The sequence below is a fragment of the Nyctibius grandis genome, chromosome 7 (genome assembly GCF_013368605.1).
Source record: "Nyctibius grandis isolate bNycGra1 chromosome 7, bNycGra1.pri, whole genome shotgun sequence".
In the NCBI taxonomy this organism is placed as follows: domain Eukaryota; kingdom Metazoa; phylum Chordata; class Aves; order Nyctibiiformes; family Nyctibiidae; genus Nyctibius; species Nyctibius grandis.
The window spans coordinates 22,270,193-22,502,230 of NC_090664.1; the positions used below are offsets into that span (position 1 = coordinate 22,270,193).

General features: G+C 41.6%; 4 protein-coding genes across 8 annotated transcripts; 2 read left to right on the forward strand and 2 right to left on the reverse strand.

The window, feature by feature from the left end:
• Nucleotides 1–7,212: 7,212 nt before the first annotated feature.
• Nucleotides 7,213–33,279, forward strand: TRA2A (transformer 2 alpha homolog). Its single transcript, XM_068404673.1, has 8 exons — nucleotides 7,213–7,452; nucleotides 16,929–17,062; nucleotides 18,715–18,886; nucleotides 21,928–22,116; nucleotides 30,596–30,711; nucleotides 31,230–31,337; nucleotides 32,049–32,116; nucleotides 32,300–33,279. Exons 1-8 carry the CDS (start codon nucleotides 7,417–7,419, stop codon nucleotides 32,308–32,310), a joined length of 834 nt encoding a protein of 277 aa, XP_068260774.1. The 5' UTR covers nucleotides 7,213–7,416; the 3' UTR covers nucleotides 32,311–33,279.
• Nucleotides 33,280–61,898: 28,619 nt separating this feature from the next.
• On the forward strand, nucleotides 61,899–180,500 carry IGF2BP3 (insulin like growth factor 2 mRNA binding protein 3). Of its 4 annotated transcripts, XM_068405599.1 has the most exons (16): nucleotides 61,899–62,073; nucleotides 63,366–63,426; nucleotides 86,736–86,784; nucleotides 133,779–133,830; nucleotides 133,923–133,986; nucleotides 143,961–144,245; nucleotides 148,438–148,572; nucleotides 149,147–149,269; nucleotides 151,721–151,856; nucleotides 153,678–153,782; nucleotides 165,401–165,415; nucleotides 169,396–169,515; nucleotides 173,744–173,818; nucleotides 177,592–177,723; nucleotides 179,060–179,173; nucleotides 180,112–180,500. In XM_068405599.1, exons 1-16 carry the CDS (start codon nucleotides 61,899–61,901, stop codon nucleotides 180,211–180,213), a joined length of 1,743 nt encoding a protein of 580 aa, XP_068261700.1. In that variant the 3' UTR covers nucleotides 180,214–180,500. The 4 variants fall into 4 exon arrangements, with proteins under 4 accessions (XP_068261700.1, XP_068261698.1, XP_068261699.1 ...); XM_068405597.1 differs by lacking the exon at nucleotides 165,401–165,415 and having other exon boundaries at nucleotides 153,678–153,809; XM_068405598.1 differs by lacking the exon at nucleotides 165,401–165,415 and having other exon boundaries at nucleotides 153,678–153,809; nucleotides 169,402–169,515.
• On the reverse strand, nucleotides 177,968–193,372 carry MALSU1 (mitochondrial assembly of ribosomal large subunit 1). Of its 2 annotated transcripts, XR_011048583.1 has the most exons (5): nucleotides 193,158–193,372; nucleotides 190,991–191,169; nucleotides 187,884–187,965; nucleotides 185,041–186,671; nucleotides 177,968–179,336 (listed from the first exon to the last, which is right to left on the reverse strand). XR_011048583.1 is itself a non-coding variant. In XM_068405601.1 (4 exons), the coding sequence occupies exons 1-4, from the start codon at nucleotides 193,348–193,350 to the stop codon at nucleotides 186,493–186,495; spliced, it is 633 nt and encodes a 210-aa protein (XP_068261702.1). In that variant the 5' UTR covers nucleotides 193,351–193,372; the 3' UTR covers nucleotides 181,789–186,492. The 2 variants fall into 2 exon arrangements, 1 of the variants encoding a protein (XP_068261702.1); XM_068405601.1 differs by lacking the exon at nucleotides 177,968–179,336 and having other exon boundaries at nucleotides 181,789–186,671.
• A 4,337-nt stretch (nucleotides 193,373–197,709) lies between these two features.
• On the reverse strand, nucleotides 197,710–215,416 carry GPNMB (glycoprotein nmb). The gene is made up of 11 exons (XM_068405389.1): nucleotides 215,347–215,416; nucleotides 210,124–210,270; nucleotides 209,336–209,479; nucleotides 207,844–208,023; nucleotides 206,615–206,773; nucleotides 205,847–206,155; nucleotides 204,509–204,631; nucleotides 203,722–203,824; nucleotides 202,614–202,819; nucleotides 198,691–198,778; nucleotides 197,710–197,863 (listed from the first exon to the last, which is right to left on the reverse strand). The coding sequence occupies exons 1-11, from the start codon at nucleotides 215,414–215,416 to the stop codon at nucleotides 197,710–197,712; spliced, it is 1,683 nt and encodes a 560-aa protein (XP_068261490.1).
• Between the last annotated feature and the right edge of the window lie 16,622 nt (nucleotides 215,417–232,038).

The window sequence follows — 232,038 nt, forward strand, 5'->3', positions numbered from 1 at the left end:
TGGTTTTTATCCAATTGTTTCCCTGATATTAGAATGTCATCCATATAATGGTATATAATCAAATTTGGAAAATTCCTTCGCACAGGAGCAAGTGCCCAGGCCACATACATTTGACACATTGTCGGTGAATTTTTCATTCCCTGTGGTAACACAACCCAATGATAGCGTTTCATAGGTGCAGCTTTGTTCACTGATGGCACCGAAAAAGCAAATTTCTGATAGTCATCAGGGTGCAAAGGGATGGTGAAGAAACAATCTTTTAAGTCAATGATTAAAATGTCCCAGTCTTTAGGGATCGTATTGGGGGATGGGAGCCCTGGTTGTAGGGTTCCCATATCATCCATGACCTCATTGATTTTTCGAAGGTCATGTAACAAACGCCATTTGCCACTTTTTTTCGGAATAGTAAATATTGGGGTGTTCCATGGGCTTGTTGTGGGCTCAATATGACCTTTTTCCAGTTGCTCCTGTACCAAGCTTTCAAGGTGGGCGATTTTTTCTGCAGACAGCGGCCATTGATCAATCCAAACTGGGGTTTTTGTTTTCCAGGTTAGTTTTAGGATTGGTCGCCCTTCATCAATGGCCGCCTCTAAAAACCCTCACTGTTAGTTACCAAACGTGCCCCTAATTGACTTAATGCATCTCTCCCCAGTAAACAAATGGGGACAGGCATCACATATGGTCTTACTGTACAGGTACTCCCATCCTGCAATTTGCAACAAATCACATTTGTACTGATTTTAGTGGTCTGTATTCCCCCGACCCTCAAAATGGGCGTAGGGGGGATCTCCAATGGCCACGAATGAGGCCACGCTGCTTGACTGATTATTGTAACGTCTGCTCCAGTATCAATCAGCACAATTACCATGCAAGTTTTCCCACCAGGTTCTTTTAGCGTTACCCGTTCTGTTGGTTTTGCCTTGCTGATATCCATTGCCAGATAAATGTCAGCCTGGCCTGTTGATCCAAAACCCCCAGCCCCTCTTATCTGATTCCCAGCTGTGGGCACAGCTGATTTAAAGGGGACCAGTTGTCCAATTTCGTCTCCTTTGGGTATATGAATTGGTGGCAGGGGGGTCCATACCATAATAGATATGACCCCCGTAAAATCGGCATCGATTATACCAGGTAAAACGAAAAGACCTTTTCGGGTCGTAGAGGATCGCCCGATAAGTAAGGCACTCAACCCGTGACCCAGTGGGCCTTTCATATCGGTGGGTATACATTGTACTTGCGGGTCTATCAGAGTCACCTCTACTGCTGTGGCAATGTCCACCCCAGCACTCCCTCTTGTGGCGGCGGCGACGCCATCCAGGCAGCCCGGGTGGAAGCCCTGTTTTGTGTCATCGCGCTGGGTCTCCTCGCGCTCGCCCCCCCGTTTCCCAGCCGAGTTCCCTGCTTAGTGAATCTAGATCGGCATTCATCTGCACGGTGACCGTATTTCCGGCAGCGATTGCAGGTCCCTGCAAACTCGTGACTTTTTACTCGGCATTGAGCCTTAAGGCGTCCCGGTTTGCCACAGTTGTAACATTTTGGTCCCTGATCGCCTCTCCCTGATCGTACTAGAGGTTTCACCGCAGCCGCAAAGGCTGACGCCATGTATCCTGCTGTTTCTTCCGTTGTTCCTACGCGCTCACACGCATCCATCATTTCTGCCAGGCTAGAATTTTTGGGTAATGTCTGTAAAATGCGCTTACAAGTAGGATTAGCATTGTCGACTGCCAACGACATTAGCAACGCCTCTCGAGCTACATCGGTCAGCGATGCCCTTTCCAATGCTTCACGCAATCTTTCTAAAAATGTCATATAAGGCTCAGATGGACCTTGCCTTATTTTTGTATAGGCAGGAATTACTTTCCCATCTTCTGGGAGGGTTTTAAAAGCCTCTCGGGCTAAGGTGGCAGTAAGTGCCAAGGCTTCTGGTCTAAGGCGTGCCTGTCGTTGTGGATCACTAAACTGCTCTTCTCCCACCAGTTGGTCAAATGTTATCCCTAAAAGAGGATCATTATCTCCCCTCCCCAGGTTTTCCACCGCTGCAGCCTGTGCTGCGTCATGCCACCTCGTCCGCCACAAGAGTTCCTGCATCGGGGTTAAAATCATCACCATCAATTGCTTAAAATCAAAAGGTGTTAAAAGCGTAGACATAAAGATACTATTTATAAATGCTTGGGTATAAGGTGCATGCAACCCATTTTGTTGTACCGCTTTCCGTGCCTCCTTAACAATCTCCCACTGTAATCCTACCCAGCGCGGTGGTTCTCTCCGATTTCCCAAAATAACTGGGAAAGCTGTGGGCAGAATCTCCCCCTCCACTAGCGCATTCTGTATAACTCCTCGCCACCGTAATCGCGGATCGTCTCCTCCCCCGTCCCCCATGACAGAGTGCATACCAACATTCCCATCCATATTCCTCATGAGGCTAGTCCCAGCCGCCTCAGCACCCCCCCTGGCCCCCCTGGCCCCCCCACGTAGGCGTTCCCTTTCTTCTTCTCTCCTCTGCTCCTCCTTATGTTGTCGCTCAGTTAAGGTCGTCTATCTTTCCAGGTCTTGTAATTTTGCTAACAATTTTTCCGCCCAAGCTACCGGATCCTTAAATTTCCCTGGACCGCCGGCAGGCGACGGGGGAGACGACGGGGGCAGAGGGGGATATTCGTATTCGGCGCGATTTGCGAGATTGGCGGCTCGCGGAGGCTTGAAGGGTGGGGGGGTGGGCTCGGGCTGATGCTCATCAACCTCCATTTCGTCCGGTTTAGGGGGCTCCCCTGTTGGTTTAGGGGGTATTTCAATTTTCTCCTGCTCTTCTGGTGGTGCGGAGGGGTTTGAAAAAACCGGTATTGGCGGCTGACCAAAAACACGAAGACCTCTCACCCCAGGGTTAACCTCTGTTGGACGCAGAGCCGTAAAAGCCCCTGCTGCAACAGCCCTCTCTGCTTTCATTTCTTGAAGAGCAGTAAGAACAGCCCTCCATGCAGTTGCCAGTTCTATTGCCTCCTTTTCCCCACTGCTTATCGCGTCCCATAAACCCTTTCCAATATCTTCCCAAGTGTCCACCTTAAAAGCGCTCTGGGGGTCCGAAGGGAACCCATGCTCTCGACACCAAACTAACAGTCTACGGAGCAAATGCTCATCATGTTTCACTCCTCTCTTAGAGAGGATATGTAGGAGAAGCCTTACTATCGCACTTTCTTCTTTAGAAATATTTTGGCCCATCTCCTTTTTCCCCCGGCTGCTCACCTCACTAAGTGTCCCGTTGCAACGTACTATTCTTTTCTTGCGAGTCGTCCTCCGGCTCGCCCCGGTCTTCAGACCTGCTGAGCCGTACTCCAGCCGGTGTACCTCCTTCTGGGCTATTCCCCGAACTTGCCGTCAATCAGCGTCTCATCAGGGTCACCATCTGAGGAGAAGGAACACGCCTCCACAAAATCCAATGTGAATCAAAGTGAAGACATTTATTAAGCATAAGCTGTCCCTTTTATACATTTTGTACTTTCCCTGGCTGTAAGCATGTGCATTGCTATTCGTTAATATTACGAAACATACTCTTCTTTGATGTGTTGATTGGTCACTGCTCTGCCACTGGTCCTTCCTTAATTGGCTCCATCAGTTCTTGTTTCTTCTCCTCCGTGTTCGGCTCCCACCGGCTACTCCCTCAATTCTTGTTTGCTCAGCTGCTGTTTTTCCTCATCTCTCAAAGGTCGGCTTGTTGACACTAGCTACATGAATCTTGTCACGCAGCTAGGCCCTCACTCCATACTCTCATACTTCTGGCTCATTACATGACCATTCTGCTCCAAAAACCCCTCTACAACCACCGGCACTGCAGGGCAGGCTCTGGGAAAGCCCAGGCTGGGCCTAGCGACGGTCGAGAGCTGGATTCAGGGATGCACGGATCGGGATCGGGGGCAGCAGGAAAACAGACGGAGTCCTCCTTGGACACCGGCCATAGCAGAAAGAGAGCGAGACCCTCGTGATCCCCCCGCTTTATACCGAGAATGACGTGTATGGGATGGAATACCCTCGTTGGTCAATTTTGGGTCACCTGCCCTGTCTGCTCCCCCCTGCAGCTGCGACCCCCCTTCGGCTCTTCACTCGTAAGCAGTGAGGAATTCAGCAGGGACCTTGGTTTCTCTAAGACTAAGTACAGCAAGAGCCTTACTGCACAACATCCCTACCGGTGCCTCAGCGATAACTACAAACTTCGAGCGTTATCAGTCCTGGAAGCAGACACTGTCTGCAAGACATGCAGTTAGTTTCAGAAAGTGCAGTTACTTAGAGGAGACTTAGCTGAAAGTAAAAATCACTGAAAGGAAAATCGGCCTGGTTTAGGCCAAACCAGGACACCAGGTAAAAAAGAAGTGTCACTAACATAGGGATAGAATGTAACAATGCTGACCAAGGGTTAACACAATTGTGAAATTTAGCTTGCTAGGTTGCAAAAAGAGCTAACCAAACTTCTAGAATTTTAGGAACATTAGCCAATGATGTAGATAGTATCCGACATGCTACCTTACAAAATAGAGCTGCTATAGACTTTTCGTTATTAGTGCACGGTCATGGATGTCAGGATTTTGATGGGATGTGTTGCATGGATCTGAATGATCACTCCAAGTCAATTCATAAGCAGATCAAAGAGCTCATGGATGCCACACAGAGAATACGGGAACAGCATGGGTTCCTAGATGGCTGGTCGGATTGATTAAAATGCTATTGATGGGATTGTTTGTGATTTGTATTATCATGCTTGTATTACCGTGTTTATTCTCCTGCTTGCAAAGGGCCCTGCAGCGGACAATAAACACGGCCTTTCTGGCTCAAGAAAAGAAAGGGGGAATTGTAGAGGGGTTTTTGGAGCAGAATGGTCATGTAATGAGCCAGAAGTATGAGAGTATGGAGTGAAGGCCTAGCTGCGTGACAAGATTCATGTAGCTAGTGTCAACAAGCCGACCTTGGAGAGAAGAGATGAGGAAAAACAGCAGTTGAGCAAACAAGAATTGAGGGAGTAGCCGGTGGGAGCCGAACACGGAGGAGAAGAGACAAGAACTGATGGAGCCAATTAAGAAAGGACCAGTGGCAGAGCAGTGACCAATCAACACATCAAAGAAGAGTATGTTTCGTAATATTAACCAGTAGCAATGCACATGCTTACAGCCAGGGAAAGTACAAAATGTATAAAAGGGAGAGCTTATGCTTAATAAAGCGTCTTCACTTTGATTCACATTGGATTGTGTGGAGGCGTGTTCCTTCTCCTCAATTATACATTTTCAATGGGTTCTTCATATTCATCTTTTTCAGTGATCCACCTTATGGTAGAAGACTGGTCAGCATTTTCATCTCAGAATTTAAGCATGCCCTTCATGCTCGTTCCCTTTTGTTCCCAGAGTTAGATTATAGGCAACATCAGCTAGGATCAGAATCAGATTATGCCAGAACAGTATGTGATCTTGCAGTAGGGTAAGTGCTTTATTAATAAAGTTACACTTGAAAAGGGAGATGAGCAAATCTATCTACTGGAGCCAAATGGAGTACAGCTGGTATAAAAGACAGATTATGACATGGATTCAGAATGGCTTTTGAAAACTGAGACATCAGCAGAGGCTAAAACTCAGGCCAGCCTCCTAGGAATGAAAATTTAATTGTAATTAAACAAGAACTGGCTGAGTTGACTGAAACTTTTGAAGTAAGTGACATGCAAGAAACTTTTAGCCAAAATGAACTATTTTGCAAGCCTGGAGGACAAGGAAGATGTTTCCTCGATACTGCTTTCTTTACCATTGTGAGCTAATTTACTCTTTAATTGATTATTTACTTCTGATTCACCAAGCAAAAAGAGGAAAGGCTGATATGTACAGGTCCAGTCTTCCATTTACAATAGATGCAAGAAACAATCAAGACCATTTATGGTCCAGGTAGGAAGCAATACGAACCATGTCCGTAAAGAAGAGCCTATGCCAAGGCTCTGTTAGAACCTCCAGCTGTGGGTCGAGCTGTGTGTGGATATGCAGCGTGAACATGGCTTCTCCACTGGGACACCTTGCCGATGGGAGGACACCTTGCCACAGCAGCTGTTGGAAACCCAACGTCATGGGCTGCGGAAGGAGAAGCAACCAGTGCTGGGGATGTGGCCATTGTCTAAAGCCCCAGGAGTGTGCTTCATGTAGCAAAGGCATTTGCTTTCTAGGGAAACGTCTCTTGCCTGTGAGTCACCCTCTGAGCTCCTCATTCCTTTTTGGGAACACTCACACGAGCACTCAGTCAGGCTGGTCATTCCTTGGTTACAACCATGGTGAACTGAAGATAACCAGCCCCAGCTAGCACAGGAATTTGTGCAGAACAGCTTCTCAGGGAAGCTCCTGCCCCTGAAGAAGCACAGGGAAGACGCAGAGCTGGGGCAGAAGCAGCAGCTGCGCTTTCTGCTACTGCTGCTGGCAGGAGGCTGGGACAGGGGGGAGAGCCTGCTTCTGGAAAGAGCCATCTTCAGCCGCAGCTGAAGATGGCTGCTCACCTTCACCTGCTCTCTCGGCTTTCCGGTGCAGGCAGAGCAAGTCTAGCTGTTTTGTCATCTTTGGAAATTTCCTGACCTAAGGAACTACTTATTTGGCCTTGGTGCTGAGCCTCTGCTGCCTGCAAGGTACGCGCTGCTGTAGTTATTGGTGTGAGGATACCACACAGGATACAGAGGAACAGGGAAGCCCTTGCAATGTGTTTGAGCAGAAAAGATGAGCCTGTCAGTAAAATCCTGCTTAAAAGGAACTTCTCCAGACTGCGAGTGAAAATTTAGGCCTTTGTTTCCTAGAAGTACTCAAAACTGAATCACATGGGTTCATTTTCAAATTTGTACAATAAAAGCAACCTTCCAGCCCAACACATTGAACAGCCTTTTACTGCAACAAACCACCGCTGATAACGGGAACCCAAACGCATTAACTGTAAAAATTCCTCCCTGCGGGGCAGAACCCCGGAGAACGTAGCGGGGGGAAGATGAGAAGCGAGGCGGACTCTCACAAGAGCAGCAGCCCGCATGAGCACGGCCGCCTTTGTACGCGTCGCGGCGGGAGGGGCGGGGGCAGCCCCGCCGGGGGAGTGCGCGCGCACGGTGAGGGGGCTGCGCATGCGCGGCAGGCCTCAACGGAGCCTGTGCAGCCGCGCTCGTTGTCCCGCCGGCGGCGCCTCCTTTGTGACAGGCGGGCCGAGCCGGGCCCCGCCCCCCGCGCGGTGTCGGGCGCAGACGGAGCAGAGGCGCCATTTTGCGGTGCTGCGGGAGACGGTTTGGGAGGCTCTGGCGGGAGGGAGGTGGCAGCGATACCGGTAGCGATAATAATAACAGTAACAACCATAGCAGTAGCGGTTGTGGGTACAGTTGCTGCTCGGGACTAGCGTCCCCCGTTCGCCCAACCCCGTGGCCAGGACTCTGCCGACATGAGCGACGTTGAGGAGAACAACTTCGAGGGGAGGGTGAGTGGCCGTCCCTACCCGGGCCGTGCTGAGAGGGGTGACCTGCCCCGGGGACGGTGGGTGGGGGTGCTCTTCTTCCTCCGGCCCGGTAGGAGTGAGGGCAACGCAGCTTGTCTCTAAAATGGCTACTTCAGACGCCCGGGTCTTGACTGGGCCGTGGGCGACTCACGTTCCTCTCCTCTCCCTGTCTCCCCTTTTTTTGCCGACCCGGCGCTGAGGAACTGGCCCAGCGCGGGGCTGAGCCCCGCTGTCTTAACCCTCACACGCTTCCTTCTCCCATCACGTCGCTCCGTCCCCATCCCCCTCCGTGCGGGTGCGGGCCCCGAGCTCTGGTGCAGCGGTTTCGCCTCCACCCTGCTAGCGCAGGTTTTATCTTTAAGAACAGGGCTTAGAGCGCTGCTGTAGCCCGGTGTTTCTCCCCGCTTCTCTCTTTATTTTCTTTCATTGCTGTGATCCCGAGTTGTGCTGTTGTCCCAGCCCTCTGTTGTCTGCCGGGTCTAGGCGTCGGGGTGCTTGCCCTTCCCCGTCCCCGCTCTGCCTGCGGGCAGTGCCGGTCTCCCGGTCGTGGCTGGGAGAGCTCGGTCCCGCGCAGCGTAGCCGAGGCCTCCGCCCGCGTAAAAGAGGAGGGACTGGGTCCTTTTGTGAGGGAGAGGTGCGCTGACTCTCCTGGCTGCTGGCCCGCCAACGGGATCTTCTTCGGGCCAGGCTTCCTGAAGCCATCGGGAAGGTATGGCCTTCGTTGTTAAACCGTTGAAACTTATTGGTCACGCAGCTGAAGACTTTCTCTCAACAAGCTGCTGTGGTTTTGTAACATTGTTTGTTCTCTCTTCCCTTTGCTGCGGGTTTTCGTGTACACGTATTACTGCTCCCTTCCATTTTCAATGTATTGGTTTTTTTTTTTCGTAGTGATGATCAGGGCAAGCAGGAATTAGAAGCTGCTTGAAACAGGAATGAAATGTGTGCTTTGTCCTCACTCCATCAACTATTTACTCTTTTTAATTTTGCAGAGGTTTTTTTTTTTTTGTTCAGTCTTTAAGACATGCTGTAGAGAAACACCTGAGCATCCTTTTGATGACTTTCTTTGATGAACCAGTGACAGCAGCTTTGCAGTTATATAGGATTACTGCCTGGGGAAACAAGCAGTGAAATTTTGGAAGAGCACTGTCATATTCCAATAATTATTTTTACACGAATATTGTTAACCTTTTTTAGTGTTAGTAAAAAAAAAAAAAAGAAACAAACAAAACAAACAAACAAAAAAAACCAAAACAAACAAAAAAAAACCACAAACCCAAAACATTCCCTAGGCTGAGTGTGCTGTACCTGGTTGTGTAGTGAGTGCTGCTGGTTCCTCAGGTGAGGTAAACAAAATCTGTTCTTGTGTTGATAGCTTGGACAAAGATGGCTATATAGCTAAGCTCTTTTCAGCTAAATAAACTAATCTCTGAAGGGGAGACCAACTAAGTCTGAGAAAGTTGAGCAACAAGTATGCTTTTTTGTTAATTTTTAAAAAAATTTTACTTCAATCTCCCATTTTACAGTAAGTTTTACATTTTTTTAGAATTACTTTCTTGTCTATATTCCTACTGCAGTTTATTATTAGGAAATATTTATGTTAGGTTCATCTACAGAACATTTGTATTCAGTTCCTTGATGGATCTGTTGGTGTTACAAATTGATATAGCTGTGTGGTTTCAGTATTTCTGCATGCCTTCTGCCAAATGTAGAAGTAAAATAATGTTTTGAGAGTATGTGAAATCTGAAAACTCCTACATAGCAGTTTCTGTGACTGCTGCTACTTAGCTGACTTTTTTTTTTTTTTGTGGTGGAAAATTTACCTGTTGGAAACAGCTACTGACCATATTGAGTCTTCATTTGGAAAACTTATATTCTTTTCTCTCCCTAACACTGGAATTTATCAATCAGTCTGATATGTGGCAGTGTCTTGTCTGCTGGTATTTTTTTATAACTGAACATAATGGCAGGTGAAGAACATTTGTAAACAGTTCTTTTTTTCTTCAGCAATACTTTTTTGTTGTTGATGCTACTAAAATACTTGAAATAAGAAATGATATTTTATGTTTCATTTTCACTGAAAGTGCTCACAGGCATAAAATTAAGCATGTGTAACTTTGGGGTTTTAGTGTTCAGTCTGCTATTCCCAATTGGATAGAATTCTGTCTATTATGCACTGAAAGTCCTGGTGCTTCAGTTTGCTATATGCAAGCATGTGGAACTGGGATAGCATCGCGTAAATTTTCAATGGGAGAAAGAACTGTAGAAACTGGAAAAAAGTTTGTAAAGAACCTACTTTCCTGGAAATTGCCCCAAATAAGAATTCTTTGTACCCTTTCAGTTCTCCCCACTCTTCAGTTTAAATACTAAGTAGTGTGATGTGCTTTTAAAAAACTTAAATGACAAAGGAGTGAGGGAGTTTTAAGTTCAGTTTGACTCTTTTTATATTCTGTCTGTGTAGATGCATATTGTCCCAAAAACACTTCAGTGAAAGTTCTTGCAAATAGTGATGAAGTCTCATACCAAGATTAAGGTGCTTATTGATATGTATGAAGTTTTGTCTTAAAGACAGATTAATTAGAAAGTTTTCCTGGTTTGCTACTTACTTCAGGAAGAAAAAAATGTTCATATATAAATAATAATAATTCAGTTAAATTTTTAAATTTTCCCACAATATGATTAGGAATTTTACTTTTTTTAAGAAGAGTTTATTTTTAGCAACATTAAGATACTGTCCCATGTATATGCTTTGCCTCTAATTTATGTTTTTAAAATCATAATGTTAATGAATCTGAAGAGGAAATTTAGAATAATCACGGAAATAACTTTCCAATGAGATTGCATAACTTGCACTATTTAAAAACTTACATTTCTAAAGTGTTGGGTAAAATAATTGTAGGCATTGTAGAGTTTTTTTTATTCTTGAGCTCACTCATTTCATTACTGAGGTTTTTTTTTTTAAAGCAAATGTTAATCAAATATGCTTAGACATCTGTTCTGGTTTTGTGTCATTTTATTTCAACTTAAGCAAGTTCTGCATTAAGAATGGGGCTGCTTGAACAGAAGAAATGCCCCCTCAAGCAAACATGGTGATTTAATGGAAGGAAATTGACATAAGAATTAGAAATACAGTGAATGTGCTAGAGCTAAGTTTATGGACATTAAGAAGAAAAAAAGATTTTTAAGTCAAACTTCTTAGCCAGTGACTTGAGTTTTGGAAAAGTCATAGGATTTTATCACTATTGAATGTTCTTTGTGTGTAGGTTAGACAAATTAGGCTTTTTTATCTTTTATTGCTGTCAGATGGCAGGCAACTCTTAATTCCGTTCATATTTGCCATTATTTTTAATAACACATTGTTCATTTGGTGCTCATTCTGTGATGCAACTTTATTAAAATGTTTCCCAGAGCAGTGAACAAGTTGGAGTCTGAATAAAACTTGCTCTTCAGAAGCTCCACTTGAAACTTTGATAAATTTTTTTTTAGCTTCTGATAATATTTGATTTCTGTAATCTTAGAAGTTTAGTAGTTTTCTACCAATATTAGTGTGCTGTGTGTATAAATAGGCAAAAGGTAAAACTTTTTCTCAGAACAAAGATAGAACTCCATTTTAGAACTCCACATTGGTTGTCTTCCTTCATTCTAATGAGATGCATCTTCATGCTCTGTGCAGAATCTCGCAGTGATCTTGGTCTAATAGAGCACGTGAAGAAATATATTATTTTGCATGTGAGCCATTTTGTTGAAGGAAGTATGCATAGTTCATACGTGTGCAAGCAGCTTTTGGGTTAGCTTAACTATGAAAGTGTCTTGTATTTGCTTCATGAAGCTGGTATGCAAAATACTTAATTTCCTGTGTGTTCTAATGTTAGTTACCTAAATCTGATCAACTTTGAGATCATTTATTTGGCGAAAAAAAAAAAAAAGAGGGGGAAGTCTGTTCAGCTATTGTATTCAGCCTCTCCTGTAGTGGCAGTCTGCCACCTCTGTGGAAAGCAAGGCACGTTGCTTTCCATACCTTCTGAAATACAGGCATGATGGTCTGCTTATGCTCAGGAGTTCTGCATTTGCTTGGAGAGTGCTGTGATCACTCTGCGGTTCCTAATAACCGGTGTGGGAAAGGAGACTTTTTCTGGAAGTCATTTTTTTCTTCTTTTTTTTTTTTTTTTTTTTTTAATCAAGCATAATAAATTCTAGATTGTTCTGCACCATGTCAGCTGTGAAGACTGTTCTTTTTGAAAACAAATTCTGTTTCTTATCTTCCATATGTGATAAAGGAGTGACTACAGAACCCTCCCTGAAGAGGCATATTTTCAAGCCTCAGTGAGAAGATGAACTTGTACTTTCAAAAAGTTTATTGTCGAGGTTTCCTATTCTTTTTTTTTTTTTACTTTTAATCAGAACAGTATCATTGAGAAATGCATAAAGTTTGCTGATATTGGTAACTTCTAAAATATACCTGTCTTCAAGATAGCACATCTTATGAGTTGCTTTTTATACAGAAGCTTATTACATACACTATTGAAATATTTATAGAAGAACAGCTAATTAAGGGATCAGTTTTATTTTTAGTACAGAGTGTCAGAACACAGTGTGAAGCAAAAATTATTTAACTTTTCTTGTGAGTTTCAGGGAAAGTCAGTAGATTCCTGTCAAAACAGTGGTTAAAATGTAATCTTGTCCTTTCTCATAAATGAGATGTCAATAAGTTGACAGTTTTATCCAGTGAATGTAGGCTGCTACTAAATTTCTGCTTCTTTTTTGACTGCTTATATTTTTCTTTCCCCTTATAAAGCTGTACGTCATTTATTTTCTGAGTTTGCGCAAGAGTTTTTAGTAGGATTTTTGTAAAGTCTGAACTATCATTTTGCTGGCTTAATGGTATTGCTAGACTACTTGTCTTGTCCTTTTTTCACCCCATGTGTATTTCTTCTTAGCAAGGTCAAATGAATTTCAACCGAAATTTCTGTGTGATTTAATGATTTTTTTTCTTCCCATTTCACTTCCCATGCTTTGCTATAGAAAGCGTACTCTAAGCTTATTCAGTTCTTTGTATTTAGCGTCTTACTTTATATTTTGACAGCCGACATTTCTGTCATACTCTGAAATGGTAAGGTGTGGGGTGAAGTAAGGCATGACAGAAGTTCAGAACAGAAGAGTGGTGTAAAAGAAAGAATTATTTTGTCTTTTTTTTTTTTCCCCTCATGTTCTTTATCATATCCTCTCATGATAGGTGGAAAACTGAAAGAATACTTCTTAAAGACTTTTGCAAGTCTACTTTGCATAGAAGTGTTTAGAATGCTTTTAAAATAGTAGTTGTATTGGAAAGTAGCATTTCTTTTGAAGGATGCAAGGAAGGTAAATGGTAGATAGAACTTGCATCAATTATATGGTTTAAACAGTTGTACCAGTATGGATGAAATGCATTGACATGACTGACATCTTGCTCAGCTGTATCATCTGAAGTTTTTGATAGTTCTTCAGTGACTGGGTTTATGTGATCATGAGGTAGTGGGAGGCGGGGGGAGAGAGATCCTTTCCAAACCACTTTGGTTTGTATTCTTCTTCTGGGAAGAGAGGAGGTAGAGAGGGTGAAAAATACTCTTCAGTGCTTTCTTTAAATCCTTCTAGCTGTGCATCTTCTTATCCAGAGAATCAGTAACTGAAGCGGCAGTCTTTAGATTTTTTGTTTACCTACAATAATATCTTTGGCGCCAAGTTCGACTTCTTGGTGAATCAGTAATCTCATTTCTTGGTATGTTCTTGGGGAAGCCACCACATCTTATTCTGAGGAAGCACACTGTTACAATTGAGATTTTTTTATTATTATTGTTTTAGATGGGTTTTTTGGTATGTGGTTTTTACTTGTGTTTGGTTGGTTGTTTGGGGTTTTTTTTGACTTGGGAAAAGTGTTATTGACAGATGTAGCGTTTGTTTTGAAAGGGAAGTCTGATCTGAAGAATATTAAGAAGTTAGCTGATTGTCTCTTCCTACAGGCTGTAGTGACAGCAAAACTAGATAGTTTGACGTGGTCACAGTGAGTATCTGCCTGTAAGTTTGTAAGGGTGAAAGTAGTGACTGGACAGTTGCATAATAAAGCAGGAGGCATTAAAATACATACTATTTTGTAAGGTAGTTGTGGGATAGGAAGCTGAGTTTAAGGAATGAAGTCTTATCTGCAGCCCTTAAATGACTGAGGATCTTTTGGAACAGAAAGATAAGAAAATGTTGAGCATACAGAGACAAATGTTAGTCTTTTCTCTTAAGCAGTATTTAAATTAATTTCTGTGATAACAATAGGACTAAGAGCAGAATGTATAGATTGCTAAAAGATTAGTACAGAATTGAGAAATTTTAATACGTTGGATAATGGAGGTGTCTATTTTCTCTTGTTAAAGATGACATACTAAGAATGTTAACTATTTAATTTTTTTGTTCATATTGCAGAATGGATATAAATTGTTTATGCAGAACAATTGGGTCTGTTTGTGATATAGACTAAGATACAGCTTGCTAATTTTTTCCTTATAGTAGGAAGTAGAGGAGGAAAATTCTTTAAAATCTCCCGTTGTGACTCTTTGAAGCTCCATATCTCTTAATCCCTGCCTGTAGTCTTGCTGATATAAATCTTATTAGGTACTTTTTCAGTGTCATCCTTAAGTCCTTAAACTCTTGCAGATTATTGTGATTCCCCTAGTCTCTCCTTTTGAAGCGCCGTAGGAGATATAACTAGGTGATCTATGTTGCATCAGAAGATGAGATGTAATTGCCTGCCAATGACAGACACAGTATGCAACTGCTAACAGGTAATCTCTCTTTAGGTGCAGTTTACATCTACAGTTACTTTGTTGGAGGAAGTTTGAAATATGTAAGAACTTAGGCTGTCACCTCTGTCACTCCAGTTTTAAAATTGCATGTTTGTGAGTGTAGCCCCTAAAGGGCTTAAACAGATAGTTCCAAAAGGACTTGACCTACACGAAATGATGGAACATTTGCTTTTGGCAGATTCTTTGTCATAACTGATACTATTAGAAACTCTATGGACGGTGTCATAAGATGCTTCAGTTGAATAGATAAGGACACTAAGCTAACTTTTACATTGTATGGGAGTGATTGGGTCCTTGGTATTTTTGGCACCTCCCAGCACTTCTAGATTGTTCAGTATCTGTTTTTTGGGTTTGGTGGGGTTTTTTTTTGTTTTGTTCAAGTTTCCAAAGTTCTTTTTGTTCAAGAATTGATCTTTCAAGAGCAAGAAGTATGGCCAACACAGCATCTTCAAGCAGGAGTGACTGAGGAGGGTGAATTCCTTGTCTTTTTATTGAAGGATGTTTTCTGAATCTGAATGATGTCATGTTAAATGTTTTTCTGTATGACTGATGACTTTTGGTATGGAGGGAAGTGGCAATAATTCCCAGAGAAATGGATAATTGTTGCAGGGGATGAAGTGTAAAGGGAAGAACTAAGGAGGCTATGAAACAATGAAGAGTACAGAAATAGAGGCGAGGTAATTAAAAATCATGATAGTGGTTCTAAAAAGAAATGTATTTTTTTATAGTGAAGAGTGTATTTCAAATGTAAAAATAAAAACACCAAATCAAATTTGGTAATATTTAAGTGCACATGCATCCCTTTATTTCAGTGAAAGTCATGTAGCTAGATTAGCAAATAGCCAGCTTAATAAGGGTAACCTGTAACGCAGACCTGATTATATGGTCCACGTGTCACAGCCAAGCTTCAAATTTGGCCTTCATTGATAAGTTTGGCAGGCCTGTCATCCCAGTAGGTGACATTCTCATGCGTCCCTTGTGCGTTTTGTTGAGGTAAAGGGCAAAGGTATTAGCTATAATGGTTGTTGGTAAGGGGTCTCTTGGGTTCCATTTCTAATGGATTTACTGTCTTGAAAAGTGAGGGCTGCATCCTTTTGAAAAGAACTTCAGCCCAAAATAATTCAGTTAAAGAATTTAACTGCAAAAGAAAATCTGGACATAGGCAGAGTAAGAAATAAATCGAGAAGAACATTGTGAGGACAGGCAGGAGGAGAAATGATGCAAACAAACATGAAATCTAACTCTCATGGGAGGGGAACTTGCTATGCATTTTTTCATTAAGAATATTGCATATTTTTTGTGAAGGCTTTTTACAACTGAGCTCCCTAGAAATGCTGTACACAATAAAATGTGAGGAAATCCTAACGTGCTCTTTGTTTGCTTGTTTTCCTAGTTTTCTCTTGTGTGCATTATCACGCAAGGAAAAAACCCTTCTGTCTTTACTTTGAGTGCTTTGAACTGTAGTATTATACATGTTGTTTTATATGGATTAAGTTGTATGCAAGGAAAACAGGATAACAATGAGGAAGAAAAAGTAGAAAGAAAAATAATTTGTCCTGTGTATATCTTTGTGCATGTATTATGCGAGTAAGTATGTGCATAGATAGGTTTTGAGTGGAAATCTTTGGCCATTCAGTTGAACGAGAGTGTCTTAGTAATAACATGGAGGAGTAGAATTTGGGATATTTGGTACTGAGAAGTACATAGTTACTCTTTTAGGGGGGAAATCACAGTTATTGATATCAGTACTTTAATATATTTGTGCTAATTAGTTTTTAGTTTATCTGTATCTTACAAAAAATCTGAAAGGGGAGGAGGGTAGCTTTGAAAATACAGTAAACCACTGAGAACTCAGTAATCTCATTGTTAGAACGTAGACACTTATACAGTTTTAAAGATTTTTTTTTTTTAAAGTTGTTTTATAAAATAGTTTCTTGCACTTTACCTGCTGGCTTTTCAATTTGGTAGATAACATCTGAACTCCAGCAGAGTTTTATAATCCCCACGTGCTTAAATATACTAAATGTTCTTTTTCCATTAAGGTTAATGTTCGTGAAGAAATTGAAGAGTTTTTTCCAAGAATGTGGAAGATAAATCAAGATAAAAGAAGGCTAATGAAAAGTATTAAAGATCAGAAAATTAAAATTGAATGGGGGAAAAAATTGAACAGAAGATTGGTCAGATAGAAGCACTTGAATGTTTTTTTTAAGGCTATAATGAATTGTTTGAATTGGGGAAGAATACACGAAGTATGAAAAATGAAAAACTCAATGAAGAATGAAGAAAAGTAGAAAGCAAGAGTGAAGTAGAATTAAAAGAATCTGGAAGAATGAATGGGTCCTAGGTTAAGTAAATGTATGGTTTATGTTCCAGTGTCTGTATGATCAAGTTGTAGATGAATTTGCATGATTACTTAGTTAATAGAGAATTGGTGATCTGGTTCAAGCAGGGACCTATTTGAGGAAAGCATACAATATTAACAGTGGGTTAGCAAAATGAAATTTGTTTTGGAGGGTATTGCCTAACCGTTTGTTTTTCAGGAGCAATCAATATAATAGAATTACTGTACTTTAAATGTTAGGAGTTAGGCATTTATACAACCAATACTATTTTTAATACTGTCTTTTTTGTTAGGAGTCTCGCTCCCAGTCAAAATCTCCAGCTGGGAGTCCTGCTCGTGTAAAATCGGAGAGCAGGTCAGGATCTCGCAGTCCATCGAGGGCTTCCAAACATTCTGAGTCGCACTCTAGGTCAAGATCAAAATCAAGGTATGTCCAGGAAGTTATTCATGTTAATTCAGTGTTACTGTTTATGCCTGTTCTTTTGGTACATTGATGAGATTTTTTTTTTCCCCTGTTATAAAAATTACAGACCTATGGGGGTGTATTAACAGGACTGTTAATTTGCATGTTAGTGGTTATATAGGTGGACAAAGTTGGGGAAAGATTCCATGAATAATAAAGCATGGGTATGTATACAGAAAGTAATATAAATAGAAGTAATGTAGAAATCACAACTAAAATTTGTAGGTTTATCTCTTCTAGAAGAGAGAAAAGGGATTGCATCTCAATTCAGAAGGGATTACATCTCAGTTCTGTAAAAGCTTATGCCTCCTTCCCTCAAAATCTTTTGCGGGGGGAACTCTTGTGTGGACCCCTCTTTAGGAAAAAAAGAAAGGTGAGAACTGCAGCAAAGGTATTTGGGGTTAGATAAAAGAGTAAGCTCTGTAACTGTTGGAAATGTTGGAAGATGCTACTTGGGGATGTTCTTGACATTCCTACATTGGAGGCTTTAAAAACAAAATTGAGGCTTTAAAAAGAACATCCAAAAAAACGCAACTTAAATTGGGCATAGATAGCTGCTTGACTTACGGGGGCTTTAAGATTTAAATTCATTTTTCAGTGCTGGATGTGTACTTCTTTGTCCTTTTCTACCCCAAGTGTTTGTGTGCAGAGGCAAAAGTTTTATAGCTCTTGGCTCTGAGAGAGCTTGCTCAGAACAGAGGAGGAATGTCTGTCTCTTTTTCTCTAAATGTGTCATAAAATATTACCTGGCTTATACTACCTATCTTCTTCTCTCTTCCCTTGAACCACCATACTGGTGAAAACTGGGAGAGCTACCAAATCCTTCTTTCATCTATGGAGAGAGAAACCAGAAAACAGCATTTGTAGCCCTGGAGGGAGAGGAGGAATTGCATAATATTATGTTGTTGTTCCTCCCCAGTTCTTGGGAGAGATCAGTAATCAGTCTTCCCTATTTATACACTTTATACCAGTGCAGAAGAATAAGAGTTATTGTGTTCTGAATTCCCAAAGTTCAACCTAATGTTATAGCTTCTCTTCTTGCAACGTTTAGCCAGGAAACTACATGTTGTTAGGATATAATGCCTTCATGAAATCATGCAACTTTGATGGGAAGGTACATGTTCAAAACTGAGCTTATCATTGGCTAGATGTCTGAAAAGAAATGCTTGAGGAGTTAAGCAGGTGGTTTTTTTTGGTCTTGAGTCATTTTCAAGCCTAGGTGAACTTCATTTGTAGATACTGCTAGATACTGCTGCACTGTAGTGCTGCCAGATCTTTCAGTTTTTCAGCCAAGACAGTATTTTACAGTGTGGCCTATCTGGTTTCTATATCATTGTGCAAATGTTGGTTACACATGCAGCCAAGCTGATACAAGTTTAAACTTCCTGAAAACTGTCATGAATATAATCCTCATTGTATGCCAAAAGTTAAAAATCAGGCTCCCAAGCAGGTCATTAGAGATCCGTGCAATCTTCAGATGTACAAAGTAGAAGAAACTTAACTATTTTAGTTGTAGAGAGCCTCTAAAAAAATGAATTTTCTCTAGGAAATGTAAGGCTTACAATTCAATACGTTATGTGCATATGACCTAACTAAAAGCTTTCTCTTTGTTGAAGATCCAGGTCCAGAAGACATTCGCACAGACGTTACACTCGTTCCAGATCCCATTCCCATTCTCATTCCCATAGGAGACGTTCTCGAAGCAGATCATACACGCCAGAATACCGTCGTCGAAGGAGCCGTAGTCATTCTCCAATGTCCAACAGGAGAAGGCACACTGGCAGCAGAGTATGTCATGTTCATCAAGGCTGAGTATCAACAAAACAATCGCCACTTAGATGAGTGTAGTCCAGGTTACCTGCAGGCTGAATTTGACCTGCTGTCTTGTCACTGGAGGTTACAGGAATTGGGGCAGGGCGAGGAGTGCAGCAAACCCTGTCCTTATGGCTGGGCACTTATTTCTTGGGCCTGCAACTGGCAGGGCAGTTGTAGAAATTCATTGAAAACCATACAGTTGCCAAGTCAGTATGTGCAGATAGGATGACATCTGTTTCCCTCTGCTCTAGAAGTTGAACCCTTCTGATTTTTCATTGTTATAGTTCCAAGTATATGTACCTTTCACAAAAATGAGACCTTTTCTATACACGCTTGGTTAAAAAAAAACTCTGAAAGTATTGATCGACTAGAAGAGCTGAAGTAAAAAGTTCTCAAGTGTTTATTTGCTTATAACATACAGTGTATTATGTTGAGGGTTGCTTGTGACTTTACACGTCTGAGTAATGAATTTGGTTTAACTTGAAGAAATAAACCCCTGTGTTACTAGTTAATGTGTAAATCTTAATAGACTAGAAAAAATAACAGTCATGAAAAGGATCAGTAAGTCTCTCAAAATTTAAATGAAAAGCAACTCGGTACCTCTGTATGGACACCCACCAAGATCTAAGATACTGATCATATGTCATTCTGAGAGATTTCTCCCAATAGCCTTCTTTATAATCCATTTCAGTTCCTTAGTTACCAGTTCCACATTACTTCAGGCTGATCTAAATGAGTGCTGTTACACACAGGTCTGCCTCCTCAAATTTTAAGTTGCTCCGAATTTTTTACTAATCCTGTCAAAAAGAGTATAGTTTTTTTGCAGGCTTACCTTGATGAAGCAGCTCACCAGGACGAGATAATACCAATGTGAGGGAGAAAGCAAGAGTGTGTGGAAAAGAGCAAGACTACAGCAGTGCTAATGTACAGTGGCTTAAGCTGTTGTGAAATAATGTTCATAGTTATGTTTTTGTGGATTGTTCCCAGTGTGTAATCATGATGTAGTAAATATGAATCTAATGTCCTAAAAAATTGGCAGGAATAACTGAACTTCAAAAGGGCTAGAAGATTTCTAGTGAAAGATGAATGAATCTACTTTACTACTTTAAGAAATAGTATTTTGCTCTGTGAAGAAGTCTTTTTGCCTTGGAAATTACTGTGAAACACAAAATGTATTTTCACAGTGAATTTCACATTAATTCTAAGGAGTAGTGCCAATAGTGTCAAAACAAAACTCCAGTCAAACTGATTTGAATCCCCTAAATAACAAGGTCTTAAATACACTAGGAAAATTGGTAGCAATTTTGCCATTTCTTACCTTGTAGAGAGAGCTTGTGTACTGTGCTGATAGGAAGCAGTACAAAAACCTAATGTAAAAGCTGTCTTTTAGTCCTCCGCAGTCAGTGTAGTCCTTTCAGTGATGATGTAATGGTCACTTGTCACTTAGGGTGCACAGACTGATTCTCAGTACTTCTCTTGCCTCAAAAAATGTAATAAGGTTTAAGTGGAGTGGAATGTAAAAAAAGGACAATACTGATATGTACTGTGTGGAGGGACTTGTCCAAGCAATGGTTTAAAAGACTCGGAGATTTCATTAAGCTCACAAGAGTTTTCAGTAATAAAAGGAGTATAGCTGTTAATGCCACTGAATTATCAGATTGAAATGGAGAAAAAAGGAGATCTAAACCTGTATAATTAAAACTTTCAAATGACAAACTATCAGTTTTTCTTGTGTTCTTTGTCTGTAATAAAGAGTTGTAGAAGATTCATGTGTTAAGACAAAAGTTTGAACTTTGACAAATGCAAAGAAAGGAACTTCAAATATATGAGTAGTTCGGGCATCTTATTTTCACAATGCATTCCTGAACAAAACCTCTGAAGAGAACACAACAGATCTAAACCTGTTCATTCTTTGAATCAGGTTGAAAGTCGAGCTCCGAGGCGTAAATTACTGTGTTATCGGTGGCTTTGAAAATCTGAAGCTGAAATACAAATTTCAACTGTGTCAACTTCCAGTTATTATTTTAGCAGAAACATTAAATCCTTGTGCCTGTTGCTGCTGTTTTAAATTGCTGCGTCTAGTATAACAGGTGCCAGAAGCTTAACTGAAAAAATGTTCATTTTTATCAAAATGATTCTTGCAGTGGAATTAGCATTAGATGAACTTTCTGTCATGTAGAGAAACTTTGAACCTAACAGAGAAATGAATTACAGTACCTTGTACAATTGTACAATTTCATATCTGACTTCCTTTAGTTGAAGTTAAATATATTAAGTAGATCTGTATCCCACATCATGTTGAAGAATTGAGTCTTGCTCTAGGGAAGTGTGCATGCTTTTGGATTACAGTTTCACAGAACTGGCCTTCAACGCTTCTTACTATTTAGATGAAAGAAGCTGGTGATTTTCATCCAGTTTACAAGTGGACTGAGAGAAACTTTCAAATGTGAATATTGACTTTCGGTATAGTTGGATAGGAAATGTTGAAGGGGGAGGCAGTTTTGGTAGAAGCTAAATTATAGTTCAACTGCCTGTGCTTAGGAGCTCAAACACATCTAGTGTGTGCAACTGGAAGCAGCATGCACTCTTTAGTACCAGTGGTGACCATGCAGAAAGGCTGAAGCTGGGAGCTCAGGCTGGCTGACCTGTTCTTAGCACAGGCTTGTATGTCATGTCTGCAGCTTCTTGGTGATTCCAGTGTGAAATACTAGTAAAATACGTTCCTTTTATTCTATAGCTTTTCTTCAATCGGCATGCTTAATTTTTCTCAACTGAGTTTTTCACCAACATGAGAAATTCATCTTGGTCATTTTCCTAAAATAAAAATCATGAAAGTAGTTGCTTTTTGAAAATATCTTAAAATTGGAATGATAACTGTTGAAGTATTAAGCTTTGTAATAAACGGTGTTTAGTTTTCTTCATATTAAAAATTTTTAATAATTGATAGATTTTGATATGAGAATGTATAATTTTTTTTGGTAAACTTAATTGGAATTGAACGTTTGTCTTCCCAGGCTAATCCAGATCCTAATACATGTCTTGGAGTGTTTGGTCTCAGTTTGTACACTACTGAGAGAGATTTGCGTGAAGTCTTTTCCCGTTACGGACCTTTGACTGGGGTCAATGTTGTTTATGATCAACGGACTGGACGATCAAGAGGATTTGCTTTCGTTTATTTTGAGAGAATTGATGATTCTAAAGAGGTAAATTCATGCTTTTTACTACTTTTAACAGGTGCGTGCTTTGTGCATTGTCTTCGTGGATATCTCTGAAAAAAAAAAACCTCAAACAAACGTTTTTGAATTTGTATTCACTAGCAGGTTCTTACAATGAGATTAATTTAAAATATTTTATTCAAACAAGATGACACTTTTAAACAGGTGAAGCATTTTAGTTCATTGTTCAGATGCTTGGGCAGATTTTGAGTATAAGCTGTCTGTATTGAATCACTGATGAGCATTGTGCTTTGATTTTAGTGTGTTACTTCAAAATGAAAGTAAATCTTTAGACAGACATAGAAGCCTCCTAGTATTTTAGCAATATTTTTAAAGTTAACTTTTCAAAGTAGTTTTCTGTATCTATCAAAATTCTGACGATTCTTTTTCCATTTTCTTCTCTAAAAGCATGTCATTGTGTACTTGAAAAGTAGTGGGTTTTGTCTTGATTTGTGCCTTGGTCAGTGACTTTGCTAGCTATATAGATAGCTGTTTACAGCTGGACTGAGTTGTTGTTAGTATAATTGATGTATAAGGCAAGAATCAAAGAATATGAATATCAACCTTTATTATGGTTTACCACAGTAAGCAGTACTTTTTTTACCTGTGTAAGGATACTGTGAGCTTTACTACATTTACTGAAATCTGTAGATGAAATTGCTGTTAAAAATAAAGACACGTCCTTTTTTAAAAAAATTAATTTTTCTTTAAGCCTTCACTGTGGGTTTATCTCTTTTGGGCAAACTGAGTCACAGATTTCAAGCATCTTGTTTATGGATTAATAGTCTTCGGTAGATGTTTCAGATTTGCTGTTTAATTCTGTTTACATTAGATAAGTATATTCGTAATGATTGGATATAACTCTTCTCACTTGGCATTGATGGGAGGGAGGGTGACAGCTGTGGAACCTACTATCAGTAGCTGAAAAATGGAAGACTGATGCAAGTTGATATTTTAATGGGAAAAAAATGTTTCATGGATGACTCTGTTGAACTAGACTTATTTCTGATCTTTGCCTGGTTTCTGGTGTGATGTAACAGAATCAGTTTATGGGAAGAGTAGGGTTTGTAGATATATATATATGTGTGGTTATTGCAGGTTGTGGGGGTACATAAAAGGGCACAAAACTTCCTTTAGTGTCCCTTCTGTATTTTCCCACTATCACTTTGACAGGTTGAGAGGGGAGTTAATGGGGTGTATATCCGTCTTTAGTGGCCTACTCTCTTCTAACTTTTAGCCTTGTATTTCTTTGCACTCTAAGTTCGGTGGGATTTCGAAAATGTCACTTGTTTTTAGAACATTTAACATCCAAAATACTTGCACAATATTTCTTGTCACATTCATGTACCAGTCTTGTCTATTTTACAACTTCATATGTCTTTAGAAGTAGGGTTTTTTCCTAGTTGCCGTGGGCAATGGTCATGCATGACACCATGCATTTCTTAAAATGTTCCGTGTAAATAGCGTGAAGTAATTTGTTTAGTATAAAGCTGTTTTGGCAGATACTACAAAACTGGAATGCAAAGAAAAAAGAAATAGGATATTACTTGCAGTCAGAAATACAGAAATAAAGTTGAGCACCTTAAGAAGGAACTGAAATAATTGGGAATGTAATTAAACCCATTTTTTTTTTCTCTTCACTGGGCTGGTGTGTGAAGAGGGGGAAAGGATGCAAAACCTCCCAACACTTGGAATTTATGTAACTGAAATACTTTGGCAAAGAAGACAGGAGAAAAACTTGTTTATTTGACTTGATTTCATGGGTCTTGAGGACAGATTTGAAGATGCCAATAAGTGGCAGCTACTGTGGAAAAAGCAGATATAGCTATAGGCGTGAAACACTGTGATAGGCCCTGTAGGAGAATGCTGAAGGACATGAAGTAATTATCTGTGTGGAAGATAGATCAAATCTGAAAAGTTGAGTATGCATAAAAGCAATGACACTTGAATTACTTTTTTTTCTGAGTAAATACCTTTCCTCTTAAAACAAAACAAAGGAAAAAAAAACAACCTAACAGAAAAACTCTTTAACACCCTAAGCCTCCAAATAAAGAGAATATAAAACTCTAGGCAAGATATTGAGCTAAATTTCAGCCCTCTTAAAGTAGTCATAGATGGATTAAATAAGTGTAGAACTCAATGGGAAATCCTCTTTTTTTTTTTTTATCATCACTGTTGTCCTTCCAAGAGAGGTAACACTGGGAAGCCTCTCAGCTGGCATGCTCTCAAAGGCTGTTAGTATTAAAATTCGACACAAAGTGAATTGTGAGTAGCTATGTTTAAACTTCAAGAACTTGATTTAAGATAGGTCAGTGTTAGTATTGTGTGAATTCTATTGCATCTGAAGTCCCTCAGGATCTTTGTTGTTACTGGTTACCATTCTTACAAATTGGATCAGCTACTGACCTGGTTAAAATGTTACTATGTGTGAAGATTCTGAAACCAAGCAATGCAATGTTTCTAGCTCCATATGGTGGTAATGATAATCTGAATTGTCAGCTGGCTCAATGTGGTGGAAATCCATGGACAATGTAAAACAGCATATTTCTAAAGGTGATACTTTGCAGTGTCCTAAAAATAACAAAGGGAGAGCAGTAAAGTTTATTTTCACTTAAGCTGTTTTAGACTTTCAGACCTTTCACATTGGTGCATGTATCCATTCTAAAGGAGATTTCTTGTGGAATGTCTTCTGCTCTGTTTGAAACTCTGCTGAGATTGAGATGAAGCTTTATGGTCTGACAGAAGGTTCCTCTTCCATCCAGTGTCTTACTTTTAATGGTCTCATGTTTGGAAGATAGCACTTGACTAGATTGTTATGTTCTGACACATATTAAAGATGCTCGTGGACACTGTCTTTAGTTCAAGATGTGATAGCAGACAATGAATATTGAGGATTGACAGTTGTTTGTCCAGAAAACCTGAGCTTTTGCTGTGCTAATGTTCTTTTTGGTGTGTTTGTTCAAAGCCTATTTGAAAACCTTATGTATTATCTACCTTTTTTGAGAAGGAAGGGAATTCTCTTATGTGTGTAGTGTTTTTCATATTTTTTTTGTGAAGTTATGTGGTTTTTCTTAAAAAAAACAGCCAAACAAGCAAACAAAAAAACACAACACAAAAACCAACCAACCAAAAACCCCTCAAACTTTTCTAAGTAATATTTGGTATTGCTTTTTTCCCTTGTGTGTTGCGGTGTCTTGTCTTATGCTGACCAACCTTCTGCTAAGTCTTCAGAACCACATGTGCAACATTATGTAAAGGGCAAGATCTGTAAACATCTGCTAAAGCCCAGTTTCTCAAGATTGGCATTCTTTCTTTTATAGTTCTTGGTGTTAGCAGCACTGGCATTAGCAACACTGGCACTGTAATATTGCAGTTTTGCAATATTTCTGCTAAATTATAGAGGATATTCACCTGCCCATCACATCAGGATTTTCTTCCTGTGTTTAGAGGAACACAAACTTTTATGTACTGGGATGAGAGGAAAAAAGGAAGTTGAGGAGGGGATTGATTACTTTAGGATTAACAATAAATTGAGAGGATAATGAGTAAAAAGTGCTGGCTGTTCTAGGGAGGTGATTCTTACTACAGTTACCAGGGATTTCATATGCCACTATCCAGCTTTTCAGTAACTCAGAATATGAAGTATTAGTTGTTTAAACTGAGGTTACTGTGAATGTACTATGTTTCTGTAGCAAGAACTCATGGGAGAAGCATTAGCTGCAGCAGCTGTTGGCAGTATGGAATTTTCTGTTCTCTAATGCCAGTTATATGCTCTTTATAGTTTTGACCATCTTTCAGAACCGTCTTCTGAAGTAGTGTTCGTTAGCAATCAAGACAAACTTTATACAGACAAACTGAGCTATTAACATAATTCAGTTGCCAAAAACTGGAGTAATAACAGGGTTTTTAATTTTAATTCGCAAGTCATTTAATCTGTGGTGCAAGCAGATCAGCTTAGAAGCATCATTATTGACCAAAACTTCTCTCAAAGCTTGTGGAAGAAATGCTCTAAGTATTGTTTGTGGTATCAAAAGGGACCCTTGATACACTAGAAAAGAAAACAAGAAGGTCTCAAATGTTTGGAATTACAAGTTACAGACTTCGGGAGACTCTGAAATACCATGAAATTGCTAATATTTGCAGAAACATGTCCATTTACTCATTCTGGTTCTCTAAAATCCTGTAGTTCTTGAGTCTGAAATTCTTTAAAGAATGCTTTAAAGGGAACACATTAATCAATACATGTTTAAGATCAGAAATTTATATATAAAAAATTATCATTGACAATATTCTAAAAATATTTTAGAAAACAAAACCTCAAACTAGAGAATGTAAATTGACTCTTGTTCAAAGGTGAAATGGACAAGTGAATTCAACTTGACAGACTGTAGTAAGTGTAAAAAGCTGCGTTTCTTGATTTCTTTTTTCATCCCATCAGATTTTTAAGGTTTTTTTTCAGAATGTTCTTTCAGATGTGCTCATTAAATCCAGACCTGAACTAGTGAGATTAGTGTACTGTGGGGAAAAAAAGCTAATCTATTATGTCTGGTCATCCCATGCTGTACCTGTGATACAGCGGAGATGATGTTTTTATTGATGGCATTAAGTACAATATGGGAAGGACTTCAGGTAAAAAAAAAAAAAGCAAAACAAAACAAAACCAAAAAGGAAACCCCCAAAACCACAGCAAACAAAAACTGCATCTCTTTAAATTATGAAAATACATTTTCAAAATTAGTGCCAACATAAATTGCTCGTTTGACTATTCGAATGTGTTCAGTCTGTACTTCACTAACTTTGTAGTGATGTCATATTATTGAAGTAATTCAAAGCAGCTAGATGCAGTTGAAATGAAGGCTTTTGTACAAGGCAAATGGTATCTTGAACTCCCCAGTAGAAATGTGAAGTGACTGTGACATCAGCTCTGCCAAGTCAAGTTCTCTCCCTCCCTTCTCCCCCTTCCTCCCCACACCCCCCAGTGACCGCAGTGTCGGTTGCAGAAATTTCCCACATTGTTTCCTTGTCAAAGCTGTCCTTTGTGGCATTATCCAGACTGAAAGATTATTTAATTTCTTTCAGTGAATTCTTGATTGCTTAACTAATACCAGTGACCTGTGTAAGTTTATGCATAAAATTAAAAGTTCAATGTTTCCAAGCTCGTTTTACTCTATCTAAATGCTAATACATGTGGAAAGTAGCACATACTGTAATAAATACCGAATGAAATTGAAATCTGTTAAATTTAATGGTGTCTTTCTAACTGTTTTGAGCCACTGGAGGCAGTGATCCTGTATTGCGGGAACTGCTAATTTTGTCAAAGTAACACCTTACAGGTAGTAATTTGAAGGAGTTTTGTTATTATGGATAGACTGATGTAGGTTCAAAACTGCAATCTAAGATTGAATTATTACCTGTGCCGTTCCCAGTCCTCATTCTCTGTTTGCTGACAGCAAACATGTAGAGGTGTATTCTGGCCTACAAAGTACCTTTTTCCTTAGAATTTGCAACCAAAACTAATAGTGCATGTTTATAGGAATCCTGTTCGCTTGCTTGCTTACTGTCATCCTGCAAAAGCCATGCAAGTCTTTTAACAACATTCAGATATTTGGAAGAAAATTCAGGTTGAAATAAAAATGGACTGTTGACAGTTAAAGGCTCCTAAGAGGGTACTGTGTATCTTAAACTCCAATGTTATTTGATTTTTCTCTTCAAGATGTTTCATTTGATGGTCTGGAAAATACAATTCTATCTTTTAAAAAGTTTTTGAGAATGTCTTCTGCATTGTTAGAGCCACTGTGCATTTTTTTTCCCTTTGACATTTAAATGTTCTTAACTTCGCATTCATGCATACCTAAAAACAGCAAGAAAAGCAAACTCAAATTTGTGTTGAATATGACATCCTAGTCTAATAAAATTGTAAAGTCCAAAATTTGATTATAAACTGTTTTAACTTTAAAGAAAACACAAAAATGTCAGTAATTAGAGTCACTGATATGTTTTTACAACCTTTGTACAAAAGAAGTACTGTTGCATCACTTGTCTGAAACCAGGTTTTCAAATAGGGCTTTGGTAATATTGCAGCAGTCGTTAGCTAATAATGCCAACTTAAGTACTTTGTTTCGAAGACTTGAGATGTGCACAATAAGAATGATGCAGAGAATTTGAAAACATCTTTGGAAGGCATTTCCAGTTGCTAATGACTGAATGTGAGTGGTACTATCAATTATTGTTGGATTCGTAATGGCTTATTGTGGATTTTGGCTCTTCTGCATTTGGGGGGATGCAGTCAGAACTGTAAAAGGCTTTGTTATATCTGTATCTATCGAAGATTGTTATTATTTTAAATTTTTTACTTGGCAGTTATTACTGACAGCTGTTGAAAGCTAAGTAAATACAAGTTTTAATATTTGGGTAGGTCATTAGACATTGTGACCACGATGTCTGAGTTTCATGCAGACTGGTAACTATGAACTCATCTTTATCCACTGAAATGTAACACATTGCTACTTCCAAAACAAATGATCAAGTCTCAAAATTAACTATTCATCTGTGTTGCTGATATGTTCCTCTTCTCTGTGCTGCTCCCTATGTCAAAGAACTCTTGCTCTTAAAGAGGTGTTTGTTCTCTTAACTAAATAAGACACATGTACCAGATGTTCTGGATTTGAGGGTGGCTTCTTGTCAGCTAAGCTTATTACTCTGCAAGTTGTGGATCAGACATAAAAATGCCACGAAGCAGAAAATTCCTTACCTTTCAAGGCACTTTGCATATTGTTGCATTTCCAGAAAGATGCTTTTCATCATGAAGCTGATTTTTCAGCCACGTATTTGCACCTTTCATTTTTACATTTATGCACACATACATTCCCAGGATGCGTGCACAGATTTATTTTAATTTAGATCATCCTTCTGGAACAGGACTGTTAAAAAAAAAAGTCAAGTCTCAAGGCTAGGAAACTAAAGCTACCAATCCTGTTTTGTTCACAAAACATACTTTAGTGTATGTTGAAAGACTTGAAATGCTTTTTGGTTCTGCCTTGCAGTTAGCTAAATGTAGTTGTTGTATTCTTGTGTGGGAACAGAACTCACTAGGTGGCGATATAGTGTAGATATAAACAGCGTTATTAAAACACAACTAAGTGTAGTTAAATAGGTTAGTGATAATTCAGTCACTTCCAGTTTGGGAACATCACAGTTAAATCATATGGGTGTCAGGTTTTTGTTTCCTCCTCTGTAACTTGCATGTTAATTCAGTAAGGTTCCTGTTAGAGAACTGCAAAAAGTTACATTTCTGAATAGTTGTTTGTTTCATTATTTTTAAAAAAAAAAAAAAAAAAAAATTGCTTTGTTTAGAGGCATCTTCATGTTTTGAGGTTGTGTATCATTCCTCACAGTTTAATAATAGCAAAGTGGTTGTGTTCTTTAATTCAAGATTGTAAGTGTCTCTTCTCCACACGTGAAAAATGAAAATAATGTATATTGGGCTAGGTGCTGTGCTTAGTGTCACATACTAAGTGATGTGTACTAGTATTTCAGAGATCCTAGAGCAGCTGATGAAAGTATAAAAAAAAATTTACTTTGCAGATTTTAATAACGTTTAAGTCCAGCATTAACTGTTTGTTAAATTCTTAAGGTTGTAGGTTTGTGTGGGGTTTTGGTTTTTTTTTGAACCTACTATTGCATGCATAAGATTCTCAAATGTACACTGTGCTCCTTTGAAAAACTACTTTCATGATTTTGAGTTTGTGAAAGGCCATTGTATTGATTCTCAAAGTCTGGAGAAGCAGGGACTAGAACACTTGGTGTGTGCACAAGCTGCAGGAGGGTCTGAAGGCACAGGCTTCTCAAGCACAGACCCTTCTGTGTATCGCTTTAGCGAGCTGCTATTGTGAGAGTGAGTGGGGAGGAAGGTTGTAATTAGGTATCCATGTAGGCTGAACCCGCCATTTTACTAAGCTCTGCTGGAGTAGGTCCTTGTAGGGGAGATGGCAGGAGGCTGGGCGAGCATGAAATGGCAGCCGACTAGCAGTAATCCGGCCATATGCACCCTACAGGAAGCCACTGTTCTGCACAGCTTTTGAATCCACCCGTCCCCCCCGGGTCAGACACAGCGGTAGGAAAGATGCAGTTTTCAGAAAAAGCTGATTTGGCTTTCAGTTTACCTTTCTGATGGGTAGAAGACAAAGTCTAGGGAAAGTGACTGTGTTAGTGGTTAGCACCGTGCTCTCCTAAGAAGGGATTGCGTGTCACGTTACTCCGGCACCCCAGTGCAGTCCTGTAACACTGCCGGCGAATGGGCCAGGGGACAGAGATGAGCCATTCGCCACAGTGGGGCACTAGTAACCAGTCTAAATAAAACACGTTCAGGGCTTGTTTTTCTGGTGGAAAATAATGTGTTTTGTACATAGCTTCCATAATTACCAGTAGGTTGCAGGTTTCAGTCCCTGTTCCCTTGTCTCTCCTGCAGGCAATGGAGCATGCAAATGGTATGGAGCTGGATGGCAGAAGGATTCGGGTGGATTACTCAATCACCAAGAGGGCACATACGCCCACCCCAGGCATCTACATGGGCAGGCCAACACAGTAAGGAGTTCACTCATTTGCTGTAATGGGACTAAAATTGATTTAAACTGAATGTTTGGAGTCTGGTTGAAGAAACAGAGCTAGGGATACTTTTTTTGAAATTTTCGAGTTATGCCAATTGTATTTTATCCCAAATTTATTAATAGAAAGAATGCATTACTGTGGCTCACATATACTATTAAATCCTACTGTAGTTTATTGTATCTTTATTTATTAAAACCTGAAGGAATTATTTTAAAAAAAATACATCTAGCGTGGTCAGTTAATGCACCCTGAGCTTACTGAAATATTAAGGTGCCTATTTGCCTTAGATTTTGATGGGAATTAGGTTCAAATCCCTGGCGGGTTTTCTGGGGTTTTTTGAAGGTGTTTTTCTTTAAATGTTTCATTGTTAGATTGTTTCATGGCATAGTCTTAAATGCCTGATTTACAAGAACACTTAAAAAAACCCTTTTAACTAATTTAAATCAATATGAAGAATAGACATTTGAAGGGATTTTTTGCTTTTTCTCTAATAGCAGTGGAGGAGGTGGTGGCGGTGGAGCAGGTCGTCGCCGTGACTCATATTATGATAGGGGGTATGACAGAGGATATGACAGATACGAAGAATATGACTACAGATACAGGTACTTATTTTAATTGTATTTCTGTAGGAAGAGTGGATTTGTTGGAAAAACTGGAAAGTTAGGTGGCAAAAAATGTTCAGTTTGTAGCAAGATTCTGCATACGTTCTTGCTATGTGTTAGAGCCTCATTACATTAGGTTTTGTGGGATTTAAGTAGGGGTAATCTTCAGTGTTTGTGTAATTCAGTTTTACAGTAAACAGTTGGGCAAGGGGTTATTTTTGCTACCTGAAGGAGGTAGAGCACCTGCCCTGTGAATCTGGTGGACAGATAGAAAGGAAACTCCTTTTTCCATGCTGTATATAGAACCAGGGACAGCTGACACACAGTGCTGTTTAAAAGGGGTTATTTGTAGATGGGATTTTTAATGCTTGACATTTCATAACCATCTCACTGTCCTGAAAGTTATCTAGTTTCAGAGAACGTTGTTCAGCAAGAATTGGAGGCGTCTATAAAAGCATTTCATGTGTCTGCAAGGCTAGTGAGAGTTTATTAAATTCTGTGTCTGGGAATATCTTACAGTTTTAAACACATCAAATAGAGAAATATAAAAGCATTTGTTAAATAACTGTTAGCCACAGCCAAATAAAGCTGAAATCATTCATGCAGGCCAAGTCTTTCAGTGCTAAGGAAATGGTTCTGGTCTGTAGAAGTGATGTGAATAAGGCTTCTTTCATAATGGATGTTGAGTTTCCTTTTTAATTTCCTTTAAAGGAGACGATCACCATCGCCTTATTATAGTCGATACCGATCACGATCAAGATCCCGTTCCTATAGTCCAAGTGAGTAAATACAAGTGAATAAATAGAATCTGGCTGGCTTAAACCTTGTTGTTACTAGTATTAATCGATCAATGGAAATTCTGAATGTGAAAGCAAAAAAGCTGGGCACATTAAAGCTGAGCTGATGTGCGTACAGTTACTTTATAGTAATTGTGTTGTCTGTCTGTTTTTTTTCCCCCCCAGGGCGCTACTGAAGATCAGAAGAGTTACAGTTGAGGACATGATTTTTAAATACAAAGTTCAGATCTTAGCTTCCCTACTGCTTTCCCTCCCATCCCTCCCTTCCTTGTCCTCCATCCATCTCTTTTATGAATCTTTGGTTCATTTAGAATATACAGATTTTTTTCAGTTGAAGTATTCCTGTTTTCCATCCCTCCTTATTGTAATACTCTTAAATATTGTAATTGTTGTAGTTTTTGTGTAGTAAAGCATCTTAAGTAAAATGAAATAGAGAACCCAAAGTGCTGATATGTTTTGGAAGTCATTCCTATTTTGTTCTTAAAACAATTGGACTCCTGACTAATCAGAAGAGAGCATTGATATTTTTAAAGCTTGCATGTCATGTAATATACACACTGAGATACTTTAATATAAACCTGCATTTCCAAGTAACTCGTTAATCTTTATGTTAAAATGTTTACCTATTACTTTGATAAACAAGTAACAACTTTGAGCCTTTTCTGTAATGACAAATTTACTTAGGTAGTCATGAACCAGAGGGTTTGGGTTTTTTCTTTTTGTCAGGTAGTTGCTTTGAATGTAGACTATTTGAGCTAGAGCGAGATTTGGTATTTGACGGACTGTGAAAACAGATCCTTGTACACTCAAAATTAAGGCTGTGTTTTATAGATAAAGTTTCTGAATTGCTACACAGTGGATAACATTTGAAGTTAAAACTGTAAAAATCCTGGGGTTTTTATTGTACTTGGTTGAATATTTCCCCTTAATCGGTGCAGGAGAAAAAATATTTATTGAACATAGCAATTAGTTATATAATTTGCTGTTCATTTCAACAACGACAAAAACCACCAACTTTTTGGTATTGCGATAATGATTAAGCAAGTTTTATTTCCAGTCCTTTTTGGAGTTTTGAAAGAATGGATGGAAAAACCTACAACTACATGTAAATCTTTTTTCCTCTCAATAAAAGGTAATTCCACTGAGATGTGGTTTCTTGTCTTTTGTTCTGCATTTTGTGTCACCTTGGAATATAGGTTAAGCAAAACTTGATATTGCTGTACGGATAATAAAGTCAGCATTTATCTGTCTTCTCAGGAGCCTTGTCTTCCCTGAGAGTCAGCATGCAGTTATGTGGGATGGCTAAGCAGAGTGGGTCGTCCAGCTTTCTCTTGTGCCATCTTTGGCACTTGCTGGAGTTGTGGTGAGATGGTTTAAGGAGAGAGACACTATTGACTTTGTTTAGATTTCTGGCAAGTTTTGCACTCTGAAATAGCTCGCCATGTGGCTGGTTGAATGTCGATGTTGGCACAGCAAAAGGAATAGGACTACAAAGCCCTCGCAGCAAAATAATTTCATCCTGATTGCCAGGGAATGCCACCCAAAGAGTTAGTCATAGTTTTAAGAGGGTAAGCCTGTGAAACGTAATTTTGTTAACTATTTCTGAATGGCAGTGCCAGGAACTGTTTGCAAGTAATTAAAAGAAACACAAACGCATCCAGCTTTTTTAAAGGCTTGATGTGATATGCCAGGAGAAACTGGTGACAAACAAGTTCTAACTTAATGGTTATTACTCAATACTTCTTATCCATAAATTGTAATTGAAAACTCTTAGTAAAATGAAAGCAAAGGACCTGAAACACTGAAGTTCAATAAACAGCCTTCCAATTCTGATAGTTTTACTGATGATCCAGAGAAATTGGGAAGTGTTAAGCAAATTGTTCTCTGTAAACCAAAATGCTAAAGTCTAATCATGGAGACCTGTGAGTGGTTTTAATTTTGGTTTTGTTCTTTCAAAATTAAGGGGAGTAGTGTGCAGAAATAGGGAGGCAACTGGATGCAAAAGCATGGGAAATAGCTGCAGGGCTAGTTGGGGGAGGCATTCAGGCTCACGGAATGATGATAATAGGAAGCGGGAGAGAGAGGTGGCTACTTCTTGCCAGATTATGGTATTTGTGGCCTGTAATTGTCAAGGGTTGAGAAGTTGTGTGAGTCAGCTAGAGAGCGGTAGTTCGGATCTGTTGCCTGGAAGCTAAAGCCAGAAAGGAGTGCCTCGGTCCTTAGCTTGGAGATTGTTTCATCCAACAGTTAAACCTTAACAATCCTATTTGTCACGAGTCCATATAAAGTTGTAAGTGGCAACAGCGTTGTATTACGTGGTGCATTTTGTGCTTCGTGTTGACTGATGTGGTACAGTCCATGTGAAGAACAGGTGAAAGTGGCAGTTCTTAATGTATGGGATATACTGGTAAGGTATGTAATGTATGAATAGTTGTTAGGCTTAAATGACCATTTCTAAAACTCAATCCTGAAATAGGAAGGATAATTTGTAGCTGTTTCCTCATTCGTGTATTTATTACTATTATTTTTTTAACTGAGATCAGTTGGGCAGAGATCTCGGTGTTAGCGGTTTTCGGTAACTTGTGTGGCTTGCGTTCTCCTGAAGGATGGGAGCCTCGTCTGCTTTGTTACGTATGGATTTAGGAACACCACTTATATGAGCTACTGACGCTGTTTAGGAATGAAAGTAGCCTGGGTAACTTACACTGTGTCTCTAAACATGGCTAAATAAACAGATACATACTTCCTCTAGTCATTTTTATATTTTCTTCAGTTCTAGATAGGAATGGCAAGCCTAGTCAGAACTCTGGTCATTTGCTAAAGTTTTACAACAAAGTAAAAATAAGTCAACATAAGTAACAAAACTTAGCATTACTTTGTGCTAGTACACAATACGCTTAAGTTCACAACGGAATTACAGGGAGTATTTAAACCCTGACTTCAGATAAACCTGACAGTTCATCTAGGTTTTTGTATAGCCTCAATTCTAGACTTAGGGTATAGAATGCCAGATAATACTTGTTCTTAAAACATACTGTGTTCCCAAATGCTTCAAAGAAACATTCACAACAGCTGCTACACAGGCTAGCCCGAGACTGTGTGTAATGGAAAATCTGCACCCGACGACAACAATTAGACGTACTGGTATACATGTTGGGTGAAAATAACTTTTGAGTGTGTGTATAATGATAATATGCATAAGCTTAAAGTATATTGAGGCTACCGTTTTGTCATTTGTCCTGTATAACTGTACTCCAAATCTGTAATGGCATTAAGCATTCCGTCTTGCAGTACTTACCAAATCATTTGCCTTTGGTGCTGCATGATAAGGAAGAGGTGTGACCCAGGCAGCTGAAGAATGCTTTTTGGAAAAGCACCTTCTGTTGCATGGCTTGGCAGTTAGGCACACTTACACCACCAGCAGCTCTTACTCTGTTTAGCTGCTGTAGCCCTCTAGAACTAATGTGCATTCTCCGGACCAGAGAAGGACAACACTCTGGGATAAACTTTCTATTGCTTCCTACAAAACAACATTTTTGGTTGGGAAAATGATGTTAACAAGTTTTCCTTGTGTGCCCAGCCAGTGCCCTTGTCTGTTAAACAGGAGTGTAAAGGGGAACACGAAATGCAGACGGGAGCCACACAATCTGCAGTATCTGTAGGCATCGTTTCTCGCTCGCATTGCTTATATTTTACTTCTGCATAAAGTATTTCAGGTGGGACTACCTCTGGCTACAGACAGGTAAGGACTGTTTGGCTCAGCAGAGGGATGTCTATCTCATACAGAGCTGTAAATACAACACTTCAAGTTTAGGTGAAAAGCAGAGTTTCCCTTAAATAGGTCAGTAGTATATCCAGACAGGGCAAAAAATATCATCATCTCACTTCCTCAGTTTGGGTTAAACTTGTTATTAGACTGGAACAAATAAGCCTTAAATGCTTTTTCTTCTACTGCTTTAGATATACTGCTTTAGATTAAACATTCATTAAAAAAATTGGCAGATACACTAGTGGCCTAGAAAAGGCTATGAACCACTGAAGCAGGTCTGTTGTTGAATTTCGTGAGGAAGTGAGACACCACCTTACGCAGAATGATTTCTTAACCCTTGTGGGAGCAACTGAGGGTTACATCGTCTAATAGCAGATGTCTTTCACATTCAAATTAACAACCAAATTTATTTGGCAAAACATTGAAGAAGATGTTCGTTAATTAAGATCTGCAAACCTTTAAATCGGTTGTTGAAGAACAAGTGGCTATGGTGGAAATTAGTTTCCCACAGTGAAAAAGGCTAATGGTGCTTCCTGTGTAAGATGACTTTTTAAAGTTAAAAAGTAGTTATTTGTCTGTCTGCTGTTTTTTTTTTTTCTTTTCTTTTGGTTTTTTTTTTTGGTGGACCAATTGTGGTCGCCAAGAGACGGTGTTGATACAACTGTTCCACCAGCCCCATCTCTCATTCCACCCTCCTCCTCCTCCCAGTACTGCATTAGGACCAGGATGCATATTCTCTGTACAGCATCTCAAATTCAGTAATTTATGATCTGCCAAAACTTCCAGGCTGAATTTTCTCACACCAACCCAGTCCCATAGAATATAGCATCAGCAGGAAGCAGCACAGGCAGAAGATAACTCTCCAAGATGCTTCAGTATCTCTGTCTTTCAAGATTTACCCCAAAGGAAAGTACTGACAGAGAACTACTGAAGTTGCATACAGATATATCCCAGGAGCTTGCATAGGTCTTTATATTTGCTTTAAATGAAAAACAAAGAACAACAACAACAACAACAACAAACAAAAAAAAACCCCTACATATACACTCATTGGGGTAGAACAGCAGATCAGTGCTGTGCAGAAACTGGTCCTGCAAACCTCTAGATGAAGGAACCACGGGCTGTTTGGACTGCTCTTTTTCACTGCTCCATTTAAAGAGAACCTGAAGGATGGCTAAAGGTAACTGATGTTTATTAGGCTTTAATAATCTGCAGTGGCTCCACTAACTTTCATAGGTTGTGTGGAGGCAGGCATCTAGCTCTCACAGCAGTGCAGGAAAGAGGAACCACTGAATGCTGATCAATAAATCCCAGTTGATGATGTGTGATTCCACTACACTGGCAACACAGATCTTTAAAAATGTCATGTAGTATCTAATCTCACAACACACACATGAAATGCCTTCATCGGGGAACATTCAAGGGTTGGTGGCTCTCTCGCGGCACTGCTGAGATGTTTTGGCATGATCTGGACTGTGGCAGGATGGCAACAGAATGAAGCACTTTGTCAGCAGCTGCTGTCTCCTACTTGTCGACTTTCACAGACTAACATGCTTTCCTAATGCTCCTATATCTCTTCTGCCCCTTGCTCTAGGTTTTCCCTTTCTCCAGGCTACTGGATTCAGTGCAGGATTGGGCAGAGAAGGAGCAACATCTAGAGAACAGAAAGGTGATCTGTTTCACAGTGAAAAATCCCAGATGCCAAATCCCATGGTAACTTTGCAGCTGAATTCCTCCTGGTTGAGGACCTGCCAATTTGGGTTTCTAGGCTGTGGCTTTAACAATATTGTGTAGTAAATGCTCAGAAGCTGGTCTCTTAAAGAAAAAAAAAAAAAAAAACAACCAACCCCAAGATTTTAACAGTGCATCAAATACATCTGCAGTGTGACTGAATTATTGGTGTAATTCCACAGGGCATGAACACCTCAAACAGTTTTTTCTTTGTTCAGAGCAATTAATTCACTTTAGAGGAAGGTTAATTACAGGTAGTCAAGCTTCCCATTAGCAGAACAAGGAATTAAACCTTTCAAGAGAGGTCAAGGACAACAGAAAGGGCTTCTTCAAATACATTGCAGGTAAAACGAACACTAGAGGTGTTCGCTCATTGGTAGGCCCACTGATGAATGAGGTGGGGGCCCTGGAGACAGAGGATAAAAAGAAGGCGGAGTTACTGAATGCCTTCTTTGCCTCTGTCTATACTGTTGGAGGCTGTCCTGAAGAGCCCTGGACCCCTGAGGCCCCAGAAGTCAGGATAGAGGAGGAATCTGTCTTGGTAGATGAGGGCTGGGTCAGGGACCAATTAAGCAATCTGGACGTCCATAAATCCATGGGCCCTGATGGGATGCACCCGCGGGTGCTGAGGGAGCTGGCGGAAGTCATTGCTAGGCCACTGTCCATCATCTTTGCTAAGTCGTGGGCAACGGGAGAGGTGCCTGAGGACTGGAGGAAAGCAAATGTCACTCCAGTCTTCAAAAAGGGCAAGAAGGAGGACCCGGGTAACTATAGACCGGTCAGCCTCACCTCCATCCCTGGAAAGGTGATGGAACAATTTGTTCTTGATGCTGTCTCTAGGCACATCAAGGATAGGGGGATCATTAGGGGCACTCAGCATGGCTTCACCAACGGGAAGTCTTGCTCAACCAACTTGATAGCCTTTTATGAGGATGTTACCCGGTGGATAGATGATGGTAAAGCTGTGGATGTGGTCTATCTCGATTTCAGTAAAGCGTTTGACACGGTCTCCCACAGCATCCTTGCAGCTAAACTGGGGAAGTGTGGTCTGGATGATCGGGTAGTGAGGTGGATTGTGAACTGGCTGAAGGAAAGAAGCCAGAGAGTGGTGGTCAATGGGACAGAGTCCAGTTGGAGGCCTGTGTCTAGCGAAGTCCCTCAAGGGTCGGTACTGGGACCAGTACTATTCAATATATTCATTAATGACTTGGATGAGGGAATAGAGTGCACTGTCAGCAAGTTCGCTGATGACACAAAACTGGGAGTGGCTGACACGCCGGAAGGCTGCGCAGCCATTCAGAGGGACCTGGACAGGCTGGAGAGTTGGGCGGGGAGAAATTTAATGAAATATAACAAGGGCAAGTGTAGAGTCCTGCATCTGGGCAAGAACAACCCCATGTACCAGTACAAATTGGGGGCAGACCTGTTGGAGACCAGCGTAGGGGAAAGGGACCTGGGGGTCCTAGTGGACAGCAGGATGACCATGAGCCAGCAGTGTGCCCTTGTGGCCAAGAAGGCCAATGGCATCCTGGGGTGTATTAGAAGGGGTGTGGTCAGCAGGTCGAGAGAGGTTCTCCTCCCCCTCTACTCTGCCCTGGTGAGGCCGCATCTGGAGTATTGTGTCCAGTTCTGGGCCCCTCAGTTCAAGAAGGACAAGGAACTGCTAGAGAGAGTCCAGCGCAGAGCCACGAAGATGATTAAGGGAGTGGAACATCTCCCTTATGAGGAGAGGCTGAGGGAGCTGGGTCTCTTTAGCTTAGAGAAGAGGAGACTGAGGGGTGACCTCATTAATGTTTATAAATATGTAAAGGGCAAGTGTCATGAGGATGGAGCCAGGCTCTTCTCAGTGACATCCCTTGACAGGACAAGGGGCAATGGGTGCAAGCTGGAACACAGGAGGTTCCACACAGATATGAGGAAAAACTTCTTTACGGTGAGGGTGACCGAACACTGGAACAGGCTACCCAGAGAGGTTGTGGAGTCTCCTTCTCTGGAGACGTTCAAAACCCACCTGGACGCGTTCCTGTGTGATATGGTCTAGGCAATCCTGCTCCGGCAGGGGGATTGGACTAGATGATCTTTCGAGGTCCCTTCCAATCCCTAACATTCTGTGATTCTGTGATTCCCCGGCCACTGCCCCTAGTCTGGTATGGGGTTGCTGCTCAACACCCTTTGTTCTCACTGGCTTTCATCTTTCTACACCACATGGCGATAGTGCACCAAATGCTCTGTTCTCCTTGTCCAGAAGAGGGAGAAAACAGGTCCTAACCTGCATTTCATGTTCCAAAGCCTTTCCTCCTTGTGTTGCAGTGGATGTCTGAATAGTGGAGATGCCAGCCTCGTCCTGGTGGACCATGTCCAGAGGAACATCTAGCAGACCTGCTGCCTCTTTAGAGCAGGTGAGGAAGAGTTATTTGCCAAGCTGAAGACAAGCTTCTTGCTTGTGTCAAGGTGTCCTTCATATATTTACAACAAGTAGTAATGAAAGTGGCTGATGCCAAATCTTCTGCTTGAGCAGCGATGGCAGCACGAGTAACTGTGGCTGTTGCTGTGCGGCTGGGGTGGCCTTAGCCCTCTCTCCAGTGCAGCTGTCTCTCCCAGGGAGTGTTACATTAGCTGCTAGTGCTCGAGGGAAAAGGCAGCAAGAGCAAAGCTTCACTAAAAACCAAAAATCTAGTACTGGGCTCACACAGTGGAACATAAATTGTGGGGATTTTTTCTTGTTTTAAAATAAAACATCCTTTCAAAGGCTAGATTTCCAGGCAGTCTTATATACAGTGTGTTTCATTTCCAGCTACTGGAGGCTAAAAAGAAACCCATGCAGCAACCCATCCGAGGGTTTCATAGAAAGGAGAGAAGAACAATAGGTCTTCAAAATACAAAAAGACAAAACCTTATGGGAGTTAACAACTGGACTAAATATTCATAGAATCATAGAATGGTTTGGGTTGGAAGGGACCTTAAAGATCATCTAGTTCCAACCCCCCTGCCACAGGCAGGGGCATCTGTCCTCTAGACTAGATTGCTCAAAGCCCCATCCAATGTGGCCTTGAACACTGCCAGGGAGGGGGCATCCACAGCTTCTCTGGGCAACCTGTTCCGGTGTCTCACCACCCTCACAGGAAAGAATTTCTTCCTAATATCTAATCTAAATCTACCCTCTTTCTGTTTAAACTGTCCCCCCTCATCCTATCACTACATGCCCTTGTAAAAAGTCCCTCTCCAGCTTTCCTGTAGACCCTCTTCAGGTACTGGAAGGCTGCTAAAAGGTCTCCCGAGAGCCTTCTCTTCTCCAGGCTGAAGAGCCCCAACTCTCTCAGCCTGTCTCCACAGGAGAGGCGCTCCAGCCCTCTGATCATCTTGGTGGGCCTCCTCTGGACTCGCTCCAACAGCTCCATGTCCTTCTTATGTTGGGGGCCCCAGAACTGGACACAGTACTCCAGGTGGGGTCTCACAAGAGCAGAGTAGAGTGGCAGAATCACCTCCCTCGACCTGCTGGCCACGCTGCTTTTGATGCAGCCCGGGATATGGTTGGCTTTCTGAGCTGCAGGCGCACATTGCTGGCTCATGTTGAGCTTCTCATCAACCATCACCCACATGTCCTTCAATATATATTGATATAGCTGAGACTATTCCCTGGAAAGGAAAGTTCATGCAGGGATAAAGTCACCCCATGTGTGGGAATATAGGAGGTCTGGATTCTGTTCCTATCTCAGCCTGCGTGGGTAACCTTGAACAGAATATTTAATCTCAGTTTTCTATGTATGCAAATGAGGTTAATAAATGCTCTTATTCCATGATTTTTTTTTATTTGGTCTGTTCCAGCTTTAGAAGACAGTGGATGATTTGCAAGAGGATCTGTGAAAGATGATTAAACAACTTTATATAAATCTATAAATAAGTTTATATAAAGTCTATACCAGCACTGACATGCAGAATGTCACACCTGCACAGGGATATCCTTAAGGACTGGTCTATCTGGTCCCAAGCAGACATTGCAGGAGAGGATGAGCACCCATGCAGTGCCTGCAACCTGCACATTGCAGAGCAGTTGGAAACACATGCTCAAACACCAACACTTTTTAAAAATATTACAGAATCCATGTGTTAATATTCCCTTAAACTTCTGGGTTTTAGTGCGTCTTTGATCATACCACTCAGTTAGTTTAGCTCTCCAAAGCCAGAGAAACCTGGGATCTTTGCTACAGAAATCAGGGTCACTCGAGACGGTGGTTATCCCTGGGTTAATCAAAAAGCAGCTGTACAGCCCAGTCCAGAGGCTGACCATACAGTCTATCCCGCAAACCTCCCACTGGTAGCACCCACAGGCAGACTTAGGTTTGCTCTTTGCCCACTAACAGCCCAACTCAGCTGCCCCTTGCCAAGCGGGGCTCCCCAGGCTGCAGCCATCCCCCCCTCCCAAGCTGGGGGACTGCTGTCGCTGCTGTGGGCAAGACCTGGGGATTCCTCTCCTCTGCAGCCCTAGGACAGACAAAACACTCTCTCATTTCTCTGCTCCCTCAGCCAAAACCACGGCTCAAGCATTTCTAACCTCTAACCTTGAAGCACTCACGCAGCTGAGCATTGAGAGATGCCCACTGGAAGCACCCCAGGGACGTTAAATGGTGGCCATCATATTTTGTTGTTCAAGTCTGTGGGAGGGAGGTGCTACTTGTGCTCCTGATTTTTATTTCTTTTTAACTGGCCGGTGGAGTCCAGAGATGAATGAATAAAGAAATGAGTTTGTTCCTTGTGAGGGTCCCTGGTGCCCACCTCTGGTAGGAGAGCACAGAGGAAAAGCTACCCCAGCATCTAAGTCTGCTTCTGCCTCCTGCCAGCCAGCCCCCTTCCCTCCGTGCTTACCCCCTGCCTTCCCACACATCATCTATCCACACCTTCCAGTCTGCTACATTCTTCTTTTTCTTTTCAGATTGAGAAAGCTATTTTTGTATTGCACCCACAAGGAAGAGTCAGCGGAGCCTTCAGCCAAGGCACGGCCATGCTGCAGCACAGCGCTGGCGGCCAGCCTGCACGGAGGGGGAGCTCGGGGGGCTTGGACCCGACACCCGGGCACTGCCCAGGCCTTGCTGCCAGCCCCTCTGGGCTGGGTCCAGCTAAAACACCGAGTGATTTTTTGGCATCTATGATGTGCCCCTCCAGGTGAGCAAGGGATAAACACAGTGACACTGGCTCTCCGTGTCCATGTGCATCTCAGCTGTCTCCAAAAGAAGAAAAGCAGGGCTTTTCCCTCAGAGCCTGGGATGGTGACACGGCCAAGACAAACCCCATTCAGAGAGAACACGTGAAATCCTGAGCCCTGGCTGGGGAAGAGACGAGAACAGAGAAACCTGGAGGCTGATACCGAACTAGGATGTATCAGAACTTCAAACTGGAAAAACTTTGGATGAAGTCGTTCTACCAGAGTTCCCAAACTGCAAAAAAGAAACAACTTCTCTGGGCAATAGTGGATTTCCAGCTACTCACAGAGAGGAAGCCTTCATCACCTGTCAGAACAGCACAAGGGGTGCAAAGGCTATCAACTGCCTGCTCCTTCACCTTTTTCTTTGGGGCTGTTGCAAGTCTTATTTCACCAAGAATATCATTAATCAATTTAATTAACTAATGGAGGCAGGTAGCTGGGAAATTGCTAGACCTATGAAAGACAGACCTGTTTTTTTAAATGAACTCCCCACAGATCCTTGCTTAATTATTTTCTCCTTTAGCTTCTTCAAAGTATTTTTCCACTGTAGGCATTAGTTCTCCCTTGTTATGGTCCGTGCCGTGGCCACTAGTGTCCCACTTTCTGGGATATTGTAAGCTGTGTAGGAAATGGGAAAGTGGGAGAGGCATCTCTAACGCATAGGAGGAGTAAGCAAGCAAAAATAATGACAATTAAGTAGATAGTAGGGCTGGAGTATCCAGGGTGGGGGAGGTGTGGAAGAACCAGCTAAATGAAGACTTAGCTAAACTTTGCTGCAAAATGGGTAGGTCAAAAGTTATCTAAAAGCAAGAGCTTTGTTTTCTAACTGTCCTGGTTTCGTGGGGATAAAATTTATAGAATCGCTTTTCTGTTACATTTTGTTTCAGTTTGTGGCCAGCTGTGGTATGGTGATAAAGGCCATCAGCAGTTAAATCCAGGGCAGCTGACCCAGGCTGGCCCACAGGTGTATTCTATAACATTAACGTCAGGTTCACTACAAATGGGAAAGCTGCTGGGGAGGAGGGGGCCTCTTTTTGCTCTGCTCTCTTCTCCTCAACAATTGCTCTCCCTGTAGTGACCACCGCTCTATGAGCTAAGTATAATTTTGTGTGTTTTGTATTAGCATTGATATTGGTTTTCTTATTTTATTAAATCTGTTTAAATTTTAACCCATGAGTTTCCCTCCTTTTCTCAATTCCCTTTCTCGGTTCGGGAGGGGAGATTTGGTGGTAGAACAACTGCTCATTGTTTAGTCCTGGGTGTGGGCTAAACAGAGACACTAACCATAGACCTGTTTCTCTGCGAGGGATGCTGAGTCCAAAGCCCATGGAGGAATGAGAAGAAGAGCTGATGGTTTTGGGCTAACCTGCCTCAGAACATGGGGATTCCCATGCAGAAATGTACCTTTGAGGAGGTGGAGAGCACTAACATCAGCTTTGGAACTTAGCAGGGAAAGAAAGCCAACGTGAGAAAAGGTTTTTTTAATGAGATGGGCACCACAGAGATCTGGAGGAGGCAGATCTTCAGCTATCCTTCAGGCATTGTCATGGAGAAGACTCTTGCAGTAAGGCTAGAGATGAGGGGGTAGGTTAATGACAGACAAATAAGAACTGTCATGTCCTGCCCTTAGTGACATACGTCACTCAGCCACATTCCTTATTGCTCCACTGTCATATGAGGAGCAAAACAGCGGCTCCTTTCCCATTCTTGTGGTCAGAAACCTGCTGACAGTCTGTTGCAACTGGGACTCCTCCTAGGCAGGAGAGAGAGAGAGGGAGTAGGGGAGCATGGCTGTGATTTGAGTTACTGCCCGGCACTCCGTGTGTCACCAGGGGCAAGACCCAGCTTTTGCTTGTCCAAGTAGGACCAAACTCTGCTCCAGCCTGGATTCAACCTCTCTGATCTTTTAAAACCCATCTTCATCTTTTTCTTGACCGGAACATCTGGTGATACGTGTGTTTTAAGGAAATGTTAATGGTGACTCCCTTTCTTCTGGAATAGGTGCAGTTTCTGTAAATCTGTGTGACAACTGTTAGTCTGCTGAAACAGAGGTGCTGCGAAGAGAAAGGAGGAGGATGGGAGCAGGAATGTATCCCACCATTTGCTTCCTGGAGACAACTGCATCTTCTTCGGCTCACCAGAGCGATAGACTGGGAAGTGTGGCAAAACAGAGTGTAGTATTTATTTATGTTCTTATTGTTAAACAGAACTGGTGAGGTTCAGCCATCCTCAGCAGAGGGTTTTTATTTCTATGAAGTGTGGTAACCCTCTGAATGACAAAGCTAGGTTCCAAGTCCACATTGCCTGGAGTAGTCATCTCACCTCTGCCTGTCCCTCCCCTGCCCTGAAAACGGCACTGAACAGTATTTTTAAAGTGCGAGCTGTCGAGGTGTCGTAGGTGTTACCCTCTTTAAAAAAGCAGTCCAAATTACCAAATATCCCCTGTGAGACAGTGTTACGCTGTCTCTCCATGCAGATAGTCTGTGTTACCCTGAGGATGAGCTGGGCTGGATTAGCAGAGGATAAGCAGAACAGGTCTGATGGCTTCCCACCTCGCTGCTTTGTCTCCTGAATAGAGACACTGTTTTGTTCAGCCACTGCGTTCTGTGATGTTAAGCAAAACTGCTGACACTCCAAGCATTTAAGATACGCCCTTCATAAGGTATGTATTTTTACATGGATAAAACCCATTCCCTATGTTGTTTTTTTTGGCAGAAGGATAAAGAACCAGAGAAGTGTCTCAGGAGTGCTCTGCGTGTTCTTTGAGTGCTGTGAAGGTGCCATTGCCACCTTCACAAGCTCGGAAACACACTTGTTGCTTGCAGGTGGTTTGAGTACAGGAGTTCCCCTTTAGTAACATCATGGCAAAGTCTGCACACTCTTTTACAGGAACAGTGTGGTTCCAGAGGTGTAACTGGGATGGCTTATGAGCATAGATACTCAGGTGTTTGATGGACAGGAAAATTATACGTATCACAAGGACATTATAAAAAACCTCTCCAGCTTCTATAAGAGCTTGCTCCGTTTTGGGGACTGGTCTGGGTGAATTTTCCTGCAACATCTTCAGTTTTCTTCCCCCTTCTCCCCTTCTCCTGTAAAGCACACAGAGGGAGGGAGCTCAGGGAAAGTATCCCTGGCAGTGCTGCAACACGCTCGTGTCTCCTGCCCTGCTGGGCTTCCTCTTCGCCTGGGACAGACCTACAGCCGCAGCCCTCCAACGCCTGTTGTGCGTGTCTCAGCGATCCCTGTCCCGCCCAGGAGGAGCACCTGGCCTCTACCCCTGCCCTCCCAGCTCGTCTGGGTGCACGGTGCAGAGGGAGGATCTGTGCTCCCCACCAGCATGAGCTCGCGAACCACTTCCACGTGTCACCCCGTGGGCTGCAGGTGACAAAATGATGGCTGTCTCCGGCAAAGTCTGTGTCCCAAAGATGAAACCCACTCTCTTCTACAGCTCCTGGAGGAAAAGGTAACTCCTGGCTGCTGCTTCCCTCGCAGCACGCAGCATGGGAAACTTAGCAAAACCAAGGGAGAGGGCTGGTATCGTCTCTGGTTGAACCGAGAGCAGCTGTCAATGGAGCCAGCTCTGGGCTTCAGCACCCACCTACCCCCTTGGGACTGGTGAAATGGATACAGGGAGGTAACCAGGGTCTAAGAGCAGCGTCTCTGCTTGTCTCCTGCTGAGCCTGGCGAGCGGCAGAGAGGATTTCCACTCGAATACCTATCCGAATAGCTAAAATCATCCTCTGTGGCATGTGGAAATATAAACCTTCGTTTTCCCGCCTGCTAAAGCCACCTGCTGTTGTCTCCTCCTGTTTTCTACTTTTAGCTCTTTAGTTCCACTGCAACTACACTGTGCTGTCTTGCTGCCTTTTACCGAAGGCATGTCAGGGGCAACCAAATGCATCTGAGCAGCTGCTTGACCCATCAGCACGGACCAGCGTCAAGTCCCTGCTGAATAACAGCCCCAGGGAAGAAGCAGCCCCAAAATTCTGACGGCTCCAAATGCTACCAAGGTCTTTTTGTCACAGTCTCCTCTAACTTCTTCTGGGTGTGAAAGATGAGCCTCTGTGGCTATAGCGATAATTTTATGAGTTGGCTTCTTAAATACCAGCATGACAACTGCTCATTGAAGGGTGCTGCCGGCTTACTTTCTTGACAGTGATATCCATGCAAAAACTTCCCATAATCTTCTACTAATCACGAGGAATGTGAGTGGGATTCTGAAGAGATACCCAAGAATTTCCAAAATCTCACCAGGTGCATTAGATCAGATTTAATCAGAGAAGGCTCTGCTTTGATTCCCTTCCTTTGCTGGGAAGGTCGTCTTCCTCTCTAACAAGAGAGCGCGTTATCTAAATCAGCATCGCCTCTATACTCAAAATACAGTTCCTCCTTGACAGAGATGGATGAGAAAAAGTGTCATGTAGAAGAGATAGGGTTGGATAGGCAGGATTTGCTGGTCATCTGGTTGTGTGGCAAAAGCTAATGGCATTCATGAGCTTCAGCGACAGGAACAATGCACCAGAAGTGAAGAGAGAAAGGGGGTGTAAGGAAGGAGTTTCTTGTTGCTTTGCTAAACCATGCTGGAACATGGGCAAGGAGAGGGCAAAACAAGCTGTGAAGCTGAAGACAGCAGTGCAAACTGGAAAATTCAGAAGTAGTTCAGGAAGTTACTGAAGAAGCAGGAAGGAAAAAGGAAAGAAAAGGTGTGGGGGGGACACAGGGAACAGAAGAATCTGGATAGCAATGGTCTGCAGAGAGAGGAAATTCTGGAACAGACTGGGGGATGATCACACTGCGGTGAGAGCAGGTGGCTGTGGAAATTTTGTGACCACTGTCTTTGGAGGAGAGTGGGACTGAGCAGGATGAAGATGCAGAAGACATTATGCTTGTCCAAGAAGTCACCTCTTGCAGTGGATGACAGTCCCTGGAGCTTTCTGCTTGATCCACTTTTCACAAGCGCTGCCAAGACTTTCCCTACCTGCCAAGCCCTCTGTGTCCCCTCGTCTCTCTGCAGCACTGAGAACCAAGTCACCTCCTCGCCTCCAGCTACAGCCAAGTTTCTTATTACAGAAAGTTGTTTTGTGATGAATCCATTTGTATGGTATTTTGCTGAGTACAAACTATTAACATTTGAATCAATAACCATGGAACTTGTAAAATTTCAAAACAGCAGAGAGATTTGCAGAGAGGAGAAGGTGTTTACAGTCTTAAAGGGTTAGCAATAATAAAGAAGTAAAACTTCAGTTTCAGAGAGCTACAGAAATAGTCTTTTTTTTCTTCTTGCAACCAAGACATTGTTTTTCTGCTGGAGTCAGATGACTCTTCAGTTACTGAGTGAGCACTATGGATTTTTCACTACTGCCCTCCTCCTTTTTTTCTTTCCTTTACGCTGGCATGAATTCATTCTTCCTGTCAGACATTGGTTACTGCAAACCCACAAAGATCTCATCTGCTTTTAACTTCCTCCTCTTGGCTCAGGGTCTGCACTGCTGCTTCTCCAGCATAGTGCCAATTTCTTGCCAGAAACCGGCTCTGCTGTAGCTAGCATCTGCCTGAGCTTGAGAGCACGCTGACCCCAGCTTTTCCATCAGCAGCAGCTCCCTGAGCGCACAGATGCTCCACCCAAACCTCTGGTGAGACATTACCACCACTGGAGTCCTACTCACAGGAGATCAGTCATCAAAACAGAGCTGTAAAGTGTCTGAGCGCTGGTTTTGAAGAACAATCCCCTGAAGGGACTGCTCAGGCATGTTGTATTGAACTGGTCTTTCACCACCCCTTGGTGAAACTTCTTCTCTGCCCTCTCCAACACACAATTTGGACACACAGGGTTTCCCTAGAGCAGGAGTAAGGCTCCAGCAAACCCTGACTTTCACCAAATCTGTTCTCAGAGGCAAGTGGGAGCCCTGCAAACAGAGAGACCTACAGAGGCACAAGGAGTGCTTTTCCCCGTTGTCCATTGCCTAAAGCACAGCTATATTTGTGCTGATGGGAACAAGTGTTGCACCAGCTACTGTGCAAGAAAGTCTAAAACCAGGGTGCAGGTAGAAGGCAGTGACCTGCACAGGGCATCCAAGGCAAGAATTATCTATAGAAATCCTGATAAAAGACTTTGCTTTCTGACTTCAGCCTTCTGGCATGGATCAGGATGGCAATAGGATAAAATTCCTGCCACAGAACATGGGTACCAATGCACAACAGGACTGAAATAAACCTCCCTTAAGGAGCAGAGGGATGGAGTCACAAAATACTGTTCAGTAAAGACGAGAGGTGAGGGATGCAGGCAGAGAAAACGGGAGAGAGGGGATAACAGCTGGGGAAGGAAAATTGTGTGGGAGCTTAAGGTCAGTGGTTGAAAAGGGAAGCGGGGTGGAAAAAAACCAGATGAAACAGGAAAGACATGACTGTGAGTTGGGCAAAGGAGAATAGAGATTGTGTATGAAAATAAGCAGCACCGGAGGTTTGTCTCACTTTTTCTGTGTAAACACACATCAAACTTCACCACTAGCCACCCATGTCGAACAGCAAGGATCCTGTTGCCCTGAAAAAAGTGAATGTGAAGCCATTAGGGAGGATAGGACTGTATTTTGTGAAAAAAAAGAGATGCTGAACAGATCTGCAGTGACTGTGACATTACCTTGGATGTGTTGAATCCAGCCTGTTTGTGGGGTACAGCTCCCACAAGGTGACTTGCTCTCTCTTTTAGCACTTGCTACCATTTTCCCTTGGCTTTTGCTGGAGGAAAAGGAAACACTCTGAAAATCATTGCCTAGGACAACAGTCTTTCTGAGGTCAGATTTACCCATAGCACTTGGGAAGGATGGTGTGTTTTATCTACGCAGGGATGTAAAATCCACCTTCTTGGGAACAACACATGTACACGCTCTTCCCCTGGCTCCGCTATCTTCTGTTCAAGACCACAGCCAACACAAATAAGAGAAGCCAGCACCCCTGCTAGGGGCATATGTCTGAATAGGCACGAGCTTAATAATGTCCCTATTTAAATACGTATAGAGCCAGTTGTGAACTGTTAATGTAAAGCACGCACATGCTAAAACATTTTGGGGTGGTTTGGCTTTCCCTTGGTGGTGAGGTTAGGGCACCTTCCGTGAGGTCAATGCAAAGGAAAATATTGGTGTCTTCCCTTCTCCCGCTGCTTTGAAACCAGGACCTCTTGTTGTTTTTATTCCTGGTCTTTTGTGGCTACTGCAAAGGAGCATCGTCCAGAAGGCACCGTGTGCTCGTTCTCCAGTGCCTGCCGCCCTCCCGGCCCTTTTCCAGCCGGGGGCCCCCCGCCGCAATCTGCCAGCCCTCCCCGCCCCGGCGCGGGCAGCCGGCGTGGGCAGGGGCTGGGGGGCGGGGGGCAAGGGGCTGGGGCAGGATTTCGATGGGGCGTGAAGCGGGGATGGGAGGGCGCAGGCAGCTGGGGAAGGAGGGGCGGCGGGGGGCGGGGGGGCCTCCCCGTGCCATCGCCCACGCCGCTGCCCCACGGCAGAGCGGGCCGGCCGGCCGGCAGCCCCCGCCCCGGGCCGCCCCAGGCCGCGGGGGCCGCCCGAAGCCCCGCGGGCCGTTTTTGGAAGGGAGGACTCCCTCGGCGGCGGGCGGGAAGGCGGCGCGGCCCGCGCCCCTCCGCCCTGTGGGGCTTGAGGCTGCGAGCGAGCCGGCGCTACGGGGGGCGGCCGGGGGGCGGCCGGGGGGGCTCCTCCACCGCCTTCGGCTTTTCGGCACATCCCTGCCTGCGGACTGAACCTCACACGCTATTTCAGTGCGTGAAAGCCCTCCCATAAAGCATCTGCCTGTTGTTGGAGGGGAAGGGAGCCCGGAGGTGAGCCCACGAGGTGTCCCACACCCCAAAGCCACCTTTGCCCCCAGCAGCCCCGCTCCCCGCTTCTGCTCACCCACCGCTCCCGCTTTCCCAAGGAGCCCAAAGCGGCGCCCGCCCTCGGCATCTGCTGGTGCAGCTCTGGTGCAGCCCTGCCTCACCCAGCCCTGCCTCGCCCAGCCCTTCCCTTCCCAACACTGAAAGATGTCTTCCCTCCTCAACTCCCCCAAGCAAGCCGGTCCCCTCACGCTTTGGCAGGTTTCTTAATTAATCGTTAGGCAGCAACTGCTGGGCTCAAAGGGGAAAAAAGAGAGGGGAAAGCATCATCTCTTAATTTTAAAAGCCTCCCCACTCAGTTTTTGGGTGCATCATAGGGTCGTTGCGGTCAACTCCCACTCGCCCAACTGGATGTAGGTGAACTCGGTTCACCCCAAAGAGGTTTCTGCCCAAATGTGCATCTGCAGGGGGATGGTGCCTACGTAACACCGAGCTCCACCGCTGCCCTTAAATTATCTGTTAGATTGGCCGCGTGTCTGCGGAACCCGTTTTATGGGCTTGTAAATGCCATTAAATCTGTTGGGTTTTAGCAGGTAGTGCATGTTTCTATCCAGCCTCTATTCAGGATCTTCCATAGTAAAACAGGAATATAGAAAATTTACATTTTGGAGTTAAAATGGTGTATCTAGAGCCACCTACCACCCACAGTACCAGTGTAGATTTGACTCCACTGGTGGGGCATGGCTGTTCTTCCTAAAAAAAATACTACACGAAGAGTGGAAAAAGGATCATTTCCCCCATTCCCAAAGGGCAGTTCTCCGTGCCCACAGGCAGGTGTTTCAGGATGTGTCAAAGAAAAGGCAGCATTTCATCCGTGATTCTAATGAGTTGCACTGGCCACTATGGCTCTTATTTTTCCTCTAGGACTTGGTGTCTCCAGTCAAAGGCAGCCCCACCACAGCTGTCCAGGGGTTTTCTTACATTACATTGTTGAACTTTTTTCCTGACAATTATTGAACTTCTTCAAATGAGAAATCTGCTAGAAAGGAACCCATTCTTATTTTAGGACAACTCCTTACTGTTAAGAGAGAACATTGGCCATAGCTGAAAGGAGTTTAAGATTTTGTGTTAATATATTCTCTCTTGGTGATGTTTTCTGTCTAATTTAGTTACATATAGATCAGAGTTTAAAATAGCAGCTAACCATAATGCTGGTCCTCACTCCAAGGCAAGGAAAGGTTTTCATCTGTCACTTTAGTCATTGATGGGGATTCCTAGTGCAGTCAGGAGTACAGTGTTTTGCCATATCTAAAACTTATTCTCAATTTATTTCACGAATCATGTAAAAAGAGTTATGGAAAAGAATGAATTTCCTGGAAAGACTAAGTGGTGTATTCAGTATTAGACTGTAAGAAATGCCTCACCTCTCACAGAAACCAACAAAACATCCTTTTTGTTTTACTCTGTTGTTACTATTTCTTGATTTTTTTAGATTATTTCTAAATTTTAGATGTATTTGTTCAGGGTTTAAGAATGTTTGTATCCTTAAAGTATATAAAAAGAAGATGAATAGTAATAAGGAAGATATAACCTATAAATTTGGTTTTGATATTACAAAATTAAAAAAAAACTATCAGAAAATGTTAGTAAAAAATATTAATAAATTAACACTTTAGCAAGAACAAATTAATACAGGAGAAAAACTGTACACTTATGAAATATAATACAGATCCAAAGGAAAATATTAGCTTTATTAATTTAGAAATTCAACAGTTTTTAAAATAAACCCTGGCTTGAGCATATATTCTTAAATTTCATGCGTGAGTTCTGCGTGTATGATGTTTACAACCAAAACCAGTCATTTGATAACCAGATCTCAAAGGTGTTCAGAGGTTTCCACTGCTTGACCTACAACTACAGAACTGCAGAGCAAGTCCTGGCTTGTTTTGCCTTTTCACCAGGCTCTGCAGAATTTTGAAGATGAGACAATGCGTGCACAGATACAATGTCTTATGCTATAGGTTTGCAAGATGTCCAACATTTAAAAAAAAAAACAAACAAAACTCAACATTTTGTATAAGAATACAACTAATCAATTGCAACTTTATTTGCAGCAGATGGAAACAGTGCGTGTCTGTACAATAGGGTTCTTGTGGGGATTTCAGGTATGAAACCTCATATCTTTTTCACTCCTTTTTTCACTCATAATTTATCATGAAAACAAAATCTTCCCTTAGGCTACAGTTCGTAAAGTTTTTTTTTTCTTCCTGCTCAAAACAGTTTCTAAGCTGTTTGGAAGCATGTATGGGGCAAAATGTAGTTTTTTTATTGGAAAAGAAAAGGTTGTTCCCTCTTTCCTAATTATTAAGACAACCGAACTTTGAAACTTGACATTTCGCTGCTTCTCGTTGGAATACACCCATGAACCACTTCGAAGTTAGTTTTGAACCTCTGTAAGTTACTTACAGGACATGGGGAAAACCATAAATTAGGTTGACAGCGTTTGCATCCAGAAAGCTGATCTGGTTTGTTCTGTTTCTTCAAAAGGCAGCATTTGAAAATCCCATTTGCAGCTCGTGAGCATAACTTTTAGCCAGGCCAGGGAGAGATTCCCTAAGAAACTGAGCGGGCACCTGTTGGCCTTTGACTTAGCCGAGCCAGGAAACACTTTTGCCTTATTCTTTCCACTACTTAAATCCTTCTGCCCACACTTTTCTCTTTCTCAAAGTAAATAACCACAACTTGCTGAAAACATATGCACATTCAAAACTAGCAGTATTTGGGCTAGTTTTAGCTTCCTAAAGCTTAAGGCAGCATTAAAAGTATGCAGTTAAAATTAAAAAGTCAGCATATAAAAAAGTTACAGTCAATCAAATAATTAGACTATATTACTGATATGAAACATCCCTATTCATTCTTATCACCTTAGAAATACAGATTCTTTTTTTTCTTTTTCTTTTTTTTTTTTACTTTAAGAAAGCTCTTTATTTTTACTAACTTGCCAGTGCTGCAGGAAATTTAACTAGAATTTCCTGAATTTCAGGGTTTAATCAACTTGAACATTCGATTCAACCAAGTTACTTTACATCTTTGCTTCATTACCATCAGAACTGATGGTTTCAAAAAAAAAATTAAGATCATATTTTGACAAGAACCATATTTCAGTTCAAAATTAGGATTTCAGCAATGAGTATTAATATTAGAAACCTTCACAAAGCTAAAACAAAGGGGTACGAAACACTTCTGAATTTTTGTGGATCCATCTTTTAATGCAAAAGAGTACATTGAATCATGCGATTTACATTTTTTTTCACCCAAAGAACGAAAATAAACAAATTTTGGCATTTCTTTGCTAGCACAACTTTGGCTATATTTTTACATTGTTAACTTATGGCAAATAAGGTAGGTATTAGCCTTACCTCTACCTGTTGCCTATGAGAATGTTTCACTGACTGTTTACATATAGGCTGGGGCTTTATCACAGCTCTGATGCAAGAAAGCTGAATTTTTTCTCTGGCCTCTGTGACCCCATTATGGTACTTTGTTAGTGTGTGTTCTGCGAGCTCAGCCTCACTCCTACAGCATGACTATACATTCAAACAATGGACTCAAAACAGACTTGCAAAAAATAGCTTCAAACTAGACTTGCAGACTTAGGTTTACCTAAATATATAATTTGTTTCATGTTTTCCCACTTGATTTTTTAACTTTGGTTTAAGTAGTACTTCAAAAGCATTTAAAAGTTCAGATAAACTCTTTACTGTTGCAAAACTTTACAGAAACCAAAAATATTTCTTGAAGAAAAACTTGAATCTGAAATTTGCACAAACTACTATTTAGTCTAAGACATATTTGTGTGCCTCCAGTTGTATCAAGGATTGCTCGATTGAGATGTAAATCGAGCTTTAAAACAGGAATTAATTAGCATGAAAGTAACGCTGTATGCATGCAGTTTAATTTTGTCAGACTAAGACTTGTATTTATTTTCACAGGCTGTGCCTTATGGGGATGCAGGGGATTTTTGTTTTACAGATCTCTCTTCTCCTACTTAAATACTTTTGTAGAACTTTTAATTACTTGACTTAGCTACTTTCAGTGGTAACTAGGCTGTACATAAAGTGTTTTTGAAAAAGTAAGGTCAAACTTCATTGACTAATTAACTCTAAGAGAACCATAATTTGGGAGAAAAAAATATAGGTGTTTCCTTATATGAAAAGATTGTGCCAGCCATTTTATACTGACAATACCCACCCAAACAGATCTCTTGCAATCGAAGTTCCCTAACATTTTATACCTAAAAATATGTACAATATACTAAGGTAATCCCTTGTAAAGGAAACAGTTACATGGTATGGCTTTCATGAGAAACACAAAAGACTAAGCCTAATTTATTTTAAACCAGATGATAAAGAATAACTGAAATGACCTAATGAAATTATTCACATATAAGCACTAATGTCTGCAGGAGGAGCCAAGAATCCTGCAGCTCAGCCTTCAGCCTCACAGGTAGTTCAGAATTGCTGTATACTATATAATTCACAAACTATTCAGTCTGCTTAAGAAACAGAGCAGAGAAAAAAATCCAACTGTATTTAACATTAGATTGCTTTCTGATCTTGGGAAAAATAATAAGTAGCAGGTGATAAAATATATACTGTGTTGGGAAAATACATTTTAAATACACACATTCATGACCACGTTCTTCAAAGGGACACATTATTTAGGACCAATTTAAGCAGCTATTTTCATGAATGTTACATTGAAATTGGAACACTTATTCCTGCTGAAATTTATAAAAGATATAACCCAAATCTAAACCAAACTGTTGCCTGAACTGGAAGGCAGTGAATTTTTACCAACTCCAGGCAATAGAATAAATATATTTTAAGATAATAAACAAAACTTAAAAAAAAAAAAGTAAACTATGAAACTTCAGCAGCTAGCACCTCCAATTTTGCTTTAATATAACAAAATAACTAATTTATATCTAAAATACGATGTTTTAAATAGTAAAACCTAAATGTTGCAGAGTTTCTTCAAAGGCCAGCACCACACCAGAATTTTTAGAGAAAAGAGACAGAGATTTTTTCTTATTAATAAATAATGGCTACTTGGAAGGAACTCTGAGCATCAAAATCTAACCAGTACCAGGTATTAAAAAGGAAATTTAACACTTCTTCCCTATAACTTTAAGATATGGAAGGTCCTGGGGCTGAATTCACTATAGACCTGTGATACTGCTAGCTGAAAACACCACCATCGTACTGGTAAGGCGAAACAGATTCTGGAGAGGAGGGTCCCATTGTTCTCGACAAAGGGATTTCATGCTTGGGTTGCTGCCCCATTTTACTTCCTTACTTGATATTTTTTTCCCCTTAGCAAAAGATTTTCTTGATCAAAGGAGGAGCAAACAAGAAATATATTATGATTTCTCTAAAAATGTAAGAAAATAAAACAAAACAAAAACAGAACAAAAAACCATCTGAACCGAGTTAAAACACACTTAACTACTGAGAAACACTTTTACTTCTGATATAACACCTTCATTTTCAGTTCTCCACTCCTTGTAAAAGCCCCACAAAATTTTCTGTAGCTAGAGGAAGCCATATTGGCGATTCTTCCTGTCACTTGATCAAATAAACTTCTGAATTTGTCTGGCTGCATTATATATGATATATTTACATTTTCCTCTACATTGTCTTTCCACCACAGTTGCAAAGATCTCAGGTTTCAGGTAGCAAACTGAAATATGATAAGTTCTATTTTGAAAGTCCCATTTTATGTCCAGCTGTGCCAAACAAAGTGAACACTGATGAAAAGTTTATGTGTGTGTATATTCAAAAAAAGACCGTAAGCTATTTTCTTGCTATTTAAATGTGCACCATCAGATTTTTGTTTGCAAGATCTGTTTGCAAATGTTTGAAAGCTGGAAATCAGATAAACTGAGCAATCAGTACTTCAGTAAAGAGATCCCTGGACAAAATGGAAAAAATAAAATACTTACTTTCAAATCAGCATGCAGAGATTCGTTCTAAGCCACGGTCACAATGGTTTATGTACCGGAATGCTTACTTAGAAATTGTTTGTATTATTTTAATACAATAATGCTGTGATAAAATTGCATTACAAAATAAAGAATTCCTGTAATTTCCGGTAAGCAAAACAGCACAGACAGCTCACCTCTTTATAATTCTTTTTTATTGGAAAAAAAAAAAAACCTCGGAGCTGGCTACAACGTTTTACCTCAAGCCCTAAAACTTCCGATTCAACCGTGTAATTTATTTGTTTCATCTCACACCGGCGCAGCTAGCCGCCGCGCTCCCCGCTGCTAATTCAACGGGTTTTGCAGTATTTCGCGATCAAAACTTTGCAGCCGGAGCGGAGCAGGTCTCCGTGCTCCCGCAGGCACCGCAGAGCCCCTCGCCTGCCCGGGCAGCCTCCGCGGCTACGAAGAGCCGAGCTGAGCCCGCTCCCGGCACCGGGAGCCCAACCAGCCGCCGGCACTGAGCCGCTGCCGTCTGCCCGAGCTGCCCGGGCGGGCTGGCTGTGAGCGCTTCGGGAAGGGCGGCCAGAGCCGCCGGTAGAACCGCTCCAGTGCCCGGGGACACCGACCCCGTCGGCTGCGAGGGGCCGCTTGCCGCCGCCCCCCAGACCCTGGAGACCCGCCGCTGCCCCGCAGCTCTCCAGCCCGGGTATCCCGCGGAGCCGGCCGCGTTCCCCGTTCCCGTAAGGCGCCCGCGCCCCGCCGCTCCTTTGTTCGCCGCCCTCCCGTCACGGCATGTCTGAGGCGCGGCGCCCGGGCCCGCCGCTAAGCCGGAGGCCCCCGGAACCGGCACCTCTGCAGCGTGGCACCCACTTACCGCCTGACAAAGCCCCAGCCTGCCGCCGGGAGGGAGCAGGCCGACTCTCCTGTCCCTGCCCTCCCCTGGCCAGTGGCGCCGCGCCCCCTCCAACCGCCCCCTCCCCTATGCCGCGCCCCGCCCCGCCGCTCCGCCGCCGCGCGGGCAGCCGCCCCCCGCCGCCGCCGCTTTCGCGCCACGCGCGGCAGGGGCCGGCGCGGGAGCCAATGGGCGGCCGCGCGCACCCGCCCGTTAGCCAGTAGCGCCCGCGCCGCGGCGGCGGGTGGCGCTGGTAGGCGCAGGGCGCAGCCAATGGGAGCCGGCGCCGCGCCACGCCCCGCGCCGCTTACTACGAGTTACTATGGCCGCCCGCGGCTGGGCGCGCGGGGCGGCCCCGCGCCCCCGGGGCTGGCAGCGCCTCGCGGCCGCAGCGGGGGAAGGGAGGGGGCGCGGCCGCCCCGCCGCGGGGCTCGGGCCGGGCCGGGCCGGGCCGGGCCATCGGCGCGGTTGTTCCTTCCCGTTGGCGGCCGCCCCGCGAGGAGCGGCGGCTCCGCGTCCGCGGCGCCGTGAGGAGTCAGGACGGGCGGCAGCGGCACCCCCGACCGTGGTAGCGGCGGGCGGAGGCCGGGAGCCCCGGTGGGTGGCCGCCCGGCCGCCGTTAGGTCCCGCGGCAGCGCGGAAGGCGCCCGCCGCCCCTGCGCCCCCGCTGCCCATCGCGTGGGCGGCCGCGCCTCAGCCACAAGCCCACGCAGGAGCCCTCCGTGGGCGGCGGTAGTCCAAAAAAGAAAACCCCAAAACCACGCCAAAAAAAGACATTTAATGGTAAATATTGAGGCTGCGGACGGTCCGACGTGACACCCGCCCACCGGGCGCTGAGGGGGGAACCCGGCGGGAGCGGCGGGGGGGCTCCTGGCCTCGGGAGGGGAGGAGAGACGGAGTGCCCGGCCCGCCCGTGACCGTGGGAGAGGGGGTGGACGGACACGGCGGAGGCTTTCGGTGTCTCACCCCGGAGGTGGGAAGAAGCACATGGTTGAGTTTTAATTCTAAACGGCAGACTGTCATAAAAGCCCTTGCTAATTAAAGATTGGGTTTGCTTCCTTGCGTAAAATATTTATGTAAGTATTTTAACTTCTTCTCGGTTTGTGTGGGTGATAAACATAAACATTTGAAATACAGAAAAAAATGTAAAATTTTTATAATGCCTTTTCTTACAGAGGTGGCTTAAAAAATACGTTAACTGTGAGAATGCTCTGATATGTGCTCATGCGTTGGATTTGTGACTGCCAAAATAAATTACATCTCAAATTATACAACTCTCTTCTCAATAACGTTAAGATTTGGGAGTGCTCAATTGATCCGAACTGTGTTCAGCCATACAGGGGAGTGGAGGTTTGTCAGGCAGCATGAGGAAGTTTTTGTTGTTGATTTGCTTTTTTTTGGCATTCAAGATTTGGATTTACTCTTGAAACCACTAACCAAACCACACTTCTTAACAAACAAAGCTATACATTATTTAGCTTTACAGAAAATATTTCAGTTTATTAGCAAGACGTTTTCTGAGTATCCAAAAAATCATCTGATTACAAAGCAATTTATGGTGTTATTGGACAACTGATGCATATTGTTATCAAAAACTCTCAATCTACATTTCTTAAAAAAAAACTTCCAGCAAAATGTAATATCAAAGTAGAATATTAAATGAAATACATGCACCCTGTTTAGCAGTTTTAAGAGGAAATATCAGATAATGCTATAGACCAGCCATGTAGAAGTGAGCACGTGCAGACCGCTTTATAGATTCAGTACAAATCAAATTCATAAAGAATGCAATTAATCTGCAACAACACTGACTAATTCCTTTCACAAGTCTAACTAAGAATTCAGTAGTTTGGAGGGGGCTGTTTTTAACTTGGACAGGCAATTGTTTATTTTAGCCAGACTACACAAGACGGGGTTATGAAATACAAATTCATTTAGGAAAAATGTCACATCCAGCATTGAAGAGTTGTAAACAGGTTCATACTGTAGGAAAAAAAAAAAATCTATCCCCAAGATAATTATTTGTCAATTTTCTACAAAATGGAAGTTGTGATTAAATTCTGATGAGTGGAACACAAACCACTCGCTTTCCTTAATCCCAAACTGACAATTAAAAGTTCATAAAAATGACATGGAGATGAAACAATGGGTTGAAATTACAAATACTAGCTGCTCGGGAAGCCAAGCGCTTGGATGCACACAACAAAAGGGCCGTCTTTCCAACTTAACTGCAACGTTCGCCCAACCCCTGCTAATTTCACAATGGTCTGGGGCTCCAGCCCTCATGGCAAGACGTGTCTCCTTGCATCATACCACCACAAGCGACATCTTCAGCGACTGACTCCCTCCCCCGCGCCCCCTCCGAGCCCTGTGTGCCACCACCACCACAGCCCAGCTGCAGCCGCCGGAGCGCGGGTAACAAAAGCCTGCCCCTAGCACGGCTTCCGAGGGGATTTAAATCACCCCTCTTTCATTGTGTACTTGGGTAGAAGTTAGGCACGAAACTAGGAAGCGTTCCTGTTTACTACTGATTTCCAGACGTACTACAGGACATGTGGAAATCCATTCACTGCTCGCTAATAAAAGGATTTAACCTTTTTCCATGGATATACCTATTAAAACGTATCGCCAGAAGCCTGCCACGGAATAAATGAAATCTTCGGCTAAAGTGCGTTGAATTATTAAACAAAACCTACTAGATCGCTATATTAAACACGGTGCTGGCTTTCATTTCCGTATCCTTTCTTCATCTTCAGGCAACATTTTGTTTGCACTGGAAAGGCTCCACACCCCCAAACCCCTCCCCCACAAGCCCACCATTGTATCCGTACGAATGTGGAGAATTATGAATGGTTCCTTAAACCGGGCCGGGGGCGGGGGGAGGAGGGGGGTCGCCAAATCCCTTTGTGTGCCGTTACCAGCCGAGGGCAACGGTGCCTTCGCGTTCCCCCCCGCGCCGTCCACCATTACCCAGATGGAGAGGGAGCGCAGCCCCCCCCGGGCCGGGCAGCGCCGGAGCGCGGCCCCCTCGCCCCAGGACTCTCTCCTTCTTCATCATCCCCCAACTCTCCTCCACCCCTTTGTCTTTTCTTTTTTTTTCTTCCCCCCGCCCTCTTTCTCCTCCTTTCCGTAAGGCTCAGCGCAAGGGGCACTGCGAGTAATGCAGAAACATTACCATATGGGGCTTCTTCGGGGCTGGAGGAGACCCCCCGCCCCCGCCTCGCACAGCCCCCCAGCACGCAGCCGCGGCGGCGCTGCGCGGGAGCGGATCCCCGCTCCCCCCCGCCGCCTACCCCCACACCCGCACCCCCTCCCCCCCCTCTTCTTCTTCCCCTCCTCCTCCTCTCCCCCGACCCATGGTGCTGGGGAGAGGGATCGCCCAGGCACGACCCCAATGAATAATCCCCACAGCCTGGCACGGCGGGGGAGGAGCGGGGGGGGAGGGGGGCGGGCATTGCGGTGCCTTTTCCCCTCCCTCCCCGGGATCACACCCCACTCGCACGGGGGGAGGTGCGGTCGCCCAGCCGTTTTTGTGCGGCGGGGGGGCGCGGAGCGGACTCCCCCGGCGGAAGGGCAGAGGCGACGCAGAGCTGAGCGGGGCCGGCGCCCACCCAAGTCCGGTTTCCCTTTCCCCCGGCCCTCTCTAAACTTGTCCTGTCCTGTCCGGCCTCCCCCTCACCCTCCCTTCTCGTCCTTCACCCCGGCCCTCCTCCTCCGTGAGTGTATGTGTGCCCCATCCACTCGCTAATTGAAGAGCTGGGATTCCTCACGTGAGAAGTTGATTTGTAGTTTGAACACGTGGCTCATTCAAAAAGCCGGAATATTCAAGTAATTTTTTTTTTCTCTCTCTCCCTCCCTCCTTCCCTCCCCCTCCCCTTCACTGTTTTTTTTTTTTTTTTTTTTTTTTTTAATACTGAGAGGCGGTGCCTGCACACACGTAGTGTGACATTTTCATAGTCCGCCTGCTGCTGCCAAAGGGTCTTGGGGGCAAGACAAAAAAGTAGTTTGTTTTTTTCCCCCCCGCCCCCCCTCTCTCCTCCTTTTCCTCTCCTCAGCCCGCCATCCGCAGCCCCGGCGCTGGGTGTTTCCCCCGCGCCCCCCATGCGCCCGGATAGCACGGCAGGCACTTAGGGCTCCCGTTTGGCTACGCTTTTTTTTTTTTTTTTTTTTTTTTTTTTTTTTACACCCCTTGAGAGAGAGAGGGAGGGACACAAGCTGCAGATCTGATTTTTTTTTTTTTCCCCTGTCCTCTCTCTCTCTCCTTCCTCCATCGCATTTTGTTTTATTTCCCCCTTCCTCCCCACCTCCTCTCGCAAGACGAGGGTTGCAGCCCGCCGTGCGCGCCTCCCCGAGCCGCCAGGAAGATGAACAAGCTCTACATCGGCAACCTCGGCGAGAACGTCAGCCCCCTCGACCTGGAAAGTCTCTTTAAAGACTCCAAGATCCCCTTCTCGGGCCAGTTTCTGGTGAAGACGGGGTACGCCTTCGTGGACTGCCCCGACGAGAGCTGGGCCATGAAGGCCATCGAGGCACTTTCAGGTGAGAGGCCCCCCCACTCCTCCCCGCAGCTCCTGCCGCCCGCGCTCCTCCTCGGCCGCGGAGCTGCTGCAGCGGCGGGCTGGGCCGCTTCGCCGGCCTGGGGGGGAGGTTGGGGGGGGGTGTCCCTGATACACTGCTCCCCCCCCGGCCCCAGGTGAGGTGCAAACTGTTGTTTTCCTAGGGCGGCCGGAGCCGCTCGGCCTTCCCGCGGAGGCTTTGCGCGGGTCTTGCGCGGCGGAGGCCCCCCGGGAGGGGCCGGCCCGGTGTGGCGGGGGAGTGGGGCCGGGGAGGGGCGGGAGCCTGGGCCCACGGACCCGCGGCGCGGCGGCTCCCATGTTTTTCCACACGCCACGGCCAGCCCTGCCCGGCCGGGGGCCCTCGCCGCACTGGCGGGGAGGGCGGGCTGCGGGCGCGGAGCCCTGTGCGGGGCGCGCTGCCCTCCGCGGGGCAGCGGCTGTACACCACCCTTTGGGCACAGATGGACCCCCCACCCCCGCAGCCACTCGCAGGGGCCGCCTCCCCCCGGAGCGGGCTGGGGCTCCCCGCGGCTTGGCGCAGGCCGCAGCGCTGGGGGGGAGCTGCCGAATTGCCCCAAACTTGAGAAGGGGGGAGCCTTGCTCGCCCCCCCCCCCGCCCCCGCACTGCCCTGCTCTGCTCTGCTATTTATTTCGGTTTCTCTTCGTTGCTCTCACGCACCCATCACCGCCTTCAGCAGCGCGCCGGCTCCTGGCCCCGACATCCTGTTTTTGTGTGCTTAAAAAAAAGAAATTAAAAAAATGTTTTGTTTTGTTTTTTTCGCGTGAAGCGGCTTTGCGGAGGTCTGCTGGGAGAGGCTCCCTCGAAACAGGCGGGCTCGGGCTGTGCTCGGTGGCTCGTTTCGGCTCCCTTCCCGCCCGCTGACGCGCAGAAAACCGCCCGAAGTCGGAGGCCCGTCGGCGGCGCGGGGGGCGGCCGGGACCCCACTCTCCCTCCCCGAGACGGGGCCGAGCCCGGCTCCCGCACTCGGCATTTCACGGGTCGTTTCGAGATCGAGGATGGGGCGGAGGAAGGGGCCCCGCCGAGGGCAGCCCCGGCTCAGCCGCGGCAGCAGCTCGGTCCCGGGCGCCGGGATGTGCCGCCTTCGCGGGCGCCGGGTCCCCGCTCCGCCGGTGCCCGGGCTGCAGATGAATGAGCTAACGTGTTGCGCTCCCGTCTCCTGCTTTACACCCCTTTCGACGCCACTCCGGGAGACGGGGACGCGGGGGATGCACAGCCGCGCTCAGATATTTTCCCCTTTCTGTTTATCTCTGCAGGTAAAGTGGAGCTGCATGGGAAACTCATAGAAGTTGAACATTCAGTCCCTAAAAGACAAAGGTAATTTATTTTTATTCCCCCTCACCCACCCCCCTTGCCCTCAGTTACCCAGTGAGAAGCAATATGAAAAATGCTTAGGTTTGTGTTTCTCTTCCTTGTAGATAAATGGACCGCTTTCTTAAACCCACAGGCGTGCACTCTGTGCTGTCCTAGAGGTTTTCTAGAATTTCCCCATGTATTTCTAATGTAGAAATGGCCGGGCAACAGTGGTGGTATTTAATTTATTTAAAATGAAAAAAAAAAACCTACCTTTTTGAGGGAGAAGCAAGTTACTATGTTCTGATGGCAAATGATTGTAAAGATTTTAAAATTTAAAGTTCTGTGAGAAGAGTTAAAATCTGGGTGTTAGCAGGAAATGAAATGTGGTGTCGTGAACTGTATAACGGGCAAGCACATGAGCTTTGCTCCAGCAACAAAAAGCATCTTGTAAATATAGTGGTATGCATATTTTTTTGATCCTGCCATGTTGGAGTCTGCAGCATTTTATAGGCACGTAGCAGAAGTCTCATCTGTATTTCAGAGGATTTTTCATCACTATTTCGAGCTGGTCTATAGAAGCAGCAGGAGAATGACTCCTTCCCAATAAGGACAGGATCTATGCGTCCTTAATTTCTAAACGTATGTTTAATTTTTGCAAGGTAGTAATTTTGATGGGCCTCATGTAAAGAAGCAATACTCGCAATAAAGCAGGGTAGTATTTTTATACTGCCTATAGCAATTCAGCCTGCTCCTTTCACAAATATTTAGATTATAGAAAATCTGGCATGCACTAGAGAGCAAAAGCAAAATAGATCAAACTTTCCATGTGCTTGTTCCTGTACTCCATTATTCAATCTGGGAAGTATGTCTGTCTGTACAACTGTTAAAAGGGGCTTTTACTATTTCAGGATTATTTTAAAAGTGAAGTCTTTTTAAAATAGTTGATTTGAAAAGGTGAATTAGCTGTCTTGACGGGTGTTGTATCTTGGTATTTTGAGAATTAAAAGTTTAATCACTATTTAGTGTTAGAGGAAAGCTTTGCTTGAGAATGTATGGATGATTTTTTTTTTGCTCTAGTTAAGGGAGGGGGGAACCCCTCTCTGGACCAATCCATAGCATGCTAATTTTTATGGTTATATTTATTTGATAATTTTCATTGGAAATTAATATGCTGTATGTGCTCTTTCTCATTTATTATGCAAGGTATATGGCTTTGCTTTACAGTAGCCTATATTTCAGATATTTTGTGCATATAAAAATACTGTTGTAGATGGAATATATTTTAGACTTAAGGAGAAAATTCTGTGTGACATAAGAATTGATAATTTCCTGTTAATATCTGTAATAAATAAATTTATTATTATGCTTATTAATCTTTAGCTTGCTCAAGTAATATTATATTTTATGGTGTTGAAAACAAATTTATCTTTATATGAGTGAAATGAATTTAAAATCACTGATGGCCCCCCTCAACTTTTTTTTTTAATCATCGTTCAATATATTTAAAAGTATTTTCCAGTTCTTCCAGCTGTCAGCTGAATTGGTGTAGAAGTCCATTCTTCATATTGGGTAGCATGTCTTCACATTTGGCGGTGAACTAGCAATTATCAGAAACGTGCATCTGTTTATAACTTGTTGAAAAGAATTCTGCACTGAACTTAAGCACTTTTCTAGGCATGCGTTGCCTACACATAGGCATAATATTGAAAAAATTGCAAATGTAATTGTATCAGCATACCCGTATTGTTTCTCCCAAAGCCCTTATTTGTTAAAACACTGTTTGATCATGCAGTATCATGTTGGAATGTATCAGATACAGTTCAGATTTATACTGCTGTTTAACAGAAAAAACTAAATTGCATTTCTCATAACTGCACTTCCTTCCCCTTTGTTTCCGCTCCTCCTCTCCCAAAATCAAATATAGTAAGCCACTTAAAATTCATTCAGTGGCCTCCATATGTAAAAGTGACTCTCTTGTTCCTTTTATAGAATTCTAATACTTTTCTTTTTTTGGAGGGGGCCAAAAAGTTGGAGATTTTTTTCCATGTCTCTAAACATCGCTTGCTGGGCATATATTTAGAGTTGTTAGATAAGTGTGAAAACAGGGTTTTCAAATGTGGAGACTTCTGGTGGAACGGGTTATTAAGGTGCTTTCAAAGTAACTTATTTGAAGTCTTTGTATCTTTTTACACTAGGGGAAGGTGTCAGAGGCAGCTGGGGTGGGTCAGGGGCTGTTGCTCACCAGGCCCACCCAGTGTGTTTGCTCGCTGCAGGGCCGGGGAGCGCTTCCCAGAGAGCCCTGTGCACGCCAGCATGTGAGATACGCTTAGAGCAGTGACGCCATGTACCAAAAAAAAAAAAAAAAGTGGATGTGTCAAGTCTGTCTTTCAGCACGAGCGTACGATTAATAGTTTGGTCAAATGATTACTTCATGAGAGCAAAAGTTGGGTTGTAGTGCACTGAAATTATTCAATACATTGTATTGACCTCTGCTGCTGTGAGCCTGCTTCATGGAGAGTCCTAGCTCCTCTCCTTACAACCTCCTTAAATATGATTTTTATTTTTTTTTTTTTTTTTTAGCAGAGTGTGTATGCTGTCTCTTGCAAAGGTAGTTTGTGGGTATCTTTCTCCAGAGGTGGCTGAGGTGCATGGGAGGAAAGGGTAAGGGTTTGGTAATCCATATTCTCATCACATAAAGGAAGGTCAGGAGGTGGTGTCAGCTAGGGTTGCCATAAATTGAGCTGAATCCAGAAGACAGTGGAGTGTGTCTGGCTTGTTATTCAGGGTGAAATTCTTGGGCCCCGTAGTCACTGAAGATCCAGCAAGCGCTGGAATGCAGATTTGAAATGGGCACACCCAGGTTTGCAAAATTACCTTCCTACCTGCTGTGGAAGGAAGGAAAGAGTCCGTGTGTGGCTTTCTCCTTTCTCTCGCCCCTGGAAGCACTTAAAAACAGACAAGGGGATATGCTGTGGTTGAAAGAAGGGGCCTGGTCAAGGTTTCCTTGATGGAAGGGTGGAGAATTATTTTGGGGGAGGTGCAAAGTATTTAATAAGCTCGGAGTAGATTCCTGACTTACTACTGAAATCTCAAGGGAATGCCAAAGGAATGCAGCATTTCTGCATTCAGACCCCTTGGTGTGGAGGAAGGCTATTGCAATATTTCAAGGTTTAGGTCACTTTACGCAAAAGTTGGAGAAGGCATTGCAGCAATTCCGACTGCTAGTCACGCTCTGCGAGGGAAGGCAGTGCACCGTTAGTCACGATCCCTACTTAGATGGGTTTTCTTTTTGCAAAGCAGTGGTGTGGCAGGAGGATGGTGGCAGTCCATAGCATACATGCGCCTGTGACCATGAAACTTGTGGGTTTGGGTACTACCTAGCCGCAATCCAGGAGCAGCTGGTATCTTGCAAGGCGATGTATGCTGCAATCTGATTATTCAAATGGCCCTGATGTCACTTGTGCGCGATGAGGGGGGAGGGCAGGTGTTAAACCCTGGGCACCTGGGGATGTGGCTGGCACAGCCTCTCTGCCCTGACTTCCATGTCCATGTGGGCTTTTCACCCAGAACCTGGTCTACCACACCTGCTCCTGGGGCCTTCAGGTGCCTAAACTGCTCACAACACCTCAATTGTGGTAATGACAAGGTGTTTTTCCAATTAGAAGGTTAATTCCCGCCCCCCCCCCCCCCCCCCCCCCCCCCCCACCTCAAGGGCTCTTTGTTGAGAAAATAAATTCCCTATGTCTCTTCTGGGGGGCTTGCCTGGGAGAGGAGCAGGAGAAGAGGGTAGCAAAGGTGCACCTTGTAGGTAATGCTGCCTCGTATAACAAGCTGTGCTACGGTGAGCGCAGTGACCTGCCAGCTCTGCTTCACCTCTAATGCTGAAGTATCTGAGGGCTGATTTGAGGAAAACAGGCCCAAAATCTCTCATGCAACCATCTGCATTCCATGGTGAGCATTATGCTGTTGGGTGAACATCAGATTGTGTTGCCAATTTTCAGTATAATGAGGGCTTGTATCTTGTGCACACAAGGTGGTGGGAAACAGCTTCACGAGGCTAATGTATGGTGGCTATAATGGTCGCAGCTATTAAAAAAAAAAAAAATTTAGTGGCACCTGGGTCCAACTAGAATGTTTTTGAGAGTGAAGGGCCAAAACTTTGCATAGTGATTTGGGCTTTTTTTTATTCTGTTTCCACATTTATATTTGCAGATGTGAACACGAAAAATTTTTTTTTATCTTTGAAAGCTTACAATTAGAGTGGAAACAAACTTGGATAATTGTGGTGATTCCTACATAGACGATGAGTTGTTATGGCAAGAACAGATAATTCTTCAATAACCATGTTAACTGTTATATTGTTGGAAGTTTAATCTTTATAACTCATACTGTTTAATAATTTTAAAAAAAATCCCTTCTTGTTGCAGTTTTTAAAAATAAGCTGGAGCATATGAAACAGCTGTAAATGCATGTCCTGAAAGGCTGGTCCTGCTCTCTTTCCTACCTTCCCTTTATAGAAGGTACCATGAGAACATACTTGTAGCGGACCTTAAATTGTGCATGGATACAGTAAATTTTGAAGGCATGGAATAAAAAAATGACATTTTGGAAGTGTAATTCAAGGGTAGTAAAATATAATCAGGAAATGTTTAATTTTTTTTTTATTATTCCCTTTTTTCCCCCCTCAAGCATGGGGTAATAACATTTTCCGCATTTTTGAGACCTTGAAGGTGGTATTTTTGTAAAATGGGGCTGTGTTCATTTCAGTTGCTCTTTTAAGTGCAGAGCATAGGACTCTACAGTGCTGGAGTCCTTTTATGGCTTCTGGCTAGCTACTGGGTGGACTTCAAATGCTTAGTTTTGACCTGAAAAATTCTTAGATGGCCTGGGATTTACCTGCCTAACAGAAAATGCGAAGCTTCCCATAAAGGCTGAATTCAGGCAGAATTAAACTACACCTAATACTTAACCACGGGCAGTGCTAGTCCTTCAGGGAACCTCACAAAAAAGATTTTTCGCGCCTTAAACCTGCTCCTCTCTTTAATGTCATCTTAGCTTTCAGGATTTTATCCTCCTGGGATTTTGGTAACAATTACATAGTGCTATGGAGCACAGTTAAAGACATTTTTGTGGTGATTTCATCCTTACATGAGCCCAGTGAGACAGGCACAGGACAATATTGATATGGCTTTTTTTTCTTGTAATTTGAGTCAAATTTATTATTGGAATTCGATTATTCAGAATCAGTAAACAGACGGAGAATGGGTGCAAAAAATAAATGCTGTAAAATCTAAGTAAAGAGGATAACTTTTCATGTTTCGTAGAGGGAGAGGGGTAGGTGGAAAAGTTTTAATAGAGTTGATGCACTTAGCAATATTGAGGTGCTTTTTGTAGTTCCCGAGCATTTAGATACAATTCTCTTTTAATGTGTGTTCTCTCATTTTGTTTTCATACGCAAAATATCTGTCTGCATGTCAGTCCATTCTTTACCTTGAATGATGAAGAGTATAGAATTATATATATGTTGAGTTATATGCTAATTACTCTTGAAAGCCAAGATAAAACCATAACTTTTCCTTATTTTGCCTAGAAATGTAACATTGTTACCAGAAATACTTGTGTGTTATTTTATAGTTTTAGTCTGAGACTTCCAACCTTATCTTTTTTTTTTCTTTTTTTGGGGCATGTCAAGTGAATGCACTTGTATGCCTTTTCATCCTGCATCTTTGATGTAAGAGTCTTACGTTTGCTGTCCAAATAAAGAAAATATTGTTGAACGTGCCATTCAAAATCTCCCCAGGTGTCTGGGTTTGGGGTCTGCTGGGGAGATCAGTAAGCCCAGTGCTTACTGGTGCTACCCAGCCTCTCTGGGCACATTTATCCATGTGGGTACTTCAGTGCCCTGGAAAAAGTAATTCTGCTTTGAAAAGTTTCTGTATGGGAGCAAGAGCTCCTGTGGGTTTGGGCATGTTTCAGGTAATCAACAAAAAAATTATCTTATTGTATTCTCTCCTGGTTTTGCTTCTTTCCAGATCTGCAATATTGGTTTCTTGAGTGTGTGTTGAAAGATACATACAACCAAGAAGAAAATCTCGATGTTTGTAGTTGGATACTTAGCAAATAAAGTGTTACTAGGGTCAATATTAGGGTAAATGTTAAAATACTGTACGTGTAATGGCAATAAAAGAGTGGGGCCAAAAAAGGTGGTGTTTTCAATTTTTTTTTTTCTGCAAGTGCATTGAAATTTTGAAATGGAAAATTATATTAAATTATAATATTAATTGTTATTTTGCTGAAGTGTATTATCATGGCAGCTGGCACAAGAGAAACCTGTAGTATAAAGGCTGTCTCCTGTGCAATGTAACCTTAGCAGCCACGTGCCTCCCTTATTGCCTGCCTCTTCGTGGTGCGGTGGAATCAGCTCCAACTATAACTGTCCTTTTGCAAATCTGAATGGAAAACTGCCTCTAACAGGTAAAATGAGGCGTTCTGTGTTTTTAATTAAGTTAAAATCTGGATAAGAGCACAGATAACAGTGAGTCAAAGAGGAGGGATCTGAGTCTTCTCGGGTGTGGGACTAAGTATTGAAATGAAACTGTCTTGAAATGAACCTTTCTTGAAATGAACTGTATTCAGCTGGGAGGGGCTTTACTCAATTTTATTTTTTTTTGGTATCTTGATCATTTTGTGACTGTAGTCTGACTGGTGAGAAATAATGCAGAGAAGTGTTTCAAAGAGAATGTGTATGTATATGTGTCTGTGTGTGTATCTGTGTGTGTATATATATATATATACACACATGCATTTTAAAAGATTATATTACCACAGAATAATTTGCAGTATAAGAAGGGACCAGCTAAAAATATCTGGAGAATTTATAAAAATAGTCAGGTTTTTTTTACTAGTACTAGTACACTTGGACACAACTGGAGCTGAATGTGCACTTTTGAAAGATTAACTTTCATGCTCAGCTGAACTTTAGGAACGCTATTTTAAAATATGTAGTCTACACCATGTGTCTAATACATTTTTCCCCTTTGTGAAAATAGCAGTGCTTTATTGTTTTGGTAAATTGATTTTAATTGTACATGACCTGTGCATTTAACATTTACATTTCTCTCAAAAATGGAGATTACTTCATCTTAATGGAGCCTTAAATATTGTAGTGCAGAAATCAAAATTCCAGTTAGAAGAAACTCTACTCCATGTGAACAAAAATTTCTGTTGGGGGAAAAAAAATTTAAGTTATTACTTGAGTTCACAATTACTTATTTTCCTGAAACATCATGTTAAATAGTGGTCAGGGATGAAGTAAAAATCTTGTTGTGTTTGGATTTGGAATTATGTGTTAAATATCTAGCACGCACGGATCAAGTCTGGACTCTTAATTTTCTAGGAGTAGGCAGGGCAGGAGGGCTAGCTATGAGAAGGAGGCGGGGGGGGGGCCGGGGGAAACCCAGACCGTCGAGTGACTCGTACTAAGTGGTTGCTCCACACAGCTTTCATCCTGGGGCTTGATCTCTGCCCCTTGTCCCCTGCCCTCGGAGGAAGTCCTCAGCTTGCAGCAGGAGGCTCTTGGGAAACAGAGTTTGCAAAACTGCCCCAGCTTTGACAGGGAAAACGCACATACCATCTATCAAAGGCAAAAGATACAGGTGTTTTTTAAAAAACAGTAGTTTTAAACCACAGAACAGATCATCCAGAAATTTTATTTTCGGTAATAGAGTGGATTTATACATGTAGGGGAGATTCTCTATGTGATGGCGGCTTCCTGGTTATCGTGGAAGAATAGTTCAATTTTTCCTCCTACATCTAGAGTAAAAAATTCAAAACAGTATCTCTTTAGGACAGTACTTGAAAAACATAATCTGTAGGATGTTTGAGGAATTTAGGTAGTAGTTTAATCCAAGATAATAGGCTATACTTATAATGTAAACCATGTATTGTCTTTTTTTCTGATATGAGCTAAAATTCAGATAAAAATGCTTTAAATGATTTTTCCAGTGAAAGTTTTGTGGCAACCTTAAGCAGGTAATAGTTGGGAAAAAATTAAAATTTGTTTGTTTATGACTTGGAATATTGTTACTAATTTTGAAATAATTTTTCAGATGAGTTTGCTAATTCTATAATAGTGTACACAGGTTCCCTGCACCATCAAGGTGTTGGTCTGTTACAGATGTGTACTGCTGTGCTGTAAGGAGCACATGGGTCTTCCCTACTGAGGGAACTAGATCCCTGAATGATCCACATTTTTCTTTGTGGAAAACCAGCACTCTGGTGTGCAGAGGGAGCTATTTGCCAGGGTCAAGTGAGAGGGATTCAATACTAAGTGTCTCTTAGCGGTATTGATCACACTGGGTGCTGCTGCTGATCAACAACAAGAGTTCTTATACGGTGAGCTTTGTGTTAATAGAAGTTCGGTTATTTAAGCAAGTTCTAGGTGGTGGTGGGCAGCAGCATAACTTGGTGACAGAGAGCTAAAAACTGCTGTTGCTGACTGGGAGGTACTCCTTTTGACCCTAACAGAAGTGCTGGAATATCTCATTACTTTTTTTGTTACCTGATTGTATGAACTTTGCACCTGCACAGAAATTTTTAATGTCGGATACTCTTAAGAAATGTGCAATCTTTCACGGATGCTAGGTGTTTAGAACTGTATACAAATTCAGTTTCTCCTTCAATTTCAAATACATATGAAGAGAGGGTAAGCATGTAGTTTAACACCTGCTCTGTAGGTTTACTAACACTTCATGAAGAAACCAGAGGAACCTAGGGTACAGCACAAGTATTTAAGTTGATTCTAATAACCTGTACAAAATAAATCAGAAATGCTCTTAAAGTCAAAGCAAAGATATTTTTAAAAAATATTGTGTATTCATCATTACATTTCTTTTCAGAGTTTAATGCTGATGCCCAGTAGCAGTGGTGTAAAATTGTTCTCATACAGCTAGCACTGGTTCATTCAAAGATGCACCAGAATGCTTATTCTATTAAACTATTGCTCTTAAAAACAAAAACACCTCCACCCAAAAACAAACCTCAAACACCCCGCATTATTATGATAGTCAAAAAGTAGGTGACCCTTCATTTATTTATGAAATGCTAAGTTTGATTCTCAGTGATGGTCTGAGTCCTAATAGCAAATGGTGAGGTCCTGTTCTAATTTGGTAACTTGTTTTGGGTTGCTGCTTATTCTGTTTGCATTAACAATGTATTTGCTTAGAGTTAGTTATATACCTCTATTTAGAAGTTTTCATTTTTTCTGTTACGCGGTTAAGAGAGCATTTTTATAAATAATGTGATTTCTACCCTGGCTGCTCTCTTAAACAAGAAGTGACTGTCCACATGTAAATATACTCCAAATTCTGCTTTTAACATAGAACTGTAAACTTTTACCTAAAGTTGTGGAGTACGCGCACTTTGTACAACTGGGCTTGATGACAGTTGTTCAATTAAACTCAAATCGTGAGTAGAATCATCCTTTCTGGTACGTAGCATGTGCTTAACCCATGTAGAGTTGATGTTACGCATCACTCCTTGAAAGTAATCTTGGGAAAAAAAGTTAGAAGATTTGTCATTATAATTTGAAGAGCCTTCAAGCTTTTAGATTGAGTTAAAGATTGCATTACCTTTGTGTTTGACTGGCTTCGGTAAAATCACAAAAACGCGTTCACTTGCTGTGGTTGGCTTTTGCCTGCCTCTGTGGCAAATAATAAGCTTATGTACATTGTTTTTCTTCCTGGCCCTTTCGCTCACATCGCCTGGCCCACACAGTTCACTTACTACGACTGTTACTCGTGTTGCATACGTTGGATTAAGTTCAGCATCTTTACATGAAAACGCTACTTCGGAATGCATGAACGGCAGTACAGATCCAGCATTGCACATGTGGTTACGTCAGTCTCCTGCTGTATAGCAGTGCTGTGTTTTGTACTGCAGCTCCTCAAAATGGCTTTTCAAATGAAAGTTGAAGCTATCTTAACTTTTTAGCTATAGATTGTTGGTGGAAATCACATGTGGGTTCTGTATTCCAGAAAGCTGCTCTTTGACGTAGTTCTGATTTGTGTCACTGGGTGTATTATTTTGGGTGGTACCCTTTTAAAAAAAAAAAAAAAGGGGAAAAAAAAAAAGCAAGGCATGGAAAAGTCTGTCCAAAACTTAGTCATGTTTCACCACGATGAAGTTCCCGAGGAAGAAATGGCGTATGAACAGTGATTTCTGGAGATGGCTGTGGTGCATGTCCTACCTGATGAGACTTGGGCTAGATGAGGAGAGCTTTGCCTGATTCGGGGGTGGGGCTGAGCAGGTGTCCTGACCTGCTGCTTTTTCCTCTAACATCCAGCTCTGTGAACTTCCCTTGCACTCTGTGGATAACGTGCATGTGGTTACAAACTATTAAAGCATGTCTTTGAGGTTTGGGGGAGGAGAAGGAGAGAGCGATTGCTTTGTTTTGAGGCTTTTGGTAGCTCCAGTTCTGGTTGTAACTGGTAGTTGTCTCTTATTGTGTAGTGCAGTACTAGGCACGAAGCTGGTGCCAGCATAGTTTGAAATGAGCTGAGTTTTTTGGGGGGTCATGGTGGAGGAGATGAATGAAGAAGAGATACAAACAGTAGTGTCAGCAGAAAATGATCAGTAACTCCTAAAGAAGGATGACTACTTTCTGTGGTTGAATATTTACCTTATAACATCGTAGTCTTCCTATAGTCCTCCTTCACTGTTTTTTTTCTTTTTGTAATTTGTTTTTTAGCTTTCTCCTGCTCTTTATTTCTTTAAAATGTTCTTCTTAAATCTTCAATTGTTGGTCATATCTATATGCAGATGGCACAGTTGGATTTCAGAGCTTTGAAAGGCATATTCAAACTATGCTAAACTATGCTCTCGGGTAAAAGCAACTTGATCTACTGGTGGGGGCAGGTACCACCTAATTTAGGTATCTCTGTTAACAAATCAGTATGATTATAAAAGAAGAGTAGTAATTACTGTCTTGGTGTGATAATAAATTTGCACATCTGTATGCAAACTATTTAGCAGCTAATTACTTTGAATTTAATTTATTGAACTTGGTCAAAATTATCATCATCATTCATATGAAGTTTGTTCCTAATCTTAATTTAAATATCTAGCAAAATGCTATGCATTTGAAAACTACAAGTTACTAAATGCAAGTAACCTCAAAGTTAATGATGATTAACTTGTAAATTATACTTATGAATTAGCCAGTTAGCTGTAGCATGATATAGGCCTTTTCTCTGCTTTGAAACTAACTGATCCAAATTTACAATTTTGCTCAGTTTAATACAAAGTGAACTAAAATGATGTAAATGTTAAATGCTACCCTATGTAAAGAGTACAGTTTTCAGTGCAGAAATGTAAACTCTGTTTTTTGTTCTCTGATCATAACAGTGTATTCAAACCTACAGTGAAAAAGTCAATGCTCACTGTGATCTTCATCGTCAAAATATGCACTATATTCTGTTTTCTGTGAATAAGGAAATGAAAAATAATAGTTATTTAAAAAGTGGTAGTGGCTATCCTAGAATTGCTTTATATGCCAGTTCTTAAAGTCATGGCAGTTTTTTTATAATATTATGAAAGCGGGGGAAAATATTAAATATTAACTGTAAAGGTTGCTAATGAAAATACACTTACACCTCTTACATACAAGCAATTTTTCAATGTAACTTGCCTTTGAAAGAAATTGTAAAATTGAAATGTTGCATAATCTAAAATTTGTTAACAATCGAATTTTAATTGTTGACTTTTCCAGTTGAACAGAATGAAATGATACTCTTAAGGCTTTCAATCAAGGCCTGGTATGAAAGCTCAGGGATTGCTTTCGTATATTATACTATGTAAGCCTGTGTGCGCCAATCAAAGCTTCTATGACAAAAGCACAGAAGATTGTTTTGGTGATTCTTAAAAAAGAAGTTCAATGAAAGATATAATTAACAATAGTTCTATTAAGTAAATATGAAAAATTGCAAAAGACTCTTTACGCGCAAGCTGTGGTGCTTTAACTATACCAGTACAAAATATTTACTGTGAATGTGGATTTACTAGTGTAGATGTACGTATCCTGACCAAAATTATTGCCCTATGAAAAAAAGGAGAAAATAAGCTTTGTAGACAATAGAAAACTTTGCATGGTTGTTATTACTTTATAAATTTAACTTCTTAAAATACGATAATAAAACAATTACTTTTTTTCCCAATAACCTGACTTTTGATCAAGACTTAATGTAGAAAATATTGTGTATGTGTGCAAAGTATGTAAATTATTTAGCTCTGCATCCCAGCTGAAAGACGATGCATTCTACCCTTCAAAGGTATAAATTTTTTGAGGGGAGAGTATGCAGTTGTTCTAAATAACATGTAATTTTTGCTGTGAGTACAGCTATGATATAATTTTATTTGGTGCTGTTCTGTCCACACAATTTTTGTGTAATTGAATAAGACTTCATTTTGGGGGGAGAACTCTTAAGAGAAAATTACTTAAAAGAAACTACAATAATGTCTGAAAACCCATAAGTCTAATTGGTTTCTCTTTGCAAGTAATTTAAGTATAGAAAAAGCAATGGCTTTTTTTTTTTTTTTTTTAAATTCTGTGTCTGGTGGCATTCAGCATTAAAAAAAAAAAAAAAGCCAAACAGCAGAGTGGTCACTTTCTATGACTTTTGGAATTTGACAGGGCAGGAGAAAGGAAGGAAAACTATCTGGTGGTGATAGTGCAAAACCCACAAATTCTAGCACTCCTTCGGTAGAGGCCTAATATCTCATCTGCTTTAGGTCACTTAATCGTTTTAAGGCCATATGGAATTGCCATTAATGAGGGCCAGCACTTGAGTGTTATTTCTTCTTGTTAGTACTCGATTAGTTCAACAAAGTGTACTAGTAGAATAATTACTAGAGCATCAAAGTGAGAACTGGTGTCTGTGCAGTGTCTTAGTTATCATGTGCATCAGTTTAAAAAAAAAAACCAGAAACTTTTAAAGTATAAACTTGTGTGAATAAGGTTTATTGTACTGAATCTTTTGAGATAGAAGAACTTCTTTATTTTGAAGCAAAAATAATAGGAAATGTATGGTAAATTTGACATTTCTGCTGCTGTAAAACTGGTGAAGTATTCTGCTTAATCTATTCCTTTTAGTGTGGTCTAGAAGATTTAAAAGAAGCTCTTTGCCTTGCCAGTGCTTTTTAAACTTTTTTTGGTTTGTCTTGAGATTGAAGGGTGGAAAGTAGTGATGAGGAAATGGTTTTATTTTTTTTTAATTTAAAAAAACCTTAGCCACATGAGCAGGCTTAACTGCAGGTCTTAGTTAGGTTTTGCTGGCACATCAGATGATGAGCATAGTATATCTTTTAAATGCTCAATTATCATGTCGGGATAAAGCTGTCCTCTTGCAAAGTTGAGTAATATACATATTTATGAAACAAGGAATAAATACGGAAGTTTCGCCCAGGATGGATGCAGAGTGAAAGCCATTCATGCATGTGCATGCACTACTTTCTTTTAGAGTGGCTTTAAACACTGGAAAGAGCCTGAAACATGTGGCTGTACATTTGAAAGTGTTGGTTTACTATGTACTCTTGTTTATTCTGCTTTTAGTTTATTCTTTTAAGCACTAGGACTTTATTCATATTTTGAGATATTATTATACAGACAGTTGCCTAAATGAAGTAGTTTGCCCTTGTTAATATCCTTTTATATCATGGAAAAGACTTAAAAATGCTAGCGAGCCTGTCTGTTAGCTGAAGTTTACATATACGCTTAAAATCAGACTAAGCAAGATTTTTCATTTATTCTAGTTCATAGCATGTAAGCTTTTTGAAGTTAGATGGTGCTTTCAGCAGCACGAGTGTTTCAGTGTGTTTCCATTTCCCAGATCCCACAAGAATCTTTGTTTACTGCAATCGGTTTAGGAATTAGACATTAATTTGTGTCGTTTTTTGTAAAGTAGCCTGAGAGAGGCAGCAAACAGGCTTTTCTTTTAAAAGTCTGTGCGTGGGGTGGAACGGCGAGGCAGCAAAGTACGTGCTGGGATGGGTCCCTGAACTACCCTAACACCTGGCTCAGTTTAAGCTCTGAAGTAACTTGCTCTTAACTTGAAAGGCTTAAATTAGATATTTAATAACAAAAAAGTAGCGAACAGAGGTTCCCTGCTCTCTCAGGCTGTGTAACAGAGGTTTTGCAGTTACATGCTATAAGTCTATAGGCGGAGCAACTCTTGCTAAGCAATTTTACTTCAAGCCTTATTTTGCTTCCCCTTCACCCCCCGAACCAGAAATGAATTTGACTGGTTAATCTCAAGCATACAGTGAACTTAAATTGAGTATGAACAACCTTAGTTTCACTAGAGCCTGACCCAAAAGAGACCAAAATGGGTTAGACTCCCTGTCTGTAGCTGCGGCATAAGGAATCTGGAAAACATTTCTGATATTCTTTGCAAACACGGGCTCATGGTTGAGCAAGTTGGTCTTAGCGGCAGGGTGGCTACTGGGTTTGTCTATGAATGCTACTGATTGTATTTGGATATTTCAGTCTGAGAAGGGTGAATCACTGAACGAGCTGTTGTTAAGACAAGATCTCGTCTGGTGCCATACCTCCCATACCAAAAAAAGTTGCCAGAACTTTTATATCGTGCATGATATCTGTGTCACTTATTTCCATCGGGTTTCTGACCGATGTGCAAACTTCTGTGGAGTAAGTGATGGTAGTAGGGAAGACACACAAAATAAAAGCACTGTGAGGGTATATCCAGCACCTGCTTTGTGGAACAAAGTATCTTGTTGGCTTTTTTAATTATTCAAGTCTTGGTATTCTTTTTTGCTTCAGAAATGACACTGAAGTATCCTACATTATTTCTTTCTCCTCCTTGGGCTCTTTAAAAGGAGCTGAATTCACGGAAAATATATATGTAAAAAAAATCCTTTTCCTTTCTTATCTAGAGCTCCCCAGCCCCTAACTTGGCCATGTGTTGCAGGGACGTCATATTCAAGTTTCAGTCTAGAGCTGCTCTTACAGCTGATGTAAAAATTCACAGTTAGTCTGTAGTGGAAATGTTGACTGCTTCAACTAGCAGCCCCTGTGGGCACTAGGAAAGCAGGTGAGGGGAGAGAAGAAACCTTTAGCTGTTTTGGTGACTGAAGGAAAGGAGGGGTGGGGAGGAGAACAATAAAAGATGAGCATCGTATCCCGTCATTAGGAGATTACTAGTTCATATCAGTTAGAATTTTAAATAGACAGTTTTTTTTTCGTGTTTAGAAGTATTTTTGAATTTAAAGATGTTATTTTCAGTCCTTCATATACCTCCTGAGTGTTTTCACTGTCATGCACATCCCAGTTAATTGCAAGTTACTGGTGGGGTGAGAGAGTAAATGGTAAGTGACCATAGCTCTAACATGTTCGGTCAACAAAATCAGCTCAGTAGTACAATTATTTAAGGAATATGGACCCCTGCTCGGAGAAGGAGGAGGGAAAGAGAAACTGTGACATTTAGAAAAAAAAGCCAAACATCCCCCTCCCAAGAAAGAAGGGGAAAAAAAAAAAACCAAACCCAAAAAACCTGAAACCAACCCATACAAAAAAAAACCATTTCAGTTTCTCCAGAGAGTTTCAGCATGGGGGAAGAAAAAAGGCTTGAAATGTCAGAAGCCACAGAGGTAGATAAAAGCCCGTTTTCCTAAAGGATACTGGAACTTCCCATTAAATTTAAAGCAGTGCTTAAGTCTTTAATTAAAAAAAAAAAAAAAAATCTTAACAGCCTCGCTCATTAACAACACCTGGAAAAGGAAAGTTGTTGGTTTTTTTTTAAATAAATTCAACATTAGTATGGTAATGGCAGAATCTTCAGAATTTTCTTTTTTGAAATGTCTTTATGGACCACTCAAGGGAATTTACAAATAATGAATATAAGCTTTTAGTCTAATTAGTGATGTGAAGAATTGTCAAGCTGAAATTCTGAAGCAAATGGTAATAGGTGAAAGCCTACTATCCTGCTAATCTACATAAACATAAAAACTACAGTCAGGCTTATATTGGTTGATTTACTGATTTTGTATGATGTATCTCGGATATGCCAATATAAATCTCCTGGTTGTGCTGCTTGAGCTATCATACCCTGTCCACAAACATCCAGTCTCTTTTAGAGTATTTACCCTGCAAGGAGAGCACAGCCCTGTGCCCAGTCGTTTGGCTGGTGGCTTTAGGGAGTGGAGCTGCATGGTGTAGTGGGCGCATGGACAGCTTTCTGATGGCTTGTCCTGGTGGAAAGTAGTAAGCAAATCTGATGCTTCATGGGCACTGGTAGGAAATTTGATCATCAGCACAGAGGGATCTGTGAGGTAATCCAAGAGCCAGATTTTCATCTTGAGTGCTGAGATAATGCTCCTCTCCAAAGCAGCTGCTTTGGTGGGTTGTATGTGCAAGATGAAAGGGGAAAAGCGTAGTTAGGAGACAACCATTATGTCTTACATGAGCTTTGAGAAAAAAATTTTCTTTGTCTAAATTTTATGGAAAATCCTTACTCTGAGTGGTAGGACAGAGTGCTTTTAAATCCAGGTCTGGGATTAAATAATGAGGCAACACAAAGAGAAGTATTGCTGCAGTTTGCCTGTGGCTTAGCCAAGTTTTTCCTGCTTGAATTGCTGAAATTGGATCAGTAACATTTCTTCTCCAAGTATTCTGCTATCCAGATCAGTGTGCAAAAATAGAGTGATGATGTTTGTTAACAAGTCAGTATTTGAAACAATTCGCCTTTCTTCTGTAGGTAAGGCATCAACATGAACTTTCTGGTTCACAAGCTAATGGCTTGATTTGATAGAATACAGTAACTGTGTCATCAGTGTGCCTTGTAATATATGCTAGACATTAATTTCCTTTTAATAGAAGTGATATAAAAACTTCTGTTTATCACTTTACTGAACCTGAGTGGATTTTTAACAGAAATTCAGTATGCCCTGTTTTCAGATAAGGAGTGTTACCCTTTGCTTTTGTATTTATCAGAAATACTTGTTAGGAATAAGCAAATTAAGATACATAATTGTGTGTGTATATACACATATAATGTTTTATATATAAAAAAATGGCTTAGAATGCACATTCAATAAGCTTTATTTGGATGGACTTACTACTATTTGTTAGGTGCTTTCAGGAATCAAACGTGAACAACTTAAAAAGACTGGAAAGATTGCTTAAACCCATGGAGTTTCAGTGTGATGTCAGGAGGCAGGCGGACACTGCAGCACCTCTTACAGGACAAGCTACTCCAGTGGCTTCATCTGTATCATTACCTGCATTTACCATGAAGAAAATGATAAGGAGAACGCCCCTCCATCACCTTGTAACTAAACTGCTTCTGCTTTTTTTTTTTTCCCCCTAACTACACTAATATGAAATGAGGTTGAGGATTTTTTTATTTTGTCCTGTAAACCTGCCTTTTTTTTTCCCCAAACTAGAAGAGCATTAAAAACACTGACTCACTCTGTTGTGAAGAAGCATCAGCTACTTGAAGAAACATGAGGGGGAGAAACTAATAAACTCTGTGTGTGGGGGGGGAAGCTTTTTGTGTTGGGTTTTTCTTGCCTGTTTTTATTTTGCTGGCTGCAGAGTAAACAATAAGACACCTCTTCCCCTTGCTCTATAAATTCAGTTGATTACCAGCAGTTTTCCATTTGGCTGCAGGAGCTGCTAACTTTGTTTCTGTGGCTGTTCATGTCAGGACTTTTTATTCAGAAGTGGTTTCTTACCATACGGCATTAGCCACAGTCCATAGCAGTTTTTTTGTTGTGTGTGGGGTTAGTTTTTTTTTTTTTAATATTTCATCTCCAGCTGTCTATGTTAAGCTTGTGTTGTCAGTGAAGTAAGCTTGAGAAGTGACAGTTTTTGTCTTCACGCAGTTCTTTGGAGCTCAGGGAAAAAAAGATTCGTTTTGGTGAGTGGGTTTGCAGGGGCATCACGTGTAGCTGTCAGAGCCGGGGGACCACGAACCCGGAGGCAGCACTGGGGAGTAATGGCACTCGGTGCTGGTGGGTGTTGGCATACCCTGCATCTGTGCTGCTGGTGTGAGGTGCCAAGACTATTTCCAGGTAACCAGCATAGCAGTGCCTACCTAGAAAGGATGAAATGAATAAGCACTTGCTCTTTGCATGTTCCTAAGAGTGGAAAAGGTAGACCATTTACTTTCTATCCCATAGGTATTGAGTTTAAACAATTGAATGGACTAATATTGTTGATGTTCACTTGATCTCCTTTCAAACACATTTTTAAAAAAGACTAGGTTTGCGCTGTGTGGGTTTAAGGCCTTAACATTGTGTGTAGTTCATACGGCTGCTGAAATAAGAGTATTACGTGGCGTTATTGTCGAGCAATGGGAATTAAGGAGCAGGAGGCACAGGTCTCTCGGGGGGAGGGAAGGAGGAAGGATGGTGAGAAGGGTCTGGTAAGAATGTGGGTATGACAACAGTGTGGAAGTGCAGTCACTTTGATACTTGTGTGTATGCTCCCCTCTGAAACAGTCAAATTTTTACACACCTATGAGATACACAAAAATTGGGACTGTGAGCAAAAGCATGGTTTTTTATTGTTCTTTGCTTTATAATTGTCTATCTTCTGTTTTTTAAAATTATGGTCCCTTAAGGGGAGGTGCAGGTCTTATGTGATTTGCCTTTGCTAAATGTCACATAAAGCATACAGTGAGATTCTGTTAGTGAGTGAAAGTGTATAGTGAGATTTTACTTAATGCAGGAATGCAAAAATGGACAATTTTTGAGACATTTTTAACCCAAGAGGATTTTGACAGGTTGAAGGAAAAAAAGCGATGTCTATAGGGAGAGCAGAGAGTGAAGCAAAGAGTACATATAAAAGAAAGAATGCTGAAATTGTGGGTTTTCTTCTTCCCTCCTCCCACCACCCTTTCCCTAAGATGTGTTTAGTATTTTCATATGCGTGGAGGGTTCTCGTGGGTTGGGAGCACTGGGTGTCCCTGCACATGTGTTCTTGGTATTTACGTATAAGAGATTACCCCTTCAGAGATCACTAAAATGGCTTTTAGTAAATTATCCGTCTTTGTGGTACTTCGCCCTTTCTGTCTCTGCGCACGCTTGTAGCGCAAATACGCTGCCTTACTTGTGAAGGGGCACAATGATGCCTTCTTGTTTTACCTGCTTGCAGTGTTGCAGAGATATTCATGTCCCCCAAACACAGGGCTCCATGTCTCAACGTCCCCGGAATAAATACGTTGATGTATGGTTATCAGCAGTGGCTTGAAATAACTGAATCCAGTTACCTGCATAATACCTGAAAAGAATTAGAATACGTGCAATGCCTCTTACGAAAAGTAAATTATTGCCAAATAATCACTTATGTACTAACCTTATACAGAAACCAGAGATGTCTGTTTTCTTCTTACCCAATAAAAGGTGTTTTGGGTGTCTTTGAAAAAGAGAAACAAGTGGGAATATCTGTTCACATGCTGTGAAATATAGGTAGCTTTCAAAAACCTTCATATGATACAAAGCACAAACATAATTTCCCCAGACTTTTTTTTCAGTTGACATCTATTTGCAATGTCTATTTAGAATGGAAGAAATGAATTAAGAAATCTGCTTAAACTGGAAAAAGTGCATACACAAGACTTACATGAATCACATTGAGATATGTTGGCAATGTTTTACTAAGGATTTATTAAGACTAGGTGAGCTATATATTAAATGAAACTATTGTAATAAAATACCTTAATGGAACTTGAAAGGACTATTTCTTGTCTTACACACCTGGTATGACTGCAAGTAGTTGTAAAGTAACAAAACTTAAGATTATTTCAAAACAAAACCCCTTATGCTGCCTGCCATGTGATAGCTATAGGAGCTTTGCATATACTATACTTTGCTGAAGAAAGTAGGGTTATGAGGAAGATGGAAAGCACCCTAAAAGAGCTAAAATAGAGTATTTCCAGGGAGATGCTCCTGTATTTTTCTCTTTCCTTTCCCCATCTATTGTGTAGAGTTTTGTCCCTGTGAAAAAGCATGCTTTCTGAAGTTGGAACCCATCCTCACAGAAGCTGTTGCCACTCCGGTGAATTCAGTCAGACCCAGCTTAGTCCCTTACTCTTTGCTGTACATTTGCATTTGGTTTGGGATTTTTCTTGAAGTTGAGAGCTGATCCTCCATGGGTTCACGTGCACGCAGTAGAGGCGACTGCAGATCGCTAATGCTGCCCTGCAGCAGAGAGCTGTATGGGGCTGCCAGAGCGCAGGAGACAGGCTGGAGCGGCGATCTCTCCGACCAGGAGCTGCACAGGTTCTCGCAGTTTAGGGAGGATTCAGTCTCTGTTCGCTGCTAGTTCAGTGCTGTTTCTGGTCCTGGGAACATAAAAATACCTCTGTCATTTCTATCTGTTCTTCTCTGTGGGGAGAAGGGCAGAGAGGGAAAGGGGTTACAAGCTTTGTGTGTTTTTAGGCAATTTTAATAAATGTATTTAGTTTTTTTTTTTAAAGGAGCTAGTAGTAACTGAAATGGAGAAGTCTCAAAGGTGCTCGTGATCTTTTATCTTACACTGGTTCAGTGTGATTCCTCTCTTGGCCATGCAATGCTTTATTATTTTTTTTTCCCCTATTGCTAATTGTGATACAGCATTAATGGAAAAAAAAAAAAAATTAAATTTTCACATGCATTAAACACCAGACTTCAAACTTGTGCATTGGACGACAAGTTAAAATTACTTGCGGTGCAGCCAAGTAACTGATGAAGGTGTCAATAGTGTCACATTAAATGGTTCATATAACTGTTCTTGTATTTTTAAGTGACCTTTCAGCTTTGCACAATAGGTGTCTCACTATTGCCATAAATTGAGGTGCACAGCGGGACTGTACCCGTTTTGTACTTGGCTTGTCATTTCCTTTGGCTTTTTATGAATGTGGTAGAGGAACTGGTAATTTCAAGGTGGCGTTTCTTCCTTGCTCCTCTCCCTTCCTCCTGCTCCTCCCTTTCAGGATACTGAAGTTATTTTTGTGCTACAAATGTTGGTTGGCAAAGTTTTAAATTGCATCAAACTTTTCAGTCCCTCGAAGCCATGTGGGAAGAAAATAAAAACCCCCAGACCTTGTGGTATGTCCTTTATTGTTGAGTAAATGTAGAGATTGCTTTTCTTCCCTGCCCCCTACCCACCCTCCCCATATTTTAGGTGTTGGGCAGTGAAGGAGAAGATATGTAGGTTTTCCTTCTGAAATGAAATGTAAGGCGGCAGTTGTGTGTGGGAGAAACTTGTATATATGTGCTTCTGGAAAGGACTTATCCCCCTCTCCTTCTCACCAGTGGATTATATGCTGCTCAGCGTGAGCACTTGTTGCCTAGCTTAGCGTGGAGCTGGGGTGAGACCTGTTGTTGGTGTGCTGGCTGGGCGGTTGCGTGCTCAGATCCTTCTGCAAGTGGCAGTCCTTGCTACAAAACTCTTCATGAATTTTAATTTGAATCTACAAGTGTGAGAGACTAATGGCACGACACAGTTTGAAGCACATTGAATAGCGTATTGGCTGCCAGTTTTGTGGTTTGGGATTTTTCTGCATTAAAATTTCCCAGTATTTTTAATATTGAATGAACATCCCTTTTATGTTCTACTTTAAGACCCAACTTTCAAGTTTCAGGTTGCTGTGTGAGATTATTTTAGTATTTCAGAGCAGCAGACCACTACTTTAGGGTGATTGTTTTGTAGCAGTATCGTTAGCTGAGATTACAGTTTAAGGAAATCTTTGTGGACTTTAAGGAAATTTCCCCCCCTGCCTATTACAGTGAAGCAGCTCCTGACTCTTTCTTTCCTTTATTGGAAACAAACCTTTAAACAGGGTTGTGTGTGGTTTGGGTTTTCATTCTCCCCACCTTGCCTATTTATATGATCAAATGCTGAAATCATCTCTTGCTTGAGAGGGAGTGAAAAGAGCTGAGAAATGCTGCACAACTGAGACCTGTTCATCTTTTCTGGAGAAAGTGCTCTTGTCACTTAATCTCATGGTCACCATAGTGTTGGGGGTGACACCTCCACGTGAGGAGAAGTTTGGGCAAGGTGGTTTGTGCCATAAGCTCCGGCTGTGCCTCGAACAAAGCCTGTGGAGAAGAGCATTTAAAGATGTGAAACACTCACTGCAGGCCTGTGTGGGTGGGTGTGGTGGTGGTGTTAAGGAAAGGAGTGTATTTTAAAAGGATCTGAGGGGGGAAATGAAAGCTTTTGATTTTATTGCTAGACAGGAACATCTCTAAAACTTGTTTTGTTGCAAGATTGTACTGGCCTGTATGAGTTTGAGTTATTCTGTTATAAAAAGTCCTTAAAATGTGAAGCATTTTTCTGTGAGAGGTCAATATTGAGCAATTAAAACACTAAGTAGAACTGCGTGTTTGAACACAAGACGCTTGTTTTAGCTGCTTTGGTGAACCAAAATGTAGTTGAGACCTTCTAAGCTAGACTGTTCTGTCTTGTCCCCTCTTCTTTCCCCAGACCTTCCCAGGCTAGCCGGACTGACCCAGCCAGCATGCCCTAGCCCTACCTGAGCCCAGCTGAAACTGTGTTAATCTACACATTCTTGTAAATCCCAAGGGTTTTGTGGCATCTCTGGCATTTATTTGTTCTCTTACTTTGGGGGGAAGGGAGGAGACAAAGGACTTGGCTGTGAAGGCAGCCAGCACACTGCCAGGCTTTGCAGTAGCACTTCAAAGTGAATGTTTTGTTTACTAGATAAGCGAAAACTGATGTAAATTTGGGGTGCAAATACAATGAATTTACTGATTCTTCCCCCCTTCTCCCAATCAGAGATGGAGAATGTCAGCCATATAAATGTTAGAATATAGTCCATTGTTAGGCTAATGAAAAGCTTAATATCAAAGCAAATGTCTTTATTCGAATATATATTATTTTCCTTGAAGGGATGTAGAATCCTGAAGTATCTTCTTGGTGAAATTTAAAAAAAAAATTCTTAAAATGTGTGGAGGGGAACCCAGTACAAACACATGGGATTATCACACCCATTTATAACGGAGAGAGTTAGATACTGAAGGCCTTAAAACTGAATTAAAAATAGTCTTCAAGAAAAGTGGAGACTTCATGAAATGTAACAGCTGTCAAATGTGTAACAAGTATTTCTGTAACAGCTCTTTGGACTTGAAATGTTTTTGACCTAACATTCCCCCCTCAGCGATCTGTTGGGTTTTTTTGAGTTGTGTATTTGGTTTTGCCCATCTTAGTATGACAGATGCTTAAATGCGGACACTGCTATGTGTAGTCTATCTTGCAATAATGTTTTCTTTCTGCTTTTTTTTAAAAACTATTTTCTTTAATTTATCTGCAGGAGTCGGAAGCTTCAGATCAGAAATATCCCGCCTCACTTGCAGTGGGAGGTAGGAAGTTACTTTAAACATTGATATCTGTGCTTAAAACTGTGTTTCTTTTTCTCTCTTTATCCACAAGACTTTTCCCCTTCCCCCACCTTTCACTTGCTTTGCACACACCACCCATTCTGTTCTGGGGAAAAATCCTTTGGAAGAGGGAACAATAGAGCCTTCTAAGCAATTCAGATAACTGCCTTCATTTCTGCTCTCTGAGTTAACCATAAAAAATGTTGAAATGGATTCTTTGGTGAATGCTGACTTCCTGATGCAGTCACTTTCTTTAACTGAAAGCTCGTCCGTTTTGGACCTTGCTGGTGTGTGAGTTAAGCAAACTTAATTACAAGTTCATATTTAAATACTTGGCCAAATACTTTATAAAAGCAGAAATTTAATGCTGATCCTTTTTCTTTGATTTTTTTTTTTTTCCTTGCTCCTTTATAGTGGTGGCATTATGGCAAATTGTTTGCTCATGCTATTACGGTTATTGGCTCTCACCGACATATTGTATACTTGCTGTTTACACTCAACAAATAGTATTATAATTTTTGTAGTAGATAGGCTACTGGGAGAATGGATCTGTTTTCTTTACTGTTTTTCTACCTTGTATGTGTTTAAAACATTGTTTTCATGTTTTACTAGTGGTAAGTCATCCTTTTGCCTGATGGAGATTGGAGGGTGGAGGGTTTGAGGATAAAGCTCCGTTAGTGTTGTTCTCTGAGCAGGTTTGGTCTGCCTTCTTCATCTGACTTTCCACCTGCAGCTACTTTGTTTGCAGGGCCTGATTGCTTCCTAGCTTTGCAGAAAAACGAAGGCGTTGCACTGTCCAACCTAGTCTGTCAACCACAGGGTTTCTGTAAGATATCAGCACACACCACCTCTCACTGCTTCGGTCTGTCCTTCTGGTGTGGGCTGTCCATATAAGCGTTTCCTCTGCACTTCCTGAACTTTGTGCTCCCCTCAGTTGAACTGTATCCACCTGACACCTTTTATTTCAAATTCATAACTCCTGTTTTGTCAAGCTTTTGGGAAGAGTAGTAGTAGAAATGGTTGAGGGTGACTGATTTGAGGATTAACTTATTTTTTGGTACAAACTTCCTCTGAGGATTTTGTGTAGGAATAGTGAGTATCAGAGCAGAGGCATATGATTCAGAAAAATGTGAATAAACATGGATGTAAGCACTGTTGAGCAGAGTACATCAAGATGCTTCTACCTACTTGTCCCTCCTTATACGTATGTAGATGTTACTCCTTGTATGTCACAGGTATCTACCCTGTTTCTCATCTGCTTCCTGATTTTTAAATGATTTCCCTCTCCTTGTCCACTGCTGCCATTTCTGTGGTGACATCTGGTCTCAGACAGATGTTTCCTCTGCCCCACCTTTTTAAAACACTCTGTCTTCCTAAAGTTCCCAAGGAAGAGTTAAAATTGTCCCTATTAACATCATCTCAACCTTGCCTATATGTCCTGAAGTTGCTTGTACAGACCTGGCCCTTTGTCTGGGCACAGAATTTAGTGGGATGAGGCCCCGAAATAACTTCTACTGCTTGCCAACTGTGGTTTGTCCACAAACTTCCTAAAGTTTTTCTTTGTAAATGCTGGTGGTCTGTCACTTCTGTACTAAGCAGGTAAGTTTTGTATTTCTCAGAAGAGCGCTGATGACAAAATACAGCAACTGGTGATAAAATTCATCAGGGAATTGTCTTATGTCAAGCTTACCTTGGGCTCTAGTATCTTTTTTTTTGTGCTAAAAGACCTTGCAAAAACTTCCTTTGAGCTCTGTAAGAAAGTTTTGGATGATTCCTCCTTAAAACAAGTCTTTCTTGCAATCAGTTGCTTGGTAGGGAGAGTAGAAGCTTATACATACAGAGAGGGATTTGTATTGAAGCAATGTTCTTGCATGATGATTTCTGAGGGGATGGTGTGTATGTGTGTGCAGCAGCTGGAGCAATTTTACTTAAATTGTTTCTTATAGTCCCTCGGTGCCAATCTGCTTGCCTCATCACTCCTTTTTTAATTGCTTGAATCAAGACTGACTTCTTTTAATGGGTGTGAAATCCTTAAAACCAACCAAAAAACAACTGATGAAAGAGGTCTCTGGGTTAGTTCAGTCTATCAGCCCTCATGTATGTTTGATATTGAAATACAAAACACAGTACCCTGCAACACCTTTCTTTTTACAGTGACATAGGGATATGTGAAAAGAATGGAAGAAAGATTAATGTTATTGAGAACTTTTTTTACTAGTATAACTATTATTAGGAAGGTTACCTTGCAATTCTTTGCAAAAGTATTTTCTTAAGACAATTTTAGTTCCACAGAGCTTGTTTTAATTTTGTTCTTTATAGAAAGCAAGCATTTTACATGGGAAGCCTACAGGTGTGTCCCAAGCAGTCAGTGTGCAAAAATCTAGTTCGGTGATTTGCAGCTGTTCTTGTACCGCTGCGTGACACACTGGCAACGTGTAAGTCCTGGGCCACGTGGGACTGGGACCCAGTGAGGGTGTCTGTGCATACCCACACCCAACAGAGATGGTCCTTGGCTTATAACAAATCCCCCTCAAAACCTCTTGTAATAAGGAGGGCATCCATAGTGTTCTCAAATTCATCTCCTCGGGTTTCAAGAAAACAGGTCTGGAAGAGCGGTAGGGATGCTGAATCCCACAGGAATGTTGCTGAACTGTTTGTAATGTGACGTGTAACAGAGTTTGGTAGTAGCTCCTGCTCTTAAGCACCTCAGAGAATAATATTGTCTCCTGCTTTTCAAAACCAGAAAAATATTCAGGGAATAAGTTGAAGCTTAATCTGAACTGAGAATGTTTCATGATACATCAGCTGAGCAAGGTTCCTCATCATCGATATAGGTGCTTTGTTCTCTGTTCAGATGGGAGCTGACTCTTAAGATTCATGAAATGCTGGAGTAAATGAGCTTCCTGTGAAAACCTTGAAACTGTTTCACTGGTGTACCTTCTTATCTTTCAAAGAGGCATGTGTGCCTATTTAGTAAAATCTAGTGCTTTTAGTAGCATGTGAGAGAGAAAACATTGAACTTTAGTGTTAAGGAAACCTTGACTTCCTCTTGGAAGAAACTGGGTATCCTGAAGACTCATGTGAGGTAGGGCACTTGACCCATACTTATTCCATATAGATACGGAAATAAACAGTGGGTATAAATGGCCACAGAGTAACAAGCATTTATTAATTTGACTTTTCATAAACCAAGTACATGAATTCAGATTAACTACTTGCTTTTCTGGCTGCCTTTTTGGGGAAAAATGTTCCAACTAGTTTTCTCCTTCACATAGGTTGAAGTTACTGAACAAAACACTCTTAAAACCAGCCATAGTAATTGGACTTGTAGTTGTTTCCTCTGGGTAATGTAAGCGTTCACTGTGTACTTATCTTACCTTTTTCACCTATACCATGATGGTCTGATAACCCTTTTAGACCATATTCAGGGCTAAGTGGTAGAAGAAAGGCAGTAATGACCTCCTATAATCTGCTGAGTTACTACATTGAAACAAAACCACAAGGTTGCTGTCCTGAAAAGCTCACTCTTAAAGTGCAGCTGTAAAAGATAAAATTCTAATGTATTCCAAGGCATTCAAGGTTAAGTTTGTACAAAACTTGCCTGGTAACTGATTTGAACTTCAGAAGAAGATTTTTGGCAATGTTCTGCAGGTTTCTGTACCTGTGGGTTGGATACTCTTGTACTCCTTGCCCAGCTAGGAGAAACTGGAGGTGAAGGGAAGGCAGCAATGCTGTCTGAACTAAGAAAATGTAGGACTTGCCTCAGACTGAAATCAGAGTCTGGACTGGTAGGGGCTTATCCAGGATCATGTTCTCTCCTCATCCAGCAGGTCATTTGCATTTTCCCTACTTCCCTCACTGGACTGTCTGTGTTTGAGGACTCTGGATCAGTGCCCATGTTCCATAAAAGCATCATCACTTCTGAAATGCATTTTCTTCTTTTTATTCTGCTTGCATCTAAAGTGCATATAGAGGTGGTTGTATCAATTTAGTAATTCGAAGGACATGTGCGTGATCAGATTTTACTTTTTTAAATGAATCAGTTTCACTTGCTACAAAGTTTGTTTGAAGCATGGCCAGCAGGTTGAGGAAGGTGATTCTCCCCCTCTACTCTGCTCTTGTGAGATCTCACTTGGAGTACTGCATCCAGCTCTGGGGCCCCCAACATAAGAAGGACATGGACCAGAGGAGGCCCACAAAAGATCATCAGAGGGCTGGAGCACCTCTCCTATGCAGCCAGGCTGAGAAAGTTGGGGCTCTTCAGCCTGGAGAAGAGAAGGCTCCGGGGAGATCTTAGAGCATCCTTCCAGTACCTGAAGGGGGTCTACAGGAAAACTGGAGAGGGACTTTTTACAAGGGCATGTAGTGATAGGACAAGGGGTAATGGTTTTAAACTGAAAGAGGGTAGATTAAGATTAGATGTTAGGAAGAAATACTTTCCTGTGAGGGTAGTGAGACACTGGAACAGGTTGCCCAGAGAAGTTGTGGATGCCCCCTCCCTGGCAGTGTTCAAGGCCAGGTTGGATAGGGCTTTGAGCAACCTGGTTTAGTGAAAGGTGTCCCTGCCCATGGCAGGGGGTTTGGAACTAGATGATCTTTAAGGTCCCTTCCAACCCAAATCATTCTATGATTCTATGAAACCCTCAAACAATTAGTGCACCTTTTTTAGTGATAGTAGGTAGATATCACTTTTTCCCCCCTTTCCTCTCCTTATTCATCAAATACGAAGTCCAGATTGATCCTAAGAATCACGACAAGTAAACGATTTGGCACACCACCTTTTCCTATTCTCCACACATACCATTCTCATCTCTTTCTCATTGGAAACAAGCACCCTGGCTCTATGGTCCCTGCAGAAAAGTAAATAGATCTCTACTACTCTTTCCTGAACTGCAGTCTGTAACATACTCTTTTGACTCCTAATTTGTAACTGCAAGTAATCTCTCACTTAGCTTGTGAGTATTCGGCACTGGAGGTGTATTTGCAAGACAAAATGATATGCTTTCTAGAAGGAGGTCTAGGTGTGGTGATTTAAAACTGGAGTACCTAGAGTTTTTCTGATTTAACACGATGGGCATCCAAGTAGAGTTCTTCTGAGAAGGAACTGTTATGTGAAATGTCACCCTTTTTTTTTTTTCCCTTTCTTTTAGAGTATTTTAAAACTAGCTTCATTAGTATAGAAGATGCTTCCAGATATTTTCTTTCCAAATATTTTTTCCATGTTTGCTGAATAAAGCGCTAGAGAACAGACTTTCAGGACACAGATGGTGCCAGAAACAGCACTTGCTGGCTCAGCAGGAAGGTAGCTGTTGAAGAGTTCCCACTTATCTTCTGTGGGCTTATTTCCTTATTGGTTTGTATGGAGCAGCTAAACAGATAAACAGATACAGTGTTGATGAACTTCGTAACAAAAAAGGTAGACTAAAAGCCCAGCCTGTGGAGTGTGAACCTGTTGAGTGAGGAGAGAAGAAAAACATTGTGAATGTGTATTCCTAGCTTTGCTGTGAGACTTGCAGGTTGCTTTCTGGGACAGAAATGTGTGGGAGGGGAGGTCTGATTTAGCTCTTCCAAAGGCAAAAGGATGTTACTAAACAGGGTTTGCTTTCCCTCCCTTTTTCATGGAAATGAAAAACGAAGTCTCTTAGTTATGCTAAGACCTCTGACGTTTTAGATTCTCCAAGCAGAAGTTGTAATGGAAAAGGATTTCTGAAACAGAGTTGCAATGTGAGTGCAGGTTCTGCATCGATATTTCTGTCAATGCAAGAAAAGTTTGAGCCATCTCTATCCATCTGCGTATTTTGTAACACAACTTACAGTTTCTTTAAAAGAGTAGGACAGATTCTGATCACAGCTAAGGTGTGTGGGGTGGGTTGGTTGGTATTTTTTGTTTGTGTTTTTTGTTGTTGTTTTTGGTTTTGTTTTTTTTTTTTTAATCTAGAAATGTAGTGTAAAAACTAATCTTGCTGAATGGTACCTGATTATGATGCAGCTTATTCTAGAATATGAAGGATATGAAGAGGACAGGTGGGGAACTTGTGGGTTTTAAGAAAGGAAAAGAAAAACATAAAACCATTGCAATTAAGAATAAATTAGGATTATACACAGAATATATTTCTCATGAAGCAAGATGTAAAGGGGAGATGCAGGAATGAGCCAAGCTACAATGAAAAGAATTCTAGAAGAAAGATGAATCAACAGTGAAGAGGTTTAAAATGTATTGAAATATGATCTTTCACCTCAAGATTCATCCAAGAATCCTAACTTAATGTAGTGCTATAAAAATAATGTACAGCTATAAAAATGCTAGTAGAATGCTAAGCATGCACAAATTATCTGCTGCTGCCTGCTAGGTGCGGGAATCTCTGGTAGGGATCTTTGTTTTCTGTTTCCTCCTCAGTGTGCTACATCAGGCACTAAGTTGTACTTTTTGCCAATTACTACTAGTCCTACTCAGCAGGAGAATGGAGAACATGTTAGTCTGTTCTCTGCAGTAGTCTTTTACATATTTGAAGACCTATGATGTTTAGGGAGGGTTACGGAGAGAGTTTAAGTTTTTTCAATGTCTTCTCAGGACTCTTATTTCCAGGCAATTGATTGTTCTTAAGTCTCTGACCTGGGAATGTCCCGTGAGTCTTCTTGAGTAGTTTCTGTAGTTTGAGATCACTTCGAGCTCTTATCTTGTCCTCAGATAAGTTTGCACTCCATTTCAGCCTTGTGCCATCTTCAAATTTAATAAAGGCAAACCTGATACAACACTAGATGTGGTAGTCCCTGCAAACCCTATGAAACAGAGCTCTTCCGTTTTACACTAGGCTGGTAATGACTATTATCTGGCAGTGATCACAAAGTCAACTTCTCACCTGCTGTTGTAGCGCTGGCTGTGTTTACCTTATGAGTCTGTTGTAGGGGACAGTGTCAAAAGCCTTCTGAAGAGAGATCACACCCACACACAGACCGTTAATTCTGTTATAATGAGAAACTGGAGAGATTTATCAAGAATTATGCACATCAAATGAAGGTTGAATGTTGTTCACCTGCTTACGTTGATTCCTAACTACAGGATAGAAGGTATAGCAGCCTGTGGGGCAACGCAGAGCCCATGGGCAGCACTGCCTCCTCCTGGTCTTGGATCTATACCGAGGGGAGCATGGGGGCTGCCTTTGTTCCCCTCCTGCCAAAGGGAAAAGAGAGGATGGTTGTCTTTCCTTTCTGTTATCTGACCAGGGCCCCACGCTCTGAATTAACTGTTTTGCCTGAGCTGCACATATTTCCCATTGTCTACCTGGGCTTAGCAGCAGGTGAGGCAATCTGATATAGGAAAGTGACCGTGTCTGTGGCAGACCACCCAGTTTTGCACTTAAGACAACATACTGGCTTATGTTAGGATTTTAATTGCCTGGCTTAATTATAGGGGTGATATTTACAGGTATATATGTAAGGTAATAAACACCTTTTGCAGGTGTTTAAAATACAGGGTGTGGGACTGAAGGTCCTTGGATAAACATGCAATTAGCATATTTTTCACTTGGAATGATTTATTCATATAAGTGTGTTGGCTACAGCGGTGCTGATAATTGTCTTACAGTTGTTACAAACAAGGGGAAAAATCTAACAGGGAAAGTAATTTTCTTTGAGAACTGGACTACAGCATTTTTTTACTTAAATCAGGATCTTATTAAAAGTAGTTGATACTGATGCTTTTATCAAACATTTGCCCCCATTTAAGAGTTAGTATTCCAGATGCCTCCACTGAAGATAACTTGCTGTGTTTTTATTACAGTTGTAGGCTTAGAAAAGTAGCATTGTGTTAGTTAACTTTTTTCTTTAGGAGACTTGCATTGCAGTAGATTAAGTAAGGAATTAGAGAAGTTAGAGGTGAGGTCAGGGCTCTGTTGTGCTAAGCACCTAGAAGATATGGAAGGTGGTCTTCCAACCGCAAGAACGAGACATAATGTTAGTATTCTGTTTCAAAGAAATCAGAAGACTCACCAGGTCAGAGCTGGCTTGACTGACACAGTTTAGAGGTGTGAAAGTTGCTCTTCTTCCACCAGGTGGCTGAGGTGATAAGTTGGAAGTGGAAGATTTTGGGCTCCTGCTGTAGAAAATGTGGTGTCTAGAGGTTGTTCAGGCAGCTACTTTGACTCGTATGGCAGAGGCAGGAAGGTTGGCTGAGCAACTTTTGAAGAAGGTGCTGAAGTGCCACAGCTTTTTGACCAGAATATTAAGCAAGCTGGAATAACTGCTGGCTTCTCTGAATATGCTGAGTAGTGAGCTGTAGTGATGTTGAGGCAAGGCTTGTGAGCTGTTGGTTAATCCTGCTGTATAGGGGGCAGGACAAGGAGTGGAGGGAAGCATCTGCTTGGACCTGAGACTTTTAATCTGTTGTCTCATCTGAGTCACACAGCTCTCTGATTCAGTGAGTTGTCTAGATCTCCGTGTTGGAGTATGAACCGCTTTTGGCTGTGATGAGCTCTAATGTCAAAGCACAGAAACCCAGTGAGTTTTAAATGTTAAATGTGGTCTTTCCAACTAAGACATGCAGAAGCTTTATGTCTTTAGAGACTGCATTTATGGGCCTATATCTTATTTTCCTTCCAACATTCAGTGGGAGAAATAGCTAAGTGAAGGGCTTAAAGAAAAAAGGAATGATTCAGTGTGACTGTTTGATCAATATGACTGTTCGATCCAAACTTTTCCCACCATCCATATTAGTTTCATTGTCCTGCGACTGAGATGAGAAAAATACTGGTTTCATGACTAATTTTTGATCTCCTAGGATAAAGGCACAACTTCCCTTAACTTTTCAGAAATGTTCTAATACTCAAAACAGCTGTTAGTGTGCAAGAATCTTGGCATTGTCACCATGGGGTTGCTTGGCACTATTAGAACAATGTGTTGCTCACAAGCCTAGAATAATATGGTTACTTGTTTACCCTGTCACTAACAGTGACTCCAAAACTTGAGAAATCTTAAAAGACACACAAAGCTTGCTTGATTCAAAACACTTTTTGGGAAGCCAGCCACTGAATCTTACTTTTTATTTGCAATTATAGAAAGGTGTCTGTGAAGACCTTTCTTCAAGGGCTCAGTTGCCAAAGTCTCGCACCCCTTAGCTATAATTTTTACTTAAGGAGTTACTTTAATCATGGTGCAACCTCTTTATCCAGCGTTGTGACATGTCCTTTCATAGAATTACAAAACCATTCAGGTTGGAAGGGATCTCAGGAGGTCTATAGTCCAAATTTCTGCTCAAAGCAAGGTCTGTATTGAATTCAAACCACATTGCTTAGGGTTTTGTCCAGTCTGGAAATCTCTAGGAATGCAGTTTGCACAACCTCTCTGGGTGACCAGTTCTAAGGATTACTTATTCTATTAGTGAGAATTGTTTTCCTTATACCTGGTGAGGACATCTGTTGCATCAACTTAAGCCTGTTGTCTCTTGTCCTCCCACCCTGCACCTCTGGGAAGAACCTGGGTCCATCTTCTCAGTGACCTCTGGGACAGGCTGCTGCTATGCTCCCATCAAAGCTGTCTATTCTTGGGCTCAACAAGCCCAGTTCCCTCAGCCTGTCCTCACTGGAGAGGTACTCCAGCCCCCAACCATCTTTGTGGCTCTTCACTGAACTCATTCCAGGTTCTCAATGTCTTGTACTGGAAGTCACAAACTGGATGCAGTATCTACATGTGATTGATTATCTCCTTTTACTCAGCATTCATGAACTTTCCTCCATCCTTTGTGTGCTCCTGTTAATACAGCCCAGGTTGTTGTTGACCTTCTTTTCTGCCAGGACACAGACCTGGCTCATGTTCAGCTTGCTGTCCACCAACACCCCGCATGGTCTTTTCAGCAGAGCTGCTCTCCAACCAGGCAGTCCTTAGCCTGCACGAATGTGCAGGGGATTATTCCTTCCTTGGTGCAGGACTTTGCATTTGTCCTTGTTAAATTTCATCAAGTTGCTGTTGGCCCATTCCTCTGCTCTGCTTAGGTTTCTCTGGGTGGCAGCCCTGCCCTCTGGTATCTTGACTGTTCCCCTCAGTTAGGTCTCATCCCCAAACTTGAGGAGGGCATGCTGTAATACCTCCTCCAGGTCATTGGCAAAGGTGTTAAGTAGGACAAGCCCTGGGACAAACCACTTGTTACTGGCCTCCAGGTAGAGCATGGCCAGGTATAGCACTGTCCTCTGAGCCCAGCTGTTATTCATTATACCGTTATTACTGGAAATTAAGCTGGACTTGGAATCTCTGCAAGTCTGTTACTTGCATGCATAGGAGGGGAAACATGTCTGGGAATGGTATTGCATCTCTGCAGATAGAACTTAGACTGTATGCCATTGCTGGCTAAATTTCCTTAAACACAATGATAAATTAACCCATTGTTCAAACCACCCTTAAGTGAGACAGCCTGGAAGTGAAATAAGCAGCACCAACACACTGCTGCTTGCTTCATTCTGCATGTAATCGCATGATCTTATTTCTCACTGGTACTCTAATAGCATAAAAACCAAAAACTGCCAAGGGACTACTTGGTGAAAATTGTAGCTTCTGAAAACTCTTTCCATTTGGAATGCAACCTCAGTTTAGCAAGTTGTAATGAAAGTCCCAAAGCATGTTTTGACTTATGAAAGAATACACTTCTTTGATAAGAAAAACTTACTCTTAGCCCTGTCAAAACTATTGAAGTAGCTTTTCTGTGTCTTTCACATGTAAACTTAGTCTCTCCTAATTAATTATTAATGCTTCCTGGTATCTTAGATCTTGCTCACTTTAGTTTTTCTGTGAAATGAGGAACCAGTAGTTCTTACTTGTGTTGGGTCTTTTGTGGAAGTGCTGGTTTAAGATGCTGGGAGTGCAGCCCAAAAATTCCTGATGAAATCAGATGTTAGTACCTTTTTTGTTTGCATATGTGAAGCTGCTGGTAAAGCTACATGCTTTTATAAGCAAAGATGTCCTTCAAGTGTTGTAAAATTAGAGTGATTGAGAAGCTAGTTACTCTTGTCCTGCTCTGAACTAATTTCAGTTACCTGCCTTGAAAGAAGGTGTTACTAGCAGGGATTCTCTCTTCAGGCTTACCGGTCGTGTAATTTGAAAGGAATTGAAGAAAATGTGTAAATGAGTTGTTCCTTAGGCAATAGCAGGAGAAATGTTATAAGCTCTTGATCATGGTAGCCAAATGAATAGAAAAATATTAACTTCAAGTGGCCTCAATGATTCTTTTCTTAATTCACTTACTCAGTTTGTGCATAAAGAACATTAAACCAGCAATACTGGGTCAGAAAAAAGTTTTATGTACAGTCCTGCATCCCATCTTTGCTATGCATTGGGAGGGGCACAAGAATAAGGGTAAGGATACAGTGATATCTCACCAGAGCAGTCTCCTGGCTTTCAGTGTTTTGCAGCCCTGTAACCTACTGACCCAGAAATGGTGCCTATGTATTTGAGAAATCCATTTAGAGCTTCTGTGAACATGTTCTTAAACCAGTGCAAACACATAGCATCCACAACATACTGCAGAGTTGCATGGTTTTAGGGCATGTTGCAGGAAGAACCATCTCAGCTCACATGCTTTGAACTTCCACTTGCCTCCCAGCTCCTGTATCGGAGAGAACAGTCAATAGTAGTAGCTCCATGACCTTTTTCTCCCTCTCTACTTCCTTTATTATTTCAAAGACCTTTATTCCTCAGCCACTTCTTTTCTGAGCTGAAGACCCATAGCCTCCTTAGTTGTTTTTGTGTGGAAGCTGTTCCCTATCCTTTGATTATCTTTGTCTCATTCTTGGAAATTCTACTAAGTGATTTGGAGTTGAGGGACCAAATCTGCACACAGTGATGTCATTAATTTTAAGTTATTTCACTTTATGAAGGTAGTTGCTGTCAGAGACCTCTGTCTATGTCTTGGGTTTTGCTCCTTTTTTAAAAAAAAAAAAAACCAAAAAACCACCAACCAAAAAAACCCTCCACCCAAACAACCAAATAAAACCCAAACCACTGGTGGAAAGCTAATCAGTGGAATGGGGTTTGCTCCCTATGTCTTGAGAAATCAGCAGACTCTTCTTTTTTTATGACAGCCATGGGAAAAATTGACATTATCAGTAGTGCAGAACCTCCTCTGTGCTTGCTGCTGGTTGCCAGGAAGTGTTACATTTGAATCATATGTGCACCACATGTTGACCTAACTTTATGGGACTGGCTCTTGTGTGGAGAGAGGGAAACAAAATGTGCTTATTTCCACGGGGCTGGCTAGTTCCAGCCCAGCTGATTCTGTAAAGCAGTGGTAGTCAGCACATCTCTCCTCAGACTTGTGCTTAGGTGTGTGGGTTTTTTTGTCTTGTTCACTGGACAAGGAGAAAGTGGCTCTCAGGCTACCTCTCTGATGAGCAAGTCTGCTGAGACTGCTGCAAAGGCTGTGGTACTGCTGCTACAAGCCTTCTACTTCATTGCTACTTGTACAAGCACACTGGTTCACTGCCTCTGCGTTACCCTTCCACACTGACTGTTTTGGTTGCAGTCTTGAACTTGGCCATTCAAGACTGAGGCCCCATCTGTGTCTCTTCTCGCAGCTCCTACTTGCTTTCACCTAGTGCTACAGAAAAATCTTGAGTTATTTCTTGGGTGCATGGGGAAAAGGAACACCATGAGCTCAACTGCAGAATCTCCTGCAGAAAGAGGAAGACATATGACCGAGGCAAGCAGTGAAGTTGTTGTACCAAGCAATGGGAAATACCGCAGGCTTATGGGAAAGGGAAGAGATGTCAATACAATCTGCACCTGCATACTGCCATCTCATCCAGCAGCTAGTGCTCGCTGCAAGAGTCTGCATGCTGTGGTGGGTCAGGTACTGGCTGCTGGGTTGAGGCCTTGGAAAGTCGCGGTGAGGACATGAAGAATAGGAGATCTTTAAGATCTAGGTGAACACGAACCAAGCCAAAAACTGCTGAGCAGGGGGAAGGGAGATGAAGTTGGGTTAATGTATTTCCTTTTTTAAGTTTTTGTGTTATTCTGAAGCCTGAAGCTCCCTCTGATCCTGTGTCTCTAATTGGTAGCCAAGTACATGTGGGCAGCAAAGGAAGGGAATGTAGCTTGAAATAGCTCCTTTATTTTCAGATGCTTTGGATGTTGTGGCAATCAAAAGGGGGGGGGATGTGACTAAAAGGCATCAAAACCACTTCCAAGCACATGCCTTTTAGTGGAGCAAATGAGCAGGATTTTCAGAATATAATGCGAACAGGAAATCACTCTGGAAACTGTAGCCCACCATTAACTTGGAGGGGAGGGAAGATATATTGAAACTACTCTTGCAAACAGCTGCCTTGGTATAAAACCTAATAGGAGATTGAATGCATGTGTAAGAAACTAATCCAAATCAACATTTCTTGGCACACCTTTTATTGGGTGTTGGTGTGTTGTTTTTTTTTTTGTTGCTCTTAGAAATAGAGTCAGGCTGTTGTTAAGTGAGTGGTAGATAGCTATTCATGCAACACTTTCACTTATTTGCTCACATAGTTCCCTTAGTAAACTCATAGTTACCCGGTGTGAGCAGCAACCAGGAGGCCAACCTCAGCTATGCGCTCTGAAGTGGAAGGCTATAATGATGTGCCAGTGGCTTCTAGGTAGGTGTTCCTTTGTTGCATCGGATGCATAAATAAATCTGACTGCATATAGTAGCTGTTGCCCTCTTGTATGTGGTCTGCGTTGCAAATCTGCTGTCGATGTTAGTGTGTGCTAGTGTCCTTCTTTAGATTGAGCAGGCTTTTGGTCTGGGAAACTTGATTTTCTGAGATCACGTATACCTTCATGTCAACAGTTCCTATTAATTTGCCAGAGCCAACCTATTTAGTGGCCACCCTTCTGTTTGATTGTTCATGTTTCCATTGTGAAACTGCTATTAATTTCTCCACCATTCAGACAGTGCATTAATGCAGCTTCACAGAGGTGAGCCAAGCAACAGGTCATTGAGACTGTAATGTGTAAGGGATGTTAGAGCTGCAGTCAGCACAGTCCAGGTATACTGGAGGCTGCTCTGCATTGCTTTGAGTCCTTCTGCATGGTATTAGCTTCTGAGTTTTGTGGTATTAAAAGCACTGCCCTACTACATGTAGCTAGTTACATGTCCGTCTTCTGCTTGACAAAGAATCACAGAATCACAGAATGTTCGGGATTGGAAGGGACCACGAAAGATCATCTAGTCCAATCCCCCTGCCGGGGCAGGATTGCCTAGACCATATCACACAGGAACGCGTCCAGAAGAAGGCACAACACTGTCTTGTGTTTTTGTTGCAGTGAGACCAGTTGTTTTAGTAGTTGATGGGAGCTTCACAAATATAGAAGAGACCTCCTGGTCTTGAGATTAGGGTGGGAGCTCATCAGGTCTGTCTGGCCATACGTGCTTTCCCGTGCTGGGGTAGTGGCGAACCTGAAAATTTGCCACTGGCAATGCCAGGCTGCTGATGCAAAGCTGCTTGGAGCTGACGTTAGGCTTCTGCAAGGCAGGAGGAGGTGGTGTCCTGGGCTGAGGGGCAACAAGTTTCTGATGGCAGAGCACAGAAGTGCCTGCAGTGCCCTCCTGTTGGTGAGATTGCTGCTGCTCCTGAAAGCCACCCCTTGCAGTGCCCTGCACCAGGAAGGGTCACCATGTGCATGTGCATTACCCTGTTAGTGTGGTCACTGACATGCGCTTCTGCAGCTTGTACATATCTCCAAGTATTTTAAAAAATATTTTTAATAAACATGAGCACCATTGGGTCAAATGTATAAATGAAAAAAAAAATCACAGAGCTTCTGACTTGCAGCAGAATTTGCCCCTTTCAGAGAAGCAGGTTGTACAGGTTGTCGGAAGTGATGGAGTGGAAGTAAAGTTATATGCTGTTTTCTGTGCTGACGCAATAAAAAACGGCATTTGTGGAGCGAGCAGATTGTAGACTGCCCCGTAACTAGTGGAGTGACAAATCTTTGAGCTGCAGTGGCATTTGACACTTTTGCTCTTTAGATTTCTTGTTTTAGTGGAAGTAAGCGCAGCCGGAAGTGATCAACAGCTGTTCCAGCAGCACTTTGACTACTTCCTAGTGTGTATGTGGTAGAAAATATGGTCTCACCAGCCTTCTTGCATCTAACCCAATTCAGGTGGTTGGGTTTGGGACAGAGGGAATTTCTGTTTTGCAAGTAATAGAGAAAGTTGCCTTCAGTCTCAATGGGAAATTTTCAATGAGTAATGATAGAGCTGGTGCGTAAAAATGTAAGAGTGGGCACTGCTGACTTTGTGCCAGAGAGCTCTGTGTGTGTGGGGGGGAAACCCCTTAAAAAACCCTCCTGATTTCTGCAGCATGTTGGCTTGGTTCACTGTTGCTTCTTTGGGTTGTGGCAAATGCACTTCAGCTGTAAGTAAAGAGTGTGAAGTTTTTGGTAGTGTTGAGAAAGAAATACTTCTCAAGTATTTATCTTTTGTAATCTAATTGGAGCAAATAGAGGTACCAACTTACTTCCTCATGAGTTTTCTCTCATTCAGACAATGGTAAGTTTATAATCAAGTGAGGGATCATTTTAATAATAGGTTTCAGGACAGTGATAGGATCACATTCAAATTGTGACTAACAAGTTAATTATAGATACTGTATATTAGTTCCAATTTTCTTTTTGACATCTTAAACTTGGCAAAAGAAACATGTAGATTATAAAAAGATTGAAAATTAAAGTCTCTAGTTGAGTTCCAACATCTCATGCACAGTTACTTAAACTTTAAAAAATGCTTTTAAATAGATCTTCCCAGATTGTTAGTCTGATGCCAGATGAGCAGTTCAGGGGTATTTCTATAAATCAGCAAAAGAAAATTTTACCATGAGATGAATCCCAAATTTTGTCTGCAAAGAAGAAAAGTTAAACCAAAACCAACCCCCCCATACAAACAAACTGAAAAACAACAAAAAAAACCCCTTCTCTGCTTGTCTTTAAACCTGCTAGTAAGCATTTTCGTAACATTATCTGAAACAAAACAATTGTGCTTGTCCATGAATTATTCTCTCATTTGAAGTCCCTGCCTGACTTCTTGCAAAGTATTTGCTATTCACCAGTCCGTTTTCTCTGAGCTGAGCAAAAAGTGGGCCAAATAATAAGCTTCCATTAGCTTACCTGTTTTCTCACTTTTCTGATGTTGATGTTAGAAAAGGAAGTGTACGTGATGCACACAGTCCTGTTGCACGCTGGAGTTTTTTTTCAGCAGGCAATTTGGACTATGGTTTCTACGCTTACAAACTGACTCAGACTATTGGGGGAGGCTTTATACTTCAAGGCTTACTGCCCCAAAACAAGCCTCCTAGCCTGTGAGCCAAGGTCCTGTCCTTTTTGGCAGATAAGCGTGCGCTGTACTTCCCATTTTGCTTTCATTTAAACTCACTGTTGGAGGAAGCTGCTTTCTTCTTTTCCTCCCTCTACTCTAATCACAGCAACTACATGGTAACATCCTTATGCTGTAGTCCCTGGATGCTAGAGAGCCTCCTGGGATCTGTAGGACACAGAGCTTTACTGGGGCTTTTGCTCCCATCAAAGACCAGGGCGGAGGTGGGGGCAGAGGGCATCTCTTATCCTTGCCTTGCTTGCTGGGGACTAGTATACGGTCACATTGGTACAGGGAAGATGTTTAATGAGCTTGAACTAAAGAGCTTTGGATCTGCCTACATGGATTTTCTAGTTTTTGTGATATCCTGATGCCAAAGGTATTTTGGCATCAGGATATCACTTTCTGAATCACCTGATAGCCGTAAGCTGGAGGATACAGAGACTGCTACCATACCAGCAGTGCTTGAAGGTATATATATAGCATGGGAGGGAGGGCAGAATCTTAAACCTACTCTTTCTTTGAGAGTATGGGGGATTAATAGCTGGACTTAACAGACGACTACTTAACTAGCAAATTCATAGATGCTTTCTGTGAATTCAGTCTAAAATTCCTGCTTCTATTTCATTTTAAGGAAAACTGGAATTAAGTTTCTAAATTAAAAAAAAAAAAACAAACCCAAAACAAACAAACAAAAAAACAAACCCAAAACCACCAAACCAAAAACCCTTCTCTATAACCAGAACTGCAAGGGAGTTTTGTATTGTACTGGTCAAAGGAGGTATTCTCAATACAAAGCCTTTATATTCTGTGCTAATCTACAACAGGAATCTTTGCACCTTTGACAAATGTCAGCATGTATATCAGCTGCACACAGGATCCTAAATTATTAAGACTTGATATGTCGTGGCTGTCTTGTGAATAAAGCTGTAACCTATATAACACTCGGCTTCCATCAACTCTTTGTGGTGCATTAAGAATGCAAAAATCTACAAAATTGAATATAGAGGAGGGAAGTGACCATAAGTAAGCTTACAGCTCCTCATTCCCCATCTATTACTATCAAGTCATACTGTCCTATGTTTTTAGAAGAATATCAGTTGAATTCTTGGGGGGTGGGGATAAGATAAAAATTATCAGCACTACAAATCCTTCCTACAGAAATGATTGTGGGTTACACTGTTCTGCAAACTGCTTTTGGAATGAAATTCTAGTGGGATTTCTTGCAGTTCTGCAGATTACCTGTCTATTCAGAAAAAGGACGAGCTTTTCAAAGTCTACCTTACCTTGTTATGTTCATAAAACTGTTTTTCTCGCCCCACTTCATGTGTTGTTACTTAACTACCCATCAGCTCATTGTAACTAATTTCTAGTGATCAGTGTGTTATGTGATGCTTGTGTTTTTTTTCTTGCCAAGGTATGGTGATCACCTTAACAGACAACTATCATGCTAATGTGTACTAGGTTCTCTTCTCCTTTGTTTTTGCTAGCAATTTAATTCATCTCATAGCTGCCTATTGTGTATGCCTTTGTGGCTTTCGCGTATCTAACAGCATATCTTGCAGAAGTGTTGCTTTTCATTTCCTTCTGAGAGCGATCCAGATGTAGCAATGCTGTCTGAGGAAATCCTGCCGCTTGACTCCGACTGCAGCTATAAGGGGGTCATTTAACATGGTCTTCGCTCCTTTCTGCTGCCCCGTGCTATTGTAGCTGTTGTCTCCTCTGTTGTGTATCTGTTAAGCAGCCCACCCCATTGCAGTTTATCAGTAAGAGCAGCTTTACTCCTGGAAGCAAAATGACAAAATATTGGAGAGCAACAGTGGGAAACTAAAACACATAGCTTCCTCCTTTCTGTTGTCTTGGGACATAGGATATATACAGTAACTTTGGAGTGCACATGAATGTTAAATTTATTTCTTACTCCTAATGCTTACTTCCTCAAAATGGTCACTGAGTACTGTGAGTAGCTGCTCTATCACCAAAATACATGACCCGTGCATCTGGCACTCTGAAGGCTGCAGATACTATGGTGCATACAGCTTGCACTGAAGTGGTGTGATCCACATTAAGTCTGTTTTGGGATCATCAAAAAGTAATTTGAATGAGCAGGGCATTTGGTCGTTAATGTGTGTCCTGCAAAAGGGTGATGTTTCAGTGATTTTTAGTCGAATCTGGGGCTGTGTGTCATGCGAAACTCTCCATAAGTAAAGTTATTTGTCATTGTGGCTTTCTAGTTTGGTTTAGATGAGGAGTACAATTTTTTTTTAATATTCCTGAAGTGTTGTGCATTTAGAGATTCTTGGCAGTGTCCCTTGTTTGCCCATGCAGAGTCCACTTTGTGTTTTGCTGCTCTTCACAGCTCTTTCTACAATACCCGAGGGATATCTGCGCTCCTTGTGTTGTAACCTGTGATACTTCATTACAAAGGTCACCCACGTCATCCTCTCCTGCTTTCTCAGGGCTGTGCTGCAGTTGGTGGGGCTTGCCAGGGTGTAGAGATGCGGTTTCCATCTTGCAGGAGTCCTCTGGGTGGTTCTTGAGGCGTGCAGCCCTCCCCGACGCTGGGTTCAGCTGAGGCTGAGACGTTCCTAGAGTGCGAATGCCATATTTTGTGTGATCTGGATTGGGAGACTGCCCGTTTGGCTGCACCCCCTCCCTCCCTCAGTGACGGCCCAAAATAAATATTGCACAAATCGTGTGTCCCTCAAACAGGCAATCAGTGAAAACTGCTGTGCTTCCACTAAGATTAAGACTAATCAAAGTGGGCAGTGATTGCAGGAGTCGGTCTTTGCTTGGAGTTTGTTCTAATGAAGTCTTTGCTGCCCTGTGAAGGCATGGAAAGAATATGAAATGACACAACCTACAAAAACTTTACCACTAATTGCTTTTTATGTTCTTCTGCTACACCACGATCTCTCTTGGTCTCATTTATTTTGGTGTAAAGGCCTTCTGGTAAAGAGGAAAATTTTGTGTAGGCTAAGTAAGTAGGAGACATTAAGTTTTTGCTGTGAGGTGAAAAAAACCCTCTATGGTAAATGTACTTTAAAATTGTCATTAGTGAGCAAATCTTTTTTTAAAGAAAACTTAAATCAGTGGATTCCTCTGTGGCTTTAATTAGTTTAAGGGTGAAAAACAGTTTGTATTGGAAACGTACACAGTTTCATTTTACGAAGTCTAGTTTACTGTGTGAATAATTCCTTATAAATATAGCTAGTGATTTAAGAGATGACTCATTAACGGTTTAAAAGCAGTATAGTAAAAATGAAACTTGGTTGTGTGTGTGAGAGTTATATTTGTGTGGTGGTGGGCTTTTTTTTTTTTGAAAGTTATTTTGGGAGCTACTTTCAGTGGAATCCTAACTGTTCCCTACAGTGTAATCGTGACTGCCTGCCTCACTGGTTTTCTCTTTGCTTCTGATGCAGTAGCAGCAAACAGGGAAATGTTGATGTCAGGAAAGTATGGGCAAACATACGGCTTAAAGGAAGGACAAGAATGAAGTTAGTCTCAAAATTTTTAAATTTTAAACCTTTTGTTATTTGTTGCAGTACTAGATCATACCCTGTTTTACTGTATTGAAGTCACAATTAAAAGCCAAGTATAATTCTAACTTCTTGTATGTCATCTTAGTGAGTGAGGTTGTTGGCTTGTCTGACTTAATGCATACAGTTCTCCTTCCCTTTATGTTTCAGTGATCCTTGGCTGACCAATTCCACTATATGCAGGAAAATTCTTCTCCTTGAACATTGGTAGTAATCTTAAGAAGAAAAATGTCAGCTGTCATTAAGCTTGAGAAGAGTTAAAGCTCTGCATCTTTTCTTATATTTACTGTAATACCAGTTCTTCAGAGCGAGGCTTCTTTTTATGATTAGTTATATAAATCACTCTGTTTTATTTGGCACTTTACTGAGAGTATTGGACTTAAAAGCAGTATGCATATCTTCTAAAATTTGCATCAATGTAGGAACTAAGTTACACTGGTAAAAAAATTTAATGTATTTAAATTTCAGAGAAGTGTCACTAACTGTCCATTCTTCTATAAAGGCTTGTCTATGCATGGAGTTGCAGGAAAAACAATTACTGGAGGCTGGGTTCTGCAGACAAGCAATGCATCTCTTAGGAAGATTGTTGCCTTCACATTTTCCAATAGCAGAACTTAATTCTAAAGATAGGCATTAAGGCTGGGCTTAAAGTAAAGGGAACTTCAAATTCAGTGACTCGTAGGAGGTTCTAAACCAGTCTGCTTTTCTCAGCCTTGCCTCTTCATGTGTGTATAATCAGATCTTGAAATCTGTAGTGCTTTTCCATTATCTAAAATATGTAAATGGTTTTGGGAGAAAATTCTGCCAGACCCTCTGCTCATCTGAAAAAAACAACTACATTTTCACAACACTTCCAATGAAGATTTAGCGTATTAACTGAAGTTTTAAAATAAAACACTTGCCTTGTATAACACTGTGTAATATTTTACTGCTGTTAGTTTGGAAATACAGAGCCGTGATTTATAAGCAAGCTATTGAATTGTTGGACACCTCGTCTGTTTGACACAGTTTTAACAGATGCCACTGAAAAGTTGGTGCATTTTGTAGTAAGACAGGTCATCCTTTTATTCTTTTTCTAAGCAAATTAATTCAGAATTAAGAATTTGCTTTTTGAATTACTGAATAGTTTGAGGCAAAGTGCAAAAATAACAACCATGAGCATGACCTTGATTCTTTCAGCTTTATGCAACTATATACCTATTTCCTCTTAGCTTTTGTACTTTGCTGCTGCTTTTCCCCTTTGCTGCTGCTTCTCTTCCCTGAATCTCACCTGTTCTCCCTGATCCTCTTCCCAGCAGAATGCATCACGGAACAACTTGGGCTCCCATGTGCAAACCCCCCTCTCAAAGGGGTCCCAGAGGGGCAGAGCTGGAGGGCCAGTGGTGCTGGCAGGCTTTGCTGCTGGCAGGGGGTAGCTGTGAGGTTGGAGCTGAGGGTTAAAGGTGGCCTGGGGTGAGATGGTTTGCGCTTTGCGTGACTGGGAGGAGTGGGGGGAGAAGGGCAAAGGTAACTACATGCAACACTTGAGATCAAGGGTTTTAGGTCACTGTGCAGCAGTGCAATTAGTAGCAGCTTGGGCGCGGAGGGCAGATTACCCGTGCCCCTCACCCCTGGGTTGTAAGTTTTCGCTGGGTGTTTTTTTCAGCAGTAGTACATCCAAAAGCTTAGGAGTTGGATTCCCCAAACCGCAGCCGTGTGGATGCTCGCAAAGCAGCCATGCTGGACTAGTTTGTTAAAAGATAACCTGTGACTTGTACAGATGGTCCGAGTAGTGGCACAAGAGTACAACTGCATTTAGGTGTCTTGGGAGAGAAGCTGTAGTACGGGGATCAGGCTTACATCCCGCTTTGTTTAAATAGGCACACAAATATCTTGTAATTTGGAACTGTTTTTTTTTATTCTGTTTTCCTTTATTCTTTTAGCAGCATGTTCTGTGTAACATGTTCTCTATGAGCGAGTGTTGAAACTGAGATGTTGTTAGGAAAACATCTGTTCCTATGGAAAATTAATGGGATTTATGTAGCTCAGCAGCTTATTTACTAATGCAGCCAAAAAGAAGATGCAAATATCTCCCCATTTTTTTCCCAGTTGTGCTTGTTTGCTTGTTTGTAATTTTACACATTGGTTCCTGTGCTGTCCCTATTTACAGTCCTAAGGACAGCACAGTATGCAGGTAAGTCACAGCAGACAAGGCTGTATAAATCTATTAAAGCAATACTGTCATTTTGGTAGCCCTTCAGAGCCATGTCTATCCACATCTTGTGCTGTCCACTCCTGCCTTCCAACCTGTTTGCTGGTTGGCCTTGTTTTCTGTCCTGATCCTTGTATGTATAGCACTGGATGTAGCTGTCACAAGTACCTGCTATTTGAGTATCTATAGACTGGGGACTGTGCTGGTCAGCACACAACACTTAAATGTTTCATTATCTACTAGAGTCTAAAAAGAAAAAAAATTGTAAAGATATTCTTGAAAGTGATGTGTAAAGTTTCCTAAAACAAAACTTAAGGTAATATCTCAAACTAGTGAAAGCAGATGATGAAGTCAGTGTAGTTGTGAAGAGTTTCTACACAAGTAGAAAATTCGAGTAAACTGAGTAGTTTGTTTTTTTTTTTTCTTCAAAATTCTGTCTTCTGACTTCAGTCCTTATAACAGCTGAATGACTTCTTTCATTAGGGCTCTGGAGAACATGTGGCAGCTGATCTCCATAGCTGCTAACTTGATCTTTGTGGTCAGAATGAGCAGAGTGTACCATGGGCTATTAATTATTACCTTCTCTGGTATTTCTATTCCTTGCAAACATGTTGAGGATGCTGCAAACCATATACTTACTAAATTGTGAGGTTTCTTGGTGGAATAGGCACTGACATGATTTTAGATAACAAACCAACTTTTGGGTACAGAAACCTTTCAGTACACTTAGGTAAAATGCTGCTTTTCTAGTTTGTACCTTTGTCCTATTAAAATCTTATTTTGTATTTATTGCTGTGTTTATTGCAATGTTTCAAGCGGTTTAGTGCTTCATAGTTCTTCTGTTCATTCATATATGGCATATCCTTTTGCTAACTTTCCGATTCAACCAGTGAGCATTTGGCTATCTGACCTTGCCTCTGGCCAAAGCATTTGTTTAACTACTTGTAGATGGCCTAAGCACAGCTCTTCTGGCACCCCTGTACCACTAGAATGGAGCAAGAATGAATTCATATTCGGTTTTCCATACTGTCATAGTAGCCTTGTGCTACTATTAGTTAATTCTTGTTGTCTTCCTCACTGCATGGCTTCTTAGCTAAGTGTAAGGATACTCAGTGAGTCTGACAGTGCCACATAGTAAAGAATTTGCTTGAAACTATTCAATTGATATTTCAAACAAAGGATACTTGCTAATGAAAAATGCAGCAAACTTGCCTGGGAGAGAGATTAGAGATGGTTGCGAGTATATAGATATTACTTGGAAGTAGAAGGTTAAGCATTATATGTGTTGATAACACTTTTGTTTTTTGATAACTGTTACTATTAACAAATGAGAACTACCAGATAACGCATGACTTTACAGTATTATGCACTGTGGTCTACTTTTGGAAGTATTGAATAATATTAGAAACGGTGGCCAAGATGATAAGACTACTTGCTTCCTTTAGATGACTCTGTACAGGCTTTCATCCACAGATTAAAGATTTTTCTGGGTTTTTTAAACAGCTGATGCTAGAGGTACTGCAAAGTTTGAAAAATAGTCATATGTGGAACCTAAAATAGAAAACAAGTGGGGAATGCAAGACTTTTTACAACGGTTGACTTTTTTTTTTTTTAATTTTTACTGGTCCTTTATCATTCTTGCCTATCTGAAATATTTACTTTTCACCTGAAAGAAATTAATTTAGTCCATTTGCTTTCAGTTTGTACTGCCTCAACCTTCTTATGCTGCCTCAGGATTTTGAGTGCTATGCAGCCGTTTCCTTCCGATACCATCGGACTAGCGTTGAGCTCCAGGGCTGCGTCAGGAGCACTGACACTGCCCCGGTGAGTCACCCGGTAAAACCGAAACAGTCCCATGTGATTATTCACACACAAGATTCAGGCTCATCTATCTGTAAATAAGCATGTGCTTGCCTACCTTGTTTTTCCTGTAAACTGCTGAAGCAGTGAAAGCGCTTTCTAGGCATGTGCCCTTGACACACAATGCTAAAAATAGGGCAGTTCAACATCGCTACAAACTCGCACGCTTCCTAGTTGTCTACAAAGATGCTCCTCTATTTAAGCAATCATTTGAATGGCCACCTTCTTTTCTTTTTTTCTTTTTTCTTTTTCTGAAAGTGAGTAGATACCCTAAAGTACTCAGATGTTTTGGTTTTTGTATTCGGCTCCAGTACATAGAGCTCCTGAATTTATTTCTTCAGTATATGGGCAAAATTAGGTGGCATATCTGTTTGTAATGCTCTCGGTAACTTTTCATAATCTCACTGGGAGAGAGCAGAGGTGGGCTTCAGTCATTTTAAGGCACTGTGCTCTTTCTTTATGATGTTGGTGCTTTTCTGAGCATTTTTAAGCACTGTTACTCTGCTCATGAAGTCATGCCGTTGTCTTTCAATACTGGTTATTGTCACTGTTACTGAAACTACTTCAGATGCAGTTGAGACCTTGTTAGAAGAATAATCAGTTATATTAGCCAAAGCTTGTCTATTTTTATGACTTTTTCACATCTTTCTTCTAAAAGAGCTAAACTAGTTAAGCTAATGGAAGGATTTCATGCTGTTTTTTACCAGTGTGACACCGTGTGCATCATGTGAAGGTTGCCATACCTCCCTCAGATGCATTCCTCAAAACTTGTGCTTCAGATCCATGAGGTTTGCTGTGTCACCAAACAGCGTTTGCCCTGATCGTGCAGGAAGAGGTCCCTCAAAGCACAGCCCAGGACTGATTTAAGAACAAAGCCTGCGTTAGAGCCTGAACCAGAGGGCTGACTTGCTGTGCTCAGAGTGGGAAGGGGGATGTTTGGCACTGGGTGTATGAGCCCTGGGGGGAAAGGAAGGGGAGGAGAGATTTATTTTAACTAACTGTAAGGTTTATGTAGCTTCCTTCCTTGCTTCCTTTGCCCCCTGTTTTACCTTTACGGTAAGAGCATACAAGAGCCTGTGAGGCTTTTAAGAAATTTATCGCTGTTGCCCAAAAAGAATGGGTGGGTTTTTTTCCCCAAATCATCCCAAGGGTGCCTGTGACATGTGGTGTGGTAGTGGTGGCTGGATGGCACACACATGGGCAGGCTCTGGGCAAGGGAGAGCACTAGGGCTGTGGCCCAGCCTGCTGCCATCGGGGCTGGTTGCTGTGCAAGGAGGGAGCGAGGACTCTGGGTTCACTCCCCAGCCCAGGGGGAGAGGAAACACGTCGCTCCGGCAGCCATGAAACCTTGAAGGCAGTGGAAATGTGCATGGGGAGGGGGGCAGGCTGAGCAGTAGCATCCATGGGCCAGGGCCAGGCTGTGAAAGCCCAGGGAGGTGAGAGAAAGTGCTGGTTTTGTCAGGGCAGGGCTTGGTTTTGCTAGGTTGGTGCTGTTGTTACTGATGAGAGGGTAGTGGCATGGATCTCATGGCCTCCTCACATCACCCCACTGTTCAACCTCCTGTTCCCTTAGAGCAGTTGTAGCCTGTTCACTGCTCAGCAGATCTGCTGCTAACGTGGAGCAATTCCCTGTCCCCCTCTCTCCACTCCCTTGCATACATCCAGAGACTTGAGACTTCCCTCAGGCTTCTCTTTTGTAGCAGGTATGACAGCAAGTCTTTCAGTTGTTTCTTGGAGGTCATGTTTTGTGGGCTTTGGAAGGCTCTCACTCCCATGCTGCAGATGCCTTCAAAACAGTTTGTGTGTTTCTTCAATTGGTGGCCCATGGTGAGCAACCGGGGCTGAGGAAAAAGACCCAACAGGACTAGCTGGGAAGAGAGTGCTGGTCTCAAAGGAAGAGCCATTGCAGGTTCAGTGCTGGGAAAAACAGCATTTGCAGACTCTTGTGTCTGCAAATATAATCTGGCTTATTCCAAACTGATTGCCCTTGCAAATAAAATAGCTCTTGGTGCTTGCAGTGTATTCTGCCTTATACCAACAGTTAGTGTTGCACAGGACTCCCTGACACCTATAGCCATCAAACTCTTGAGTGACTTTCACTTTAAAATAATCCAAGATCCTTGAGAAAATGAAAGTTTAGTCTCTGCACTTCATCATTCTCCATTGCTTTAGAAGCAGAACTGAAGAGTTTGCAAGCTGTGCTTAGTTTCCTTCCCAGCTTGAGCCAATATAAAGTACAAGTTACACAGCATTAAAAGACAGAGACCAGGCTCCAAAGCAGCCCAAATTAAGCTCTGGATTTCTAAATCATGAATAATTCTGAAAACTCCGTTGTACAAGAGAAACGTATGTCCCTGTTTTGGCATTTTTGAGTCAGACACAGAAACGGCGTACGGCTGGGACAAAGAAAAGAGGAAGAACAACGTGACTCGTGGTGCACGAAAATATATATTTTGCTGCACTCTTTCACAGCTCATAAGCAAGAATCCAAAAGGAAAAGAAACACAGCTTAAAAAAAAAAATATCCATTGATGAAAGGGCTTCTTCTGTTGGGAGCCAACAGGTTGATACCCTTGACGAGGTAGCTGCACAGCCACTTTGTAAGCAGTGGCAGGGCTCATTCGGTGAGACTTCGGGCCAGCTCCCTCCTCCAGCTACTCGCCCCAAGGTCACTGTCTGCCATGGCTCTTGGGTTGGAGCACCGTGGGCTCGGCTGGAGCTGCAGTGTGGGCCTGTGGCACAAGAATGTGCCGGCTGCTCCTGATGGAGCTAGAGGTGCACGTCTGGTTCCCGCCTTGGACTTTCCTCCCTCCTCTCCTGGTTCCAAGGCAGCCTCTCCCTTCTCACTGCTCCATGTGCCTGCTGGCCACCTCATTCTGAGGCACACGGGTAAAATGAAGCTCTGTCTATCCTTCGTGGCCACTGCTACCAGGAGATCCTGCATGGGAAGCTTTGAGGTCTGTTTTCGTGCTTGTGTGCTGCAAGCACAACCTCCTCAGCATGGACCAGCGTTGCAGGGCGTGAGCTCATTTTCATGACACTTCACACAGCTGCGCAAGGCTCAACTGCTGTATCTTGTTGCCAGCTTTGTGGTCTTTCTAGCTTTTCTGGGGAAGTTATTGTTGTACACAGGCATGTGCTTCACATATATGGTTTTGTGCCGGTGTTTTTAATGAGGGAAGAACATTACACGCTACACCAGTAATGTGCATTGCAGTCGTTATACAGATGGCCGTATCCTCACATAGTCTGTTACATACCAGATTTACAACTGCATGTTCATTATTAGACTCGGAGCTGTGTGTGAGCGGTGTTCATGTAGTTGCCCAGATATGTAAAGGTTACACAGATACAGTTCTTCTTGGTAGTGCCTAGCAGAAAGCAGCTTTCTTTATCTAGCAGCTGACACTTGGAAAAAATGAATCTCAATATACTTGTGGGGGGCTTTGGTTTTCTAAAGCCAAATAAGTAAGATTGGATCCACTTTTGAGGATCTGGTGTATTTGCTGTTTCTGCCAAGAAGGGCAGGGGTGCTGAGCTCTCCTACTTTGTTCTGGATTAAGGAATTTAACTTTTGACATCCAAGTTGGAAAACTTTGCATTGTTTTTGATATGATAGTTTGGTGGTTTGTAACCACTGTTACAGCACAACTTATACTTGCATGGGGTAGTTTAGAAGTACACACAATGGAGCATTTATTCAGTTTTTATTATTATTAGCCAGTGTGAAGAGGTGATTGTATTTTAGATGAGAAAATATAATATTTCATCCTCTCCACACATAATTTACCAGTTGGAATTCTGTAATTATGGTTCTAGTTAAGCTTGCAGTTGGTAACTCCAGAACTTGAACCACTCATCTTCTCTCTAACGGTTAGAAAATGAGTGTTTAATTGAATGGTTTATAGTGACCAAAGTCTGCTCTTTCCTCATGCTGTAACAAATGAAGAACAAACATACAGACAGTTTCCTGCCTGGTATGCTTATAGCACTTCTTGGGGTTGATGGGCTGGTGACGTGTGCTTATATATTGCAGTTTAAGTTTTTTGTAGCTTTAAAGCTACAATTGGAAGTTTTTCCCAAAACTTTTCTAAGCAAATTTAATACTAACTTTATTTTTCAAAGCTGATTACAGTTAAGCATAAGGCATTTTGTAGTCCCTGCTAGCATATCCCAGTGCATCTCTGTTACAGAAACACAGAATTGTTAGGGTTGGAAGGGACCTCTGGAGATCATCTAGTCCAACCCTCTGCCAAAGCAGGTTCCCCTAGAGCACGTTGCACAGGGTCATGTCCAGGCGGGTTTTGAATACCTGCAGAGAAGGAGACTCCACAACCTCCCTGGGCAGCCTGTTCCAGTGCTCAAAGTAAAGAAGTTTTTCCTCATATTGAGATGGAACTTTCCATGTTTCAGTTTGTGCCTGTTGCCCCTTGTTCTGTCACTGGGTACCACTGAGAAGAGTCTGACCTCATCCTCTTGACACCTACCCCTAATGTATTTGTAAGTATTAATAAGATCCCCCCTCAGTCTTCTCTTGTCCAGGCTAAACAGACCCAGCTCCCTTAGCCTCTCCTTGTAAGAGAGATGCTCCAGTCCTCTAATCATCTTTGTAGCCCTCTGCTGGACTCTCTCCTGTAGTTCCTTATCTTTCTTGAACTGAGGGGCCCAGAACTGGACACAGTATTCCAGGTGTGGCCTCACTAGGGATGTGTAGAGGGGGAAGGTAACTTCCCTTGATCTTCTGGCCACACTCTTTCTAACGCACCCCAGGATACCATTGGCCTTCTTGGCCACAAGGGCACATTGTTGGCTCATGGTGAACTCGTCCACCAGAAGTCCCAGGTCTTTCTCCTCAGAGCTGCTTTCCAGCAGGTCAACCCTCAACCTGTGCTGGTGCATGGGGTTATTCCTCCCTAGGTGCAGGACCCTACACTTGCCTTTGTTGAACTTCATGAGGTTCCTCTCTGCCCAGCTCTCTAGCCTGTCCAGGTCTCGCTGAATGGCAGCACAGCCTTCTGGTGTATCAGCCACTCCTCCCAGTTTTGTGTCATCAGCAAACTTGTTAAGTGTACACTGAGTCCCTTTGTCCAGATCATTGATGAATAAGTTAAACAGGACTGGAGCCAGTACTGACTTACAAACTCAGGTTGTCTTCTGTTGCATTCATGGCATTGCCACAGGTGGTAAGGTGTTCTCATGTCACTTGCTGTTCTGCAGTGCTCTGAGTGCTAAGCTTTTTTATGGTCAATTCCCATTGCCATATTTATACACTTTAAAAAATATCAATGGCAAAAAATTAATTTAAATGGGAAAAAAGCACCATCCTCCAAACCCCTACTCCAAAACTTCACTATCCTTTACTATTTACAGCTTTGATAAGCTACATATAACCTTAGCATTCACCATCTAGAGCTTTGTTTTCCCTTTTTCTTCAAACCACTGCATACCTAGTTGATATTTGTTCTACAATGCTTTTCATCTCTATTTAAGAGCGCAACAGAAAGTAGATTTTGAAAAATGGAAGGGGAGGAAAATGTGTAACTTCTTGTAACATTGCTTTTTTTTCCCTTACCTATTTTGTATTTTAACTGCAAGTGTGTTTATACAGCTGTCTGCATTCACGTACATGTCTGCTCCTCCAGTATGTGAACTGTGTAATAGATGGATGATAATGTTTTGTGCTTATGCACTCATGTACAGATTTATATTAACAAATCATGTTTTGCTTTACATCCCAGTTTGTCTTTTAATGCTGCATAACTTGCACTTTATAGTTGGTTCAAACTGGGAATGAAACTGAGGAGCTTGCAAACACCTTAGTACTGTTTCTAAAGCAATAGAGAATGATGAAGTGCAGAGTCTATAAACATTCACTTTCTGAAGTATCTTGGATTATTTTAAAGTGAAATTTATTTAAGGATTTGATGGATATAGGCTTACTCTAAACCAGTTACTGATATATCAAATTATATTTGTAGAGACAAGAGTTTTAGCAGATGATATTTTCCCAGTGCTGAATGGAATGGCTGTAGGCATTTCCCTTCACTTCACACTGTCAGCTCCTTTGAGATGAACGTCCTCCTCTCAGCTAGTCCTGTCACGTTAGTCTCTTTAGCCAAGTGTCTCTGGAGCCCTGGGTTTGCTCCTCGTGTGCCATTGTAAGAAGCATGTGGACTGCTTTGAGGGCATCTCCAGCAAGGGAAGTAAAACCCAACTAAAACATAACCTCCAAGGAAGACCTGAGGTCATCAAGTCTTTCCACTGTTTCTTGTGAAGATGAAAGTCTTCAAGTGCATAAAATATTTTAAGTTGTTGTAGACAAGTGAAATGGTAGAAGTCTTAAATAATAAGTATAAAGTCTGTGGTGATACAGGAAGGCTATCTATAGTGGTGAAAATCTAAAAGTCACCTATACTTAAAAAATCTCCAGTGGTACAGATTCAAACATTGGCTTGAAATTACTGTGGTGTAGCTGATTGTACCTTATGCTGGGTAAAATGACTTGTTTCGATCTTGAATAGTGCTAGTGATGGTGATTCATATAGCTGTTTTCACAATATGGAGGGACACACCAAAAGTCAAAACCAACTTCAGCTGAGGTTCTAATTCATCGCACCAATCTTGCTTCTAAAACCAGGTAGCTGTGGCTGTTGTGGGACAAGTTCTAGATCTGGTCTTCCAGCTGCAGTCTTACTGTGGTGTGAACACTGGTAGTTGGATTGACTGGGCTTCAGTGGATACAGAGGTCATTAAAAGCACTTGAACTTTAAGTCAATGCTCTTTGCATGCATCTTTCAGTGTGTCCGTATTGACATTGTCCTCTTTGAAGTAGTGGGGGGAAAAAACACCGCAGGTGCCTCAATATTAGATTAAGGGAACACATGTACAGGGTGTGTACATGTACAAAGTACATAGTTCAGGTCTGAGTACAGAGTTTCTGGGTCCAACGGTAAGATGCACATGAAGCCTGCCAGTGCATGAGGCTACTGTGTGTCTGTTTCTAAATCAGTCATTCTTGGCATTTCTATCATGCTGTAAAACTTTTCCTGGTAGACCTGTTCTCAACTGCTGATGTGAGTTCTAGTCATGTTTTTCCACTTTGGCTGAGGAGTATTTAATTTTGAATATCATTAGGAGGCCAGCTTGAGCTGTATTTGTCAAATAGTTTAAGCCTATGACAAGATGCTGAATTCAGTAAACAATATTCCATATGTCCCAGGAGACTTTGAGATGTCACTTTTTAAACGAGCCAATCGTGAGTGAAGTGAACATTATTCATCTTACGCTAATGCTATGCAGAGTTCTTTGACATGTGTGTGCTGTGCACACATTCCACAACCTACATTTTTATGCCTGAAGCAGCTTCTCATATAAACTTGCTTTTCCGTGCTCTGAGTCCTGCTATCCTGCAAGTGGGCGGGATATGAATGAATATGTATAATATGTTGTGTGTGTGTATATATGCATAAATACACAGAAATATATGTAAAAGAAAGGTATCTAAACTTTAAAAAAAACATGATAGACAGCTGCACATATTCAAGCACAAGGAGTTGTAATCCACATCAGTAGCAGTGGCACTGAAGACCTATGGAGGAGTGTGGAGAGAAATGGGGGGCTGGACCACCTTTGTGAACAAATCTTTTAAATCATCCTGAGGATGGATTTGCGAAGACTGATGTCTGTCAACTGCAGCAACCAGCTTGAATGTTTTTCGAAGAGGTTTCTAGGAGAATGTACTAATATAGTTAATATGACAACTATATTTGTAGTTGTGAAGTATTTCTGTGTTCATTCTCACACGGTCCAACTGGAGGTGAGCAAACTGCTGTCTTCATATTCTTGTTAAAGCCTGCTTTTAGCATTTCTCTGGTGCTGAAAATCCAGCTGAAGGTATTGGTACCTGCAACTTAATGAGAAGCAGATGAGAGGAAATGGGTAGTGCTCATTTGCTGGCTTTTTTTAAAATTAAGGACTGATTATTTATGTAACGTAGTCACAGATGTAGCCAAAGTGTAGATAAATCAGGCTTCCTTTTTTCAGAATTTGGACAGAGATCTCTTGAGTTATTGTTTCCTGATTTTTTTGTCTGAAGGTATAAAAAAAATACCACAAGCACTGAAGCTTTTAATGGTAGTTTTAATGCAGCCAAAACAGTGAGGAACATAATCTTTTACAGGCATCATTGTTCAGAGACTCAAATTCTCTGTCAGTGGCACTTGAGCATTTCTTCATGTCTTCTCTAGCTAGATATTGGAAAAAAACTTACTTATTGAGGTAACTTAAAAAATGGGGGGAGGAAGGAGAAGAGACGAGTGATTTTTGATCCCCCCGCCCCAGCCCTGGAAGGCCCATTGCTACCTTGGAGCTGCTTGTGATTGCTTGGTTATCTCATATTAGATCCCTGCAAGTACTATCCCTTGTTGTTCTTGTAAATGTACTGAGGAAAAAGCTTGTGTCCTTCAATTTTAGGCAAGACTCACAAACAAACAAAAAAAAAACATAAAAAAAAAAAAAAGGCACTACAGTTAGTATTGAGGTGAGTTCGAGGGAATGATTGCCAGAGCGGAGCAGTTGGTCCATCAGTCACCAGAAGGCTGGTCTTTTTTCTATCTAGAAATAGGTTGCTGCCACTTCTGTGTGTGTCCATCCCTGTGACGATTCTTCTGAAAGGGGGGAAAAAAAACCCCGCAGACAAACTGAAAGTGAAATCTCTGTCTCTGAGCACACAGAAATGGACGTCAGGTGAAACCTTTTTATAAGTTTAACCTCAGAAGACTCCAGTTGACTGAAACCGGATATCAAAGACTGTGTATCCAAATGGCTGCCAGAAAAAGGAGGGTCCAAGCTAATTTTTAAAAGTTAAGTTTATCTGTGATAATGCCTGGTGTGCACTTCAGGAGCTGCTCTGTGATAGCCACTGCTGATCTGCTGATCCAGGTTAAGGGATGCCCTCTGTTGTATTGGTGGGAGACAATAGAGGGAACGAAGCTGATATGTTTCCTGGTCACTATCTATTTGTATTTTCAGAGCATTAACCCTGGGGTGATCCCTTTATTGTATTGGGAAGCATGAGAGCCTTTATTAAACATAAAGAGGACACACCCTGTGCATGTTGTAGTGTGCAGAGGCAAAGCGTGTCTGCCTTAATCTTGCATTTGTTCCTGAACCGCCCAGAACATGGGCTGGAGGGTGACAAAGGGAATGTCTGGGTTGTTTTTTTTCCTTCCTTCTAGGAAAAGCTAATATCATCATCAAAATATATTTAACTATCCGCCTCTTTCTTGTGGAAGCTCATCGTTGTAGATAAGGTTACATGCAGAAGTCTTCATGCGTGCCGGTTGGGAGTAACAGCAGGTAACTTGGAGCCCACAGCGAAGATGAGCGTGTTAGAGTGTCTGTTTACAAATCAAATATCGTCCTGGCATGGCCTGCCCTGGCAGCAGAGCTGTGCGTGCACTAAAATTAAAGAGGAGGCTGGAAAGGGAGACATTCCTCATGTTCTGAGCTGGTCTCATTGGTTCAACAGCATGTACCACTACTGTGCTGCTGGCATGGTAGCCAGTACAACTACAGTAGCACATTGTGTGCTGGTGGGTAAGAGCTCAACAATAAGGGACTGGAAAAGACCGCTTTCCATAGAGAGGTTTTTAGAAGCCTGAATATTACCAAAATAATTTCACAAAGCTATATAATCTGAAAAGCAACTGGAGTGACTGCCCTTGATCTGCTGCCAGACCTCATAGGGGTATTGCTTTCCACAGGCTGCTGCAGCACACTCGGCCATGTCACCCCATCCTGTAACTTCTTTTTTTTTTCCTCTGCCGTAGTTGAGCTTACTATTTATGCTAGTTTGAAAGTTAAGCACGCTCTTGGGTAAGCAGAGGGAAAAATGATTCTACTGTTGCTATGTGGAAGAATGGCCAAATGCTTGCCTGTATTTTTGGGGTGGTACAGACTGTTTAGACTTTAAACTCTAGCAAAAGGTGTTCAGGCTTCTAACCCAGCCTCCGGGACTGGCAGCAGCTCTCCTAGCATCGTCATCTCTGCTGCCAGGGGTGTTGTGATGTCCCGGAGGGGACAATATGACAGCCTCCTAATCTGAACCTCTAAATCCATTTAAAGTCAAAGACCTTAAAAAATGTTGGTAAAAGGTCCCTAAAGCAGTGGGACTTTTTCTCTTTTAAAGTAAAAAAGGCATCTGGAAATATGATGTCCTCAGCTTCTCCTCCTGCCTTGCAGTTAGGAGCAGTAAATCTGCAGAAAGGTGCTGTTTGTAGTCCTTCCAGGAGCTGTGCTGGAGCAAAAGCCTGTTCTTTATGTTCAATGTCTATTTTATTTAGAGCTACTGACACATTCTCCTTGCTTATTGGGAAGTTTGCTTCTAGCTTCAAGGCGGAGAGGGTGGTTTGGGTTTCGTGTTTGTTTTCTTGACATTTTAAATATTTCTCTTCTCCTCTGGGATGTTATGCTGTATGCATCTTGTGTTCATTATTCATAATTTAAGAACCTGTCTTTATAGCAGAACATGTGCAATGGGCCCATCTTTGTTCAGTCAACTCTTGTCTGAAGAGCATCTTGGAGTATCTCTGTGCTGGGCACAGCTCTACCACACTTTGTTAGAGGGTCTTTTTTTTTTTCTCCTTTTGAGCATGAGGGCGATGAAAATCATGTCATCAGTGTTTTGTGTTGCGTGCTTTCTGGCTTCAAGTCTTCTTGTATGTGGCTGCTTCTGTATGCTGAGCTGTTTCTGTCTCCCTGAAACTGAGCATTTCTATGTGTGTGGTGATATGTGGTTATTAAGAGAATGTATATTAGTTGGTTTCTGAGGCTTCTGCTACTGCTTGTCTCCATCTCTCTTATTTATGTTCATCCTACATTCCCTCACATCCAGAAGGTGCTCTTGTGTGATCACTGAGCCGGGATCCTGATCTTCCTATCTGCTCCCTTCTCTGACCTGGTTGCAATGCAGCTCGTCCCTAAACTCTGTTGTCCAGATTTTTTGGAGAGCTCCCTTTCATGATGCCCTTCACATTTTAGAAGCATTCCCAGTCCTTATTACTTCCACAGTAGCTGGTCAATCCCACGATATCCTTTCCTACATGGTGTAGATCCAGTTCCCTGTGAAATCTCTCCTGGATGCTCCTGCCTCATTCTTCACCCTCATCCCCAGAAGCCCAGGCAGCAGTTGGGCCACTGGTCCCTGAGTTGCTGCCGTGACCTCCCTGGCCTCCCAGCCAGGCTATGCTTCCTTCAGTACTCGAGCTGCCTATTCTTCATTTCTACAGCCAGGCAGTGAGGAGGCATTGCTCCAGGCTTTTGGAGCAGGCCAGGCTGGCTGAGGACAATCTTGAATTTCAGCCAAAAGATCAGGTGGATGTTTCCACTCCTGCCACCCCCCCATACTTCCACATGTAGCTGTTGCACTTATTGCCTACACCTTGCAAGCTCTTTGAGGTAGCGGCCACTCTGGTTTGTTGCTATTTTCATTATGCACAGCCACTGTTTAATGCAAGAGGTGTGTACTGCTAATGGTTTGAAATAAATTTTTCCCCTGCTCTAGCAGTCCTCTACTACCGTGCTCTGCATCTTCTTGCTATGCTCAGCTCAGAATAGCACGTTTCATTTTCATCCAGATGCCATGAGCAGGGATTTAAGTGCTGTGGCTCCCTAAATATTCAGGCGAATAACCAAGGTTTCTTAGTTCCTCTTACACTGCCTCCTCTTTCTTCCCATGTCAATAGCAAAGCACTGAATTTCTCTTTCCCTCTGTGCTTAAAAATCTAGTTCCCCTTCTGTTGGGTTGAGTATTTCGCTATGAATCAGTGAAAAATCAGAATGAAGTGTACATTCGTACAGGCGTCTACTGGGGATTTACACTCCCACTTCCCTTATTTTAAACAGTGCTGGCTTTCTAAATGTCAAAAAATTTAAATTTTAAGCTTTTTATGGAGAACGAGTTGTTTTGACAAGAGGAGGTAGTTTATTGTATAGTAAATGTGAAACTGGTAAATGGCATACAACTTCTTGGTGCCCTGCAGTATTGTTCACCTTTACTTTTAATTTATTACTACTGCAAGTGTGTTTGACTCGTGTTCAGGGGAATATTGCTGTAGAGAGTTAAAGTACTTTTAGTGGAGGACAGCTTGGGGAGCTACTTATGGAGCAGCAGTGAAACAGGACTGCAGCTGCTTATCTGAATACTTGCAGTGCCTGTTTCAGAGTATAAGAAAGAAGTTGCATCAAAATTAAGTGTCCAGGTTTCTGGAAAATAACAAGTTGTTGTGTTGTGGTTGGGTTTTTTTGTTGGGTTTTTTTTGTTTTTTGTGTGTTTTGTTTTTTTTTTTAAGAACAAAGTGTATCAGTCTAGCATCTGGTGTTACCAAACTGTTCAGATGCTTGCACAATGGTGACTTTTGCAAAGGATGACTCTAATGGCTTTTCTAGCTGCTGAAGTCTTGGGCAGACCTGATTATTTAGTTGAATTGAGAACTTGGCTATAAAATATAAGGCAGAGACTTAGGTCTAAACTTTCCTGTGGTCTATTGGAGCCAGTAAGAATAGAGAAGACCTCTGTTGCGTTGTATTTGATGTCTTGTGCTTTTCATAAGTAGGTCTGAGGAATAGCAGGCAGTTTAACGATGTTCCAGACAAGCTATTTTCTTTGAATAAAATAATTGAATAAACAACCCAAAACCCCATACATTATCCACGTTAGGTGGTAGTCCCTCTTTCCTCTATGAATTCCAGTGCTTGTGAGGATTTAAGGGTATTTCAGTTTTCAGGTCTGTGTGACTATAGAGTATTAATTACCGCAAAGCGTCTGCAATGGTGTAAACTTGCCTCCCTTGTGATTGCATCTCTTTTGTTTTCCCTTTGCAGGAAGGGAAAACGTATTCTAATTTTATTAATAATGAGGCTGTACAATAAACTTCAGAGTAGGAGAGCTTGCTGGTGACTGAATACATCCTGCAAGGCTGTGAATGGAAAATTCTTCCACCTCTTTATAGAAGGCTCTGAATGCAGGTAGATGGAAGCAGAGATTGCTCTTGAACCATGTTAGGCGTAGTTAACTCATTTAACTATGGCTGTTCTCCTTGAATTGTTCCAGCATCTTACTTGTCATTCGATTGCTCCTTCAAAATTGACACTTAAGTAATTTATAGTCTGCAAGCTGTCAGCTAGCACTCAGCATTCACACTCTGAATTGTTTTGTTTGGGTAGATATAGGTCAAATGGTATTAGCATAATGCCTCTCTTGCAATCTTAATTTCTAGTTTAGATACTCGCATTCAAATGTTTGGTTTTTTTTGTAAACATCCTCTTAAATCTTACCTTTCAGATTAGTGCATGAGTTGGCCATAATACTGGGATACTTTAAGCTAGGCTTGGAAACCTCAGATCTTGGTAAATGTGTGTTTAACAGAATTTAATGATAATATATCTTTAACTTTTAGAGTTTTTTTAATAACCTGGTTTTGAGTGTTTTGTGTATGTATACTTTATTTTATGACTATCTGAATGATCAGGTAGCTGCTAGATGATGTTTTACCACAGAAATTTTCTACACTCAAAAATCCTATGATTCCCCTTTGCTGCAAGGTTCATATTTCTGCAGCTTGAAGGCTTTGACAGCTCTTATTTGTTGTTGTTTGCAAAGCTCTCATCTCTGCTTTAGCACTGTAGAGACCTTTACTGTAGATTTATTTTAATCCGATTCTGCAGCTCAAAGTAATTCAAATACTTGAAGGTGGTGTTCTTGCTCTATAGTGTATATAACTTGTGTTTTTGTCTGACTCCAGTCTTGAATTCTTGAGTCCTGCTCCAAACACCTCACTTCTTTCAGTGCCCAGTCCCCACAGCAGGGACTAGATAAGGTTGTCTCCTTTTTTTTTTCCCCTATCCCTGAAAATAGCCACAAAACAGGAGAGGTAGGCTAAGGAAAACTTGTCTTCTCCAGCTGTTGGGATGACTTCAGCAATTTCGGGTGTATCTGTTGCAACTTCTCAAATGACTGAGCTGCCCCATATGTTATGAGACTACTGACAATCTGCATTCAGGTACAGGAGTTTGTCATGCCAGCAAAATAACTAGGGAGGTGAGACGGGTGACATGCACTGACAGCTCTAAAGAAAGTTTTATACGAGAATATCCAGCAACCCAGCCCATGTCTCTGTAAGCCTCTGTAAATGCAGATAACAATTCCCTCCCTTCAGTAGTCTCTTCTATTTCAGACGCTTGTTTAGAGGCCAAACCTTCTCTTAAATGCCTGGTCCACAGTAATGCTGTCCCTTAGTAGGACTGCTGGGAAGCCAAAGACATGGCATGCATCTTATGGATGGCCAATTTAGAAAGGGGGAAGGGGAATCCTGTAAGTATAACTCAGGTAAAATGTTTCAATCTTTTTATAGTTTTTCCTGGTTATAAAGAGATCTAAGATATTCATGAAGTGGTTGTTAAGGACTTATCTTTTTCCTGAAAGCTTGTCATCTTGAGTCTTGTGCACAATAGAGGGAACGTCTCATATGTTATCTCCATCAGAGTTCTAATATACTTTATTTTTATCTGCGCTATCCATTTTACAGGATTTTCCTCTATGATTCCCTCTATCATTTTTAGATAGTTATAAGCAGATCCTAGAGGAAATGCTAAATGTTAGAATATGGAACAATCTTCCCAGGAAAGATTTCCCTGGTATCAAGCACTGACTTGGCTCCGTTTCTACAATGTGCCAGCACACCTGTACCAGAAGGAACATTTTTCATTGTGTAGCCTCTTCATGAAACTATCCCTGTGCTCAGGTTGAGGGATTTCTTGTAACTTGTAATTGTTGATAGATTCCAAAAGATGATTCAAAAATTGATTTTTAGTCTGACAGATTTGTTATAGTTGCAGGTTTCTAACTTCACAGAAGGCTTTTTTTTTTTAAATGAATGAACTATTATTATGCTGAAACTAAAAATATCAGACTAGTACCAGCCTTGTAGAGCAGTAATGAAGTGGCATCAAGACTTTTTAATAGCTACAGAAAATAGCTTTCAAAAGTACCTTTTTCACACATGCATGTGCTCACACACACAGAGAAAAGAGTAAAGTGTTTAGGAGAAATACAATTCTCCATGATATATCTTCCAATTAAAAAGAACACATTTTCTGTAATGATATAGAGTTAACGAAATTGGGAGGACTGAAAGGTTGAGGGGGAAAGGAAAAATATAAGAGTTTCCTTTCTGGTTTTTGTGGCACTGAGCAGGACATTGCCACTTGCACTGTGGGGCCAAGCAGCACTCTTCCTGACAGACACCAGTGCTGGATGCCTCCACGGGAAGGTGTCGAAACTGTCAATAAAGCACCAATTGTATTTCAATATAGTCCTGTGAGTAAAGGAGAAAATTCATCCTTTATCCCAGTGTATTTTCCAAACATTCTTTCAAAATTTGCTGGCTCCCTTGCTGTTGTGTAGTCTATCATTTAATCAAAGTTGGGCAATGGATGATCACTGGATAGTAATGCTTTCATAGCTTTTTTTTTTTTCCTTCCCTTTGGCAAACTACAAATGAGATTGTAGAAGTAGTGGAGAGTGTTTCCACTTAAACCAGCTGCCTCCATGTGAGAGGAGGCAGATGAACATGAGCTAGTGTTGCTGCTGCTTCCCACTACGTTTCACAACACCCATCTGCCAGCCCGGCATGCGATCCTTCCCTCACGCTGAGCCGCAGAAATGTCCTGGTAGCCCGTCTGCCCGGGAAGGAGGAGGAGGAGGGGGCCCCAGCAGTGCCCACGAGGAGATCCTGGGAACCGGGATGAGCTGCGTAAAACAGCAGTTGCTGCCTTTAAGACCGATCTGCATGATGGTGCTTCTTAATCTTGTGGAAATCGGGATGGGTACTGAATCAGGAGTGTTTGCATTAGTGCTAACCTGGTTCATAAACTCTGACATTATCTGAAACTGCTCTTGAAGTTACACCTTTAGCACGAGGGGAGATTAATAAAGCATCACAGCAGATACTGTGCGGTGCTTAATTGCATGCAGATAATGTTGCATAAATACTTATTTCTCTGTGTTTTCAAACTTGTTTTCATTTAATTTAGATGAAGCTGCCAATTTGGACATCTCTACGTGATTCGTTATTTCACAATACCTGTATCACAATACCTCGCTCCTTTCCAAACTGAATTATCCGGCTCCCTTTAATCTCTTTGTGAAGGAGGCCACCCATGCATCTAAAAAGGGTGGGTTTTTTTTTCTGTTTTCTAAACATTTCTCAAGTACTTTTTTTAACCTTGGAGGATATTTAATGCCATTTGTCAGCCTTGATACTATGATCTTCTTTTTTTTAGCATCCCATTCCTCCTTAGTGTAATGCACTCTAATCTTTCCTCCCTATCATGCATTCAAGAGACTATTTCCAGCTTAGGGTGTAATGTGGGAACATGAAAGCATGCAAGAGCTTTTCCTCTGCTGCATTCAGTACCTGGGCTAACTTTGTAGCCCAAAAATCTCTTTTGCAATTTCTTGTATTTTCAGAGCGTCATTAAAACTCTTGCAGTGAAATTTTCCATCATATGAATTTTTATTTAAAAAAGGAGGGAGAGGGAGTTCTGATGCTGATCTTCAACTGTAATGGTTGACCATGTTGCTTACATTTGTTGGATTCCTCTTAATTATTTCTTTAGAAGCTAACCTTCTTCCATCTGTAAATTATGCTAATTATACTTCGTGATTTTTAACTTAGAAGATTTAAGGCAGGTCCTTTTAAATGTTGTTCTTGCATACTAGTGTGGTTTTAAAGCATTTGGTTCTCTCTCTTTCCATTAGCTTTTTATTTTATTTACATGGGAGGGTGTGTGTATATACAAATTTAAATGGTCCAGCAGTATTATCTGGAAATACTTACAAACACATGTGGTATGTGGAGCTGGTTACAATAGTTGTAGTGCTGGTTGCATGTGATGCTCTACCTGAGACCTATTTTCTGTTGTTTTATACCTTTTGCTTAATTTGAAACACCGAAGTTGAAATAGTCTGCATCGTCTCTTACCTCCTCATTTTTAATTGAGCTTTTCAGATGTTCCATAATGAGAGCAAGGTAAACAGGGAACCAGGGTTTGCTCTTAGCACTGTAGGGAGGGATGTTGGCGTGGGTTGGGGGGGTGGCTCTGCTGTCAACTAGCAAGTCCAACAAGTGCAGTGAAGATGACTTGTCTGTAAGAGTTGCGCCCCATTTACCACACATTCTCTTAATTTTGCAGCAGGACGAGGACTTTCAGGAAGATAAGCCCTTTTGGTTAGGGGAATCAAATGCTGCCACGGCAAATTGAATTCTGCACGTTGTGGTCTCTGGTGCTGGGCAAACTATTTAAGCAGAAGTTGCCACTAGTTGCTAAGTGTGCCTTGCCTTCAGTTTGTCTTGTGACGAGCCTCAGGTCTCTCTTGCAGAAGTGCCATGTTCTCCTTGCTATTGAAAGTGGCTTTGAAGCTGCACTTTGAACATGCAGACGTGCTGAGCTCTGTGGAAAATCAAGCCCTCAGTGTCCAAATTGGTCACTCGATTAGTAGTTCCTTTGACAATTTTGGCTTTGTTCTCTGTGGTTCAGCTTTACATTATTAAAACCCTGGTAAAGCCACCTAAACAGAATTGTATTATAGGCTAAACTTATTAATAGTTTTGAACATTTGGATATAACTGTAAGTTCCCAGGAGAAGAATTCACTCCAGGGTTTGTATGGGATGTGGTAAATAAGCCAGAGTTATTGTTTTCAGGCGCTGCCTTTCTGGTGTGTGCAAACAATGACTTCAGCAGCTTCCAGACTTATTTTTCTGATTCTTCCAGACTATGGTCATGGTTTCATGAGACAGTAAACTGGGTATTGGAGGGCCTACAAGATGAAAAACACCATCACCAAATGTTGCAATGCATTGAGCCATTGCAAACTGGTGTTGCCTATTCAAATGCCTTCATAAGGTTTTGGAGGAACAACTTTGTCCTGGCAGACTGAGTGCTGGTTTGGGTGCTCTGTGTCCATGTTGCTCTGCCTTTACAAGGGACCAACATGCTTGGACCTTCTTTTTTGGTAAAAATGGGTGAAGTTGCTGTGCTTGGGCTCTGGCTGGCGGCAGTGGTTTGGAGAGGCTGCCTGGGATGGGAGGTGTGCCGGGTGACCTGGCACCAAGCTCAACTGTCTGTCATGACCTCCACGCAGGTGATGCAGCATTTGCCAATTACATCTTTCAAAAATGACTGCTTCCTCAGGGGTTTATTAGGGGCTTCTTCATGTTTAATTTTCCTTGTAAAGCCATGCTAGCTGGGCCCCTTGTTGGGGATGCATTTTTTACCAATGAAAAGATTAAACCAAACTGAAGGCACTTTGAAAAGCCTTTTTGCCATTGTCAGTCCTTGGCAGCTGGTGGGGCTGCGAGAGCAATGGTGGCTCTGCTGAGGTCCTGTTTCACCCATCAAAGTCACAAAATGCCAGCTCTGCTCACGCTGTGCTGCAAATTTTAGCACACTGGGGCCTGGTGGGGGTCACATCAAGCTAGTTGTGCTACATTAATATAATTTTTAATTGTATTTTTTGTGCACTTTGAGTATACTAATGGAGTATTTGAAGTGTGCAGATGGCATTAGTGGTTCAGCCAGGCTTGATATCTGGAGTGATATCAGCGTTGCTCTGCACCCCTGTCCTCTCATTTCCTTACCTGGCTTGTTTGTTTTATTTCGCCCCACCTCTCTTCTTTTAAATAAAAAAACACTTGCACTAACAACTTCTTCTCTTTCTTCATATTGTTGCCTGTTTTTTTTCCTCCTCCTTTTTTGTTAAATCACCCGGAACACTCAAAGTCTTTGCAGCCAAAAATTGCCATGTGGTCTTTTACTGAATGACCCTAATCGTCCTGTCTCTTTTTCTACCTCTGCTATTTCTGATTTCAGTTGTGTTGTCTAATTTTAAGTCCCAATCAACATGACAGAAGCCGTGGAAGCAAGGGTGGTGGTCTAATGGATTTTCTCTACATGAGTGGAGAAAATCACAGTGGTGCTGTAGAACCTGAAGTTAAGTTCCCATTGCTAAATGCGTGTGTGAGAGAGAAACAATATGGATAACAGTGCTTATGGACCAGATGTCTTGAGACTAATTTGCTTATGGCGTAGGGCAGAAATCCTACAGCACCATAAGAAGATGTGTATGAAATAGTCTGTTCTGAAAGAGCAGAAAACAACTGCTCTAGTTTGTTCAAAGGTGCTACTTCTAAACCTGTGAAACCTGCATGAAAACCAGGATATTTTAATGTGTGCTTCAAGCTCTCGGCTCTACTGAAGAGTAATGTTTCCTTGTTTCTTTTTTCCTTGTAAAGCAGCCTCGATTTGTGGGGCTTGGTGTAGGGTAATGCTGTTTATAATGAAGTCAGAATTGGCTTTTAGAGCCTGATGAATGAATGTCCACAGTATAAGACTGCAGCTTTTTGTGAGAGAGACATCTGTGCTATAACAAGAGCAGGAGACCCAATTTAGACAACTACTAGAAGGAGAGCTCAAGACAAGGAAAGACTTTTTTTTTTAGCCTAGATTAAATATTTGTACAAATAAACTTTTCTTTTCAGCTGCTCATCAGAATCGCTGCTGCACCACCAACTTGGCTTTGAATTTTGTTCTGATTGCCCAACAAGGCTGTACATGAAGGGTGTTACGGAAGAGCAGCTTAAACAAAACATGTTTGTTTTGCAGCAGAACTAGAGGCTTTGGGCTAGGGAGAAAAAATTTGGGGAGAGGGAAAAGACAGTGCGAAGAGAAATATGAACAAATAAAGGATGTGAGTAGAAACTGCCTGTTGCAGTAAATCCATGTGATGCAAGAAACATGCAGGAGTTGAGTTCTGTGTTTTGAAAGTGAGTTATGAGAGAGGATCTGGCTTTGAATACCAATCACAATGACTTCTCCCAACTGGATCAGCTGGTTCTGTTAAAAGTGTTCTCCCCTTGTGAAGCTTGCTCCTCACATGCACACATGTACCCCAGCTGCTGCTGATACTTTTTTACTAGTGCATTTTAAATACAACCTAGTTAAAAGGCTACCCTTGCAGTGTTGATCACATCTAAAACCTTGCTGCATGAGACTGACTGTGATGAACATACAAGTGTCTACTGAGGACAGTGCTGTGGAGAGCAAGTGTCTTTGACCCAAGAGGATTGTTTCTCATTTCAGTTAAAGAAAGCTCCAATCCTTTGAGGAAACTTCTCACAAATCTGTTTGGTAAAGCAACTCTTAAGAACATAGGAACGCAATTCACTTGGATTAAAGCCCAGATGGACACCGTTTCTGACTGAGACAGCTCAGAAGAGGATTAAGGAGCAGCCTAAGTGGAGAACTCCTGGTGAAGAGGAGTGGGATGCTGAACGTGCCATCCTGGGCTATTCCTCAGCATTAATGGCAGAGGAGCCTTTTTGTCCTCAGGCTTCTTGGAGCAGATGCAAGGCTAGTGTGTTGAGGGGTTTTTGATGGCTGATCAGAAACATGGTGGAAGTAGTCATTTTTAGAGAGAACATAGCATCTTTAAAAAGTTCTGTGGATTCAGCTTTAAAGCATTCCTTTTCTTGGTGAAGCTGGTGACTTTAATATGTGGGTCTTCATTTAAAGGTATCCTTGGCCCAGAACATAAATTTAATATGGAAATAGCTTATAAAATATTGGTTAATTTTTATCAAGCAAAGTCTTGTGGCACCTCTGGCATTCCAGCTTTGCTCTTTTCCTGTATGATTAAGGGTGAAAATGAAATTCTGTGATTTTTTGAAGGGATGTAACTTTGGGGCAGAGTGGACACGAGCTGGTGGTCTGCACAGTTCAAATGTAATCAAAATTTGTCATAACTAACTGAAGCTGTTAGCTCACATTGTAATACAGTCTGCTGTGTAATACGGCATGGGTGTTGACATACTGTAGGGACAAAAAATTGCTTTATCAGACTAATGAACTCTCCAGTATCCTGTTTCAAGTAAACATCTCAGAATGCATCTCTGAGCCAGGGACTTGCTTTTGCTTTTCTTGTTTTAAAACCCTGACCCCACCTGATATTCTGGTCACTGGCTGATTTCAGTGAGGCACGATTACCACTTAAGCCGTCTATGGAGGAGGACTTTCCTCTAATCACATGCGGTGACTTTCCGGGTTTGTGTGGAAGTACAGCCATAGACCCACAAGACCTTGCAACTCTGCCACTTGTCTGTGCCAACGTTTCAATTGTCTTAAAAGGATCTGCCACAGACTTTTAATTTATTTTAATCCCCTGGAGCATCTCTACTTCAGTAATATTTAGCGAATTTCAGAGGAGTCTTTTCCTTAGATAGTTTCAAGTTGTCAGATCTGAGGAGAGGAAGAAAAATTATTTTTTAGGGGATTGAAAAGGCAAACTCTCAGACTAGGCTAATCTCTACTTGTAGGAGGAGAGGACAGTTAGCAGCTTGTCTAGGAAAACAAAACAGTTGCCAAGAAAACTGACTAGACCCTATAGAAGAAGGATTGGGAGATTCTGCAGCTTGTGGTAGTAATGCACCGCTCAAACTTGGCGAGCAGCGCGTTGCCTTTTCAATACCTGGTTTGAAATACTACCTTTGAAATGTCTGCGTGCAATTTCAGTTTTAATAGGTGATAAAGATTGGACATTATACTGATGTAAGCTGTCATTAAGTTCGGGTATATAAACTGCAATTTATCTTAATGTCTTTTATATTGTAGTAAAAGTATACGATACATTAATAAATTATAATTTTGAATTCTTAATCTCATGAGGATGAAGAATCCTAAATTTTACATTTTTAGGGACTGTGGTTTTGTGCACACTCAGTTACTGGTTACAGCAAGTGGAAGCGTACTGCGATGAGAAGCTGCACAGATGCATTTTTATGGCTACTGCTTTCCTCCTGTCTGTGCTTCCTTCTTCCCTTCCTTCTCCAGAAGGGTTTCTTCCCTTTCATTCTGACGTTTTGCCATAAGAGACTAACCGAAGTGAAGAATGGCACTTTGGTCACAGAAGAGATTGCAAGTTTACTTTTTCACTTCTTGGTGTAAATTGTGAACTTTTCCAGCATCATTTTAATTATTGAGACAAAACATTAGGATGCAAAAAACCACAATGATGTACTTGTGTTCTGTGCCAGTTACTGCCACAGTCGCTGTTTTCTGAAACATTATTTCTCACCAGGAAGAAAATAAAGTATATATCATGTGAATTTTAAAAGCGATACAACTGTGGGTATTTTGATGTTTTTACTGGAATATTCTGACACCTTGATTTTCCTGAAAGTCTCATTGTTTCTTGCCCCTTCTTCATCCTCCATTTGACCAGAATAAAACAAATTATGCCAAATAAAACTACTTTATTATGATTTCTTTTGCCCCTTGTCATATGTTTTTACCTGTTCCTCCCTAGCTTTCTACCAAAGGCCAGATTAATTGTGACTTTCAAATAGTTGTGAAGATACTGTTGCGAGTGGTTCCTCTGGAGTGGGGTTTTGGGAAAATTGTCAAAATAATTGTGGAACAGCTCTTGGTGTGCTGGTTGTTCTGATTAACTTCTCTAAGTAGACAAGTCCCCACTAAGTAAGAGAATAAGATATTTTTATGTACCGTCTATGTGTATTGAGGGGGAAAAACAAGGAAAACCAGTGGCAAAGTTTATGTATGTGCTTGGGTTACATGGAAAGATTTTTATTCCAGATTTGCTGCTCTTTTAATTCTTCTTGCCTCTGCTTATAGCCCACTCTAAGAACAGGTGATTTGAAGGTTTCTTTTCAAAGTTTGGGGCTTACAGTGCAGTGTGACTTCTTGGAGTTCTGTTCTGTATTTTCACATCCATGAGGCTTTAAATGCAGATTTTCTGTTTTGAGAGAGAAAACAAGCAACGTGTGTTTGTTCTTTCCAAAGTAACTAACACTTCTACCTTACTGGAGCGGATGTCTTGAATGCTATACATTCTGGCAAAATTATTACAAATTTTAGTGTATTTACAGGGTTTTTTTTGTTAATCTGTTTTGGAATTGAAATCTGTTGTTTCTTTTCCCTCTTCGTAGGTGCTGGATAGTTTGTTAGCTCAGTATGGAACGGTGGAGAACTGTGAGCAAGGTATGGCTCTACTCTCAAATTGCTTTTAAATTTGTAGTGGGAAGTGAGTGCACGCTGAACTTAACCTTTTTTCATCGCATTTTCCTCTCTAGTGAACACTGACACGGAGACTGCAGTTGTAAATGTAACATATGGCAATAAGGACCAGGCTAGACAGTAAGTATCTTATTTATTTGTTACCGTCATATAACTTGCATTTTTGAATTCATGTTGTTGTGATTTTATATGCAACTTCGCTTCTGATTAACTTATCGATAAAATGATCATGTAAGAACTAACTTTTAAGAAAGTCTCTTGGTCTTCCCCTTGCCAAGTCTTGTATGCTTTACATTAATTTGCTATTTTTTGTCAACAACTTTTCCTGCACTTTGATTAAAAATAAATTAATAACTTTAAAAGCTGAAAATTTGGGTAAAATTATTTGACTGGGGAGGGCAGAAAGTTAATGATTTACCAATGACAGAGGACAGGAGTTATTGCTTAATGATTTTTAGCCATGTTTTAAAAAAACTTTGTAATGCCCTTTTACAGTGTTTGTTGTTCTGTGTCTGTCTTCTGGTTAGCAGCTGTATTCTTCTCCTATTTGTTTCTGTTATTTTGTTATGATTATCCCTTAAGAAATTATTTTTTTTAATTAGAAAATTTGATGTTGCTTCCAAACACACAAAAGGTCATAATCCAAATACATAAAATAATTTATTTGGGCCTTTTCAACTTTAGGCCATGTATTTTATGCATGCTTATATCTTCAGTAATTGATAACTTTTAATCTAGATATTCAAATGTAAAAATATAATGCTTTACTTTCTTAATGGTTGTATATAATTTTCCTTTAAGGATTCATATTATATATTATGCTATAGGTTTAATTTTGCTTTTCCACCACAGGTAGAAAAAGGACTTGTGTGTTCCTTAATTTTTGATCTGGTGACATAAATATATTTCCCCCCTCTTTCTAGCCATAGCGAATTAAACAAAACCAAACCCAGGGAAGAGTCTACAATGATCTTTTTATTTTAACTTTGAAATTTCTGCCACCTTGTGGCTAACCAAAATCAGCAGTTAAGATGCAGAGTATGCTTATGGTATGCATTAATTCAAAATTACAAATGAAACGATATTTGTACATATAATTAAGTAATTATGACTTCTGCCTAACTTGAATGCAACACATGTATTTAATCTTTCAAAGTGTTAGGTTACTTGTTAGTGTATTCTAAACAAATGTGATGGGAAACTTGTGTCAGCGGTGGTGTCTCCTGTGTACGCTGGAGCTGAAGGAAATGATGTTTTTCTTGAATTCACTATTTAACTTTTCTCAAAACCCGAATCATTCAAAAAGTCATTCTTCAGGTTCTTCTGTTGTTTTTAATTCCATTGCACCATAATTAAGAAAAATGTTGAACTTCTAGTTCTGAAGAAACCTATGGTGCAATGTTAAAAATTAACGCTACATGTGCCAGTTCCTTCTTTGAAAATGTAAGAAGGAAGTACCTAAAATACCATGGAAAGAAGCATGATACATATTTTTGAGCTGTCTGTCATCTGTCATGTGGGTTCCTGGACTTGTGCGCTCCCTTCTGAAGTTGAAAACAACAGCGTACACTTTCTCCCCCCTCAAATTGTAGTTGTTAAATTTTAAGGTCATCCTGAGGAAATGCTGAGATGAGCCAAGACTGTGAAGAAGCATTGGAGATAAAATTTTATTTTGCATGAGAAATCACATGACAATAACTGAAAACATCTTGAGTTTGAAGCAGGTGAATTAGTGTCCAGCATTGAATGTTGGAGGACCTGAAGCAATACAGCTTGAATGATCATGTAGAGTTTGGTTGCCTTGAACAGATGGGGCAAGTGGAAGAGCCTTGATTTGCTTTTGCGAATGGTTTTGTACAGACACAGGGTTTTCTAAGGGGATGAGTTCATTTTCTGTACAGAAGACCTTAGCTCAGACTGACTGGGTTCAGGAGGCAACCTTGCAACCATTTAGAAGCCCTGAACAGAAGTGGCTGGATAGAGGTTTTTCTGGGAAAAAACTGTGAGGAATTGCAGTGAAGAATCACCATAGGACCTGTGCATATGTGGCTTTTCTGTAGTGACTGTGGTGGTGTTTCAGTTGAATGGTTTTCCCAGACATGACCTAGCTTTTCTTCTTGGAACTGGCTGTGGTGGATGGCAATGGCTGTGGAGGGGGAGTGGTATACGAGTGCTGATAGCTGATAAAAAGCAGTATTGGTCAGCCTATGCAGTACAAGGAGAAATAAGAATTGACTTTATCAAAAGCTGTTTAGAGTCATTGAGAATCAGCAGTTGATAACAAGCTTTGTATTTTGAAATTTAGCTGGTTAGGGCAAATGATGCTCTTAGCCATGACTTTTGGAGCAAACATTGTTTTCTATGCCGCCGCATACAGTAGGTGCCCAGTTCTAATTGCATCTTTTCTGCGCTTTTTGCAACACAGATACTAACCTCACAGTCAGTAATGCTGGCCAACAAAACATGCAGTTGGCTACTTCCCCACTGGATAGACTGTACAGCATTGCTGTGCCTCTTGGAGTGCGTACCAGCAATTCTGTGCAGTGGAGATGCTGTAACACAACCTGGAGATACTTTTGATAAGCAGTTCCAGACAAGTGTCGAATGCATTGCTTGGAGGATGTTACTTTTGAACAAAACTTTTGGTTCCACCCAACTGGGAAACTGAGCTGCCTTCTGTCTTGCAAGTCTAATTGTTGTGGCAGAGGTTTTTTTTTTTACCTCTAGGCTGGTACTGCAGTTGTGGCATATTCAATGCAGGGCTTCATCCAAAACCAACTTGGAAACAGAAATCGGTGAAGAATGCTGCAGTCCTTTTAAGAAGCAAGTCTTGGACAGAGCACACAGTGCCCAAAATCTAAGATGTGCACAGTTACTGACTTTTAGTTGGAACGGAGGTCTGTTGGCTTTGACCTGTTGTAGTGATGCCTCTCTTCCCTAGCTGGACAGTCTTGGCTGCAAAAGCAAGATGCTGCTCCTTGTCTTTTTGTGGCCAGAGCAGGGGAGCCGGTGTGGCAGATCAGGTTACTTGTGGGAAGCCTGGTAGGTTTGCAGACATGTATAACAAGCACTGAGCTGTGCATGGGCCTGGGGAAACCACCACCCACTCTTCAAAACTGTGGGTAGCTAGGAGAAGTCTGGGACTGCCAGGGCATCTGTGACCCCATGCCTTCCCTCCTCTCCTGCAGGTGCTTGGGAGGAGGAGGGAGTTGTTCCAACCCAGAAACTGCCCCTGCTGCTGTCTTTCCCAGAAACTGGAGAGGGCCTTACAAAGCATGTGCACACTGCTGCTGCACACGCAATTATTGAACGCTGTGGTGGGTTATGGAATACTTGGAAGAGAGGAGTTGAGAGAGTGAGCGGCAGAGCCTGGAGCCCACTGTTCAGTTTGAACAACTCAACCAACTGCATGCTAGTCCTGAGGCAGCTGGGGACCTGCTTGCCAAAGGGCACCCCCTCTTCTCCCAATATTGATCCCTGACTGCAACCAGCAGGACGTGCTGGCTTTGTCCTTGTGATGTGCTGGCACCTAAATTATGGCTATTATCTTCAAAAGTTATACCACCTTCTCTTTCCCTCCCCAAAATGTTCCAGTGTGTAGGTGTCTAGTGCATGCTATAGGATTTAGCTCTACCCAGGATTTTGGAAGGGAAATTTTGTGCAAAGTTGGCCTCACATATATGGAGCTGGTGCATATTGTTTTAGTATGGGGCCAGGTGTTTATTTTTTGTCGTATTTTTTAGCTCAGGTATGAGGTATGTGTGTTGGTTGTCTCATAACTGATGGTGTATTTTAACTACAGGCTGCAATGTGAGGAGCTCAGGATCTGTCTTTCAGATGTAAGTAGGTATATTACTTTGAGTGTTAAGACACTAGTGGCCACCTTTTAATTAGAAAACTTGCAAAAAAAATCCTTTTTTTTTACCCTTTCAGTGAAGCACAAACCTGTGTCTATGCACACAACATAGATGATGGATGAATAAGAGTTCACATAACTAATACTTTTACATACCATCATGGGTCAGAGCTAATGCTGCCATAGGAACAATAATACTGAAAATTCAGTGGTGTATGATTATAAGCTTAGATTTATTTTTTTCTTCGTTTTTATTTTCAAAAGTACTAATGAAAACTATATTTTTATTTAATGCAAAAAATCATCGTTATGCCAAAGAAAAATTACCACGTATATCTGTCTTCTCAATATTCAAATGTATTTGTTCAGGGAGGAAAAAAGACAGGTGGTGTACGTACAAGCTGCGCGTGGGAGTGAAATATGTTCTCAATCTACTGCTTAGTGTCATCGCGCTATCAATGGATGAATGATTTCAAGCACAAGACTTGGTGCTTTTACTGTATTCATTTATCTAGGACGTTTAACGTCCACTAGCATCATAAGGGAGGGGGCTGGGCAAACATCCTCTCATAGGGAGCTCACCAGAGGACAACAGTGAGATGTCATTTTGATGGGGAAAACTCAGGTGACTAATTTACAAAATATTTTTTAAAGGTTTCATTTTTATGTAGGAATCCTCTTACTTTTGAGCAAGTGTCATGTGAACATAAGCTAAGCTGCCATACATCTTAGCAGAGCATAGGCAGTAGTTGCTGCAGTCTCTTAATGAATTTGTTTTATAAAAACATTCCGAACTACACTATGATATTCCTGTGTACCAGCTCTTGCTGGTATATGAAATGGAAACATTTTCCATTTCCACTAAATGGTAATTTTTAAAGAAGATCTGGGGGAAAAGGGTACCTCTTAATGAGTACGCTTATTGAATTTTTCTCCATCTTTGTGCTCATTAAGTGACTCTAAGGGTTTTTAGCCCTTGCATAAAAGATGGTTTGTGGGTTGTTTCAGTAGGTACCAGTAGTGCCCTCTGACAGAGGTACCATGCATGGCCTTTATTAACTTGTGGTTGTGGAAGAAGACCACCAGCCCTGTTTGGAAGAGGCCTTTGCGGAAAGGCAGAGGTGGTGTTGCTGTGGTCTGGAGTTGAGTTTCTGAGGTGGTCAGTCAATGCGAGTATGTGCTTTACAAAAGGAGTTGGATTTAACAAGTATTTGGTGGACTGCAACAATGTTGATAGCCCTGACTGAAACAGGTGCCACTAGTGCTGTGACAAACCAGTCACTTGCAGGGAGTGACTTTCCTCTGAGGCTCAGGCTTTTGCAGGGAGTGGGGATGGCTCCTCTGGGGGCAAGTGCTGTCCTAGATGCTGTTTTATGGGAATTTTGCATCCATCTAAAAGACAGTTCTTGATCACTCATCTCTCTTCTTGGTTTCTTTTTCCTTGTTTTTTCTTCCCCCCCCCCCCCCTCCTATCCCCTGAAACAGTGCCTAGATGCTTCTAAAATTTTGGACTTGTTATGGTGCTGAAGGACTGCTGAGCCATCACCTTGCCTGATTCCAGCCCTATGTTTTGTGCCACAGAATTGATAAAAATTAGTTCAGAACAGTTAAATAAAGGTGTATGACAATACTTTAAAAACCTAGTGAAAACTGTCAAATGTTGGAATGTGAAGGCCAGGCTCAACAGCTGAAGCGACCTTTCAGAAGCTGTGGGCTTGTGTCTTCTGTAAGAAATGCGCCAGAACCGTGTATTTGCTGCATCACTGAAAACCAGTTATCTTGACATTCCCCTGTGTATGCCCAAATCAGTGCAGAGTGTGGGACCACCTGCCCAGGAAATGTCAGTTCCACAAATGGCTTGGGAGAGCAGCGTTTAACTACTGACTCTTCTTCTGACTTCTCATCACTTGAACAAGTCAAACTGTAAAACAAGCCAGCCTATAAAACATGGAGAACTCTCTGGCTCAGAGGATGAATTAGTTATTTTAAAGTTTTCTCTATAAATGTCTAGACTAATTTAACCAAGTGATACTACTGTAGTATCTCTAGTACACTAGAGAATCTATTATACAGGACTACACACACTGTAGTATCTCCAGTATCTAACTAGAGAAGTGAACTTTAAAGCAGTTTTTCTTTTAAATACTTGCTCAAAAACAACACATCCAATATTTTTATTGTGTTATTTTTCCATGCCATAATATGGCTTTGGTGGCCAGGGACTGTTCACTGCTGGCGTAACTGATTTTCCACAATGGCAAGTGAACTTTTCTCAGTTTGCTTTGAATTTAAGGTACTTATCGTCATATAGAACCATTTAGCAATTTATAAATTGTTCTTAAGTAGAAGAATTCCAACCTTCTTTCCAGGAAAAGTATGGCATATATACATGCCAGTTGTTGCTGTACGGTGCTTGTTGTGAAAACATTATAGGTATGTAGCTTGGTTGCAAACAAAAAGCCTAGTCTTTTCCTCCCCTACCACTTCTAAGGAAGAGTAAGAAGTCTCATGCACTGATTTAATGTAAGGTTTTGTATTAGCGCCGGGCTTCTGGTCTGAGACGTTTTAAAGCCAGAGGAGACTGAAGCATTTTGGGAAAGAAGCAATGTCTGAACTTGTCAAATGAATGCGTGGAAGGGAATGAGTTGGGATGGATGTCAACCCGGAGCCTGCCAGCATGTTCATGAAATGATTGGTGCTCATCTCTCCAACATCTTGAGGTTTGATTCCAAAAGAAACAGGTCTTGTGCAACTGCACTGTCTGGTGGTGCTGTTTTCCTCCCTGGTAGCAATTCAGCTTTTTGACTGATTTCTGTAAAAGTTAACCCAGAAACAGAGGTCTCAGACAATTGCAGCCAACAAGAACTTAGTATGTTCAGGTTGCATAAAAAGAAAAGGCTCCAGATCCCTTTCCCATACAGGATCTCCATGGAGAGATACTTCCTCAAAATGCCTTTTGGGCACTGGAAATCTATGCAGAAACTAAAACCTGAGTCACAAATCCATAGGAATGCAAGTTTCACTGGTCCTGCTGCTCACTGCCCTTACTGTCTTGTAAACATGGCTCTCTGTGTAATAAAATGCTCTTCAAAGTCCACAGAGTAAAAGTTAAGAAATGTCAGCTTTGAAATAGCCTCAGCAAATTTTTATCCAGCTCTGTTTTGCCATATGCTCTACGAGATTCTTCTGTTATGGGAGCAATTACACTCCTGACCAGTTCCCAAAGGATCTGTGTCTCATTTGGTGAACAGAAATATTTAGTGAGCAGTGATCAGTTAGTCAATATTTTGCTTTCCTTGTTGTTCAGTGGTGTTGCCTTGGGCCTTATTTATTACGAGCCCTTATTAAACACTACTACAAAGACATGAATTACTTGTTTTCTCATAAGCTCTTTACTGTCTGACTGGAGTATTTTGAGGATGTTGGTTCAACCCCTGGGAGATGAGGGGCCTGTTATCCTCAGTACTGATATACCACTTCTTACCTGCAAAGCTGCTGCTCAGCTTCAACAGCTACTTGAGACCCAGACTGTCAAATGGGACACCTAGGAGATGAATAGTACTTTTCACTGGCTACCATTGAAAATTTAGGTGGTTGGCTAGCATCATCCTTTATCGCTGCAGCAGAAGCAGGAGTGAAAGTGTTGCTGAGGGTAGTGTTTGGTAAACTGGCAGTAACCATCTGCAAGTGTGCATGAACAGAAAGACTGGATTAAGTCTAACTTTCAGAGGCCTTGTTTCAGAGTATATGGTTATTGGAGCTTTTTAAAAAAATGTTGGGGTGTTCTTTAATATGAGATGGAAACCTCCTCCCTCCCGCTAGTGTTTTTAATTTAAATTTTGTCTTTAAACAAAATTCCTTAGTAAACTTTGGTCCAAGATTAAGCCTAGCATTTATAAACTCTACCAAATTAATGCATGGTTTGGTGATACCAATGTATCATGTTGCTGATAATCTGAATAAATCTGTAGCGAAACTTGAAATGTCTTGGACAAATGTGTTAATTTTATACTACTAGCTTACCAGTGTGCTGTGTGTATCTTAGTTATTTGTACTGTTTCACGGATCTTTAATCGTGTTGACTCTCTTCTGTTTGTGAGTAGAAGATCTTCTACCCTCCAGAGATCTGTCATTTTTAAGTTTAGGGTTGTGGTCTCTCTGTGAAGAGGAAACAACCAGCAGGTCAGGTTGACTTGCAAACTTGGCCCCACCTTGGTTAGAAAGAGGGGCTGGGCAGAGGGAGAGCTGAGTGACCAGGTGGTTATTCAGTGTGACGGACCATGGTGTAACTGCGTTGTGTGCATTTGGGCAATATCCCTCTGTGATATTTAACAGAGGGCTCTGCTTTGCCTACAAGCACAAGAGAACTTGAAAAGCCATTTAAATGCCTTCTAACACCTTTGCATTTATGGAGAGTTTAACAGATGGATTGGCTTTAATTTCCTAGTTAAATTTTAAACCTGCTTACAGAATCACAGAATCAATCAGGTTGGAAGAGACCTCAGGGATCATCGAGTCCAACCGTTGCCCTTACACCACCCTGTCAACTAGACCATGGCACTAAGTGCCATGTCCAGGCTTTTCTTAAACACATCCAGAGATGGTGACTCCACCACCTCCCTGGGCAGCCCATTCCAATGTCTAATAACCCTTTCTGTAAAGAAATTCTTCCTAATGTCCAACCTGAACCTCCCCTGGCGAAGCTTGAGGCTGTGTCCTCTTGTCCTATCGCTAGTTGCCTGGGAGAAGAGGCCGACTCCCACTTCACTACAACCTCCCTTCAGGTAGTTGTAGACTGCAATAAGGTGACCTCTGAGCCTCCTCTTCTCCAGGCTAAACAACCCCAGCTCCCTCAGCCGTTCCTTGTAGGTCATACCCTCCAGACCCTTCACCAGCTTGGTCGCCCTCCTCTGGACTCGCTCCAACACCTCAACATCTTTCTTGAAGTGCGGGGCCCAGAACTGGACACAGTACTCAAGATGCGGCCTCACCAGTGCCGAGTACAGAGGGACGATCACTTCTCTAGACCGGCTGGCTACACTATTCCTAATAGAGGCCAGGATGCCATTGGCCTTCTTGGCCACCTGGGCACACTGCTGGCTCATGTTTAGCCGGCTGTCGATCAGCACCCCCAGGTCTCTTTCCACCGGGCCGCTTTCTAACCACTCTTCCCCCAGCCTGTAGAGCTGCATGGGGTTGTTGTGGCTGAAGTGTAAGACCCGGCACTTGTTCTTGTTGAACCGCATGCCGTTGGTCTCGGCCCATCTATCTAACCTGTCCAAATCCCTCTGAAGGGCCTTCCTACCCTCCAGCAGATTGACACTCCCACCCAGCTTGGTGTCATCTGCAAATTTGCTGAGGGTGCACTCAATCCCTACATCTAGATCATCTATAAAGATATTGAACAGCACCGGCCCCAGAACTGAGCCCTGGGGAACACCGCTAGTGACTGGCCACCAGCTGGACTTTGCCCCATTCACCACCACTCTCTGGGCTCGGCCATCCAGCCAGTTTTGAACCCATTTAAGAGTCCACCCATCCAAGCCCCGGGCAGCCAGTTTGTCCAGGAGGATGCTGTGGGAGACAGTGTCGAATGCCTTACTGAAGTCTAGATAGACTACAGTAGGTAGTCTAGCTAGGTGCTGTTGTGGTCTGCTAACTGGTGTTTCAAATGCCATTGACTGGCGTTGAACGATTTCTTTCCTGCTGAGGATGAACCAGGAACTGTCTTTCATATTTTTTTTTTTTTTCTTCCTGTCATAGCTCTGTCAGTTATTGCAAAAACTCCAGCCAAATAACTGTGCTGGCAAAAACACTAATGAAGGTGCTGTGATAGCAGCTAAAAAGTTTTCCCTCTGGTGCAGCTTTAATTCTATTTGGGAAACTGATTTAAATTAAATCAGGCAAAAGAATGCTTTTGAGTGTATAAGCTCTGTCTCCCGTGAGGTTTTGCTGATAGGGTTGTACCAGCAAAACCTCTAAAGCGCACAGAAGCCCAGAGCAAGCAAGAACTAACTTGTAGTCCTTAATATGGTGACTTAAAAAAAAAAAGTTGTGTAATCAAAACCTTGACTGAAAATTTTGAATGTAACTTTTCATCTTGGAACCAGTTTTTAGCTTTGTCATGTGATTTAGAAAGAGCAGAAGTCTATATCTGAATGACTTGTCATTTCATAAGGCCCTGCATGTGATTGTGGTTTTTTTTTTCTCCTCTTTCCTCCTCTTCCCAAATGAACAGAGCAATAGAAAAACTGAATGGATTTCAGCTTGAAAACTACTCCCTGAAAGTCGCATACATCCCTGATGAAATGGCAGCCCAGCAGCCTCCACAACAACATCCCCAGGGAAGACGTGGATTTGGACAGAGGGGTCCTCCAAGACAAGGGTCACCCGGTGCAACCACAAGGCAGAAACCACAGTCGGACGTTCCTCTACGGATGCTGGTTCCCACGCAGTTCGTAGGAGCCATTATCGGCAAAGAAGGAGCAACAATCAGAAACATTACAAAGCAGACACAGTCCAAGTGAGTTATTTTACAAAACTGTAATTGTAAGCTTTAATATTAATTGTAAGCTTTAACACCAATACAAAAAGGCAGCCTACAGAGGGTGGAAGCAAGGGCAGGTAGTCTGGGAGGAACATAGAGAAATTGTCTGAGCAGCCAGGGATCAGGTTAGGAAAGCTAATGCCCTGATAGAATTAAATCTGGCCAGGGATGTCAAGGACAACAAGAAAAGCTTCTATACGTACATTGGTAATAAAAGGAAGACTAGGGAAAATGTGGACACTCTCCAGAAGGAAATGGGAGACCTGGTTACCCAGGATATGGAGAAGGCTGAGGTACTCAAATGACTTTCTTGCCTCAGTCTTCACTGGCAAATGCTCAAGCCACACCGCCCAAGTCACAGAAGGCAAAGGCAGGGACTGGGAGAATGAGGAACCACCCACTGTAGGAGAAGATCAGGTTCGAGACCATCTAAGGAACCTGAAGTTGCACAAGTCCATGGGACCTTATGAGATGCATCCATGGGTCCTGAGGGGAACTGGTGGATGAAGTTGCTAAGCCACTATCCATTTCTGAGAAGTCATGGCAATCTGGTGAAGTTCCCACTGACTGGAAGAGGGGAAATATAACCCCCATTTTTAAAAAAGGAAAAAAGGAAGACCTAGGGAATTACAGGCCAGTCAGTCTCACCTCTGTGCCTGGCAAGATCATGGAGAAGATCCTCCTGGAATCTATACCAAGGCATATGGAAAATGAGGAGGTCATTGGTGACAGCCAACATGGCTTCACTAAGGGCAAATTGTGCCTGACAAGTTTAGTGGCCTTCTACAACGGATTGGCAGTGTTGGTGGATAAGGGAAGAGCAACTGATGTCATCTACCTGGACTTGTGCAAAGTATTTGACACTGTCCCACACGACATCCTTGTCTCCAAGCTGGAGAGACATGGACTTGATGGATGGACCACTCGGTGGATAAGGAGTTGGCTGGATGGTCACACTCAAAGGGTTGTGGTCAACCACTCAATGTCCAAGTGGAGACCAGCGACGAGTGGTTTTCCTCAGGGGTCGGTATTGGGAAGAGTGCTGTTTAACATCTTTGCTGGCAACAGGGACAGTGGGATTGAGCGCACCCTCAGCAAGTTTGCTGATGACACCAAGCTGTGTGGTGTGGTCAACACGCTGGAGGGAAGGGATGCCATTCAGAGGGATCCTGACAGGCTTGAGGGGTGTGCCCGTGTGAACCGCATGAAGTTCAACAAGGACAAGCGCAAGGTCCTGCATGTGGGTTGGGGCAATCCCAAGCACAAATACAGGCTGGGCAGAGAATGGATTGAGAGCAGCCCTGAGGAGGACGACTTGGGGGTGTTTGCTGATGAGAAGCTCAATGTGACCCAGCAGCATGTGCTTGCAGCCCAGAAAGCCAACCGTATCCTGGGCTACATCAAAAGCAGCGTGACCAGCAGATTGAGGGAGGTGATTCTGCCCCTCTGCTCCACTCTCGTGAGACCCCACCTGGAGTACTGTGTCCAGCTCTGGGACCCCCAACAGAAGAAGGACATTGACCTGTTGGAGCGAGTCTAGAGGAGGCCCACCAGGATGATCAGAGGGCTGGAGCGCCTCTCCTATGAAGACAGGTTGAGAGAGTTGGGATTGTTCAGCCTGGAGAAGAGAAGGCTCTGGGGAGACCTTATAGCAGCCTTCCAGTACCTGAAGGGGGGACCTACAGGAAAGCTGGAGAGGGACTTTTTACAAGGGCATGCAGTGATAGCACGAGGAGTAATGGTTTTAAACTGAAAGAGGGTAGATGCAGATTAGACATTAGGAAGAAATTCTTTCCTGTGAGGGTGGTGAGACACTGGAACAGGTTGCCCAGAGAAGTTGTGGATGCCCCCTCCCTGGCAGTGTTCAAGGCCAGGTAGTATGGGGCTTTGAGCAACCTGGTCTAGTGGAAGGTGTCCCTGCCTGTGGCAGGGGGGTTGGAACTAGATGATCTTTAAGGTCCCTTCCAACCCAAACCACTGTATGATTCTATGAATATTGTGTCCTTATCTCCCACATAAAGGGAAACATGTAAAACTTCAAAACTAACCTGTGTGGTCAGATAGCAAATGAAGATAACAGTGAACAGGAAATCTTTTGCAAGATTTATTTAAGGACTGGATTGTATCCTTGACACATTTCAAGTACTAACTGACTGTTTCTCCCTTTAAAAAAAAATGAAATTAGGCGGTGCTAGTAGGCTGGTATTTGATGCCAGAGAGTTTGCTTACAGATGTACTAATAATGTTCTGGCACAAAAAGTGAAACACAGAGCTGTAATATGTTGGTCTGTGGGACATACAGTTAGTGTGGTGACATATGTAGTGTGTCTTTAAGTGTTTATTCTAGCTTTACTTTAATTTAGGTCATTCTTAGGACTTTTACATGTTTTCAATTCAAGAGGCGGGGTGGGGGGGGGGTGGGGGGGAAGAAAAAAATAACCTTCCTATCTCCCCTCACTACTCCTTACACCTCAGCCCCATGTATTTCTGGTGAATGCATTTGTTGCTATCAAGTTGCAGACCACACCAAAACACAGATTAAGGAAATGCACGGGAGGCAAAAAGCAAGCTGCTAAGTGACCTAAGAAGCTTAGAGCACTAGGGTCTAGACACGCTGGAGAAGATTGTTTTCAGTGCGTGTTAAATCCCTACCCACAAGGAAGAGCTCAGCGCAGATGCAGAGGGAGGTAGGGATCGTATTCAAAGTGTTCTTCCAGGATACCCCTAAGAGCGGAGAGTGAAAGATGTTGTCTTCAGCAGTACACTGGCACAGGCCCCCAGCTCTGTAGCTACAGCAGGTGGGACCTGTAAATGAGTTGTATGTGAGGAGTGTTAGGGTGGGTGGCTTCAGTTTTGAGAGTAGTTAATGAGGATAAGGGAGTCCTCTCTAATTACACCCCCCACACCCCACAAACAGGCTCTCCCTCCCCCCTCAGACCCAGGATTATCGTGATGCTCCTTTCAACCTCCCATTAGCATGTTGTAACCCAGGAGATTATTTGCTGTGTTTAACAACACAGATTTAAAAGATTTGTGGTGTCCTGACTAGACTTGGTTGTAGTTTGCTTATGGGCAGCCAATTTTTCAGGGGATACCTGAAACGTCTAATTCTTGGACTATAAAAATCCTGGAAGACTGGCATAAGGAAAGCTCTTATCTCTTAAAATAAGGCTGGATAGAGCAGAAATAATCACAGGTTGCTAACTATACAAATACATGACTTCAGGAATGATGTTTTAATTTTTTTTGGGATAAAAAAAGAAATGTCATCTACTTCCAGTTGCACCAAGGATTGCCATGGGCTTCTTAGAAATGTTGCATCATGAAACAAAATGAATTTTCAATATCAGAAAGAACAGGAAAAACATAAGAGGTTTATTGAAAAGCAGCATGGTTGGTTGTAAAGTTTGGAAACAGCTATGATCTGGGGGAGAGGGGAGGAAGCAAAAAGCAGAGGTGGAAAGAGTATGTGACCTACAGTTATTGGCAGAGGACAAATAATACCCAAGGCATTGTCTTGATGCAGGTCATAATTAGTTTTTGTTAAATTCCTAGAGCTACACAAACTGTGGTGTAGACTAAGGCTAGGAGTTCTAGAGTGGTAGAGATTGGAGCTAGAGGAAAAGTAATGTCAGGACAAATTTTGACTTAAAAAGCATAGAAAAGTAATCTTGAGGATGAATGCAAGTACCATGATGCTACTTGCTAGCAGAGAAATGCTAGGAAACTCTGCTACTGAGGTCATTAAAAAAGACAAGGTGGGACAAAGCCTGACTGCACTGTACCTGCACAGTCATTATTAATGGAGTGACTGGGCTGGTGAAAGAGTATTGGGAAAGCTCGATGAAATGTTGTCTTCAGTGATTTACCATAGATTGTCTATCTAAAAACTCCCCTGAATATCTTGATGGGAGTTTAATGAGGAAAGGAGATCCCAGTGTCCACAAAGATGGGGTTTAGCTGGTAAAATCAGGATATGAGAGGCTCTTTATAACACAAAAAAAGATAGTATTTAGGAGATGTTTAAGTAGTTGTATATTTTGCTAAATTAAACCACTTAAATGTAGTCAGTGTTAGCTCAAAATAAATTAGTTTTATGAGAGTTGGAAAATATGCAAGGCTTACCATACAGCATATGGTTACAGTTAGTGTTTTTCTTTCTTTCAAGAATTGATATTCATCGTAAAGAGAATGCAGGTGCTGCTGAGAAACCAATTACCATCCACTCAACTCCTGAAGGCTGCTCAACGGCTTGTAAAATTATTATGGAGATCATGCAAAAGGAAGCTCAAGATACTAAATTGTGAGTAAAAGGCATTTTGTTGTTGGAGCTATTAAAAATTCTGAATTCTTGTTGACTCCATCTAAAGATGTAGTCTTTAAAAACTGTTAACAAGTGAATCTTTGTTGCCGTTATCCATATTTAAGTAGGTAAAGAACTAAGACTTTTCCTTTCAGGACTGTCTACGTGCTTAATTTAGCCCCAGCACACATCTACGTTTTCAGCCATTGTCTGGCTGTGATTTTGAGGTGAACTGGAGCAAATACTGAAGTTCCTTGAGCAACTAATAGCTTTTAATCAGAGTGCACATAACAAGTTGTGAGCTCTTACTAAAAGCTTTTAAGGTATATTTCTTCCTTCCCAACAGCTCTTGCTACTTCAGTCTGACTTTTATTTAGCAGGTATGTTACAATGAAGCTATAGATGATAGTGCTGAAAAGTGCATTGCACTTGGACTTGTTCTGCATCTAGTATAAACATGTGTAAGTGAACGGGTGTTGTAGACATTTTTATGAAAATAAAATTTATCCATAACATGCATAAGAACTTGCACTCTGGCCTCCAAAAGTCTCACTGAGTGTACCCTCCATTACAGTACAGAAGAAATTCCCTTGAAGATATTGGCACATAACAACTTTGTTGGCCGACTTATTGGCAAAGAAGGAAGAAACCTGAAGAAAATTGAACAGGACACAGATACTAAAATCACGATATCTCCGTAAGTTTTCTGTGGCCTAATCTTTTGGTGAGATGCCTCAAATAGCAGCAATGCTGCTGCAGTGCATTCAGCTATAGAGTTCTTACAGAAATACTATGTGTGTTTTGAAGGCTGAGATAATGGCCTTTTGGAGGCCTTTCCATAAGGTGGATTAAACTGTTGCTTAAGCTCAGTTAAATTTAATGTAAACAGTGAGTCTTCGTTGTAAACTCAGTCAAGAGCAAGCCTAAAAATGACATAGGCTATGTGGTGCCTGTGTTAGACTATATTTTATGTGTTGGTTGCTTTTAACATATTATACCATATGTAATGATGAGTGTTTTAACCTATATACAACTGGATCAGTTCTGAGCTATGTGTGAAATGAGTGAAACTAGTGATGTTTTAGTATAGATTAGATTATTGGACAAGAGGGAAGGAAATAAAGCAACTGAATACTGAAAAGAGTATTTTTAGCAGCATTTTTGTCCCTCTTGGCCACCAGCAGCCAAACTGGGATACACTGACTGCTTCAAAGTAACAGCTTTTTATCTGTGAATTTGTGAAGGTAACTGAGACCTGTTCAAATTTAGCTGAGATTAAACAGGAGTTTTCACCTTATCTGGAAATCTGAAAATATCTGATTAGATCAACATCTCTGTAGAAGCTTGGCTGTTAATAGTACTTTTACCCTGGAGCAATATCTTCAGAGAGCCTCCTGTTCTGAATAATGAATACTCTGGTGTGAACTTCTAAGCATTTGAGGGCATCTTGGACTTAGGCTTTAGCCAGAAAGGTTGAGAATAAGGCTTATAGGCTGTAGGAAAGGGAGGAAGTTTGGAAGACACATGAAGACGTATGAAGAGGTGTGAATACATGCAGGAGACAAAAAAAAAAAAAATTGTACTGCAGAAAATAGCTTAAATGAAGGCAAGTAAGCTAGGAGGGAATGAGGTTCCCCAAAAAGAGGAAATTCAAAATTAGGTAAAAGAACCTGAGACCTTCCTGAAGGTATGTAAGTGTTTATGGAATTAGTCTGAGGAAGAGGAACTAATCAATTAGAGAAAAAGCACCCAAATAAGTCTGTTTCAAGAATAGGTTTTGTAAGGCCAGCATGCTCTCTTAAATGTGTTGGCATAAACACGTTGTTTGCAAACAGCACGCAGACTGTTACTGCTATTTCTTAAAGGAAAAACAAAAAACATACAGCGTAAATGGGATAATGGTCTTCATTCCGTGAAACCAACTTGTCTGTATTGATGATGACACAAATAAGACCGTCTGTAAACATTCGGAGTGCTTTTTAATTTAGCAAGTTAATGGTTTATTTGCACTAAAATCTTGGCCTCAAGATCATACTTGTCATGCTATGCCTGAAACAGCGCCATGAAGTCGCCTGGTTTAATCAGTATATGAAAGAGGGCATACACGTCCATTGATTCTGCTTTGTCTAATTAGTCTTTCTCCTGATGTCTTCATTTAGGCTTTTTGGTAAGCTTGTCCATAAAGTTAAAGTAAGGCAGCTGGTTTGGGAAAGTGTTGCCTCTCTTCTTTGAGGTGTTTTCCATCACCTTCCTTCCTGAGGCAGTAACTCAGTGCTTGCACACTGGAAACTTAAAGATTGCTTTGTGGATGCATTTCGTGCTTGCTGCTGCTTAACTGAGATGCGCAGGTTGCCATGCTGCCCGCTGTGCAAGAAAGCAAGCCTTGCATTCTTCTTCCTCTCTCCTTCTTACCATGGGCTTCCTCACCCCTCCTGCATCCTGCTCTGACTTTTTCTTTTTGTCTTCACACCTTCAACTCACCTTTTCTCACTACATGGATGTGCCATGGCTTCCCAGTTGGTATCTTCCACTTTACCATAGTAGGTCAGCATTTGTTACCTAACAAAGCACTAGATTAATGCTGTAACCCTTTAATTTTCCCTGAGGAGTTACCAGTGTTTTGCAGTAAATGTTGACTTGCACACAGCTTTTGGTTTTCCCATTATGAGGATTTGGAGGCTCTCCTGCAGTTTCACTGAGGGTTGGGCTTTTTTCCCCTCCTTCCTTAAGGAATCCACTATTGTTCTCAAGGAAAGTAAGTTTCATACGGTCTGTGTTTCTGGGATGTCTAAAACATCTGAAGCCCTCTCTCTGCTATTAGGGCTGGTGTGGAGTGTGAAGCTGAACCGTGCTGCACTGCTCTGCAGCTAATGTTCTTACAGAGTGTGATGGTTTCCATCTTGTGTTGCACCTAAAACACATCTCAACCATCTGATGCCAAACCTCGCTGCGGTGGTTTTAGTCATGTTTGCAGTGAGGATAGAGTTTCTCCAGGTTCTCCAAGAACTGTGTTTGAGCCCTGTTATGAAATAATACTATGTTCTTTGGAGAGCAAACTTGACATGCTTGGATGTCATTGCACTCGATTGATAAATCTGGGTTACCCTCTGCTGTTTGCTAATTAACTGTGCTTCCGTTTCATCTGCAGATTGCAGGACTTGACACTCTATAATCCGGAAAGGACCATTACAGTTAAAGGCAGTATTGAAACTTGTGCCAAGGCTGAGGAAGAAATTATGAAGAAAATCAGGGAGTCCTATGAAAATGATATTGCTGCTATGAATGTGAGTTGTCGTGTTGTATGGGCCCTTTCTGGAACTAGAGCCACAGAAAGATTTAGATGTGAGGCACCTCTGGAGGTCACCTGGCCCAGCAGCGGGGTTGCTCAATACAGGGCCCACTTCAAAGTTAATGAGGTTGTGTAGGGACTTGTCCCCTTTTGAATGACTCCATGGCTAGAGTCTACAGTGTCTCTGGGCAGCCTATGCAGCTATGAGAGCTGTCTCACTGCTCTCATAGTGAAAACTTCTTTCCTAACAGCTGATCAGAATTTCCCTGGTGCAACCTCTCCATTGCCTCTTGTATTAATTTGTGGGGCTTGGGCGAGGTTTTTTAGACTATTTATTTATTTATGTATGTATGCTATTTTAATGAAGGCTTTTTCTGGTTTGTTTTGAGTAGGGGAACTGAGAAATTTATTTAGATTGAGGAAATGAATGAGCATTTCACATTTTTCTTGTTGCAAAAACCTAAAGGAATGTGTGTTTATGTACAATTGTGGTTTGTGTGCTCTAGTTTGTATATGTTTCTTAAAGTAGTGATTCTTAGTCTCTTCATGTTAAAAGCATAATGACATATGGAAGAAGGATCTCCCCTGCTTTCAATTATTTAAGAAGGCTTTATTAAGGTTTTTCTTGATATAGATGATAAAAGCATTTAGTTATTCAAAGATGATTGGTGATTATATAATAAAAACAACACACTTCATTAGTTTGCCAAAGTATTACTAATGCATATTGAGAAATGAGTGAGATTTTTGATAAGCTATGAAGAGTTTTTTGTGTATGTATCCTAATCTAGAATCAACTGGAAATATTTTTTCAGTTTACAGTAGTGTCTGATTTTCTAGAAATGGCTGTTCCCTACTGGCTGGAGAGAATATTCTCCCTAATTTTCCCCTCCCTCCCATACTATAAGCAAATTGCAGGACACAAACTACACACGAGGACACAACAGAGTATTTTATAGTGGTACATTTTCGCTTCACGTAGCGAGCAGAAACATGGGGTGAGCTTGAAGCTGCTTTGCTGTTTGGCAAAGGTGTGGTGCGCATAAAACTACCTCTGTTACTAGATGGATTTCAAGTTTAGTTTGTAGTGAATATTAGGGTAGTTTTTTAGTTGGTGAAGTTTTTGGAAGTTTTGTTTTTGTGTCTCATGACTGGCGTATCTTCATGGCCTGAGTTGGTGTCTGTATAAAGCATAGTTGAATTACTGGGCAATAATTGGAAAAGCAAAAAAGGGTACTGACAAGTTTTGTATCATGGACAACAAATGCTTCCTACCACGTGATACTGTCACTTTTCTCAGATGTGGTCAAGTAAGGGACATGCAACTTTATAGTTGATGCTTTCCCAGTAAACGCTGGGGGTATCTTACTTCATCTCTTGCAAGGCATGGGAGGGAAAGGATATGGGAGGGAGGATGGGGTTATAGTGTGGCATATAACCGCAGTGTATGAAAATTCAGGGCTTGTGCATGGGTTTTCTCTGTTTCTACAGGGCTGCCTTTTTAGTATAAAGCCAAAAATATTATTTCTCTGATAATTTTGTTCACTTTGAAAGTAAATTGTACTATTGCCTGAATTTCCTGCTATGAAGTTTGTCGTATGTTTCACTGAATAAGTTGTAGTAAGTGATTCCCAGCTGCCTTTCCTACTACATGTTTTTAATGCTACTGGTCTGTGCATATGTCTGGGAAATAGGTTCGAAGCAGAGTCCTTAGGGTAATGGAGATGAATTTTTTTTCTGAAATGACACACTGACATCTTCTGAAAAGGTTAATAACCAGTATTGTAAATCTTAAATAACTCTTCCGCCATTGCAGCTTCAAGCACATTTAATTCCTGGATTAAATCTGAATGCCTTGGGTCTGTTCCCACCTTCTTCTTCAGGAATACCACCTCCTGCAGTGAGTGTTGCCTCCGCTGCTGCTGCTGCTTCATATCCACCATTTGGGGTAAGGGAAGTCTCTGATTTTGGATGGTTAGTGGATGGTGATACTAATCTGTACAATGCTGCTGTTCAAAACTAATCAGTTTGCTGTATTTTTGCCAAATTACCTCAAAAATCTGTGAACATGGTGTTTTAGTAGCTGTGTTCTGTCAGGTTTCTCAAAGCTGCTGTCTTCCTGCTTGCATGCTGAAAATATTTCATGTGGCTGCAGCTGGGAACAGACATTCTTTGGTTATTTAGTGAAATGCTCAGTGAAACCAGAAAATGGTGTTTCTTAGAAAAGTGTTAGATCCTATTTTCTAGAGAACTTGAATTATTACAGAAAGTAATCTCACATAAAATGGAATTTGAAAATTGCTGGAATTTGCAATTAATAATGCTAGTCTGCAGTTGTATTCCTGTTGATATGGAAGGAAAAAAAAATTATCTCTTGTCATAAAGCAGGGGTCTAAAGCTAAAAGGTTTGTTTGAATGTAGTAGTTTTATAAATGTACCAGCCTTGTTGAAATGCAGTATTGCTAAATATATAGGATTTAAATTATATAGATGAATCTCCAGAAAGCTGTGATTTACTTGCCACTTTGCTCTATTATGTGAAAAAGTTCAATAGAATCTTATTCAAATCCAGCGCTGATTAGTAACCATAAATGAGGTCTTTTGCTAAGGAGCAGAAGGACAGTTTGTTGTATCAGAAAGCTCCAGAGTCTTTCTGGAAAGATACTGTGCTCTGCTACTCAAGAAAAGACAACCTCATTATACAGAGAAGGTGATTTTTCATCCCTTTCCTGTTTCTGGTGGTGGTTGTTAGCAACTCAATGGAAGATGAATTTTCAAAATTAACAAGTGGGTGACAGAGCTTTACAAACTGTAACGTGGCTGACTGTGCCCTTTTATTTGTTCAACAGTAACATCTAGAGAGTGGAGTATGAGACTCTTAATGAACGAGAAAAGTAAAAATGTAGCACAGCACACTGAACTTTATCAAATAACTCAAGTGGGTCTATATATATTGCACTAAAGGGAAGTTGTTGCCTAAATATTTTTCCCAGAGGAAGAAGCCAAGAAAATGTCACTGCAAGGAACAGGAAGAATTCCACACTCATAGCATTGTTTGTGGGAATGAACAACGTAGGTGCTATGAATGTATTATAAACTATATTGAGTATAATAGTGGCTTTATCAGGAAAAGTGCTCCAGTGAAAACTACAACGGAAATACGTTTATACTCGGCTATTTTGCTGCTAATAGCAGTGCCTCTATTTATGACAAACAAATTCTCTCCCCTCCCCAGTCCCTCTGTACTTTGATTAGAGTGGCAGACTAAACTTAAAAACCACAGGTTTCTGCTTCATTGTATTGTATAAAATGCCATCTGTGGTAATGGATTGCCTCCATTTATTTCTTCTTTTTTAAGAGAGACTAGAAGTGATTTGTTAACAGTATATAACTAACTTTACTTTAGTGGTACGAAAAGGGTAGCTTTTTCTTTTTTTACTCCAGATTTGCAAACTACTTTGCTATTCTTGAGATTCATACTGTAAGCCTACAGTTCTGTTCCTTACTTAGTTTATTTTAATTTCTTTCATGCTTTTTCCTTTTGTTGTGGTTCTTTCTTGCATTTTCTTTAAATACGCACCTAAACAGTGCTGAATTTGGTGATTTCAGTCTTGTTCATGTCTGTCCCTCTGTGGCTAGTGCACCTTTCTCCCCCCAGGATGCACCTTTTTTGGCCTGCTAGGATCTCTGGTAGTTTCCACATTTCTAGAAATAAGATAGTGGCAACCTCTGGAAAAAGGCATCAAGAAACAAGTGTCACTGTGTAAAAGTGCAGGAACTTTGTAGCTGGAAGGACCACACTGTCTGAACTCTCTCTTGCTCCAGCTCATGCTGTTGGCTCAGTCCTCTGAATAAGTTCTCATTCCAGATAGTCTAGATGTATGACAAATTAACATGCAAAAAGAAGGCATAAACTCTCAGATTCAGAGGATAAACTCAGGTGGCTTTTGTGGAGGTTGGGGGTGGTACCAAGACAGTCCCTGAACCTGAAACTAGAGGCTTCTGAAACAAATGCATGAACAATTGAAACTCTCACCTTATCTTTCTTACATGTGACCTTATCTGGAAGACAGCAGGTGGGTCTGTGGGCTTCAGGCAAGTCTGCTCCTCAGATTACTTGGAATAGCTGTCCCTCTCTGGGGAGAGGAAAACAAGGAAAAGTATGAGTTTATCTTTTAATGGATGCAGTTTTCCAGAAAACAAGTTTTCCTTTTTTTTTTCCTTTATGGGACAAAGACTTTAAAAACTTTTTTGTATATGAAGTTTCTGTAATTTCTGAGTTTTACTTCTATCCTCTATTTTTTTTTCTCTAGTGGAACAATTTTTAAGACACTGGTTAAATAGGATATTGGGGCACATAGAAGTAAAAAGAGCAAAAGAAAAGGGCTCGCTGTATTTTGAAGAAGAAATAGAAACAACTCGAAAGGCTAAAGGTAACCACAGAGAAGGATCTAGGAGAGCTCGTAAGGGATTTAAAAAAATAAAATAAAATAAAAATCTGTATGAGTAAAAGGAGGTGTCAAGGAAAGAAGGCCTTAGAAGAAGCATTAATGAAGAAATCACACGGACACTTGATGTATTTACCTATGAGATCTTCGTTATCAAGTTCCTTGTTTTGGCAAAAGTGTTTGGGCAACCCAAGTGCCTTTAGCTTGTTTTGAGTGGATGTCCTTGTACGCTTGGGAGCACTGGTTAGCTGGCATTGAGGATATCCCTTTCAGGCAGCTGAAAATCCTTTCTGAAAACACTGCTGGCATCAGGGTATAAGAAGTGTATCTTGCTGCTGTCTTGCTTATTTTTGTCAGTGCAAATTTTCCCTTCTGCTCTTCCCTGTCTACTGTTTGTTTGAGCAAAGGTGTGTTCCTCAGCAATTTCAGCTACACCATAATCAGGGGCCTCTTGGCATCTAATGTCATTGAAGTAGTTTTGTGAATGTGTGCTTACAAGCCATATAGTGAGCCTTGGGACCGCACTCTGGTGTGCCTGAGGGTTATGAAGCTTTTGTTTGAATATCTTTGAATGTATGGACCCTTTCTTCACCTTGTTAAGGGGATGGACTCACAAGTGGCTCTCCCTTGGGTCAGAAGAGGTAGGTGGGTGACTTCTGGGCATTTGCAGAAGAGTTTTCATATGGAGTTCATCCTTCATATGCACTATTTCCTAGTGACAAGGTGTTGCTGTGACCTCATGTAGGACTTGTTCCCAAAGAAACTGAGGTGTCATCTTAATTATTGAAACAACTATCTGTCACATTCCTGATGCTGCTTTTTTATATGAGTGGAAAGAGAAAAATCTGCATAGTAAACAGATTCGGGATTTCATGTTTCCAGAGCTTAAAGTGACAAGTCTGAACACCCATATATACAGCTGTAGCCAAGTATTCCTAAAACTGAGCATTCAGGAGTTTGGGACTGAGAAATTTGATAGGTTTAGCTGTGTTAACATGAGCTGTGTGATGCTTCATCCTCTCCCTCTTCATGCAAAACTTTAAGGCATATTTGACAAGAGCATAAACCCTGTTCTTCAGCTGCTTCAGGAATAGTCCGGTGTCACAAACTTAGGAGATGGTGATGTTATCAAACACTGGTTTGCATTTAGCTCCTTGGACTGGGTTAACGTTCAGGGGAGCAATTTCCACGTGACTGAGATATCTCATTCTCTGTGGTCCATATACACCAGTGTGAACCATTGTGGAGAGCATAAAAGTCTTATTGTATAGAGCCTCATCTAACTGAATCTAATTAGGTGCAGTTTCTGTCTCACTAAGAAGCTGGTTGTTGCTTTACCGTTTGTCCTGGCGGTAGAGTCCATGCAGGAAGGCACAGGCTGTCCTTGGTATCTGTCTGTTTACAGATATAAACATGTACGTGTGTGCACGTCTGCTGCACATGGCTAACAGTGTCTGAGCACGACATCTACTGCAGGATAACAGTTCTTTTTTTTTGATATTTACCTATCCCTAGCAACAATTCTTGATATAGCAACTATATAACTTATTTGCAAAGTCCAAGCTCTTTTTGCCTGTTTAAAGCACTCATTTTGTGTAGTCATTTAAAAGGGGTGCAATGGAATTGCATATTGTGTTTTGATTCCTGAATTTTATGTCTCTTTTTGCAAAAATCCAAGATCTATCTATATACTTTTCTCTGTCCTCCTAAAAGACAAGAAAATTAGAATATTTGGGAATCATTGAAATGTTTTAATGTTTGAGGAGAAAGCATGACTTAAATGTGTTGGTTAAGAATATTAGGAGTTAAAAATTCCTGTTACTGTCAAATGGGCATGATTTTACTCTTATCCTGGTGATATGATAATGATATTTTTTTTGATGAATGTGTGCCCTTGTGTGACCATACTAAGGATCAGTAGCCTTTCTGTGCCTGTTTGTAGTTGATGTCTTGTCCAGCTGCTTTTGGGTCTGGAGAACCACCACTTTCTGTTTACCCTTAGATCTTTCTCCTTAACTCCACACTTAAATGCTTGTGTGCACTACAATTCTGACACAATTGCAAACAGTTTCATTAGTCTGCCCACTGTCACTCATAATGAATGTCACGAGCTGAGCACCTGCACAAAGAATTGGGATTTGCATGAGGAGGAGAGTAAGATTCTGCAAAAGCAAATATGCCTCGTGCTTACATTTTCCAGAAGACACGTTACCACAAAAAATATTTTAAAAAGTATCCCAGCAAAACTGCTTCAGATGTAGAGTTGTCCTGCTCACAGCTGTTTTGATGAAGTTGTTGCTTCTGTCTTTTGAACTTTGGGGAGAATATGCACGTTTGTCTCTCAAGAATAAAAGTTTGTTCTCCTGTAATGCTGTAGGTTTTAAAGCTCCAAACAAATAAGAATTTCTTGTCTTAAGAGTTCAGCTGTGTACAGTCATGCAATTAAATACACTTGGCCCATCTACTGGGGTTAAGCAGGTTGCAGCTTTCCTTTTATCATTGAAACCTTGCATGTTTAATTGTATATCTGATTGCATTTCTTTTGTAGCCTTTGGGTCTGAAAGCTGGCATCCCAAAGGGGTGGGGGAAGGAGGGCTAACTTGTAGAGGGTTCATCGTGCCCTTGAATGACCTGAAACAGGGAGGTAGAATTAATTTTCCTGTTAAAGGGTCCCCGCCTGCTGCATGGCAGATGTAGTACTCAAACTTATAGCAAGGTGAGAAGTAGGCAGCTTTCCTTCACAAGAGGAGTTCACGCCAGCTGCTCTCCTGCATCTGTGAGGTCCTGTAAGAGGCAGCTGAACTTCTGCTGTGTGAAAGGTAGCTAAGCTGAAGAGACTCTCCTCCACTCGCAGTAGGACTGCTTTCTCTACTGGTCTTTTTGCACACTCGTTGTAGCTTCTTTGAAGCTCTACCCTCAAAATGCACTCTTTCTAACCTTCTCTTCAGCCTCACAGTTAATTTTCAGGTTATGTGATTTGCACAGAGGCTTCTAGGAAGGAATAAAAAAAAAAAGAAAAAAGGTTGTTTCCTACAGTAAACAAAATGACAAAATCAAACCATCTTTTTCTGGTGACAAAGTCTTGTGCAGCTAGGCTGATAGGTTGCTTTCCTTTACTCTTTTTGCCATCTCTTGTAGCTTTTTTGTTGCAGGTGAGGAACATGCCAATGGAAAACTTTCTCCTTAGAAGATGTTGTGGTCAAGAGAGAGAGTCCTTTATTCTCCAGTAATTTCCTTAAATAATAATAGTAAAGAAGAGATCTTCTATATCGCATAGATGTGAGAGAAGAAATAACTGTATTGTGCTTTTGGCAGGAAAGAAAAGTAATTTAAAATGAAAAATTGCTTCATTGAGGGCCTTCATTTGATGCCCTGAGCATAGATGAGAGACAAGGAAGAGGAAAAACTGTCCTATGTTTCCAGGTCCTTTGACTCTTACTTGGTGGAGTTGGGCTCCTTTGGATGTCTGGGTTGGACAGCATTAGCTCGTGCAACTGTTAAGTCTAATCTACCCAGGGGTAGTGATGTCCGTACATCTATAATGCGTATAGTCGTAAGTGGCTTTGCCTTAATTTGGCTAGCTTATTAAGCAGTAGATGATTTTGTGAGGAGCTGTCCTACAGCCAAAAGAGGATGTGGTTTTGGGGGATGAAGAAGGATTTGGCAGTGTTTTTACAAAATGGTTTTATATCAGTGAAATGAAAACCATACATGCGCAGTGCACACAATCTTGAGGAGGGCACTATAGGACAACAGCGTTGTCTGAAAAACCACTACCAGTTAATTAGACTTCTTCTGAAGATTGTAACCTCAGTGCCTTGAATACACCTTTCCTGTGGCTTAATTTCTTAAATTCATTAATGATGCATTTTTAACAGCTAAGAAATTTGCTCCATGGTGCATAACGTTGTGGGATTGTTCTGCCCCGTGGAGAAAATGGTTGGTCCTCCCACTGCCTCAAAGTCTACTGCTCCTACCATGCTGTGCTGGCAGGGACTCATGTCCAGAGTAATCAGAAACTATTCTGCCTCTGGAGATGGACTGGTCCCCACTGAAGGAAGCAAAACCGCAATTGGCACCGTATGATGTACAAAGATCTGGCAAGTTGACAGTTGGTATTTTTTCTGAGGTGTTGAAGCCTCCAGTTATTCTTGATAGCTCTTTTTACAGTTCTGAGGTTGTCATAATGCAAATAGGATCAATAGCTAACTAGTAATGCACACTTTTTAAAATAAAAAATGGCTTCTTCCTCACTGCAGGTTTGAATACGTGTAGTAATATTTGTAGTTCCTTGGCACAAGAGACAAGAATGTGTTGGTCCCCTGCTCCCGGATACTTGTCGTGGGGAGAAGATTTAATCAGTGTTCCCTTGAACATCTCAGACTCCCAGGCTCTAAGTACCAGGCTCAGCATCTTCTGTATGTTAAACTAAACGGGAAATGTAATTCCTTAAGGTGACAAATAATATTTTGCTAATAGAGTGTGCTGAGCTCCTTCAGGCCAGAAACACAAATAGGTCAAGTCCTCATTCTGGTGTAGTTGGCTCCATCTCTGGTTTGTTTGTTTGTTAAACACGATGGAAAAATAAGTGACCTTTCCGTGTTTTCACAACCTGTTTTTCTTGCATCTGCCAAGGAATCTGAGAGCAGTGTTTTTGTAAATCAGAGCTGATGAGTACCTGTATTTTTCAGAGCCACAGATTTCACGGGCAACTTCTAGGTGTCTGGAGTACCCATGTGGCTGGTGTGTCACAGCCATGATTTTTGAAGTGGAAGTGTTTCTATACATAAGCACTTTTGTTCTGGTGGTCATGCAGTGTTGCAACACCAAATACTTATGTTTGCTGCTTGTGAATGACCAGCAAAATTCCTGCTTACGTAGTTTCACAATCTGTTCCTTATGTTGATTTCTGCTTTTGGCTGTCTATTCAGAATAAAAGATGGCAGATTGCTTTTTTTTTGGCATTGTGGCCAATCAGACTTTGCAAAAACAAAAAGTTCATGCCATGTTCAGAAATATGTCAGACCTGTTCCTGCTTGTGAAATGCCTTATAACCAGCCTGCCAGAAAATGTTCCTTCTCTGCTTCTGTGATTTCTACCCCTCATTCCTGGCTAGGTTTTCATGTTGGAAACACTTCTAATAGGTGTGGTCCTGTTAGTGACTTCTAGTAGTCTGAGGAGATCCCCATGGCTTGCCAGGTAGAAGATGGTGGTGATGAAAAGTACTAAAGTTGAGAGCCAGGAAGTGGAGTGAGTCGTACTAAGTGAGGTGATTCTAGTAGCACCTCACTTAAGGTACTGACCATTGTGTAATAACCATCTGTGTTAGAGTTTCAGGTGTTGAAAAGCAGTAATGTCCAAATTAGAAATGCAGATAGGGGTTATTGCTTAGGTTTTCAACCAAGATAAGAAGACTAACTCACCTAGCTGGACAGAGGGCTCCCACCTGCACGGTGTGCTTTCTGGGTGTCCAGGACTGATGGGGGGGAGAAGTAGAGCTGCATGGCCTTGCTGTGGGCTTATTGCCACAGAAAGGGTCATGCTTTCGGTTCATCTAGTGACGTGAGTGTATCTTACATGATGCAGCAGTAATGCTTGCAGGGCAAGGGGGAGCCAGCTCTGCTCTGAACACAGCAGGTTGCCAGGCCAGAGACCTGGATGGTGGAGGGAGATGGTGTGATGAGCTCCTGGCCACACTAGGAGGAGGTTGCTGCAAGTGTGATGTTGAAGCTGCTGTGGGGGAGGTCCCTGTCGTACTTGGAAATCGTTCCCACTACTCCTGCCTCTCACATCAATCTGGGGTTCGTGTGAAGATGAAGCCCTGGGTGGATGGTGGCAGTACAGTTTGTGCATGGGAAAATGGGTGATGCTTCAGGGTGCCCGGAGCAAAGTTAAAAACACACATTGCTTCTTTTAAATTATGTTTTGCTAGCCCTTGATTGACTGAATTCAGCAGTGAAGAACTCTGTTACCTTCTGAGTGTAGTCCTGGCTTTCTAGGTAGCGAATAAGGCAGACAGTTTTAGACTCACAGCACGAGCTTAAATCTGTTCTAAATAAACCTGAAAAGCTAGGAGGGTGTGGGGAGCTCAGGCTTCAGTTTGTTAACCTACACTGGCAGCACCGCTTTAGCTGATGTACAAGATGGTGATCCAAGAGGTATTTGCAAGGATGTTGTAAAACTGTGGATCACTTTAAACCTGTCTACCAAGACTTTAACTTTTCCTTAATGAGCCTCTTGTTTCCAACGAAGGCTTAAACTTTTAGTGTGAGTATTGGAAAATGAATACACTAGGATTTTTTTCACTGGTGTCAAAAGCTTATTTTTTATTAATGCATTGAATCATACTGGAATGTCTTCAAGGATACTTGGCTTAATGTTGGTATCCCCTTGCTGCAAGTTTTTATTACTAAATAAACAGCAGCATTTAGTATAGCTGTAGGCCAGTATAATTCTTCACAGTGCATTGCAAAAACATGGTTTAAATTTTGGCTTTGGGTCTGGTAGAGGGTTTGAATAAAACGATACCTCACTTCCTGACAAAGTTTAGGGTATTCTGAAGACCAAGTGAGTCATCTGTAAATCTGCCTAGCCTTGGTGTTGGTGATCACGGCAGCTGGGAGGGGAAGAATGGCAAAGGAGAACTTTTTAATGCAGTCATCTACTGGTTGCAATTTTTTTTTACTTTACAAAGTGGACTTGTTTACTATTTAAAAACAAAAAAAAACACCAATAACCCACTAGGCTAGATGGTGGCCAAACATTGGCTGAGACTGTTCCATGCAGTCTTAAAATAGTTCTTAATTATTTCCCACACAGCTAAAACAAAATGATGCTGGCTAGAAATGGATAACATGACTTTGTGATTTAAAATAAATGTCTCATCTGAAGGTAATTCATTTGCGACACATTTAGAGTAAATGAAAACATATACTGGAGATGCATAATGGGCTTAGAAACCAGCAAAGATCCGATTCTGCTCCCATTGATGTCTGGCACAAAATTGTATTTACTTCAGTGGATACAATATTTTTAAAGATTTACAACCTTTTCCCAAATGTTGCTGTGGATTTACCAACCACATACATTTGATGGAGCAAGGGGTCTATGGAGACACTTAAAAACATGACTGGAAAAAAAATTGTACTGTTGGCAGGCTTGCAGAAAAAGACTGAGATTAATGCTCAAGTTAACACTAGGGACATAAATAACAAACTTGTTCCCTTACTAGCCCTGCAATGGGTGGGATCGCATGCTCATTCTGACTGAGGGAGTCGGGGACTGACGTAGCAGCAGCCAAAAGCAAGAGAGAGGGATTCATCTTGGAGAAGAATTGAGGAGGCAAAACTACATTTTTTTGGTGCTGTTTGGATTTTTTTGTTGTTTTGTTTTTGTGTGTGTTGTTTTGATTTGGTTTTGGTGGTTTTTTTTGTGTTCTGTTTTTTTTTTTTTTAAATGCCATTCCCCAAATACAATGTCCGCTTCACCAACTCTGGTGGTTTGGGACCTACTTTTTTACCTACCACCTTCTATCTGAAGAATCATAGCTTTATTTTTCTGAGTTTTCATCCTTGCCTGGCTGTGCTTTGGCTGTTATGCAAGCGCAGGATGAGGAGGAATGCTTTTCCTTCTGATGATCTGTGAGGTAAGGGAAAAGCTCTCCTTCTTGTGCATGATTTTGGGCAGTTTGTAGGACTGATGCACCAGGCCTTGGCAGAAGAAGTGTTACAGTAAGCTTATCCCAAGGGCAGCCTGTTGAGCTCTACGGATCTTTCTAACTCTGCAAGCAAGAGCTGCAGAAAGAAGAGTGAATCTGCAATTTTTCTTGGCTGGGAGTCCTCAGCTTCTAGCTCTGGTGTGGAGCAGTAGCCCTCAAGCTGAAGGGCATGGGGCAATATTCCAAAGAGGGGAAGAGCCTTACCCCAGCTGAGGCTTTGGAAACTAAGAAATGACTGCTCTGCTAAGCCGGTTTGCTAAGAGTAAATTATAACATGGTAGGGATGGCAGCAGAGAAGCAGTTCTCCTGGGAAAATCTTGTGTAGGGTTGCAGAGTCTGATTGGAGTGAAGGAGACCATCTTGATGGTACCTGCAGTGCAGGGGCTCCAGGCAAGACCAATGTAATGGGGAAGTAGCCAGGGGTTACAGGATTTAGGAACAGATCAGGCTGGATCCTGGATGGAGGTGGTGGGAATTTAAAAAAGAAATAATATTTCTTTTTAAAAAAAATAGTTGGTATGGGCTCTTAGGCTAGGGACAGATGGCTGGTGTTCAGGGACTTGCAGGAGGTAAGGAAGGAGGTGTACCCAGCTGCTACAGGAAAAAGAGTTGGACTCGTCTTAAAATGTTAGAGCTACTGGTGTGCAGAAGCAGTTGCTTAGCTTCATCCAATGGGGTAGATTAATTTACATCTCTGTGTTAGATCACTGTTTTCAATCATGATTTAAATGAGCAAGCAGGAAATCTGATTTAAGTTGACTTATCAAGTTTTACATCTGTACTTTAGTTACCTTTCTGAAAGCCTTAGTGTAGTCTGTACCACCACAGCTACCCTTTACTAACATAGTGAATATATCTTTTTATTTGAACAAGTATGCAGTTTACCATTTGCTTTGGTTAATATATTTTTTCCATTTTCTGTTAAAAAAATGATGAATGGTGCTTTTTTATTTGCTTGATTAATTTTTAACTTCTGATTTTCATCAGGCTACATTTGGATGGCAATTGGAATCCAATTAGTGAACAAAAGCAGCATTTAAAATTGTTTTCATTAGTTAAATGTGCTGGATATAGACAAAAATTCCTTATCAAGCCTGTTCTGTGTTTAAAGCATACTGATTTTTGTAGAAACAAAGCAAGTATTATCAGCTGTTTATGAACTGAATTAATTGTTTCTGGTCACCATGCTCTTCAAGAATCTGTTTCTTAGAACTAAGAAATCTCTGTTTCTGAATCTTGGTTTCCAGAGCTCTTTTTAAAATTTTTTAAAATATTTTTTTGATTCTAAGAAATTAAATTCTCCATCTGAGTGAACACCCTGGTGTTGTCTAACTGTACCACAGCTACGTGAGACAGAAACTTCTCTCCCCAAAGCCATATTCCTCAAGCGTATGCAGGCCTTCTGCCCCACCGCCCAGAAGAGTATGTAGCTTGCTTGTTACTCATGAGTTAGGGTGAGCGTATGGATTGTACATCTTGGAGAACATAGGTTACTATTTAAAAATATTTTTTTTCCACGTTTCTGTCAGTTCCCAGGGCTGGGCTGGTCTTGAACAAACTATTTTCTTATGTGGGGGGAAAATAAGGTGAATGGGGAAGAGGAGAAAATTGCACAGAATTCTCCATGTACAGGAGACCTTACTGTTGTCAAAAATAATTTGATGACTAATTCCATTATTTAATGAACTTTACAACTTCAGTAATGAACGCCCACTGCTTTAACATTTAGACTGAAAAGTATTTAAATTTATAACGATACCGTTAAGGCCCTTAAAATTATGAAGTTGAAGTAAAAAGGATGAACCGCAGGATGCTCTAGAGTCAATACAGAGAGATATTCTCCAAGATATATATACACATATATATTTTAGTTTTTAAATTTTAAGTATAAGTTTAAGCAAACTGGCCTTGTTAAGGGAGTGAACGTTGAAGCTCAGATTCCACACAGTGGGAAATTAGTTCCCTAAATTTAGTGCTTCTAACATATGTTTAAGATCTAGGAATCTATTTCTGATATAACTTATGCTAGAAATTCCTGGAAAGCTCTGAGTTATGTGGCATGGCATGGGGAAGATTAAATTATAGTTGATTTTGTTCCATCCTGAGAATCCACAGAAGCATCTGTAAGATTGATGGGTGATGTAGTCATTGCATTACGTTCTGATGTGTTTCTTTTGGAGGATAGTCTTCCAGTAAATACAAAAGGATTTTTAAATTATTGTGGGTAAGGAGGTGGACAGATAATAAACTGAACTTGGTATTATGATACTCTCTTGAAAGTCTTAGCCAGACTTGATTTCTGCCAGAAGAAAAAAAGAAAGAGCTGTTGTTTTTGATGTTCATGCTTTAAAACAAATCAAACAGTATGTTTTTTTGAGTGGTTAAAAATCAGTGTGGGTAAGGAAATGGACATAATGTCTCTAAATCATGCGTGACGTTACACTGGAGATGAATTTGGTTACACATATATGTGCCAATGTCCTTCTGCAGAACATATATCCCAGTTACACAAAAATGGAAGTTTAATGTTAAAGAACCTCACTCACACAAAAATAATTACAGTAGTCCTTTAGGAGAAAAGAAGTTGAAATGTATCAAGTCAAAATTATGAGGAGAGATGGGAGGAGAGCACTACAGCAAGCTGACTGTACAGTTGGAAAGATACATGTACATCTTCTGTCTTTCATTGCCTTTGCTGCCCATGTTTCATGTTTAAGGGTGAGGCAGCAGAAAGGAATTTTAGTGGTGAATTGAATCTAGCCAAGAAAGTGGCTTGAAAATCAAGCTTTGGGAAGAAGAGGGGAAAACTGCTGCAGGCAGATGGGCAACAGAGAGAAGGCAGGAAATATCTGCAAACAAAAGTAATGAAGTTTGATTTGTTTCTATGGTAGAGAAATGTGTCTGGAGGTGGATTTAGGTAGAAGCTGTGTAAATTCTTGAAAACCAAGTCAAGTTACATGTTTGATTTGTAGCAGTGCTGTACGAATTAGCTGGAAAGTTTGTGTGCATTAGCTCAAAGTTTAGCTGAAAGAGGGTGGCTGGAGTTGCATGTGGGAGAGAAAACTTTGGCAGTGGACTTCTGCAGGAGCTGGAGCGTGTGTGGATAATTGAAGGTAGGGATCAAGGAGATGAGCGAGCAAGGGGTGGCCAAGCTGGCTGCACCTAGACTGGGAAAAGAGGTTGCCTCTACACCCAGTGCAGTTAGTACAGGTCCTTGTAACAAAAGTGGAAAAAATCAAATGCCTCATGAATTTGTATCCATCTAGAAACAGTTTTCCAAAGCAGTGAGATCAACCAAGTTACCTACACCAGCATTTCCAAATTACTAGAAATCTAGCTGGATTCATGATGAACATGTAAAAGGACATACTATGAGTACACTCACAGGATGTTTGCAGTAAGAGGAGAAAATGAGTAATCTGGAAAGCGGTTTAACATATATACTGAAGTGACTGGTATCTTTCATTACAAAGATGTAGTTTCAGGGTGTAGTTTTGAGTTAGTTTTAAACTGATCTGTAGGCAGATTAAAAGGGGTGTTCCCACCTTTTCCCATGCCCTGACCTAATTGTTATCACTTCCTCCCTTGTTCCAGGACTGCCGCTTGTGCGGCTCTCTGGTTATTTGGGTCAGGGATCCACTGCCCGCATTAAAAATCAGCTGGAGCTGCAATCCTGCTGGCCACAAAGCACATGAGGCAGTGGGGAGGCTGGGTGCGGGGGACTGCAACCTATGTCCAGGGAAAATGTGGGTTTAAACCAGCATAAACTAACTGTGAATCCTGATGCCTTGTATGCACGAAAACACAGGGTAAATTGTGCAACTGTTGCGATCACCTAGAGTGTCTGGTAGAATGTGTTTCTATTCTCAATATCCTATTTTGGGGTTTCTTCACCTGGTACATGGAGCTGTGCCTGGAATTTGTTTCCCCTGAGGTTACAGTTGTCTTGTGTTTACCAAAAATAAAATGGTAAAACTTGGAAACAAGTATTTTGTTCTGATTTGTTTATGGTTAATGCACTGGGACTTTGCTTCCCCTTGAAAGAAGTTACTGAAATTTAAAAATAAGTGGAGATAGCTTTTTTTGGGATTGCACCTGCTTTTTGCTTTGCATTGTCTTTTGCTGAAAACGTCCCAGAAAAAGCTGCTTTTGTGAGCTTCTATATGTGGGCCTGTACCCCAACTAAAACATACAAGAGAGCAAAGCTAAATGAGCATGGTTGGTCCCACATGCTCTTCTCGATGGTGCTCTGGCTGGTCTGCATGGTGAGCACCCAGAGAGTGAAGATGAGGATGGTTGTGTTGTATTCAGATACCTCTGCAGGAAAAGGGGTTGTTGGCTTTGTCTTGCTGACGATGAACAAAACAAATTTTGAAAATACATAAGAGGGCCACAGAGAGGAAGAAATGCTTTAAAAGGGGGGGGTCTTAAATACCTCCTAGTTCAAAGAAACACTTGTGTGAAATGCTTTTGAGAAGTAACCCTGACGTGAGTGGATGGATTAACGGTATGGCAGTGTAGCAGGTACTCAGTGGTGCTCCGTTAGTCTGAGACAGGCTCTTCTGAGGCTGGTAAAATAGTTATGGTTTATCGTGTCACACGTAACACGGCAGTTTGATCATCGCTATGCAGCACGTTGAGAGGATCTCAAGTGTTATGTTGTGCTCTCTAGCTGGGGCGTCTGGCTGAAAGCAACAGGAAACTGCAGTGGTGCCCGATATCCAGTGGGCACAATGTTAGGGTCCTCTTGCTTTTAAAAACACCTAATCTAGCGTTTAATTTACTAGTCTGCTTGAGGCCTGCTGCCAAGGCTCCAACTGTTGCATAATGTTACACAGGAGGAATCGCTGGCAGTTTTCAAGCTGGCTATCATTCCAGATCACTCCCACACAAAGGAAATTGTAGCATATATGTAACTCTGAGGCTTTTTGTGCTGCTCTCAGCACAATCTAAAACTAAAAAAATAACTAAGAAAACTAGAAAGAGTTTTCTTGCTCAGGCTGTAGCCCCTCCACTTGTAGCAGCCTCATCTGCAGAGTCCTGCATGTGGAAGAACATCCAGATAGTGACAGGTAAGAACAAAAGCCTCGTGAAGAAGCAACACCTCAATCGTTTTTTAAAACTCTAAGCATTCAAATTGCAACTATTTTATAAAAGATGAAAGAATCCTCTTTTGGCTCAAACTGTTCTTTCATGTTCTGTGAATTTCATGATTCCCAGAAAAAGCCAGACCCTTAATATTCAGACATCATAGGGCATCATAAGATTTCTCCCTCATTTCCATGCATGCCTGTTCCCTACCCGTTTTCCTGTCAGTCTGATTCGTAATGTTCAAAAACATTCACTGCATATTTCCTTCTTCCCCACAGCAACAGCCCGAGTCTGAGACTGTTCATCTGTTCATCCCAGCATTGGCAGTTGGAGCTATTATTGGCAAGCAGGGACAGCACATCAAACAACTTTCTCGTTTTGCAGGCGCATCTATTAAGGTATTATTACACTGACTAACTTTCTGTTTATTCTACATCACACTTTCAGCAAGTTTCCACAAGCTGTGTTTTTGTGAACCTCCTCCCCTACTCCGTGCTTAGAATGTGATATGATAAATGGTACATTTGTTTATAAATCATCTTTTAATCTTCCTTGAGACAAGATAATTAGAAGCATGTTTTCAAACGTCTCCTGAGGTGTGAAATATAAGCTGCAAAGAAAACTACTTTGGTGGTCTCAATTTCTTAGAAACAGTCTTAATGATGGAGTGCTTAAAGGCTTTCTTCTTGCTTTTGGTAAAGTGAAAATTGGTGAGGTAAATTCCCCTTCTAAAAACAGCAGCACAGGTGAAGTCTCCTACTGCTGTGGCCGCTCTTGCTCTGTTCCAGGTGGATCAGTCTGGGCTGTCAGGCTCAGATGGCTCCACGCTGAAGCACTGGTGTTTTAAAATCACTCGTGTACGCTGACCTCCTGGGGTCGATTTGTGCTTGAACATCATGTTTACCTTGGCACGCTGCTTTAACATCCAGCTGTTTGTGTGTTGACCACCTCAGTGTAGCTAAGAACAAAATGGTTTGCAGAAGTTGATCTAATGGAAGCTTAAGTTTGAATTTTAGCCAATTTGGTGAAATCTTTGGCTCTTCCTTGGCTATGTTATAGGGGTTAGTTACCAGTCACAGCTGTAGGAAGGCCTTGGGCCTTCTGCTGCTAATGCCATTGTAACCTCAAGTATCTCTTCTAGATGCTTGAGATTTTTTGTATAAAAAACCAGTTCTGCTATTCTGTGCTATAAAGATAACATTTTGGCCTAAATTTTTTTTTTTAAAAAAAGAGAGAGAAAAAGAAAAAAAGTGCAGTGTGTAGCTTTGTTACATGCTGTTAAATCAACGTTTTCCTGCACAGATGAAGCAAACATTTACTTCATTTCTCTTTTTGCTCAGATGTGGCCTGTTTGGTGAGTGCTATGGAGCAGGGATCTGCCAAAGGTCAGGGCAGTTCAGGGGCACAGGGGCAGGAGGTGGCTATGCTGAGTTGAGCTTGGTAAAGCCAGTGAGGCTGGGCTTGGCTTGGAAGGTGTTCATCTAGGTGTGCAGAGTAAAATAATTGGGGAACCCTGATGAATGAGTCTTGTGTGTCGTTTACCAAATGCCAATCCGTTTACTGGCCATTCAACCTGCTGGCACGCTGCCCAATTCCATCTTTTATTGAGCAGTACATTAAATAGTTGTCATACTAGCCAGATGGTTTACATTAGTAGAGCACTAATAATAATATTCTTAGGGGAAAAAATGGAATAGAAGGAAGTGAGAAGTGTTGATTTTTCTTTATCAAACCTGTCTTGCATGGAGGTGTGAAGTATTACATGTACTTTCTCTTTCCCTCTCCATTCCCATAGTTCGTATCTAAAGATTAAGTGGTATATGGATGGCACTGCTAGGTGGAGAGAGAAATGTGAAATAACCTGGACCTCGAAGAACCTGTCCAAACTAGTTCTTTAGTTGGTCCTTGGAAGACAGTTTAGTGGAAAGGGAGTTTCCTGTGTTTCTCACACATCTGGCTAACAGTGGCCTCGGGCTTCCTTTGGCTGGCACCCCTCTACCCAATGCATTTAACATATCTGTATTAATTGAAATTCAGTTAAAAGTTTGCTAAAGCCCTGGTCTCTTGTTCCTTCAGTAGGAATAAAGTAAAGAAGATTTTTTGTGGAAATAGGATTAAATCTTAACAGAACTGTACAGATACAGGGTATGCTTGCTAAATTGGGAAGTTGCATGTATGCTTATCAATTAAAATAAAAATGCAACTTCATCTGTAATCTGACCAAACAACATGGAGCAGCACGCTTCCTTCTGTGCGAAAGTGTTAAATATGACAGCTAGTAGTAACTTATTCAAAACTTCTGAACTTCCCTCCTGTTAACCACCTGCCCTTTATCATAACTATCGAGCAAAATAATAAACCATGAATCATCAAGGAATCTGTGCTTTTAGCTAAGAGTTGGAGGGAGTGCTGCCTGAGTAACTTTTAACTTGCCAAACTGTACTAACTGTACTTTGTGGAGGAGGTAAGTCTGTGCATGACACTCTGAACTTGTTTGGAGTTGTGCTGTAGATTGTTACACACAAAAACATTTTGTATCCATATGCATCTTGATTGTGCTTGTGCTGAGCTTTGTAGATCTGATGAAACTCCTTAGCCACGAAGTAAGACTAAATACACTGCAGATGCAGAGGGGTTCTGCATAAGGCTGTAGCATCCAGCCCGTCGCTTCAGAGGCATGTGTGGCTGTTGACAAGTTCAGGTTGCGTTCCTGTGCCAGGGGTGCCCCCTCCCTGGCAGTGTTCAAGGCCAGGCTGGATGGGGCTCTGAGCAACCTGATCGAGTGGAAGGTGTCCCTGCCCATGGCAGGGGGGTTGGAACTAGATGATCTTTAAGGTCCCTTCCAACCCAAACCATTCCATGATTCTATGATTGCTTTGAGCTCCAGCAGACTGAATAATTCAGCAAAGGAGCCAGGCAGATATTTCTAGGCTGTCTGCTGCCCAACCTGTACTACAGTGCCGGGACCTGTTGGGAACTATTGGTATCTCCTTGGTTATAAATTATTCCCAGGTAGCACCTCCTGTCTCTGAAGGAGTTGGGATGAGCGTTACAGGTTTTTGGTGCATGAAGTTGTCAGCTTGTGACTTGGCATATGGAATATCGGTTGTTTTCTTGTTAGGAATGTAAAACTATTTCTCTCAGAAGTTAAAAATTCACCACTTGGATACTATTTGTATGTGTATAACTTCTCCTTCCAAGAGCAGACAGAAAAAATTAACACCAATGTATCTATGGTTGCCCCTTCAGACATTGAAATGTTAGTTAGTACATGTTTCTTTCACAGCCCTCAGCCATGTTTTACTCCAGCTGCCGAGAACAGGACATTCTAAGATAAAAGCAAAGGAAGAAATGTCCCAGAACATTTAAACACATGTAAGATGTAACGAAGGCTTGATGGAAAATATTTTTCCTAGAATTTCAATAAAGGCACTGGTACTACGTCTACTCTACATGAAAGGCAATTAGCAGGCTGAGCTCTGTTCAGTCAGCTGCCTCCAAATGTGCCTTGAAATTTTGCCCCTCTAAAATACTTGTGTTCCAAAGAATGAATGGGTTTAGTCTGTGCTTGCGCTTACCACAATGTCATGTCATATAAACGTACTGCTGTAAAATGAATGTGTATTTTTAGATACAGCCAATTGGAATGCTGAAATCATATGAAAAATAAATATGCAAACCAGATAACTAGTATGTAATGTCTTCTCCATCTTAGGGTACAATATGAATAATTATATAAACTTTGGTTAGCAAAATTCTTTAGTGAAAATGATGCATGGTGACTGGTAATTTGTCTGAAATAAACTACAGCTGTTAAATATGAATAACATCCCTATGCCAACAGCGAAGATGAAATCCTGTAGTGTTTAATATATTGCCCATTCAACAGTGGCTATGTAACACTAGATGCAACAATGGAAATGTCAGTTGTGATAAACAAAAGATTCATCCAGAATGTCAGAGGCTAGTTTGAATTATTTAATGCCACTGGAGTCTGAGAACAACACCCACAGAAATCTTACTTTTGTGGTGACATGAACTGCTAAAGACCCTACAGGCATCTGTCTCGGCTCTGGTGGAGCTTAATTTTTATTTGGGTCACACAAATATCTGCAGATACAAACCCCTTGGAAACTGCGAACTCATTGTTGCAGGAATGTTTTGGATCTGATTAGTTACAACAGTAAAGTGATCTTCTGCTCTCAGGGGGATGGACACAAACTTTTGCTACTGAGCAAAACTTGTTAGAAAGACTATTTAACTTAGCGGGTAGGGATAAGAATCTCGGTCTATTAACCATACTTGTCGTTTTGAAGGCTACATGTCTTGCATTGCTCATAGTCACATGAAAATGGCTTGTGGGATTTTGCCATATGTGGATGAGTAGCTATGCCTTTAATTTTCAGAAGTAAATTTGCTTATGATTTAGCCAGTTTCTCCGTATTTCATTATAGCTAATTAATGCACTTTAAAGAGAACACACCCGTCATGACTGAAGTGTAATGCTGCTGCTGTAACGAATAATTTTTCACTTATGAACAGAATGTGAGACTGAAACGGGGAGGAGGTGGCTTTAAACTATTCCTTCAAAAGACAGCTACCAAAAGCTATGTTTATCCATTCCAGATTGCCCCTGCTGAAGGACCAGATGCCAAGCTGAGAATGGTTATTATCACTGGACCTCCAGAAGCTCAGTTCAAGGTACAACATACAAAAACTTCTCAGTCTGTAGTGGCCTTTGGACTGTAAGACAATATTGAAAACAAAACGCTTGGTTCCAAGCACCATTTTATTCAGAATTTCAGTAAATACTTGATTTTTGCTTTCCTTTTGCCGAAAGGTATCTCATATGAGTAATATAGTACTATCAGGGTCCACATTCTGGTCACCTGAAAACTGGTGGGAGTTTCATGTAAGTTAGAATCGAGTCTAGCATGAAAATATGGCCATATTACATTCCTAATTTTCCCTTTTATCTATCAGCACAATAGTTCAGTCTTTCTAGCCTGTCTTAATAGATGCAACGGTGTAGTGCGTTTAATTGAAATAAGAAAGCTGAGAAGACGAGATACTGAGTCTTCCCAGGTTACTGCTGTAACAATGGAAAATGCTTTCCTGTTACAAATGGAAAATGCTTTTTAGGTAGCTCTACAGATAAATGCAAGATTTCTAATTGTATTTCCACTACAACTACAAGGAAATACTCAACCTGATTATCCCATTTGTGTTCAAATTGAGTTCTGGAGCAGCCTTCTGCCTTAAATGCCAAGGGATAAATCTCGTTACCCCAAAAGGAGTTGACCATGTTAAGAGTGATGCAGACAGCTCAGTGCAGCAGCCTGGCCTCATCACAGATGAGGCCCAGAGCAGGTAGAAAGTCACTTGAGAGTTCATGTCCTGGCATCGTTCTCTTGCCTGCTCTCGTTTTTGTCTTTGTATTTTTGCTTCAAGGCATGTTGCAAGAAGGAGGTGTGCAAACTGCCGGCATATCTAGAATCAGTTTCATTAATGCCTTTAGGAGATTTGGAGAAGTATCAGGGCAGGTACTTTGCAGTGGTAATAGCAAACTAGATGCATTTGGGATTGCTGCTTGGTTACCATATACATTTAAGAAGCTATTGAAGGCAAAGCATAATTTAGAAGCTCTGCCTCCTTGAGGTTTTCTGTGTGCACGTGGGCTTGGCCACATGGCTTGTTCCACAGATGGGGTGCTCTTGTGAGCTGGGATCAACACAAGATCAGATTCTGGCTACCTTTTCTTTCCATCGGACATCAGTGAACTTACCCTCAAGCAGTAGCAGGCTGAAGTAGATTTGGGTGTCCTTTATTCTGACTTTTCATGTAGGCAAAGGCTTGTCCTCAGGCTTTCTCCCTAAGACAGACTTGAAGTCCCACAAAGTTCTTTTGACAGCTCTTCTCCTCAACCTGGATCATGCAAGGAGGAAAGTCTCCCTTTTCTGCACCCCCTGCGTTGGTTAAAACCACATCAATTAGTCACTTCTCTACACGGGCTTCTGCTTGCCAAGAGGCATCAATGTACCAGCACAGCTAATGCTCCTGGGTATGCTGGTCTTGAGAAGGAGAGGGGTTATCCCTTGCGGCTTCCTTCAGTTCCAGTCCTCATAGTCTTTTACTATTCTTTGAGCAATGCCCTCTTGACTGAGCTGGGCAGAGTTCAGTCCTTTCTTTTACCACCACTGTTAGCCTGAAGTGTGCCTTACAGTCAGGGCCAAGCTTCATGAATGCTGTCCTTAAGCTCTGTTGAAGAAGGGTCTTCCCTACCTTTGAGCATAGGCTATTGTTTGTTAGGCACCAAGAACATAATCTGGGTGCAAAACAACTTGAAGAGGCAATAGCTGCTGCTTGGATGAGTAACCAGCTCTTGGAGAGGCAGTGTCACCCCAGAGCCTGTGAGTTTGGCATCCTTTCTCTACTACATTGTGTTCTGCTGTCTGTGATTCATGTCCGTGGTAGCTGCACCCCTTTCTTCCCCAGCTGCAGTAGCCTGAGGATGTTGTGGTATGCAGGGCTACTTATTAGTAAGGCAACAGGAAAAGAATATGCCACTGTTTACAGCCTCTGCTGCAGTGCTCCCTAGGGTTTAGGCATACCTGTGACACCAATATTCAGAGATGATCGTGTTGCCTTGGATCTGGGACATGTGCAAGCAAAGTGGAATCTAGTGTAGGCAACATACTTCAGCCACTATTTTACTGTGAAGGGAGCTGTAGCCCAGTTAGATTTTTTCCTTTCCTTGAAGACTTTTTCAAGAGCTGAAAGATTTGGGATGTTAGAAATACAACTACTACCTTTTAAAAAGTCAGCATCCCACCTTGCTTTATACTTTGGCAGTAATGCATGGTTTGTTTTTTTTTCTCTATAGTACCTCTCCCACTGAGCCCTGCAGCCTGTGCAGGTTGTCAAGGTGTTCTGCACACAAAAAGCATTGCTATTGAAATAAAAAGGGCTGTGCTGGCTACTGTATGTCTAACAAATTCGGAAATATTTTCAAAATCTCCAGCTCAAGATGATGGCTGGGAGTAGTATTTTATCTGCTCTTGGCAAACCCTTTGAAGTGTTTTACTGGAGCAGGAAAACCCTCAGACTCTAGGGTTGTTCTGGTGCCAGAATATGGTAGTTGTACTGAGTTTTTGTATGGCTTTTTTGCGTAGTCTTTTGTCTCACTAGAAAGATGATAGCGTTTGTCCTCTGTGACAGGGTCCCACAACCTGCAGTATCTCACCTAGGTCAAAGCCATGTGCTACAGATTTTTCCATACTCTTCAGGTGGAGTCTGACTTACTCAAAACACTGAGTACTTTCAGCTCCAAGGTCACAAAATGTCTCTCATCTTACCCGTTCTAGAGTAGCATGAACTTGAGTAGGCTTTTAGGACATGAGCTAGAAATAAGAGAAAATAATTATTTTGAATTGTGGCAGCTTATTGCATCATGCAATCCTTCTGGACTTTTCATATTCCATTGCAGTGGTGGACTGTAAGATGGTTGGATTTAGCATGTACGCAGTCACAGGGCTGGTGAGCAGGATTTGAAGAAGGTGATAAAATAATCTGAACTGGAAAGGCTTTGTGGTCTTACGTTTATGGTCTTTACAGAGCATCTCTCTTCAGTATCTCAATAGAAATGTTCTTTTGATGCCTCTAGGAGATGCAGAGTAGAAGATCTGGTTACCATTTCTCAAGAATTCACTGATGAATGGCGGGGAATAAGGAAATAAATGTGTTTAAAAATCAGCAAGATTCATGAGCTTAGTCTCAGTGGACATTCTTCTTGCTATCTGGCACTTGTGTGTTCCCCGGAAAAGGGAACTGTGTGCTGGTCGGAGTAATACTGTTCCCATGGTGCTGTTTAAATCCACGCAGTTTGATTTTTCATTTTAGAAAATTGAGCAAGCTCAGATTTATTTATTTTTTAAAAATATGTAGTAATGGATTGTAAAAGTAAGCTGTTTGCTCTAACTGGAGTCTTTATCCCTTGACTTGTTTGAGGGTGGGTTGTGGGTTTGGGAGGGTTTTTTTTGGTTGTTTTTTAATTTTTTTTTTTTTTTTTGCTTAGCATCCTTAAAAGAATGGGGTTCAGAGACAATTAATTGCATTCTGTCCTTATGGGTGTAATAAAAAAAATGCTTCAGCCAGACAGTTCTTCTCTCCACCACTCTTTACCTCTACAGAGATCCAATAGTTTCTTTTAAAAGCATTATTTCTACTGAAAAGCAGAATAATAATGATCTCTCTTAAATTGCTCTGCGATTCCCTGGTTTCTCATGCAATCTTTAAAGTTGGACAGCGGTGCTTCCTAGTTTGGTACAAAGACTTCTTTTAGAAAAAGTGTTATTGCATTTATTAGGGAAAATGTTTTGTCAGGGTTGTGTACTGAGAATTCTCCTTTCTGTGGAATTTCTTGAAGTTAACTAGATTTCAATAAGCACATTCTCTAACTGAAAGCATTTTTGCAGGCTCAAGGGAGAATCTATGGAAAACTTAAAGAAGAAAATTTCTTTGGACCTAAAGAAGAAGTGAAACTTGAAGCTCATATAAAAGTGCCATCCTATGCTGCTGGTAGAGTTATTGGTAAAGGAGGCAAAACAGTAAGTAGCTGAAATAAAACTTCTAGTGGTGTCAGTTATGTTTCTTAGTGTGTATATGCGTATAAGGCTTAAACATTTAACTAATAGCTAATCCTTTGAAGTTACTTTAAAGCAGGTGCTATTTTCTTAGCTGTACTTGTTAAGCTTTTCTTTCTTCTAGCATGTAGTCAAGAGAAGCCAATCACATGGAATGATTGATTTCATCTAAAAAAAAAAATAGTCTAACAAGAATTGGTAGTCCCAGTCAGATCTGCAGGGCTTTTATTAATAGAAATGTAGTTCTTCCATTTAGAATGAATATGTTCCCACTCAAGACCTGCTTCTGTGAACCTTAGCTTATGCCAGATTTTGCAAAAAAATTCACTAATCTCATTTAATTAAAATAAAATCCAATGTGTCCAAAGGTGACATTTCTAGCCAAAGTTGAGTGAAAGCATAATTTCTAAATAAGTGGTAGGAAATTAAGACATGTTCAGACATCAATATTACCAAAAAAAAATTTGCTTCAACTTAATTGATGGCATTTCTTAGGCTCAGTTTGTTGCATAAAATAACATCACTGAGATTTTTCAATCCTGAAAAGGTGCTCGTACCCTAGTATTTTTGTATGGCCGTAAGTCAGGAGCTAGCTGGTATTTGCAAAGAAATGGTTCAGTCTTGGGTCTCTGTCCTTGAGCGCAATGGGATCTTGAATTTAAGTGTCAGGAGGCAACATGGCCTCTTTCATTACTTGCACTGGTAAGAGGTTTAACGACAAACATCTCTGAAAAGTTGTTAATCTAAAACACCTTTGATTAAATAATGCTATGCATTTCTAAAATAAAATGAGTGTAAACAGGACAGAGTCTAACTCGACCTCTACTTAACACTATGGAAGCTGATAGGCTACTGAAAATAATTTAGACACTTCTCATTGTTCTGTTAGGAGTTCATCTTGTGGTGTTTTTTCAAGGAAAAAATGTATAAATGCTTTGACTTTTTTTTTTCTTCCCTACATTATACATTGTATGAGTTTTCTGACCTTAAACTTGTAAACTCAATTGTAAACACTGTGGCATCTATTTGCTTTTTTAAGTCGTATTTAACACCTTCTGTGTGTTGTATTTAGTCTTTAAAGCACTTCTACAAATCTAGAAAACTTGGTGCTAATTTATGTTTGAGACACGAGAGGCTCATCTTGCAAAGTGCACACTGCTGCACAAAGATACTTTCTGTTAGTGGGTTTCTTTTTTTAAACAGAGGACGATGTTTCTGTGGTCAGCAGTATCTTTGAGGCTTGGTGGTTGTGAGGTATTTGTTTGTTCAAGATTTTCTGACTTCTACTATCTATTTACAGGTAAATGAGCTTCAAAACTTGACAAGTGCAGAAGTTGTAGTCCCTCGTGACCAGACACCTGATGAAAATGATCAAGTGGTTGTGAAAATAACTGGTCACTTCTATGCATGCCAGGTAGGAGGACTGGAATGAATTTCTGTATTACCTTGATGTTTCCATGGTCTGTCTTTTATATCCATGTGCAGAGCCAAGGGATGGAAGACTGTTACTCAGGATACAGAAAGCACTGCTTGCCAGGCTCCACTAATTGTCTTGCTGCAATAAACTTTCCTCATGGCTGTGAGAGATTTATAACAATATTGCACTGTTACATATGTAAAACAATCTCCTTAAATTCTCCTATCGATATATGTAGGCTCTGGCACTGCTAAAACTTTCAAAGCAGAAGAAAACCCAAGTTGTGATTGGACTGAAATTCAGGTGGAAGGGGAGATACAAACCATCTCACAGTACCTGGCAAGAACTGCACATATGTATGCAATTTGTCCACATCACCCAATCTGTTGATTTAGTATCACAAAGAAAAGGATCACAAGATTCCTTCCCTCACTTAACTCTTAGTTCAGACAGATTCCTTTTGATACTTTGCTACAGCTGACTTCTAGTTCAGAAAGGAGATGGGAGGGCTGATGAGTCCTGTAAGTTTGACCTTCTGGATTCCCTAGTATATAAAAAAAATTGTCTGCTCTCTATTAAAACAGTGGTTTTTATAAAACATTAGTATCTCCAGAGGAGTAAAATGAAATAGCCTGTATCTTCAATAGTCTTAATGTTGGTAGTCATCTTCCTGTACTCATGCTTCCTATATTACAGATGTGAAAACTGACCATGCAGATAGTTGTGGTAGGTAGAAAAAGAAGAAAAGTTAAAAATGAAGTTGTACATCATGGCTCACCCAAGTGTATTTTAACTAATGAGTAATCTTGTCAGTACTTAGGAATTTAGCTATTCCAGATTTTCTTAATCCCAGTAGCATCTATAGTCGGTTGTAAACAGCAGTCACTGTGGCATGGCATCATGATGGGTTGTTTCTTCTTCTTTATGTCCTTCAGCTTGCTCAGAGAAAAATTCAGGAAATACTGGCTCAGGTAAGAAGGCAGCAGCAACAGCAAAAAACATTGCAAAGCGGACAGCCTCAGCCAAGACGAAAATAAAGGTTTAGGAAATGGCCCATCAGAGACAGATGCCAGACCAAAGACAGACTGTGCAACAGAGAGACGGGTGGTGAGCACCTGTTGAAGTTATATGCAGAAGATCCACCAAGCCAATCACCTGTTTGAGGACCAGGCAACCGTTGAACGCTGTCTCTGAGAATGTATTCTTTAGGCTCTCTCAAACTTTTGAAACCCAGCTTTAAAATAAGGACCCCTTCACTTCCCTTTTGTTCTCTTCTCACAATTTAACATAAACTCGTTAGTCTTTTTTATTGTTCTTATTATTCCCCAACAATTTTAGAACTTGGTTTAATGAAGCTTTCTCTTCTGAGTTCACTGGTTAAAAAAAAAAAAAAAAGGAAAGAAAAAAAAAAACAAAAAAAAAAGAAAAAAAAAAGAAAAGGCATTGCTCTTATAGGTCCAGTTGTAAAAGAAGAAACATATTTGGAGGGTGGGATTGCGGGTGGGCTAGGGTTAGAGCAAGGGTATTGACCAGAGTTTAAGTGTTAGTCCCAATGTTGAAACAAGTGGCATTTTTTAAAAATAATTTGGTTGCATTTTTACATAACACTGCCATGAATAACCTAAGGGAAGTGTTGAATGGTGTTGGCCAGGGCATAAAAAGATAAATATGCATTTTACTAAACTACCTCAGGCAATTTAGTACCTCAATGAGAAATTGTTCCTTTTTTGCTTTTTTTTTTTGGTATTTTGTATACTTTATAAAGCTAATAGTTGTTGAGCATTTTATTTTTTTAAAAAAAATTAAAATTTGATCAGCCACCAGCCAGGAGTACTACAGACTTATCGGGGAAAAATATAGTAGGGCACTTCTAGCTGCTGGCTGATGGGAGTAAGGTGGGTAACAAAAACATAGCCTCAGATTTTCTGAGGGTTTCAACACCATCATTTGTTTGAAAAAAAAAAATTCAGTGAATGTTCAAAAGATAGTGAATGATGCCAACATTCTGATAGCAGCAATGCCGTTTAGTTTTCTTTTAAGATGGGATGAAAAAGTTTGTGACGGTACTTTTTTGGGAACAGGACAAGGAAGTGATGGCAAGAGGCTGGGGTTGGGGGAAAAATTTAGAAGGCTGCAAGAGGCTGAATTTTTTTTTTGTGCTACTTGATTGAATGCATGAACCCTTTGTGCCTTTGACCATCACTACCTAATAATGCTACATTTAACCATTTGCAGCCCATTTGGACTTTGCCATTTTGTTCAAAGAGCAAGCTTCATCTTCAGTTTGATAGAACACTTGATCTGCTAGAGCGTGTTTGAGGCCATGAGGGTCTCTGCTGTCTGCAGATCACATCATACTGCTTTCAGTTACCACGATGGGGGAAGGTCAAAAAGTGTTTGATCACATTGAAAGATAATGAAAGGCTAAGTTTACATATCCAGCCGCTGTTATGGGCCACACTAAGCCACTTTGAAGGTTTTAAAAACTATTACAAGAAAAAAAAACAAAACAAAACAACAACCTCTCTAGCCTGGCTTATAATAGATGCAGCAGGATTTATGCACGTTCTGCAACCAACCATTAGAGGAAAAAAAATGTCAAAAGGCAGGGATAACAGGAAAGTTACCAAATTTTTTAATTTCCGAATGTAATTTGAATGATGATTGTGGTAATAGTGACACATTCAAGTTTCTACAATAAACTTCAGTCTACCTCAGTTTAAGAAAAAAAAAAAAATGTGGCAACACATGGTGCATAAAGACTGCTGTGTGTGTGTGTGTGTGTGCGCGTGCGCGCCGTATGTGTGTGGTCAACAGAGCCATGCTATTACCTCTGAACCTTTTTTTGTGATGTTTTTTTTTGTGCATGAGATGATCAGAATCACCATGCTGCACTGATTTGAGGGGCACAATGAGCAAAAACATTTGTTTCGTCATTTTGTTATCTACCTCTTAGGTTCATGTTGAAATAGAGGCATTACTACATAGACTAGATTATTTTCCCAAAGATCATTGTTGTACAGACTAGATAATTTTGAAAATGGTCTGAAGTGTTTTTCCTGCATCTCTTCTTTACTAATTGGTTTAAAAACCACAAACTTATGTTGTAGTTTTAGCAAAGAAAGATGAGTTTCTTTTCCTTTTTTGACAGTGACCTTCATCTAGCCTTTAGGATAACTTTTTTTTTTTCTTACAATGAATTTAAAATTACTGAAGTATAAAAAGTCATAGCATTTTAATTTTTGTTGAGGCTTAAGTCAGTCTGACTTCCTTTCTTAACATTTGAGAAGGATTTGACTTCATTATTTTCCATAAAAATTACTTTACAAATAGGCACTGCATTTACATCTGCTGATTTAAATACTGTCATCTCTCTTAAATTTCTAGACTTAGTATGGTAAATCATGTTTTTCTTTTCAATTGAGACTTGGTAATTTGGAGTATTTGGGAATAGCTAGAAAGTAAATACTGTAAATGATTTCAATATCCACAAAGTATGGATCATTTTTCATCTGTAATGTGCCCCCCAATGCAGCTCCACTTGCCAGATGCCTCTGAATGGAATAAAGAGTTTAACTCCTATCATCAGATAAAGTTGTGTGGTGTTTTTTTAAATTAGCGAGGCACAGGGAGAGACTGTTCTAAGTACTTGCGGTGCTTTGGTCGAGTTGGCTTTCTGTCCATAACTGGATAAGGATGAACAGTCACCCACAGGTATTCCATAGCTGCTAGGGCATCCAGCAGCCAGGTTACAATGTTTGCACTTCTCAATACAAGCAGTGACTTCTGTGGCTTATAATTCATCTTCTCCCTCTCGTATAACAATGCTATACAGTCTGTAGTACAACCTACAGTTCACAGTTTCAGTCTTATGCAGATCACTTAGGGTGATTCGCTGTGGAAGGGATGTGCACTCAACAGTCCTGATCCAGGGCAAACATGAAGGAATCTTTAACAGGTTTGAAGTGAGATCTGAATTGGAGTTAGTTTTTATTTTTTTTCTGCTTTTTACCCAGTCTTTACTTTGGTGCTCTCGGGTGCTGAAGCTGTGTAATTGAACACTGCACTAGAAGCTTGGATAGGCAGACCCAGACACTAGCAAGAAAATGTGGCAACCTGTATCTTGTTCCTACCACCACCACCCAACCACCCATCAAGTGCCAGTGAGGTGGTATCATCTCTCCATTTGGATCCTTGTTAACATTATTTGGACTAGAAATGAGACTAGATGTTTAACTGAATGCTTCGGAGAGGGAGGGGTTGGGAAATGAAGGAGTGTCATGAATAATATAATTCTGTATCTTTTAAAGAGGAGTGGAAAACCAAGCTTGTTTTCCAAACTCTTGCACCCTCCCACTTGTCTTTGCAGCTCTTTTACTGGGACCAACCAGTAGAAAGAGGGAATTGAAGAAATGATGTCTGTAGAAGACACTGTATAGGGTATTGCATTTCATAGGGAACTCTTAATTTTTCATGCTGATATTGAGCTATCATCTTCTCAGAACTGGCATCCCTGCCAACTGAGCAACCTATGAAGTTAAGACTTCCTCTATATCGCTGGTGCATTTGACAGCTAAACCCGACTGTTTTAAGCATTTGCTTAATCATTATGCTTTTATTTGCTTCTAACCTTCCAAAGCTTTTACTCCTAAGCCGCAGTTCTAAAGGCATGCGCTCTTTGTATTAGTTTCCATTAAATGAAGCATGTATGCTGTGCAGGACAGCATGGTCTTGACATGGTGCTAAGGCATAGGATTTTTAAATGAACATGAAAAATGGTGGAGTAAGCACTTAGGCTGGTCTCTAACAGAGATGTTAGCTCAACTGCTGGAAGCAAACACTGCCTGACAATGAAGTTACTCAAATGCAGTGCAAGAAATCAGTGAAATGACGACAGAAGTTCTACCTTGATAACTGTTTCTCCTGTTCATCCCATCATCAAGGGATCCTGCACAGAGCCAAACCCGCATGTACCTCTGCACAGGAGGACTGAATGATGAATCTATAGACTTACTGGACCAGCTGCTTGGTATTTTTATTTTACACAGAAATCACCTGATCCATAGAACTGAAACCATTCCCAAATGTGTTCCCTCCAAAAGGGGTTTAATTTTGCACGGTACTGATCATCCAGACTGTCTTTGGTTAACTCATAGGTCCCAGCTTTTAAAGAGAGCCAGGCGGAAGCCTCACCAAGTCAGGCAGGTAACCTGGCTGGGGCATTGCAGCAGCTTGGCACAGATTATAACTCTTTCTGTTAAAAGTGGGATGAGGAAGCTCTTTTCCAGAGCTGGCAGTTCTAATTATTTAATAGCAACCAGTGGATGCTCCATATAACTCCTTTCCACAATGTGATTTGCCAGTAAAATCAGTTATACTTTTTCATTTATTTTACTGGTTTGTCTCCTCAGTTCATTTGATCTTTTTTTTTTTTTCCTCTTGTCTTACAGTCTATCACTCCTTCCCAGCTGTAAGAGTCCTAGCCTGTTCACATGGAAGCTGTTTCCTATCTCTTACTATTCTTTTCTGGGCACTCCTTTTGTTACCATGCTCTTTGAGACAGGATACCGTATGCAGTTCTGGTTACTAAATGTGGGTTCATATAATGGCGTAATGTTTGCTGAACCTGCCTCTATTCATCTAGTAGTACTTATCTTCAGCAGGAGCAGTAAAGGGCAAATGGTTTCAAGGAATGATCCAAAGTTACTCCTACATATCTCTCCTAGGAGGAAATGCCTGATTTAGAACCCATCACCCTGTAAGACAGCCAAGGTTATCTTTCCCCCATGTGGACTACTTACTTCCAAGTATCATTAAACATTTTGAAAATCTTTCTTTGCAGTCAGACTTACCATCAGACTTACTTTGTTGGCAAAGATGTTTTATCTGCATAGTTTAACTACATTTTATAAATGCTCTTTGCTTAATTTGCAGAACTATCTGCTGCCTGGTATCAAGGAGCAGGTAAACTCAGAGGCAGTTATTCCTGAAAGAACAGAGGGTAGGCACAGCAAGAAAACATGACCATTCTGAAGGGGGTTTTTTGTCACCTTTTTTAAAAAAAAAAAAACACCACCACCAAACACACATCCTTCCCCCCAAACACCACCACAACCACATGAGCAAAAATCAAGGTCCCTTTCTTTGAGCATTACAAACAGCAGCTGCTGTGCAGGAAAGAGATGAAGACAGGGCTTGAAGTATTTTGTGCAGCTATAGGGGAAAAAAGCAATATCCTCAGGATCTACTGTTCCTGCTTCCTGATGCAGGGCAGACCAAGCTTCTCCAGATGGAAGAGATCCTAATCTAGTGATGAAAGCCCTGTCCTGTAGTGGAGAAAAGCATCTTGTTTTACATAGCCAAGTTTTGTTACCATCTTGAAGTTCTTCTGACTAGATGTATGGTCTAGTAAACAGTCAGACTAAGAACACACTGCGCAATGACTTCTGAAAGTGCTTAACACTCCATTAGCAGAAAGTAACGCTTGGTGTTAACTCCTTTCACCCACTTCAAAGGAGCTGAAGGTTTACACTGCCATAGCATGTCTCAGTGTCCTTTTCCAGAAACTAGGTGAGAGGAAAACTAGGACGAGCCAACTGCACACTTAGCATGAGCTGAATGTTTTAACATGAAGATGAGGAATTGAAGCTCTTCAGGTTTTTTTTTTTTCATTATTATTAAAACCAGATTGGCCTTGGCTGAAAAACTGACTTACTGTTCTGTTAACTCAAGACACATTTATTTGTCACTGCTGCTCTTGGCTTTTATGTGCTCAGTAACACCAGTCTCTTTTCTCTCCCCCTTCAACTCAGAGCATAACTTGCTTCATCACAACCAGAAGCCAATGGCCTAATACAAGAAGCCTCATTTAAACTGTACTATTTCACTGAATTTTTTTCCTTGCAGCATTCAAGTCTTTTTTGCATTGCCCCTACAGGCAGGTCTTTCAAAGATACTAGAAAAACAATTATTGTAGAGGCTGAGCATGAGTTTCAGGGTAAGTAGCTTAAGGAGTTGTCTTTGCCGCACTCTTCTCACTGCAAATTCCACTGAGTGACTGACTACCCCAGGAAGCTCCCTTATGATAGGATTCCTTCTTTGACATTTTATGGTTGGACTTGCTCTTAAGGGTCTTTTCCAGCCCCAGTGATTCTGATCATTTTTGTAGCTTGTTCAGAACTTTACCTAGGCCCATCCAATAAATACACTGTTTTGTACTGATCAGCTGTAGTGACTGTGAAGTCAGTAATCAAGACCGTATGTCTCTCTCAGATCTGTGAAGGCACACTCATTTCTCTTTCCACTCATCAGCTGCATTAAGTTCTTGTCTCAAGATGATCACTGCTGTTAGGAGTCAGTCCAAATATAAAGTCTTCTGGCAGTGACTGTGGAGTTATCTGTGCTAACTGGTCATCGTAGGAACCGAGAGTCCATAGCTTCTCCAATTCATAAGTCTCTCGTGTCTCCGGCAGCATAAAGTGCATCACTATGCTACCTGCACAGAACAGAAATTCACAATAAATGAACTACAAAGAACTCCTACACTTCCAGCTGCACAAAGAGTTCAAGCTTCCCACCCTCATTCTGGTTAGATGTAACAGGTCAGCTGATGGAGGTCTCTTCTTAACTTACTGATTCCAGTTCTTGAACAGTGTTAGGTATGGGTCAGTCCTTCAAAAGACTCCAAGACTACAGCCAGGAGAATGAGAGGGATGATACTCTGGTTTAAATTAAAACACTATCACAAGACTCCAGACCAAAGACATTATGACTTCTAGGGGACAGAAGGAAGTCAAACGAAATTTTACTTGAAAGAGTCCCCTCCCTAAGGTTACAGATGGACTTTCAGCTTTCCCACATTACCAACAACATCCAGCTACAGGGAAGTAATTTTCCCTAGGTGTTGCACACACTTCTCAAGTGTTTTTTTTATAATGAAACAGGTCCAACCTTTGACATAGTAAGATTTTTCTTACAGGTTTTCATTAATTCTGGGAATGTTAATTCCAGTGTACTTCTAATGCACTTTTTTCTAGTTATGCTACTAAATTTCAATGAGTTTTCAGTTATAACTATCAATCAAAACCATTGACAGTAAAGTAACCAAGGCTTAACATCACTGGCTGCAGTGCTCCTCACCCACCCATGCTCTCTTTTAAGCCAAAACACAAAGTTAGTTAGAAGGTGAGATTTTAGAGCTAGCAGTGAAGGAGAAATGCTTTCTGAATGCAAAGTCTTCTATGGTTGTGTAGAGAGTTTCACACTTGTAGAATGAAAGAATTAAACTCAATTTCTTAGGGTAAAACCTAAGAATAAACAAATTCCTATGTCATGGTATGACAGTGGAAAAGTCTGTTCAACAGGTCACTACTAGGGCAGCATACAAAGAGCCCCAACTCACCTAAACAGGGATTATATAAACCTGAGAAAATTGACTGAAGTAGCTTTTCTCTTTCCACTACTGTTATCTTCAATTTATTAAGACCTGTTTTAGTCACTGAAGAGTAGCTACTGCTTTCTTCTTGGTGCCAGTGATCTTTAATGAAAATTTATTTAGTATCTCAATGAGTTCAAGTAACAACAACTGGAATTCCAAAACAGCAGAGTATTGTGAACTCTCCACAGCAGCCACGGTTCATGGTGAGACGCTTTCTTCAACAAAGAGCTCATGCAGAACTTCATATTTGTCAGACTCACAAATATTTACCAAAATCAATGCACAGCCAGTCATCTGTCTCTTTCCCTTCAATCTGAGTATGAGGATCACTTTCTTCTTTGTGATGCTTGTACTGAGAGAGAAGCAATGGCAGAAAATTAAATTCTTCACATTTATTTAAAAGCATTCAAACCTAACAGATAAGCTGGACTTTGCTGAGTTGTCTACAGTTGTTTTAAATCTGCAAGGGGTTAGACTACCTAATGTTGGTTCTGAGGTCTGCACAAAAAAACAAAAACAAAAACCACACACAGCAGTGGAAAATAAGTACAGATTTCTCAGTGGGATTTAGTATCAAATCTGGAATGCTAATGCTCATAATTCCCATACAGTTATCCATGAATTTTATAGGTGTCCATTTTTTCTCAAGATGAATATTGAATACAATTGCTTAGCATGAGTCTTTCAGTTACCGGTTCCCTATAGCTGCCATTACCACTAAGCTTTATTTCCTTTCAGATAACTAGCCAGTGTAAAACAACAATGAAAGGCAGGATGCAGAAATGGAGATGCCAAGCTTATCCTCTTAGATGGGGAAGTGGAGAGAAAACAAGTTTCAACCTATGCCATGAGGAAGGTATTCAAACAAACCTCCAGCCTCTTGAGAGCACACTCAACACTCAATGCAATATGGGGGGGGGGGAGAAACATGATCAGCACACAGGTTTCCAAGCTATGAACCACTGTGAGAGAGGGGAGAGGGTAGCTCAAAGCTGGACTGCAAAAGCTCAGCTAGGGCAAGGTAGTTGGTTACCTAGCCAACACAGCAGCTTTCCTAGATGCCTGCTTGAGAGGCCCAGCTCTCCCCATCTAGTACATAAAGAACCTAAGCACCCACAAGAGCTGAAGAAATTTGACAACTAGAGGGTTAAGTACTGTCGCTTTCGGATCTGGCCATAACCTACTTGTTTCTTCACAAGAAGTATTAATAAAAAAAAAAAATTGAGTGAAGATAGCTGTGTCTTCACAGAGCTGCTTTATTCAAACTTTTACCTTATTTCTAGTTGAAGCAGTCAATCAAAAAAAATACTGAAACCTTTTTCAAGCTGAAATTAAAGAACAAACCCAACAACATTTATCTCAGCACAAGGAAACAAGAGAGTGAAACTGCATGGCTCTTTCTGCCATGAAAGACAAAATACAAAGTAACAGGTTGTAACAGCATGGCTGGCTAGCAAATGAGTCCTACTTCCCTGGGAAAGCAATTATCACAAAATGTAACCATTCCCAGTCCTTCACACACAAGGCTAGCTGCTGGACAATGGCCCCAGTTTGCAAACTAGAATGCAGAACTTTCACAATGTAACTCAGAACTAGTTCTAGCTTCCTTTGCGATAGCTTGTGAGATATCCTCAAAAGCAAGTAATTGTCAAGGACTCTCTGAAAGTCTGCTTAAAATACTAAAGAGCCCAGCATGCACTGCCATCAGCCATGTAACAGAGGTTGAAAAAGTTGAGCTCCACTACAAGTTTCCTTCAGCCTCGTCTTTAAAGGCTGTGTAATGGTGAACAGATTATAATAAAGCCAAGTGATAGTTTCTCCCTCTAACAGGAAACCAGATGAGAAGGGGTAAGCAGTAGTTGGGACTTTGTCATTTACAAGCTACTGAAAAAAAAAGCAGGAAGACCTCATGCTACATGTGAGCACCTCTGCATTTCAGTGTAAATCATGTATTACCATAATGTTTGAGGTGCTGTAATGGTAAAGCTAGCCAGCTGCCGAGCACATGCTCTGCTTTGTATCTTAAGCTTCAGCTTACATTTTGCCTAGAAAACTTTCAATGCCGGGCAAGCTCAGCCACTCTTAAGTACTCTGCCAGGTTTCCCACTTTCTCAGGATGCCCAGGAAGATGCCCCATCTCCCCAGAGGCTCTGCCCTTGCAAAAGGGCTGCTCTCACAGCCAGCAGAGGGAGCAGCCCGTTGTCACATAGGGATGCTTTGCAGGGTGGGTGGTATTCACTGTTCTCTCCTGGTCTGGGGGAGATGGAGAGCTGTTGATTTAAAAGACTAGCAAGTTATGTGAATAATAGAGTACATATTAAGCACTTAAATTTAGTACATTCTAATCACACTAATACAACTTCTAGCTTGAGGAAAAATTTTTGTTTGCAAAGATGTATCAGTTCCCGCAGAGATTACAAGAAACTCCCCTCACCTGCTCAGAAAGGCACTGAAAAGCAACACCATCTCCCCCTCTCTCCTCCCCCCCCCCCCCCGCTCAAGTGTCACAGCTGAAACCAATGGGACTGGAAGGAAGAAAGTAAAACCAAGAGCCAAAGGAAAAAAGGGGTCAGGAAGGGAAAGAAAGTGCATAAAGAGAAGGCAAACTACAGGTTGAGTACAGACAACTGATTGAGATGGGGGCTAGTCATATTCCTCACACTGTGCTTTGTAACAGTCAGTTGGCTCTTTTTTGGCCATAAAGTTTTTCCCTCCCTGAGTCTGGTCCTTATCCCTAAGCTCTACCTGTATTTTTATTCAGACCTCTATTTTTGTACTAAGAAGCTCACATTCTGCCAAAGCCAAACAGTGCAAGATCTCTGTGCAAGGATGGCTGCTGCTTCTTCTGCTTCTCCTTTCCTCCTGTATGTGCACAGTGTAGTGACTATTAACTAGTAGTTTGCTTTAGTAAGCCCATGAGGAGATCCTGTGCCTCATAACATGCCATCTTTTTTCCAGCCTTATGATATACCTGAGAATCTGGAAATTTTAGGGATTAGGGTTTGAGAATGGTCAGGTTAAGCTATTTTGAACTAATGGAAATAGCTATGAAGCTTGGGGACAGAAGACAAAAGTGGACACAGGTTGTCACCACTGTTTCACATCACTCTTGTTCTAGCCATCAATCTGTGCTGATATCATCACTGTTCTAAACACAGAGAGGTCTGTTTTTAAAACATATTCTCTACATTTTGAGTAGTACTGCTAAAGGAAAAGTCCAGTTAGTTGCTAGATGTATTCAGGACTAAATGACATAAGGATAATTAGTTTCATCTTGCCTGGTACATCCCTATATGTGCAATCCCGTGGAAATTTTACCGTCACAACGTTTACAACCATTCCCCAAAACCCAGAAGGTGCAGCGGGAACTGTCTTACCATTTTCAGCATGTAGTGTGCCATTGCGTGGAGATGTCGTGTTGAAGATCCGCTCACAATTATAAAATAATTACAGTATTTTATTCCTGGAGGTAGCTGGATGACACAGATGTCTTTAGCATTTTCTTGCCTCAGCAGAGCTACAACAAAGTCAATGTTGAACTTTGGAAAAACAGTATCTGGAACAGACAAAAAAATACAGTGGCAATTCACAAAAAATAATACAATACAATTTTTAATTGCAAAAGCAACCACTTAGACATAAAATGGCAATGAACTGAATTATAGCCTAAGCTAGCCACTCACCACGGAGTTTGATTTGATACTGACAAAGCAACATGAACTGCTGATTTTTAAAAGTCATTTTTAAAACCATCAAAGTTGAGAACTAAGCACTCTTCAGGTAAATAACACTATCACTAGATATAGCAGTTAGCAAACATCAAAGTTTCTTTTAGGTAACTTACTTATTTCTTGCTGTTAGTACTTAAGAGTCAATGCTATTATTAGATATTTGTCAATTAAGATGAATGAAACCTAAGTAGTTCAACAGACATTATTAAAACAACCGACAAAAATATTTCAGAACAATGTTTTTCAATAGCCCTGTGATAATACATGGTGATGAAATTAAAATCTTAGGTAGATGAAATCAATATATTGAAAATGGAGCTGATGGGATGCAGTGTGAAGGTACTTCTTATCTTCACACTGAGTAAAGCCATTCCTTTTTCCTTTTCCCTAGCCTGTTCTGCCACAGAGGATTACGACATTGTAGACAAAGCTTTAGTTCTTCAACAGTTTAAGCAAGTCAGCTTAGCAACTAGTAAATTAGTGCAACTACCTTCTGTTCACACCATGAAATCCGTTTATTTCTAATTTGCCCTAATTAGGTAGATGCAACTTGTGTGCATGCTTAAGGCATAATTTGAATCTGTCAGCAACACATGCCTGCTGCTATAAAGTGAATGTTAGTGCAGACCAAGCATCAGCACAAAGCCAAGCTTTGTATTTACCAATACAAAGAAAAGGCCAAACAAAAGAACAATAGCTACATATAATTATATGCATGAATGGGGATATGAAATTGAATCAGATCTCTGTAAATGGAAGCCTTTGAGCTAGGGACTCATGCACTCTTTCAACTTTTGCTGTGGTCACACATGCAGAAAATTAGCAGTGGCCACAGCTCCTCCAGACGCAGTGGTTACAAAAGTTAAATATTTGCCTGGTAGCCACATGTGAAGTCTCTAGTGCCTACTTAAAGAACGAATGGTCTAAACAACCCCAGGCACACTCTGCCACACTGAACGTCATGGTCAGATCCAGGCTAGAGAAGATTTGCAGAACAGCTACAACAAACCAGCTCTGTTCACACAACGCTCATACCTGTAAGCAGCCGTTGTGCTACTAAAACTGTTATCTATACAGGGAAATGTCTTTGCAAATGTACATCAAAGAAACACACCTCCAGCTCGGCATCACTATCCTCACAAAAGTTCCTGTATGTATCTACACACAGGTTCAGCCTACGCTAGCCACCGACTCCCCACTTTACAGCAGGACTTCAGAGGTGATGCTGGTTCAGCACAAACGCCGTGACCTTGAGGCCTGTGGTCTCAGCCGAGGTAAGGGCGATTCTATCGCAGCAGGCACCCCCAGGATCCTCCCGCAGGTGCACAACGAGATTCCATGAGTCCCGAACAGTTACTTTCTTCCCGAGGCGTTACATTTCACCCAGGGCACCATTTCACAGAGAGCTGGAGAACGCAGGGCAGAGGCGAGGGCCTTCGGGCCAGCCACCTCCTTGACATGCCGCCTCAGGACCACGCTTGGGCCCGCCAGGCCAGCGCCTGCCCTCGCGCGGAGGCCGTGACAGCGCGTTAAGCAGCGTTTCACGCCCGCGCGGTGACCAGCTCTGAGGGCGCCTGAGCAGCGCCTGACTCGCAGGGCAGAGCCTGCTCGGCACGCGCGCTCCCTCACCCGCTGTGAGGCCGCGGGAGCCCTCTGAGAACACCACGAGAACGATGAGGCCTAACAATCACGAGAGAACCAGATCAAAGTACCAAGCGGGAAGTCAAAAGGACCACGAGTGGTGTCGCGCACCGAGAGGACCCGCTGGTTTAGCTCGGCCCCCCCGGCTAGGCTGCCCTTCGCTGGGCCCTACCTGCCGCCTGGCGCCGCTGCTCCTCCACCGCCCCCAGAGCCCCGGCTCCGCCGCCTCCCGTACCCCGCGCCGCCGCGCAGCCCCCGTGGGGAGCCCCGGCCAACCGGGGGGGCGGCTCCGGCCGGAGGGCGAGCCCTGCCGCGGCAGAGACAGGCCGCAACAGCCGGCACCCCGCTAACGCCGCCCGCCACATGCTCGCCACGGCGCTCCCTCACGGCGGCCCGCCCTTCTCCGGTATGCCGCTCAGCGATTGGTCGGTGGCGGAGACGCCCCTCTCACCTCACTGGCCCATCCTGCTGTCGGTCGGGCAGCGCCGTTAGGGCGCGTGCGCAATGGCTGTCGGGGATAAGGCGGCGGGCGCTGCCGGGGCCCGGCTGTGCCGGGCCGATGGCGACCGGCTCTGCGTTCGGCCCTGCGGAGCCACGGGGAGCGGGCGCTCTCCGAGGAGCGGGCGCTGGAGCCGTCATGTTCCGTCCCCGCACGGCCCAGCCCCGGGACGCCCCCGCTCCCCTGTGGGAGTCCCGGTGTGGAGAACGGAACGTCGGGGCGGGCGGTGGCTCGGCCTCGCCTTCCCGATCCCCGTTCTGCGCTCCTCGGCAGCGTCGGAGGGATATATGAACCACGAGGGGGTACATGAAGGACGGATCGGGGGGAAGGACGGGACCTGGCCACCAGTAACCAGCGCTCTGCCGTGGTGGTTTGTTGGGAAGCTGGAAAGGAGCAGACACAAAGCATGGGCGCTGCCATACAAACCCCAACCACTTATCCCCGTTCAAGCCCTGTGCCCCCTTTTAAAGGCTATGGTTTTGCCTAAAAAGCTGCATCTGATTTGAAACGAATACATTTTTCTTGGGAAAGTGCCTTTTATATTTGTGTAATTCCCACATAGTGTTAATGGGTACAGGGTGGTAGTCTTCATATGTTTTGTTTTGATTAAGGAGAATGTTGTCAAGGGTTAAAAAGCTATGACCTCTGCAAGTTCAAGCATTTGTATTTGCTGTGGGCAAAATGTGAACTCCACCCCCTTCCTCTGGAGATGTTGGCATTTACACTGACAGTAAAATAAAAGAATTACTGTTCAGACTGTTTTTCCCTCCCTCACTGAGTATGATGGTAAAACAATGGTATTAAGACTTAAAAGGCATAACCTTGTGAATAATAAAGACCTGTAGTGATGAAAGCTTTAGCTTTAAAGGTAATTCAACTGCTGTACAAGGCTGGAGGTGGTCAGTTATACCAATAGTCCACAATGTCTGGATGTCTCTTGCAAAGTTTTGTTTGATTCCTCTACTATTCTTTCAGGGGCTGGTGCTTTCTAGCCTTAGTTTCAGCTTAGAAATACTCTTGGTAAGAAAAAAATGCTGCATCTAATGAGTGTCTTAATTGTGTGCTATAAAAAGTGTTCAAGAAGAAAAGGGGGGGAGGAACAAAACAAGCAGTTTGAAATAATACTTTATTTTTTAAAGTAATTTTTAACAACCTTGTTACCCAGCTAATGTTTCTGTTTCTCTTGATGACATGTTTGAAAAGATGTTCTTTCTAAAGATGAGGGGCATTTATGTTTGATGTCATTCTTTGATGTTATTTCTCCAAAGGGGATGCCTGAAACCTGTTGTGTAACATTTGCTGACATTCACAAACCTGTTGTCAGCTGTTCTTGCCTTTGAAGGACATGAAGTTCATTTGTATCTTGATCTGTTCTGAAATTGGGTTCCTCAGCTGTCATCTGTTTGTTAAGAGAGTCTCTTCAGTTGTCAGGTTCATGGTGCCATTGCTCTGAGTACACTTTAAGGGAGACTGCAAGAATGGCTAGATAACCAATGGTAGTACCAGATGTGCATGAGTGAACTAAGACAGGCAAATCCGGTTGTGTTTTCTGGAGGTAGATACTGTTTTGATCAGTAATTAGGCAACTCATCAAGTTGCTTATCTGACAGTATCTCTTTCTGAGACAAAGGAAACATACTCTTTAAAATCATTAGATGGTTTATTTGTCGATGCAGCAGTTAGATTCCATTGTATAAAAGTAAAGATGTAAGAAATTGAAGTTACAGCTGAAAAGGCAAAATCAAATTACAAAATTGCAATATTCTGACATGATATTTAAAGGAAGATAGTGCAAGCTATTCTGTGTACTTAGGTTAAAGACTAAAAAAGTTCTTAAAGTATGCCCAAAAGCTGTTTTCTATGCAAAAGCTTAAGATGTCTCTGAGCTCCTAACATGCAGTGTTTTGCTGAAACAAGATGCTTTCTCCATATAGCCTAGGTCAGCGGTAGCCTGCGTCATCACTGATCCTAAGTGCTATAACTGTGACAGATTTAGTTTTTCATGCTGCATTACAGGTCATCTTAAGTTTTCCACTAAACCCCTGTCCTGCCTCAAGCTAGAGCAACAAATACAAATTAAGTCCTTCCTGTCAGCAGTCTGACTGATAACAGAGGACATAACATTCAGGCAGTAATTTTTGCAGGAAATGTGTTTTCTGCTTAAGTCAGAGAATAGTTTTAGATACCCAGTTGTGGTTAGACAATAGGATGTTATGTATAAGGAAGATGGAACAATGGTGAATATGGTGCTTCTAATAATATAACTGAAATGGCCGCAAAAAAAATAAAATAATTGGAGAACCTGTAAACTAAAGAAGAAAAGAGGCTGTTGAGTTTTAGAACTAAAGAACTAATCTCACAGGTATGTTGGAATCTGCATTTTTTTATATCCTTAAGTAATTTAAAGGTGTCCGTGCACACTGGGGAAGTGGTGGTGAAGACTAGATTCAGATTACAAATGACGAGCATTTGACAGGTCTGCTAAAATAGCAGGAAAATATGTTTATGCTTATATATCACCTCAGGAACTGAGAACAATATGTATCAGAGGTGTTCCAAGACACAGTAAATAAGCTAATCACATTGAAACACAGATCTGCAAAGAATTCAGTGTTTAGAAATGGATTGTGTAAGGTCATTTTCCCAGCCCCTAATTGAAAGTTAATTTCATTTTTATTATAACCTTTAATATTAACGGCAGGGCTCTTATGGAAAATGAACTATTTAAGGCCTGTTTTATCATCTCAGCGAACATTTTTAGCAACCTCTTCCCTTCTACAAATAAGATGCTCTCCTTTTCTCATCATCCAGTAATCCAGCCTTCCGCAGTTTGCTTCTGGTCTCACACTGTGAAATGCCACGATGCAGAATGATGAGCATGTATGGCTAGAAGACCAGATCACTTGAGAAAGGCCTCAATGTGAGTTTTCTTAACACAGGATTGCAGCTAGAGTGAGCAAGTGAAGGCACATTGATTTTGCAAAAGTGTACACTCTCTAAGCTGCATCACGCAAAAGCAGAAACTGGAGCATAGTGGTTTATTTATATTGGGGTTTTCATTTATTTGATTAAGTGGTCAAAGACAGAGGGATAGAGGAGCAAGCAGAAACTAATGTATCTTTACAGCAGGAGAGAGAGGAATGAAAAGAGAAGGGGAAAAGGGAGTTGGATGCTACCCCTTCTGGCTAGAACCCTTGTTCTGCTGCCTTGTACATGGAGCACATATCTGCCCTCTGGGGAGTGGTGGTGCCAGTCCAGTGTCTCAAGACCAACAAAAACAAAGGAGGCAAAGACAACATCAGCAATTGCATCCAAGGATTTTACATGGGACTCAGAGCAAAAGTTTCAACAGGCAGAGTCAAGCAGATGGGCCTCATCTTGTTGCTCGGGTGTCTGTGGTCTAGTTTATAGTGAGACCCGTGCACTGATATCCATGTCCAGTAGGAAACTAAATGTGCCCAGCCCTGTTTAATGGCCCTGAGGCCAACTGGCATGTGAGCTGCCCCCATGCTATTGAACCCTGCAAAACAGGGTGGCTGCTATTGAACCCTGCAAAACAGGGTGGCTGCTGCCAAATGCCCAGTGGGGAGCAGTGCCTCTGGTGGATTCCAGAATCTGGGGTTTGCTTGGTGGGGAGCTAGCCTGCCTGGGGCAAGACTGTGCTAGGACCTCCTGACCAGTGTAACAGTGTCAGCTGTTAAGTGCCAATGCCTGGGAATAGGCCATGGCACATTTCCTTCCACAGACATAACATGTGCCTGCACCCCATGTCTTTCTAGCAAAGGCATGAGTCCTTCAAGGCAGTAAGCAGCTATACTGGACTGTTTATTTAAGACTAAGTATTTACAAGTTGGTTTTTTTGTGGTTTTTTTTTTTTTTAAATTAACTTTTTTTTTCCCCCTCCAGATTATGGATCTGGTTAGTTTTGCAGATAGTTAACCTAGAAGTAAGAAAACCCAAATAAGGGCGTGGGGAGGCATTAATTATTCAGAAGAGTGTATCCTAGATCACAAGCTAGAAGAGCAAGTGCTCAAAACTACCTCATTGTTTTCTACAAAGGACTATTTTAATATTTCTAATTGCACCAAGCCCCCAGAAGTTACCATCCCATCTATATGTGCTTTCACCTTACCCCCTGTTTTTTTTTATAACAACAAGAAAACCCCATCAAAGTACAGTTCAGATATGGGTCTTGTATGTAATCTAATAGTGTTGGGCTAAAGGTTTAAACAATGCCTGGTTTGCTTTTCAGGAGAGGATTTCTCTCAGTGCTACTAGGGAAGAAAATTGCTTTGAAATTGCTGAAGTAAGCAGTTAGTCCTTCCTGGTTCTCTGCTTGTCCTGCGCTTCTCTCAATAGGCTTGTATTGCTTGTATTTCCTGCAAGGAATGTGCACCGTTAGTTGCTGAAATACATTTAAAAGAAAGTCCCCATTTAGCATGTGACCAGTGCATAAGAGAATTAATCATGTATTCATAACATATATTCTCTTTCCTCCTTTCCTCTTCAATCCCATCTGATGGTTAACAGCCATAGGTCAGCAGTGGTGACTCAGGCCTGGTTAATGGGAAGGCTCGGTTGCTTAGACGAGTACTGTTGCTCTGTGGAGGTGTTTCTTTCTCACCACTGACTGTGAAGGGTGAGCATACTCTTGACTCAGGAGTCTTGGTGCAGTCTTAAAGTTTCATGAGAAACATCCAAGCTAATGCTTAGATGTAATGCTTACAGTAGCGTGCTTCTGTTAACTACTGCATGCCCAGCACCTTTTCCCCAAAGAATTTATTTGTCAATTATTTATGAAGAATTTTGATCATTAATTCTCAATCTGTCAGTCATTTGCAAACACTTCTAAAAGTTTTAGAGCTAAATTGAATTTCTGGTTTTTAGGTTTTACTACATATATACGTCACATACATGCAGTTTGAGTTGTGCATTACTGCTTACCTGCAGGCCTTCTAGTATTACTATTTGTGCTTATGAGCACAGAATGTATTTTTATGTGAAAGTCCTTAACATTGTTGTATTTTTCCAATGATCCAGTGATCTCATTTTTCTTGAATATTTGCCAAAATATTTGTGAACAACAATAAAAAAGAAACAAAAATATAGCTAATGCAGATTTATGTTGTTGGTTTGTATAATTTAAGCTAATATTTTTGACAGTGTTCCTTGAACTGTTTTTTAATCCTAGAAACTAGCAACTTACTTGTAAAGGACAAAAGCCCCAATGGCGGCAAACACTGCCAACAAGCCAAGGAAGATAAAGACACCCTCTGTTGTTCCTGATGATGATCCTAGAGTTTGGAAAGTAGTTTGATTAAAAGTTAGCCTCATTTTTACAGTGAGATATATTTTCTAAAGAAAATGTAGTTTTTACTTGGTTGCTGTACAGACTGAAGTACACTTATTACTTCTAATATGCTAAACATTGGAGGTCAGTGACTTTGGCAGGAGGTGGTGCTTTTACATCCTAATCGGTTTAATTCTCGGTTCTACTAGAATGTGAGTTGAGCTTTGCCAGTTTTCTCATATGAGCCAGGCTCCTGAGACACATGGCTGCCCTTCCAGTATGAAAGGGAATGGAGGCTGTCCTGAGAAGCCCTGGACCCCTGAGGCCCCAGAGGAAGTCAGGACAGAGGAGGAGTCTGTCTTGGTTGATGAGGGCTGGGTCAGGGACCAATTAAGCAATCTGGACATCCATAAATCCATGGGCCCTGATGGGATGCACCCGTGGGTGCTGAGGGAGCTGGCGGAAGTCATTGCTAGGCCACTCTCCATCATCTTTGCTAAGTCGTGGGCAACGGGAGAGGTGCCTGAGGACTGGAGGAAAGCAAATGTCACTCCAGTCTTCAAAAAGGGCAAGAAGGAGGACCTGGGTAACTATAGACTGGTCAGCCTCACCTCCATCCCTGGAAAGGTAATGGAACAACTTGTCCTTGGTGCTGTCTCTAGGCATATCAAGGATAAGAGGATCATTAGGGGCAGTCAACATGGCTTCACCAAGGGGAAGTCATGCTTAACCAACCTGATAGCCTTTTATGAGGACATAACCCAGTGGATAGATGATGGTAAAGCAGTGGATGTGGTCTATCTTGATTTCAGTAAAGCGTTTGACACGGTCTCCCACAGCATCCTCGCAGCTAAACTGAGGAAGTGTGGTCTGGATGATCGGGTAGTGAGGTGGATTGTGAACTGGCTGAAGGAAAGAAGCCAGAGAGTGGTGGTCAATGGGGCAGAGTCTAGTTGGAGGCCTGTATCTAGTGGAGTCCCTCAAGGGTCAGTACTGGGACCAGTACTATTCAATATATTCATTAATGACCTGGATGAGGGAATTGAGTGCACTGTCAGCAAGTTTGCTGATGACACAAAACTGGGAGGAGTGGCTGACACACCAGAAGGCTGTGCTGCCATTCAGAGAGACCTAGACAGGCTGGAGAGTTGGGCGGGGAGAAATTTAATGAAATATAACAAGGGCAAGTGTAGAGTCCTGCATCTGGGCAAGAACAACCCCATGTACCGGTACAAGTTGGGGGCAGACCTGTTGGAGACCAGCGTAGGGGAAAGGGACCTGGGGGTCCTAGTCGACAGCAGGATGACCATGAGCCAGCAATGTGCCCTTGTGGCCAAGAAGGCCAATGGCATCCTGGGCTGTATTAGAAGGGGTGTGGTTAGTAGGTCAAGAGAGGTTCTCCTCCCCCTCTACTCTGCCCTGGTGAGGCCACATCTGGAATATTGTGTCCAGTTCTGGGCCCCTCAGTTCAAGAAGGACAGGGAACTGCTAGAGAGAGTCCAGTGCAGAGCCAAGAAGATGATTAAGGGAGTGGAACATCTCCCTTATGAGGAGAGGCTGAGGGAGCTGGGTCTCTTTAGCTTAGAGAAGAGGAGACTGAGGGGTGACCTCATTAATGTTTATAAATATGTAAAGGGCAAGTGTCATGAGGATGGAGCCAGGCTCTTCTCAGTGACATTCATTGACAGGACAAGGGGCAACAGGTGCAAGCTGGAACACAGGAGGTTCCACATAAATATAAGGAAAAACTTCTTTACAGTGAGGGTAACTGAACACTGGAACAGGCTGCCCAGAGAGGTTGTGGAGTCTCCTTCTCTGGAGACATTCAAAACCCTCCTGGATGCGTTCCTGTGTGATATGATCTAGGTAATCCTGCTCCGGCAGGGGGATTGGACTAGATGATCTTTCGAGGTCCCTTCCAATCCCTAACATTCTGTGATTCTGTGAGGGTCTTGCTGGCACCCCATAAGGTGAGGCTAATTTGCTCCTTGCCAATTGCTGTTCTAGGGAAACATTTACACTGAGATTATAAGAGATGCAGTCTCTTTATAAGCTTTAGTATTAGAATCAGCTTCAGCTTTCTCTTAGGGATGATGGCTAGGGGGAAAGGGGATAAAAAAGGAGTTTCTTAAATGTTATTATTTGTTGCAGTCCCAATGGCAGAGTGTGACTGAGAGCTTGATGGACTTAGGCTTGTTTGCCTTATCCAAGAGCTGAGGGCTCTGCTTTTTTAACGTGCTCATTCTGGGAGATTAACTTTGGGCTCTGCCTGTCATTGAACTCTGCCTTCTGTTTGCCATCAACCATTTCACTCACATCTACTTCTAATTCCATCATATCTGATGGAAGAAGCCAAATCATTACAAGTTTGGTTTTTTTTAAATTTGTGTTAAATATCTTAATTTTCTAGTCCACAGGCTGTACCTTTATTGAGCTTACTGACACTGAGACACTTTCTTGGTCCTCATATTAACAACAGTGTTTATACAATGAAGTAACCTAGATGTGCATGTTGGCTTACCTTTCTAGTTATTAATTTACAATTGCTGTCTATGAAAATTGAGATATCAATCAGGGTTTACCATTTACTTGGTACGTGTGCCTCAAATATTTCTCAGTTCGTTGATACAATTGTTTGGGAAGGCTTGACCTTATTCCTAGTTTACACAGTATTTTTGCTGAGAAATACTGTGCACATGAGAAATATTTGCAAACATTAGATGGGCTCCTCCAGAAGGTGACTCGAAGCAGCAACATCTCTTAGATCCTAATTCTGCTTTCATTATAGTGGAAGCCCCAAAGTACAACTTAGCTTTGTCCTCTGGAGGAAAAAACCTAGGAAGACCAGACTTGTTGGGCTAAAGTTAGCCTCTGTGAATACAGTTTTGAAAAATCCTACTGCATGCTTATTTTCATCTTTAGGAGCCAGAATGCACTTACAGGTCAGGCATTGTGGCTTAGTCACCATGAACTGATTTCAGTGCAGCTAATTTTATATTTAGATTAAATAAAATCAGCCAAAAATACTGTGGCAAATGACCACAAAGGGTTAGTTTCTTGGCTAATAGTAATTAAAGAGTTCAGAAGAATCACTAAGACATTGTAGTGGGAGGTCAGGAGAGCAATGGAGTGGGAACAGAGAGACAAGATGATCATTTAGACTTCTGACTGAAGCTGAGTTTAATACCTGGTTCTGTCAAAGACTGCTTGGATAACCACAAGCAAGACACAGTGATACTCATCCAACCAAAGGTAAACCTCCTGTTCTAAAATAGTCACCCTGGGCAGACTCTATAGTCAATGAATATTACACAGATCTTTCCAGAACCCGATTCATCTTATCCTCATGTAGAAGTAGAAACCTGGTCAAGGTCAGTGGGGTACAAAGAAGGCCCAGGGCAGCCAGCTCAGCTTCAGAGTTTGATTCTGTCTCAAGTGAGCTGAATTCCTCTCTGTTTCTCCTATTTCTCCATGTGTGGAGTAGGCTGGCTGACATGTCCCCCACCTGTTTTTCTGCTCAACAGAGTTATTCTGTGGAAAAATACATTATGGATTAAGAACTGTTCATATTCTGTGATACTGAAGGGTTTACATAATTACTGTACTCACTGGATCGTAAACATGAATCAAACCAAATTCTAACATCTAAAATTCCCGTAGGGAAAGAATTGTCTCTTTATCTTTGCCTGGACTCTCACACAGGTTGGCGCAGTCTCAGCTGAGGCCTCTGGGCATAATAAAAACCCCATATAAATTCCTGTGCTCTTCCTTCCTGCAGGGAAATGACCACAGGGAGAAGCTATTCACAGATGACCCACATCTGCTCTGTGTGGACTCACCTCCATTTACAGAAATCAGCGCACTGGCGAGGGCTTGACTTGTGTCATCCCCCAAGGTGATGGTTATACAGTACGTTCCAGGTTCCTCAAAAGCTCTCCTGATGGTGAGTAAGCATTCATCAGTGACGATGATGGGGTCACATACCACGCTCTTGGACACCTGGCACGTGGGGTCAGAAACTACTGTGCAGACATCTGTGGGGAGACTGGGGTGGGAAGAGAGAACACATTGCATCTATGGAGTCCTGTTAGCCCAGTTCATAGACATATTGCACTGATGCTCTGGTTTTATGCTGGTGCCCGTTTACTGAAATCAGTGGCACTATAGTGATTTAAGAGTGTTTTATTAATACATTATATATATTTTATACATACCTATACATTTTAGATATACATACATGTGTATTTTATATGAAATGCATATATACAATCTATAAAATGATTTGCTTGTTTTACCTATCATTTAACATTTTATGGTGATCACAGAATTACCTGCTTCAAATCAGCTTATGAAGTCCATTACCTTTAATACACATTATTAAGAAAGGAATGCAGATTCTTATCTGTAGTATCATGTGCCGAAAAAGTAAACTCTAACTTAAGAGAGGTTAATTGTTTTCTAGTTGCATTACCAAGATGATTCTTGTACTTCTCAGTCCTCTCAACTCTAACTCCCTTCTAGGAGCTAGGAATATTAGTGCAATGTCTTCCTATCCAAGAAATTGATTGGACATGTCCATTTACTCTAAGTGTCAAAAAATTATGGCCAAAAAAAGGGTTTCCTTCCAATTTCAGTAGACTGCTTCCCATTTTACAGCAAGTGCTGAAATCTTGTCTTCGCCAGGAAATATAGAATTGTTTCTCCCTGCTATCTAGTTCTCTTATTTTTACTGAGGCTTGACATTTGTTCTGAATCCTAAGAGCCTGGCAGTAACCTCTGTTGCCATAGTTTACAAATGAGACTTGCATTATCTTTAGTTCCAGTCAAGAAACAGAAACACTGCAGTTCCCAACTTTTGTTCATGCAGCTGTATCTAAGTGCAGACAGCATTCCAGCACCTAATAATTTTTAAAGAGGGAAGACTGACAGTTGCATTCACACACTTACCTCCCTTGGCAGGTAACAACAAAGTCAACCAGTGAGTTTTCAGCTTGACTTTCTCTCATCTGAATGCTTGTCATCTGAATAATATTTACCTCAAGGATTCCCTCTGGGAGAGGAAACAGATGTCAATGGTAGGACACAAGACAAGCCCTGAAGTCTGTGTGTACAGAACCTCAAGTGTTTGGCTGAGGCCCAGTTCAGGTCTCATTTTCCATAACCTCCTCCCTTTCTTAGCACTCCTTGAAGGGTTTAAAAGCTGAGAAATTTTCCAGGGCTTTCTCTGTGAGGCTGCTCCTTTCTGCTCTGCTTTATTTTTCCATTCTTGTTATTTACTTATTTATTTTGCTAAATCACTTCCCCATCCCACTACCCATGAATTCTGTGCACGTCAAGGTCAATTCAACTTTATGTAAATCCCCAGGCCAGTATGCTTCAGGTATGGTAGGTTCAGAAGCTGATGATACAGAAAACAGTAATACGGTGCAGATCCCCACCAGCTATTTTCCAGCCCAAGTGCTGGGAAACACCACATGTAGTACGGGGGCAGCCATCAGCAGGCATCCAGACCAAGGCCTAGCCTCATGTGTCAGAGTGCGTAAAGAAACCAAAGTCAGTCAGTTAGCTGTCTGTACATTAATCTTTGAAAATGTCACCTAGGTCCAAGAGAAGGATCTTATTGTGGGCCTTGCATATTTGATAAAAGGGAACCTAAATAAACATTATGTCTAACATACATTGTTGTACATGATTACCCCCATTCCTCTGTTCAGGTGTTGACCCATGTCCTTACCTACAATAGAGATACCAGTTCTATAGTATCCATTTCTGTAAATATGGCAGCCTCCATCAGGATTATCTTCCATTGACTCGACAGTGGTAGAAGAGTCTGAATTAGAAGATGCTGCGGTCGTTACTGTTGAGTTGAGGGAGAAAGAATAGATATGCAGCTTTAGAACAAGTTCTGCTTAGAGGTATACTGAACATGGCCATATGTTTCAACTGCATTCATTACATACATAGGTCATTAGTGACTTTGGTTTGCAGCTGTGCAGTCATGTATGTATCTGTGTGGGATCATGGTAATAACCCTTAAAGAAAACATACAGTCCCAGCTGTAGAATCCTGGAGTGATTCTCCAGGTAGCCTCACTCTAAAAGCCACCCTGCTAGTCACCCATTTCTGTGAAATAAAAGTGAGACTGCAAGGTTTGATATAATTAAACACTTCTTTAAAATTCCCAAATCAATTATAGAAGAAATCCAAAGGCCAATAAATGGTTTTAAATGCTCTCTTTGAAAGCAGGTATTTTCCCATTGCCCTACATTACAGCTAGTGGAAAAATGAAGAGGGGAAGTAGTGAAAGTTGTAGCTTTCTTCTAATTTTTCATTCTCACTCAACATTTTGGTAAAAGCACATAATAAAATTCTGAAATTTGAAGAATATAGCCACATTTACAATTTAATAGTAGTAGTATTATAACTACCCAGGATGAAACTGCAGGCCTTTTGCAAACCTTAAAACCCTCTGAGATGATAAACCAATGCTGAACATAATGAAAGTTATTCTGAAATACGATAGTGCATAAATTTAAATTGGAAAAGTCATTCTTGCTTAATGCCATGTGGAAATCTCATATTTTGTAATATGAGTAAATTTTTTCTAGTTCAATCCAATCTCATTTAATTTTGGGTGGAAGTTAATGCAAACCAGAAAGGAACTGAAATACCTCTTCTCACTTAAAATTTACATCTTACCTCAGAATATGACCCTGAGTAGGCAAGGCTAAAACTCCTTGACCTAGTGTGGTAGAGGGTATAAAAAAAAATTTATATGTACTGCATGTCCACCTGAAGACCTCTGTATGCTGTCACTGGGGTGGTAGAACTGGATGTGTAATGTGTTAAATGTGTAAGTGATGCCTACCATAGAATCACAGAGGAGTTTATGCTTATTGATTCTGTCTCTAAACCAATTTATAGAGGGTGTGCAAAGCCTTGCAGCTCTTTCATTGATGACAGTAACACTTCTAAACCAGGACTTCTAACCAGGACAGATATAAACTTAAAATACCAGAATTTAGAGTTTTAACATAGCTCCTAATATCACTGCTGTTCGATAAAGTCTTACCTGCTGCGGTGGGAAGTGGTGCAGTGGGTGTTACTGGACTGCAAGGGACAGGTATAACGGCTTGGACAGTTAAATTCAGAGTGAAGTTTCCTTGCAGAGTATAGGTGTGAGATGTAGTGGAACCGCTGGCTACAAATAAGCCACTTCCATCTCCAAAGTTCCACTTGTAGGAGACGGCAGAATTATTAAGATAGTAGCTGGGATCATGGATCTTCACATCAAATGTGATTGGTGAGTCTTTGATAAAAATGGAGTCTGAGATGTTGCGGTCGTGTTTTTGGAACATACTCACAAATATTGGAATTTTGTCTGGAGGGGAAAAAAAAAAAAAGAATTAAATAAATAAAGCATACATACCTGGCTGCAAACAGCAAACAGCTCCAAAGTCCCTGAACAGCAAGTCAGAATGTGAGACATATATGTCTTTAACATAGGTTTCTACTTTAATTTGATTTACTGATCTGAGGAGTGAATGTCAGTAGGAAGCAGTTACCCAAAAAAGTATAGGAATAAATGAGGAATCACAGACATCTGTGGAAGAGTGCATTTCCTCTCATAAATCATTTTTCATTACAAAGTAGAGGTGTCACAACTGAGCTAGATACAAAGGTAAATTACACTACTCAAGTCATTTTAGCAGAGATTCCACATTCATATTAAAAACCTTTCTCGGGCCAATGTCTTCTTTTCATGCCAAGTGATGCTTGTGCTGAATTCTTTTAACACCCAAACAACAAATATTATTACAGTTTTTACCAGCATGCTCACCTGTTACAGTGTAAATGGCTCTTGCTCTTGCAACTGGAACGTATGCCGAAGGCCCCCTCCTGTAAATGGATACTGCCATCATGTGTTTGCCAAGAGTGATATTCGCTGTGTTGACTGAAAACGTTGCTGCAGATCGTCCAGTTGTTTGGTAGTACTGACCTGAAACAGAACATGAACTTATGTTTTCCCCTTCAGCCTAGCTACAAGTTGTTTTAAGAGAAGCAGTATCTCTGTGAATCTTGGATTGTCTAAATCAAAATTAATAGTTTAGAATTGTCTTTCAGTTATCTGGCAGGTGTTTTTGGAGGACTGAATACTTTTATAATGTGTTTACTCCCATTACTTCTGTGGTTTTTTTTGAAGGTGTCAGAAAGATGTCCCAAATTTCACTAATCTAAGAAAAATTTGCCTAGGCATCTACATATTTCCAAAGCAAATACATTACTTTAAGTCATTAGGATTACATAGTGGATGGTATTAACTCTTAGGCATTTTAAGTGATCTTGTGTTTGTATGCTTTCAGTGTAGCAAGAAGATATCATACCTCTTGCTTCATACCCTAAAGCCCTTTACATACATTTGCTTATTTATCTTTGTAACAGCTGATTGAGGTGGATAAATAGCATCACCTCTGTGTAAAAGTTGGGACATTATTATTACTCATGCTGATACTGATACTGATGATAATACTGATTTAGCCAAGCTAACTGAGGATAGTAAGATTTAGTATGTAGCCAATGTCAGGTAACACTGAAAATCAGCATTTGTGACCAGATCAGTACCACATAGTCAGTGGCAGTTTTCACCTCCCCAGAGGCAAGAAGTGCTGCACTGTTAAACTGATCTGAAGATATACAGCACTATGGTCTCTTTTCAATTAAAGAATCTGAAGTGGCTGTGAGTGGTCAACAAATCACTTGACTGACCTGCTCGGACCCTCTGTTTTCCTAGAAAGGATCTTGAGTACTACTGAAAGGAAATTAATTTTCTTCAGTGGTAGTACTATGAATGCAGATTTAAAGAGAAGCTCCTGGTAATTCATGATTTCCAGACAGAGCAGCTGATAGCCCCTCTGGAAAGTGGGGACTGAATTCGGGATCTCCACTCAAGAGCATGGAATCCTTTTTAAAGGACACTTAATAAAACATACTCAACAAATAAGTTAGTGTACAGAGAGAATATAAGCTTTGCAGCATGAGCCAAACCAAGGGATGTGTTACAGTACTAACCAAACATGTGAAACACATAGACAAAGTTCCTTCTCCTCCAGCCAGGATAACGAGGGAAAGGTCTCCCATCTGGGAATACATTATGGCTGTGGTTGCTTGTGCAGTTTTCCCAGCCACAGCTGTCGATCCATTCAGTCCAGTTGTAGACATAGACTTGCTGATCCTGGGAAGCTGGAGAATCTAAGTGTAGAAAGAGGACATGTTCCTGGTCAACTGAGAAATGTGTGGAAAGTCAGGAAACAGGAGTCACATGCCCCGGGTTACAACAGTTATTGCACTTAAACAATAGGTTAAGTGCGGTACTTTTAGACTGACATTTGTTTTTTCTAAGATTGTGTTTTGTTTGGTTTTTAATGTAAACACCAAATTGTTCTGGCTTGGTATAGTTTTATTTAGAAGCTTAAAAAATTTTACTGTCTCATGGGCCAGACACAATTTAAAATTGCTTGCCCAAAATTTGCTGTTGACTACACAGGCTGCTACTGCTTCACTGGAGTTAGTGGCGCTACCTGAGCATTTGGCAAGCAGAATCTAAAATTTTAAGTAGAAAGAGCAGCCATGGAAGCACCGTGAAGAAGTGACTTAGTTTGTTTTGTCAGAAAAGTTTTCTATGGCACATTTAAATAACTTAGACATGAATTTCAGCTCCTTTCTGAATAATGAAAAGACCGTTTCCCTCCCCAAACAGCACAACAGATGTTAAATAGAGAAGGGATATCAGCAGTTAACAAAACATTCGACAGTCAAAAAGTAGAACTCAGGCTGACAAAAAAATTGCTGATATGCCTTGAAATGAAAATTACTTTGATCAGGAAAAAAATTTGTTGAACATTTATGAATTCAGAGGAAGAAAGGTACAACAGCCAGCTTTACTCTAGATCCGGCAGCTTCAAACATTGGAATTATGTTAGTTTTTTTTTCTCTGTGTAACAGTAAATAATATGAAAAAAAAGGTGGTTCTCTGATGAAAAGATTGTTTGATTTTTAAATTATTTATTTTCCTGTTTGTTTTTCATTCTTAAAATGTGGGAATGTGAGATCTACTCTTTCTTGAGAGTTTTTGAAGATGGTTAGTGAGTTCTACAATTCCTAATTGAAAAAACCCTCAGTTTTATAAATTGACAGGTTTAAAAATTTGGAAGAAAACAGTGTGACTGTGCAGCCTTGTGACTGAGCTGAAAAGCAGTTAACAGTTTTGTTAGGAAGCCAAATTAACATTACCATTTTGGGAAGGCAATTTTACAATGAAGGCAAATCTTAAATTACCTGGTCATTATATATAGCAGGTGCAGAACAGTAAAAATACCACATTGAATCTTCTGAGGAAACAAACTGGTGTGGCACAGGTTACACATGAGTGTAGTTATCAGTTAAAAGCAACATGGCTGTTGTTCATAGGGTGTGCCTCTGATGTTTTCAAAGATTCATGACATGTTCACACCAGCACCATAGTCACATGTGTGTATAGCACAGGGAGATTGCTGTTACCTACCCTGGGTACAGTTTCTCTCGTATATTATGTTGCCATCATTATCTTCTTCCTGGCACTTGGGAAACCGGAGAGTCACAACAAAGGTCACGTTGGATCCTACCAGTGCTGGGCTATCAGTGTCCAATTTGGCTGTCACCCTTCCGCCTGTAGAAAAGAAAATTGGTCTTCACCAGAGCAGCAGCTACCTTCAGTTGTGCACCATTTACATTAGAAATGCTTCCAAGGGGTTTTGTGCTCCTAAGTCACTTGCACTCTTATCAAAACTCCAACTTAGAACAATCAGAGGGACTCATTGTATCCCTCCACATCACTTACTTGTCTGTCATTCATTTCCTTCTTAGAGCAAAGAATACGGTTTTTTACTCATGGGGGTCAATATTCCAAAGGAGAATATTTTTGTTTCTCCTCAGGGATACAGCCTTTACACCTCAGCTCAGAACAGGTGATAATACACGGAGTCTTCACCAAAGTTGTCAAACTGAAGCCCACAATGCCTTACTGAAGCTACCTGTCCTCTAGGGCGTGTTTCAAGTAATGGATTGTCCTAGAGCCCTGGTCATCATACTTCTTTATAAGTATTAATGTCTGAGATTATGAGTCACGGGAAAGCATTTATTGTAACAACTCACTGGGAATGGTATCAAAGCCACTTGTCTCTAATTTGCTATTCCTTGCCGCAGTGGTGGATATTGCACATATGAAAAAGCACTATAGCATCTGCATTCTTCAGTGAGGTGGATTTTCTGGCCAATTTTCTCAGTGTCTTTGAAATGTGTATGTGCTATCACCTTTCCAGCAGTCCTTCCATCTGGGATCTCCTTCCTCCCAGAAAGGATAAAGCTTTTCGTTCCATTTATTTTGATCACTAGACCAGCCTTGTAGCTTCTTGTAGGATGCGACAGGAGTACTTCCATGGCTCAGCGCATCTTGAAACCCTAGAGAGAAAAACAAACATGCACTGTAATAGCATTTTCCCTACAACCCTGTAAAGACATTGCTCTTGTGCTGAACAGCCTTCTTATTATGACTATATTCTTGTATGGATTAGAAAACTCTTCACCAGTAGAAAGTTATGGAATTTTATCATCGCAGCTATAAACACATCATTATAGCCAACATAAGGACAATTCCACCACTGACAGACTGACATTTTTCTACTTGCACTATTGCAAGCTTTCCAGACAAAGAATAAAAAGGTTTACAATATTTTGACCATAATCAAAGCAATTGTTTGTATGAATGGACATAACCCTGCAACAATCAGGCTAGTTGTACAGAGGTTGCTTGATTGCTGGCTGCTTTGTGCTTGCCTGGTAATAAATCTATGAGTAAAAGGCTAACAGGAAAAATTCACTCTGTGTATGAGTTGTGCTCTAGTGGAGGTTATGCCAGGAACTAATTCTGACCCAGTGAAGCTCCTTTGGTGAGCTTGCTGATGGTTTGGGTGGGAGGGGTGGAACCAATTGTAACAGAAGCTGGTATTTCCAGAAAAGGAAAGTTAGGGCTGAATAGTAAATTAAATGTGTTTATAATATAACAACAAAAACATATTAGCTTCCTGCCTATTACTTTAAAATGGCTCAGATATTAAAGAACTTTAATAACCTCGTTCTTCTCATATGACTACAAACTATGTACTCAAACTTTTCCCAGGCTTTCTAGGATCCCTCTTTCTGTCACAAAGTACGCATAATGAAAAGCACAGTAAACATCCAAGTAACCTGTAGGAACATGTCAACCACTGTAGGATGCCATAAAAATATGTTCGTAAGTAGGCTCATAGGCAGAGTTCCATTAAAGCCTGGGGGCTTTCAACAACTCTGTCATGTTAATCAGATAACTGCTGGGTGTGTCACAACATCAAGGGAGTTAGGATTTCTTCTGCTTTTCATGGCTTTATTTTAAAGGTAGGTGATGCTGAATGCTGAATGCTTCTGAGATTTATACTGAAGCGCAACAAAGAGCTGGATGATTTTAAGGAAAATGCAGAGAACTGTAAGAAGGGCAGGAATGGCTCTGTTCACTGTAATGTAACTGGCTGTGTTGGAATTCCTCCGAGTTTTGGAAAAGGCACAGAGCAGGTGTAACCAGTCTAAGCACTGTTTTTATGGGCATGTGACTCCTAATTTTACTGCAAGGGAGAAGCAGAGAAACAGCACTGAAGAAAAGGCAGAGGCTGCTTTCTCTTGATGTTTTATCGCCCAGTAAGATTGCTGCTGGGCAGGAAGGACGTCCCTCTACCAGTCCCATCTCAATGGTTGCTCTAACTGATGCTGGTAGCTCTCTCCCTGGTCTGTTGAGTCTCGAGGACTGAAAGGTTCAAGGAAAAGAACATATTTTGCACTCAGACACATATTCTCCCACGGTCTTTTGCCCTACAGGAACTCCACACAGTCTCACTTAAATCACTTGAATCAAGTCTCTCCTGCAGATTTAATATATTTTGATGTGAGCAAAGCATAACATCATGACTGGTATTTACTTAATAGCCTGTATCACATGCTGTATTGTTTTCAGTCTTGGTCAGAAGAAGAGTTGGGAACATTGTTCTTCAGAAACTTTTCCCAGGAAAAAAACAGATTAGCAACTATGAAAGTATTTCACAAAGGCTTATCAAGTTCAATTCCATTTTATGTCAAGAAATTAATGTATCATCTTATTTGAAAATAAGTGGCTAGGGATTTTTTCTGATTTCTTTTTCCCATTCTCTTTGATTTTATCTAAAAATTATTTAGTGAATAAAAATGTTTTGATTTTGTCAGATCAAAACATTTCAATCATTGTTTTTTTCCCAAATGCTCAATTCATCAAAAAGAGCTGGAACACTTTTAATTTTATAAATGCTTTTAATTTTGAATTTTCAGTAAAAATCCTTGAATTCAGAAGTCATTTTCTTGCCCAGCTTTGGTAATAACTGTGGTCACTGCTTCTAAATCACAAGCTCCTTAGGCATTTCTGTGCCTCCCTGATGTGTTTTGTTTATTTCAATCGAATATAAAATATTTAACAAGCTTCAGTACAAGACAAAGACATTTTTTCAGATGAGCAAAGACTTCAGCACTAGTTTCTCTAACACATGGAACTGAAGATTTTCAGTTGCTGAATTTAAATGAACAAAAATCTTTAATGTCTTTCTTCTTTAACAATGAAAACCACTCAAGAACAGATGTCAGTCATAACAAAAATTGGAGCAATTCAGTTCAAAATAGAGTAATATTACACTCCAAGGAACTCATTACTGTAATAGTTTTGGTGAGGTGATCATAGGAGAAAAGATCTGATACTCTGATTGACTTTCTTCTTTCTCATTTTGGTTTTCATTTTGGTGAAAAATGTAGCAAAGACAAGAAGTTCAGCGTTTCCTGTCATAGTGTGTTAGCCACGAAAGAGAGAACTAGATCCAATGTTAGAACAACAGCAATAAAAAGATGAACCAACTAAAGAGGATGAAGGTGTATTAGAAATAAAAAGGATGATATTATGGCCAAGCTAAGAAGGCAGAAAATAATGTGAAGCCTCTTAAGTTACATGTAGAAACATAATAAAGCAGGACAAAAAGAATCTGAGGAACAACTTGCAAAAACATAAAAACTACTAATTAATCTTTTCTTCAAATACAAAAATAGTGGGAATCTTGCCAGAAAGTCTGTGGGGCCAAAAGATGGTGTAGATACAAAAGAAGCATTCAGGGAAGATAAAGGACAGAAGTCAAATACATTAGTTTACATTTTCATTCACAAAGGAGGAGCATAAGAGGTTTCTGTGCTAGAATTTTTCTTTACTATGATGGAGAACCTCTCAAAATGAAATGTTGGAACAAAAGAAAAATATTATAGAACAAATCAACAAAATGAAGATGTCATCCAGATAGGATGGCTTAAAAAGTATGGAAGTTATTCAGGAGTGAAATAAATGAGCTATTAACCATAGCATGTAACATCTTGCTTGAAACTGCTTCAGTGTCCGAGAAACAGAAGTTGGCAAATGCTATGACAGTTATTAAAAACCATTCCAGGCAAGATTTAGAGGATTACAGAAAGTTTGAGGCTCAGACTGGACAAATTGGTAGAAACAGTAATGAAGAACAGAATTAGCTGATACAGTGGATTAACATGATACGCTGTAAAAGGACCACATTCCTCACAAATATATTCAAGTTTCACTGAGGGAGCCAGAGAGCATGGGAACAAGGCTGACCTGCTTGCTATAGTCTGCTTGAGTTCCAGACAGCATTTGATAAGGTTCCTCACTAAAGGCTCATAAAGGAACTAAGTTACTGTGGGATAAGAATGAAGGATTTCACATGAATAAATAATTGGTTAGGATATATGAACCAAAAGTTAAGAATAAGTGGCCAGTTTTCTCAACTGTTGAAATAATTTGAAAAGTTCATAATCTGGAAAACAGGTAAACAGTAAAGTTCTTTAATCTGCTGAAGACAGCGTCTTACAGTAGAGGGGAGGACTTTATGAGACTCTGTGACTCAAGAATAAAACTATATGAAATTCAGCAAAGTTAAATGTAACTTTACTTACAGAACAAGGGGCTCTAAACTAGCTGCTGCCACTCAGAAATGAGATCTTGTAGCTTTACAGTTTTGAATACAGTGCTCATTACTTGTTGAAAAACTAGGAAAAGGCTAGACAGAGAACAAAGATGAAAATGTCATTACAGAATTGTATAATTCCATGTGTGTTCACATCCTGAATACTGTATGCTGCTCTGTTCTCTGCAGCTCGAGCAGGATAGAAGAGAACTGAAAAAATAGAGAGAAAGGTTGTGAGGATAGAAAGGTGGACAAAGGGATAGAATTGTTTCCATGTGAGGAACGGCTAAATAGACTGTGTCTTGAGCCTGGAGAAGAAGTGACAGAGGAGAATATAAAAACAGAATCATGAGCAGCATGGAGGAAGAAGCAATTTGTCACTATTTCTGAAAGTACAAAAGTTAAGGAGAATCAAACGAAACCAGCAGGCTACAGGTTCTAAGCACGTAAAAGATATTTCTTCATGTAAGACACAGTTAAGGTGTGGCCAGCTTTCTTGCTGGCAGGATGTTGTGTGTGCCAAAAACTTACACAAGTTGCAGTCAAAACCCAAGTGCATGAATGGATGGAGGAAAAGTCCAGCAAAAACTGTTAAATACAATGACTCTGCATCTGACAGAGGCAGTTCTGGTGCCATAAATCACCCGAGGCTGCGAAAGTGTTCTGAGTAGATACCGGTATATACTTTCCCAGTTATACTTTCATTACTGTTTCCCATTGGACACAGGTACAAGGCTAGACGGGTGCTCAGCTAGACGAGTGCTCAGCTGGACATCAGCTTTTAAGGTCTTCAGTTTCCTTACTGTGGATTCTGGAATTTGAGCCTAAAATCCCATTTCTGGGTTCCCAGCCCTGGGCTCAGTGCGTCAACCTAAGACTTGAGTCAAGCTGGGAGCCCAGAAAGCAGAGGACCAGCCCAGTGCCTGCCCACTGTGGCTTGAGGATCTAATTCTTTGACTGGGCTCCCTGAGGCTGGGGATCCACAGGTCTGGGTGTCCCAGTGGGGAGCAATGCCTCTGACCTGGGCTCCCTGAGGCTGGGGATCCACAGGTCTGGGTGTACCAGTGGCGAGCACTGCCTCTGACCTGGCCTCTCTCAGCCACAGCTGAGCTGAGCAAACTGGGAGAATTCCGTTCTGCATCTGCCTTTTTAGCCACGCTTGAGCTGGGGAAATATTGTTAGAAATTTGTTGAAATGAGCCAAGGCTTAGTTCCAGTCAGCTCTGTGTACCTGTGGACTGCAGGAAATAGATAACTGAGCAGCTCTGGGCATATGTCTCCAGCTCAGGTGACATTTCTACCCAGAGCCAGGCAACCCTGACGTGGAGCAAGCTGTCTCCTACCAGTTCCCAAGCACAGCTCCAGTGACCGCTGCACATGCAAGGAGCAACCATTTTTACCGCACTGTCTGGGGACGTCGAACCCGCGGAGACAGGGAAAGAGGACGGGGTGAAGGAAGCACTCACGTATGGCGGCAGCACACAGCACCATTTCGGCCAGGAGCAGGAATCCAAGGTGGCAGTAAACACCACTCATGGTGCTGGAGACCCTGCGTCGGCTCAGCGTGCACGGAGGAGCAGACAGTGCCCGATGCCCGTGCAGAGTAACTCCTCCGGTCCCCACTGAGAAATGAGAATGAAGTTTCTCTGCTGCTCTGCTCTCTGATTAAATGAAGGGCCCCAGGACTCATCATGTGATGGAATTAAGCAGAGATGCATGATTTTGTCTTCAGCTGCTTTCAGCTCATGTGCTTATGACTCACTCCCTTTGCTTTCAGCATTCCCTGGGATTTCTGAGGGACCTGTTTAGAGCCACACCATTTACCTCGCAGGCATTTTTATACTAGTTTTACACTATGATCAATTTTTGTATTTAATTTGTTTTTAAATTAGGAACACTTATTTCCAGAAATCCAAATTAACTCTTGCCCCAGCCTGATTTGCAAGTGCTACTGCAACAGCTCATTGCATTTGATGGACCCATCATTACTTAACCATGTGTCTCTCCCCACACGCTGGGCAATGACTGTGAACTAAAAGGAGACTGGGCAATTCTAACACATCCCTGGACTTGGCTCCTGATCAGACTTGATCGTCAAGGAAAACGTTATTTAAATATTTAGTGGGCACATGCATGTACCATCCGACCACGGCTGCATAATACAATGTGCCCATGGTTAGAGGTGCGATCACAAACCATGTGTAATGATGGTCAGACAATATCTAGCTCACAAGTTGCCATGACCTACACACAGGCAAGTACTTCATTGTATATACTTCATGGTGTGTAGAGATAAAGGAAAAATAGACTTTGCTGCTCAACTTATTAATGAGGTATAACCAATGGCTCAAGAGGAGTAAGGTAATACAGGCAGATGGGCAAACACTGCACTTAGTGGTTCTAATTCAGGTTCAACATGCTTCACCAGCCCAGGTGTTCTTCTGCAGGCAGTGCAGCAACTGAATTTTGTTGCAGCCTTGGCAGCCTCGTGAAGTTTCTTGCTTTTGTTTGCAGCAAAGAACAAGCTTTGGTGAGACGACGTGGCATGGAAGCAAGAATGCTCCTCGAGACAGGAGCTCGGTAGTGGTTTCAGTGATCCCAAAGTACAGCACTGGCAAGCGAGACACTGTCTAGTCAGAAACCATCAAGTTGGGCAACACTAAACCATTTTTATTTTGGGCAGGGCAGGTGGAAGTCTGTAAGTCCAAGGCACTGTCAACAGAGTGAAGAGATTGCCCAATGAAAGGAGCTTTTAGAACTGTGACTACTCATTATTTTTATTTTTTGATTTGTTCTTAGTGTCTTCCATTTTTCTAGCATTTTCTATTAGCTGTGTAAGTTATTGTCACTATCCAGAGTGCCCCAGCCAGCATTTCTCTCAGGCTCTGATGTCCAGTCCTGTGTATCTTGCATATGTAGACTCCATGCTTCAGCACCCTCCTGGCTGGAGCCAACCCTCCCTCCTGCTGCCAGCCAAGAAAAAGGGTGAAGGCAATAGCCTTAGGGATACCAGGCTTGTTTAAACTAAGCCCTCATTATCTGGCAGAAAGGGGAGAGAGCATAAATCAAGTCAAAGCTGTGACTGACTATGCAAAAAAAAATCATATGACTGCAGCGTCCTCATGTGACCATTGCTTTTTTGTTGTTATTAAACCAACTACATTCCCAGTTGAAATGTCAGGTTTTGAAGCCATTCACAATTATTTTTTAAACCATGTGGGACGTTAACTTTAATTGCGTTCCTTTGTTTCCAGGTTGTTGATCCTAGAAGTGAAAAGTGACCTTCAAACACTGTGTTTTAGCACTGGGGGCCTGATCCAAAGTCTGCTGGGGAGAAAGGAGGTTTGAACACTCGTTCCCAACAGGGTTTTGAGAACCTCCAGAGGAAAACTGCTGACAACAAATGCCTGTTAATTAAAAACAAAGATTTATCAGCCTAAAAACAATAAAGTCGGTTAGGATGGAGGTTTTTGCCATGTTATTTGACACATGAAATTGTTACATAAATATTGAGTGACACTCTCAATAAGGGCCAGCTGGTGGAAATTATTAAACACATTGTAAATAGACTTCAGGGGCACTGAAGATCAGGCCTGTGGTTAGAGGAATCCAAACCCACCACGGATGGGGTAACGACTAAAAGGTGGTTGCACTGTGATGCTCCGGTCCTTCACATTCTCCCTCTTCAGCTCTTGTGCCTTAGACTACACATTCCTGGAGGGCTGACACAGAAGATATTTGGATCTGCTTGTGCTGTGGCTGCAGCCAACAGTGTTAGCAAGAGAAGAAGAGAGGAGAAAGACGTACAAGAAGAGAAAGAGCTCGGAGGAACAGAGAGGTAAAAGGAGTGAAGAGAAGAATAAAAAAGCCAAGGAAAAGTATGAAAAGTGAAGACTGAAGGGACCATCTGAAAACTGAGCTGACTTCCCCAAGTGTCCCAGCTATAGCTGACTATGTCTGAAAATAAGTCCATCTGAAACACTGAAGAGTTGCTTGAAACTGGTTGATCATCACCAGATCTTAAATTAATTTATAGTTTTTACATTGTTATTCTTGATCTCTGAAAAATAGTTAAAACAGTTTTCAGTTAAAACAACTGAACTGAATTGTGCAGCTGTAAAAGAGAAAAGATTTAAAATATATCCTAAATATTCTCCTAGCAAAGCAACACACATTCAGAGAGATTTAGGGCTTAATCTGACAAAGAAGTGGGTGGGTGGGAAGTGCTTGGTACTTCACAGCTTTAGCTCTTCAGTTATTAAAACTCATTGAGGAGATACACATCTCTGCTACCCAAAGGCCTGTCAGATGACAGGGTGTGAGCACATCATGTGTACCTGCATGTCTAGACTGTGACAGAGCTGGCACGCTTGCACCGCTATCACACCACCATCGCTGCAACTCGAGTACAGGAATTGTTAATCACTTCTCACAGGAACTTTTAAAAACAAGAAAAGAAAAAAAGAAAGAAGGGATTTGAAGAACGAACTTGACTTTTGGCCAAGCCCACAAAGGAAAATGAGACGATCTTGTTTTGGCAACCAGGTACTTTTAGGTAAATGCTGTCTGCCGTTACCAGTGGTCTCTCGAGGGAACTCTGCTTAAGGCTGGACAAATTCCCTTTCTGGGAAGAAATCATCTGTGTCTCCCTTCACATGGGCCAGTCAGCTGACTGAACTGAACATGTAAACAAAGCTACATTAGCAGTCTGCAGTCTTTCTTGTTGTATGGGGGGAAAAAAGCTCTACAAAAGCTCCTGATCAGTTTATGGCACCATCCAGCTCAGTTTATCATTGAAAAACGAATTAACCCTTGCAACTGGACAAACAGGCTTTTAGTAATTCCAGCATCTTCATTTTTTGCTTTTGTGGTAGCTAAAGCTACACATTTTGCCATTTTTTTATGGGAAGGTATTTCCTTGCAGTCATACTTTTCTCCAAATTCCTCTGTTGGGCTTGATGCTTTCCAAACTTGGCACTTGACCATAGCATAAAATTCTGGAGATTTTTTTATGATAAAAGTAATTTTTGGCCTGATTTCCTCTAGAGGGAAGGCTCAAATGAGCACTCCAGCCCTCCGCCTTTTTAGGGGTGTCTCTCTGTTGGTCTCTCTCTACGAATGCTAAACTCACTGCTCAGTCACAGCCATATGTGTGACAGAGTGCCCCAAAACGCCTCATGAAAGCAGCTTATGGGGAAGGCAGGGGAACCCAAGAAATCATCTCCAGCGCTTTGACATCAGCAAATCCTCACGAGAGCTCAGCCTTGAGACACAGACCCACAGACTGCCCCGGTCCACTCGTGCCCCACAGGTGGACTTGGCTTCCCCGCCCATGGCAGTTCTCCTTAATTCTTGCAGATGACCAGCAGTTGAAGACAAAGCACGATAACAGATACCGACCTTACAGACCGCACCATGCATCTTTTTTGAAAGGTGTGTAAACAAAGCAAGTTTATTCAATGTCTCTAGGCAGGTTTGGTTTTTTTTTTTAACTATGGTGTCAGTGCAAGGAGGACGTGTAGCTATCCTGGTAGTCCCAGTGCTCTGCTGCTGTAGCCCATAGCCTTCTAAAAGCCTCTGTAAGCTTCTGGCTCATTCTGTGTGCACCTCAGCTGACCCACTTTCAGTTTTGAAGCTGCCACAGTTCATTTACAGTCTGGACATTGGTTTTACTGTACTACTTTTCTCATACTGATTTAATCAACTGTTAGTTACATGGTTTATATTCACAATGATTCATCAAGGCACAGTCCTCTTCCAATCGGGAGAGCAGATAATTGCTGTGAGTGCATGATTATGACTGTGTGAGACCCGTATTTTACATCATATTATAATGAAATCCATTCAGGCCTCCCTGCTGCTCAGAGGGGTTTTAAAAGATAGATTTTTGTATCATTCAGCTCAAGAGAGAGCAACCAAATTATTGCTGAAAAGTTCTGTTTTCTGTAAAGACATTCATTGATATTTTGGCTAGGAAAAAGAGAAAAATGTCTTCAAAAAAAGTAATCCAGGCATAATCAAACCAGCAAAACCCAACCAAAAAGGTGACATATCAAAGAGAATATACTTAACAAGGACATCTGCTGGGTAGTTGCTTTGGTGGGAGGACACTGAAGGTGAAGTAGCCTCACAGCCAAAGTCTGCTCCTTCAAAGCTTTTCTAAGAAACAATATAAACTGCATGTACTCAGTTGTACTTTATTCCCTGTATATGCTATTTTTCACTAATTATGGGCTGGGGATAAGAGTTCAGCACAGAAGCTCAGTTGTTTTACGGTCCAGTGAAATTGCCTTGACTGCTCAAGAAATAACCTCAGCACTTCCCTGAAATGGGAGTCAGAATAAATGAAAACGCTGTCAGCTGAACTTTAGCATAACACACTCTTTAATGTGTTAATAGCAGGAATATGGGCAAAATTCTGCATTTTTTGGACTGCATTCCCACTGACTCATGGCATTAATTCAGACAGTAACCTCTTCCTTAGCGGCTAGACCCAGCAGTGAATATAAAGGCAACAGAGAGGGGAGAAAAAAGATGAATATATTATGTAGCAACCAGCCTTCTATCTGGAAGCCCAGTTTAGATAGTAACATTTATGGCATAAAAGGAAGGCAAACTCTGAGCCAGGGGAGTTGTGCTCCTAGTGATGTGTTGCTGTCACCCTAGGACTTAAATCCACCTGGATCCTCCTTCCATGGCTGACAGCATTGAGGAGGACTCATTTGGGGGTCTGCAGGGAAACAGAAGGAAGAAAGGTCATATGGGTTTTGGTTTGGGTTGTTTTTTTGCAAGTCTACCTGCTGCCACTTGCACAGAGTGGTCACGGCTTGCTGGGACCCTGGGTTAACCAGTGAGGCACAGGAGGAGCAGCCTGGTTGTGCAGTAACTTGCCCGTTACCACATGCACGCATGCATCACCAGGCCGACTCATCTCCAGCTGCTGCAGAGCAGTGGGTGGCAGGATCAGGCCCCGATGTCTCAATACGGCACTGGCAGGGGAGGGGGTTGAGGCTGGTAACGCAGCTGTGCAGCCCCCAGAGCACGAGTTACTGCCCCAGGCCCCAAGCACGGCTGGAGGGGCTCCTGCCTGCAAACACTTCAACAGGCACTGCTGTTTTTCTTTCACTGGGAGAAAAGTGTATTTTTAATGCCCTGTTCCCAAATGCATTGCATAATAATCTTTAACAGTTCTGATCACATGTGGGCAGGGAAATATATAATTACATATATTAAATATACAGGAGTTAGTCTTCTGAGTTTGTCTTAAACACCAATATCCTTATTTATATTCTCTGTGATAGGAGCAGTAAATTTGCACTGATTCAATTTTAAATCTGCATTGGAATATGGATATTTTATTTCAGGTTTCTTTGCCAGTACTGGAAAAGCTAACATGAATTTATTGTGTTACTGTATGAGAACCAAAAAATTGATTTAAAACAGCAGCCTACTTGCAATCCCTGGCTTAAGTGAAATACTAAGGGTAAAATCTCTCTGTCTAGCATGTGTTATGCACTGATCACCAGAGCTATGAGCTCTGCACGGGAAATACTGTATGACTTGATAAGAATTATTACAGAAAATGTGTGTGCATCATGTAACAGAAAAATCTGCTTCTTAGATCTATAGTTTAAATTGTCTCTCCTAAAAGAGCAAAATAGCTTAACAAATCTTCCCTCAGCCACGCTGCTTAATTGCAGCTGGTTGCTCGGAGCGCTACTGTACGCCGGTGGTCTGGAAGGAAGAGAAAGCTCTTCCGTGCCAACAGATTTTCACTGCAAATGGTTCAGTTCTGCTGCACGTGGAAGCAGTTGAACAGTTATAAAAAATAATTCAGGTCCAATGTAAGACAGCTGCAGTTCTTCTCAGTAAAGGACATTATGTCCAATTTGAATAGTCTGGATTTAACCCTGTACTGTAAGTGTCTGATATCAAAGTATAAAAAATGGAATAGACCTGAAGAAAAGAAATGAGAAGTGTAAGTGAGGAGGAGGAAAATGGATTGTACATTCAGACCTCTATAAATTTACATTGCTTTTTCATGCTGCAGTTGTGGCGAGTGGTGTTTGGATGAAGGCAAAAAATTATGTTTTTATGAAATAGTAACAAAATAATAAAAAGAAAATAATAGAGATAATTTGATCTCTTAGTTACCAATTGTTTGCTACATTTCCGAGTACCTAGTTCTTCCATTATTACACAATACAAAAGAACTTTCAGCAAGAAAAACTGGTTATCAAATGGTGCTTTGTAGAATGAAAAATAAAAACATAAGAAAAATCAGTGTTTGCTAAGACATAGACACCAAGGAAACTCGAGCTGTAAATCATTCTTCACTGAGCAATTTTCTTAACAGTTCAGCTTCTGTGGATGTTCTGATAACAAATAAAAACTGCATCAGATGGGTGCTGAGGACAGACTAATTAATTACTATTACATTTCCATGTATTTGAATTTTATTCAAATCAAGACGTTTAATCAAGACATTGACAAATGTAAAGAAATGTGGTGTACAGCCCAAATGGCTATATTTATTTCACTTAGGATATAATGGGAAGTCAGAGCTTCTTTACCTGAAGGTGGGAGCAAACCTGATGAAGCTGCTTACCTGTTTTGGCAGCTAAATGACTGGATTTCACCCAGATATGTGTTTATGTTCCCTTCCCCTTCTGTTTGTCTGTACTTTTACTTGGCACACACAAATGTTCACAAATGTTTACATTTTTAGGCAGAAATAATCTACTGAGCAGTAAAACTCAACTGGAGGTCACTGATCACTGAAAATGAGCACATGAACCTCACGGTGAGAACACCATCTGATGCCATTAGCTGCGGTGATGTTGCCGCTTGGCAGCAGGGTGAGAAGAGCAAATAGCATCGCTCAGGCCCCGTGTCACTGGGCTGGAGCACTGGCAGCAGCAGCCGCTTTTCGGATCAGTATTTTGCATGGATATGGTTTTCACCAATACCTCAGAAAAAATCCAACTCTGGGTTCTGGTAGATGTCTTTAACTGTAAGACATCCCAAAATTGTCTTGCTAAACCACAGCTGAACCATCAGAACTGTGAGATCAGTTTGTTTGCTTTTTTTTTTGCATGTGTTTTAGCACAAAAGTGACTTACGATGCGTATCTTCTTGTCTAACTGAAGCAAGATAAAAAGCTTCATAGTAAATGCACAGGGCCATGGGACTGAGGAGAAAAGGTAGAGAGATTTTTCAGAAAGAAAATGTCTGTAAGACAGGGTTCTTCATCATGCTGTCCATCTCAGCCATCCAAACAGTGAGAGGGAAAGCACGATGGTGTGGGGGGTTCAAAACATCTTCTGCAGCTGGCAAAAAGATGCATGAATATGAAGAACGAGGCTCTGCTGCCACTCTGCTTTTTGGGTAAATAATTTACTTTGCTTTCTAGAAGTAAGGGAGGAAAATCAAGAGGAGGGAGGGTTAGTAATACTTTAAGCAAAATGAGGGCTGCAAGCATATCAATACATAAAAATACCACACAGCTGTATATGTAATTATCAATAACCACCATCAGTGCTCTGCCCACTGCGCTGAGGAATGGCAGCATGTTCCTGACCCCATACATCCCCCCAGCACCTCTACTACCCTGTTAAGGACTTGTGCTCCCAGTGATTGAAAATGTTTGAAGGAAACTTTGGTTTGTTTCTTTAATTCATATGAAATGGGAAGGGTCTGAGAGAAATTGATCGAAGATAACATTTTGGTTCGGTGGAGCAGCCCACCAAAACATCATAAACCAGCTCCCCTTCCCTTTAGATAACCCACCATGGTCTTCCCAGGAGCTAATACAGTCTCTCCCCAGGGTGGATACTACCCTGACAACTGCTCCTCTGTTTAAGCAGCTAAAAATGTTTCTGGCTATCTAAATTCAGTGGAAAACTGTATGAAAATCACAAAGTATTTCATTAACAATTTAGTGCCAAGTCTTCAAGGCTCTTAGAATTATAGCAACTATAAATGAAACAAGTAAGGAACAAATTGCATGACAAAATTTTTGAAGTCAAATGTAGCAAGGCTTAAGGACACTACTTGAGTATCTTGAAAGGCACAGGGAGGACATTCACACTGTTCCATAGTCACATGCTTTGGACATCAGGTGATGTTTGTTGGAAAGCTTCAAGATGTGTGTTTATGCAGATAGGAGTCAAAAGCCCCACAAAATACAATCTTAACCTGCCTCTTCATCACAACTCTGTACTGAAAGTAGAGGGATGTGCAAACTCTGTCTTTTATTTATCTACAACATGTTGTATAGTTTTCATTCCTAGAGTATTTGAATGCTTTTCATGTGTTTTCAGATTACACAGAACTCTCTCTCATAATGTATTTGTAATAGATATTATTTTAAAATAAAAAAAAAAGTCTCAGGTTATTTACAACAGAAGAAAGGTGATTTCATGTTGGCTGGGGACCACCAAGTCATCCAGAGCATTGAGATGGCTTCTCCTTAAAATAAGCATCCCTGACACACAAGAAAGGCTTTGGCTCTCAAGAGCTACATCTGGTTAGAACACAAATGAGAACTATTCAGTATTTAAATCAGAGCAAATACAGACTAAGACAAAGCAGGTAGTTTAAAAGAGACTCCATCCCTACTCATTGCATTCTCATTGGACGGGTCCTTTTCTTTTGCTACACCTCAGTCTAGGGCCATTTCAATGGCTGTAAGGGCTGTAGGGGTCTGTTTCCCACTAGTCACCTTTGGTTAAGTTCCTTTCTGAATCCTGACTCCTTTGGTGTTTAAGTCAGTCCTCTAATGCTTTCGCAGAAGGTTGTGTGGAGGAGGAGTTGATGGACACAAGTTTTTTGCTAATGCTAATTTACAGAGATAGTGCTGAGAGCAGGCATCTCTCTACTTCAAGATACATCACAATCTTTAGTGAGAGCTTTTAAACTCAGTTAAAAAATGACTGACCTGGGGGATTATAGTGGACAGTTTGGGAGACCAGAAGCATATTTTAATTCTATTTCTTATGTACCTGCAAACCATTGAAGGGAAGCAATTTTGTACCAGTCTATATAATCTTTCATCTACCTTTAAAGTCTCCAAACAAGCATGTATTGATTTAAATCCTAACAGCCTACAGCAGGTTTTCAAAGTGAATAGGGTTAGGAATTTTAAAATGTCATAGGAACAAAGACAAGACTTATCTGGTTAGGGAAAAGGGTTCCTTTGATGTTTATATCTTCCCAAGTTTCTCTGTAATTAAGAACTGGCAAAACGAACTTGCTAATAGAACCACTTAGTGTTAGTACCACAGCAGTATTTAGTGGGTATAATCAGCTATCACTGCTTTGTGCTAAGCATTTAATGGCCATATAATGATCATCCAGGCAGCCAAGCACCAGTATGGCAGGGGCGTTTTCATGTGCTCTTGTGGTTCTATGGTATGGCCTCGCCTCAGCCAGTCTTCTACCATGCCAGCTGTGGTGCCCTGCATAAACGCAACCCTACTTAGTACTTGCCTATTATCTATATAATTCATTGATTGTAAGCAAAGGTTGCTCTTATATTAACTCAATTGTGGTAGCCAGAGGACCAGCAGGTAATCTTTAGTGGCTTCCAACTTGGCCAATACAGGTAACAACGCTTGGGAGGCAGGAAGAGCATGTGGGAGCAGAGAATGAGAATATGTAGTATAATTACACCTTTTTTTTGTATGATTAGGGTAATGCTTTGATGATTCAGGACACAAACCTCAGTGGAACCTATGTGCCCACAGAGAGGAGAAGGTGCATAGAGATACAATCCTCTTCTAAGGACCCAAGCAAACTTTTACAGTCATCCTTTTCTCATTATCATTGTAAGGGACTTCTCAACACCTGCTTCCTTGCTTTCACCCTCTCAGTCTGCAATGGGGCACGGCTGAAGCAAGCGGGAAGGAGGCTCTGCCCCCTGGCAGTGCAGGTGTTCTAGGAGCAATGCAGTGGGGCTGAAGGCTTGAGCTAGTGTTTTTTTTTGCTCTTTGTTTTCTCTTGTTTTACACTTGAACAAGGGAAGTCTTGCCTGACTGTTTCAAAAGTTTTACCAAGCCTTGTATGATAACTGTGTAAGAGGTCACCATCTGGAGATGATGGTATATGAGCAGGTAGAAGCTATGTCAAGTTAGAGGAGATGCGGTCACCGGTTCAGTGGTGTTTCTTGTGGAAAGCCCTTCAGAGCCGTGCTCTGGAGTCTGCCCGAGCTTCAGTTTACTGGTGTGTCTGACTATTCTTACTTAGACCTGGGTTGCCTCGAATGTTTTGGAGCCTTTCTGGGGGCAGTGGTTGCCCTGCAAAATAAAGGAGGCTGTGTATAATGATGCATGATCAACACTCTCCAGTTTGAACAGAGGGAGACAGTGGCTGTTTGGGCTTCTTGAGTGTGTTGTGTGTGATGGAAAAACATCTCAAATAATCTGAGTTCATTCACATTCAGACTCTCCTGTACCTTAAGCTTTATGCAGTAAATTTTGTTAGGTTTAAGATTAGAAGATGAATGAATATGTTGCAAATCTTCTCAGCTGATATTTATAGTCAGTGCTTTCTTCAAAATAATCTGAGGATACGTGAAATGTCTTGAAAAATTTCGCATGTGTTTTGGCAGAAATGGTATTCTCTGCCAAAGGAAAAAGCAAGTAAATTACGTAGTGTGTCATACAATAGGATGAAGGATTAGTGATACAGTAATGGGTTAGTGAAAAATTATTGTTAGAAACTGGCCAGAAGTCAAAAAATATTATAACAATTGTATTTTTTTAATAAGATTGTTATTTCGAGTTTCATTAAAGTAAAAGATCATTCATGGTTTCTGTTTCATTGTAGAAGCTCTTCTGCAATGATCCTGCTTTCCCATAAGCTCTGGGAGGCTGGAAGGTCCTACAATGGTAGGATCCTAGGAATGATGAGGCTTGGGGTCCATCAGGACAGCTCTTGGATCATGGATAATTTCATTGATTTCAATTAAGTATGAAACTGGCAGCAAGTCAGCAATCCGGTGTGAAGTTAGAAGCCTCAATTCTTTGTTATATCTGAGTATATGCTTACATAGTATTGTTCCTTGTTCCTGGGTTAACTTCACGTTTGAACATGGAAGAATTTTGCTTTGATATTTGAAACAAGTTGGCTTTGACCCACAGAATGTGTGTATGAAATTTAGTTTCCTATAGATTGGTGCCCTTTGTCCTCTGAAATACCCCAATGGGGCAAAAGTTTGGCAAACTACTCTAGATACTGGATTTACATGTGTGCTGATCAGCCAGCCAGTTGCTAACTGTGTTCATAGCAGCTGAGTTTTGCCTGTTTTTCTTTCAGTTGCAGCACTAATTTTGGTATCCTTCCTCATCCAGCTGCCAATTCTTTCTACAGCTATGAGAATATAGTCATCACTGTGACATAAGTGCCTGGAAATTGGCCATGGGGTTAAAAAAAAAAAAAGTGACTGGTGCAGAAGGAATCACAGACGGATGATCAGACAGTATAATCAAACCCATGTTATTTTCTTAGGAAACCTGCTAAAATTGAGTAATTTGAATATAAACCAGAAAACATCATGAATTGGACCTCAGCAGTTTTCTGGCTCCTGTGCACTATGTCAGAAAGTTAAATTGCCATTTGGAAGTCCTGCTTCCATAGGGAAATTTTTAGATGGCTAACAGCCAGCATCACCGCTCTGGGGCATCTTTTCTAGAGATGGGTCCATGCTGAGGGTCTGCGAGAGCTGAGCAGGGCACACGAGATGCACAGCATGCACTGGGGCTTCTCGGCCCTTGAGTCCTCCGGCTGACCTCAAGGGCTGTGTGAATCATCACAGACCCAGCGTCAGAGGTGGAAATGCTGTAAAAAGCAATTTATTTCCTCTTCCTGCACACCAAGTACTGCAATATATACAGACTCCTAAGCAAATGATCTAGGATGCATAGCTATAAATTACAGCCACACACACATGCTGACAGATTTTTTAAAACAACAAAAAAACACCACGTATTGTTCTCTTGTACTCTTCAGTTACTTTATAGGACTCCTTCTGTTCGTGACTGTTTCTGTTATGTTATTGTTGGAAGAATAAACCTTCTCAAAGGAGATCATCATAAGGATGGAATGTGTCCAGTGACCACTTAAGTAGGAGAAAATCTCTTTGCTGCCACAACGAGTTTATTGCAGCTGTGATCAAGAAGCGTCTTGCATGCATTTATTTGTTTGTTGTCCAGTACTGTATTTAATATTGAGACACTCTGCTAATCTCTTTAGTGTTATCCAATATTTTTCCAATCCAAAAGTAGATAAATAGGAGAGGAAAGGTCAGAGAGCCCTGTTTTTTCAGCACAGATAGGACAGCCTTATGTGTTGTCAGATGTCCAACATAACTTGGTTGCCTCAGTATGGACCTATTACTGGCAACCAGATGTATTTCCTGCCGCAAGGATTCACTTACATTGCTTGTGTTCCTTGTCTAATGTGTGCTCTTCGATGGGCATTGCTCTATATCTTTACTGTGAAAAGAAGGATGGACTTGTGCTTCAACTGTATAACCAAAAGTTAGGATGTCCAGCCTTTTTCCCCTGGCAGTATAATGGATTTTACTTAACTTGCCTGAATACTTTGTGCCCTTTTTTTCCCTCTTTTCCTCATCCTCTGTACAGCATTGCTCAGAAGGGAAAAAATAGGAGAAAGTTAATCTGTTAGCAGATACAGACAATTAAGCAACTGTTAGCAGACAGTCATTACTGTGCGGAGGCCCAGAGGTGCTTCCTCCTTCCCTGGTTTCTACACCTGATGGATGACGCATTGCTGGCGCCACCTCTGCCTTCACTGCATAGCTAGGGATAGAGCCCATCCCTGTAGCACGCCCCCTACTGAAGGGGTGCTGGGTTAGAGGACAAGCCAGACAGGAAGGTTCATCACTATATAAGTGTTTTTTTAGGAGAAAAGAAACCTTCTGTCCTGTTTTGGACAAGTGTCTGGAGAACCAGAAGCCCTCTCTTGTCAGGGGCGGGAGGGAGATTTAGTATCTCCGAGTTTCTAGGTGTGGTCCTCCCCCTCTACTCTGCCCTGGTGAGGCCGCATCTGGAGTATTGTGTCCAGTTCTGGGCCCCTCAGTTCAAGAAGGACAGGGAACTGCTAGAGAGAGTCCAGCGCAGAGCCACGAAGATGATTAAGGGAGTGGAACATCTCCCTTATGAGGAGAGGCTGAGGGAGCTGGGTCTCTTTAGCTTGGAGAAGAGGAGACTGAGGGGTGACCTCATTAATGTTTATAAATATGTAAAGGGCAAGTGTCATGAGGATGGAGCCAGGCTCTTCTCAGTGACATCCCTTGACAGGACAAGGGGCAATGGGTGCAAGCTGGAACACAGGAGGTTCCACATAAATATGAGGAAAAACTTCTTTACGGTGAGGGTGACCGAACACTGGAACAGGCTGCCCAGAGAGGTTGTGGAGTCTCCTTCTCTGGAGACATTCAAAACCCGCCTGGACGCGTTCCTGTGTGATATGGTCTAGGTAATCCTGCCCCGGCAGGGGGATTGGACTAGATGATCTTTCGAGGTCCCTTCCAATCCCTAACATTCTGTGATTCTGTGATTCTGTGATTCTGTCCTGAGAAGTACAGGCCAAGACAGCTGCCTGGGAAGGACAGGCAGAAGGAGTTGACCAGCAGTTATAGAAGATGATTAAAGGTTAAGGGAGATTAATTTTGCTAGAAATCTCATACGATACGGAGTTCGAATGTGTGAGTAAAGGGCACTAATGGGACAGCAGCCTGGAGCAGCACCAGCTGGAAAAGCAAGTCACGCTGGAGCTGTATCAGCACTGACCTGTGATGTTGTACAGCTCTGCCTCTGGTCTCGGGCTGGCTTGGAGATGTCTCAAATAATTAATGAATACTGTGTCCCGACAGGGTCATCAGCATTATAGGCACATGTGAATTCCCACGTAGGCTTCAGGAAGAGGCACAGACTTCTGGAGAGGAGGGGTTTCTGGTGGCCGTTTCCCTTTGCAAAACCTGCGTGAGGAGGCCAAGGGAGTCATGTCCCCCAGTATGCAAAAGAAAGGGACTGGGAAGCTAGCGGGGGAGTGGGAAGCACGAAGGGCAGGGGGTGAAGGCATTAGTCTCCAGGAAGTCAGGTAGGTTAGATAGAGACAGATGTCTGAAGCACACTCCAGGCTGGAGGATCTACAGTGAAACTTGAGACAGCCTTATCTCAAGGCAGGCAGATCTGCCCGCAGGCTGGGGCTCTCTTTTACGCAATGCCAAGTTCCTATAGTGAAGTTCAAGCAGCGCTCTGCTTTGCAAGGGCCTGTTGGTCCCCAGCCCCGTGGGAGCTGCTGAGCAAGCACACAGGCCATGGGAGAACGCTGAAGGCTCTCTTCTGCCCAAAAGAGTTAATGTATACCAAATACAGAAGGTTCTTCTCCACCTCATCTGCTCTCTGTTTATTATACAGAAACAGTAAGTTATACCAGGCACTTTTAAAAAATGCAACTCATGGTTATAAACTGCTATTTCAGTTTTATATGATTTTAATTCTATTTCATCTTTACAGACGCTTCTAGAGAAACCCATACTTGCAGAAGTAAACTACAACAACAAAATCTCATGTGACTGAAAGGATTGCTTTAATACTGAAGTGCATCACAAGTCAGGCTGAGAAAAACACAACGGCGCTGGTGAGACAGAAAAGCTGAGCTATCAGAGATCAAAACTGTACCTCGTCTCCTTTTAAAAGTGATGTGATGTGGTTTGACATGCACACAAGCAAATGTTGCTTGTTTGATTCACACAGGAGGGTGGGTTTATTTTGTATAATTAGAACTAATCTAATTACTTTGTAGGGCATATGCAATGGGCACATTTCATGTGATTTGCAGAGATAAGACTTACAGAAGCATGACTCGGTGTTGACTAGAAAGCATTTAGTTTGCTAAGAGTGCACTGCCATAACGAAACAGAAATTCAGATGTAACAGGATATAATTGCTGCAGGCACTTTAAAACCACCAGATCACTTTTCTGATGGCTGCTATGCAATTAGCAACATAACAGAGCTGCCTGCTGGAAGGGGTAAGGTGTAAATCTTGTTTCTTATGTCTCTCATGTGACATGGTAAGAAAAAACCCTACTGCCTGTGGAGGAAAGACAAAGCAAGCCGTGTACCCAAACAAAAATGTTGATCAGCCTGCTGACATTTAAATCTTGTTCTTCTTCTTGCTCTTCTTCCCTCCACTTTAAGATCTGGTTTTGTTCTTTTGCAGGAGGGTAAGTCCCACCAAGGAGCCTGTTGCATGATACGGTGTTGTAAGAATGTGCCTAGCTTTATTCTGCAGACCAAACTGAAAACTTGCAACAGCATTGCAGATTAAATAAGAATATTGCCTAAGGCTGAGTTGCTGAGAAGTACTCTCTGTTTTTTTTTTTTACTTGGTTATTCTTAACAGGAAAACCAGGCAATTGCAAGTGAGAGTTTCAAGACCAAGAGGCATATTCACTCCCAGTGGTATGGAGCTAATCTGCCTCCGAAAACTCAATGGAGAGAGGTTCCCTCTTTATGCCCAGCCCTGTAAGTCATTCCCAGGAGAGGTGGCAGGCACATACAGCTGCGTGCCCCAAATGCTCAGCATTGCACTCTTGTCACTCTTTTCACAGGCGCTGGTGTATTTTGGTTTGAAGGCAAGGGATCAGATCTGCTTACGTTGACTGCTGCATCTCTGGGGACATGTACTGACAGGTAGAGATTTGTTTCTAGTGTTTTGGTTTTGGCTTGGCCAGATCCTAACAGAGGAAGAAAAGGACCTTCCCAGTTGGGAAACTTCCTAAGCCATCGCTGACGAAGTACCGCAATATTCTGGTTACTAGTCAAGAAGCCTTAAAAAATCCCATTTCCTCCCTTTTGAGAGGGTACCCTTTCAATAAGATGGTCGTTCCATGCCACGGCCTCTGCTTTCACCAAGCAGTAATTATTCAGCTCTTAAGTTTCCTCTTAAATCCTGATTTCCAACCGGCAATTGCTTTGCTTGCTCTCTCAATCTCCTTCTACTCATCATGCAGCAGCTCTCTGGCAACTGTGTGCTCAGAACCAAATGTGGCATTACCGCAGCTGTAGGAGATTCCTACAGCTCAAACTACATTTTACTGATCTAAACCACTGTGGCTTCATATCT

What these genes read in the sequence shown, in the direction of transcription:
- TRA2A (XM_068404673.1), top strand. Translation starts at nt 7,417, where the DNA reads ATGAGCGACGTTGAGGAGAACAACTTCGAGGGGAGG. An exon ending in AGGTCAAGATCAAAATCAAG is followed by an intron (nt 17,063 to 18,714) that starts GTATGTCCAGGA and finishes TCTTTGTTGAAG; the next exon opens with ATCCAGGTCCAGAAGACATT. An exon ending in TACATGGGCAGGCCAACACA is followed by an intron (nt 30,712 to 31,229) that starts GTAAGGAGTTCA and finishes TTTCTCTAATAG; the next exon opens with CAGTGGAGGAGGTGGTGGCG.
- IGF2BP3 (XM_068405597.1), top strand. Translation starts at nt 61,899, where the DNA reads ATGAACAAGCTCTACATCGGCAACCTCGGCGAGAACGTCAGCCCCCTC. An exon ending in AATAAGGACCAGGCTAGACA is followed by an intron (nt 133,987 to 143,960) that starts GTAAGTATCTTA and finishes CCAAATGAACAG; the next exon opens with AGCAATAGAAAAACTGAATG. An exon ending in ACTAAAATCACGATATCTCC is followed by an intron (nt 149,270 to 151,720) that starts GTAAGTTTTCTG and finishes TTTCATCTGCAG; the next exon opens with ATTGCAGGACTTGACACTCT.
- MALSU1 (XM_068405601.1), bottom strand. Translation starts at nt 193,350, where the DNA reads ATGTGGCGGGCGGCGTTAGCGGGGTGCCGGCTGTTGCGGCCTGTCTCT. An exon ending in CACACTACATGCTGAAAATG is followed by an intron (nt 187,966 to 190,990) that starts GTAAGACAGTTC and finishes CTTCTCTCTCAG; the next exon opens with TACAAGCATCACAAAGAAGA. An exon ending in CTGGCTGTGCATTGATTTTG is followed by an intron (nt 186,672 to 187,883) that starts GTAAATATTTGT and finishes TGTTCTGTGCAG; the next exon opens with GTAGCATAGTGATGCACTTT.
- GPNMB (XM_068405389.1), bottom strand. Translation starts at nt 215,416, where the DNA reads ATGAGTGGTGTTTACTGCCACCTTGGATTCCTGCTCCTGGCCGAAATG. An exon ending in CTATGTGTTTCACATGTTTG is followed by an intron (nt 206,774 to 207,843) that starts GTTAGTACTGTA and finishes GTTCTGTTTCAG; the next exon opens with GTCAGTACTACCAAACAACT. An exon ending in AGCCATTTACACTGTAACAG is followed by an intron (nt 206,156 to 206,614) that starts GTGAGCATGCTG and finishes TTTCCCCTCCAG; the next exon opens with ACAAAATTCCAATATTTGTG.